The 241,089-nt window shown below is 38.2% G+C and overlaps 11 protein-coding genes across 23 annotated transcripts; 6 read left to right on the top strand and 5 right to left on the bottom strand.

Annotated features, from left to right (window-relative positions):
• Positions 1-685: 685 nt before the first annotated feature.
• On the bottom strand, positions 686-4,042 carry LOC127636011 (calcium release-activated calcium channel protein 1). The gene is made up of 2 exons (XM_052116362.1): positions 3,802-4,042; positions 686-1,261 (listed from the first exon to the last, which is right to left on the bottom strand). The coding sequence occupies exons 1-2, from the start codon at positions 3,913-3,915 to the stop codon at positions 713-715; spliced, it is 663 nt and encodes a 220-aa protein (XP_051972322.1). The 5' UTR covers positions 3,916-4,042; the 3' UTR covers positions 686-712.
• Positions 4,043-6,402: 2,360 nt separating this feature from the next.
• Positions 6,403-35,667, top strand: LOC127635697 (lysine-specific demethylase 2B). Of its 3 annotated transcripts, none has more exons than XM_052115910.1 (21): positions 6,403-6,570; positions 7,093-7,237; positions 7,784-7,862; positions 7,965-8,011; positions 9,073-9,251; positions 9,869-9,975; positions 15,098-15,191; positions 17,024-17,177; positions 17,776-17,891; positions 19,299-19,425; positions 20,704-21,071; positions 23,045-23,131; positions 30,774-31,025; positions 31,118-31,261; positions 31,437-31,524; positions 31,680-32,011; positions 32,102-32,934; positions 33,616-33,779; positions 33,891-34,052; positions 34,197-34,415; positions 34,634-35,667. In XM_052115910.1, the coding sequence occupies exons 1-21, from the start codon at positions 6,538-6,540 to the stop codon at positions 34,813-34,815; spliced, it is 3,912 nt and encodes a 1,303-aa protein (XP_051971870.1). In that variant the 5' UTR covers positions 6,403-6,537; the 3' UTR covers positions 34,816-35,667. The 3 variants fall into 3 exon arrangements, with proteins under 3 accessions (XP_051971870.1, XP_051971871.1, XP_051971872.1); XM_052115911.1 differs by having other exon boundaries at positions 31,437-31,523; positions 31,688-32,011; positions 34,634-35,666; XM_052115912.1 differs by lacking the exons at positions 6,403-6,570; positions 7,093-7,237; positions 7,784-7,862; ... (1 more) ...; positions 9,073-9,251; positions 9,869-9,975 and adding an exon at positions 13,060-13,091 and having other exon boundaries at positions 34,634-35,663.
• Positions 35,668-36,161: 494 nt separating this feature from the next.
• On the bottom strand, positions 36,162-60,050 carry rnf34b (ring finger protein 34b). 4 transcript variants are annotated; one of them, XM_052115914.1, is made up of 8 exons: positions 59,927-60,050; positions 50,940-51,164; positions 49,046-49,480; positions 45,011-45,073; positions 44,557-44,761; positions 44,017-44,043; positions 41,123-41,164; positions 36,162-38,589 (listed from the first exon to the last, which is right to left on the bottom strand). In XM_052115914.1, exons 1-8 carry the CDS (start codon positions 59,930-59,932, stop codon positions 38,399-38,401), a joined length of 1,194 nt encoding a protein of 397 aa, XP_051971874.1. In that variant the 5' UTR covers positions 59,933-60,050; the 3' UTR covers positions 36,162-38,398. The 4 variants fall into 4 exon arrangements, with proteins under 4 accessions (XP_051971874.1, XP_051971876.1, XP_051971877.1 ...); XM_052115915.1 differs by having other exon boundaries at positions 36,164-38,589; positions 44,557-44,758; XM_052115916.1 differs by lacking the exon at positions 41,123-41,164.
• A 7,358-nt stretch (positions 60,051-67,408) lies between these two features.
• lrrc75bb (leucine rich repeat containing 75Bb) lies at positions 67,409-100,373 on the bottom strand. The gene is made up of 4 exons (XM_052116553.1): positions 99,855-100,373; positions 93,863-93,991; positions 88,186-88,298; positions 67,409-69,019 (listed from the first exon to the last, which is right to left on the bottom strand). Exons 1-4 carry the CDS (start codon positions 100,152-100,154, stop codon positions 68,431-68,433), a joined length of 1,131 nt encoding a protein of 376 aa, XP_051972513.1. The 5' UTR covers positions 100,155-100,373; the 3' UTR covers positions 67,409-68,430.
• LOC127636140 (uncharacterized) lies at positions 82,355-84,664 on the bottom strand. The gene is made up of 3 exons (XM_052116555.1): positions 83,886-84,664; positions 83,471-83,734; positions 82,355-83,314 (listed from the first exon to the last, which is right to left on the bottom strand). Exons 1-3 carry the CDS (start codon positions 84,152-84,154, stop codon positions 83,047-83,049), a joined length of 801 nt encoding a protein of 266 aa, XP_051972515.1. The 5' UTR covers positions 84,155-84,664; the 3' UTR covers positions 82,355-83,046.
• Positions 100,374-102,711: 2,338 nt separating the features above from the next.
• On the top strand, positions 102,712-125,746 carry ggt1b (gamma-glutamyltransferase 1b). Of its 2 annotated transcripts, none has more exons than XM_052115905.1 (13): positions 102,712-102,863; positions 105,324-105,519; positions 106,021-106,151; positions 108,175-108,264; positions 108,957-109,149; positions 109,594-109,754; positions 110,145-110,294; positions 112,985-113,121; positions 115,305-115,492; positions 116,334-116,461; positions 116,853-116,965; positions 117,066-117,179; positions 117,851-125,746. In XM_052115905.1, exons 2-13 carry the CDS (start codon positions 105,347-105,349, stop codon positions 117,995-117,997), a joined length of 1,725 nt encoding a protein of 574 aa, XP_051971865.1. In that variant the 5' UTR covers positions 102,712-102,863; positions 105,324-105,346; the 3' UTR covers positions 117,998-125,746. The 2 variants fall into 2 exon arrangements, with proteins under 2 accessions (XP_051971865.1, XP_051971863.1); XM_052115903.1 differs by having other exon boundaries at positions 102,716-102,863; positions 105,343-105,519.
• Positions 125,747-125,890: 144 nt separating this feature from the next.
• On the bottom strand, positions 125,891-141,071 carry ggt5b (gamma-glutamyltransferase 5b). Its single transcript, XM_052115906.1, has 12 exons — positions 140,897-141,071; positions 137,099-137,226; positions 136,332-136,427; positions 134,341-134,536; positions 132,316-132,476; positions 132,054-132,200; positions 131,805-131,935; positions 131,229-131,410; positions 129,573-129,664; positions 129,372-129,484; positions 129,087-129,197; positions 125,891-128,048 (listed from the first exon to the last, which is right to left on the bottom strand). The coding sequence occupies exons 1-12, from the start codon at positions 141,055-141,057 to the stop codon at positions 127,902-127,904; spliced, it is 1,665 nt and encodes a 554-aa protein (XP_051971866.1). The 5' UTR covers positions 141,058-141,071; the 3' UTR covers positions 125,891-127,901.
• Positions 141,072-160,364: 19,293 nt separating this feature from the next.
• cabp1b (calcium binding protein 1b) lies at positions 160,365-188,919 on the top strand. Of its 5 annotated transcripts, XM_052116329.1 has the most exons (9): positions 174,108-174,427; positions 178,873-178,878; positions 179,461-179,619; positions 180,928-180,958; positions 182,113-182,256; positions 182,771-182,880; positions 183,123-183,197; positions 183,282-183,354; positions 187,988-188,919. In XM_052116329.1, exons 1-9 carry the CDS (start codon positions 174,281-174,283, stop codon positions 188,011-188,013), a joined length of 771 nt encoding a protein of 256 aa, XP_051972289.1. In that variant the 5' UTR covers positions 174,108-174,280; the 3' UTR covers positions 188,014-188,919. The 5 variants fall into 5 exon arrangements, with proteins under 5 accessions (XP_051972284.1, XP_051972289.1, XP_051972286.1 ...); XM_052116326.1 differs by lacking the exon at positions 178,873-178,878 and having other exon boundaries at positions 179,461-179,623; XM_052116324.1 differs by lacking the exons at positions 174,108-174,427; positions 178,873-178,878; positions 179,461-179,619 and adding an exon at positions 160,365-160,955.
• A 2,109-nt stretch (positions 188,920-191,028) lies between these two features.
• Positions 191,029-199,337, top strand: LOC127635951 (glycerol-3-phosphate acyltransferase 4-like). The gene is made up of 13 exons (XM_052116260.1): positions 191,029-191,142; positions 191,772-191,944; positions 194,307-194,376; positions 194,471-194,753; positions 195,566-195,640; positions 195,936-196,025; positions 196,150-196,243; positions 196,330-196,445; positions 196,581-196,636; positions 196,727-196,812; positions 196,919-197,047; positions 198,152-198,231; positions 198,446-199,337. Exons 2-13 carry the CDS (start codon positions 191,777-191,779, stop codon positions 198,552-198,554), a joined length of 1,356 nt encoding a protein of 451 aa, XP_051972220.1. The 5' UTR covers positions 191,029-191,142; positions 191,772-191,776; the 3' UTR covers positions 198,555-199,337.
• A 10,027-nt stretch (positions 199,338-209,364) lies between these two features.
• LOC127636200 (rab11 family-interacting protein 1-like) lies at positions 209,365-227,236 on the top strand. The gene is made up of 5 exons (XM_052116624.1): positions 209,365-209,851; positions 219,053-219,480; positions 219,819-220,611; positions 225,772-225,883; positions 226,167-227,236. The coding sequence occupies exons 1-5, from the start codon at positions 209,502-209,504 to the stop codon at positions 226,371-226,373; spliced, it is 1,890 nt and encodes a 629-aa protein (XP_051972584.1). The 5' UTR covers positions 209,365-209,501; the 3' UTR covers positions 226,374-227,236.
• Positions 227,237-228,630: 1,394 nt separating this feature from the next.
• brf2 (BRF2 RNA polymerase III transcription initiation factor subunit) lies at positions 228,631-235,029 on the top strand. Of its 3 annotated transcripts, none has more exons than XM_052116402.1 (6): positions 228,631-228,772; positions 229,071-229,229; positions 229,320-229,379; positions 230,575-230,896; positions 231,113-231,290; positions 233,512-235,029. In XM_052116402.1, the coding sequence occupies exons 2-6, from the start codon at positions 229,082-229,084 to the stop codon at positions 234,151-234,153; spliced, it is 1,350 nt and encodes a 449-aa protein (XP_051972362.1). In that variant the 5' UTR covers positions 228,631-228,772; positions 229,071-229,081; the 3' UTR covers positions 234,154-235,029. The 3 variants fall into 3 exon arrangements, with proteins under 3 accessions (XP_051972362.1, XP_051972364.1, XP_051972363.1); XM_052116404.1 differs by lacking the exon at positions 228,631-228,772 and adding an exon at positions 229,922-229,986 and having other exon boundaries at positions 229,087-229,229; XM_052116403.1 differs by lacking the exon at positions 228,631-228,772 and adding an exon at positions 229,895-229,986 and having other exon boundaries at positions 229,087-229,229.
• Positions 235,030-241,089: the final 6,060 nt, after the last annotated feature.

The following is a 241,089-nucleotide window of genomic DNA, read 5'->3' as shown; positions in this document are numbered from 1 at the left end:
ACATAACATTTTGTTTGCTGCATAATCACTTCTGCCAAGTACTTGTATCCATATCTCAAAATAACAAGAGGTCCCTTTATTAGGAAATTGTTTCAAGCACTACCAAAAAAGGTGAGACAAACATGTTGATCTCAAAATAAAGTGCCTTCATTTCTGTTGAGATGTGCTCATTCAGGTGGCATTCATTAAGAAATCATGCAGCACTAATAAGATCAAGTGTTTGGGTTTGATTTTGCTGTACAAAAACAAAGCCCTGATATAAAGAGTCAACAAACAAAAATGATTTGGTCAAGTGGACATACAAATGTCCCGTGTAGTTTTACAAAATTACATTTTTAAATACATTCTCTGACAGTGTTGAAAATATTACCAGTTTTCTTGTAAGATCTTTTGTGCGCAAATATATTTAAGAATGTAGCTTGCCTTGTATGAAAATGAAATGCTAATAAGTAACAAAATTGGCACAGTGGCCATACTGAAATAACTATTCAAATATGACAACAAAATATGTATAAAACATGCAGTGCATGCTTTCCTGGTCGAACCTGTTATCAGATAAAATTCTCTTAAAACTACAAATTTTGAACAATTTTATGTCAACATGCAACAAATAGATCAATACTTACTGTGGTTTAAAAAACAAAAAACACATGACAAACTTACATAAACTATATATACTCTTTAACAATTGCACTTTCACAGATTTAAAAAGTTAAGGATAAAGGGAACTGGGAGATTGTAATTTGGACACTTCACCTCTATGGTCCAGTTCATTTTGTAAGTCTTCCAACTCTTCTAACTCTTGAAACTGTCTGTCAGTTTTATGGCTGACCAGTGAGCGATAGAAATGCACAGCGAAGACGATAAAAACCAAGCTGAAAGGCACCATGATGGATGTTGATGTGATAGCAGCAGCCACCCCAGCAGAGATAGTACCATTTTTCTGGTCTTTAGGCTTAATGGGTAAAAATTTGACCCAGCAAAGCAAGACCACCTCGGCAAGGAAAAGAAGCGTTCCAATGACAGTAGAAAAGGCCCAGGCAAGCTCGATGTGGCGATGCATTTTCTCATGAGGGGACTCCTTCACCGAATTGAGGTTGTGCACATTGCTAACTGCTTCAATGTTTGGCAGGATGCAGGTGCTCACCATGAGGGCGAAAAGGTGGACGGCCACCAAGATTGTAGTGCAAGCGCTGAAAGCGATAAGTAGTCCTGGTGGATAGTTGTGGTTGGTATCCAATTGTACTTCCACCATAGCCACCTGTTGAACGAAAAGAAGCAAAGAAAAAAACAGACCGTATGTAGACTTGTGAACTACATGTAGTGACAATTATGATAAACCGAATACATTTTTTTGATACTTTTAACATACAATTACAAGGACACTCACCCTAGAACAGAGGTAATCACAATAGTGATTGTTCATGGATCACCCTTTGCAAGGTTTGAACCTACAACCTTTAGGTTACCAACCCAGAACTGACACATGCGCGATACAACCCGAGCTTTTCGTGTGAATATGCAAACACCCATGCATCAAGCGCAAGAACGCTTCAACGTGCTTCTCAAAGGAACATGCATAGGAGAGCTGGGCAGAAGTAAAAACGTTTGGTTAACATGGACTTCATTTTTGCTTTGTTTCTCACCATCATATCGCTTCAGATTACATGAGTTAAACCACTCGAGTTGTATGCATTATTTTTATGCTACCTTTATGGATTTTTTGGATCTAGAAAAATTAGGACCCCACCGACTTACACTCCATTGACATAACAGCTGAGATATTCTGCAAAATATCTTCGTTCCGCAGAAAGTCATACGAGTTTGGGATGGCAGAAGGGTGAGTACATTTTTGGGTGAAGAATCCATTTAAAGCCCCAGCACACTCACATCGAAGTGCTTTGTCGTTCTTCGCTCAGAGCAAAAAAGAAGTTTGAAACAGCTGAGCAACGATATACTGTTTGCGAACATTCAGACACCCTCTACACTGATGTGAGTACATTTAAAAATGAGGTGTTCAAGACTAAATGTAAAACATCAACTAATACGACATTAAAATGTGTCATCAATGACTTCATGCCTCATGTTATGAGTAGAATTCGCACAAGACCAGTCAGTAAAGAAGCTGTATTAACAACTCAATAATTATTTCAAGTTATATACTGTATATGCAGTAGATGTGTCATTTGTAATGTTTACCTTGTGTGCAAACACGCTATACACGGCCATAATATCCACTGATTTACACTGTTAATGTAATTTACGATGACACCGATACTACTGCAAATACGGGTGTATGAAAGAATGTTAATGGGTAGAATACACAAAAGAATGATGGTAGGCATATTTTAATTTGTACAGATGTGTGAATGGCCTGTGAGTTTGCACCAGTTTCCTAATAACTCTGCAAGACGGTGTGTTCATGTTGACTGATCTAAACTGACTAGATGAGGATTAGCTTTCGTCCTCAAAGTAGGTGGAGCTCTAGGTCACACATACCTATGATAGTAAGAAGGTGTTTAGCAGCCAGTAAGAAGTTTTCCTTTTAGTTTGCCCTAGAAAGTGGTTGGAAGCCTCCAAAATGAATGCAAAACCACCATTGTTTTGGCCAGATTTGGATGTAAATGACGTTGGAGGTGTGCAGGGGCCTTTAATCTGCTAGTACAACTCCTCCACATCTAAACCTACAACATAGGCAACAAAGAGCTGAAACTAAACTTGTTAGTTGAGATTTTCTCATCAAGGTTCAACTTTTCCAGGCTTACCTGGCTGGCCGGGTCTAAGGTGAGGGGGTGGCTAGAGGGGGCATTGCCCCACTAGATTTCCTTGTGCCCCACCAGAAACAGCTGACATCCCCCTCCTGGTCCGATAAAGAGTCAACCACTTGCCCATCCTAAAGAGCAAAATGTCCCCCAAAGATCGCATCTTAGTATCGTTGTTCCTTACCTGTATGATTACCTGATAAGTACTTTTCAGAAATCATTTTATTGACATTGCAGGGCGGATTTCTGTTTTTATTGTCAAGTACAAATCATTTGAATTAATAAACTTAAACAATGATGCTTATTAGTGTATAGATGTCTCCAAAAAGACCCTCAATAGGCAAACTGGTGTTAGATGGCAGCTCGAGAGCAAGTTTAGTTAACAGAATTAAAAAGAAAAAAAGAGAGCAATATCTAGCCGATTAAATATTTTAGGGTAAATCTTGCAACATTTGTTCACTATACAAACTTCCATTAATTTAAGGTATTACTTATTTCCATGACTTTTCCACAGACCTCACAATTTTAAAAATCATTGGTATTTCCAGGATATCCATGACTGTGGTAACCCTGCCACATAAACTGTTGAATCTGGGTTTGAATGCACATGCATGGCAGAGCACGTATCTGAGAATTTAACTTGTACGATGATTTCCGGTCTTGTGCTTCTCTCGTGATGCTCACTTGAGGAGTCTTAAAAACATTAACTGCAGTAACTGCAGCCACTCATTCATATACTTGCAGGCGAGCATTAGCACAAGTTAAACAACTGTGGCTGTCAGTTTGTGATGGTCCAGAAGCCATGCTATTTTAAGTCATTTGAAGACTTTTCAGATCAAACCGCGATGCCAAGCTAAAATATTTCGTTAATTTGACCAAACTTCAAATTGGCGCATGCATGCGCGCACACAGCTTGCACGCGCGCGCTTTCTCTTTAATAATAACTAAGTGTTTAAACAACCAATGTGCGGTGTTGCAGGTATTTGCATGAACAAAAACACGACATCACAACATCAACATGTCATAAACAGCACCTCACCATTGCGAAGCCCGATAAAAGAGCCGATGTGCGACTGGAGGCTTTGAGTTTGGCTCTACTCAAATACAGCTTTCTCCAGGACAGCGCCTGCAACGAATGCTCGCTTCGACTCATGATTACCCGAGGACAGGTTAGGAGAACCTCTCTGATAGATCCTGGATACACGAATTCATGAGATCCAGCTGAACTGAAGCATGGCTTTAGTTTAATGGTGAATCCCCGTCGCACGAAACAGACACTTGGCTTGTCCAAGTGAAACTGGACGCATCATGCCTGCATTACCCACAAGTCTCAGCGAGAACACTTCTCCCCGCCATAATGTTCAATTAAAATTCACTATGCATATGAAACTAAATGTGAAAAGAATTTCTCTCACTGGCATCTGAATGTATTATTCTTAATTTAGCAGAGTGAATGTCAAATAATTAGGAAATTTGTCAAGGGAAATTGTTTGGTAAATAGGTAATTGTACAAAACTGGTGCCATCTGTGTCCATCAAATACACTGAAAAAAGGGAAAGCAGCTCTATCGGGAAACACGTAACTGGTACACTTAAAATCAACTTAATACATTTATTTTTGAGATGAGAACATAATTATATTGCATTAAGTCCAAGTGAAATTCAACACAGTCGTCAAAATGTGATATGATCACATTGCTATGAAACATTCAAATAGATTCAAACTTCTACCTGATGGTATTAACTCAACTTGAGTTTTTACTGCTCGCTCAATTAACTGAATTATATTGAGCTAATGCCCCCTGGAGTCGCGAGTTCAAATCTAGGGCATGCTGAGTGACTCCAGCCAACAGCTCCCCTAAGCTACCAAATTGGCCCGGTTGCTAGGGAAGGCAGAGTCACATGGGGTAACCTCCTTGTGGTCGCTGTAATGTGTGATTCTTGCTCTTGGTGGAGTGTGTGATGAGTTCTGCATGGATGCCGCAGCGAATAGCGTGAAGCCTCCACACGCGCTACGTCTCTGTCGTAATGTGCTCAACAAGCCACATGATAAGATGCGCGCGATTTGACGACAGGGGTGGACTGGGAAGAGACATTGGCCCGGTATTTTAAAGAACAACTGGGCAAAAAAATCATATCGCTGCCCTCTTCGGCATTAATTTAGGTTTTTGTAACAAACACATTAGCAAAAACCCAGAAACATTATGTTGACCTTCAGAACGCTGACACTGACAGCATCTTTGCTTGGGAGTGGAAACAGGTGATTGCACACACTCTGTCTTTCTCTCTCTCTCTCTCTCTCTCTTACACACACACACACACACACACACACACACACACACCCATCCTTGTTTATCCAATAACTTGTTAGAAACAGCACAAGCCATGATACTATTTCTGAAGTGAACTTTTTGAATTACTAATGAAGGCTTGGACACATCATTTGTTGAACCAGCAATGGCAGATTCTGATCCGTTGCGCAAGAAAGTAGTTCCATGCACAAATGCATTTTTATGAATGTACTCGTTTTTTCAATTTTTTAAAAAATGTACTTGTTCATTGAACTGTTGTATATAAGCAATATCACACTCGGAATCGTGCTATATGGCCCTACATCAGCACTGCTGTGATTAACTACGGCAGAATCACAGCAGTGCTGATGTAGGGCCATATCGCACTCTGGCTCGTGTGATATTACTTAAATATATATAGTTTATCGTTAGTTAATGCTACCATATGCATAAACTTGTAATACAACCTTAATAATACAGTGTATACAGTTTCCCCCCTTTTACTTTCATCATGAGAATGTCTTTTGTTTCCATATACACATTTTTATAAAAACAACACACACTGTGTGTGTGTGTGTGTGTGTGTTTTCTTTTTCTATTTTTGGTTTAAATAATGTATAATAATGTATAAAAGACTTGAAATTGTGTTCCTTGGTCAACCCTGTGACCATAAATTTTTTTGTGCATTTTTATAGTAATGAACGATTCCATTAATAAAAAAAAATACATTGTCAGTATGACATCATCCTTTGAAGAAGTGAACTCTTTAAAGTTAAAGTCTCCAAAGTTGGATCAATTTATCTTATGTTTTGTTTTGTTTCTCAGTAGGCATTTTAAAATTTCAACACTGTTATCATGATTTTGTTTAGTAAACAATTCAAAATTAAAAAAGTGTAAATCTGATTTTAATTTATGTATACCAAAAATCTACATAAAAACCGCCTATGTGAAAGTCAAGACACCTGTTTCAAAGATTGACCTGGACAATTCTGGTTTTAAATTAAGTCTATCAGTGGTGCTTATGCTTTGCATGTATATGGATTGCAAACGTAAGCAAAAGTTTAGTAATTGTTGCAACAGACTATTTTCATTCTCGATAGAACGCATATGCATGTGCACGAGACAGCAGCTGCAGCGCGTGCGTGCAGGACAGCGCGTGCCACACCGAAGAAACAAACAGGAATTATGACGCCTTTCAAAAATGATTTATGTCCTCCAAACTACGATTTCAAAAAGAACAATGAATCTGAACCCTGACATTTACTTCGAAAAAATTCTGGATAATGTTTTGACCCCTAATAAACACGGTTCTCGTGACGTCCCTGCAATGTTTTGATTCTGTTGACCGTGACGTCACGTTGCACTACACAAAAATGGTTCCTACTTTAGTTTTCTATACAAGCAATCAAAGTGTGCACAACTTTTAGCGTTAAAAATGCTCCAGATAAATCGCTGAGGGAATAAAACCGGACGAAAGGCTCGGACATGGAGGCGTGTGCGGAATCCGGACGCAAACTGGTGTGTAGTTTAACCTGTCCTCGCGAAGGCTCGTTTTAAATCGGGACTTTGAGTCTCAGATCAATCTGTATTGTGTTGAGTGGCCTGAACCGGATCGCTGCGGGGCTTGTGCATATCATTGCAATACGAGATACTAGAAACAACATACGCTGCATTAAAAGGTTAAATGCAATAGCGCTTGTATCGATAAACAGGAAAAGACGCATGTTTCATATTAAAAACGAGCAAGATGCTCCACATACAGGCGCGCGCTACATGGTAGCCGTGCGAAACGGGACACATTGTTGCCCCATCACCCCTATTTTAATATGCATTGTGAAGTTTAACTCCGTGCACACTGATTTGACATATATTAATTATATAATAGCTGTAAGATGGTGGGAGTTTAAGGCCTACTGTTATTATGCAAGGAATGATTAATAATGTAACGTTTGTTCAAATTATATAATATCACAGCCAAGCTTTGGCTATGCGACAGAATATCTTCATTATATCTATAAATGTTTATTTCCCCGCGTGCAGCGCTCTATCTGCAGAAGGATGTACGATGAGAACGAGGATTTGTCAGATGTTGAGGAAATAACAAACATCAGGGGCTTCAGCGTAGAAGACAAACTTGAGAGTCATTTATACAACAGTGAACTTGTGCAGCATATGGAGGGAAAAGGTATGTTTCTTTTCTTCGACAAAGCTGTATATTATATATTACTGCATATTGTATTTTAATAGATGTTAAATACTACATTAATACATATTATGTAATACTTATTGCATAATAAATAATATTTGTGATTTTAAAAATAATAATGTTTTAATCTTTATTACTGTTTTGTGCATTAACCCCCTCCATTAACCCCCCTTTTCTGTTGAATTGGTGTTCTTTTAGTTGATATTTGTGATATTTTTATGTTTTTGTCTGTACTGTGTTAGCACCTACACCAAGAGAAATTCCTTTTGTAGTTTTACTTGCCAAATTAAGGATCTACTTCTATTCAAAGTCAAGCTATCTAACCTAAAAAGGTTAAAGGGATCACAAATGGCATCTTTCTTAAATGCATGTTTAGAAAATAAAATCCTTGTTTTTATTTTATTGTATTTTTTTGGACATGATACTATAGTTACCATGAACCATGGAAGAACCACAGTATTCATTGAAGTACTTTGGAATTCCATGTATATACAATTTACAACAATTCCTTTTATCGCCTCTTAGATTTTACCTATGAATATGTTCAAAGAGAAGCACTCCGAACCCCTCTTATATTTAAGGCCAAAGATGGACTAGGAATTAGGTAAGAACAAATACAATTTGTATAACTACAGTTTCATTTCATAGTCTTTAAATTGTGTTTATATTTTAAATAATTCTATTCTTTGTTTAATCGAACATACAGAATGCCAGATCCAGAATTTACTGTAAGTGAAATCAAGGGATTGGTTGGTAAGTGCCTTACATTGTACTTTTGGTGCCATCTGTGTTTGTCATTTTTTGACTTGTTTACATGCATCTGAATATGCAGCTGTGGTTGGGGCAATTAATGAAGACTTATTTTCCAAACGTTTTGTTAACATTTTATGCTTTGGTAATCTTTAGTTGTCATTCCTATTGACTGGGACTTGCTATATTGTGCTTTATATGTTTTATACTGCCAAAATCCCAATAAGAGCAAGTGGATTGCATGAACAGGACATCGTTTTGCTCCTGTATCATAAAAGTAAACACGTGCTATAGGCCCTATGTCTCATCTAGCTGCATAGCTTTGCATGCTGGCATTGTGAAGACGTTCAGTGGAGTAGGGTGCATCAGTTTATCTGGAGCTTAGCTAGGTTAATATATGTGAGCTTGATAAATATGATGTTTTTTCAGTGCATCGTATTTTACATTATTATGGTTTAGTAATTACATATGCTCTCCAGCTTCATATGTATACAAAGATATTTTATTTATGACATGAGAGTTAATTTATATAATTTGTAATTATCAGTGTATTAAGAGTAATTACTGTTAAGTAACATCATGAACATCAAAGAACCATATAGCCGACTCAAGAACTATACAGCAGTACAGTTCTACACACACATATGGTTCTTTGCTAAATCTAAGTTGCTTTTAAGAGTATATTTTTTCATACATGTCATATACATATGTTTTCATATTAATAATAAATAATCGGCATGGTTTAATTGAGGAACTGATCTAAGTAGCTGTAACTCTTAACAGCAATGCCAAATCAGAAAATGAAGAACTACTGCATTTTCCAAACAGTCCCCTTGTGAATCTTAATCTGTTACGACCTCTGGTGGTACTGCTTTGCAACTACAACTAAAAGTAGGCTATGCTATGCTATGCGTGTCTGCATAACAAGAAAAGCCCTGGTTAAAGTTTTCTATTCATGCAAATCAGGAATTCAGGTTTATCATTCTCTTACCAGAATATTAAATCTCACATTAACACAAAATCATTTCCCCCCATTAATAACATGTTTCTGTATGAACATTCAGGCAGTAGGCGGGCCGTTGACGTGATGGATGTTTGCACACAGAAAGGTTCAGAGATGAGCATGGCTCAATTCGTCCGCTACTACGAGACGCCCGAGGAGGAACGTGACAAGCTGTTCAATGTCATCAGCTTGGAGTTCAGTCACACCAAACTGGAGAACTTGATCAAAAGACCCACTGTGGTAAAACACCAGATTTTCTTGTTGATAATGAAACATGCATAAAGTCCGCTTTAAACATGTTACATGATACAAAATTGCATGTTCATGGTAACTGCCATTTTTCATGGAAATGTTATATTCAAAATAGTATTTAAGTGTAACAGTAGCCAGCTGGTATGTGATAGTTGTGCCGTGTGTAAACCTCAATCTCCTGGCCTTAAGAGATGCACTAGTGACCGACGCGAGAGCCAGGGCTTTTATAGCCTCCTTGCTAGCGTCTTTGACTCCCATGCCGATGATCGGCGGTTCGAATCCCACTCAGGATGGGTCGATTAGGACTTGTAAAACTGGTGCCGCCCGTGACCCGGATGGGAGTAAGGTTTAGGGGGTGGGTGTAACTGTAGACTGCTGGTACATGATAGCTGTGCAGTGTGTAAAACTCACTCTCTTGGCCTTAAGAGACGCACTAGCCACAGAAACTAGGGCCATGGGTTTTATAACCTCCATGCTAGCATGTCCGCCTCCTGCCGGGAATCAGCGGTTCGAATCTGGCTCGGGGCGTGTGGAGTAGGATCAGTGACACAAGTCAGTACTTATCAATTTAATGAGTTTTGGCCATTTGTGATCAATGTTTGCAGGTGGATCTGGTGGACTGGGTGGACAATATGTGGCCATGTCATCTTAAACATAAGCAGACTGAAGCCACAAACGTCATGTCTGAGATGAAGTATCCCAAAGTTCAGAGGTAATATTTTGTGTCTATTCAAGAAATATATTTTTAGGTTAAAGCTACCATAATTTTTGTCCCTACTACCTGACAGATTTTACTGAAATGGTTGTCCTGGGAAATTGCTCTTAGGGTCTTTAAACTGCAAACAAGAATCAGTCCATGGCCTGTGCATGTTAGCTTGTCTGATAACTAGGAGGCGGCTCTTTTCCAATGGCGGAACTTTGAGTTTATAGTGTTCGGAAAATCAGTGTGGAAACAATCACTATTTTTGCAATTTTGTTTGGTGCCATTAGCTGTGCAGAAATCACTTCATAGATGAATTACATCCCAAATAGCACACATACATCTACGAGATTTTAGATCTTTTCATCTGGGAAGCATTACAGTCTAATTAAAGTAATGTACTGGGTTCAATACAAGTTAAGCTGTATCGACAGCATTTGCGGCATAATGTCGATTACCACAAAAATACTTTTTGACTTGTCCCTCCTTTTCTAAAAAAAAAAAAGCAAAAATCTGGTTGTCAGGGAGACACTTACAATGGAAGTTAATGGGGGCCAATTTTAGAACATTAAAATACTCACTCTTCAAAAGTATAGCCACAAGACATAAAGGATATGCATGTAATCATGATTTTATTGTGATAAAATTGCTTACTAACCTTTTTTGTGTTAAGTTACAGCCAATTATACAACTTCGTTGCATAACGTTGTAATGTCAACAAACCCTAAAACCCAAAAATTTATGTAAAAATTTGTATTTAAAGAACTTTACAGCTCAAATAATGCATGAGTTTTAACAGAAGAATTAATGTAAGTGCTTTTATAAAATGATAAGTTTCATATTTCTGCCTTTAAACCCTCCAAATATTGACCCCATTCACTTCCAACACACAAAAACACACACACACACACACACACACACACACACACACACACACACACACACACACATATACCACATCACACACAAAACTCTGAACCTTCAACCAGAATTGCTGGATCTCAGTACATCACCAAAAAACATGGGCCATGTCTCCATCCTCTGATTGCCCGATGGCATTGCCAGCATGTGGGTGTGTCTTAAAAACCAAAGCCTATACAATCTAGAGGTGGTCCAATAAAATCTTTGTAAAATCTTGACTTGCATAAGGCGTGCCCTTGCATCTCTAGATGCAGACTTGAATTTTTTTTTAATCCTAACCCACACTCCCTCCAATACAAAGTTTAAATCTTTCTCCCGTAATCTCTTGATAGAAGTTAAAGCTCCATCCCTCAGACTCTGAATAATAAATAATAAGGAAGGAGCAGTTCAGTTCTTTGGGCAGTAAAACGAATGTTCAGTAAGCTGGCCTATTCGGCCGATGCATGAGTACAACTAAAGACCCAAACACTCTGTGTCCTGCAAGAGATATTCCACGAAACAAACTCAAGGCAACAGGAGGCATAAGCACCAAAAACGTGCAAATTTATCCACAATCTGTCCCAAAGAAATTATATTACACAAAACAAACTCCAGCCACTTGGCGGAACCACCACAAAAAGAGATGAAAAAAAGGCCTCCAGCTTCCTCGGACAGTCAAGTGAATTTTTAATGAATCAGGCCCACTAAACAGCAACATGAAAGTCACTAAATGGCTCACTCACTCCAATGTTTTTATGAAGGACATTGCTTTCTGTGGGCATGTAAATTCTCTACGTCCATCCTCAGTATCTATTCTCAATTTAGCCAGAAAAATTTGTGCATAAGGGACCTTCCATTGATGTAAGAGTTTCTTGCATTCCTTGAATCAATCACGTTTCTCTCTTGTTGAATTCGCAAAGTCTGGGAACAAGAAAATGCTGTGGTTCTTCCAAGAAAGCGTTCCTTTACTCCTCGCCTCTTGTAACACAAGATCTTTATCGGATTAGCTCCTGAAATTTGGACAGAATTGATCTGGGCCTGTCTCCCTCAGCGGATCTACTTGCCGGAACCCTGTGAGCTCGCTCGTTTTCCAGCTTATGGCCCGTTATGTCGAGCAGACTCGAGAAGAGCTCGTCAAGGAATTTTACCATATCTCGGCCTTCCTCGTGCTCAGCAATTCCAACAATGTGGACGTTGTTTCGTCAATTTCCCAAATGCATTGCAAATCCACTTTTGGTTGCTATTGGGTTAGATGCTAATTCCCTCTCCGATGACTCCAGATAATCTATCCGTTTCTCGATGTCCCCGATTCTTGTAACCAACTCAGTGAATTTTGACTCCATGGCCGTCAACATTATGCCACAAATGCTGTCGATTGAGCTTAACTTAACTTAACTAAGTAAGTTGAACCTGGAACATTCCTTTAAAATTTGCATGCAAAACATCTGAAAAATATAAGATTTGCAAACATTCTAGTCATATGTAAATGTCTCAAAGACATCTGCTTGAGTGTCTTATTGATATTTGAGAGGAAACGTCTTAGAGACGTATTGCAGAGCAGCAATTAAAATAAAAAATACGTCCTCCAGATGTAAACACATTAATTAGACGTCTCGGTGATGTACGTGTGCTATCAGGGATGTTTGATATTTTACAACTAGAAGATTTTCTTCTCGCTTTTCTTATCAGAAACAGTTTTACATAGCTCTCTGTTGACACCTAAAGTCGACCTGTTTGAGTAAACTGTTCTCTGACATCCTGTAGTACTCAAAGACTAGCTGTGTTCATTTCCCAGAGTCCCTTGCTTCGCTCCTCAGCGCATGCTGCGCATTTCTTTCGCCTGCAGCTGGCTGTGACTCCAGCAGGTTGCTAGGCAGCAGACTTCTAATGCGGAAAGGGGGCAGATCTTCATGAGCTGCTGCAGTATTCCAATGAATCTCCTTGAGCCAATCAGAGTATTGAATAGTAGCATTTCCTACACTGTAAAGCTCTCTCCCTGTCTCTCTCTCTCTCTCTCTCTCTCTCTCTCTCTCTCTCTTTCTGTCTGTATCTCACTTTCTCTCTATCTCTCCCCTTTGACTCACTCCTCCCCTCTCTCTGTATTCATGGAGCTCTTTATAAAGGAAGAATTCAGAGCTAAAAGTCACTGCAGTTCTTTTTATTTGGGTAACTTGGGCAGATATCAGAGCCAGGGTGAAGTGGCTCAAATGGGGATAAAATTATGTCGGGTATGTCTATTTTATTAATTTTTTTTACACAGAAGACTATGTGTAGATGGGTGTTATTTTTTAGGGCTTCCTTAAGGATTTTGTAAAAGCTCTGTACAGTTTGATGAACTCTTTGCTAGTTTACTTTGTGGTCATTCTACATGAAAGCGTTTGCTGACGTGGACCGGTGGAATAAATGTTTGTTATGGTCTTCCACAGCGCTTGTTTTCCATAATTTGTGATGGGTTTGAAGTAAGAATGTAAGGCTCAGCATGTTTGTGAATATCAAGGTTACAGTTTTGTTTTGGCTGCTTTGGTGTGTCATTCGCCTCACTGATTACTGTGTGGGACGGGTGACATGGGATGCAGCAGTGTGCGTTTCAAATGGGTCCCTTACACGTGAGCTATATCAAGCACTTGTTTTGAGAGACCTGTGTTTGTAGAAAGTGGACTGATTGAACAATTTCTAAAATATAAATTCAAGTTTATGGCATTATGTTATTAAATTATAGCTCTAATACAGAAATATTTGTGCAAACAACAATGCTATTCTGCAAGATATGAAAGATAGATACAGTCATTTGAAAAACAATGAATTAAGGGTCAAAATGAGATATTGGGACAATGCATTTGATGAGTTATCTCCATTAAGATGCGTATATTTGTACGTTTAATTTAATTTGTTTTGCATAGTGTAATTTCTATATTAATAATGTAATTTAAAACAAACAAACATACAATTAATCTTATTTTAATTTTATAAAATTTTTCATATTAATATTTGTATATGAATCTCTATTATGACAATAAAAGTATTTGCCTGATGACCTCTGCAAAGATCTGACTTCTGTACATCCAATAATAAGGGGAAGACCACATTATTAGTGCCTCTGTGATGGCACTGCTGTATGAAGCTATTGCTTATTTATTCATAACCTTTCATCTTATAGCTCCAATTATAGGATGTTTCTGCTGTGGTTTCAGGTTACAACATATTAAACTCCTGTTGCCATACATTCGATGTGCCTTATTCATAAAACACAAACTTAACGAATTTCATTCCTAAATCCATTCCTAAATTTAAATGCGAGATTTGTTTTTTTACGAACAATCTAGATTATGGTTGAACTGTTTGACTTATTTTAATTTTAGAAAACATCTGGATCCAAAGTTAGCTCATTGTGTTTGTGTGCTGATGCTCTAGAATATGATGTCATCTTCAGTGACATCTATTTACCATACTTTGAATGTCAACTTCATGATCTGATGTATACATAGTGATGCCACATGCAAAAAGTGTCTGGTAATAATTAAACTGTCACTCACTTGTCCACCCACAAGAGAACGTTTTGAAATCCATAATTTGGTCTGACTCTTAATTTAGAAGTGTCGTTTCTCAGGCTCTCAACCATCTGGGTTCATAATTAATCATTTTTAGTTAATTCCCCAAAAGAAGGATGCCCCGTGGTGAGCGATGTCTTTTGCTCATTACAGCAAACTGATTCCTTCACTTTCATAGTCTTGCAGCTCAGTGGGGCAGATTTTTAACCAGACACAGAGACTGTTTGGGGTTTGATTAATTTCTCTCCTTCCTAAATGCTGCAGATGACAAATGCATAAGCCACAAATAGCTTCCATCCCCGTCCTGGTGCTGAGACGGCTTTATCTGAAACAAACCCATGTCCCTGACTTGCACTCTGTATGTTCTGTCCACAGAAGAGAAGTTAGACTTGATTTATCACTGAAAATATTACCAAAACATTTTCATAATTTTTTTTTTTTTTAAGTGAAGTGATAATGTTTTGCTGTGCATCAATAAAACTGTTGATTTATAAGGGGAAATTCCACTGTTGGTGGCTTTGAAGGAATTATGAATTTTCAGGGAGTAGAACAACACATTACAAAAACTGTGTTATGGATTTATAATTTTTTCTGTATTTATGCAGATGTTGAGAATCACCCTTGTACTTTCCCTGTCTCTCTCTCTCTCTCTCTCTCTCTCTCTCTCTCTCTCTCTCTCTCTGAAGATACTGTCTGATGAGTGTAAAAGGCTGTTTCACTGACTTCCACATCGACTTTGGTGGCACATCAGTATGGTATCATGTCTTCAAAGGAAGGAAGGCAAGTATGCAAACCTTTGCAATATGTACAAACCCCAAATTGTAAGTATTAACCTTTAGTGTGTACGTAACTCCTCCTGAACATGACAAATTATGATTGAGACATTAAATCATGCGGCTTGTTGAGGAGTGGTGTGCTTTTATTTTTCTAAGCAATCAGACTTTCACCTTGCGGGCGATAAAGCGCGTGAAAAAAATATCCCATAATACCACATTGACAGATGGACCTGGGACATATCTTGTGATCCACCAAATCAGGTTTTTCAATGGCTGATACCAATGCCAATATCTAGAGAGCAAGGTGGCCAATATAAGGACAATTATACAATCTACTGATTGCATATGAGACATATACAGAATTGCTGAAATTAATAGTTGATAACAGAACATCTAGAGGCTACAGGCTGTCTGCAGATTTTAAATGTACACAGAGTGAATCCAAAAGTTTTGTTAATTGGCCAAACAGGGAGGTTATTATCCGATTATTTCAAAATGGCCAAATATCGGCCAATTCGTTAATTGGCCTGGCCAATGTATCTGGCTTTAATTAATATCTAGAGACTGTGGTTGTGGTTGTTGCCAGTGAGCAACCTCTTAGCAACCACCCAGAGCACCCTAGCAACTAGGCTAGCAATGCCCTGGCAACCACCACAACCCCCAAGATTTGTGGTGGCAGCTTTTATACGGGCAAGCAAAACTCACATTTTCTTCAGAAAAACCAAAACTCTCCCTTACTGAACACCCAAGAGTTTGTCTGAATGAAAAAGAATTGCATTTATTTTCTGTTATTACTAATGTTTGCAAGCTGACGGTGAGTTTGAAGAGTGCAGAGTGCTGCAGGATTGTCTTTGCTTGTGGTCTGTGAAGATCAGGTATCCAGAGGCCCTGTAAATGAATCTCATCCCTGTTTGCATTGTTGCATCGCACCTGGGGCTGCACTGTCAGCACAAATGCTCCTTGTGCAGATGTGTGAGTTTGTGCGTGTTTGCTGGAGGGTATCAAATAATATCCGCACTAAAAGGTCAAGTCAGAGCGCTGGTTTGTGCAAGAATCACAAGGATGACACGTGCATTACTAAAGGAATTTCAAGGAACCTGGATTCTAGTTTATCCCTGTTATATAAGCCTTTTGATTTCACCAGTAAAAGAAACCAACAAGGGTCTCGGCTTGTAATAACCGTTTTTTAGGCTTGCACGTTTAAGAGAGAATTGCCAGCATAACAATTAGAGTGTAGATTGGAATTAAAAAATAAATAAGAATTTCAGAATTCCTTAGTATTTGGTGAAAGCATGCATTCGAGCTGGCGTGGACTCACATGGAATGTGATAAACTATGTTATCCAGCATGATTTGAGAATGTTCCATAGAGTATCTTGCGTGCTTTAATGAAAGCAACAAAATCTGACCTTTTTGTGCAAAGGAGTTATCATGGTCATTGTCACAAATGTGCTTGTATTTGATTAGGGACCTGGAAATAGTGCATACTATTTAAAGGTTTTCTTCATATTACGTAAAAACTTTTTAAGTTTACATTTTTTTATTTATTTCCAGGTTTTAATTCAAATAAGAAAATGGCAGATTTTCAATGTGGTTTCAGACTTTCGGACCCTGCCGTATGGCTGGAGTCTGAACGCACATGAACAAAAGACCTTGGCATTGCAGCTCTGTGCTCTACTGTTTGAGCTACAGGAACACTTTAAGAGAGAGAGGAAGGGATAAATAAATTACAATGAATGGATTAATGCTGACAAGAGCATATGAATGATTAATTTTAAAGAAGAAAAATCATATCCTGATTTAGAATCACACCTGCATTCCTATCTTTCTTACTCAGGTTTTCTGGCTGATTCCACCGAGCCCACACAATCTGTCTCTGTATGAGGACTGGGTGCTGTCAGGTAAACAGAGTGATTTCTTCCTGGGTGATCGTGCAGATGGATGCCAGAGAGTAGAGCTGAAACAGGGTTACACGTTCTTCATCCCTTCAGGTGAGGCACTGAGCCTATGCATGTTAACTCAGCATTTAAGGGAGTGTTGTGCATATGTCACGATTTTCATATTATTATAGTCTAATTTTAACCTTTCTTCTTGCATGTTAATTATCAGATTCAACAACCTAGTTTTTCCAAACTATGAGATAAGGAGTTTTAATGTTTTCTGTACTTAATTCATTGTTATGTTGATTTGAGTTGCATTTGTTGTGGGTTAGCTCTGAGAAAGGAGCTTCAAAGACACATTGAGGAAGTACAGTTTTCAGACCTGTGTTCAACTCTTCCTTCTCAGAATGTGTTTTTTTGCTAAATTTAAATAGAGTAGTACTAGAGAAAAAAACAGCTTTATTCTACATATGGTGCTGAGCGCAGATTCATGATGGCCGCCATGTTAAGATCGTATGACCAGCCAAATATTACTCGCTTCATCTCAATAATCCCCTGTAATTGGATATTTGAATCATGGCTTACTGTGAATAGGACATTTCTACAAAGACATCGGTTACTAAGAACTTTCGCACTTGCATGATGCTGCTGACAGTGCAACAAAAATATTATATAATTCAGATTTTTGCCATCTAATGCGTGTTTGCAGGCTGGATCCATGCCGTCTACACTCCAGAGGACACCTTGGTGTTTGGCGGGAATATTCTGCACAGTTTTAACATTCCCATGCAGCTGACTGTCTATGAGATTGAGAACAGGACAAAGGTAAAGCGTTTATTAAATAAATAAATACATATATAGATAATATATAGATTGGTTCTTGATTTGTCAGCTGAGATGAAGTGTCGAATGATTTGTGTCAGGTGGAAGTCAATTCTGAACATGATCTTTTGAAAGTTATTTTGATTCATTAGCATATCAGAAATGTCATCTGTTTTGAGACTGGTGGTTTAATATATTCCAAGATGAAAGAATAATTTATCAGGATTTTTAAGACTTAATCATCATTCAAAGAAGAGGTTGATGCATAAATAAAATATATTCCCCACAACGACACCAAAACCTCACTAAAACACTTCTGTAACTGCTGATCTCCTGGGATTTTCACACACGACAGTCTCTAGGATTTACTCTGAATGGTGCCAAAAACAAAAAACAACAAGTGAGTGGCAGCTCTGTGGACAGAAATGCCTTGTTGATGAGAGAGGTCAACAGAGAATGGCCAGAATGGTTCGAACTGACAGCGTCTACAGTAACTCAGATAACCACTCTATACAATTGGGTTGAGAAGTATATCATCTCAGAATGCTATTTCGAGATGCGGGTTGACGCTGTTTTGGCAGCACAAGGGGGACTTATACAATATTAGGCAGGGGGTTTTAATGTTGTGGCTGATCGGTGTATAGACATTTATGCCATTCGTAGGTTGATTACCCATAAAAAGTGTAAACTCTGTGGCGTTATGGCACTATCAAAAGAGTTGTTTTGAGAATCCTGACCAGCCCGACATAGCAAAATTGGCTAAACCAATGGTGTGAGTTTGGAGATGTACAACCTGTTTATCTGACCAATAGAAGACGGGGGGAGTGTTCAGGAAACATGTTTAAAAATGATGCTAGTGGTGCAGAAATAACACATTTCACCTTTAAATTTAAGAGGACTGGAAACAAGAAAAACTCTCCACAAAAATCCCTCGCCTCTGATTGACTTGTTTACTGACGGGAAAAGGCAATTTTAGGGACAACAGTCAACACATACTGTGACATTTCAAAGTGACAAACCAGTAACAGTCTTTCTCACCCTAAGGTAGCAGACTGCTGAGATTCTTTGAGTTGTTCTGCCAGGCTATTTTTATATTTGCTAGACAGAGCAGGCAGAGAAGAAGACAGATCATGGCATTGGCTGTGTTGTTCTGGGGGTGCATTATTGCAGTGCTCTATATTTAGCCCTGGCTGAAGGAGGCACGAGGGAATGAGAGCACGAGCACTCCATAACTCTGAGAATGTGAGTTTCTTCCCTGGAGAGGAACCAGAATGGAAAGATATGAGCATGAGAAGCATCTTAGTTATGTTGTTGTTTCCTCATACATGAGAGCTCTGTTTTGGTGAAGTTAATAGGATATATTGGTTTCATGTGCGTTCTCAATAACATTACATTCTAAATCCATTTCAGGTTCTCTCCAAATTCCGCTACCCTTTCTTCTATGAGATGTGCTGGTATGTGCTGGAGAGGTACGTGACCTGCTTGACCAGACGTTCGCACCTCAGCCTGCAGTTCTGCCGGGAGTCTGTTCACACTGGTGAGTTGGCGAAAAGCTGGGTTTTACAAGTGTCTTAACCAGATGCAGCATGATAAAGCTTCAAGCGGTAATTCCTAAAGGGTTTCACACTAACAGTGCCATTCAGTGTATGGCAATGGCGATTTGTGGCGACATGAGGGACTGTTGCTGATGCAACTAAGAGCAGAGTCAAGATTATGCAAATGTACGGTGATGCAAAGTGATTTACTAAGGTTTATTTAATTTGAACTTTTTTTATATGTTGGTCCAACTTCATTTATTTTATAATTAAATACGGTCTGATTGTTTGGGATTTTGTCATGTCACATATAGTATTTTCATTTTCAGTGTGGATCAAAAAATTACTTGTTACTGGAAACGCCCTGTTTAGAACACAGTGTAACATGTAGAAACCAATCCATAAATGCTTATTGGATAGAGTCTACAAGAACTGATTCTAAACACACCACTCTTTGAGCACGAATGAGAAGTAAGCTAATCTTCTAAGTGTGCCTTTTTATGCATTTTCAATCTCAGAGAGTGCATGCAAGTACAGTATGTTTCCACGTTTCACTCATGCCAACATTATATTATGGCCCATTCCCAAATGCCGCCCTAAGCCTTTATGGTCCTTGTCCAAGTCTACACTTTATATAGTATTTTGTTGACGTAATGCCACATAGACTGTCGATTAGTAGTCCCATTGGTACCATGCATCATTGCAGGCTCTGTAAACGTGTGCTTTGAGGATGCATATAGTCAACAAAGTGGGCTCTTGTGAATACCACTCTTAAAGCTAAAATGACAATTGGGATGCTTTTAGGGGCTTCCTCATGACTTACGTCAGCATTACAGTATACATTGAGCTCTTCTTTTGTGAAGTGTCTGCTTCAGCGTTACCGCCGGCATTGTACTTCCATCAAGCGTTGTAACTCGCCACTCAAAGTTTAAACAAAGCTTCAGCAAATGGTTACCAGACAATTGAGATTACATCATTACATTGGCAATGTCAGCACCAAAATCAAAACAAAGCTTTCTTTGCAGTGCTTTTTATGTTAAGATCTAAGCATTGCTTGAAGCTGGTAGTGAGTGGTGCATTTATGCCTGACTCGAGTCATGTGGATGGACAAGTACTCATCAAATGTGCCTTTTAGGACAGTGCCTCTGATGATTCCTTGACAAATATCTTAAAAGAACAGATAAAGGACTTGCTCTTGGCTTCTTTTGGTCTTTATGGTGTATTTCTGTTCACTGTAAAGATTTGCCATGTATGTATTTGTGTTTTCTTATCCTTATTAGCTGAACCCAAGTTCATAACTGAGAGTTCTGTCCCTGAGCCCCGGCTGGACATGGAGGAGGACTCATGTGAGTCTCGGTTAGAGAGGACAGAGGCGACGACCCAGCCCTCCTCAAATGTCCCACCTAATCAGGCCCTCAAGCCCCAGGCCAATGATTCTGAAGACAGCTTAAAGTCCCTCCCTTCTGAGTGTCCCAAGACTCCATCTGGCATACCTGGGATGGAGCACTCCGGAAAATGGACCCACTTGACAGAGTTCGAGCTGAGTGGACTTAAGGCCCTGGTAGAGAAGCTGGAGTCCTTGCCAGAGACGAAGAGATGTGTTCCAGAGGGCATCGATGACCCACAAGCCTTGCTAAATGACATGAAGGTCTTTAAATATTTTCTACTTGTCTCTCTTTCTTGCTTAGTGCCCTGAATACGTATATTTATTGCTGCCTCCAGAGGCCTTACTGCCATAAACTGCTTCACTAAGAATGCGCTTTTTCATCAGTGGGCCAAACGGTTGCCGTTGCTGAACAAACCATTCTGCACAAATTTGGTTGCAGTTTCTTTTTCTATTGTGGTGCTGTAAAAACGGGATTGAAATGGACTAACTAAGCAAGTGACCAATCTTTAGTTGGCACCTTGCTAAAGCCGTTCCACTAGCACAGATCTCTGTCATGAGTAAGGTAAGCTAACAGTTCTGAGAAATCCAGGAACGGTTTTTAATCGTACCGTACCATACCGTGCTCAAGTGGAAGTGCTACTGGAGTCATTAACTGTGCTCAAAATCATTTGGCCCAATGGTGAGGGAGCATTTTAACATGTGTTAAGTGGCAGAGCCTAGTGTTGAAAGACCTAGGCATGTAACTGTAAGGGTGTGGAGTCAAACCCCATAAGGTGCAATCCATGATCAATCACTATTTTGTGCCATCAAGCGAGATACTTAATCCCAGTTTGCTTGATGAGGATTGTCCCTATGACTTAAGAAAACACAATTCGATATGTACATCATGCATGATTGTATACTATCAGTACTATCAGTGCCTATAGACAATTTCAAGACGCTTTAAGGAAGTGACGTCTTTTTGTTCCTTGAACTTTTTCTGCTAGTTGTCGAACTCAGACTGCATTCAAAGTATGATAAATCACCCTCTGAAGGGCATTTTGAAGGCAGAATAATTATGATAGGCATGCTGTAAGATCGCATCAAAAATAATTTCCAATAAAAATGACTTAAAAATGGAGTTCCAAATGTCCCTTATTAATGAGCCCCATACCTTTTAGCCTTTCAAATCTCTCACAGTGGATGGTGAAGTCTTCGAAGGGAACAGGGCATAGGGATGATCACTTCGAAATGGAAGATGCCCTCATTCAAAACAACAGCTGGAGGCACTTAAATCATAGTGACTTTAACACGATTATCATTACTAATGTTAACACGATTGTCATGAAATGTCATTATTAAAATGTGGACCATGTTGTTTAGTGGCTGGATTCTCCCTGAATGCCTTGAACTAATGGAAATTAAAGTGTTTAGATCCCTGAAAAAGCAATAACAAATGAAGCAAGAACTGCTTCAGTGAAGTGAGATGGCTGCATACATGCAGTATTTAAAACTATAGCACACATCTTTATCTCTGGTAGGTGAATAACATTTATACCATCTACTGTAAGTTTGAGAGGTAGAGCTCTAAAAGTGACTAGATCACTCCCATTATAATGAATGAAGCTGCGCAAGTTATTTACTTTAGCATTTAGTCATTTAGCCGACACTTTTATCCTAAACAACTTACAAATTAAGAACACAAAAATAAATCCTTACTTTGTCTGCAGACAGCTTCATTGAACGGCTTCATTGATTATAATAGGAACTAATATTCCGATCTCTCCGCTGAGGAAATAATTGTGAGCATCTAAACTATGATACCATTTCTCAGTATCAACAACACGTCTGGATAAGTCTCTTCAGGTAAATGTTTGACGTTATTTGAGGAAAATATGTTAAATCAGAGCCTTATATAAAAGGATTGGTTAATGATATAGAAAGTGCTTCAGGAATAGTTGCATTGTCTTATTACTTTGTTGTTGTTTACATCACTGAAATGGTCTATACCAAGTTCAAATATTTTAGCATGTAAAACAGGAATTTAAAACAAAACATTGCATCCCTTCGAACTTCTTTATATCAAGTCGAAAATATTCTACAATCTGTTTTTATTTGAGACTGTCAATTTTTATAGTGATTCAGACACCAAACTTTTTCTATTCTTTTCTATTCTATTGTTCTACTCCTCTCAGTGGTCTAAAGTGGTCTGATTGGTCACATTTCATTCTTCTGTCTGCTTTGTTTTTGAACAGGTTGTCTTGAAAGAACATTCAGATGACAATCCCAAATTGGCCATCACCGGTTCACCTATTGTATGCTGGCCAAAGAAGACAGGCAAGGTAAGTGCCTTGTTTCATATGCAAAAACAATTAGAAACATGAGTAAGTGGTGGATTTAGATTCCTTAAACTACTTATTTCTTTGGTCATTAATATGATGTGCGTATTGCACACTTGCTTGCTAAATTGACTTGAGTTGTAATGTTAAATGTTACATGTCTCCCCAATTTGGAATGCCCAATTCCCACTACTTATTAGGTCTCCGTGGTGGCACGGTTAATCACCTCAATTCTGGTGGTGGAGGACAACTCTCAAGTCCTTGTTTTTTGTATCTCTCTGTGCATGACATGGTTGAGACTCACAGCAAGTGGAGACTCGTGCTACTCTCCGCAAACCATGCACAACTTACCATGTGCCTCTTTGAGAGCAAGAACTAATATATATATAGTATTATTGTAGAATTGGGGTTTTGATGTTGTATTACTAAAATATTGAGTTATGTATTTATCTGTAGATTCTGTGGAAATATAATGTAATTTTAGAAGAGAGAAGGTGTGTTCAGCAGCTAAACTTTGCATTGAATGATGAATCATCTTTATGACACATACAAGTGCTGTCACTCCCTGAAAATTACACCTGACCAATCACACACAGAGCTGCACTTATGGACTTGTTTTTGTTTATTTCCTCATTGACTGTGACACCCACGATTGAATGTTGTCTTATTTACACCCCCAACTTCACTATCCTAAAACTGTCTGCACTATTAAAAGTCCAGCTGCTAAATTTTTCCCCTCATTGTTTATGCCTTTTGTGATTGCATACCATCTGTCCTTATACTGCCCCAACTGGCCTATCTTCCTTATCCCATGACCCTGTTTGAACATGCAGCACTTCTATTGTACATGCTTTCACCTCATTGGTGGCCTCCAAGCTGTCTAGATGCATATTAATGAGCCTGCTCTGCATGCTCTAGAGCCATTGGCTCTACTGCTCCTCACTGCTCCCCCTTGTTGGAACTCCTCCTGTTGCATATTCATGAGCTTGTCTTGCTCTAGCTAGTTTATGTGCTCAGATGGCTGAGAAAAAGAAAGGAGGGCTGTGTTGCCTCACAGCCAGTAGCAAGCTGGAGCTGCAGCCATGTCAGTTAACGCAGCGATGAGCACACACTAAGAGCCATGACCATGTCGCTGACTGCTGACGAGGAGGATTATGAGAACTCGGAGCCTGAGCAGGTTAGCTACGCTGAACAGGACTGACCTGGTTACGGTCTGGGCAAGGGAGTTATAATGAACATGCTGTGTGACTGTGCTAGACATAAGGAGATGAGAGGTGACAACCTCATGTAAGAGGCAGCATGCTCATGTACTAGGGTGTGTGTTTGTGTATTTGCATGCATAACTGGTGTGATAAGGAGGACATCTGGGCTGTCAGAAATGTCTTTGGTCAATGGCTGATAACTAAAATGACTTTTCAATCCAGTTTTGACTTGACAGACTGGTTTTCATTTGGTTCACCTTGACATCTGTTCATCAGATTGGATTGAAGTTTCTTGTTTCTCTTTTGGGTTAGACAAGATTTGACATATGTTTTGCTTTTTCCCATTGAACTTGTCATGAATCTCAGCAGGCTTTTGAAACCTATCCTGAAAAAGCACAATGTGATGATGTTGTGTTGTTAGGCAATTTCATAAGTTTCATCTACAGATGAAACTGAAATCTGTGACGCTTCACACTATGTTCCAAGCTTGTTTATTCTTGGAAGTTGTGATATTACTGTGATGTACAGCTACAGATGCTTTCTATCACAAGCTGTTTTTAGTAAGTGTATTTAGGAGGCGTATTGCAGTGTTGCAAAGGCGTGTGAGATCTTTGAATACTTTGCATTTATCTATTTGCATGGCTGCCCACGTGAGACTCTCCCATTGCCTTTTGTGTTTGGATGATTCTTTGAATCTTTTCCAGTGAATCATTTTGTAACATTCTTCTATTCAAAACGGACAGATGAACTTCGCCCAAATGCCGATGGCACTAAAGAAAGAATGCAGCTGCTACCTCTTTATCATCAGGTCATCATTCCACATCTGCTAAATAGCTCACCAAAAATGGACAATTCTGTCATCATTTACTCACCTTTATGTTCCAAACCCTTCTTCTTTGGAGCAAAAAATCATGTATTCATGTGTTATCATGTAGCTTCAGAAGACCACACACACGTTGTATGGATAACTTTTATGGTGCTATTCTGTCATTTTGGAGCTTGACAGCTCCAGTGCACATTCACTTTAATTATATGTAAAAGGGTGGCCAGGATATTCTTCAGAAATTCACCTTTTGTGTTCCACGGATGAAAGTCATACTGGATTTGACAGAATTTTTTAGTGAACTATTCCTTGGATTGAATTAAATGGATCTCACTGTATTTAGCAAAATGTAAACTCTCTACATTTACTAAATTACATACTATTTACTCCCATGATCTCATTTACTGATCCAAAGATTAGTGTAGATCATTGTATTGTTTGACTTCCTCAATTTCCAGGATATTTTTTAACTATTCTGGCCACAGCCCAACCAGGGCCTCTTTGAGCCGGTCCTACGAGATGAGCACACGGGGGAGGGGCGGGACAAAGAGCCAATGTGAATAAAAACAGCTCAGACATGTTCCTTTTGTTAACATATTTTGTTCTGGAACTGCAATTGTAAAGCATCAAAATGTAGGTATATCCTGATCCTGGATCAGATTTAACTTTTAAGCAGGTCTGATATCAGCACACCTTGTCTTTGATGTGTGTTGACCCCTAAAAATTTCAACTGTATAAAGCCTCCATCAACCCTCCTCTCTTTTGAATTACTCTATTCGTGAATGTTACTGGATTACTTACTTGTGTTTTATGCTGTTTAATACATATGACCGATATTTCAGCCAAGGTGATAAATTGGCCAACATAATGCAATTTCATTAGATTATCGCCTCCACTGATAACAGTGCAGATTTAACAGACGTTAACAAAAGTGGTGGTTCTAAAATCTTATCTTCAGCATTGTTAAAAGTTAATAATCATTTTCTGCCTTTATTACATTTTGAGTAAGTCTGTGTTAAATGTCATATTTGCCAACATTGTCTGTGGTTCAAAATACCTTATAATATACCTGACTTCCTCGAGGTCATAGTAGTGATCAAGCAGGATTGTGATTTGTGACAGTTAATATAGTTGTTTGGTCACATCTGTTTAGGATTGGCCCTGCAACCTTGTGTTTTTTTTTTTGTTTGTTTGTGTTGTGATATACTTTGATCCAGTGAAAAGGGTTTATTTTGCTGATATCTGCCTTATCCAGTTTTGTGAGTTTAGTGTTAAGTATCAAGTTCATCGTCACACCCAGTGGTGGACAGTAACGAAGTAAATGTAATTCGTTACTGTACTTAAGAAGCTTTTTTGTGTATCTGTACTTTACTGAAGTATTTAAATTTGGGGAGACTTTTACTTTAACTCCACTACATTTCAAAGTCAAATATCTTACTTTTTACTCTACTACATTTTCAAAATCAGTCGTTCCTTTTTATTTATGAGTGGATAAAAACGTAACTGGTCAAACGAGCCACCAATCACAGTACAGCGCACGCTTTGATTTGAACTTGCCTTGGCGGCATCAACTAAGCGCGAACCAGGTGCGTTTCCCAAAAGCATCTTTAGCCAACTATGGTCGCAAGTTCCGTCGTTATCATCATAGTTCAACGAGTCGGTGTTTCCCGAAACCATCGTTCCAACGAACATTCGCAAACAGCATCGCAGAGTTGTGTGGTTGAAACGACAGCTCTCGATCTGTGGTTAGAAGCAGAGTTTCTTGATATTATAACATGTGGGCTTAATAAATTATTATCTTGAGCCAAATAAGCAAGATGACATTCAGTACAATCAGTATCTTTTATTTAGAAGACATACAAATGTCCTTTATGTCTTTTAGTTTGTCAATAGATTTAAAGCACCGTTTTTGAAGAGTGCGCATGTGTGAACGTGCTCTAGTGCGTAAGAACGAGCCTATGATTGAATCTGGAAATAAAGCAAATAACTGAGAAAAATATGAGAGAGTCCTCAGATGACATGTCCGTAATTTATAGCAAAACATCTAGCATTAATTCGATTGCAAACAGATTCATTAAAAGTAGTTTTTACTCCACCACATGTGTGACATCATTAACCAACGTGGTTGAACAACCAATTTGCGACAATACGGTTTCGGGAAACAGTCGTGACTAGCAAGTTGTTTTCTTCAACAGTGCATCGTACTACGGTAGTGGAGCAGCAAGTTACATCGTTGTACGGGAAACGCACCCCAGAGCCGTTAAATATGAGAGTTGCGAACATAGACGGTTGCGACAGTGATCTCGCCGCCGCGCGGTCACGTGATTCGTGTAGCTCTCAATAGTTCCAAACAAATTGCGTTGTTAAGCGGGGCAGAGAGCAGAAGCTATTATTTCAGCAATTATCTGTAAATATTGACGCATAATGTACATTGCTTATTATGTTGACACTAAAATGACTTGCATATAATAGCATTTTTTTTCTGGGGAGTAGCAGAAACATGCATTAATACGTTTTTGTGTTTAATTTTGGAGGGAAATTGGCTGCTCCCATAACATAGAACATATATATATGTGTGTGTGTGTGTGTGTGTGTGTGTGTGTGTGTATATATATATATATATATATATATATATATATATATATATATATATATATATATATATATATATATATAATGGCGTTGTGCAGGTTTATGTGAATGTATCATAACATTAGGGTGTTAATAATTATGACCATAGACACTCGAGAAAAATATATACAGTAAATACTGTAAATGTATTATACCTTATGGGAACAGTCCCTTCCCTCCAAAATTAAACACATAAAAATTTATTAAATTCATATATATATATATATATATATATATATATATATATATATATATATATATACATCTGACTAATTAATGTCATTTTTTTAATAGATTGGTGTGCCAAGAGTGACATTAGTCTTCATGTAGACTGAGTTAAGCAAGAGTCTTGTGACAAATTATAATAGGACATTATGGCCATAAAAAATCATAGTACTTGGATACTTAAGTACTTTTGAAGGCAAATACTTTTGTACTTTTACTCAAGTGAATGTTTAAAGGCAGCACTTCTACTTTTACTTGAGTAATATTTTACCTTGAGTATCTTTACTTTAACTCAAGTACATGGTATGTGTACTCCGTCCACCACTGGTCACACCCAACCAATGATATTACAAGTTGCCATTACTCCATAACTGGTAGCTGAGTTGGTATTTATGCTGTTATGTTTCTGAAGCACGCAACAAATTCTTAATGAAAAAGATAAACATCATCTGATGTAATGATGGTGAAATGATTTGTAGTGCTAAATAGTGTATTTTTAAGTCACACACAGACAGACAGACACACACACACACACACACACACACACCTATACCAGACAGCAAACATCAAAATCCATGCCAGTTTATGACTGCCCTCAATATCTACCGTAATCCTGTCTGTTGCCAGTGGATATTTAATTTCTTAAATCTGCTGCAGTTTTTATAATGTGGTGGATGCAGCCTCTAACTTCTTGTCAGCAAACTGCTCTAATGATAGAAAGCAAATGTGTTTACCTTATTAATATATCATAGCATATGTCCTCTCTCAATTGCTGTAATTAGTGGATGCTGTTGATCTTGGCTTAGAATGTTCTCATCATTTTCGTAGTTTCATAACGAAAAGCCAAATATATCATCACTTTGATCGGGTTGTATTTCAACAATGAAATCAATCATGTGACAGTTGTACTGGAAACTGCTGATGAGCCTCCTTTTTTGGCTGAAAAATTGCATTACATAATATAATATTAATAAAACATTATATTTTAAGAACACATTTCCACACACTCAGACAATTTTATGTATTTCATTACCATTCGCCTTGCCTACATATACACTTTTCTCAACTCTAGCTTTATTGAGCAAAGTTTGAATTTGTTGAGGCCTGGAATCTGGGTTCTTCTGGGTGATGGTCCTGAGGAACACTCGTTGAAAAAATATGAAATGTCAGGCTTGTTTTTAACCTTGGTCAAAGTAGCCAGTTTGAGACTTCCCTCTGCATTACTGATACGCAAATGTAGGATATTTCCATGAAATCAGCAAAAGATATTAGGTTTGGCCTTGAATGCTACATTTGGTTTCTCCCGCTACAGCCACATAACTGTCTCACACTCCTGACTCAGCTGACCACATGTTTGAGTTCACGCTTCTGTTTTCATAAAAATTCAGTTTCATATCGTATAACGTCTGAGATGTTGTGAAATAGCAGTTTCTCCTTTCCTTCATGTGTTGATAATTTCTACAAAAACTCAATGTTTTGATCCTCTTGACTAAAGCATTGCTCCAAATAGCATTTCAAACATGCCTGAGAAAAATCAATTCTACTACAAGCATCACTTCCAAAGCTCCATGCAAACAGGACTTTTGACTCCATCTGAACAGCTAATCTCAACTCTCGGGGGCTGAGAAATCCACTTAGGCTGTTTAAAAGAAACATACCTATTGAGGAGGTCAGGTTTCACTTTCCCCTTCTGGCTAATGGGATTGTTAATGTTTTTTCTCCATTACTGGAGGTTCATAAGGAGGGCGGAGGCCAGATCCATTCCCATCAATCATATTGAGTCCCACAGTGCCCCATGCAGGGTTGGAAAGCCGTGTTGTAGCCACTGGGATGCTATCAAAATCATCAGCCTTATGCTTAATATGGACATGGCAACCCAAGGGATGTGGAATATTACAATTTGAAGTGCCATTCCCCTTGACTATTGAGAGTGTAAGAGTTTGTGTGAGTGTGTGTATTGAGCTTACCCATGATTTATAATCTTGGCCTGATGACGAAGAATAACAAATAGGGAAACAAAGGCTCTGTCAAAAGTGAAACAGCCAATAACTGACAGTGCTTCACATCACAATCTAATGTCAAACACACAAACGCTTACACTCATTCTGACATCTGCTATTTCTTCCATTCCTGTTCTATTACGCAACACAACTAAGTGACATTTTTTTCTTTCCGCATTTCTAAGGAAACACATTTATCACAATTGCTGTTAGGAATAATATACATAGGCTTGTTTAATGCATGTTCCTGCATCTGTATCCTGACTTATTGTTCTTTAATTTACGGAAAGTGAATAGCAGCAGGGAATGTATCCCATCTATACTCAACTGACATTGTAGGCAGATTTGATCAGTTTTTAACAGACTAGAAAAAAAAGTTTTTCTCATGACTGGTGCTGGTTTTCTATTATTTTTTGTCTTTAAAGTGCCTCAGGGGCATATAAACAATTTGCATTAGTGCGTGTTCAATTCAAACTGAACCATATGAACCCTGAGAGACGCCTGACCTACTGTAGTGAGAGTTGATCGTTTTGGGAAGAATTTATTATATTTTTATCTTTGTCTGTGTTTATTTTGGAATAATGACCAGCTGACTTGAATTTTCCTTTACATAAACACTTTTGTTTACTTCTGTTTGGTAATTTGTAAAGCCTCTGTCTAATTGTATTATGTTTAAAAATTTTCTCATGACACTTTTATAAATAACAACAATAAAAAGGCCTACGAGCTGTTGACTAACGACACTCTTGTTTACTGTGTGTCAGCCACGGCCGATTAATCGGCCAAAACCCAAGATGGGCTCTTCTCCATCTGCCGGTGCAGGCCAGACAGCGGGAGGTGTGAAGCTCTCCTCCAGTCGTGGTTCATCTAGTGCCCGGCGCAGACGGACGCGCTGCAGGAAGTGCGAGGCATGTACACGCAAAGAGTGCGGGGAGTGCCACTTCTGCAAGGACATGAAGAAGTTTGGAGGACCAGGCCGCATGAAGCAGTCCTGTATCATGAGACAGTGTATAGCGGTCAGTCTGCGTGCTCAGCTTCAGATGTGCCCCTTGATCTGCTGAACTCCATGTTTGGATGTCCTCATCGCTGCTCTTTGTGTGTTTTACAGCCTGTTCTACCTCACACTGCTGTGTGTCTGGTCTGTGGAGAGGCTGGTAAAGAAGACACGGCAGAGAACGACGAGGACAAGTTCAACGTGATGCTCATGGAGTGCTCTGTCTGCAACGAGATTGTCCATCCAGCCTGCCTGAAGGTCAGCTTCTCTGCTGTGCTTTCAATAAATGGAAACCTTGATACACTGTATAAGCCATATCATTACAGCATCTACATTTTCACATATATTAGATCAAAAAATATTTTTCTACATAACCCTTTTATCATTTTAGTTGTACAATGTTGTCTTTCTCCTGTTCTGTTCTCTTGCTCAGGAGAAGGATGCTGGTGGTGTTGTGAATGACGAGTTGCCAAATTGCTGGGAGTGTCCAAAATGCAATCATGCTGGAAAGACAGGGAAAGTAAGCATCATTGTCTTACCTAACCACAAACTAATAAAACAAAGGCTTTGTAATTTTGTGACATGTAAATGATGAAGACAATTGTAACTTTTAAAAGATAACTGTTGCCTTCGGTGTTGGGTATAAAGTTGTCTTGTTTTGTTTTCCATCTTTTGGCCACAAAGCAAAAAAGAGGCCCAGGGTTTAAGTACGCATCCAATCTCCCAGGCTCTCTGCTCAAAGAGCAGCGATTCAACCGGGATGTAAAAGAGGAGCCAGACTCAAACATGTCTACCGAGTCCAACACCTCTACTGTGTCACCTGTCACAAAGAAGAAGACTGAACAAGAGGATAATCCTACCTGTAAATTACAGGACGCGTTAAAGAAACGCTCCCCAGGTGTCACTCCGGAAAGTCTACTGAAGCCCAAATTCGAGGACAACCCACTCCGCAAGAAGAGGAAACTCTTTGACAAGGACTCAGACTCTGATTCCAATATCAGGAAAAAGGTAGCAAGGCAATGCATAAGTAAAAGCAATTCAAAGTAAAATAATGTTTTTTTGCAAATCGTGTATTTTGACCCACTTTTAAATCCACAGAGGAAGAGCTCAAAGCCTGATGATCTGGTAACCTCTAAGGTCCTGCGACAGATCAAGACAGAAAGAGAAGATGCTGAGGAGTATGATGAGGATAACAGACAAGAACTGGAGAGGAGACCCTTCAGTTTCATGCCCTCAGAGGAGGAGGATGGAGATGATGAAAGGGAGGAGGAAGATGAGGAGACAACAAAGGAAAAGAGTAGCAGAGAGAAGAATGGGAAACTTACACCCAGCCATTTGCACAGGACCTCAGCTGTACGGGAGAGTGACAAATCACAGGGCAGTTCTCCACTGGCAGGACCCAGCAGTGACTCGGGTGGTGATGCACAGGTGAAGAGCCAACGAAAACCTAGACGTAAACCTCGTCTGCCTAACAAAGAACTGAGCAAAGAATTGAGTAAACAGCTCAACCAGGAGATCCAGAAGACAGAGGATCGATTGGCACATCAGAATGGCCGAACGGTGAAGATTGAAGCTGGTAGTGATGAAGAGGAGAGAAAACCACTGAATAATGGCAGTAGCCATCTGAGAGACTGGCTGGGGCCTAAGCGGGAACTAAACGGATCCCTGCAAGAGCAGTCCCCAGTGAACTGGATCAGGACCCCACCCGCACCTGTCATCCGGCCAACACCATGTCGCTCTCCACCGAAATGTGTTCAGATGGAGCGCCATGTTATTCGCCCCCCTCCGATCAGCCCACCGCCTGATCGCCTGCCCCTGGATGACGGGAATAACCACATAATACAGAGAGAGGTGTGGATGGCAGTGTTCAGCTATCTCACGCACCAAGACCTGTGTGTCTGCATGCGGGTCTGCAAGACCTGGAACAGATGGTAAGTTTTACGTCAATTATGAAAAAAAGCATTATCGTGTTTTTACTCTCTACTACCACAAATCTTTAGAGGTCTACTCTTCCCCACAAAACCCAATGAGTATAAATTGATCTGCATCTGGTTGCTCCCATAAAGTGTTTTTATTGGTCTGATGTTGGTCCTATCTTTCTTCAAAGTCTTGAGGAATGTACTCCATGACCACGTTTACACCTGGTATTAAGGCGTCTTGGGTGATCCGATCACATGTGGTCAAGTGAGACACATCGCTGTTTATACCTGGTCACTGAAATGCGTCTACTGTGACTACTTGTAATCAGATTTGGAGGGGAGGGACTCTGTTTCATGATGACATACATCAATCACTATGTCAGGGTGTTACTGCAAGACATTGCATGTCTTTGTCATCTCTTTAATTACAAGTTGGACAATGGGAATTTTATGAAAGTTCCAACTTCTCCCACTTGACCTTTTTCAATGTCTGTAGCTAAAATGTCAGTAACCACAACATACCTACCTGTAACTCTTTTCCTGGCCAATGAAAACTAATTTCAGTTTGAATAATGACTTAAGCACAAGTAGCTCAGATGTTTGATAGAGGATTTGGTCCTCCTATTAAGACCATGTCGTGCCAAACTCGTTATAGTGCTCAGTAAGTTTCATTCTGTTGTCTTCCTCCCTCAGGTGTTGTGATAAAAGACTGTGGGCCAAGATTGATCTAAACCGCTGCAAGTCCATCACTCCTCTCATGCTGAGCGGCATTATCCGCAGACAGCCAGTCTCTCTGGACCTGAGCTGGACCAACATCTCCAAGAAGCAGCTAAGCTGGCTAATCAACAGATTACCTGGTACATGCACTGTTTTACAGACAGAGTTCAACCTCTTTAATGTCAGAAACTTAAGGGACACCTTGTCTCCTCTATTGTGTTTAAAGTGTTTTGTGTTGGTTTTCCCACCAGGTCTAAGGGTTCTGTTGCTGGCAGAGTGCTCGTGGGCAGCTGTATCAGCTTTATGCACATCCAGCTGTCCTTTGCTACGGACTCTAGATGTCCAGTGGGTAGAGGGACTGAAGGACAACCAGATAAAAGACTTACTGTCCCCCCCGACAGACAACAGGCCAGGTATTAAAAAAATATTTTAACTCCTGTGTGAGTGCAATTGGATTTAGTTCTTATTATGGCACTTCATAGCGCCCCATGAGTAGGCAGCAAGTAGTGCTGTAACATGTGCTAATTGGTGTCTTTATGTCTCCCCATGTCTCTCAGGACAGTTGGACAGTAGGAGTAAACTAAGGAACGTGGATGACCTCTGTCTAGCTGGTCTGGACATCACAGACACGTCCCTAAAGCTGATAATTAAACACATGCCCTTACTGTCCCGATTGGACCTTAGTTACTGTAACCACATCAATGACCAGAGTGTCAACATCCTCACGGCAGCTGGCACCACGACCAGAGATTCTCTCACACACATCAATCTGTCAGGTATGCAAGAAAATACTAACACACGGACAGCTTAGTGGGCTGAAAAACACCCATACACTATGGATTATCATATTCTTATACCAGTGTATTTACATGGTACCATATTACCTTAGTAATTGTAAGGTCTGGCAATAGCTAAAGTCAAGTAAAATTAGAAGTACAATTGATTTAGAATGATTAATATTATGGGCTTTAAATCCCTTTTACTTTTCCTCCAGTTTGTAACAGAGTTACAGACCTGTCGCTGACCTACTTTAAGCGCTGCGGAAACATTTGTCACATCGACCTGCGATACTGCAATCAGGTGACCAAAGAGGGATGTGAACGGTTCATTGCAGAAATGTCTGTCAGTGTGCAGTTTGGACTGATCGAGGAAAAACTACTGAGCAAACTGAGCTAGTCAACAAAGACACTGACAATAACTTGACCGAAAACCCAGGGAACAAACCATTTCGCCCTCCATTTTCTACACCCTTCTTCAACACAGGATGTGTGAAGGCTAACACACTCGACAGAAAACCAGCAAGTGAAAAATGACTAATTGCTAAAAAACTCTCCAAACCTGAATCCACCGACACCTGAGCTGACAGATAAAGAAATGTATTAATTTCTGGTGGCCAGTTGAGCCTTTCACTTTTTTTTTTATTTGTTAATGTTGTGCTGCTACAGCAAACATGACATTTTTACGTTTACAAGGCACAGCTAGAGGAGCTTTCCGTCATTATAGTGACATTGAAAGGCTGTTTACTCGTAACATTTTGCATAATTTTTTATACATATAAAAAAAATTAAGTGTCACATAGTGCAGTGTTGCAGTGACGAAACTGACTGTTATATTCTTTCTCGGAAAAGAAAATTCAAGATGCATGTGCTTTTTTTGTTACCATGCAAATGTTAAGCGTCATGCAGTATTCATTTTTGTATCAGAAGGGATTTCACACTTTATGTGCAGTATTAATGCACTCATATAGATTTTATTGACAGTATTCAGTCAGTACAAAGTCTTTTTTTTCTACACTGTAGGAAGTAAAGCAGATTCCTATCTATACTAGTTGGTAACTGTGCAGATGTTTTTGTAATGTTAATTTAAGATGTGATGTCCTCTAAGTTTAAAGTAAGATGTCCTACAGGTACATTATCTTTTCCACATGACTATATAACTTACCTTGGCTTCTTTAATGTGTATATATATGGGAAAACGTATTTGCACTGTTTGACCTTAAATACAGCTATTTTTTCCAGTAGTGATTATTTGCATCTTAGAATCATTCATGACTGTGTGGAACATATTAACTGTTAAATCCACGATGTGGGGAGTGATTTTGCGCAAAAAAAAACAACAAAACTGCATATATATATAGCCAGTAGATACATTTCGAAAAACATAATGTAATTAAGACATAAGATACAGAAATTAAGATTATGGGTTACAGAAGTCCAGAAAATATTTTCCAGTTTACATATTTTCCCGCTCATTTCTCTCTCTCGTGGCGAGTCAACTGAGTGCTAAATATGGGCCACGTTATTTCATACTCACCGTCGGTTTTCCACAATAATCAGGAACCTTATACTGGTATTACTTTATTAATAAGTCGGCATTTTTAAACGAATTCATAACCATTTTGACTAGCTTATTCAATTTCTCTGAGTGCGCTCTAGTTATCAGACACTAGAGGGCGCAGATCAGCATTTTATAACTTGCCCCACAGGAAATACAGTCGTAGGCCTACTTAAATGAGAAAAATCTTTATTTTGTTAGTTCAAGGTACCATATATATATTTTTCAATTTAATAAATAATTTTTGAATTACCAAAATAAAAAGTGCAACATTCCAAACTACAAAGACCAGACCCAAAACTTCTTAAAGCGCTCACTTAATTTTGAGGGTGTAATCTTTTCCATTGTATACTCAGCTAGAGTAGTTGCCTACTACCAAGTGACATCTTTTAAAGATAGCAGCATTAGAAACATACACATATGCACAGTGTCAGTGTTGGGTAGACAGTGGTGGAAATGTTTTAACACCAGAAAAAAAAAGGGAAAAAAAAGTTTGAAAAATACAAGCTATCAATTCTCCTGTAGTATTTTCTTTTTGGGTGGTGTAAAAGATGACCTACTAAATAAATGCTGTTGACATTCTAGGGAAAACTGAAACGAAGAGGATGGGGGAAAAAAAAAGAAAAGGACTGAGTATAAATATATGCATATACTTGAGGTACATCTTGTTTTTACATTTTTATAAAATGATGCAATTAATAGGTTAAATTTTCCATTATATTTGTTTGTCTAGGCAATACCACAGACTTTCTAACTTATATTTGACTACATAATTCACCGAAAAACAAAGGGCATCTAGAGGAATTGTATGACAATTTCCTCTCATTAACTTACCATTATCTATAAGACTTCAATATTCACAAAAGAGGGGAAAGAAACAAACAGTGGATTCAACCAAAGTAGAATCTGCAATTTTTGTGCAAACCCAGTAGAGAACTGTGATACATAAATGCACGTAGCACCGCTGGTGGAAATCTTTGAAATGTACACAGGTTTGTGTGGCCACAAAACACACCAAAAAAATGGACTTCCGAGTCATTGTATTGCTTGAGATGAAGAACAACAAAGCAGATTTGTCTCTTCGACCAACAGAGAAATTGATTTTTTTTTTTAATCAAAACCTATCATGGCATGAGGCCAATTTAAGGTGCACCAAGTTATTTTTTCCACTTCAAAAAGTTTTACACCTAAATATGTATAAAAAGATGCACAATCACAAAAAATACTTGGTGCAACTTTAAATATTATGTTCACATGGCACAATGGAGGCAGATTAACCACACATTTATTGTCTTACAGGTACTGCAAAATTGGATGAAGCTAAAAAGTAATTGAGGTTCCAGTGATAAGCTACATAATGGCAGATGCTGGATTCCAGTGACTCTTTGAAAATATGAAATGTATTTTCTTTCAACTAGCAGTCACTGTTGCTGTAGATAACTCCACTGCTCGCTGGTCATTTGATCCTGTGTTACGGATACTAAATTGTGGCATGTGGCAGTAGCAGATTCAGTACATGGGAAATAAAGGTTTTAATAATAGCACATAAAAACAATCCAGAAGCCATTCTGCACATTTCTACTTTGGCACCTACATTCTCCCTTCACTGTCGCTATGACAACATGCATCTTAATGGCAATCGGTTTCTCTACACGCACATGTAAAGAACTCTAATATTGCACATACAATAAAACATTTCAGAATGTTTACAATAATGTAAACCATTTAAACTTAATATACTTTTTTCCTCTAAAGTCCATCTTCCCTAGTTTACTAACCACAGATTTGATTCAAACACAAGTACAGTGTCAATGAATCACCAAATAAAACAGCCAGCAGGAAATGCTTGCACTCGAAAGTGTGTGCGCAGTACCACTTCCCTTACTTTAAAGGGACAGTTCACCCGACAATGAAAATTCTGTCATAATTTACTCACTTTAATGTTGGTTTCAACCAAATCAGCCAATTCATTTAAAAGACCTGCCTCAAAAGAATGATTCGTTCATGAATCGCTACTTCCATCATGAATGTGCCAAGGACATCTAGGGTGGACGTGAATATTTTAAGTGAATAATGAAATCTTTTGGCATGTTCTTCACACAAAGCTATTGTTTGACTTCAGAAGTCAAGGAATTTAGTACCCAAGTCATATTGACCACTTTTATGATACATTTCTCTGCATTTTGCAAGTTTGAACTCTACAATTCCCTTTCATTATAACTGCATGGAAAAAAACGACTCATACATTCTTCAAAAGAAAGTTACATGGGTTAGAAATGACATGAGGGTGTGTAAATAATAAAATAATTTATATTTTTGGTGAACTATCCCTTTAATTCAGCGTGAAACTAAAGGTAGTGACTTGATCCATGGCCCCATACTGCTTAGTCCAGTAGTGTTTTGATTTTCCAGTAGTGGCCCAGTGTTAAGATTTGAAGACGTGCACTGCCCGCACCACATACTGCCTGCAGATGGGGCACTCGTTCATTCTCTTGCCACACTTGGTGCAGGTGACCATGTGACCACACTCAAGCAGAACACAGTCTATAACAGCATCCATGCAGATGCGACACAGGTTCTCATCAACGCCGCCCAGCTGAGCCACTTGCATGCCATCTGCAAGACAAGACAGAAATCTCTTGTATGGCTTCACAATCACACTTTACTGCACTGCTTTACATATTTGCACACTGCCATTTGCACAGCTTACTGTACCTTAGACAGACAGACAGATAGACAGACAGATTTCTCTTATGTGTTTTAAGTTGTTTTTTTTTCTTGGGAAAGAGTTTTGTACATGACAGCATAAATAATAACTATATTAATTTTAAGCAAAATGTAATGATGTCATTATTTACTCACACTTCCTTAGAAGATTTTCTGTGAATATACATATATATATATATATAAAGTACATTTGATCAGCTCCATCACATGACTTCAAAATACTTTTTTGAAGTCATGTGATGAAGTCTGCCAAATGCATAAATGTAAATGTAAAATACTTAATTATTGCTACCTTATTTAAATGTGTTTTTTAAAGATTTTAATTTTATTTTTTATTTGCCTCATTTTATTACATTATTTAAGATGATTATTCATTATTCTGATGAATTCATATTGATCTTGACTTCAATAATGACTTTTATTTTGGCACCTGTGCAAATAAAATTCCCCATTGGATAAATCATTTTGAATTTTTATGGTATTTTTGGTCCTTTTTGGAGCTTCAAAGCAGTGGCCACAATGAAAATTGAAAATAAAAAATAAAGTTCTACGTTCCACAGACAGAAATAACAGAATAAAGGTTTGGAACAAAATGAAGATGAGTAAATAAATGTTGTGAACTTTTCCTTTAACATATTGGACCCAATTTTAAGAGCACTAGCTCTTTGCACTCATGACAATTTTAAGTCAGTGGGCATGGCCATGAAGTTTTGGTATTTTTGTGCAAACATGCACCAAGTCTAAACGCAAGTGGGTTTGGCGAAATTGTGTGCGCTATGTGCTAATGGGCTGGATCAAGTACAATTTCATTCTGAGGTTCTTCTCCGGTTATTGCAGTACCAGCGTCCTAATATGTAGTCCATTCCCTGAAGCACTAGCAATATAAACAAAGATGGCACAATCATAAGTTGGTAGTGTAAATGGACAGCATGCAATTAATTTGAATAATATAAATATGGGCACGCTCCTTTTATATGCTTAGAAAATGCGATTCTTGTCAGTATGCTCCATTAAATTATAGGGAATGTAAGTATTATGAATAATTTTCATCTACTGACACACAAATCATAGCTAGTATTAATAGTGATTGAATCGTCATGCACCTCACTTCTACCGGTCGTTTTTGAACAATTAAATGTATTTATTGAAACACGAAAAAATTCAACCAAAAATATTTCTACATTTAAATGACACTTTAAACGAAAATAAAATATATACTAAACAACGAAATGGTCAAAAAAAGAAAAGAAAGAATGAATCTTTTACATTTTATCCTCTCCAAATTCTTTCACCGGCACCTTTTGCAGTGACATAAATACAGTTGGAAAAATACCAACACAAACTAGATCATAAATATAACTGTAAATATAAACATAATAATAAAAATAAACCATGACCTATAGATAGTTTAATACAAATCTCATACATTTTTGTTTCATAAGACGGATACAACTCTGATCACCAGGGACCTAATTTGATGTTCCACATTGTTTCCAGAGTTTGGACATTAACTTTATTACTACCTGCTGGTGGAATCTCCAAACTGCAAATACAGGAACTGAGATTAGACTTTGTGCTGAAAACAGATATGCTTTCAAAATGTCTTGGCGCAATGACCTATTTCTCAGGAAAATAGCAAATTGCGCTTTACACCATTTACAATACACCCATAGATTGCATGCATACGCCCAAAGACAGCACAAACACTCCCAACCATGTCTACTTGTGCTTTGCACTGGCACAAATATTGCACTTAGAATTAGTGCACTTATAAAACGTATAGAAACGGTTGTTGCACGTAGCGCTGCACCTTGTGCACTCACGGAAATAGAGTCCCTAGTTTTTTTTAATTATATTATGTCGTTCTGGCCAGTCAACGTTAGTGTTCAAACCCTTCAATAAAACATTTCTTATAATGAAAGCATATTTCATATTGCTTTCAACTGTATTGTACTCCAGACTAATAAGCCAGTATTTGCTTATGCCTGTCTTCATTATCTCTGTTAAGTGCTGTAAAAACAAAATCATGAATAGTGCACAACCTCAAAGCCTGCTAAACCACAAAGATATCTGGTCTGTCTCCAAAAAGCCACTTAAAATATTGTGCCAGAAATTGGGCAGCAATAATTTTGGGACCTTAATATCAGCTTGGGCTCTTGTCCAAGTGTTAATCATTAAATTAAATGATGATGGCAAGGTGCAATTACAGTAATGTGACAAGCTATAAGAGACAGACAGATCACATTAGGAGCATTAATGACATATTATCAGACACAAATTTGATCATGCACGTGAGAGCCACATATCAAACTTCAGCCACTGCCAACATGCATTGGGATGCAATCACTTTTCACCCACATTCATGATAATGGAATGATTTCAAATGATGTTGGGGCAGCATTACACAAAGACTTAATCTTACCTTCAGTACCTCCATTGCATATAGGTGGAGGGTAAACTATAACTTTGACAAACACAGTAATGGCAGGGTTAGCATTTTTAGCATAAGCTAGCATTTTCCAAATTTCACAAGGTTAACACTTTATCCTGAGTTAGAAATGAATCCTGGGTAGTCAGGTTTCAAGATTTTACACTTTATATTTGTAAACCCTAGTTTGATTTTCTTATTTGCATATTTATGAGGTAAATAACATTGAGTTGACAAGTAGAGCACACAACGAACACCCAACTTGGTGTTTTAATAACTGCTTGTTCATCTGTGGAAATGTCTCCACATAAATCAATTGATTAAATGATTCATCATTCCAGTTAATGCATCAGCCATAACTGTTTGACATTTTAACTGTTTCCCTCAGACACTGAAACTAAAAAAAGTTTTGTACCCTTCAAGTGGAACCAGAAATATCATAATTACGAGTTCTGAGCACATGAATGACCCAGCAAAGTCAAATTTACGAGTGGAAAAGTCGTAATTCTAGATGATACCCGAGTTTCCAAGTTGGGACATTGGAAGGGGCGTGTCTACATGAAGATCATGGAAACCAATGATTTTGCAAAATTATTTTAACTTCTGTACTTTATTTAAAAAATATGAATTTATTTTAAACCAATCAGCTACAACATTAAAACCACCTGCCTAATACTGTGTAGATCCCCCCCGTGCCACCAAAACAGTGGCAACCCACATCTCACAATAGCATTCGAAGATGATATTCTTCTCACTACAATTGTACAGAGTGGTTATCTGAGTTACTGTAGACACTGTCAGTATGAACTTGTGATGGGCATTCCAGCTCAGCTCACCAAAAAGAGCCGGCTCTTTTGGCTCCCAAACAGCTCTTTAAAAAACATGTTTTGTATTTTTGCAAGTCAAACAGTTTGCGATAGTTTGACTATGATTGGTGTTAAAACAATTCTAATTAAATTATTAGGTTGTGCTTAGAACCGGCTTTATATGAGATTTTGTTTTGGCAAATTCTACACTGTGCTCTAACATTGTCTACATTATTAAAATGCATCAAAATGCTACTGTGCTTCCGACTCATTTTCCACTTTTGTTTTCACAGCTGTTCTTACTCTCTTTTCTCGGCTGCTACTTTTTTTTTTAAGCAAAAAACAAAATTATTACAAAAAAATGACATTCAAATTACAATCAACTTAATTTTAACATGGGCTGACACACAAAAAGAAGAATAATATAAGGAGACATTAAAAAAATAATAAAAAAAAATAATTACAACCTCATGTAAAGAAGTCACAAGGTTACTTCTTTACATAAGAAGTACCCTTGTACTCTAGGAGGGCTCTGCCCTCCCTCACACATCTTTGGTCCATTGGTTGACACCACGTGTCTGATTGACAGGAACAACAGGTGAAGCTGTTAGTCTGAGCAGACAGAATGTGTGTGTGCTTGAGCATTTAGGCCTATATTATTTTATTTATTTTTCGTTCTTTGAATTAGTTAAATCTATTCAATTAAATCTTTTGATTATTCATATCTTAATTTTTTTAATATTTATTTTTAAATAGATTCGGCTAATCTGAAATGCGAGCCGGCTCGTTTGCGAATGACCCATCACTAGTATGAACCACTCTGTCCATTCTCTGTTGACCCCTCTCATCAACCATGCATTTCCATCTGCAGAACTGCCCTCACTGGATGTTTTTTTTGTGTGGCACCATTCTGAGTAAATTCTAGAGACTGTTGTGTATGAAAATCTCAGAAGATCAACCGTTACAGAAATACCCAAACCAGCCAACAACAGACAACAACAATCATCCATGCGGTTATCTAATCAGCCAATCGTGTGGCAGCAGTGCAGTGCATAAAATCATGCAGATAGAGATCAGGAACTTCAGTTAATGTTCACATCAACCATCAGAATTGGGAAAAATGTGATCTCAATGATTTGGAGCGTGGCATGATTGCTGGTGCCAGATGGGCTGGTTTGAGTATTTCTGTAACTGCTGATCTTCTGAGATTTTCATACACAACAGTCTCTAGAATTTACTCAGAATGGTGCCACAAACAAAAAACATCCAGTGAGTGGCATTTCTGTGGACAGAATTTATTGAAGAGAGAGGTCACAGAGAATTGCCAGAATGGGTCAAACGGACAAAGTCACCACAATTGTGCTGAGAAGAATATTATCTCAGAATGCTATTCTAAGATGCGGGTTGGCGCTGTTTTGGCAGCCCAAGTGGGACCTACACAATATTAGGCAGGTGGTTTAAATGTTGTGGCTGATTGGTGTATATGACAGTCAATTAATTCAGTTAGTTTTAGGCAAAATAATTAATAATTTGTTAGATACCATGCCTTAGTAAATCATATATGTTGTCTTTAAGTATTGTAGGTGTATTCACTTTTTAGTTGTTTATTCACTGGTACAACAGAAAAAGAGCCTTTGGCATTGTTCATTGTGCATTTGTTTATGTTTGGCTTCTTCTGTATTTTGTTTCCCACTTGAATGCCAAATCAACTTGGAGGTACGATCTTCCCAGGTTCACCTGAAGGCAGCATTTCTGTGACTGTACAAATCTCATGAATATTTAACGAGGCAAGCATTGTTTGGTTTGAGATGGGTTGTCTGTTGCTTAACAACTGTAAAACCCTAAAATCACATGGTGGCATTGTTTTTAAAATAACAAGTGTGAAACGTTGTTTAACCCAAGGTTAAAATTGGCCTTAGCCCAGAGTTAAAAAACATGAATCCAGGGTTAAATGTTGCTTGCAAAGCCTATTATTTATCTACATGTTTATACATTTATCAGACTACATACTAAAGTACCAAATTAATTTGGTGTTAACATAAAAGTACATGTACAGTATATGTAACATATGTATTCTCTTACCTGCAGATATGTTGCTAACATTGTCCACTGCAAAGAAAGAAAAGAAAAAACAATTTTAAGGAGACCATGAGGCTTTTTTGAAAATCATATATGCCACAGTTGAATTTGTACTGATCCTTGACTGATTCAGTTTCACGTTTTAAATATATATATATATATTTTTTTTTTTTAAAGTCTTTCAGGAAAGGCTCTGTCTCTTTTCTGGAATTGAAAAATGTGAAAAAATGGGCCCATTCTTTCTCATCATCCACCGCTTTCATTATACGACGGTCAGCTGTGCTATTTCCAGCTTTAACAAATACAAAAGTTGACCTCTCATTATTTTGCCAATTATATATCTAAAATGTCTGTTGAAGTACCCATGAACATTTTATGTGCAATTCTATCGATTTTGTAAGTAGAGCCATTACTATTTTCTTATGCAACCCATATTGGTTCATCTTACATTAACTACTGTTTAGTTATGATTAACACTTCATTGACTGATTGTATCATGAAGAAAGCAATACAAAATTATAACAATATGTTTCATGTTCTTACTGGATCTTCTGTTGTGTTCGTTCTCTCTGTAAAGTCGATGGACACGCTCCACCAACTCCCATTTCTCACAGCAACCTGAATAGTTGACAAAGTTTCGTGCAAGGATCTCTTTCAGCTGCCGTACAGTCAGACTCTCAATGTCTTCTTCGTGAGACAGGTCTGAGAGGGAGGCGCGCGCCCGTCTCTGCGATGCCGGGCTCGCCTGCTTAGGGTAAAACACATGGGGTTATAGCATTCAACTGCAGTCAACAATCCTACAACAACACAAACATAATATAACTCCAGAAGATATTTCTTAGCATTGAATTATAAATGTTAATGGATGCTCAGAGAGAATCTGAGTGTTTCAAAGTAACCCAATCATCTTCACAGGCAGTAGTATAATAACATAACAAATGTTGATTTGTTGTCATGCTGTTGCAGGGAAAGAATACACAAAGACAGTTTCTCTCACCTCCAGTATCTCCTCATGAGGCTCCAGGTTGAGGAGAGAAACTGATGCAGCATCTCCATGGTCCTAATGATAAAACACAAAGGACGTATTTTAAGTCTAAAAAACCTGTTATATCTGACCACTCAGCTACTTATCAGTAATTAAGGGTCACAATAAGTTTAAATAACAAAAAAAAAACATGTTCTATGAGTGAACTAAGATATTTGTCACATATTTTAATGAAAGGAATCCCAGGCTCAGGCTTTGTACACACAAATAATTTTTTTTCAATCATTTGTTTGAAAATGTATTCATTTAGCTACTTTACACCTCTCTACCACACTAGAATGGTGTTTTCTCCACCAAAAAACAAAGTTCTATGATTCCAGATTGAGTAAAAAATGGCCTGCACTACCGTTTCCTTAGGAAAAAAAATTATATTAGGAAAACTATTGAGTTTTCAAATGACAATCAATGTTTTTAATTGACAGCATTTGTAGAATAATTTTGATTTCCGAAGAAAATTATTTTCACTTGTCCCTCGTTTATTAAACAAAAAATAGAGCAAAAACTGTAGTAACAGTAAGGCATTTACAATCAAAGTGAATGGTGCCAGTCCATTAATGTTAAAATTCATACTGTTTCAAAAGTATAGCCACAAGACGTAAATAAATATTATACATGTTAACATGATTTTAGTGTGAAAATCGTTTACAGGGTTTACCTGTGTTTAGTCATGTCAACGAAGTTGTAACATTTGATTTCCCAAAAATCTTCCCTATTCCCGAGTTCTACGTGCTCGGACCTGAGAGAATACGGGACAAAACCGACTCAACCCTGAGATTGTAGAATCTCGTAAAGGTATTGGGTGTTGCCCAGTCCACCACTTTTCAGATGTCTGCTAGGGAGGTGCCGTTGGCCAGTGCCCATGAGGATGCCACACTTCTCGTCGAGTGTGCTTGAACCCACAAAGGGGTGGGCATGGCCTGGGTCTGATAGGCCAAAGCAATGGCATTGACGACCCAGTGGGCTAGCCACTGTTTGGAGACAGCATTCCCTAGGAATGGAATGAACGTCTGAAACCAAACATACTACTGTACTGTATGGCTCTACAAACAAAGAACAGACAGCTCCTGATATGTACATGATGGCATTTTGTTTTCGTCTTGTAGAGAATACTTTATTTGATGTTGTTTTCTTGGTTTAGACACTGCTCGCAGTTTGGGAGAGGTGAAAGGTGCAGTTCTGTATTTGGAAAGGCACTAATGTCTCCCTGCAACAATGTCTTGTATGTGCATTGCATGTTTTTGCAACCGTATACATAAAACTGTATTTAAACACTCTCTTAAGCATTTGAAAAAGGCGCACACATAACATCTATGTGTGTGTAAACGGGTAAAGGTACAGATAACATCTCTGAGTGTGAAGACACATAATCTCACTTAGTGTCATCTGATTAAGATAAACACTTGTGATTTCAACTGTATGTGCCTTTGTAATTCCAGGACAATGGGCAAAAGGTGCCACTGTACATATTGTTATATTCCACATTGCTAGTCTACAAATGATTCTAAGCCAAACCCGTTTGTAAATTCTTGGTGGCAATTGTCCTTTTTCCTCTCTTTAAATGTTACAGTTGTAGCCAGCACTCTACATAGACTCGGAAGAATACAATCACACATGTGTGATCACAATGACATCTTGTTAAGCATTTTAAATATTTAAGCTGTCAGAGCACAGTTACCATTTTCATAAAAAAAAGCTGTTTTATAACATTGTTTAAGCAAAGTTATGAAAGACCAACAGGTGTTATTAAATGTAATGGGGTGGCTGTGGCTCAGTTGGTAGAGCGGGTTGGCTGCCAATCACAGGGTTGGCGGTTCGATTCCCGGCCCACATGACTCCACATGCCGAAGTGTCCTTGGGCAAGACACTGAACCCCAAGTTGCTCCCAATGGCAGGCTAGTGCCTTGCATGGCAGCTCTGCCGCTATTGGTGTATGAGTGTGTGTGTGTGTGAATGGGTGACTGGGACACAGTGTAAAGCGCTTTGGTAACCTCTAAGGTTAAAAAAAGTGCTATACAAGTGCAGACCATTTACCATATATAACAGGTGTTACAGCGAAGCATGAGTCAGACCTAAGTTTATCATTTGTAGGCATATATCTTAAAGAGCTTTTTTAGCATTTTAATTAAGTTGAATTATTTAAATATTTCTTATTGTAAATTCATTTTAAGTCAACTTGAGGCCCCCTTGGAAGTATGCTGCGGCCCCCTAATGTGTGTCCCCGGTTGAGAACCACTGGGCTAAAGTACCAAATTGATTTGATGTTACCACACTAAATCATGTTAACATGTAATCAACATTTTGCCACAAATGCTGTCGATTGAGCTTAACTTGAATTGAGCCTGAAATATTCCTTTATCCAAAACTAATCTGATCCACTTTAAATCTATTACTGTTTATAATAGCTTTTATTGATTAGAAATGCTTTCTTTAAATATATCAAACCAACAAAATTTTGTTGGAAATACAGAAGCCATTCTCTCATTCTCTTCCTCTTTTGGCTAATGGCGTTCATCCTGTCTGCTGTCTGGCTGAGGAATTGACTGTGTTTATGAGGAAGCTCAGCACATGGACTGAACTCTCACACAAGACAACATACAGAACAGACGTCGCACAGCTTTGCTGGCTGGTTGCGCATTAATAATGAATGGGCCAGCCTGCCTACCCAGGCTCTATTGAGTCACACTGGACCATCACAATCTCTCCTTAAACACACACAGACGTTTACATAGAGTACATACCATAGACAATTTTTTTTATTAAGCTAAATATAACAATACTCACCCTAACACTTTTCCTAAAAGAAAACTTTTAGTATATTAAAAAACAATGTTTGCTTTATTTAGAAATGAATTTCCCAACTGAGGATGTCCCAATAAATGTGTCCCTATATGCCTAGTCATTTGCCACGTGTAGCTGATTGCGACTCTACTCTCCTGTCGCGCTGGAAGGAATTATGAGAAGATCTGTTCCAACCTTATGTAATGTGCTCAGCATGTCAAATCTGAAAAAAGGCAAAGCTTAAAAGTCACTACTAGCCTCGTGGGATACAGCTGTTTCAAGAACCCACGTGGTCACATCAAAGCACGTCAGAGCTGAATGTTCAGAAACTAAGGGCTGTAAGCAGCTTAAAGACCACATGAAATGACTTGACGTTTTCCTTTCCTGTGAGATAATTCATAAATGTCCAGTAGGTCTGCAACTAACGATTATTTTTATAATCGACTAATCTAACGATTATTAGAGTGATTATTCGACTATTCGGCCGATTATTGCAACAATTAATTGTCAAAATGTTTTTGTCGATAATGTCGACTAATCGTTTCAGCCCAATGTCCAGATAATAATTTAAGAACAAAAATTGATTATTTGAATCAAAATAGAGCTGCACCATGGGTTCCCTAAAGTATTTCTAACAGGTTTTTACAAGAGTGATTTTTGATGAGTAAAATAAGGTCAAACGTTAACATTAAAGTGACTTCCCATTTTGTTCTAAAACATTACACACATACAGTCATATATTAAATGTGAATTTTGAAACGATACATTATGTGCTTTAAAAATGAAAATAGCTAGAATGTTGCTAAATAAGGACAACAACTGTTGTCCACGTAACATCATACATCATTTGTCAAGTTTTAAATAATTTGGCATGATTGACCAATTACATGCAAATTAATAAACAAAAATGTTGTTGTTGAAAATCTTTTCAAGTAATGTTTACCACAGAGACAATTGTATAGACATTATTACACTGCTCACTGGTATATTTGATTTGATCTAAGCTGTACAGCTGGAGCTGACTGCCCCCTATTACCACATCAAGGTGGTACATTAAGCTTGCATTTCTCTGATGGTTTCGAAATTTACATACATTTTTTAACACATTATTTTTCATATAATTAATCACACTAAATGAACACGTTAAATTGACAGCCCTACTACAAACTGAACAAATTGATCAGAATCAAAGAATTCCCATCGCCTCACCTGACTGGTTGTCCCTGAGCTATCACTGCGACTGAGAGCTTCTCCCTGAGAGGCGGTTGCGGATAGTGCCGACTGCTGTGATGCAGAGCGCGTGGCAGAGGCAGGCAGAGTGGAAAGAGAGCACGGGAGTGACGGCATTCTGTCTGTATCCCCTTCCACCTCCTCTTCCTCCTCCTCACCATGTTCTCCGATCTCCAACTCGGCACCCAGATGGCAGAGCACGAGGTCCACCAGGTCCTCTTTCTCTCTGCAGGTGTCCGTGTTGATGTTTCGCAGCGTGAGGTACTGCCGCAGGTCTTTAACGCGGAGTCGCATTAAGCGTGGCCGCTGGAAGGCCGTGCCCCACAGCAGGTGGCAGGTGGCACAGCGGCGCAGGTTCTCCTGCAGCACAGAGCACAGAGAGCAGAAGCTCTTCTTACAGTCCGAACAAATGTGCTGCCAGGGAGAAGAGAATAAAAAGCATTAGAGAGAAAGGGGTTCGCAATTTCAACAATACAATGGATAAACAACAGTGTTACTGTTAAAATTCCTTGAATGCAAACATACAGTAATGTGCAAAAGTCTAAGGCACATTAGATGTTTCACAAAAACATATGTCTTAAGATGGTTGTTTTATGTCTTCTGCTTTATTATGTCAGTAGGAAATAATTTTTCCTTTATGTGCTTAAAGGAAAAGTCCTTTTTTCCTATAAATTCTCCTCCCTGCCCAGTAGGGCGATATGCATGAAGAATGTGAATCAGCATAAACAAAAGAAGACGAACTCTTAAGAGAGGGGAGGGCTGTTTTTAAAGTGGAGATTTATAGTAAAAATTGACTTATTGATCTGTTTCTCACCCTCACCTATCATATCCCTTCTGAACACATGGATTTAACCAGTGGAGTCGTATGGATTACTTTTATGCTGCCTTTACATGCTTTCTGAGCTTCAAAGTTTTGGACCCTGTTGACTTGCATTGTAAGGGCCAACAGAGCTGAAATTAGTGTTCTGCTGAAGAAAGAAAGTCTTACACATCTGGGATGGCATGAAGGTGAGTACATGAAGACCGATTTTCGTTTTTGGTTGAACTATTCCTTTAATGGGTTGGTGGGTGAAAATCAATTTACAATGTGCACTGATAATTTCCTTTAGCAGTAAATGGTCAACTTCATAAAATGAGTGATTTAATTATGTCATGGTTTAGTTTTTTGATTGACACTGAAGGAAAACTGACAAATGTTGCCATCTCTAAACTGTCTGCAATCAGTGCTGCATGCTGCAACTTATCTTGACTGAGGAGGGTTTTAGCTTTCAAACTCTGTGAAAAGCATTTCTGTCTCTGTTGGCTGGCTCAGTGATTGTTATCAAATGTCACCATGTTCAATCAATCCAGTCCAATTGGAGTTTATGCCAGCTCTATCCATCATGACTATGCATACGTGTGCTGGTGCAGACAGATGTGAATGTGCTGATAGAATATCACAACACTGATGATATCTCGAGAAGTAAACACTTCATACCAGACTAGCAAGATGAAGAGCAGCACACATTCATCATAACCCTGTGGGGAAGGGGGAGCTTAGCCCAGCCTAAGGCTGATAGCTGATAGCCTGGCGCGGACTGGCCATTGCGAAACGGGAGCTGGATAGGCCGCGATAAGCTGAAATGGTATGGCCGGTTTCTATGTAAAATCTCAGGCCGATTTCTCTTCCTAGTCCACCCCTGCTGACAGCTGATCTTCCAAGCTGGTTAGAATGGTCTGTTTTGATGATTTTACAGGGATTGTGAGCACTTGTCAGCATGTCAGTCCACCCGTGTGACCCACCTTAAGTTGTTTTGATAATAAAAGTTGTCTTATATCCTGAAAAACCTTTGATTCATGCCAAATCGTATCTCATAAACCACTTTTGCCCTACCTTTCGTCGGAACACGGAGAAGGCCAGTCCGCAGGCTTTGCACACCAGGCCTGTGGTTCCTGATGTGGTGCTGCTGGGGGGGTAGGTGGAATATCCAGCACTGGGGGCGAAGCGGAATGGCCCGGCTCCAGCTCCGAAGCCCGGCTGCTGTGTACGGACCGTACCTGAGCCCATCACCTCGTTCAGAAGCCCGCAACATGACGCCCACATGGAGGAGGCCCCCGCCTGGAGAAGAAATATCAGATATAAAGGATGTTATGACAAATCAACTGCACAAGTATTGAAACACATATTATTTAAGGATATGCACGACTAATCCTGTACTTGTTCTACGTCAGCTACTCGAGTATTAAAAACACTACTCAAATATCCCAAATTAATTTTCCTTTCTGCATTTGCATGCCATGAGCAACGCTGAAGTTCCCTCTAAAACTCTCACCAAATCTTGCAGTTACAATTGAATCCACTGTGGATGTGTGTCATAGGGGTTTTGGATGAGAGTAGATGATATGATGGCGTCTGTGCTTTTGAAAGCAAAGTGTGGCAATCCTTGATATATTTTGACAAACAAAGAATAATTTTTCAGCTCTGTAGGTTCATAAAATGCAAGTGAATGTTGATCAGAACTTTGTAGCTCCAAAAATCACATAAGGATATGCAAAAGTAATCCATATGTCTCCAGTGTTTGAATCCATATTGAAGTCCTTTATGACAAGAGAGTAAATGATAAGAGAATTAACGTTTTTGGGTGAACTATCCCTTTAATTTATGAGTAGTTGAGTACTTGTTTTTTGTGGGTTAGAATACTCGACTACCCACTCGATGCCCATCCCTAATAGAAAATGGGTATCTAAAATTCCAAACAGCTTTTCCAAACAACTTCTGCCCCTTCTGTCACCATTGTTTGCCAAAACCGTAACACAGCCACAGTGTTAACACTTCATGGACGTCAACTACAAGTCAAATTGCTAACACATTGAACTGGGATAGGTGCAAGAATGAAAGTTTTGTTTCAAGCATACAAACATTTTCCAAATCCTGCAATGGTGATTTCCACCCTGTGTTTTCAAAGACACCTGCACAGAGCAAACCCAAGTTATTTTGTTTTCTCCACTAACATTATATTTTAAATACAAACACATCATGGCTAAAAAGGTACTTTGTCCCAAATCTGCAGTTTATTGTCCCCACAGAGGGCAGATCTGTCTGCATGTCACAAATTAAATCATACACATATGCTTTACTGAGCTTCACATTATGTTACTCACTACCTGCTTTTTGGCATAATAACAGGAAAACAACCAACTCCAATCAACTTCAATATTCTTAAAGGTGAAGAGTGTGATATTTTTTCTATGTTAGAATACTTTATAGTATTCCAGCTTACTATGACACTGTAGAATTCCACTGTTAAGCACGTTTTTTTAAAGAGGAGGATGATATAAAGCATGATGATGGCTTCAGCAGAGGTATATCCAATCAGTTAACAACCACATGATCATGGTAGGTCTGACTTTAAAGGTTTAACCTTTTTTTAATTTTTTTTTATTACATTTAGTTAAAAATAAGTGGCATTTTTATTTCTCGATCTGGACTGTTGGGCTCTTCAAGTAAACTAGTGATATTTGATTTTTCTCTCCCTGAGAAGTGTAAACATGCGGTTCTGCTCTGTGGTGTTCTCAAAAGTGTTTTATTTTTTAAGGCCACGTCCACACGAAAAAGCATATTTTTCCTTATGCTTTGGCCTTCCGTCCACACTGAGGCGGCATTTTTGTTAGCAAAAATGTTCTTCCAAGACAATAAATTTGAAAAAGCTGTCTTCACATTATAGTCTGGACTAGGAAAACTGATATATCTGAAAATGATGACGTATTTGTTGTTGACGCAGTATTGTGATCCAACCAAAACGATCAAGATGATGGCCCGTGTTATAGATGCCAGCACTGTTGTGCCTGATATTCACTTTGATAGCATTGTTAAAGATAAATGTTACTTTGTGTAACATGCACTTTGCATTCCTACAAAGGTGACGGGAAGTTTACTCAGAAATACTTCACAATAGTCTATATTGTTGAACCATTGTGGTTTGAATGGTGGTGTGACATATTTATGGTTTCGGAAAACAGTTGTGACTAGCCAGGGCTGTGTTTCCCAAAAGTATTGCAAGCTTAAGTTGACCGTAGAGACCATAGGCACCAATAGTTTCTACAATCTACTTAGGCTTACGATGCTTTTGGGAAACGCAGCCCAGTTCATGTCTCCAACAATGCATCGTCCTATGGTGGTTAAGCAGCAGTGAGTTATGTCTTTGTATGGGAAATCCACCCCCTTACACAGCAAAATTGGCTAAACCAATGGTGTAAGTTTGGGACAGGACTGTCTTTCTATCCAACCAATGGCAGACTAGAATAATGTTCGGGAAATCTGTTTGAAAAAAGATGCTATTTTGGCAACTCCATTCGGACGCACTACAGGCACACAATTTAGAAAGGTATAGACTTTACTTTTAAATTAGGTATGTGATCTACTGCAATAAATTGCAATTCAATTTTTGCCGTTCTTAAGTGAATCCTCAAGAGCACATGGAATATGATACATTGTAAATGGCTGTTAGGATAATAAGACCATGCAAGACAAGTTCTGACTAATTCTAGTGTGCGTTTGGAATGTTAAAATGGTCTCAGGAAAGTGGGAAGTCATGTTTGTGAGAGCTAAACAGCCGAGATTAATGTATGTCTCTCAGGTTTCAGCTAAATGGATGTACAAACTAAACAGTGCTTCCATAATAATCATAAAATCTAGAGGGAGAAACAGAGAGCATGAGAGAGAGAGAGAGAGAGAGAGAGAGAGAGAGAGAGAGAGAGAGAGAGAGAGAGAGAGAGTAGATAGTACTATGAGTACTGTTGCTCTTAAAATGTCTAATGTACTGGGGCTTCTACAAGCTTTCTTTTACTTAACAAGTACATTTAGAAGATGTTGGATAAGACATTAAGCTTTCACTCTACCGGATGTGTCATAACACCACCAACACAGGGCTTTCTTATTCATAATCGTAGGTTCGGAGGTCAACGTTATTGTTTCTTTGTCTTCTCTAAATATATTAATCAATAAACCCCCATAGATGCAAATGCACACAAACATCACATTATTGACCCTATAAATATGGCAGCTGTCCAGTAGCTTTCATCACAGGCTGTGACCCACCATGGCATTCTATCTCGTCTTAGAATACTGCATGAAGAGTTGGGGGGTGGGGAGGGGATGCATCCTCTATTTAAGTGCTGGAAAATCAATGGGCTAATATGAACATGTATGCTTCTTATGATGCAGAATGGATGTGGAGACGCAGACAGAGAGAGATAAGGAGAAAGATTGACTTGCATAATGGGGCTGTGTTGACTGATGTATCGATAGTTTAAGCTGAGTGGTTGAGATCTGTTGTTGTCCTTACGCTCGGCACAGAGCAGGTTAAGCCAGATCGAGTACTTGGTTCACCCTGTGGCTCTGCTCTGTTTAAGCACTTACATAATGCGGCACTGCTATTTGTGGCCCTTTGGTGTATCAAATCATAACACTAGAGAATGGCAAAAACATCTGCATACAATTAGATATTAGTGACTCTTATCTTATGTTCTACAAGAGAGCACTAAATTAGTCCTGCATATGCATATATATATATATATATATATAAAAAAAATTTCATACTGTGTATGATAAATAATTTAAATACCTATAAAGTATGTCTAGATATATTTCAATTTCTTTTGTTTTTTCTAAGTTTTAGGGTTATGTAATTTTAATCAAACTAAATGTATTATCTAAAATGAATTCTAGATCACTAATCAAATGTAAACAAATTTGTGACATTAACCATGTTAAAATGGAATATTCCAGGTTTAATTCAATCGACAGCATTTGTGGCTTAATACTGATTACCACAAATACACATTGTTTCAAAAGTATAGCCATAAACATTATATGTGTTAACATGATTTTTTTGTGGAATAAAATAGTGATTTAACAGCATTACAGCGTTTACTGGCAATATGCTGTCATGACAACTGGATATAACTTTACACAGATAAGTTAGTAGGCGATTTAATCACACTAAAGTCATGTTAACAAAACATGTAATGTTTTTGTCTTGTGGTTATATACATTTGAAACAGTATATTTTTTTCAACATTTAGGGACATGCCCCATTCACTTCCTCTGTAGCCACAATTTTTGCAGTTTTTTAAATAAACAAGGAACAAAGTCAAATTTTTTTTTTGGTAATCAACATTATGCCACAAAAGCAGTCGATTGAGTTCAATAAATAAGTTAGGCCTATTATCATATAACATAGTATATATATATATATATATATATATATATATATATATATATATATTTTTTTTTAATTCCATAAACTGGGACAGTATCTTTATTGTGTATTTATGTAAGCCATTTCAAATTCTCAACCCATTACACTGAAGTTTGTGTTGGCTGGTCATTTCTGCGTTTATCAGATTATAAAATAATGTTGGCTGTTCATGAGAAACCCTGGGTTGAAGTGATGCCCTTCTGGCAGTACACAGAATATCTGAACAGTATGGCAGATATCGTGAGTGCCGTGTTGCGTAACATAAGGTCGAGTGTGAAATTGCTGCTCGTGCTTCAGTATGGCAGAGAGCCGGCGCTACAGCTTCCCCCTGTCACTTCAATTAGCACCCCGCGAGCTGAGTGAGGAGGACACAGCCATCACAGACTCATGCAGAGCACGACAGATAGACTGAATTTACTCAGTCATCATTTGTATAATTTACAAATAACGATAACTCTTTGAATGAAGTCTGTATATATAGTACATTATGAAGCTAATCTACAGTAGAGCGTAACAGTGTCCGCCCACTTTATCAACAGTCTTGGTTTGCAAAGTGTTTTCCCCATACATTTCTCCTTAGGGATTTCATAACCAAACCAACCAACTCCGAGGTGATCACAACATTAAAAACTTTGATTTGATGCAAAAAAAGTATGTGAAAATCTGACAAAAAGACAAACGTACAAGACTTGTTAAACTCTCAGGCTGCTCATGAAAGACCTTAATTGCACAAGACCAGACATCCTTACCCTTACCCTTAACAATACCTAACCCTAACCGACAGTCTTTTAAAATGCCAATTTGTTTTGTGTGACAATGTATAAAATGCACAGTTGTTGTAGCGCCTCTAGTGTTAATTTCACCAAGAAACTGCAGCAAAACCTAGAAAGCGACACGTAAAAGTCAGTTTGCAAAAATGTATAAAGACTATTATTCATTCAATGAGACCAGGTTGTTCGTTAGGGTATGAACTACTATCCCATGAAGCATTAAAATTAAAAATACATTTTTACAAATCTTTTCGTCGTTTGAGGGTGTAAGGAGACCGATTGCAGCATTCGCAGTGCATCATCACGGGAGTGGGCGGTCGCTGCACAGCTCTTTTGCCGCACTTTTTAGGCCATGATTCTCTGATTGGTGGATCTTTTCCTGCTGGATCCGTGGTAGAGTAATTTTTCCACAAGGACATAAAAAGCAACAAAACTTCACATTTCAAAATCATAGCCTCACCTCCATATTCTTGTGTTTATATCGCATGTGTATATGTGTGTGTGTACATCTCCACTAGCTTGTTAAACTACAGCTGTTCCAGCATTGGTGCTGGTAGTTTCTGACAGGTTGACAGACTGCAGTGATGGAGTCTCTTGCTTTTAGAGGTCTGATGATCCTAATGAGGTTCCTAATGATGACCTATTCCTTCACGTAGACCGAGAGACAGTAGTGAGGCTGAAAGATCTGTGTCCGTCAAGGTAAACAGAGCAATACAGTTCCCCTCAGTCACAATTTGATGCATGGGGACTCTTTTTAAAAGCAGTGCGGTAAATGCTTATTTTGAATTGATAAGCTCGCTGTACACCAGAGAGATCTGAAAGATGACCGTGCGCATGCCGAGATCAACTTAATTCAGACAAATGTGTCTGAAAAGGGCTCACAGCATAACTAATGCAGAGTCTTATAACTGCATTAAGTGATGTGAATCAGATAACTTTATAATGTATGCTCCATTTGAGCTTATCAGAAACAATGACTCTGCACCTTTAATTTGCATTGTAAGAAACTCTCTGTAAAAGCACCACTGTGTAAAGAAATCAACCCCACTGACAGACATACATGACTTGTAATGACTTCGCTGACAAATGAGCCTTCACATGAAAGTACAACTAATTACACAAGCTGATATGTAATTATAATACATATCAGTAATATAATTGTAGAAATGTATGACTTTCTTTCTTCTGTGGACCACATAAGGAGATACGGTATTATGCAAAGTGTTAGCCTCAGTTAGCTTTGACTTTCATTGCATTAAATGCACCGTACAATAAATGTGAATGATAAATGTGGCTAACAACTGTCCCTTTAAAATTATTCAGACAAAAAGATGGATTATTTCATCCATCCATCCATCCATCGTCAACCGCTTATCCTGTGTACAGGGTCGCGGGGGGCTGGAGCCTATCCCAGCTAACATTGGGCGAAAGGCGGGGGACACCCTGGACAGGTCGCCAGTCCATCGCAGATGGATTATTTCATTAAATGTAAATTTAATGAATCGTAGTTATCAGCATTTGTTATTTGGAGACAGCCCTCTTATTACAGAATGACTGGCATTACCAATAATTACCTTCTTGGGAGATATGCCACTCCGTTTCCACTTTTTAATATTAAACATATCAGCAAATCTCAAACTTTTCAGACTTCAGAGGACTTGTGTTTCTCTTGTCTTTGCCAACCAATGTGTCTCCTGAAACAAAGGATGTTAATGAACATGATTGACTATTTGTTGTTAATTATTTGATCAATTAAGCTTATAGATCGTTGATTAATCAATTTCATCTTAATTGCGTTCAGTAATCTTGCCATTTTTTGAGTTTCAAGCTGTTCACCACTTACAGTTTATTAAGAGATATTGTTAATGATTAATCGATTCTCATTTATTAACTTAAACGATTAACGATTAAAAAAATTCTTAAAATCTGCAACCCTACTAGAAACATATAGGAGTCCAGATTAAAATTGCTTTAGAAAACTTTAGTGTGGACCAGATAATGTAGGACTTGGGTCACTCTATAAACGAGAAATTAATGAAACGATAATTATCGGGCGTGATCTGAGAATTCTGAGTTGTAAATTACTCAAAAAATACTTAATAAAATAAAAATAAGCACACTAATTGATGTCCAACATATTAAAATTACACTGACTTATAATTTCACAACAAACAAATGTCAATACACCCATCATACTTCTAATGCACTCATGCCCCTGCTTGCTACTATATTATCTGATTTAAAACAGCTTAATTTCCAAAAACCAATGTCAAAAGAGGAGTTCTCCTGGGTGTCCTCCCCTATAAAAGCTTTCTTTAAGAAGATAGTTTCATCCTTTTCCCTCCCAGGGAGTAATTGGTCTATTCAAAGTGTCACTACAACATCATTACATTAACCACAGGGAGATACAAAGCCAAACAGAGCAGTGCTCTTATGAATCAGAGGAATTATTCATAAACCTGATTTAACAGACATGCAGTTAACCCTCTAATTATACCCACTCACGTAGACCCTCACATCTGTTCCCTCAAGAAAAGAGGTCAATACTTTAACAACTACATTCATTGCATGCAAAGGAGTGTGTATTAGAAAAATGGAGATATTCTGCGTGCAAGAATTCATCTCTGCTAGACCTAAATATCAAATATGATTATTTCTCCCCATCATTAAGACTTGAGACATTCATACTTCTCCAGTACTGCAAGTAAATCACATTTTGATGTCTGCAAATGTCCCCTTTAACCCCTAATTTAGGTGTAGGGAAACATTTATCCATTTAAATCCCACCACTGCTACTTCCACAATCATAAGCATTAGAACAAACTTTGTCATCATCACCATATTCACCCCTCACATCATAATCCACCATTCTGACATCATAAAGCTTCATCAATCAATTGTAAAGTTTTTAGAGAAGGGAAATCACTTCCATTCATCCCTGATAACTGTCTGAGTTCATTTTCATCACATCATTGTGACATTTCAGTGGGGGATCATTTATTCCCCTGACTCTCTGAGTTTCTTTTCCATTAATATCAGCCTAGAAAATCCTCATAATCACAATCATTATATCACCATCTCCGGAATCCTTGCGTCTGACCTCACTGTGTCCACTTCTCACGTCATTGTCCACTATTCAGACGTCATAATCACTACGGCCATATTTCAACTGTGACCTTTTATTTGGGGTAAGCTCTTCATGCCCACCATGACTGTTTAAGCTGCCTTGCCATTCATATCAGCCTTGCCAAGCATTGCAATCATAACCATTATTATTTCCATCACTATTCTGACGTCATAATCACTACGGCCATAATTATATTGTAACGCTTTAGTGAAGGAAATCACTTCTGTCCCTCATGACAGTCTGAGCTGCTTGTCCATTCATATCAGCTCAACCAATGACTGCTGCCAGACTATCCTCCAATCTTATTAGAGAAGAGCTGCGATAAACTGGGTTATGATGATCACAGCTTGCTTGTACACTCTGTTCCAAATGTCCATTATCATTTATTATTAACTATATATACACAGTATATATAAATAATTATATAGCTATTATATAATTACATAACTGTCACCCAAGCGTAAACACTCTTAAAAGCAAGACCAATGTTGAAGAAAACACAACCATAATCTTTTTGCAGACATCATACGACGAATCCAAACACAACTGATGCAACTCTTAAGAAACGTGATCGTTGACACATCGAATACGACATATGAATGAATTATTTAGACTGTTTCCAAGGAGATGCCAAATTACAAAGTTAAAATGCAACAGAAACGCGCCACCGGCTATCGCAAATCGAGAGAAAATCGCTTGCGATATTTCCCTAATTTTACCGTACCTTCATTGCAACTCCCGTCCGTGAAAATTGTCGGATAATTCTAAAATGATGCTCATTGCAAGGACGCTCGGGAACACTCCATGACGTCTTCTCTTTCTATCATCCCTGTGAATTTGTAGAAAAGAGCATAACGTAATGGACAAGCACAGATCCGCCAATCCTAAAATAGCAAAAGGCGCTGTTATGTATAGCAGCCAATCAGCGTCGCTCTACTCGACGAGAGGGCGTGTTTTACTGGCACGCATGTGTGCATCACTTTGATGCATGCAGCGTCTGGATGCTGTTTGCTTGGTCAACAGTCCACATGTCATTGATTCTGGAAAGTGTCGGATTGTGTTTAAGTGATTATTTGATTATGAATTGCAGAATGAATATTCCAACTGATTTTATATACTTACTTTTTTCTTAATTGCTTAGGCCAGTAAAGCTTTCCCTTTATTAAATATTTTAGCATTGCAAGACATGGCACTTCAAAAAAATTCATACCAATAATGTATTTAAAATTGTATATTTGTCATAGTTAACTTTTCTTTAATCTATGATTCTCAGTGGTGTAAATTTTACAAAGGGGGTATGAACAGCATTACTAAGTACTAGATTAGAATAAAATGAGAAACCTCTCCATCTATTGGCCAAATAAAGGAACTGCAACAAATCCAGACGCGCCTGCTAAACTGGTGGAATTTCTTATTTAGTGATTCATGCTATTAGTCTATTATTGATTTAAAGTGTCTGAATGTACCATAAAATGTTTCGAGAGATGCAATAATAAATTCGAAAGCACTTTTAAACACATATCTCCTGAATATGTGTAGCATTAGTCATTTATTTAAAAAAATATTTTTATTTTTTGTGCTGGAAGGACAAAAGGTTGCTTAAAATAACAGCATGTTCATTCTAAACTATAAATTAATTTAACAGATTGTACATGCACTGGGCGGGAAGGAGTCTGTTTACATGTGAGCAAGTGTGATCTGATATGCAAATTATAATGAAGAGAGATAATTGCATGTCAGGTCACGCTTGCTCACATGTAAACAGACCCCTTCCTGCCCAGTGCATGTACAATGAACATGCTGTTATTTTAACCATGTATATATATATATATATATATATATATATATATATATATATATATATATATATATATATATATATATATATATATATATAAATGACTATGCGTGAATGCTACACATATTCAGGAGATATGTGTTTAAAAGTGCTTTAAAATGTATTAATGCATCTCTCGAAACAATTTATTGTACATTCAGACACTTAAAATCAATAATAGACTAATATGAATCTCGCAGGCTAAATAAGAAATTCCACCAGTTTAGCTTGCGCATCTGGATTTGTTACATTTCCTCTATTTGGCCAATAGATGGAGAGGTTGCTCATTTTATTCTAATCTAAAAACAATGACAAGTTATATCATAACCCAGTTTATCGCAGCTCTTCTCTAATAAGATTGGAGGATAGTCTGGCAGCAGTCATTGGTTGAGCTGATATGAATGGACAAGCAGCTCAGACTGTCATGAGTGACAGAAGTGATTTCCTTCACTAAAGCGTTACAATATAATTATGGCCGTAGTGATTATGACGTCAGAATAGTGATGGAAATAATAATGGTTATGATTGCAATGCTTGGCAAGGCTGATATGAATGGCAAGGCAGCTTAAACAGTCATGGTGGGCATGAAGAGCTTACCCCAAATAAAAGGTCACAGTTGAAATATGGCCGTAGTGATTATGACGTGAGGAGTGGACACAGTGACGTCAGATGCCATAGCAGTGGGTTATGTCAAGGATTCCTGGAGATGGTGATATAATGATTGTGATTATGAGGATTTTCTAGGCTGATATTAATGGAAAAGTAACTCAGAGGGTCAGGGGAATAAATAGTCAGTATATTAAAATCTTGTGGATGCGAGATATGTCCCAAAGCCAGATACATGAAATATCTAATAAAAAAACTTTCGTGATCTGCAATTGAGTGTGCTCTAATTGCAATTTTCCACTGCACGTTATGGTTCGACTCACCTCAACTCTACTTGCTTCACTTTTCTGAGCTTGCATTTCCACTGCAGTTTAGTGCCACCTCAACGTGGGTGGGATTATAGGCTGATTGTCATAGTTGCGCTACCTCTACTGTTGTGACATCATCTTAAACACAACACAAAGTGACCAAAACAATAACACAACCGCTAGCTGTTAGCTACTAGCTCATAGTGCTGCATAAAACAGTTGTTGCATGGTGATTTTATACAAGTGTACCAGTTAAATTGGCCTGGTTGTTTTAGAAGCAAGTTTCCAGTAGCTGGTCAACTAAATAAAGTGAAGCTTTCAAGCAGAGTATAGAGTTAATGTAACAAAATGTACCATCCTCCATCGTGGATCAACACCAGTCCAGGGCACTCTCCCTCCCATTGCTCGCCGGTTTAGATCGCGTCCATTTGGTCGAACCACTTCCACTTTTCCTTGATGGTTCTGTAGTCACTTTTAAGTTTTTATTACTTTTCCCTACACTGTTGGTAGGTCCGATGGTAGCCGTGTGGCCAACAGCTGATACACTTCCCAAGAGACTTTATCATTTCGCTCATCGCTAATGAGTGTACCGTCTGCACCTCGTTTATTGACCACGGCATGGTTTTGCGCACAGCCATTTCTTTTTTCACAATTTGAAAGTCGCGTGAACAAATGATACTGTTACTAACTTTAAAACTAGCGGGTTGATGTCACGTGTCAGAAATCCAGTGACGCTGACCAATCAGTGATCTGCGGGATTTTGACGTCACATTTAGTATCGGCTCGGTTGGAACCTCGACCGAGGTGGTACTAAAAAAAAGTATCAGGTACCAGGTACTATCCACAGTGGAACCCCCCAAAATGTGAGTAGAGTCGTGTTGTACCGTGCAGTGGAAAAGTCCCATAAGGTTCATTTGAGGGTGCTTAACACCCTCAAGCACCCCCGTAGAACCGGGACATGGAGTAAAACCAAGTGAGAGTGGAATATATTTATTCTTGGTTTTATTTGTAAAATGCTGAAGTCCCTCACACCTCTATGTGAATGTTACTATGGCAGTAATCATTTATCAGTGTCATAAAGCCTGTTTTATTCAGTGGTGTGCTGAATGGGGTGCCAAACATTGACAAGACCCACATCATGACCCATGAGTATGTAAACAGGTTGATAATGTTCTGAGAATAAAACAAGCAAACGGGTCCACTTTGCGGCCAACATTAAAATAAGCTTTTAGAATCTCTTTCCCGAATATTTTATTTTACTTTTAAACCAGACTCCTGATATAGAGTGTTAAATTGTATACTAAATTACCATTGAATTGAAGAATGGTAAAATAATCAATTAATAATTTTATTTAGCCTTTATTCAGTTTTACTAACAGTTTTACTATAGGTAGATAGTATAGTGGAGTGGTGGTGGTGTAGTGGGCTAAAGCACATAACTGGTAATCAGAAGGTTGCTGGTTTGATCCCCATGGCCACCACCATTGTGTCATTGAGCAAGGCACTTAACTCAAGGTTGCTCTGGGGGGATTGTCCCTGTAATAAGCACACTGTAAGTCCCTTTGGATAAAAGCATCTGCCAAATGCATAAATGTAAATGTATAGCAGCAAAATTTCAAGCAATTGCAGAATGGTCCCATCAGAATACACTTCAGAAAATTGTGCATCATTCATTGAGTGCATGTCTGGGATTAAAAGATAAAACTATACAGAATTTTGTATCTTCTCTGTTCCATGTTCTAATTAACATCTATATGGTCACAGTCCCAAAATAATTGCACACCCTTGCTCAATGGAATATGTAAGACTAATACTGTAAATTGGCATGCAGATTTTCTTAAATACCAATACACAAAAATCCTTGCATTTTGTGTATGCACAAAATGCTGCATCAAAACGTATAAATGTGTATGATTTTGCAAATCAGCTTTTGTGACAATTAATAATTGTTTTTTAAATTATGATACATCTCCAATTTATACAGAGCACCCCCACTATTTTCAGAAGTACCCTCAGTGATTTTGTTCTGAAACTGGGCCTGAAGAGAGAGGAGAGATAAGATGTAACTCAAAACATAGATACACGCAAATGTTAATTTGACCACATGAAGGATCATATTACAATCATGATTGTATCTAATACAAAAGTAAGAAACCAGAACATCTCTCTGCCATAATAAATCAAGAAGTGTCCTTGCCAAAAGTAAACAAACCTGAGAAACCAGTGGGAGAGCTTATGAAATCTGATGCCATCTGAAGATTTATGACACAAATTCCTAACAGTTCATCGTGTTCTACAAGAGAAGAAGATAAACTGAGCTTTGAAGCAAACTAGGAGAGAACAAATGGAAGCTAATTAAAAAAATATATATGACGGGGAAACACTTTATGTCAATCCAAAAGACATATCTTTTATCCTATTTCATGACTGATATTTCTGAATGATATTCATGTTCTAAGCTTTAAGATAAGATTGCAAATAAGATATATTCTTATCAAAAGCTCCGAATAACTCTAGATGTTATAAAAAGTTAAATGCTTTCTATGTGATGATGTTCAAGGAATTGCATGTTAGAGTAATGCAAACTGTTGTCCACTTGGGGGCGACCTTGTCCATAAAACGTGCGTCTTCAGCAGCCAGTCCAGTTTACTTTTCACAATGGACCAGTAAATATTTAAACTCTTCCCCAGGCTCTCTCTCCACAATGACATTTTTTTTTAGCCAGAGAGAGAAAGATAATCGATAATTATTTTTTTCACAGCGCAACTAGTCCCACCTCTGCAGCCTCTCTGAGATTCCCTTTGGTCAATGGATGCCTACGCCAGAGTGCGTTGCAACAAAAGTTGACATGTTTTCAACTTTTGGTCGCATAACAGGGCTTCACTATTGGAAAACCTTGTTTGTACTTTTGACACACCATCCCCTTTGAAATCAATGCATTTGCAGCGTTCTCTGATGCAGTGTTAACTCTAGTGTGTAGAAGCCCTAATACTCCAGTGGCTTATTTACATGGGGGCCCTGGTCCCTCAGACCCCCCATGGAACCGCCCCTGCTCAAGATTACGGATGCTTTAAATATGTAAATTCATACTCAAAGAACAGATCAAGGGCTTTTGATAGTCTGCATTGAGTTTTAAGCTTTACCAGACAGGGGAATACAGAGGAAGTAGGATAAGATCATTTTGCTTAACGATTGTAATTCAGTTGAGATTCCCATAAATAGTACAGAAATCTAGTATGTTTCCATAGTCTGTGTTAATTGAGGCCATTTCATCCTAACCCACCACCGTCTGCTTATGTTGCACTCAGTCCATCCCTTACAAAACAATCTAAACTAGCAGCAAACTCATTCTTATCACATGCAAAAGAGCTTTTGAATTGCCGCTAATGTTTGCCAGAACTTTGTAGGTCTTCACCGGTAGTGGTGAACCTCCGGCAAACCTTTGGCAACAATGAACAATTTGCTGCAAGTTTGCCACAAAGCTCATTTGCATGTGAAAATCATCAGTGGTGAATTTGCGGCAAGTTTGAGGCAAATTTGCCATAATCTCTCGATTTGCATAAGGGAAGTTGTCAGTGTCTAAACATTGCATTGTTGGATGTTTGGAAATCACATCAGTAGTGATAATTGTCCATGAATCTCAGATGACAAAAACAAACAGATGATTACATGAAGTTACCGGAAATGCTACTGCAAAATGCATTCTGGTCTTCCAGGAACAGACTGGTATGCGCAAGTTACATGTGGAAATTCCCTAGTGTTGTTTTAAGTTACTTGGCTTGTTGTTATTAAGCCCCTAAAAGTTCTACTTTCTCACTGACAGTCTCTCAGCAAGTGCAGAAAATGTTAGCAATGACCCCAGAGACAGGCCTGACCATCTATCTGTCTTGTATAATACCTTATCAGAGTGTTGTAACTGAGTTCATGGAGACAAGACAAACAGCAAACACATGGAACAAATCACACTCAGCACACGCGTTAATTCATGCCTTCAAATCCTCCCTCACACACTGTTTACAGAGGATGATAAGCCTTTTAAGACAAAAGGGTTTAAACTGCTGTTTCCTGACACTGTTTGCAGGGTCGGGGAGTTGTACTAATCAGAGAGGTCTTTGACTTTTCGACCATCGAAGCGATCCAATCTCGCCTCAGAATGGCTGTATTTTTAAAGAACGCCAGATGGCGCTGCACAATTATGGTACTACTACATGATTTCCTAAATGTAAAGCTTTATATGATGGTTCATGAGCATTTTTTAATCAACAATATCTAAGGTTACCAATTATATAAATGTATAAGGGAAAGTGTATATTTTAAGTCCTGAAACTGGTATATATATATATATATATATAATTATAAAAACATTTTTTTTTATGTAAAGTTTAGGTGCTCTCTTATGATGTTCCTTTTTGAAAAACAGATATGTGTGTTACATACAGTATCATATTGTTCTATTGTTCTGGTATACAATTAAAGGTGCTACTGTATATCAATAAAACCAACAATTCTACAGCAATGTACGAAGGAGAAATTACAGAGTCTATTTTTATTTTAAGGGGGTAAAAAAGGATAATGAGAATGCTACATTAGTAAATTGGAGCTCCTTATATGGCGCAGGCTGCCAGTGAAAGCTGCCAGCTGTTGAAATGACTTATAGAGTCTCATTAAGAAAGTGCTGTCTGCTAACACAGAGCACTGTTCTCATTAAGAATACAGAGACACTGAAAAACACTGAGTATTGATTGCACCAGGATGAGAAATGAAGAAGGAAAGAAAACCTATTCAAACTGAACCTTCAATTATGTGAAGAACATCCCCAGTATAACGTACAGAACATATTTTAAAAGTAAAACACTCAGTAACAAAAAGTACATTGGTAAAACCATGTTTTTTTTTATATATATTTACCATGATAATATGATGGTATTTTTTAATTTCCTTTGAGTAGCATGAAAATACAATAGTGTGAGAATATGGTAATAATTCAGTAAAAGTCAAAGTACCATGGAATTCCCATCATTGTGCCATGGCACCGCCACAGTACCCTTTTGTAAGGACTCCCACAACCAATTCATCATGTTTGAAAGTTCAATTTACATAGCCAGTATTTCTGTGCTGTGCATTAGATTAATTAAATCAAAATTTGCTGACTCATGTAATTATCTACTGTACATGAATTCTCTGTGCCATGGAAAAAAACGTATAACACGATAAAAACAGGAGGGATTTTGTTCCTGTTCACCGTATACTTGCATGTTCAGCTAATACAATGGTAATTATAGTCAGTCATAGCCTTTATCTTTACAGTAAAATCTCCTCAGTTTAGTCTGTTTTAATATAATAAGCAGTTTAATCCAAATATCAAGAATACACAGCCAACCACACACATCTTTATAGTCATTTCCATTAACTCACAAATACTATGACACTGGGTCTTTTTACAAACGGAGTTTATTTCACATAGCAATTATAAAACTGTTAAAAAGATAACGAAGATACAGATGCTCAAAGCCATTAGTCACACCTTTTATGACATTTATAATAAAAGTGATGACTACATATATGTACTACAATGAAAACTCTGATGTTGAATTCATAAACAGACCATGAAGGGTCAAAGACTAGAGATGACCAGCCAACAGAGAAAGCCTACCATGTAAAGTGCAAATCAGACATGCGTCTGTAAAGGAAACATCGTAGGGTACCACCTGTGGAGCAAATGTCATCAAAAACAAAACACAAAACAACCTTAAAAGGTTACTGTAGGACAGTCATGCATTCGCACAAACAGCAACAAGAACTAATAAATTAATAGCTTAACTCTGTTACATCAAACGCTTTTTAAAAATACAAAATATTGACATGAATCAACATATTTTTATCAAATAAATTTGACTCTCTAACTGACCGTACAAACATGGTTCTTGTGCTGAACAATAGTAAATAGTTCCAGGTGTTTAGAATTAAGAGTATCACCTCTCATTGCAAACTGGATGAGATTCAAAATAAATATAATCATGTTGGTTTTGTGGCATAGGAGTTTTTGACTATGTGTCTGGTCCTCTCTAATGAGCTCTGACCCCACCCCACACACAGTATGTATCTCTTGTAGCCTGTAGGCACTCCAGTAGCTCTTTCATATTTGGGTGAAGTAAACTTTTAATGTTGGAGGCAAACAAAGGATTGACCGTTGCTGCTAAAAACAAAGAAAGTCATGTAGACTGTGTGTTTGGGTGACTAGGTCTGACCAGAAAAGCTTCAGTCTCCTTTCAAAGTGTATAACATTTCCTGACCTTCTACCCTCTCTAACGTTCCATTCTGTTCTTCTAATATCCCACCTACATCCTTACATGGCCATTTTGCCTCACGTCACTTCCAGTAGCCCAGTTAGGGTTTGTGGTGAATGGGGCACTTCATGCATTGAAAATTTTTATACACTGGAACTTGACTCATAGTATAAGAGGAGCAAGAGGACCATCACCTCTCACATAAATGAAGTGTAATGTTACTTCTTTTCTCTTCTATGTTCCAGGGCTCCAGCACCAGATGATCATCCAGATCATCATCCCTATGCTCCTCTTCTTCCTCCTCCTCAAATACACTGATTTCTTCAGCAGATGTCTCTAGGCAGTAGCTGCTGCCCTGGCCTTCATTGTATTCATAGATGGTGGGCAAGCTGCTTCTCATTCCAAAGCGTCTGCGAAGGGCAACCAGCAATGGCTGGGGAACTGTGAAGATGTCCATATTATTGCCCAGGTCCACCCAAGCTAAATTAGGAAACTTCTTGGGGTCCTTAACCACCTCTATTAGGTCTTTAAGGATGGCTACAGTCAGTCGGTTTCCATTGATGGCAAGTGTGGCGAGTTTGGGTAGCACTCCTAAGAATGGTAAAAGAAGCCGTAAGCTCTCATCCTTGAGTTCTGTAAAGCTAATGTCTACTGCTGTCACATATGAACCGTTGTTTTGAAAGTAGTATGCCACACGATGCAAGTCACGTCCAGAGAGGGGAATACCAGACAAATCCACGATACCATTAGCTAATTTCCTTTTCAGCGTAGTTTTAAGACTGTGAAAGAAAGAAAATAAACACCATTAGAATTGAACATTACAAGTTTATATTATTATGATATCTCATACCCACTACTTTGATTCTTTACAATAAATGCCCTGTAAAATCTTGGGGAGACACCATCGAAAACAGGTTCTGCCTGCCACAAGGGGGGCTTATGTACGATTCCTGGCCAATGTAATAGTGATTTGAGGGCTACACTTTCAAGCTTTCTGAGGACAGACATCTGAACTTGTGGGAACACAACGGCAAAAAATTACCTTATGAGCATTGTTGGATCAGTAGTGCCATGTGGGATGCCTAGGTTCGATTCCCTGCCAATGTAACAATGCCTTTTAAGGCCAATACTTTCAGGCTTTCTGAGGATATGCATGCAAAATTGTGGGAACACAACAGCACAAAATGAGCCTCACAAGCAATGGAGGTTCAGGGGTAGAATTCTTGCATGCAACACGCAAGGCCCGATCTCTCCTGATTTCTGGCCAATGCAACTGTTACTTGTAAGGACAATACTCAAGTGTCCTAATATGTCAAAAAGGAGTCCTTACAAGCATTGGTGGTTCAGTGGAAGAATTCTTGACTGCCACCCACGGGTGCCAGGTTTGATTCCTGGTTAGATTCACAGTGACTTTTGAGGGAAATAGTTTTCGCCCGACAACACAGGGATCTGTGGACAACACACTTTTGTGTTCTCTGTAGTGCTGTAAGTGGAGTAATTAATTTTTATCATTGCACCTTGGGGACGGTTCAATGTAGTAACAGTACTTTAAGTCACTTTGGGAAAAATAGCCTCATCTACATGAGCAATTGACAAACCTACAAAGTTTCAGCTCTCATTAAAGTACATGAAATATGTGACAGTATGTTATGGTTGATTCAAGCATACCAGTGCCTCAAACATCAGCCATCAATCTCAAATGCTTGTGTCTTAAACATACAGAGTTTGCTGTCTCCGATAAGGAGCAGAAAGAGACAGCCTATTTAAATCTAATCCTGCCAAGTATCTTAGTGTGATGGCCAATGCTGTTTACGATGTACAGAGACTGTGGCACGAGGCCAAAAGCACAGCGCCTGTGTCTTTTCCTCTGTCACTGTGCATTACCCATCAGCACTTCCTCCGCATATCCATATATGCAAAGCAGGATGCAATAAAACAGGCCACTCAGTTAAAAGCTTATTTCAAAGCTTAGAGTCATGCATGAGGATGTTGGTTTTGGATTAGGCACTCTCTTTAGAAGGAAAGGAAATAGGGAAAATGTAAATATGGATGTATGGATGTATGGATGGATGGATGAATAGGGTTCAATGAGTCATTGTTCTTGCCCGAAGCAGTCACGTTGACAAGAAAGTCAGGGCTGTCAGAAGAAATGAGTGCACACACCAAAAACTAAACTCCAGTAACACAGGCTGACGGCGATGTTTACATTTGTGCATAACCGTTTTCTCTGAGGTTGTGCTAAGTCCCCCCTATCCTTCTTTATATACGAAGGAGTGGAGGGCAAAGTGGCCAGGCCCAATGTTATTGCTCTGAGGTTGCTCTTTCAGAGCTCAGGAGACTTACACTGCCATTCAAAAGTTTGGGGCATTTACTCATTCTTTATTATTATATTTAAGGATAATAGTAAAGTCCTAAAACTATGGAAGAATAGAAATGGAACTATAGGAATTGTGTTGTTTCTAAACAAATCCAAAATAACTAAAAATAACTAAAAACGTCATGGTTACTGTTGTAACCTCCGTTTCCTGATGGAGGAAATGAGACGTTGTGTCGAATGTAGTGTCACAAGGGGTCTTTCTTGAGAGCCTTGTGTACCTCTGAACTTGAGAAAAGGCCAATGAGAAATTGGCAGACAGAATTTGCATGTTCCGCCCCCGGAAATACGGGTATAAAGGGAAGCGGGCGTGCATCTGTCAGTCAGGTTTTTGCACTGAGGTGCCGAGAATATGGTACGGCCATTTACATTGGTAGGTCTATTGTCATGGCAAGGGGGACACAACGTCTCGTTCCCTCCATCAGGGAATGGAGGTTACAACAGTAACCATGACGTTACCCTTCTGTCACTCACTCGACTTTGTGTCGAATGTATTGACACAAGGGGTCCCATTTAAAAGCGCAATGCACATAGCTGGGGCTATCTTAATGCTATGAAACACATCGGAGAAGGCGATCTTTCCCAATCCTATTCTTTCAGGGTGAAAAGACCCTGCGGAGACCACATCCTGCCCAGGCTAGTGGGAGGTGAAATGTGGCCAATACACCACATGGGTTGTCAAGCCACACGTGGTGTCAAGCCACATGTGGTAGTGGCATGGTGGTAGGTCCTACCTGATGAGGGAGGAGCTCTACAAACACAGCGACCGTGGGCAGAGGGACTGCCCAAAGGAGACGTGGGTCTGCCGACAGGGGGACCGTACCGTGGAAAGTACATCACAGGGAGTTGCCTAAAGAGGGAATTAGGCCTGTGGAGCCCTACCCAAGTACAGAGCACTTGCGGCTTGTAGTGGGTCTGGTTGCAAATTCCTCTGCTGAATTCGCAGTCCAGAAGGCTAGGGAGAAAGAACATCCAGGAAGCCAATTTGCAAACAAGCGCCACTTTAGGGTGTAAAGTTGCCTGGTAGAGGGAGCTCTGGCTTGGTTGATCATGTCTACAACTGCAGGTGGTAGGTCACTCAGATCTTCCACGTCCCATCCAGAGGCCACACATGGAGGTTCCAGAGTTCTGGGCGAGGATGCCAGAGGGTGCCCCGTCCCAGGAAAAGAAGGTCCTTCCTCAGGGGAATTTGCTAGGGAGGTGCTGTCGCGAGGAGCATGACATCCTTGAACCAAGTCTGAGTGGGCAGCGCCGCAGAATGATGTGAGAGATAGCCTCCGTCTGCCTTTTTACCACTGAAATCTGCTGGGCAAAGTCATCGACGTGAGGCCAAGTTGGGAGACAGGGGCGTTGAGAAAGCAGTCCTTGTCAACATTGCACATGTCAACAATGTTCAGCCAAAGGTGGCATTCCTCCCAAGGCTATCGAACTGATTCTCAAAATCAAGTATAATTCAGCTTGCCTTCCATATTTATGCTCTCTCACAACATTCTAATATCTTTTCTTACAGCCAGTTCTCAAACCGATCATTTACATTACATTGGAAATATTCTGTATACATGGTTAATAATAAAGGCTCTAATGCAAGAAAAATGGTTCCTTGGCCACTAACTGTGCATTATATTAGAGAGCTGACAACTGAACGGCAATGCAGTTCCCTCCTTTAATCACCAGGCACCACCCCACCCCTTTGCAGTGAGGAAAGTCCATCTGCTTCTCCTCTGCTTGGCATGACAGTATTACATTCAGAGGGGCTTTTGCTGTGACTGCAGGATTTGGACTTCCTACGCTGTGTGCTCTATTGTTCTGAGTTTGGGCTCGTCTGATTGGATTAAGGGCTTTTCTACAGGGGCTGCCTGGCACACTGCTTGCACTTTTCTGCGTGGGAGCAGAGGTCCAGCTACACAAAACGCATGGATCAGCCCTTTTCAAAAACACACTGGCTGGGTGTTGATGTCAGAGTCATGAGCAGGGGTGCAGTCAGCTCCCAGAGTTGGTGGGGTACAGGTGGAATGGATGGGGGGGCAGTCCAGAATTGTTTGCCCATCTGCAAGGTAATTTGGCAGCACTAGTCATGCTAGGGGTGTCTTGTTTAGACAGTGTCCTTTGTCTCAGCAACACTGTTAATCGCACAACTGTATAGAAAGCACACCTGAGGTGAATTAGGTTCAAAATGCCAGTGTCTCAAATCTCTTTTGTTTATTTTATTTTAGCATCTATTTTAGTCACACTACATCTGTACTGATGGTTTGCAATGACAGCTGGGTAAATTTCCCCCTCCACTTTTACATTTACATTTATGCATTTGGCAGATGCTTTTATCCAAAGTGACTTACAGTGCACTTATTACAGGGACAATTCCCCCAGAGCAACCTGGAGTTAAGTGCCTTGTTCAAGGACACAATGGTGGTGGTTGTGGGGATCGAACCAACAACCTTCTGATTAACAGTTGTGTGCATTAGCCCACTACGCCACAACCCCTATGACGTTTGGAGTGCCCTTCCAACTGAACATATACGCTCCCTTCAGATTGAAATCTCACTAAAGATGGCTGAATACCATGCAAAGATGGCTGAATACCATGCAAAGTCCACTATCAGTCAACAGGAATGCACCTCGTGGTGCATCAACAAATTGAGGGTCAAATATAAGGTCAGCAGACAAAGTCAAATAATGCATTGATTAAATCAGGTGTTGAATCCTCTAGAATCCATGGAGGAGCTGAATGGCCTGCTTAATGAGAGTTTTACAGGGTTTAATTACATTGTGCATCCACACTGCCCTTTGGGATATTGACATGTTTTTACCAAGAGCTAACATGACCTATCAAATGCAACAGCAATAAGAGCTAAAGACTATGACGAAACGCACAAAAACAAACACAAATCACATTTATGCCATGTCTCCATTATCGCTAAAATCATGTGGTTCTAAAGATCTCCATATTGCCTTCTATGTTGTAAGATGGGTTGACTAAGCAAACCTGAGCTTTATGTGTTGTTTCAGTTATACTTGTGTTTAGCTAACACTGACTGGAGGCTCTTCCTCGTTCTTCCCTTGCCGACTTAAAGGTGAAATCCATTCAAAAACCTGTCATCGCAAGTCCGGGTGACTTCACACCACCACCATGACTCTCAAAATAACATTGCAAAAACTCTCTTCAAACGATTTCTCTACCAAGCCCTGACAAAATGGCAGAATTGAAGGCCCATTTGCATTAACATAGCCCCCATACGGACACTCTGACATATGCTCTATAATACATTATATTGTTAAGACTTAATTTGTTCTATATATATATCTACAAGCCTCTGGCGAATTGAAAGAAATCAGTCATATTTTTTATTTCTCTCTTCTCTTCAGGCTCTAACTTTCCCCTGGAATAAATTAGTTTTTTGGATGCTGGTCTCACAATCAGGTGTCTTAACTAGCTTAACCAACAAGACTTCCTATTTCAACTAGCTTCCCCAGAGAGAGCTGGTTGACATTCGTCCCCCAACACCAAACCAGCACTTACCAGTATAAACCAGTCTGGAAATTCATGCTGATCTCAGTTGTACATTTTTTGTGAATTATTCCATAATTTTTTTTGGCAATTCTCAATCAATTCAAGCTGGCATTAAAACCTTTGGTTGAGCATGTTCAGTAACACAACCAAAAGTGATTTGTAAATTATATTCACACTGCTATATTTAAAACACTACAACTACACATTCTATGTTTTACCTTGTGAATTTCATTGTTTTTTTTAATGTACAGTAATTTCAAATCAGATGATTGCAACACACTCCAAAACATTTGGGACAGTCGGTTGTTTACCACTGTGAAACACCATTTCTTCTAATAACACTTATTAAGCATTTAGGCACTGAATACACAAGTTTGTTAAGTTTAAAAAGTGGAATTCTACTCCATTCATCCATTATGCAGGTCTTCAGCTCCAAAAAAAAGTTGAGACAGGGGCATTTTAAGACTTATAACAATTTGATGAGTTAAAAGCTATCATGTAAGATACCTGTCATAAGGGGCAAAATGGCACTTGCCATAAACATCCCCCACTGTCCTCAATCTCTCAATCATCCCACCTCCCCTTGCTCCCCCTTGACAAGTCTAACTTTTATTAGTGCTCTCTGTGTGTGGCACCATGAGTTGATGCCATCCTGCTTTTATTAGTCATCAGAAGGCCACAGTGGGCTTAGGGGTGATACTGAGCATCAGACCGTTCTGGTGCCAGTTATTGGGGCTGTTAATCCTACTAACACAAAAACACTATCACATGCAATCAAATATAAGGTCGCTCTACAATAGGAATATCGGTGCCTCAATAAGGTTCTGCCAACATATATGTGGAACTGTGCTAGCGGAAATTATGTTACAGTTCCATACATGACTCGTGGCCAAAGTGTTAGGAATGTTGCACAGGTCCAGGGTACTCTGCTACAATTTACAAGATTAAACCAATTAATTTCGACCATTGGTTCCACAAGTCTACACTCACAATCAATGTTCAGACAGGAATGTTCACCTGATGCCTGTACATGCTTGAAACTGTTATCACGCAAATCTCACAAAACCTGTCAAGAATGAATATATATATATATATATTTAGATTTGGGCTGTGAATAGATACAAATTTAAATAAACTTTCTTTTATGACATGGCAATTAATCAAATCGCAATTAAAAGCATATATCAATATTTGCTGAGCAAGCCCCTCAAATAAAAATAATTTACCATATAACGATCAAATAATTATAAATGTCTATATTTTAAACATTATAAATAATATATATTTTTAATTATTTAATTAAAATGCATTATATAATTGTGGGAGACGAGAAAAGCATTGATAACAAACAAAGTGCAACTATTTAGCAACTAAATTTGTCAATCTGTGTGAGATAGTTTTATTTTAAGGGCTTTTCTAAGGATGCGTCAATGTACACATGCGTCAGTCGGACAATTTTAAAGCGCTTTGGTTCATCGCATCATAAACACAGCATTTTTATGACGTTGTGCAAATTAAAGAGTTAGAAACGTAGAAAAACACTTGAGACACCTGCATTAGAAATTGCACTCTGTCCTGCTTTGTTTGAATGCAAGAACTCATCCGTCCTCATCTTGTGCTGTCGCTAGTGTCAAGCAAGCCTAAGTGTGGTTTGTTCTTTGTACAGCTGAGCATTGCCTAAACAGCTGGAGTTTCGCTAACTGCCCCCTGCTGAAAACAGGTGCTACTTCAAGCTTAAATTTGCTTAGATGGAAGGAATATTCCATATTATGCTCCGGAGAAATTATAATTGCATTAATTTGTTGAATTAACGTGTTAAATTGACAGTCCTTACTTAAATATAAGTTATATTTTGCTTAAAGAAAAATAAGCCTATTTCTAAGAAATGTTTTGCATTGTGAAATTATTTTCATTACAATTGAATTATTTTAATGAAAATAAATAAATAAAATGAATAAATAAGTATATATTTTTATTACAAATTACATTGTAAAGTATTTATATATCACTGTAGTATTTATGCTAATTTAAATAAAAGTCATTTTAACTATAGTACAATAATTTGTACTATAATTCTATAAAAATTACTGTATTACAGTTATTTGTGAGAATAAAGGAAATGTTTTTGGATAAATTTGCTTAATTGTCCTGCAAATAATGTCAGAATGGTAAAAAGTTACAATTTTACAATAAGGTAGTATTTGTTAAAATTAATAAAGGTAATACGATAGGTATCATGAAAAAACAATGAACAATATTTTACAGCATTTATTATTCTTGGTTAATGTTCATTTATAAAGATAATTGTTCAGTGTTTGCTCATGTTAGCTCATAATGTATTAACTAATGTTGAAATTTACAACTTTTTTAAATAAACCCCCCCCAAAACAACCATATAACTATTAGTATATGTTGACATAACATTAACCAAGATTAATAAGTGTAAAAGCACTGTTCGTTGTTAGTTCTACTGAAGTAGATCACTAATGTTTATGACAGTTAAAAAAAAACTTTTTGTAAAGTGTTACCTAAAAATCTTAATGGTCGTAAAAACATTTGTGTAATGTGACCTGTACATGGTTTCGTGAGATTTACCCTGTCACGCACAAACCCACCATTCCAGTATAATAAATTACTTCACAGGAAAATGGAAATGACTCATAGACACAAGCAAGTCATTCCAGATTACAGGATTAAAGACATAAAAAGCTATAGATAGTTTTAATACATTCATTAGAAAACTTAAACTAGGTTTATGTAACATGTCAGATAAATCATCAATATGATTGCTCCTAGAGCTCCAAGAATTTTCAAGCATCATCTTGTGTTGCAGTCAAAAGATAATGGCTCTAACATCATTTTGATGAAAGATTTATCCAATCATATGTAGAGAAACCCTGCAAAACCAGCAATTTGAATCAGGTTATATATACAACATGACCTTCCCCATTTTTAAAGCACAAAAGTAGCATTACATTTGCAGTCATTGAAAGAGCTCCCATTTGATAAGAGCCTGTGGCAGGGCAAGAGTAATGGTAGCAATAATTCTAATAATGATAATAACACATGATGTGTGTGATGGCGTGGTTCTCCTAGAGCGACTGATGAGGAGTGCCATGCAACACTTCAAAAAATTCACTTCAAAGCATTTTGGTGTAGTCTATTTCATAGAAACCCTGTTCGCCACTAATGCTACATGCTTGCTGCTTGTACACATTTGTTAGCATGAGTCTAATGTCTGTACCTCCTTCCTTCCTGCTCGTATAAAGCTCCGTCATATGACTTTTTTCCCCCATGGAACACAATAGGAGATATTTTGAGGATTAGAGTGGTTCAAATCTCAAACAAAAGATGCTTGACAAGCTCAGCCATGTTGAAATTAGTCTTTGGTTTCCCCGTTGTTTACAGCTAGCTATATCAGCTAGCCACATCAGCTAGCCACATCTTCTGTACAAGGAGTTCCGTGTGCGAGTTCATCAGGTGATTAATCACAGCAAAGATGCCCGCTCAACCTTGTCAAAACGTTTGCAAAATCCCGTATCTAATTGGATTAAGTCGAGCGCTGAGGTGTGAGTGAAACTTATGTTTCATGCATCATCTTTGAAACAGTTTACACCATAACCAGGGCAAAGGGAAAGTATAAGCACGTATCAGGAAAGATAACTTAATGGTAGTTACTTCAATGAAAGCAGGCTGAACTCAAAGAGTGGTGCTCTGATTTGGAAAAAGAGGAGATATGAGTCAGACTTGCTGATGACCTTTGTACCCTCGGCCCTCTAAGGCAGCCCAGACACATGATAGGTAGGTCAAACACATTTAAACACATCAATCAAGGAGGGTCAGGATGCAGAAAAGAGATACACATATAAAAATCTGACCAAAATAGATAAAATAGCAAACACGAGAGAGACAAGCTGAGGTGTTTGAGTCTAAAGCCAACAATAAATTCAACTTTATCCTGTTTGCGTTACATAATACATATTCCTGGTTTAATCAGTTAAATTATTAAACCCAATCAATCAATCATAGATTAATTATAAACATCCCTAATTTCTGTACCATCCTTACACAAAGAATTGTTGAAAACTCACATCACATTCTGGAAATTCTGTTTCATGTTGACTATAAAATAGTTGCTGGTGTAGTTAAAGGAATAGTTCACCCAAAAATTTAACTTCTGTCATTATTTACTCACCCTAATGTTGCTCCAAACGCAAATTAAGTAATTAAGGAATATATGGAATACAAATTTGTGTCAGGAAAGTAAGTCATATGGGCTTATAGCAACATGAGGGTGAGCAAATATTGACAGAATTTTCAGTTTTGTGTGAACTATCCCTTTAATGAAGTCCACAGAAACATATGGATGTTGACACAAGAAGGGATGTGGGATGTGGAACAGATCGAATGCAGTCAATCTGCTCAGCTGCAGCACGTCATCGTCAAATATGGGCTAGAAATGCAACCCACTCTCAGACAGACACGTGCGTGCGTATGCCCGTGAGCATCGCGGGCAACTGTTCGCCAGCAATGGGCACATGCACCACATAAGCTGAAACCCAAGCCGCCCGCGTGTTCAGCTCAATCTGTCATGTAAATCATGAGCCAAAACCCTCCATGCCATTTTTTCTTTTTTTTATGACGTGTCTGTTTTAATCATGTATTGTAGATTCATCTGTACTTGGCGTGTTTGTTTTGTTTTAATGTATTGTATAGTCATCTGTACATCACTTCGGTCAGCTCTGCTGTGTTTGAGTGTGCTTTAGAAATTAATTTTACTTGTATGTCAACAACCCTCTTTTATAGGCCACTGCAACCATCCCCAGGTCCTCATTTGGGTCACTATTTCAATTGAGGGAATACATCACCCCAAGATGAAAATTCTGACATAATTACTCACCCTCATGTTGATTCAAACCTCTATGAATTTCTTACTTCTGTAGAACACAAAATGAGATTTGTTGGCAGAATGCATTTGCTTTCATTACATCTTTTTTTCCAAACAATGGAAGTGAATGGTGACTGAGACTAACATTCTGTCTAACAGTGTCAACATTCTTCTTGAATGTGGAAAAAAGGTGACCAGCACAGTCTTAAAATGTAAAAAAAAAAATAAATAAATAAAAAAATAAATAAATATATATATATATATATTGTGTTTCACGTAAGAATGTAAGTCATACAAATTTGGAACAACATAAAGGTGAGTAAATCATAACATCATTTTCATTTTTGGGTGAACTATTAAGGCAACAAGTTACGATGTTGTATGGCACCAGAAGTAAACTCTTAACACACAAGGCTTTTGAGCATGCAAATATTTCGGACAACAAACCAAGATATCATGTAACACAGGAGGCTTTTGGTGTAAGTAAATTATACACCGCAAATAACAAATAATGTTAAAATACAGTAAATTGTCTTCTCACTTTCGGCAAGGAACATAAATTGTGGCTTTAAATGAAGTATTACACATATTAAGCAAAGTGGTCTGTTCACCTCTCATTTGCTTTTAGGGCATTATTTTTTAGGTTTAGGTTCAAGTTTTCGGTTAGGGAGGTACGCTTTACTCATTAAAACTCATCTAACACTCACCTTTAGAATCTTGTCAATGTGACAACTTTTCACTTGCTTTTGGTGCCCCCTGCTGGACATTTAATTTGGAAACTGCAGCAAAACATGTAATAAAGCACGCAATTTTGTTGAAAAAATGTTGCCATGGTAACTTAATTTTCATGAGACCAGGCAGAATAGCTGCACAAATATCTAAAGACAGTATAAATATTACGGCAATATCTCAACCAGTTGACACATTTCCACTGTCATAACGCCCAGTCCTTTGCAGTGAATTCCTTCACAACCTGCCCTTCTCTCTCGGCCTTCGCTCACCAAGGCTAGAATTGGTCACATATCTTTACCCCAGCAGCAGGCAGCCAATACGCTCCACAAAGTGCTTAACAAAACGAAAAGGATGTTAGCTGACAAATATTCACTCCTTGCTTCTATTAGTGTGCCCACAAACGCTCCCGCAAAAACTTTGCATCAACACAGCGCAAGCGAACCCCAAGCAGAGACGAGACCTCGACAGGAAAGATATAATTACACGGAGAGTTGATGCAATCTCATATTTACCCCTGCTGACTACTTTATTAAACAGATTCATAGTTTGATTGTGTTACACAGGCAGTTATGGCTGTAAGGCAAACAGCTGCCTCGCAGAAATACAGCTGTTGATAAAATAGCACCTTTTTTGGTGTTCTAACTTTTTTTGTGAGGGGCTTTTCCAAGAGTAATCATTAATATGTGGCCAATTAGCCAAGAAATGAGAACAGATTTTCTGTTCTCTTAGTGGTCTAAGCACATAACTGGTAAACTGTTAATCAGAAGGACACTGGTTCGAACCCCACAGCCACCACCATTGTGTCCTTGAGCAAGGCACTTAACTCCAGGTTGCTCCAGGGGGATTGTCCCTGTAAGAAGTGCTCTGTAAGTCACTTTTGGATAAGCGTCTGCCAAATGCATAAATGTTAAACGCATGCAAGACAAATGTTGCAATGCTTTATGTACAAACAACAGAACTCAGTTCTGAATTTTAATTAAAACAAAAATGTTCTGACAAAAATATGAGTGGTGCCTGCCTGTGCAAAATCGCTGCCATGATGATTGGGTTTTGTGTGTGGTTGCTAGGGTGTGTTCTGGATGTTACTTACTGGACAAGTCAAAAGAGCCCATCTTCAAGTATCTATGATATTTAGATTCTTGTTTCAATCCCTAGACCTAATGCTTAAAACCTCCTTTACGCAAATATGTATACACAGATGTGAGGCCTTCACCAAGGCATTGTCAATGCACGATTCCATTCCGTCTCCCACACAGTTGTGTGCGCACAGCTTTGAAAGTATACCTCACGCGGATGAGCGCAAATGGATGTGTTCGACACATGCTCGGTACAATTGCTTTGTTATACACTACCAGACATTAAAGGGAAGCACCGAGTCTTATCAATGGTGGTGACAGTCAAGTGACCCCAAACATTTGAACTGCAGTGTACGTGTGAGGTTTTCCTCTTTTAAAGGAATGGTTCACCCAAAAATGAACATTATGTCATCAATTACTCATATAATTCAAAATGTAAAAAAAAAAACCCTGGTTAAACAGGGGGAAAAAAGCATTATATGACTTTTGAACAATAAAATTATTAAATAATTTTCATATTTGGGTGAATGATTCCTTTAATAAAGCAATGAGTATTAGGGTGGCCAGCTTGTTGATAATAATCTCCTGTAGCTACTCTTTTTCATTCCACACTGATGTAAGTCATTTAAAGAGACATCAGACACAATTAATTGGCAGACACTGAGTGTACATGTGTGGCTTTCACTAAAGACTGAATTTCCTTTAATTCTGGCTCTAGTGGTACAGATGTTCAGATATCTGTGCTGGCAATGCGGTTTCTCTTGCTTTCTAGCTCTCTCACTCTCTCTCTCTCTCTCTCTCTCTCTCTAGTGCTCTTTGTCTTTTGTGCTTTCCCCACCAGCCACCCAGCCTCTGTAAAGCAAAACCTCTCTTTTCTGGGTGAGGTGCGAGCAGAAAAAATGTGCTTTAAAGGACCAGGAAAGAGAGAAGAAACATATTTAACAGCTAACAGCATTACCAACCAGGGACTAGAAAACAAACTACATTTTGGCAGAACGTAATCAAAACGGTAACAGTGATTTTCAAACAGTGATTTGTTATGTTGTTAAAACTTTATTTTTAACTGCTGGGAACCGGTTATAACCACTTCAGTTTCGTTTTTTCTTATGAAACCAAAGGGTTTCTCACAGTAAATTGTTCTTTAACTAAAACATTTCATGTTGCCAGGAAAAAAAAAAAAAAACATTTGCTTTGATCCTGAAACTGCTGCATTACACATTTCTTTGCTTAACTGCCCTTTGTGGATGTTGCATTCTGTGAATGAAGGCTTTTTTTTTTATCAATTAATGTATGTATAATTACTACATGTACAGTACATGGATAGTTAATCCAGATACAAGGAAAACATTAGAGGTAAAAATATATTTCTCAGACTTGTTTCCAAGTCTTCACTGAATTATTGTTAGATATGATGCAATAAAACAGATTTGATGCTGCCGGGTATTGGCTGAGAAGCAGATCTGTACTTAAAATAGAATTTATTATAATTACCTGTATGGTACATGGTGCTCAGAGAAGGAACTAAATTCAGGGAGGCAGAATAGGGCTTTTATTAAATAAACACCAAATAAAGTGCAAACTACAAATCAAAACTCATGAAAACTGAAACTACACAGACCGAAACTGGAAACAGGGAACAGACCAGAACACGCTAACAGAGCTGCAACACAAAACAATCCAAAGAAAGAACAAAGGAGAGAATATATAGGAGTTTGTAATTGGAGTTGGGTGGAGAAACAATCAGTCTTCCTGACAACAGAGCTGAAGTTCTTATGGCACCTGCAAGACACAAGAGGGATAGAGAGAGGGAAACACAGACACAAACACACGACAAGACAGACAGGAGGGCCTGTCCAGCCCAGACTGTGACAGCCCCCCACCCCCCTCATGGCATCCAAACTGGCCAGGACAGGATGGAACGACAAAGGGCGGGAGGGTGGGGACACTAGGAAGGTGGCCAGGGCACCAGGGCAGACTGGGCCGCAGGACAGAGGATGAGGTCAGACATGGCCACAGGACTGGGGTCAGACTGGGTGGCTACTGCAGGCGAAGGGTTAAGCTGGGCAGTGGCCGCTGGCAAAGGATCAGCCTGACAGAGGACAGCTGCTGGACAGGGGTCAGACTGGACGTGGGAGTCCACTGGGCAGGGGTCAGACTGGACGTGGGCAGCTGCTGGGCACTGAATAGATGGAGCAACAGATTGGTGTCTGGTGTCTGACAGGTGCTGGTCACTGGGCTGAGCAACATTCTGGTGGCTGGTGTGATGGGTGCTGGCTACTGGGCTGAGCAACAGACATTTGGCTGGTGTCTGATGGGTGCTGGCTACTGGTTGAACAACAGACATTTGGCTGGTGTCTGATGGTAGCTGGTGTCTGACAGATGCTGGCCACTGGACTGAGTAAAAGGCTGTTTGCTGGACTGCATAACAGACTGGTAGCTGGTGTCTGATGGGTGTTGGCCACTGGACTGAGCAAAGGGCAGGGACTGGGGAATGGCCTCCATGGCCGGGAGCGCTGGCGGCGACTGGGGAACGGCCTCCGTGGCCGGGAGCGCTGGCGGCAACTGGGGAACGGCCTCCGTGGCCGGGAGCGCTGGCGGCGACTGGGGAACGGCCTCCGTGGCCGGGAGCGCTGGCGGCGACTGGGGAACGGCCTCCGTGGCCGGGAGCGCTGGCGGCGACTGGGGAACGGCCTCCGTGGCCGGGAGCGCTGGCGGCAACTGGCCGCCTCCAGGGAGCGCTGGCAGCAACTGGAGATCTTCCTCTGTGGCCGGGAGTGCTGGCAGCGACTGTGTAATTGTCTCCGTGGCTGGGAGCGCTGGCAGCGACTGGGGAATGGCCTCCGTGGATGGGAGCGCTGGCAGCGACTGGGGAACGGCCTCCGTGGATGGGAGCGCTGGCAGCGACTGGGGAACGGCCTCCGTGTATGGGAGCGCTGGCAGCGACTGGGGAACGGCCTCCGTGGATGGGAGCGCTGGCAGACTGGGAACGGCCTCCGTGGACGGAGCGCTGGCAGCGACTGGGAACGGCCTCCGTGGACGGGAGCGCTGGCAGCGACTGGGGAACGGCCTCCGTGGACGGGAGCGCTGGCAGCGACTGGGGAACGGCCTCCGTGGACGGGAGCGCTGGCAGCGACTGGGGAACGGCCTCCGTGGACAGGAGCACTGGCAGCGACTGGGGAACGGCTTCTGGGGACGCCGGCAATGACTGGAGAATGGCCTCAGTGGCTGTGAGTGTTGGCAGCGACTGGAGTGTAGGGTTCTGTCAGTCGGCAGTGGCCTCCTCTGCCACCTGGTGGTCAGGATTAAGCTCAATAAGGGGGGCTGCAGCTGAACCATTCTTCCTTGTCCTCTGCTTCGGAGTCACTGGAGATCTGGAAGTTTGACTGGATGGGGGTGGAATGGTCACTATTGGGAGGCTTCCCATTGTCAGGCATGATCCAATTAACCCTATGTGACAGGTAAACTGAAGCCAAAAGTTTGGAATAATATACAGATTTTACTGTTTTGGAAGGAAATTGGTACTTTAATTCACCAAAGTGACATTCAACTGATCACAAAATATAGTCAGGACATTACTGATGTATAAAACAGCACAATCACTATTTGAAAAAAGTCAATTTTGATCAAATCAAGACGGGCCCCATATCCAGCAGCCATCACTCCAGCATCTTATCCTTGAGTAATCATGCTAAATTAGAACTAGAAAATCACATTGTCTTTATGTTTGTTTTTGAGTTGCCACAATATGCTATAAATCTTAAGGTTTTTGGATATTTCAAGCATTTTATAGCCTTCATTTCTTGAAACAATGATTGATTGACGAGTTTCTAGAGAAAGCCATTTATTTTTCGCCATTTTTGACCTAATATTGACCTTAAGACATGCTTAAGGTCAATATTAGGTCAAAAATGGCAAAAAATAAATAGCTTACTCTAGAAACTCGTCAATCAATCATTGTTTCAAAGAAAAAGTACAACTGGCTCTAACAAGGACAGAAATAGATGTTGAAGGCCCAGATGTACAACTAAACAAGAGGATGAGTACATCAGAGTCTCCAGTTTGAGAAATAGATGCTTCACATGTCCTCCGCTGACAGCTTCACTGAATTCTACCCAATCAACACCAGTTTCATGTACAACAGTAAAGAGAAGACTCGGGGGTGCAGGACTTATGGGAAGAATGGCAAAGAAAAAGCCACTTTTGAAACAGAACAACTAAAAGAAAAGGTTAGAGTGGGCAAAGAAACACAGACATTGGACAACATAATTGGAAAAGAGTGTTATGTATCTTAACCCCATTGAGCATTTGTGGGATCAGTTAGACTGTAAGGTGCGTGAGAAGTGCCCGACATGACAGCCACACCTATGGCAAGTGCTGCAGGAAACGTAGGGTGAAATGTCACCTGAGTATCTGGACAAACTGACAGCTAGAATGCCATGGATCTGCAAAGTTGTCATTGCTGCACATGGAGGATTTTTTTATGAGAAATCTTTGAAGCAGTTTAAGATTTTAAAATACAAAATACAAATCAAAACTCTCACAAGGGAGAGAAATAAACAACCAAAATCAAAACAGAAAATAGACAGACCGAAACAGGAAACAGACCAGAACACGCTAACAAAGTAGCAACACAGCAAAATAATCCAACAAAAACAGAATAACAAAAGGAGAGAATATGTAAGAGCTGGTAATTGGAGGCAGGTGCCGCTGGTGACGAGATGGGTGGAGAAAAAAATCAGTCGTCCTGGCAACAGAACAGACGTTCTCCACATGGCACCTGCAAAACACAAGAGGGAGAGAGAGGGAAACACAGACACAAACACCAACACAAGACAGACAGGAGGGACTGCCCAGCCCAGACTGTGACACTGCTTATTTTGGTGAGGCAAGTGGCTTATTTTGAGCTTGTTTCTCCAGACCAGGTCGTTTGTTTCTATTGTGAGATCTGGCAACACTGCAACTGGTATTTCACCCACACATTAGCACAGAGACTGTCATTTTAAAAAGAAAGTTATTAACCGTTCTTTTATTTTTTTCTAACCGGTTACCAGTTGGGAAGGAGCTCTGCAGTTCTCAAACGGAACAAAACAAAAATACAGTTTTTGCATAGAACGAACCGAAAAGAAAACAATGTTTTTTTCCTCTTCACACAAATCACAAATAAAACGACAGATTATCAGTTCATAAACACTTACTTTTCGCCCTGTTCCTCAAACAATGTGATCTAAACACTTTTGCTATAATGCATGACTTGTAAGTTGATACATTTTAACATTTGCATTACATAACCCACTACATTTACAAGCGTGTTTGGGCACGTTCAATTTAAAAAGCGGAAAAGCATTTCACTTGACGATGCATAGGGCCATGGTACGAGTCCAACAGAGTACTGTACATGACATAAAGGTCCATAGAAGCACCACAAAATGAAATGGTTGCTTCAGCAATGGCGTTTTACATTTGCTTTTTATTACATGATTGGTTCGGTTTAGGCGTAAGGTTTAGGGTTAGGTTGATTTACAACTCTATAAAGCATTAACCAAAGAGTAAGCAGCCATGCAATGTAATTTTGCAAAAATGGTGACATAGTCACAGTCGAATTTCCATGAGATCAGTTTTCTCCTTATGTACCCTTTCAATATAACAACAAATGAGCTGACAACAGCTTTGTACCAAAATCTAGTGAGATTCCTCACTGCATACTGACTACATAGGCAGCTGTCTTGTAAGACAGCATCCATCATAAAACCTCATAAGTGACTGAGTTGGGATGTCCCTCATAGGCAGCAACTTCTGAGTGTCACACAAATTGTGCTCTAGCTAGGAGACTCAACTCACAACTGTTTTCAATGATGTTTGATGTTAGCATGTTGCTAAGCTAACAACACGATACATAGTGCACACAAATATGGGGTAAAATCATGATAGAATGAATTCGAAGTATATTTCCAGAATAAAGGACTTTCCTTCTGCCTCTTGCATGCATTTTTTAACTGAGCTGTCTAACGTTAGGAACAGCCTTCGAGTCAGTAGCACACCAATGATGCCTTAATATGAATCTGCCTCCACTCACAGCTCACTAGGTTTTGTAACCGAGTAAATATCTTTACACTTTAATAGACCATTCTCACAGGCATCTTGCTCTATTAAAGTGCTCAATCTCCCCAATATCACCTCTGAGGTTGACAACTAAAATTTCGACAGATTAGGCTTTCATGACAGAGATTGAAAGAGCAGAGGTGCACAAATTACGTGAATGTTGGCAATGAGGACTTGTTATTGTTCGGGCTTGTTTAGAGATACATTTGAGATAAACTATGGAGCAGAGGAACTAATTTGCAGCTGTTGAAATCTCTCACACAGGGTTAATGGCTTAGGGATGGGGAGAGAACATGGATATCATTAAAAAGCTTTCCCCTTTCGTAATGATCCTCTCACCATACCTGCCATGCACCCAGAGGAAAAGACATTCCTTGTCTTATGAATTCTGTTTGGTACCAGTGAAATCATGATATCTGAAAGAGGAATTCATCAAAGAGAAACATTCATCAAGTTTTACCTGTCCGGATTTGACAAAGGGACTATATCTATAAGCAACATTGGCAATTATGGGAAATAAGACCAGGAGTAGCAATAAGATGCTGGAGTATCTTCTATCCTTTTTCAGAGAAATGACAGGAGCCTCTAGGGTAGGATCTTTTACTAGGAAGTGTCACTCAGTACATTTACATGCACTTTAAAAGTTCAATTTCAATAGGACTAAAATAACAATTTGTACTGATAGTCTGTTGCGATCATAACTCAGCTTCATTCAGCATGTATACAAATCAGTCTGTTGCACAATTGGCCTATGCATTGTTCACATGATCCGAAAGAGAGAGGTGATGCGCAATGTGAATTTAATCTGACATATTTGACGTCCTTCCTTCAAATATTTGCATTTCCGCATGGTTTTCACAATGTATGCTTGGACAGACTTACTGCTGTAGCTTGATTATACTGTAACTTTGCACATATGCCATTGGTCAGCCAATATAAAGATAGTCCTGCCCCAAACTCATGCCATAGGTTGAGCCATTGTGTCAGGCTGGTACAGATCCATGCTTTGAAAGCACCACAAATTCACAGTGTTTACACTTTTCTGGGTGACGGCCACTGGCCACTATACTGTACTCTATATGCTTTTTTGTATAAGCAAGTGAATATTCTGCAAAATATCACCTTTTGTGTACCATAGGTAAAAGAAAGTCATACAGGTTTGGAATGACATGAGGGTGACTAAAGCTCAGAGCTCTGATATCAGTTGTTGTCAACACCGTGGATGAGTGTCGTAATAAGGGACAGATGGACAGACGCAAGACTCTTACCAGGCTTGGGACTTCCTCCTGGGCACATTCTGTCTGCTCCACTTGGAGTGAGGGGTCAGGTGATAGATCAGCTGCCTGCAGATCTTCTCAGAGGACTTGAGAGCATCAGACTCCTGCAAAGCCAGCATGAGGATAAGAGGCTATTTGAATTGAATGGTTACTTCGAGAGACAGGTGGCCCAATAAAGCTCTGATCAGAGGGCTTATGGTCACTCACAGGGAAACCCAATGGAACTTGGATGTTTACCAAGACTATTGCTATAAAAAGAGTTCAATAATAAAGGGTAAAACATTGTTAGAGTTTGAGAGTTGTGTTTTCAATAAGCAATGAGCCACAAGAGCCTGTGTTACAGTGATTTTACTGTTTTAGGGGTGTTGTTAGGCTTGACACAATATGAAGTGCCTAAAACCAGCTTAAATAAATAAATAATTTTCCTTAATTTCTTTTCCCCAAAATGTCAAATGTACTTTACTTTCATTTACTTTAATTTCATTTCAAGGTACAATGTGACCAGGCCATGTTTTTGTAAGAGTACACTATAATAAATTAACCCAAATGTAGGTGATATTTATATGCTGTTTATATATGTATACACTTGTATATATTGGCTAATTTACAATGTCTTTGAAAGAGTCTCATCCAATCAGATTTCAGACCCAGAACCATCTGTTATAATTACACAACAACATTTTACAGAACTTACATATGTGTTTGTATAGCAGTAATGGCACTCTACAGTATACTCCAAAGCTCAGTGTCATGTATATCAAATTTCATTACAATAAAAAGCAGCCATGAGTGCTTTACAGAGCAGCACTCTTACTTAACGTGTATCTATCCTGAAAAGATGAGAGTTATTTCAAATGGTCTTAGTTCAATACAAATTGCCTTTTAACTACTGGGTTAGAGGTTGGTTCTACAATGCCTCCATCTATTTCTGCATCAAAACAGGCTTTGGCTGGACTCTCCCTCTTTAAACGGATTGGCTGGAGCAGAGCTGAGTAAATCTAATCAGCGGCACAACAACAACTAGACCAAAACAGCAATGCACAAAGAGTGTTTAAAGGAAAATTCTGCAATCATTAATTCCCCCTCATGTTGTTTTCAACTGGTATGACCTTTTCTCTTCTGTGTAAAAAAACGAGAACATTTGAACAATTGTTATGAAGATTTTCATTAAACAACGACTTCAATTGTGGTCTGTACTTCACATAAAGCTGTTAATGGCTACAAAAGTCAGTCTATTGCACTATTTGTGGTCATATAGGCTACTTTTATGAGACTTTTAATGTGCTTTTACATCCTTTCTGAAATTAGAAATCCTTAGTCCCCATGCATTGTAAATGATATTGGTTTGGAACGACATTAGAGTAAATATGAACAGATTTTTCATCTTTTTAAGGAACTAATAGTGTGTGTAGGTAATCTTAGCTGGCTCACAGTCTCTCTACTGAAATCACAGGAAGTAAACATTGTTATGTAACCCGTTTACTTGAAAATGTTGCTCGGTAGCATCCTGATGACTATTAGGACAAAACGAATACATTTGTTTTATCTGCCGTATATTAACTCACCCACTGGGAGCAGTAAGTGATTATTGGACTACGGTTATTGAACTCTAATAAAGACGCCGTCCAGTCAATGGCGTACGCTCCAGAGGGAGTTTTATTGTCGAAAGCATTTACCTTAATGTTCAGCTTCTGATTGAAAGTAAAGACATCAGCAACAGTTCAATACACAACTGCAACAATTTAATAAAAAATGTAAATGGCGAGACAAATAAATCAAAGGGGAAACAAAATCTATTCACTACTAACAAAAAAAAGCTCATTAAAATGCCTTTCCATATTTCCAATGATTCCCATCACAAATAACTGCTTCGATTGAGAAACTCCCTTCCGTTGACTCTTGGAACGCCAACCTTCATTATATGACAGCATATTGGGACTGACACTGCGTATGTACCATAACGAAGTCAATCAAACAGTAAAAGCTTGAGTCAGTGTCAGAAATGAAAGTTAACCATAAATAAACACAGCAGGTGTTGTCCATTTATGTCATATTTCAATTGAATCCATATGAACAATTCCAGCAGTTTATTATAAAACAAATAAGTGCACCACTAGAATCCATTTTAAGTAACTGGTCAGTCACTTTGTTACATGATACAACTCTACCATCATATAAGGTATTTTTTCTCACTTTCTGTGGCATTTTTGCCCCAAACAAATTTTTTCATTTAAGTTTATTTCTTTAAAGAGCATAGTGGCTTTTCTGGGTTCCAAATGGGTGGGGGTTATTCTAGCTGGATGTTTCTGGCAAGGGAGGAAAGAACCAGGGACCTTTAGGGAAAACGAGAGCCCTCTTTAAATCTTGCCTGACTGAGCCCCCTCATTCTTGTCCTCTGGGTTTAGACGCTTAACTCCTCAAGGCTTCTGCTATTGAAAAGGAGGCTAACCAGCATTCTAAGAGCCATATGCAAAGAACTTGACTTAGAACAAGTGAAAATTGCACCACAGCATATTTATCTTCCACTGTGGCACGACCGCAGGAGCGTTACATCAGCAGCGTGGGAGACCTGGGCTCGGATCCCCTGTTGAAACCAGGAAGTAATCACGCTCACATAATCATTGACGAACGTGATTCGGATGTTGCATTTTTCCCTATAACGTTACATTTTTATTACACTAATGTTTTTGTTTGTGTGTAAGTTTTGGGTTGGGGGAGTGGGGGGTTGGGTACAGTTTAAAAATATGCATTCCTGGGGGCCTGGGTAGCTCTGTGAGTAAAGATGCTGACTACCACACCTGGAGTCACGAGTTCGAATCCAGGGCGTGCTGAGTGATGCCAGGTCTCCTAAGCAACCAAATTGACCCGGTTGCTAGGGAGGGTAGAGTCACATGGGGTAACCTCCTCGTGGTCACTATAATGTGGTTCGCTCTCGTGGGGCATGTGGTGAGTTGTGCGTGGATGCTGCGGAGAATGGCGTGAAACCTCCACATACACTATGTCTCCACGGTCACGCGCTCAACAAGCCACGTGATAAGATGTGCGGATTGACGGTCTCAGACATGGAGGCAACTGAGATTTGTCCTCTGCCACCCGGATTGAGGTGAATCACTATGCCACCACGAGGACTTAGAGCATATTGTGAATTGGGCATTCAAAATTGGGGAGAAAAAGGGGATAGAAACCTCTGATGTTGCCTTTATTGATTTATTTCAAAAGGTGATCAGTATCTGATCATTCAGCCTGTGCAACAGTGTGTGATGAAACAATGGCAAAATGCAATAAACTGTGAAATTACTGTATATTTGCTACTAACCAATGCGTTTATGAAAATTAAGAATAATGATAGTAAAATTGTGATGTATATTGCCAGCCTCAAAGCAACATAATGTGGTAAATTTGTATCGCTAAAAAAGCTGGAGGTGGCGTATGCCGGAAGAGGTCCACTTTCAAGGTGGATAATGGCGTCGCACTACTCACGCTGAAAAATAAGGTGGATACACCTAACAACACTTACCGCTTTGGCCACTGGGGGCAGTGGTTAAAATTTCAGTGAGCATAGAGCGATTTTAACTAAAGAAAATTCAACCTACTATTCCTGATTTCACTGTGAGATCAGTCTGCCACAGATTCAGGTTTCTGAAGATTTCAAGCATGTTTTCTTAATCAGGGCATATGGAAATGATTCTTAAAAAGTACATTCTACCTTAAAGGGATAGTTCAATCAAAATATATATATTTTTTATTTTGTTTGTGGCTCAAAAACAAATTTCATGTTGGTTCCATGTTTCATGCTGGTTCCAAAGCTGTATCACTTTTTACTTTCCGTGGAATGCAAAAGAGATTGTTAGGACAGAATTTCCTAATGTGACAGCCTCAAGGTGCGTTCAAACCAGAGGCGTCGAGAGCGTCAAATCGACCAGATGTCAATAATTTTCTATGGCAGCCAGCGTCTCTTGGCGGCGAGAAGCGGCGCAGTGTGGGCGTCAGAAGCAAGTTCAAGTGTGGGCAACATTATGATAATGAGCTTTGACGCAGTTCAGCGGCAACCTATCAGAGTATAGAAGTGTTCCGCTCTAGCGAAATCTAGAGTAGGCTATACTTTGGTTCCCACCAAACATTAGTTCCGAAGACAAAATGGAGGAGAAACTGATAATTGCCGTGCGGATTTTCCCGTAATATATGATCTGTCCCTGTTTGCTTACAGGGATATAAATAAATAAAAATAATAAAACGATGCGTGGACAAAGGTGTCTGAAATTGTTGGTGTGCCAGGTAACTTGATGAAGTGGGTATTATGGTTTACATAATATTATATAATAATATATTAAAAGATTTCATGAGGATATACGCTACTTGTGATATGTCGGCAAAAAGATACCGGTCGACATGTCTGGATGTTTTGCCCTTTAAATAAAGTTCACAAAACCAAGCATTCTGAACGAACGTTGCCGCCTATTTCAACTACATCAGAGCATCCACGAATCTTCGATAGCATTGTTGGCATGGCAGCCAGAGTGAATTTTGACTCTCTCGCCGCCTCTGGTCTGGACACACAATCAGTCACCAATTACTTCCATGGCATCTTTTTTTCCATTAATTTGGCCAAAAATCTCCTTTTGTGTTTCACGTAAGAAAGCAAGTCATTCAGGTTTGGAACGACATGAGGGTTAGAACATTACAAGAAAATTTCGATTTTTGGGTGAATTATCCTTTTAAATGTGTAAGAAATCTAAGTGGTGATTAAACAGCTTTAGAAATGGTTATGTTTCTGCCTTATGTTTGGGCAAGACATATCCAAATAGATATCATGTGTGAATGTGTACTTCCTATAATATACTGTGGAATTTATAATAATTTTCATTTCATTATGATATCATAATTTTCCTTTACATAATTCTTTCTAAAAAAAGTTAGATATGATACATACAGGCATGTAATTATCTTTTAAAAAGTTTCAGTCTAAAACGGCACACTTTTTTAGTATGAAACCTACAGAAAAGAGATATAACACAGAACATATGTGGGCCATTCAACAAAATGGGTGCCGTTTGACATTTAACTGATTGACAAGCTGTTCTGCTGGATACTTGTTTACATAAAAATGTATCCAATGTTCAAATTGTGATTCAAAAAATTCTCAGACGAAAAGGACAAACTTGGCCCCTTAAAGTGTTTCTATTATTAGAAAGTTCTCTTCTTTGGCCTTTCTGTCCAATTAAGTCCAAACAGAACAGTGGAATTTCAACATGGAATGAAAACATCAATGATGGCTCTCTTGAGCAAAATAAAGGTCAATGCCATGCCATCTTTCTGTACTTCTCATGCTTTGCAAAATAATTTAGGACAAGGCTGAAGAGCGAGTGCTCGAACTCCAGTCCCGGCCGTGGAATGACAGCTGCCCGTGGTCTTAGAGAGGCAGTGGGGCTGTAGAATCATCCACCAAGCCTCTTACCACCAGCTAAAAATAAACGCTCTACATATCTGGAGACTTGGTAATGAGCATGTGTACAGGTTTTGGCCTATGATTTCACTGGGATCCAGAGTTAATGTTGACAGCTGTGGGCTGATACCAAATCAAACTCTTGAGTTTGACACCCTGAACCTTCAACCACCCATATAGGTTTGTGTTTACAATCATCTTTGCTTATTAGTGGTGGTGTCTTACCCGCTTTGGGCACTGCATGTCTCGAGCCAAATTGAGCAGAAGCTCGTGGGAGATTGGATCCACTAGGTTGAGGAAGGCAGCATTCTTGTAGAGAATGTCATTAAGAGATGTGCCCTCAAGACCCAAGTCCTGTTGAGAAAGAAACAGAGGGATTGTTAAAGGGGTAGTTCACCAAAACATGTATTTACTCAGCCTGTTGTTCCAAACCTGTCATGACTTCTCAAAAAACAATTGTTCTTTAAAGAACATCATAGGTGCAAAATGACAAAACAAAAACAACATAAAAGTATTATAACAGAGGTCCATATGTCTTATGTTCTATATTCTATGTCTTCTGAAGACTTTCGACAACTTCTCGCAGATGTCAATAGTTTCAGTGAATAACGACTTCAATTTCGGTCGGTTTCTCACACAAAGTTGTCATATGGCTTAAGAAGACTTGGAATATAGTACACAAGTCATCCGAACCACTTTTATGAACCTTTTATGGAATTTTATTGTCATTTTGGACCTTGAAAGAACCAGTCTTCATTCACTTTCTTTGTATGGAAAAGATCTGCCAGGATATTGTTAAAAAAAAAGAAAGTAATATAGATTTTGAATGGCATGAGGGTGAGAAGTAAATTGGATACAGAATTTTTATTTGTGCATGAACTATTTCATTAAGCATGTAGGATTACAAATTCAAGTAGAGCCTTTAAAGGTCACAGATAAACCTTGATATTCAACAACTTAATCCTTTTATCCTAAAACTCTGAACTCCATTTGCGGGATTACTCTATGGTAGCCCTGAATTTGACATAAATCCGTAGAGACAAAGTAATCTTTCCATCATGTTTACTTCTTGTGCTTCAGAAAAAATTTCAATTCTAATGAGCAGCCGAGCGGTTTATACAATCTATTGCTGGACTAGAGTTGCTAACCTTTAAGTCCAGCTTCTTTACGCAAGGCAGAGAAAGTATGAGCAGACACAATGACAGCTTATTAGCCGGGCTTATTGGAGAGAGCTAAAGTGTTTTCCTCCACAGACCAGCCAAGGCAAGCAAGTTTGATACAACTATCAGGGGGGGACAACGTTTCTTGTATAATCTACTGGCTAGCACAATATGTCGTGACTAAGCGAATGTACGGAGGAGAATGGGGAGAGAGAAACACATTTAATGTCTTGGGGCAAATGTCACTGCAAATGTGAGGAACATATTGCCCTAACATATAATGTATATATATCTGTGCTGCACAAAACACAAAACCTGAGTGACTCATTTGAATTCAACACGTAATATGGAATATCAAACATCTCAATTGGCTTGGAGTTGTTAATGAAATGCTTGAATTCAAAAATTTTGCTTCTTTGAAAACTGAAACAAGCTTTTACATATGTAAAATGTCATGTTATAAAAATCGAAATGTTTGCATGAAATGATTGTACAACTTATTTTGTACACAGTAGTTTCTGCCCTATTTTGTTATCCTATTAGATAGATTTTTAATTAAATTAATATTCTGGGTTCAATACAAGTTAAGATCAGCGGGAAGCATTTGTAGAATAATGTTGATTACCACAAAAATGTATTTTGATTTGTTCCTCCTTTTCTTTAAAATAATTTCAAGCTACAGGCATTTACAATGGAAGTCAATGGGGTCAATAGATCCAAAATTCATGGAGATCCAGTCTGTGATGCGACCTTGTGAAAGGGTTCAATCCCGGACGAACCCCCATTTGTCACAGCTGGGTTTTAAGCCACGAAAATAAGAGAGACTACACATTGGTTGACTGCTCAAAAGTATCATTTCTTAAAAAGAAAACAAATTACATAAAATTGAATTTTCATTCAAGAGAACGTTAACCAAAACAACACAGCTCTGAATTGGGGAGAGAAGCCTTGAAGACTGGGAAAAAGTTGGTTTAAAAACCCTCAGCACAGACGATTCTTGTCAGAACTATTGAGCAGTGCTCATCAACTCGGTCACTACCTATCTGCAAAACAAAACAACTAAAACCAACAAAACAAAAGTACAATCCAAAGAGGTGATTGTAACAGTACTCTGACAACCATATTTAACACTTATAACTCCCATATATGGTATGTAAACATATTACAGATATATAGGGCCTAATTATATTGTTTATGAATAGATTGTAATTGTATAATCAACCCAATTGATTGGGTTGGATAAGAGCATTTTAAACACGGGGAAAGAAACCCTGACAAGGCAACAAAAACAGTTTCCACCTCTCTGTGAGTCAGTCCACAGAAATTGGTGCAGAAACTGGCAGGAAGATGAGAGTTGTGCTGATTCCAGGGAAGTGGAAACCTCCCTTCAGTGTTTCCCATCCCTTTGGGTTTTAGGCTGATATATTGCACAATATTTTGCTCAGGGATTCCCTGACATCTGGCAACTCCTCCAGGCTCTCCGTTTGCAGTCTAAAACTCGTCAAACTCTAGATGATAAGGCAAAGTGGAGTCACATTTGGGATTATAAAGATAAAACTGCTATCAGCAAAACAAAATTATAAGATCACTGTTATTATATAACCATTTTTTGCTTAAAAAAGAACACAGTTTTCCAATGGAGTAAGAAAAATAATTAAGCTTAAAGATATATTCTTTGAAAACAGTTGTCTTAAAATAATCTAATTACCTTACATTTTCCTTTTCATGTAAATTTAGCTTGTTTTTGCATATATTTAGATTTTGTTACTGGAAAACAAGACAAAAATACTGATTAGGAAATGACTTTTTGCAGTGTTAAATCTCTGTAGCATTGAAATCCTCTATGCTCAGTGGAACATCTAAGCGGAGTTGTTTGCTGTATTTGCTCAATGAGAGTCAAATGGCTAAAAATTAATTGCACTCATTAGTTCACAGGAGTCTACAGCACAGATAAGCCATTATGTTTTGTTCTGTCTTTCTCCCCTCTCTCTATCTCTCGCTCTCTCTCTCTCTCTGGGGCAAAAGAAGGCATCCTGCACCATCATTTTGACACCCAGTTGATTAACATTCAATCCATTTCACCCTGAACAGAAAAGCTGCTTTGCAATTCACAGAAATTCATTGCGTTCTGCAACCTGTTGCCTTATAAGGAGAGATTTGCTTGTTGTGGCCCTTCTCTTCTGCAGCAGGGTGTTAAGAGCTTCCAGGGCCGGAGTGGTTGAGATGGCTCCATATTTGGAAATATTCTCGAGTGGCTGGGCATCCATTTGATAAAGTGCCATATCCAGACAGAGACGACTCAGAATGACGACTGAAAATACACTAAATCGTGACTGTATTTGAACGTTAAGCAAGTAAATTTTTTTAATACAACTATTTCTGAAAATTCAATAGAGTACTATGTCTCCATATTATTTCTATAAAAGTAGATATTTAGTGGTGTTTGCTAAGGCAATAAGGTTTGCAATTGTTATTGCTCAGAGTAGACTTGGATATTTGACCAAATCCTTTATTCTACTTATCAAGCTTTGATGTGTAAGTCATCCAGTGGACATAAATGGCATCTCAAATCATGTGACTTGTTGAAGAGAGGTATGCTATTAATTTTCACAGCAATTGTAATAATTCTCTGGTGGACAACGAAACAGGTAAAAAAAAAAAACACCATAGACTTACACTGAATGAGGGTCCCAAGCTCATCAAGGGACCATAAAGACCCTTTTAAAGGAATATTCCAGGTTCAATACAAGTTAAAATCAATCGACAGCATTTGTGTCATAATGTTGATTACCACAAAAAAGTATTTTGACTCGTCCCTCCTTTTCTTTAAGAAAAAATAAATCTATTACATTAAGGCAGTTACAATGGAAGTGAATGGGGTCTTTATTTTTATTTTATTGTTACATAAAAAAGGCAAAAATCTTTTTTTATGTAATTAACAGTTGTCAGTTGTCTGATCTCCCATTCCATTGTTTCATATAGATGCCCAGGATTTCTATTGAAGCTTCTCTCTCTCATCCAGATTTCCTAGATGTAGAATGAGCTAGAAAACATCATGTTATAATAATAAAAAATAAATAAATATCTTATTCTCAGCATATTTTTTCCCTCTGTCCTTGCTGAAACACACACACACACACACACACACACACGTTGTGTTTCCATGTTTTATGGGGACTTTCCATAGACATAATGGTTTCTATCCCCTAACCCTACCCCTAAACCTAAACCTCAGAGAAAACTTTCTGAATTTTTACATTTTCAAAAAACATAATTTAGTATGATTTATAAGCTGCTTTCCTCATGGGGACCGACAAAATGTCCCCACAAGGTCAAAAATGTCGGGTTTTACTATCCTTATGTGGTCCCCACAAAGTGATACACGCTCACACACACACACACACACACACACACACACACACACACACACACACACACACACACACACAAACACACACAAACACACACACAAACCCCCCATCTTAAACCAGCCCCAAATGGTTTGCTGGTCTTGGTTTATTTAGGCTGATCAATTGGTCTCCCAGCCTGCCCAAGCTGGTCTAGTTGATCTAGCAGATTGGCCAGCAACCTCAAAGGTGCCCAACCCCTCTAAAACCAGCAAACAGACCAGAAAACTAGCTTAAGTTGGTTTGAACTTTTGTTTTGTTACCCAGCTATAAGGTAGAATTTGCAGCACAGTGAAGGACAAATGAGGGTAACTGATGGACCCTCTTCGTCGAGTTACTTAACTTGAGATATTCTTGTAATTTGAGAAAATAAACAGAACTCAATGGTATTATCATAAACACTTCAGGCTTGAACTACGATGCTCCTGTTAGCATAAGCTAGATCAAGTCCGGTGAACAATCATTAACTGCAATATCTGAGCTTACACCTTCAGACATCAGAGTTCATTGCAGTTCTTATCAGCTAACTCATCCATCATGAGAATATAAACCATGAACAAGACACTACACATTCCAAGTTATACAAGAACACATACAGTATCATGCTGTTTACAATGGGTAATACTGTATACTGTAGCTATTAACATTAATTAATCTGTGACATTCTGGGCATCAAACATTTTAAAAATGTAATCCTATATAAGATTTTTGCAGGACTGTTTTCCTTAAAATGTTTGAACCATTTTTTCTCATGCATTCTGGAAATCTCTAGATTTTTGAGTCCATCTTATTTGACATTTACATTAAAAGCAAATCAGAATTGGGGCCATTCATGAACCACTTCTGTACACCAAAATTTAGTGGGACCACAATGCTTATGGGTCTTTTTAAAAGTCTGAGACAATATCTGTCAGATCCACTGTACCGTGCAAAACCAGTGCTGGACTACAAAGTTCCTAATGAGTTCATTTCTCCATCATGATCATACATACTAATCCAAAGTGATGTGTAGATAATGCAACATTTGAAAACATAAGACATATGACAATTTGACAACATATAATTTAATTAATTTAACACAGTGGAAAAAACTGTACTGCTAAAAAAATCATAGCTTTATGGAGTTTAATGTTTTACTGTAAGTATCAACTTTGTGTCTGATGTTTCGAGAAATAAAGAAATAACAAAAGAAACAAATGAGACAATTACTGACATGCAGTAAAGGTAAAGACAAAATATAAAACAAATGTGGATAGCATAGATCAGATTAATTGATTGAAATCTTTGACTTTTGATCATAGACTTTAAATCTGAACACAGTTTGTGATTAGATCTCTCTATAGAGAGGTCACATGTGAGATTACTTGGGTCTTATTCTCAGGAGTCAGATCTGACAGGCAGGAGACTTGAAAGTATCTATTTGCACTTATTTCAATCTGACTGCTTTCTAGGAGAAACAATTCAGATACTAGTAAAGATGCATCTATTATCACATGTGATTTTTCTGTCTTTTATGGAAATAGGTCTTATATATTTGCTGGAACAACTTGTAGCCAAGAGTTCAGAAATTATTATGAATCTATGAAAATGTAAGAACTAAGTAGCATAATAATTACATAATCTGGCATCATTATACTTCTGATGTTGTACCTTTCTAAGCAGTTTTAACACGTCGATGGCTTGTTCCATCCTCTGTTCCTTTAGCAGGGTTTGAATCTCCCGAACCCAAGCCACTCTCCGGACATATGGGCATGGACTGGATTTGCGCAACATCCCGGGCAGCTTGTCCGATTTGAGCATCAGAGAACTGAACAGAAACTCTCCTCTTCTTCCTCTTCTCCCACTCCTCTCCGCCGCATCCCCGGAGCTCTCGTGATGGTGGCGTCCTCTTCTCCGAAAGAAAGTCGCTTGGCTGTCCAAACTACTCTGCCTGGTCAACTTGGATCCCATGTCTCAACTTTTCTATTTCTATCTCAATATCAAGCTTAACAATGGAGCACTATTTCATAAAGCATGAGTAAAGTGCAGCTCATCAACGCGATTGTTTACAAATTGCATGACCATAATTGCGCCTCATCGTGTTTAGCAACTTCAATTTCCTATATAGTTCCCCTTTAATATGCAGCGCGAGAAATAAATAAATGTCACTTTCTCAGTGTTTCTCTGAATCCTGCAAGCTTCGCTGTATGTTTGTGTTCTTCCAGGCTTCCCCGAATACCACGCCCACAATTTACCCTCAGTCCAATTAGAGCGCCCGATTCCAACATGTGTTTAATAACACAGAATCCTCGCAGCTCCGCCCACTTTTAACAGCTCAGCGTTTATGATGGGAAACACGCTGATGTTCTTTCAGCATCCCCGTGAATTGCACCGTGTTTAAAATACAATAATAACCCCAGGTTTAAAAGTGAACAGAACAATTTCATATAAGCTTATATTTTTTTTAATTAATATGCTAATTTTAGTCTGGTTCCTTACAAAAGTACTGTGTCAGTTGTGATTGTATTTAATGCTAAGATCATAATAAAAAATACTGCACACCAAAGTTCCTTTTGGTACTTTTTGTTAGTGGCAAACTGGGCATGCAAATCTTACAGTATAAATGAGATTGTGTTCATATCATTGTGTTAATTTGAAATGAAATATAAGGAATACAGACATATTCTAATTTATAAGAGTTGTAGATTAAAAAAGGTAATAATCTTTATTCACTTACAAAAAGTGGTCCTACTACTGACATGGAACAATGGTAAAATGTATTTATTTATTTATTTATTTTCCATGTATGGATAATAGTACGGAGCCCCATAGACAACAGGGCGGGATTTTTTTTTGTGCCCTCACAATAAGTTTTACATTCCCTTTCAACAAGTTTTGCTTGCCTTTGCAATAAGATTTGCGTGACATCGCAATCAAATTTCCCCTGGAATAAGTTTTGCGTACCCTCGCAATAAGATTTACGTTCCTCTACGATAGGTTTCACTTGCCCTCACAAAAGATTTTGACAACCGTGGAATGATTTTTGCCTGTCCTCGCAGTTTCCTTGAAATATGTTTTGCGTTCCCTCGCAATAAGTTTGAAGTCCTTGAAATATGTTTTGCGTTCCCGTGCAATAAGTTTTACGTTTACATGAAATATGTTTTGCTTTCCTTTGAAATATGTTTTGCGTTCCTGCGCAATAAGTTTTAAGTCCTTGAAATATGTTTTGCGTTCCAGCGCAATAAGTTTTACGTTTCCTTGAAATATGTTTTGCGTTCCCGCACAATACATTTTAAGTCCTTGAAATATGTTTTGCGTTCCCGCGCAATATTTTTTACGTTTCCTTGAAATATGTTTTGCGTTCCAGCGCAATAAGTTTTACGTTTCCTTGAAATATGTTTTGCGTTCCCGTGCAATAAGTTTTACGTTTCCATGAAATATGTTTTGCGTTCCTTCGAAATATGTTTTGTGTTCCTGTGCAATAAGTTTTACGTTTCCTTGAAATATGTTTTGTGTTCCTGTGCAATAAGTTTTACGTTTCCTTGAAATATGTTTTAAGTTCCCTCGCAATAAATTTTAAGTTTCCTTGAAATATGTTTTGCGTTCCCTCGCAATAAGTTTTGCGTGTCTTCGCAATTCGTTTTGCGATCAATTTATCATAAAGTTACTACCATATTTTAACTATGATGTTCATAGTGAAACCATAATAATAATACAGGAAAACAAAAACAATGATAATAAAAATCATAATTTTGTGGTTTTGATGGTACGCTCAAGATTCTCTCATTGACCGTCAGGCGGGAGCTTACGCCAAAGAAATGTAGTATCATTCTCTGTTATTTATCAATTGTAATACATTTATTTTTATATAGTTCTTTTACCTAGTCTTTCTGGTAGAAAAAAATCCTGCCCTCTCCTCTATGGGAATCCGATTTACAGTATCCTTTGAAGTACCATGGAGTACCAAAATGACCTGTATGTACTGTAAAAGTACCAGTTTTTTTGGTAAGGTTTGCCTATGCAGATAATGAAACAATTATTTCACCCATAACCCCCTTCTCCAAACATTGCAGTGCTGTACAACAGTACATTATTAATTATAGTGATAACACATTAGCATGGAACAGCAGAGGTGATCGTGGTCACCAAGCAATCACAGACCTCAGTTCACCCAGCCATTCTTTGGCACACATACTCATTAGCTATTCATTGCTAGAGTTGTGTTTGCAATTATGCACTGAAGAGTTAGGCCAGCCAAAATGAAGTTAAATATAAAATGTTTTTTTATGTCTACATTATGCAGAACATTATGTGTCCAAACTTCCTATGGTTAATCTTTCACTGTGACTAAGCAAATGTAACAGCTTACATCATGAACAGTGGTTTGAGGTACTTAGTCTTATTTATTTATTTTTTGTCAAATTTTAGACCATTTAAAATGACTGTCATTGTGGCACTAACGTATCATTCCCATCACCTCAACCTGTGATCCTTACACCAATGCCAATAAAACAATTATGGAGATTTCACGAGGTGATTTGTCGACTGTGGTTAAAGTTTCATTGTCTTGCTAGTTAGACATTGAAAGCCAAAAGATCACAGCATTGGTACAGTCAGACAGGACTGCAGAATGAGGCTGATTCCATAGAAGACTCTACAAGAGGCCTGTAGAGTATACAGGTGGGTACAACTCTATTATACTTAAATACTTCAATGCATTTTGAACTCATCAGTCTTGAAATTAACTGAATCATCAACAGGACTTCATACAACAGACCTCAAAAGTAATTGGACACTTTTGGTCACAGATGTCTAAATATCAAGCCAAGTGTCATCTGCAAACAACGGATGTTAATTAAAAATATCTTGGCCATTTTTCCGTTACTTTTAACTAACAGGTGTAAAGGTGATTTTTAGTGGATGTATGAAATCAGTTCCCCTCAAGTTAACACAAATTTCAGCAGAGAAACAACAGGTGAGGTTCATCACATAAATTATAGACAAAGTTTGATAAACAGAAAGTGGCCAAATCATTTTTGTCTTCATTTTGAACCATATGTATTTGTATTATAATTTAGTGAAAGGTTTTGCTTGAAAATTAGCTTGTGCAGTATTTCTATAAATTCCATTAGGTTTGATATTTTGCCATGTAACACAAATACATTGGTGCATTTGTCCAAATACTTTAGGTAGCCACTGTATATTTGAACTGCTACAAAGGAAATATAAAAACAGAATTGTGTATGAGACATACAGTATTTTCAGCATGTACTGTATTTTGTTTGTTTTTAGTGTCTTTTATGTTGGAACACACACTGAACTCTTAGAATGGGAATTTTTGCTCCTTTGTTGAGATTTATAGGAGGAAATAACACAATCTCTCTCCTTCTCGGTGTGTGAGAAAATTTGACTCTCTCGTGTGATGGATTTAGTTTTGTTGGCTGCAGGTACAGCAGCTTCTCAGAGATGTGCTGCAATTGGTTCCCACACACAACACAGTCTGACAGGATTTAATGTGGACAGTAGCATGGCTTTGAAACTATGGAAAGGCGCTTTTTCTGAGGAGGATTTCACAACATGCAAGCTTTTTATTCAAAGTTCTCAAATGATAAATGCAGACGTCTTGCTGCCTTTGAAATAAAGCTACATTAAGCAACATAAAATGACTAAGAAAGAGTCAAGATCCATTTTTATGACATTTATAATACTATACAATATGCTTTTTGTGCTTAAATAAGACCAAATTAGGGGTTGATTTACATGGAAACAGGCTAGCAAGAAGCAAGCGTAGGATCACCATTAATAATTTAGGAAGCATTAATTCGGACTTTTTTTGTAGAATCAGAGTCGATGGAGAATCTTGATTAGCCACAATCTTCCTCGGAGAAATAATAACCAAACAACAGAGCCCAATTTCATTACACGCTTTTTGAACGCATAATCATTGCAAATGTGCACTGACATTGTATTTAGTAAGAAAGCAGAAAATGGTGTAATATTATTCAATATGCTCCTTAGTCATCAGCAGTTGGATGTACTTCCTTTTTAACATCCTTATATGCAGTAGGTTCCAAAATGTTACAGAAATACTTACGCCAGCCCATATGGCACCAACAATCATCCATGCAATTATCTAATGTGCCAACCGTATATAAAATCATGCAGATATGGGTCAGATGTTCACATCAACCATCAGAATGGGGAAAAAATGTGACCTTTGCATGATTGTTGGTGCCAGATGGGCTGATTTGAGTACTTCTGTAAGTACTGATCTCCTGGGATTTTCACGAACAACTCTAGAATTTACTCTGTCTGTGGATGGAAATGCCTTGTTGATGAGAGAGGTCAACAGAGAATAGCCAGACTGATTCGAACTGACAAAGTCTATGGTAACTCAGATAACTGCTCTGTACAATTGTGGAGAGAAGAATTGCGGGTTGGTGCTGTTTTGGCAGTACGAGAGGGACCTACACAATATTAGGCAGGTGGTTTTAATGTTGTGGCTGAGCTGTCCATTATGTACATTTTCATAGTTAAAAGTCAACTATTATTTTGGAAACTATTAATAAACATTTCTTATTCATTAATACATCATAACATATTTGTTAAAAAAACAAAAAACTAAAAGCTTTCAGTCTACTTTAAGGATTAGATTTTGAATTTTAATTATTCTCAGTGAGGTTTTAGACTTCTGGACCATTCTGTATAATTTCGACATTGTACTATATGAATTAAGATGTGTTACATAATGGTGAGAGGTGAAAGGGCACTTTTTTCGGCCTGAATAACACACAACATAACATACTATATACAATACAATGATTGATTGTAAAGCATTCGCATAGAGTTAATGTGGCCAGATTGTGGTTATGTGTTCTGAGACATTGAGAATGGACACATTATATCTTATCTCTGTCACATACAATCTGTTCTTAAGTGCAAATTGTCCAAGTTCTGTTTTCTACTAAGCAAAAATATAATCTGTTCAAATTCCCTTACACATTACATTCAGTTTTACTTAATGATAAAAGTCAAAAAATAGTGTTAGATTCATTGAGGACTGCACACCTTTAAATGCAGATAAGCTAATTAAAACATAAAACAAAGGCCATCCATATATCAGACAAGTGAGGATTGTAGATGTTTGATGTTGTTGCAGGAAAATGGTGCAGAAGTCTACAGTGGTGGGTCTACTCTTACTAGTGCTGGCTGCAGTCGGCACGTTTGTGGCCGTTTTCTTTGGGGTGCGGGGCAAGACAACCACTTCCGAACCCAAGCCTGGCTATTTTAAGGCAGCGGTGGCTGCGGACGCTGGGCCATGCTCAGAAATTGGAAGGTTTGAGCTCAGTTATCTTCAGTGCAAGTTTTCTGTACATTGTGCTATCCCTGAACTGTTGTTTCATTGTGGTTCATTATGTAACCAAAGTCTGAGAAACATTCAATTCAAATTATTGAATTCACTTCACATATACAAATTCACATGAAATATTTAGAATAACCCGCTGAGACCTTCAAAGGGCCATGTGAGGGTACACAGGGAATTTAGTTTTTGTCAGATATCCTAAAATGTGCTTCATGTGGTGATTTAAATTTTTTAAATGACCAAATCAATGTGATTTGATTCACTACATTTGGTTACCAATCTATGCACCTGTTAGTAACAGGTGTAGCTAAAATAGTCAAACCTGTTAATTTGAAGGGGGGTCCACATACATTCTGGCCATTTAGCCATGCTCCTTAACATGACATATTCAAACTTTTATTTTGGTGCATTCTGATATTTAAAATGATTCAACTCAAGGTTGCATGCCAAATGCCCTCTCTGTATGCCCTCCAGGGACATTCTTAAGAGAGGTGGTTCCGCTGTAGATTCTGCCATCGCTGGTCTGCTGTGCGTGGGTTTAATGAACGCCCACAGCATGGGCATTGGAGGAGGGCTGTTCTTCACTATATACGATGCCAAAACAGGTATCAGCTGATCATGAAATTTCTTATTCAATGTGGTGTCCATAAACACCAAGCTGTAGTGTCTGTATGTGAATGAAGAGTTGATTTATGCTATGCATGTAGTATATGGTAAATTCCATTTGAAAGTGAGGAGAATCTAGCATGAGAGCAGGCAACAAACTCTCATGAAGAGTTGGCTAAATGGTGGCTAAACTGTATGTAATCATACGAATTGGGTTGTACGAATTTGTATGACTTTTACGCCAACCAATCAGGTGACTCTCCCTAGTCTCTTTCTAAAATACGACAATAAATTTCTTCCGTTATACACAACATACTGTACCCTTAATGCTTACGGACTCTATGGTAAGGTTTAGAAATGGGGTTTGGATTAGGGCATAAAATTAATAAGCATGCCCATGTAACTTAGCCAGCTGGTATGTGCTGTGCAGTTTGTCTAAACCTCACTCCCCTGGCCTCAAGAGGCGCACTAACGTACTAACGTGACTGACGCGAGAGGCTGTAGCCTTCAGCCTCTTCGTTAGGGCGCCCGCCTCTCGTGCCGAATCTCACTCGAAGTGGGCTGAACAAGACCAGTTACATACACAACCAAGGATTTGCTTGTCTACAATTCGTACAAATTCAAACAAACAAACAAACAAGTACGAATTTGTACAACTTTTCAAGAGATCAGGTTGGAGCACATCGTGCCAATAAATACTCAACACAGCTAGTCCTAAATCATCCATATATCATGTCAATATATTTTTGTGTGGTGTTTGTTTTTGATGTGAGTTGGCTGGTCATCATTAGTTTTTTGGTTTGACAACCCTGATTCCATACGGCAGAAAAAAGTCAACTGACTTATCTTTGAACGTTGAATGTTTGGTTTATAAGTGTGTATTAGTTTTTAAGATTTTAAGCTGCGGCAGTTCGGAACATACAACCAAATTTTCTTTCAAGGCAAGTCAGTTCACTTGGTGGCTATCTTGGGAACGCACCTTTTCTAAGGATACAAGCGGCATAAAAGAATAGCTTCTGCTTAAATGGGGAAAGACTGAAATCTCCAGTGGGTTGGTCAAGATTACTATCAAGAAATATATTTTAAATGAGCAGTAAAATCTGACAACAATGTTTTTTTTTTTTTAATTGTGCATCTTAAGCTCATTTCACCATAAAAAACACTATTTTTTCTGGCTGGTCCAGCTAAAGTGCATGTGCGTTCTCGAGTTAACTGTTCAATAACTGGCAATCTCAGTCTCTAAAAGTGGACTGTCTCTTTTTCCTGTTAGGCAGGACTTACCGTCATATTGGATGTTCCAATTTCTCCCATTTATTTTAATACATGTTGCTCCGTTTTAGGCTAAATAGTCTCTGATACAACACTCTGAACGTTGTTCGTCATTTGGCCTTTCAAAAACTCTAGAGGCGCCGCAAAATTGCTACAAACTTGTCGCATATTCCCCACTCATCAGCAAACTCTTCATTGTTGCCAATGATTTGCGGCAAGTTCACTACTGAACTGAAGAGCTGCAAACTTTGTGCAATGTATAGCAAGCTCATTTGCATATGCCAATGATGAGTGGCGAATCTGCAGAAATATATGCAGCAAGTTTGTGGCAGGTTTGCCAGAACTCTAGAGTTTTGTAAGGGTTAGCATGAAACATGCAAATCGTTTAAAAGTTTAATAATTTAACAAAACATTCTCATTTACATCCACTGTTTCGTTGCGATCGACTCAGTGTTTTTCAACCAATGAATCATTCAATCAATGATTCAGTGACGCTCATTGGAGATAACACACACTTGTTGTCACCTATTGACAAAGCTGTAAAGCTGTAAACTACACCTTGAAAACAGAAGTATGCTAGCAATGCTAATGGTACAGGTTTGATTTCATGGTAATGGATGATTTTATGATACATAGTTCAATACTATGGAATCAAACCTAAATATAAATATTAGATATAAATATATAACTGTAAATATACTGTATAATTACACATATAGTATATATTGTCTACATCTTGTTTATTTTTTGCAGGAAAAGTCGAAACCATTGATGCACGTGAGACGGCCCCGGCAAATGCAACCAGAGACATGTTTGGAAATAGTACAGACCTTTCTCAGAAAGGTATCCATTAACTACATTACATAAACTGAGGAAATAATTGGTGAAACAGGATTTACACAATGAGTGGCCTTGTGATCTGGTACCAAGGAGATAAGCATCAAAAACTATAAACAAAATCTCAACAATCAATAACTCACAGCTGAACAGGCTTCATATATAAATCTTTTTGAGGAAAGCTATAAAACTGCATCTTGGCTGAGTTAGCGCACGGATGTCCCAACAACAAAGTGCATTGGGTGCCAACACAGATCTTGTACAATTAATTAATTGGCAGACACAGTATATTTCATAGAAGCATTGTGGGAAATCCCTTTTCACTACATTCAGCGACTCCCCAAAGGAAACATTTATAGCTCAAAAGTTGCTCTTTCATAGCTCAGGAGATTTAATTCCATTATTAGTTATGTTTAATTGAAGTATCAACTTTGTCTCAGATTCTCTCTTACAATTCTTTAGGACACATCTCCATCTCTATAAAAATATCTCCAATGTTGAGATCTCAATTGTTATTTTCTTTACTGTGGGTCTCAAAATGCCACATGCTTGCATTTTTGTTGTATGGCATTGCAACTTTTTCATTACTTGCAGTTTATCTTATCTTTCAAAGAAGTGTGGTCCTGTCTCAAATCTGTTGGTGGTCTGAGATACTAACAGGCCTTTTGGGGACATGTGTGTAAAAAAATCATCCACAGGTGGTTTGGCCATTGCAGTTCCTGGGGAAATACGGGGGTATGAGATGGCCTATAATCGTCATGGCAAGCTCCCTTGGAAAGAGCTGTTTTTACCAAGTATAAAACTGGCCCGGAATGGCTTTCCTGTGGGCAGCGCTTTAGCCAGTGCCATTCGATCAAGCAGAAGAACCATTACCAATGACAAGATATTATGGTAGGATTAAATTGACATTTTCCACCACTTATGTTTTCTCTTTTTTTAACAATTAAAGCTGAAGTGTGTTATTTATTTATTTTTAAAGGTTAAACAATATAATTCTGTGATTTTTTTCAAAACATTGCTCTGTTTGTTTGAGTATACCAACCAGTCCGACACAGCAACATTGGCTCAACCAATGGCACAAGTTTGGGGCGGGACTAACTGTTTATGTGACCAATGGCAAAGAGGGGGAGTGTTCAGGGAACATGTCTGAAAACTCATTTTTGCAATAGCTTTTAATGACGTTAGTGGTGCTAAAATTAGACACATAAGCTTTCAATATTGCAATATAAGACTTTCTTGTAGTGTTTTATATGCAATACATTAGATCCACTTTTATTAACTATTTTAATGAACAAACAACAAAACACAATTTCTCATAGTTATTTGGTTTCTCAGCTCTGTGTTCTGCGATTCCACTGGCAACATCCTGCAAGAAAACGACACCATCACTTTTACAAAACTGGCCGACACTTACGAATTCATTGCAGAGAATGGGCCTAATGCGTTCTACAGTGGACCGCTTGCTGAGAACCTCGTAAAGGACATCAGAGCTGCAGGTTCTTTATTGTGCTATTTTATTATTAAAATCTGATTATAGAAATAGGTATTAATAGTATAAGTTTATCCACTACCAATAATATTTGTTACTTAGCTACTATGGCCATGTTTTACAAGTTAGATCCACTTGACTGCACATTTTAGTGTTTTGAAAGGTGCTACGTTGTGCAGTTGTGATGCCTCTGTTGTGACACAGGTGATGTGGTTCATTGATTTCCAAATATCACACAAATTCCTGCAGTGCTGCCAATAGTCCCCTATGCACAGAGGTGTTGGAGGATGACACACAATTGCTTATTAATTACTTAATCTATAACTCAGTAGGTTTGATCTTATTAAGTTGCTTAGCATCGTGCGTCACCCAAGCGTCTGTGTTGCGTGTGTTGCAGATGGGATTATAACTCTGGAGGATCTGAGAGATTACGAGCCAGTGCTGGATGAAACCCCCCCAACCTCTACTGTGGGTGAATTTACAATGGTGGCTCCCAACGCACCTGCCAGTGGCCCGGTCCTCACGTTAATACTAAACATCCTGAGCGGTAAGAACAGGGTAGAGACACTAGCTGAGCTCATCCTGTACACAAAATGATCTTGTGATTACTTGGTGACTATCACATAACAAGAACATACTCCCTCTAATTCTCATTACTATAATGCAAAAAAATCTAACTTATTATTTTTATTGTAAAAAAAAAACAAACAAAAAACACTTTGAAAAAAGTATATTATTTAAATGAATAGAAATAAATAATATGAAACATAAATAAGAAATATTGGCACACAGAGCGGCATGGCATCTGTTGCAGGGCTTCCTGTTCTTCTTTTCTAATCTTTTCTATTTGCAAAAGTAATGTTTGGGTGTCTAACATTTATATTTCTACTGGCACACTAAAGCTGAAGATATAAATAACCATCTTAAGACAAAAGCTTTTTTGAAACATCTTATGTACCTAAGACTTTTGCACAATACTATACATAATTTCTATGTCTATAAAAATTATGATATTTTAATGGTAGCATTTGCTGTACTGCCTTTAGGCAGATTTAATTAAAAACATAACAATACATTACTTAAAAGATACTGTGTTTAATTCATGAGAATCTCATTAGAAATTTGTTTACAGAATTTTTATTAGTATAATAATAATAATGATATGTTCATGGTAGCATTATTGTACTTTCTTTGTTTATGCTGATTTAATTAAAAACATAACTAAATATTACTAAAAATAACTCTTATCACAGTAATAAGAATCAAATTAGAAATGTATACATAATTTTATGGGTATAAAAAAGTTGATTATATCATGGTAGCATTTATTATAATGTCTTTATTAAAAAAATAAAAAAAAACTTTGCTACAATTATTGTATTCCAGTAATGAGAATTTAGCGTAATTCGAATTCTTTACATAATTTTTATGTTTCTAAAAAAAGACTATATTATCATGGTAGCATTTGTTGTACTGCCTTTACTTGTGCTGATTAATTAAAAAAAATACTAAACATCACTAAAAATACCACATTACAGTAATGAGAATCTAATGAACAATAATCATTGAAAATAATTGGAATTGCAAACTAAATAAAACATAAAATCTCAAATAAAAAATACATATACTATATACTTATTTATTTTGGGTGAAATTGGACCTGGATGTGTTTTTGTGGTTTTCAAACTGTGCACTGTTATAGATTTAGCCTTTACCATGTACATTTGATAGGAGTACAGAAACATCTATTTGATACTGATCACACAGCATGACCATTAGTAAATAGTTTCCTCTTGTGGAACGGTCAGAGGAGGAAGTAACTTCCAAACCTCCCAACTTTTCTTTGCTGTGAGCTATTATAATCCCTCCACCCTTTAAACTGCTGTGCCTGTCCTCCTGTCTCCCGCACCAACACTAACGTGGGCTGTTTGCCACTAATTGGACACAAACCAAGCATGGAAAAATCCATGCCGGCAACGTACTCCGACCCTTTCCTTGGGGTTCCACCAGCAGGGGATTCTCTGAAGTAGCCTGTCATCTGAGATTCATCAGCTTTGTTTTCTTTACACTGTGCTGGACGCTCTCTGTGTCTCGGTCCGTTCAGACACCCACTCTGTGGCTGTACTGATGAGATACTTAGTCATTAAGTTGGAGTCTGACAGGCCACGGCTGTCGATAATTACTGTTAGCACTTGTTTGTCACAATATTGCTTTTTTATTCACTCGTTATGAGACATGCTCCATGCAGAATCGCTGATAATTGTTCAATTATTTTTTATAGACGTGTCTTGAATCAGTAGCCAAGACAACTTGAGAGAAGTTTTCAATAAGACACTAAAATAGTGTCATAATTCACTCATCCTCATGTTGTTCTAAAAACGTATGAATTTCTTTCTTCTGTTGAAAGCAAAAGGAGAAGTTTAGCATAATGTCCAAACTGCTATTTTCTGTACAGTGAAAGCATACCGTGACCACGGGCTCAAGATTTAAAAAAGGTGAAAATAAAGGACCATAAATGTAAATATGACCTGTGTGCTATATTCCATGTTTTCTGTAACCATATGATATGTTTATGTGAGGAACAGACCAAAATGTAAGTTGTTTTTCCCACTGAAAATATTCCCCTCCGCCGTAGTCATCAAATCTCATTCACGCTTCAGCATGTTCTTGTATAAATAATACCAAATGCATTGGATCTCACATGTCTCATGCACTAGACAAATACGATATGCAAGAAGTTGCAGAAGTGTGAATGAGATTTGAGAGCATGGTTTCATAAAAATATCAAACAAATTGTACCGATTACTTTATTGGTACTTTTATAGTGCTTTTTTGTCCTTTTTGGAGCTAGACAGCCTCTGATCACAGTATACTGTCATTTGGCAGTTTTCCACTGTACGTTACGGTTCGACTCGCCTCAACTCTACTCGCTTTACTTTTCTGAGCTTGCATTTCCACTGCAGTTTAGTGCCCCTCAAAAAGTGACATCACTGAAACAGGTCAATATGGGAAAATCCAGTGTGAACACTATTTAAAACAAAATGCATACATTGGAATGAGTTTTCATTTTAAGAATGAACTATTTATTTAAAGTAATTTCTAAGTGGATGATATTGTCATCTAGATGAGCAGGTTTACAGTAGGTTTTTTCTGTTGTACTGTATATATGACAGCTAGTATGGATGATGAATAATAAAATGCAGTGAATCTACCAAACTCACACTCCCTTTGACGTAGGTTTCAACTTCAGTCCTGACAGTGTCTCCACCACCGAAAAGAAAATCCTAACCTATCATCGCATAGTAGAGGCATTCCGATTTGCGTACGCCAAGAGGTCTGTTTTGGGGGATCCAAGATTTGTCAGCATCTCCGATGTAAGTTGTGCCCATTTAAAAGGTTTGTTCACCCAAATGAAAATTCTGTCATCATTTACTCAAAAACATATCATCCAAAATGACAAAAAAGCACCATAAAAAGTACTTTTAAAGTAGAACATATGATTTATATGCTACACTGCATATGGCTTTTAAAGCCATACAATTGCTTTGTGTGACAATTGCTTCTTTTTCAACTATTAAGGAATCATTATTTGGAAATAAGTGATGGAATCTTATTCCTGTTGCCAAATGATGAGGCCATTTCAGATTTCAACAGAGCAGATAAAATAAATTAGAGAAGCATTTCATACAATTCTTGTATTAAAGTTGTTTTACAAACTGAAAGAGTTTTCACAGGCTTTTTAGAGGCATACATGAAATCCAATAATTTATCCTAATTTATTAAATAAAACGCATTTAAAATGTATTAACATATTCATTTATATATTATTTTATAAAATACTAGATTAGTAAGATTACAGTAAGAATAATTTAGTAACACACTAATGTATAAATGTTTTTGATTGACTAAGAAGAGCCAGCTCAAGAGCCATTTGTTCGGGAATCAGACTACACTGGGTGCACTGTATGTTAAGCCCTGTAGATTCAAAATAACCAGCTCATTAGAGTCATTTGTTCGGGAGTCGTGCTACTGGTGGCACTGTGTGTTTTGAGCTGTAGATTCAAAAGAGCCATTTCAGAAGAGTAATTTGTTTTTCAGGAGTCAGACTACACTTTTCGCTCTGCGTGTTTAATGTTGTTGATTGAAAAGAACTAGCTCATTAGAGTAATTTCTGTAGGAATAGGACTACACTGTTCACGCTGTGTGTTTAAGGGAATAATTCACACAAAAAATTATATTCTCATTTACTCACCATCATGCCATCCCAGATGTGTATGACTTTCTTTCTTCTGCAAAACACAAATTAAGATTTTAAGAAGAATATTTCAGCTCTGCAGGTTCTCAAAATGCAAGTGAATGGTGACCAGAAAGGATATAAAGGTAGCATAAAAAGTAATCCATAAAACTCCAGTGGTTAAATTCATGTCTTCAGAAGTGATGTGATTGGTCAAGGTGAGAATCAAATAAATATCTAAGTCCTTTTTTTAGAATAAACTTACACCTTTGTCCAACGCAAACCAGTAGGTGGCTTAAATATTGATTTGTTTCTCAACCACACCTATCATAAACCTTCAGAAGACATGGATTTAACCATTTGATTTTTATGGATCACTTTTATGTGCCTTTATGTGCTTATAGGACCTTCTGAGTCACTGACGTGCACAGAATGGGGGCTACAGGGGCGCAAATTGTTCACAAATCACAAATATAAAGGTGCCCTTATAAGCGGAGGTGCCTTTAAGAGCATGGAGATTCAAGCAGAGGTATCTTTACTACAGCACAGTGTTCCGTCCACATCTGCGATAAATTGCATGTTCAAGATAATACGACTCAGCATGAAAGTCATATAAATCATATAGTTTGGAAAATCATTTTAATAATTTCATAATTCATCACATCCTTTTATATGTAGAGACAACTGTAAGTAATCTATTTGTAGGTTAATTTTCTCGAAAGTGTAAACACTGAGTCTCTTTGGAGCAATGAAAATTCCTCTGATTGTTTTGAGCAACCCGTCTATCCCTACACAACAACATTGACTCAACCAATAGCTTGAGTTGGGGGCAGTACTATCTGTTTGTTTGATCAACCTCAGTCGTGGGGCATGTTCAGAAAGCTGTATGAAAACAACATATATATTTTTTTATACTAACTAAAACAACTGTCATGAACTGTTTTACTCTCTGGATAATGTTAAAGCTTGTTGCTACAAAATGTTCATGGATGTTGTTATCAGTAGAACTGAATGCCTGATTTGAATGTAAAAACACATGTATTTGTATTTTTACATTTATATTCAGTTGCTGTTCTGCTTGACACCAATTACTTCTTGGTCAAGGCTGCTGCAGATATCAATGATGATCAAAGCCTTTATTGAAACCGACATACTACATCTCACACTAATCACAGAGCATAAAAATTGTGTGCTATTGAACAGCTCATTGTACTGTCACCCTTTTGATCAGCTGTGCTTTCAAGCTGTAGATTAATGTGCCATCTTAGCAGGGCTGCAATAATTACGTATCTGCTCGCCTCCTCCTCCTCTTTCCTCTGTCAGTTCATCCAGAACATCACCTCAAAGGACTACGCTGACATGATCCGCCACAAGATCACAGATAATACGACTCAGCAAGAGAGCTACTATGAACCTGAGTTCTTCATCCCGGAAAATCATGGCACATCACATCTATCAGTGGTGGCAGAGGATGGTAGCGCTGTAGCCGCCACCAGCACCATTAACCTATAGTGAGCATTTGCCTTCTCAGACCTTGAAAATGGTGCAACAGATGTTCTCCAATTGTATTCTTCAGTATATTCATCTGCTATTAATTGCAAAGCGAGTTGATTAAGTCATGACTTTACATTTAAATGAATAGTTCACTCAAAAATGAAAATCGGAGATGTTTATGCTTTTCTTTCTTCTGCAAAACAAAAAAACTAGATTTTTAGAAGAATTTCTCAGCTCAGTTGGTCCATAATATGCAAGTGAATGGTGACAAACTTTGAAGCTCCAAAAAGCACATAAAGGCAGCAACAAAAGTAATCCACACGACTCCAGTGGTTTAATCCATGTCTTTTGAAGCGATCTAATAACTTCTGAAGGAAAACAGACCAAAATATAACTACTTTTTCACTATAAATCTTGACATTGCGGTCCCAAGACAAGATCGTGATTTCAAGCTCGATTACACTTCCTGGCACCATCTAGAACTCTGTGCACGCGGCAAGCACTAGAAAGTGTAATCGAGCTTGAAATCTCGATCGTGCCTAGAGACTGCACTGGCAAGATGCGCAGTGCAAAAGGAAATATATTTTGGTCTTTTCTCACCCAAAACTGATTGGATCATTTCAGAAGAAATGGATTTAACCACTGGAGTCTTATGGATTACTTTTATGCAGCCTTTGTGTGCTTTATTGAGTTCTAAGTTTTGGTCACCATTCACTTGAATTGTATGGACCAACAGAGCTGAGATATTCTTCTAAAAATCTTAATTTGTGTATTTCTGCGGAAGAAAGGAAGAGTATACGATGAGAAATTTTTCATTTTTGGGTGAATTCCTTTAAAATGTTCTTTTCATTCTTGCAGCTTTGGCTCCAAGTTCATGTCGAATTCGACAGGAATTCTACTCAACAATGAGATGGATGACTTCAGTTCGCCTTTGATCACAAACAACTTCGGAGTTCCACCTTCTCCAAACAACTTCATTGTTCCACGTGAGAAAACACACTCACATCTAGGCGGTAGTGGCCCCTACAAGTATTTGGACACTTCAGCGACACTTAAAATGCATGAAATTCATTGCATCAGAAAACAAATGATCAAACTAAATGGCTTCTGCAAACAAATTATGTTATACCATTTCATTTTCAGTGAATGTGTCCAAATGCTGTTTGGGGCCACTGATGAGATAATAACTTAATGGCATTCACTTAACTGTACATGCAACACAATGAAGTCATGTGATGTATAACACTGCTTGAGACATTTCCTTGCATAATGTGTGCTGCAGTAAGTTAGTATTCCAAACATGAACTTCATTGTATATTTGAAGATTTTGTTTAATTCAGTTGTTTGGTTATTTTGTTTTTTCATTTGTTTGCTCAGATAAAAGACCCATTTCTTCTATGTGTCCCGCCATCCTGCTGGACAAAAACAAAAAAGTTAAAATGGTGGTCGGAGCGTCTGGCGGAACAAAGATCACCACAGCAGTCGCACAGGTGCTAAAGATCCCCTTTTTTCATTTATTTAGTTCAGAGAGTTAAGATGGACCTAGTTCCACCTTTCTCACCCCATGGATAACAGACGTCCTCTGTGCAGGTCATTTTGAACGCACTGTTCTTCGAATACGACCTGAAGAAGGCTGTAGTGGATCCAAGAATTCACAATCAGCTCAGTCCAAACACAACACAGGGAGAGCCTGACTTTGACAAGGTGGGTTGAGCAATGTATAGGACTATAAGGGTCATTTTTAACAATATGCAAAGATAAAATAAAATATGACTAAGATCAGATGTACAATATATATACATCTTATCTGTGCTGTTGGGGAGTGTTGGTGTAAGCATTTTTGAAAGGCTGTATTGCATGAAAACATGTCCAGGTGACATTTCACACAAAAATATAATTTTATATACTTTAATATACTGTATTACAAAAATATATATTTTTGGGGTTTGGGTATCTTTCCCTGTAATAAAGTAAAAATTACTGTAATGCAAATGAGCATAAATTAAAGGCTATTTTACAAATACTACCATTGTGTTAATACACTTTATTTTTTATATTTTGACTGTATGTTTTATTATTTATAATTACAAATATTTTTACTATATTTTATGTTTATATTTGGTCAAATATTTATTTTTAAATGTATTTTTTTTAATTATATCTTTTTTTGCTTCACATTAATAAGAATTAGGTGTGGAACTATGCTTAATTGTCACTTTTTGAGGTGAAATATGATCCCAGTATAGTTTTTTGTACTATTCACCTTAATAGTTTTTTTTGTATTTTTTTATTTGTCATAAACATCTTTATCTCCATGTTCTTTGTTTGTTCTGAATAACCAGTGGTTATTAAACCCACATAATATGAACCCACAGGCCGTTTTGGAGGGTCTTGCACTGAAGAACCATGTTACAGAGGTGTCAACGTCCACCGGGTCTGTGGTTCAGGCCGTGGTGCGGTACAGTGCTGGCCTCAGCGCTGAGTCAGACCCTCGTAAGGGAGGCTACGCAGCTGGCTACTGATGGCCGACTCAGCAATCCAAGTTATCATCCCAGCTGCAGGCAGTGTAGATGTGACATTGAGGCAACTTAGGCAGGGTATCTGCAGGTTTGAAGGAATAAACTTTAAGGCTTTTTAAGGCCTTAAAGAAAAATGTAAGATCACTTTCACAATAAAAAAACCCACATTAAATAATTAATTAGCAGGTAAATGCAAAACCACTTAGGCTACTTGGATGTCTCTGGAGATTTTTTTTATATTTGATTGTGCATTTATGTAAAGTATGTAGCCTATATTCTGACTCTTCTCATTAGTAATTTGTTTTCCAGTAAGACGTGACGCAATAGACCTTATTCACAGTTGCGCCATGTTTGATTTTGAATGGGAATGGAAATGAGGCTGTGAGGGATAATACCATCTCTTCAATGGTAGTTCATTGACGAGACTGTACATCTATATTCCTCACAGCCTCGTTGTCATAAAAATCAAATATGGCGCTGCTGTGAACAAGGCCCAGCATGTGCTGAATAATATTTATATATATTTTCTTGGCAGATACCTTTAACAAATACTTTAACAGGTAGATAAAGGGTAGTTACTTTAAAAATGAAACTTCTGTCATCACTGCTCACCCTTGAGTCAGCCATCGAACAAAAATGGAGATGTGTAGCAAAACGTTTAGTCTCAGTCACCATTCACTGTCACTGCATCTATTTTTCATTCAATGGAAGTGAATAGTGACTAATGGTTATTTTTGTGTGAAATATCTCAAGTATAAGTCAAAACTCGTCAGTTACCTTAAAATGACAGTTTAACCCTTGTTGTGTCAATTTAAAAAAGTTACTCAGAGGTCCTTAGAGAACCAACATTTTTTTTAACCAATATCTGTCCTGATCATTACCAAATATTCATACATTTTCAGGATTTTAACTCTTTAAATGCCAGTTTGTTTACATAATATCACTGTTGTTGTTTTTTACACACACACAAATTTCTCAATACACACATACAAAAAACAAAAACACATCAATTTCAACACATTCACACAATTTTAGCTGCATCATGTATTAAATTGGCCTGAAGTGCTCTATAATACAGCAAACAAAAAATAGGAAAAAAGCATGTAATTGCTCCATAGGTTACATGAGATAAATGGCTCCATCTGGTGGAAAATATTAAAAATTTACATTTTGAAGCCTTTAACGACCAAGTACCTCTGTCAGAGATAAGACAGGTGAATCGGACCTGGCCAATCAAAATATAAATTTATGATTTCTCATTGTTCATCAGAGGTAATAATGTACACACCCTGCATTTAATGAATAAGGAATAAAACACTTTCAAACACTGGATGATAAATATGCGCAGAGAGAAAGCATAAATGACCTTATTTCATTCTTAAAAGTGAAGTGTGTCTTTTTTATGTTGATAACTTTCTCCTATCCTATCACAGCTAAATAAGTTTAGTAAGCCATCCTTAGGTGTATCCACAGTGACACAGTAACACTAACTCAACCAATTGCGTATTGGGGCGGGACGATCTGTTTGTACGCCCAATTCCGTTTGGTGCTGCCAATGGTGCAGAAATTAGACACTTCACCTTTAATCTTTTAGTGCCTTTGTCTTGTTTCCTAGTAAAACAAATATCTAGACACTTTTCAAACAAGATAATACACCTGATGAGCAAAACTACATGTATTAGAATGTATCTTGTATTTTGTTACCAGATGTATTCTTTGAAAACAATCTTTAAAATGATTGTTCACCCAAAAATGAAAATTCTCTCATCATTTACTCACACCTCATGCCATCCCAGATGTGGATGACTTTCTTTCTTCTGCAGAACACAAACAAAGATTTCTAGAAGAATATCTCAGCTCTGTAGGTCCAAACAATTCTAGTGAATGGTGACCAGAACTTAGAATCTCCAAAAAGCACATAAAGGCAGCATAAAAGTAATCCATATAACTCCAGTGGTTAAATCCATGTATTCTGAAGCTAAATAATAGGTGTGGGTGAGATAAAGATCAATATTGAAGTCCATTTTTACTATACTCCACTTTAACTTTTAATATCCTTTGCAAATTAACCCCCCCCCTCAAGAAGAAATTCTTCTTGCATATCACCACCTACTGGTCAGAGCTAGTCAAAGGTGGAGATTTATCATATAAAAGGACTTAAATATGTTACTGTGTAATTGCATTTGTTTGATAGTTTGGGGAAGGAATAAAGGCGGTATACTAAGGAGGTTCCGAATTATCCATTCGCCTCCTGGCGTGTCGGTCAGAACACAGGATAGGATCCAAACAGCCAGGTTCCATTCAAAAGGGGTTTATTTACATTGAAGTAGCCACAAGTCACAGGCACATGACAGGTTGCATATTCAGGTAGTCAGGTTGATATGAGGATATAGGAGAGGATTTGAACAGGTTTATACTTGTGTGTACGTGTATATGTGTGTGTGTGGTTAGTCAGTCATGGATGCACACTTTACACAACAAGTTATTTTAGCACATATCACGGGCATGTATTTCGTCTTGGCTTGCTCCGCTGTATAATGCTGTTGATTGACAGGTGCTCTAAGCTCCGCCTTTCCAACAGTATTTATTGCCCAAAAATAAATCTGTTTGGAATTTTACGAGTGATTATGAACTTTAAAGCTGGTCTTTTGTCTGAACTGAGAGTTACATGCAGGCAAGTAACATTGTTGCAAGTCTAAACAGGGATGTCTCAGGGGAAGAAGTTTTAATCAAGCTTCTAATAAGAGCTGAAGTGTGAATAAGAGTTGAAGTACTCGTTGTAATGTCCCATGAGTATGTGGCCCTACCCAGAGGCACCTCAACCGAACATCAAGCAGCATCATTTATGTGGGGAACAGATTTGGGGGGCAATTTTATGATGTGATAGTATTGGTTCGTTCAAGTCGTCCTGAAAAATCGTGGTTGGAGATCGTTAATATGATGTGATGTGCATTCAAGTGATATTAGTCACTTGAATGCACATATAACTCTCTTTTTCAGTGCAACACCAAACATTAGGTTTTTTTATGCTTTATCTATTTTATCTTTCTTATGCAGTCACATATAATGATTTCTGAACCCCTTTACTTCATAAATCAGCTATATGAGTCTTATTCTCTGGCATGCTTTCTTGTTTTTCTTCATTAACAGTACAAGAAAATAAATAAATGCATACAAACCAAACTGCACAGTTAAACTCTATAAGTTAAACTGAATTATTACCATTGCTTCCACCATGATTCAACACACAACTCAAAGAAAATCCCAAGTTTCCCACTGGTAATCACGACATCTGTGTTCATCTCGGAAATACAATCATTTCATCATGCATCCTACAGTATATCCAAATACTGGGTATTTAGTATACTTTCACATCAGCAGTGAAGTAAATACTTTTAGTGCATAATATAAGTTTGCGAACTGGGATGCAGCCCAGTATGTAACGACTCATATTAAAGGTCACTGTGTGAAGTCTATTTAGATCATGCTTTCATAGAGCAAGTTGTACAGCCATGGTTTGAGCACAGTCCTGCCTCTTCTTTTTACCAATATTGTTGCATTGTCTTTTGCTTTTCGGGGGCGTTTGTTTCCGTCTGGGTTTTTTAGAGCTGTTAGGTTCGTGCTGGTAGGAAAAGGTCAGGCTCTTTCACTGTTCCCGGCTCTAACAGAGGGGCTGACAATAAAACCCTGTCACATGGCTCCTGTCGCTAGAACAGCACCACCATGGACTATCCAGACTTTAGTCTGATTTGTATGGTGGAACACAGTTTGAGACTACACTTCTAGAATGTCAGTTTATGATTTTGATTGCTTATGATTTGACAGTTAGACACCTGGTCTCTCTAATCACTTTCAGTCTACAAACTAATGAGTAGAGGCAGATGATATTGAGTTTAAAAACCTTGCTATATGCAAAAAGTTTTGAATGTAAGCTGAATGTTAATTTTGGAATGGCATAATTCTATATCACTCTTACTATTTACTGTATACATTACACATGCATAAATGAGTTAGAGCTATTTGGAATTGGATACTACCATACACTGCTAACAGTATATACCAGTGGCATAGCCAAGTGTGGGCTGGGGGTCTGGACCCACCCAAATGAGGCCCAGGCCCACCCAGAATATTATGGCAATTTTCCACTGCACATTACGGTTTGAATCGACTCTACTCGCTTCACTTTTCTGAGTTTGCTTTTCCACTGCAGTTTAGTGCCGCCTCAACATGGGTGGGACTATAGGCAGATCGTCATAGTTGAACCGCCTCTACTGCCGTGACATCATCTTAAACGCGACACAAAAATGACTGACCATAAAAAATAACACGACCACTAGCTGTTAGCTACTAGCTCATTGTGCTGCATAAAGCAGTTGTTGCATGGTGATTTTACACAAGTTACATTGGCCTAGTTGTTTTAGAAGTTTTCCACTAGCTGGTCAACTAAATAAAGTGAAGCTTTCAAGCAGAGTATAGAGTTAATGAAACAAAATGTACCATCCTCCATTGTGGCTGAGTCCAGGGCACTCTCCCTCCCCTGCTCGTCAGTCTAGATAGAGACGATTTGGTCGAACCGCTTCCACTTTTCCTTGATGGTTCTGTAGTCACTTTAAAAAAGTTTTTTTACTTTTCCCTACACTATTGGTGGGTCCGGTGGTAGCGGTGTGCGGCTAACAGCTGAAACACTTCCTAAAATACTTTTTCGTTTTGTTTGTCGCTAACGAGAGGACAGTCTGCATCTCGTTTATTGACCACAGCATGGTTTGACGCCCAGCCATTTCTTTTTAGAATTCGAAAGTCACCTGAACAAATGATACTGCTATAGGTGCTGCTAATGTCCCGTTCTAGATTCACTCTGACCAATCAGTGATCTGCAGGTTTTTAATGTCACATTTAATATCGGATCGGCTTGCTTGGAACCTCGACCGAGGTGGTACTAAAAAAAGTACCAGGTACTATACGCAATGGAAAACCCACAAAAAGCGAGCAGAGTCAAGTCGAGTTGTACCATGCAGTGGAAAAGCCCCATTAGAGATTATTCTTTGACTTCAAAAATATATTCATAAAATAGTATAAAAAAATGCTTAAATTCACATTTCTGAACTGTTTAAATGTGCTGTTTCTCTGTTGTTAAGGAAAAAACTATTGGGGCAAAACTTGGCCCATTCATTTTTATTGAGGCCCACCCAAAAGTAATTTCCTCAAAAGTAATTTTTTAAATGGTACTACATTGTTGTCTCCAGTGTTGGATAATAACTAACTAGAAATAGCAATGTATAACTTAACTACATTTTTATAATTTGTTTTAGCAGCAAGACATGAGCATTGCTCTATTTTTATAATCATGCAGCTTTTCCATTAATAAGCTACATTTTACGACCAGTAATGGTTTAGCATCACAAAATGCTGCATTTGTCACATGGGAGAGACAGTAATCAGACGTGCTCAGCTGAACTCTCATTTGTAGCACTGGGAAATCCAAATCATCTAAGTGAAGGGGTTCTTTCGGATAGTTACTTAATCCCATAAATGATTCGCTAATTCGCTTGAGTGAAGTGAAATATTTAGTTAATTGGTGCTGTTTATTACATTATACTTTGATTTGGTTGTATAAAATATGGTGTTCTCTAGATTTATTTGTTTATAATTAATATACATTTATTTGTTCAATTAAATGTGGTCACCCTAATTAATTATTAGGTCATAAGTAGATATTATTTAATTCTGCAACAAGAAAAAAAAAGATTGACAAAAACAGGGCAAAAACAGCCTGTTGAATTCTAAGGAACAGAGAGAGGAAGGCAAATGGTTATGAAAAACTAAATGACTTGACTGCTGTCACAAGTGGGCCTCTGGGAAAAAAATAACTACAAAAGAGTAGAATATGGCCCTTTTAAGTGTTTTGAAAACAAGTAATACAGAGTCTTATTTAAGCTGAGCATGAAGCAAAACATGAGCAACACAAGAGGAACTGATTCATTAATTCATGGTGGGAGGTGAGTGAACAAGCAGCATTTGCATGTTTTAATAATGCATATTCTGTCCCTTCAAGGAAAGCCCTTTGCATTCATATCACTGTGAACACACATAAAACTGAATTTAATCACATTACGCTTTTCAGACTATTTTTCAGTCTTCATGATTTATGCATGGTCTTATTTAAGCGTGCGCCTGTTAGACATAAAGGGCTAATACTGACAATTCTTTGAGAATGATCTGTCATCTGAAATCGTTTTAACAGGGTCAATTAAAAGATCAACACTGAGTGCTTAAAGGCATTAGAAAATATTTATTATGATGTGTCATACAAAAAATAAATGCACTTAAATGACATTTAGTGGGGATTCTATGATGTCATACAGTCTGCTGTCGCATCCTGGGAAATTAGTGGAGCTTTTTATTATGCATCCATCAACTTTATTACAACTATCTCTGATTAGTGCCAAAAACATATGAGTATGATATTTTAAAACAGTGGTATTAAGATCAGTTATAATTACAGTAGAATTTCATCATTGAAGGAAAACTAACACACAGTAGTGGCTGAAAATATTGGTGCCCTTGTTAAATATGAGTGAAGATGGCTGTGAAAAATAAACTGCATTGTATATCCTTTTGATCTTTCATTCAAATATTGCAGAAAATCAAACCTTTAATTGAAGTGAATAAATTGAAAGAGGGGAATTATCTCATTATTAATTCAATATTTTCCTCCAAAACACATTGGCCACAATTACTGGTACCCCTAGAAATTCTTGAGTAAAATATGTCTGAAGTGTATTCACATTTATATTTGACATTTTTTAGTGCACCTGGGTTACTAGGAACATACACATTTTCAGCTATGACTTCCTGTTTCAGAGGGGCATAAATATGAGTTAACACAAAGGCCAAATTCCCTTCATCATCAATCACAGTAGGTTAGACTAAAGAATATAGTTCTGATGTGCAGCAAAACGTTGTTGAGCTTCACAAAATGGGAAGTGGCTAAAAGAAAATAGCTAAAACATTTAAAATGCCAGTTTCCACCATCAGAGCAATAATTAAAAATTGGAGATGTTATGAATCGACCTGGAAGAGGACGTGTGTCTATATTGTCTCCACACACACTGGTTAGAATGGCCAGAAATTCACCAAGGATCACAGCTGGAGAATTGCAGAAATTAGTTGAATCTTGGGGTCAGAAAGTCTCCAAAACTACAATTAGACATCACCTACATCACCAAAAGTTGTTTGGAAGGGTTTCAAGAATAAGCCTCTGCTCTCATCCAACAACAAAGTCAAGGATCTTCAGTTTGCCAGACACTACTGGAACTTCAATTGTGGCCGGGTTCTATGGTCAGATAAAAAATTGCTTTTTGGCAGCAAACAGCAGAGATGGCTTTGGCATACACAGAGATGGAATACCACCCAATGCCCACAGTTAAATGTGGTGCTAGATCTTTAATGTTGTGGGGCTGTTTTTCTGCCAGAGGTCCTGGACATCTTGTTCGGATACATGGCATCACAGACTCTATCATATACCAATAGATAAAAAATCTAAACCTGGGTCCTTACAATGTGCCCTGGTTGAATCTTCCAGCAGGACAATGATCCAAAACAAACATCAAAATCAACACAAAAATGGTTCACTGACCACAAAATCAAGATTCTGCTATGGCCATCCCAGTCCCCTGACCTGAACCCCATAGAAAACCTGTGTGGTGATCTGAATAGGAGAGTCCCCCAACATGTACCTCTGAATTTGAAGGATCTGTAGAGATTCTGTATGGAGGAATGGTCTCAGATCACTTGCCAGGTGTTCTCCAACATCATTATGCATTATAAGGGAAGACTCAGAGCTTGTATAGGGTGGTTGTAAAAATGATGGCGACAATAATTATGGTCAATGCATTTGGAGAAAAATATTTATTTAAAAATGAGATATTTCACCTATTACAATTGTTGTACTTCAATTAAAGGTTGTATTTTTGTGATTTTTTTATTTATTTTTTTTTTTTTAAGGATAAATAATGCAGATTTTTTTTTCACAGCATTCTTTGCAAATATTTACCAAGGGTGCCAATATTTTTGGCCACTACTGTACAGCCTATTGAAAAGCTTTATAAAAATAAAACATAGATAGAATCATTATGAAAAATATAAAAAGTTGCATATAAAACTAGAGCACATGTACTGTACATAGGAAATACAATTGTAATGCCACGCTGTATAACTGTAGTGTCACATTCAGGATTGTAACATTCACATTTTGACCTTAAAACGGTCTCTCCCTACAACATTAACAGTAACAGCAGAAACAGAACTGTTATATTCAGCAATTTATTTTTTTAAGGGAGATATTTGTCCTTAGTTAATTCAAGTTCATTTGTACTAGCTGTCACAGGAAACAGTGTTGCGTGATTACATACTGGCCTTAACATACTTTGTACAAAACCTGAAAACGATGTAGGGGCTAGTTGTCACACTTTCTACTCCAGTGAATATTTCTCAGGGTAGGATTATTTGTGATAGTCCATTTCTACATAGGTGTATATCTTAAAGTTTTGTCTACAAAAAGCTATTGAACTTTTCCACTGTAATCTCCCTGGAAAAACGATACAGTCCATATCGTTTGACAAGTTTGACTTTTTGTGACAATATGCCCCACCACTATATTGTGGGCTTTTCAACAAAGTTTAAACAGAAAAACTGTTATGTAAAAAAATATAAACAATGTTATTGTTTTATAATATGAAGCAAACAATGAATGAAACAGCAGCAAAATATTATAGTTAGCATACAAAAATATTGGTAACACTAATACAGTAAGGTTTTATTTGTCAACATTAGCTTTGCAGCATTAAATTAATCTTGGTTAATGTTAATTTCAACTTTTTAATGTTAATAACATTATGCTAATACATTGTTAAAATAAAAATAATATATTAACATTAGTTAATACTCAATGAACTTGAATTAACAATTAACAACTGTATTTTTTATTAACCCTTATTAACAATTATTTATACACGCAGTAAGAAATATATTGTTCATTGTTAGTTCACAATATCTAATGCATTAACTAATGTTAACGAACGGAACCTTTTGTAAAGAGTTACCAAAATATCAAATTACTGTTTTAGCCGGAGCTCACTGACTATAACCCCTGGAGTCACGAGTTTGAATCCAGGGCGTACTGAGTGACTCCAACCAGGTCTCCTAAGCAACCAAATAGGCCCGGTTGCTAGGGAGGGCAGAGTCACATGGGGTAACTTCCTCGTGGTCACAATTAGGGGTTCTCACTTTCAATGGGCGTGTGTTAAATTGTGCCACCGAGAGGACCTACAATGTAGTGGGAATTGGGCATTCCAAATTGGGAGCATTCCAACATTTTTTGCCAACATTTCCAAATGTTACAACTTGCCCCAAACGGATATTTATGATTTAAAAAATAAAAATCATTGTCATTAGAACACAGTTCAAACTTTTTGTTTAAATCTACCTTCATTATATGGTTGAGCCTTACCGGAATGTATAACATTGATTTACTGATGTTTAATGTTCACAAAAATATGATATTGGAGTTTGGAGGACAGAATCCACAAAACAAAAACTAGCCCTGGTCTCTCCTAGACACAAAATAAAAATATGTATTAAAAAACATCCTCATTTCACTCTCAGATCTTACACCTGTAATCCTAAAAGGTAATTAAAAAGTGGACATGGACGGATTTAATTTCACATCACTATGCACAATCACCCCATGTTTGAATTTATGTGTCTGTAGTTGTTGCTGAAAGGGATAGCTGACCCTTTACGTTCACCCTCACTTCCTCCCGGACCCAATGAATCACCACCGTATTCACGAACAGCTGACACCAGATCAGGAGCTGATGGGCAGAAACAGGGGTAGCTGAAGGGTGGGTCAGTATCCCGCTGACCTGCCATTCTTCCGGGCGTCAGATACGGCACTGAGGCAGTGTCCTTCTTTCGAGACGGCGTTGACCACATTGAAAAAGAATGGATAGCCCTTCACATTGTGTCCTAATCCTTTCATTGCCTCTATAGCAGTCTGAAAAGTGCAAAAGAACGATATGTTTCCACTTAAAACCCGCTTCTGATTAACTGTTACAGAATGATGATTATAATCAGTGATCGGGGGCATTTTAAGAGGAGATAAGAGGTAGGAATGAGCCATTACAATCAGTATAACCACAATTAAAACATGGAATTATTGGACTGCCATTAAATTTAACATTAACATTTATACATCACAAAAGCATACTATTTGTTTTTCTTAACATTTATTCCAATGAAACTCTGTCCGAATGTGTAACTTTAATTATATATTGTCACATGTACAAAGGGTGAAATCAGATTTGTGAATAGTTGGACCGTTTTATTGGAAAACAACAGACTCAAGAGTCATTTAAATTCGAATCAGACTTCACTTGTTGCACTCTCAATTAAAAAGATCTCAAAAGAACAACTTGTTCACAAATCGGATATAGGAAACACAGTCAGAGTGTTTGAAGCACAGTGTTCTGTTCACATTAGCTGAAGACTGCAGATGTTCAAAAACTGTTAACAGAACCGTACTTCTCAAAAAATGAAACCAGTTCTGATTCTGAATAAGAACCGGTTCTTGGGTGACCTGGGTAGCTCAGCGATTAAAGTGGGTTGAATCCAGTGCGTGCTGAGTGACTCCAGCAAGGTCTCCTATGCTACCAAATTGGCCCGGGGAGGGTAGAGTCACATGGGGTAACCTCCTCGTGATCACTATAATGTGTTTCTCACTCTCGGGGTGTGTGTGGTGAATTGTGCATGGACGCCGTGGAGAATAGCATGAAGCCTCCACATGCGCTACGTCTCCGCGGTAACACGCTCAACAAGCCACGTGATAAGATGCGTGGATTGACGGTCTCTGACTCGTCCTCCACCACCCTGATTGAGGCGAGTCACCACGCCACCACGAGGACCTAGAGCGCATTGGGAATTGGGCATACCAAATTGGGGAGAAAGGGGGAGGAAAAATAACTAATAAAAAATTTAAAATAAGAACCGGTTCTCAATTGTCAGAGAGGTCTAAATTCCAAAGGAGTTACTGTACCTTGTGGTATCCATGCTCAAAATTGACAGTGTTCTTGGAATCCACAAATACTATTTTAGCAGCGATAGATTCGTTGAGACTCATCCCAAACCACAGGTGGTTCATAATGGACTGAAAGAAGAAGATCCAATATCAATGGAAACATGTTTACAGTCATCAAAAGGACAATTGACAACTTTACAGCTTAAGTGACAAACATTTTGGTTCTGAAGAACTCATGTAAGTGCTTTAACAAAAACACAAGCTTCATATTTCTGCTTAAAATTCAACTTGACTCCAGCTCACCAGGGCCATGGCTGTGGTGATCATGCTTCCTCCAGATCCACCAATCACCAGTGTCTTCTGTTGTGAGGAAGACTGCAGGATGGCAGGAGCCATGGAGGAAGGAGGCTGCTCGCCTGTAGATAAATACATCAGACAATAGGGTGACAAGAATGTTCAAGAAGTGTGAAAAGTAAGAGGATATTTTTGGTGACAGATCTTAACCTGGTGTGACAGAATCTGCTCGGCCACAGAAGTCAGCTAGCTCATTGTTGAGGATAATACCCGTCTTGGGAGAGTAAATAGATGACCCAAACCTGCAGATAGACAATGATAAAATATATCAGAGTATACTCATAATCTATTAATGTCCAATAAATAAACGTGAAAACAATTTAATAAGCTCAAACCATGAAATATGATACTATGCTGCAGTGTCACAACAACTCACTCTGAAAGGAGCTTTACATTTGTCAAACATTTTCAAGTGGTGTATCACGTTCCAATTTTGTCCTCATGGGGACTCTGTAGGCTTGCAGTCAAGGTTGCGGGGTTTCGCTCTATTACCAGAGAATTTCTAGACAGAATGGTTCTGCTGTTACAACTATTACCACTATTCAGCTTGAATGAATGACTCTTTCGAGCCGGTTTAATGAATCAACAACCAGAGTTGGGGGACTCGAGTTACATGACTTCACTCGAGTCTGACGTGTTAGATCAATGTGAAAATCATACTGCATTTTTACACAGCAGTCACAACCATCAAGTCTCTGCTCTTGAGACTTGATGGTTAAGACTTGAGACTTGTACATGTGTGACTTGCTCCCACCTCTGTGAACAGTATACAGCACATCCAGTGTTCTCCGAATCTTGAACAAATTAATCTTATGAGTGGGTTTAGTGAATCAACAACATACAATGCAACCAGTGTAGTCGTATTCCCGAATAAATGACTCTTTTGAGCCGGTTTAGTGAATCAACAACATACAGTATGTCTAGTGTAGTCTGATTCCTGAATGAATGTCTCTTTTGAGCCGGTTTAGTGAATCAACAACATACAGCACGACCAGTGTAGTCCGATTCCTGAATGCATGTCTCTTTTGAGCCGGTTTAGTGAATCAACAACATACAGCACGACTAGTGTAGTCCGATTCCTGAATGCATGTCTCTTTTGAGCTGGTTTAGTGAATCAACAACATACAGCACGACTAGTGTAGTCCGATTCCTGAATGAATGTCTCTTTTGAGCCGGTTTAGTGAATCAACAACATACAGCACGACCAGTGTAGTCCGATTCCTGAATGAATGTCTCTTTTGAGCCGGTTTAGTGAATCAACAACATACAGCACGACCAGTGTAGTCCGATTCCTGAATGAATGTCTCTTTTGAGCCGGTTTAGTGAATCAACAACATACAGCACAACCAGTGTAGTCCGATTCCTGAATGCATGTCTCTTTTGAGCTGGTTTAGTGAATCAACAACATACAGCACAACAAGTTTTGACCGAATCCAGAACAAACAACTCTTTTGAGCAGGTTTTGTGAATCAACAACAACAGCCTAACCAGTGTTGTCCAATTCCAGAAGCATTGCCTCTTATGAGCCGGCTCTTTAAGTGAGTCAAATAAAGACTTTTGAATCAGTTGGTGCGATGACTGAATTGATTCACTCGAAATAAACCAATAACTCTGTGTTCTTAAGGCTTGTGAGATGTAAAATAGTGACTGACAACTTTTTCAAATCACAACATGTATTCATGATACATTATACGTTTTGTTGTAAGTAAATGCTGATGCTTAGAAAAATACAATTTAAAATGTTCGAAGTAGACATGTTCTCCAGAACAGGATCTCTGCTGAGCATATGTTGTAAATGATTCTCACATGTGGTTGATGGTGCTGGTTACTGACACAGCAGTGCCATCTTCTGCCATCACTGAAACATGTGTGGTGCCAAAGCGATCAGCTGATGGGGTGATGTTGTAGTAAGAGGCATCATGAGTGGAGCCATCACTGATCAAAGCCCTGATACTCTCGATGAACTTCTCATCTGTTATGTATGTCATCTGTGTTCACAGGACACATAGACAAAAAATATTTCCAGTTCAGCCTTATATCTGGGTCCCCCCCTTTCATTTCTTTTCTTTTGTTAAATTGTTTATATTGTTGCTAAATCAAATCAAATCTCATTAAGACTTCGATCTCATTTTAAACTTTAATTGCAAGCATTTGTTTGGCCATCAGAAGAAATAACATCCGGCCCTTCACTGTATTTAATCAATCTTACATGGACACACAGTTTTATTGCTGAATCAAGCCAAAAAGAGCAAAAACGACAGCTACAAATAGAGGAAACATGATAAATAATGGAAAGAAAGAAAGAAAGATTTGATTTTGGTCTGAATAGAAAGCTTGACTCAGACAACAGCACCATAGCAAGTAATGCTGTAGGTGCCTTACATCTCTGGGGTTGAAGATGGGGTCTCTGAGGTTGTGCTTCTGTCCGGTCGCAAACTTTGCTGCCTCTAGGTACCGATGCAAAGTCAAGTTATTTTGGTCTCCTTGGACTGAGGCTGGAGAGAGTTTGAACCCTAAGGAAAACAAATGGATACTTAATATTTATAGATAACCGCTTTTTCAGTAGTCTGTGATCTGCAAAAAAGCCAAGGTCAATTTGTTTTATTTTTTTGTCTACTCAAACAGACCCACCATGCATTAGTTGGAGGATTAAGTTGAGTATTGCTCCCCCTGCTGGTGGAGGAGGAAAATGCATCTTATATTCCCCGAGTTGCACTGACCATGCGTCACTGACTCTGACCTGGAAAGCTTTTAGATCTTCTAATGATATCACTCCACCTGGAAAACCAAACTAAACTGTGTAATCACGCCTGACTTGCAAAGGTGAGTGGATTCGGAAGCACTAAATCTGTTGTAATTAGACTTATGCAGTTTGTATACAAAGATTAAGTACCTGCATCTTGTACATCCTGTATCAAGTCCTTGGCAATTTTTCCAGTGTAGAAGGCATCGGCTCCTTCTTTGGCAATAGTTTCCATAGTTTCTGCAAGCTTAGGGAACTTCAGGATGTCCCCGGGGCCGAAAACTGTCTTGTTCTTGTGGCAGAACAATTCACTAGAGAACATATACAAAGAAATGAGCTTATAAACCCACAGAAAAATCACTTCAGGTTTAAAATACACTGACATGCTCTAATGTTTTCTTTCAGTAACATAAGCTACCCAGGTGAATTTCACAAAACCTATGACATGTCCATGTCATATTTGTACACTAAATTCAAAATGTTTACATTTTCCTTAAAGTTAAAGAATTCCCCTTTTAGGGTTATGATGATTTTTTTCCACTGTGACATTATTTTCATAATTATTAAGCACAGGCCTCTATCCTCATAACCGTAATGCAAAAAAAAAAAAAAAAAGAAATAATATTGTAACACAGTTAAATATGGGCAAGGAGGAGGCGAGAACCGGCTTGTCAACATAAATCATAATTTTAATGAAAACATAAACCAAAAGCGCGCGCGACACACACACACACACACACACACACACACACACACACACACACACACACACACACACACGTCTATATATGTGACGGAAATGCCGTAATTCTCTCTCTCGAACCATCGTCACCGGCCGCCTTTATCCCTCGCGCGCCTCATCAGGCCGATTGGGGACCGGGCGCGCGATATTCCGACCCGGCCCCGTCCCCCTCCGCTCCACAAATATATATATATATATAATATATATATATATATATATATATATATATATTTATGTATACATCATGGCCATGTATTTCATTTATGGTGATTTAAATAAAATAAAAAATAATTTGCTGTAATAAAGTTTTTTTTTTTTTAATCTAAAGAATAACCATTGATAATAATGGGAATTACACACAAACTAATGCAAAATATGTCATTCTTTTTACTGCAATTAAAAAAATTATATCTATTTATTTTATTCTAAAAAATATATGCTGAAGTATTTTTACACAGTACGTTGTAGTGCCTTTCATTTATGGTGATTTAAAAAAAATTGTATTACAATAATTTTCTGCTGCAACACAGGGAAAATTACTCAATTTCAGTAATAAGATCTGAGAATTGTAACTGAAATAATAGAAATTATAAACCAACAAAAAAATAAAATGTATTACTATATTGAGAATTTAGGGTGGAACATGCACAAATGAAAAATGATAATAAATTCATAAAAATATTGTGACAAAATAATGTCACTATATTGTGTGTGTATATAATTTATGCATTTGGCAGACGCTTTTATCTAAAGCGACTTACAGTGCACTTATTACAGGGACAATCCCCCCGGAGCAACCTGGAGTTAAGTGCCTTGCTCAAGGACACAATGGTGGTGGCTGTGGGGGATCGAACCAGAGACCTTCTGATTACCAGATTACCAGTTATGTGCTTTAGACCACTATACACACACACACACACACACTCTCGCTCTCTGTCTCTCTCTAAATATATATAGGGCCGTTAATCGTTTAGAAATTGTAAATGAATGAAATCAAATTTAATAAAATGTTGTATAAACTATTTTATGTATATAATTCTTTCTTTTATTAATGTTTTAATTTATTTGTATGTGTCCAGGATATGGTTACATGATAAACAGAAAAAATCACTTAAGTATACTGACAAATTCAGCAAATGACACTCTACAACAGACAACACAAAATGTATTAAAAGAAAAACTGATGATTAGACTCAAAGCTTCCCTTAATTCATGAAGAAGAGAAATTATCTCTTTTAACTACTATGGCAGAGCTCTCATATTCTCTGCGGTTTGCCTAAAGCCAAATCTTAACCTACTTCTTTGACATTGATCACTAGGAATGCTCTACATGATTCATCTTACTTGTGCCTTTATGTAAACTAAAATGAGATGTCAATCATAACAAGCATGATCGTGTGTATGCATAAGTTTGTTTGGTGAAGGTATATTACCAGAGCTGAGAGTTTTGAATAAGCATTTTAATCATATCAAACTGCAGGAATCGGCTGAGGAAGACTGGAATGGGGAAGCCCTCTCTTGCCAGTTTGATGGTGGGCTCGAACAGTTTGGCCCAGGGAAGCTTTCCATACAACTGGTGAGCTCGTTCATATCCACGGAGTTCTCCTGGTACACCAATCCACTGACTTCCTGTGAGACAAACAGATATGGCTTTCTTTCTTCCGTGGAACACAAAAGGAGATGTTAGGTAGAATGTTAGGGAGTGAGAGGCTCAGTCATTATTCAATTTCAATGCATCTTTTTTTTCCCATACAGTACAATGAAAGTGAATGGTGAATATTCTGCATAACATTTCCTTTTGTGTTCCACAGAAGAAAGTAATATGGGTTTGGGACATCAAATAATGTCAGAATTTGTATCTCTGGGTAAACAAACTCTTTACGTATAAAACTGGTTAAAAAAACAAAAGGGGGCAAATGTGTTTGCTCATGTCCATGTATTTAAGCCCTCATGTTTGCCATGGTCAAGTATTGTTGGTGTAACGTCATGTCATTGCCAAGTCAAGTCATTAATGTTTTGGATTCATGTTTTTGTAAGTCATTTATTTTAGTTTGGTTTTGGATTTCATGTGGTAAAAAAAACTGCACTTGAGTTCTCACATCATCATCTTCATCATTGCTAAGCAAACGTTACAGAATACTTGACCCCAATATTAACCCAGCATTTCAACTTCTTCGTTTACACCATGGGAATTTTCCCCTGGAGGACTATTGCGAGGAGTTTTGTGGACTTTGCTGCCAGGTGGATTTTAATGAGATCGCCCTCAAGGACTTTTTTCGTGCAGGCTTGAATGTTCCTGTTTATTCAATGATGGCTGGAAGTCGGATAACTTTCAATCTGGCTCAATACATGGATTTTGCCCTGCAACTGAGTGGTTAATCTTTCACTGTAGGAGTGGCTGATGAGGAACTATGCACACCTACAGTGACTGTCATGTCAGATCCGTCCACTGTCATGGCCGCCGAGCTTGCGCCACCTTCTGCCCTGGATCCTTAGTCTGCTCCATACCCCGTCACAGCCACGCCTCAGTCTGCTCCATGCCATGTCACAGGCTCGCCTCTAGTCCAGGAGCCATGTCATTATTCTGTCAAGTCTAGTCAAGTCGTTTATGTTTTGGATTCACGTTTTTGGAAGTCATTTATGTTTATTTGGTTTTGGATTTCAAGTGGTAAATAAACTGCACTTGGGTTCTCACATCATCATCTGCATCTGCCTGTCATTGTTAAGTGAATTTTACAGCCTCTTTACCCCTTGCTGGTGCTTTTAGGAAAGAAATTAATCTCTTCTTTTTGTGCAGAGTATTGAGAACATTTTAGGGGAATACAAAATATTACGGGAAGAGAGCATCATATTAGAGTTGCAATTATATACATGAACAGTGTGTGAACATTTAACTAACTGCACAATGAGGTACAGTACACAGCATTAGTGTCTACCTATTAAGTCTGTAATTCTGTGTAAACATGTTTTGCAATAGTCATTATAAGGTGCAGACAGTTAAACATCTTATCTGGCCCAGAAAGTACACTCACGAATATTAAACACACAAAACAAGTACATTCCCCCAGTAGAATTTCCTTCTTGCACAATGTGCTATTGTACGGTTTATGTCCTCAAACAGCCTATATGCAATTCCATGGAAGATATTAGAGAAATAACCTAAATGTTATGTTGTAGAATCCAAAATATCAATAAACTGATTTTTGCATTTTGTAAAGAAATTGTGAGTGGCACTTTCCTGTGCCAAAGTAGACACCAGAATGATTCTGTTTTATGGGTAGTTGCAAGACCGTTTCTAGGGTGTTCCGGGTGGTTGCTAGGTGGTACAAGTAAAAAAAAAAAAAAAGCCCGCTCCCAAGTCTCTTTAATATTCTGATCTAAATAAATGTATGCTTTTCCCTTATTCCACATTGTAGAGCTTTACCTGTTGTGAGTTTCAAAGTCTTTGGACAGTCTTTCAGCAAATCCGCTCGGACACTTTTTGGGACCGTCTCTCTTGAGCTGATGATTTTCACTTTGCCTTCAAAAGACAGCAGACTCATTTACAAGGGTTATACCCTTTAACTCAAACTATCTAATGTATTTTTATTATGACTTTCTCTGTGTTTCCTTGAAGGATATTGAAAAAATAGAACGGAGCAAGTCAAACTAGCTTTTCATGGAACTTCCAGAGAAACAAAACCAATCATAGTGTAGAAAACTGAAGTAAATCTGGTAGAATTAAAACATTACTCATAGGCAGGATAAACAAACTGAATGACATATAATTTTTTTTTCTTCTTGTAATGTAGCTGGAAATGTTTCAACCATCGCTTTACATTAGCTATTTTAACCGCATGGTCAAAACCAGGTCAAAAAGCTAACTAACAATAAACATTACGGTTTTGATAGCGTTTTTCACAATACATATAGTTTTAAAGCAATTTCACAAAGCAACGATTGCAAGGAAAAAGAGAGTAAACACTGTGTTTCTGTGGTGCTAACATAACTTTACTTGGACTGTTTGAGCATCCCAATAAGCCCAACCAAGCGACATTACCTAAAATTCAGTTTAAATTCAAATTACACACTTCACCTTTAATATTACAAATTGCATAACTAAATTAATAAATATTAATGTGATTACTTGATATCTTTAGTTGCTGTTGAAACCTTTACTGAAACTTCCAAAAACACAGTGAAACCACATACCTATTTTGTCCATAATGGTAAAGATGGCCCCCCCACCCAGGCCCATGCTTTGTGGGTTGACCAGTCCAGTGCAGAGCAGAGCTGCGATGGCCCCATCCACCGCTGAGCCCCCCTGACGCAGAATATCTCTGTGAACACAAAACATGTTTAATTGCTTTTATCAACCGATGTCGATGATAGGCTGATATATCGATGCATCTCTAAATTAAACTAAGAAATAGTACCCTTAATATTTAACTAGTATTTAAATATTAAACGGGGCACCTCATGAGTGCTGCCATGTAAGCATCACATGACCAGCTGACTACTACTTGCTTAATCTCACTTACTGCCCTGTTATTGCACACTTTAATTAATTTATTAAATTAATCCTGGCTTACTGTGCATAGTGAATTGCTACAATAGAATTGGAAACTGAAAACTACTGTGTTTCAATGATGCATCATACAGGCCACTAGGTGTCAGTGTAAGCCACACTATGAAACCTTTAATGGTTAAAAAATAGACACCTATATCTTCTAGATATCTTCTTTTTTGATTTTGGAGAGCAATATGACCCAGACATGTTTTGTGCGATTCACCCAAATATCAGTGTATATATGAGATTCACAATCATTGTGACAAAACACTGCTAATGCTATTAATGGAAAGTTTGTAATACAATGTAAGCATCCATTTTGGTCTGTAGAGTTTAGCATATATCATGATAAATGTTATGTTTGTCAGTCTTAAAATGATCTATGCATTCAAAAGTTTGAAAAACCCCACACGTATACACAAAAAGACACTTGGGAGGTATGTAACACAACACCAACACATTTCCTGCCAATATATCACGTGTTTGTGTCAGTATGAACAATGAGACCCTAGAGGCAAATCTGAGTCAGAGAAGCAGTGATAGCCAAGAGCCCAGTGAACCTTAAAGATAGTTCACCCCAAAGTGAAAATTCGGTCACCTATTTTTCTTCCTTGATGTTGGGCCAGACCAGTAGGCCTATGCATTGCTCAGTGTCTCTGCTGGCAGCGGTTGGAGAGATTACTATGGAAAATGGGGGGCAATGTTCCACTCAAAAGATGAGGTCAAAGGCCTCAAAATTGAGCTTTCTCAATGCAAGTGATTGAAGAAAACACATAGGGAACATTAAACTTTAAAGGAGTGCCACAGTCTAGATATGACTGTAACATGATACAATGCTGAAAGTTAATCACATAATGATGTAGCACCCTAATCAGTGTTAACAAATAGCCTTTAAAAGAATTTTGACTTTAAAGGTGCAGTGTGTAACAATTTTCATGTAATATTTGCCTTTTTTGCCAATGTGTGAACGGCTTGTAACGCAATTAGAAAAATGTGCCCTTCCCTGACTTCCAATCCATGCAGTGAGCCATGTCAAACTCATTTAGCAAAATTTAGGTATAGTACCATGATTCTATGAGACAAGTTTAGATGTAACTCCTACATTTGCAATCCAATCAATTCCCGATGAGTCTAATCAAGTCCCAGCAAAAAAAAAATTCCACTGAAATACTGCACATTCCGGAAGTAAAAAGGGTTTGTGAATGCGGTTTCATGCTTACTGTGCTGAAAACAGAAAGCTTGCCAGTTTGAACACTTGAAAGGGCAACACTATCACACTTGTATCCTTGAGCAATGTTTTTAACCCTAAATCTCTTTGTACCAAAGATGGCACCATTTGTTATGCTTGTGTAGCTATGTACCGTAAGTTGTGGAAACAAACCCGATCTCATGAAAATTCGTACATAATTTATGAGTTGGCTATTTCGTATAGTCTCGCACAATTTTGTTAGCATAAACTCGTACGACTTCATCACGTGCAAATTCACAGATGTCTAATGCGGAAGCGCGAGTTCCACGTACGAGGCGTTAAGGACATACTTATTAATATTATGCCATAACTCAAACTCCTCATCTAAACTTAACCAATTAGTAGAGTGTGTAAACATGATAGGAAGCTGTTGTGTGACAGAAGCAAGTAATTGTGGCGTATTAGATGGAAACGATGTCCAGCGACATCATTGGCTGTAGTGAAAGTCGTAGGAATTCAAACGAGTGCAGTCGCCTGATATCATACGAATTAGCCAAATTTAGAAAAGTCGTACGAATCCTGATGATTTCGCAGTGAGAGTGTGTTGAGTACAACCAACGACAAATTACAACTCCATTCTCTTCTCCGTTGGACACAAAAGAAACCACTCTAGCATTCTCTAAGAATAGACGACAGCGATTGTCTCAATTACAAGGCTTTTTTCTAGTTTCCTTTTGTAACCATCATTAAATCATGCCGGACACAAAAACAGAACATTACAGTGTTATACGATGCATGGAGGCAAGAAACAACACCTATGTTTCTGTTCATTCCTTCTTTCAAATTCAAATGCAGATTTTTTTTTCATTAAATGTGGGAGTTCGAGTTCCAAATGTCACTTAAAATTCATTCAAAGGAGGACAAATGCCTCCTCTATACAAGATATGGCCAGCAACTGTAACCAACTCCTTTCTGTATCCTTTTTAGAGTGGGATAAAGCATGACCTTAGACTTAACACCAAAGCCAAGTTCTTTGAAATACAGGCATTAAGGACTTCACACAATAGAACAAGGAAACAGTATGTGAGTTTGGCACAAATAGTTGAACAAGCACGAATAGGAATACAAATTCTAAGATCTAAAAATTCTAAAAATCTAAGAGCATGACTTCTGTCTGGGGGCATTTTGGAGCTGGTTGATCCTGTTTTGATTGTCATTGACTAGATTGGTACTTTAGGTATGGTAAGACTCAGATGGCAATGCTATGGTTTTTATTGGGCTGTTTGGTGATTTTAAGAACTAAAGATCTCGGCCACAGTGTTTACTATCATCACTAGGAGAATTTTAGTGGTTGTGACAGAAAAGTGTGATCAAATCAAAACGAAACAATTTTCTCTTCCTCATGGAATGCAAAAACATCACATGTACAATAATGTATAAGGATAATCAGGGCTAGTTGCCACTTTTTAAGCCAGTGAATATTTCTCAGGGTTTACTTTTGGAAGCTGATTTATGTAGAAACTTCCTTGAAACACCGGGAGATAGATACCATTCATTTAACAAACATAGAACTTTTGGGACAACATTCACCCAGCCAAACCTGCCATTAAATTACATAATATAGGCTTTTAATCCAAATTTGTGAACACCTGATATTAATGAAAAATGAACTAGTCCTGAGAACACAGTTCAACCTTTCAGTTCAAATCTACTTTCATTATATGCCTTGATGTATTCCAGTGTGGTTTTATTCAATTCACTTGTTTACACGTAGAGCACACATTTTTGGTGATATTGGAATTTTAGTTTGGAGCATAGAATTAACGAAACACATTCAAATTTTAAAAAAGACGTGAACAAGTGTGTTGAAACCAACATACAAAACCACTGCTGAGAAAACAAGCATTTGTGCATTTGGACAAAATCCTAATGAGATAAAGCCCATTGTGTGACAACTTACCCTGGTCTCTATTATTTGTCTGCTGTATCCTCAACTGAACTCTTATTAAGTCTAACTTGTCAATAATTAACTCATTTTCGTTCAGACTCAAAATTAGCATGTGCAGGACTTGGGCAAGGCAGCTCTGCTATCTATATCTTAAACTGATTATCTATACAGTACATTATATTTATCTGCAGCTCATTGTCGGAAATACGTATTGCACCTTTTTAATGATGCTTTAAAATAATATAATCAATATATTACACATCAGAAACTTTCAGATCATGATTCTATAATAACTCGTCTTACCTGCCAATGTCGGAGCACATCTCCGAATCCGCAGATATTGCAGCGTGCGTGAACACGCATGTGTTTTTGTTGGCTAAAAAGACGCATAGGCAAATAATGGCAGCAGAGATCACTAAAGCAAGTATGCACAGGCAGCAACGTCTCGACTGAGATTTGGCCATGCTTAGAGCAGCGCGCGTGCAGCAGGTAGAATGGAAACGCACGCGCTCCTGAGTGACTTTTAATAAGGGGGCGGAGAGGAGTTTCGCGGCAGAGTAAAACTATTTCAAAACTTTCAGAAGTGAAAGCAAACCCAAAATTTCTACACAACTTTCACTGTCTTTATAGAGAAACTTTGAGAGAACAAAACGGTTGAGGGAAATTCACTAAATAAAAAGACACGAGAGTTTGTACGTTACGGGGATTGTTTACAAATCAACAACAAAAAGAATATAATAAAATAATCAATCTTCAAAAAAACTTGCATATACTACTGTTATAACTGTTATAATATTATTAATATCAGTCCAACCGTCCCACACACAATATTTGATCATACTGGATATAGTGTTATTATTATTGAATTGACAATACAATTATCATTATTAATAGGCTATTGAATAATCAGATTGGGAGACAGGTGTAAATTTACTGAAATTAACAAGTAAGTCTATGACAGGACTTCTTAACTGATATTTCTCTTTCATTGGAATCTTAATTATTGAATGAACTTTAGCTATCCCATTAAAATTCATTAGAACTGAACATATTTTACAGAGGAAAAACTCTGTAATTTATCCCTTGTACTTGCCCTTATGATCAGAGGTGTAGTGGTAAAAAAAGAGGTGGGTAAACTATAAATTGGTGGACCACGACGTGGTCACCCGGTAAGGTGGGCCACTGCCTACCGGTGTATGTGTATCCTGATGACATCGCTATAGGCTATCATTTGATGGTACCAAGGGTATCACTGGTTGTTCCCTCATCACACAATCACTATTCAATTCATACATTAATCTAAGTTCTTGTTAAAGAGACCCAAGAAGGAATAATATGGTTGAAATCTATAAAGTTTACAAAATGACAAAACAGAGAGAACAAAAATATTTAAGAGAGATAGAGAGGGAGGCTTATATCCAGGGCTTCCAATGCAATGCACTTGTACATAATGATTAGGGATTTGGGATTATTTTCATAGTCGATTAATCTGTTGAATATTTTCTCGATTAATCAATTAGTTGTTTGGTCTATAATATGTCAGAACAATGTGGATCAGTGTTTCCCAAAAGCCCAGGAGGATGACGTCCTCAAATGTCTCGTTTTGTCCACAACTCAAAGATATTCAGTTTACTGTCACAGAGGAGAGAAGACACTAGAACATATTCACATTTAACAAGCTGGAATCAAAGAATTTTGCCCGCCACAATATCAACGCTGACCGCCACACATTGATTTTCGATTTATTTTTTATTTTTTACTAAGCCTATTTAAAATCGTATTTGATTGCAGAGAGCCGTAGCGCATTCGCGCAGCTCTAGGCTACCCCTCGCTCGTCCCTCTCTCTCTCTCTCTCTCTCTCTCTCTCTCACGTACCTCTCGCGCTCTCTCTCCGTCATGGAACACCGCTGCATAAATCTGTCCAACACAGCACTGTCAGTTATTACTTATTAGCCAGGCAGCAGCGCATTATGAAAGACTTCGTTTTAGGTTTAACAACCTATGAAACTAATAAGGAAACAATATGAAACTAAAACGACATAAGCTTAATTTAAAATGGCTTAGGAACTATCTATTTAGAGGTGGATAAACGCAATTTAGAGGTGGATAAACCCACTTTGGAGGTGGGTAAACGCTATTTCCGAATTTTGGGAGGTGCGTAAACGGCGTTTACGTGCGTTTAGCCTCCATCCCTGCTTATGATAATTTACCACAGTTCTTGGATAGTATCCAGTTTAACTGTGGTATTAGTAAGAACATGGTCACAGGTAAAAACATGGTAAAAACAACTTATTACCAACTATGGAATTTAAAATGATGAAAACAATGTCCAAGTAGACAATAATAAATGTAATTAAAATGACATATTCCTCTAATGTACAATATTTTTTTTCTTCATTAACAATTGTATTGATTCACATATATGTATCTCATAAAACAAAACATACAAAGAATCAAACTTAACCCCAACTGTTAACCCTCCCCCTCCCAATCCCACCCTAACCCCAACAACATAACAATGGTCCCAAATGACATAGAAATAAACAAATAAAAAGCACAACAACAATATTCACACATCTACAAATGTCAAATACACACCCCATCGTTAATAAGAGCACTTTATACCTCCCCGTTCCTCTGAATACAACCTCCTCAAAGGCCGTAACTCTTCCCATCTCCGAGCACCACTCCTGAAAAGAGGGTGCTCCAGCCAACCTCCAGCTACTCAGTCACCATCAGCAGATTTCACTGAAGGAATGGTATAAAAAGACTCTCTCTGCTTTATTGGAGACCGTGATCTGAGACCAAAATGTTTCCAATTGAGCAATCGACAACAGATAAAATGAGGGACTTAGATATAAAAAAGAGATATTTTCTAAAAATAAATCTTATGGACTGATGAAAAGAATGTTTAGTCTCTACCAGATGGGTTCAAAAGTCACCAAATATCTGCAAGACCAAGATTTTTACACATCCTGTGAAGTGTCAGTGTTGCTCTAGTGGGCTTACACACTTTTGCTTCACTATGATCAAGGATTGAGTCCATCAATAGTTTAAAGGCTCCTCACAAAATTATACCATGAGGGGTGCCAGCAGCTTATAACATCCCTTAAAGATCAATAAAAAACCCTGATCATCAACATTAGGTGTATAAATATTGGCCAAAACCAACCTTTGCCCCTGAAATTCTGCTAAAACAATAATGACTCTCCCTAATTTATCTTTAATCTGTTTGAGAAATTTGAATATGTTTATTTATCAATATATTGACTCCCCTACTCTTACTTGAGCCAGCACTAAAGAAAACATGTCCACCTCATATCTTCCCAAATTGTTCAGCTTCCTGTAAGGAAAGAAGCATTTGTTATATTACTTATGTTTAAGAAAAGTAATAACCTTCCTTAATTTTATGGGGTGCCCCAACCCATTCACAATCCCATTCATTAACATTTTGACATTTGATTTAATAGAAAAAAGAAATTGTGCATCAAAAACAAGATGAACACATTTCAACATTAGTGCAACAATCAAACCCCGAACTCCAAAATGCTAGAGCACGTAAGTGTCTTTTAATGTCTCCAGAGTCTGAGGATTTTGACTTCTTTGCCATGATTAACTCGCAGAGCAAATATGTAATTGGATGTATCAAATCTCCCCGGATTATAACATGAAAATAATTAAAAACTAGCAAAGTGCACAGAGCTCGTATCTCATGCGTCTGCTTCTCGCATGGTATCAAGTGACCCCTGTAATGTACAATATTTATTATAATTATAATTAAATTGGCATACACTGGCGGTCAAAAGTTCGGAATAATGTATAGATTTTTAATTCACCAAAGTGGCATTCAACTGATCACAAAGTACAGTGAGGACATTATTGATGTAAAAAACAGCACTATCACTATTTGAAAAAAGTCATTTTTGATCAGATCTAGACAGACCGCATTTCCAGAATCTCTCCAACATCTTATACTCAAGTAATCATGCTAGATTGCTAATTTAGTACTAGAAAATCACTTGACATTATATCAAACACAGTTGAAAGCTATTTGATTCGTTAAATGAAGCTTAACTTTGTCTTTGTGGTGTTTTTGAGGTCAATATTAGGACAAAAATGGCAAAAAAAAGAAACAGCTTTCTCTAGAAACTCATCAGTCAATCATTGTTTTGAGGAATGAAGGCTATACAATATTGAAATTGCCAAAAAGCTGAAGATTTCATACAAAGGTGTACACTACAGTCTTCAAAGACAAAGGACAACTGGCTCTAACAAGGACAGAAAGAGATGTGGAAGGTCAGATGTACAACTAAACAAGAGTATAAGTACATCAGAGTCACTAGTTTGAGAAATAGACGCCTCACATGTCCTCAGCTGACAGCTTCATTGAATTCTACCCGCACAACACCAGTTTCATGTACAACAGTAAAGAGAAGACTCAGGGGTGCAGGACTTATGGGAAGAATGGCAAAGAAAAAGCCACTTTTGAAACAGAAAAACAAAAAGAAAAGGTTTGAGTGGTCAAAGAAACACAGACATTGGACAACAGATAATTGGAAAAGAGTGTTATGGATCTTAAACCCATTGAGCTTTTGTGGGATCAGTTAGACTGTAAGGTGCGTGAGAAGTGCCCGACAAGACATCCACATCTATGGCAAGTGCTACAAGAAGTGTGGGGTGAAATGTCACCTAAATATTTGGAGGAAAAGACAGCTAGAATGCCAAGGATCTGCAAAGCGGTCATTGCTGCACGTGGAGGATTTTTTTGATGGTAACTCTTTGAAGTAGTTTAAGGAGTTCTGAATTTTTTTTTTCAAATTGTAATAGTAATTTTTCACGTTATTAATGTCCTGACTATACATTGTGATCAGTTCCATAAGAACAGTAACACTAACTGCAATGCACCAGTGATGTGTGGATTGAAAAGTATGTAATTACCATTGTGAATGACACAATGTTTACCTCACCACTGTTTAGAATGTCAGTGTTGTTTAATCTGGTTTCGAAGAGCTTTGCAAAGGCCTTTAAGGTTTTCATATCTCGTGCTGTGTTTACCACAGGACTGCGAGGTGCTAGCACAGAGCAGTTTTGTCAGTGCTACACGGGAGGGCCGGTCCTGCTTGGCTCTCATGGTGCGGCAAGTGGAATAGTTGTGCTGGAGGGCCGGTCTCGCTCTGATCTCGCACTGCACGGTTTAATAGGTTTAATTTAATAATTTGGATATTACATCTCCCACTTGCAACAAGACGGGGCAGGTGAGGCAATGAGGCAGGTGCCCAGTGCCTCAAAGCACCTTAACTTGACCTCGTCTGTCTAGGGTGTTTATGGAGCTGGTTATTCCTGTTTGGATTACCATTTCCTTGTCATTGCAGATTGGCGGTTTGCTGTCTTGGCAGTCAAGTGATGCTCTGGTTCATGTTGGTGAAGATGGATGACTGTTAGAGGGGGTTTAATCACATGAGAAGAAAGTCTGTCACATCCCTCACATATTTGAGAGCCCTTAATGTTTTTCTACTTTAACTTGGGATTACAAAATTGTAGAAACTAAGAGAGCACACTGAATCTAATAAACTTTGAGGGACTGAAAGTGACTTGTTTTCTTATATGAGGCACATTTTTCCCTCAGTTGACCATTACAAAGAGTGAAAACCTGTTTTGTTTTATTTTCAACATGTTTTTTGTGTCAAGGTTTTTAGACATGTAGACATGTGATTCAAATGTTGAGTTCAAACACATGCAACCTTGACGCTTCTTCCACTCTACTGGTAATTTCTTTCATTCATTTTAAACTGCAATCCCATCACTTTCTTGGAAACCTACATTGAAGAAGGAAAGAATTAAGAAATTATCTCAGTCTATACTTTCATTTCTCAAGAAAATATACTTATATTAGCTTTTTTTAAGCTTTCATCTAATAGAGAGACAAGGTGAAATATTCCAAAGGATTCCTCATCCTTGTTTACATGAAGGAACTGATAAGGCTGAGAATTCTTTGTACTCAGTCTCACTCTCAGCTTATATTAAAACATCATTTTTGTTTGATGTTGCTGCTTTTTTGCACCGAATGCCCCCTTGGGGTACAACACAATGTATTTAATAAATAAAATATGTCATGAATAAAATATTAAATGTTTATGATTTATTGATGTATTATAATTAATTTATAGTTAATAAGAAAAGAAGATCTGATTCATGTCTGACTCAATTTACTGTGGTAGCAACTGAAACTTTAATAGCAGCACATAAAGGTTCAGCAAAGAATCCAGTAGTTGCAAAAAGGAAAAGTTTTCATTGTAGTTAAAGGGTTCTTGTGTTGGCTATATGACTATATGGTATACCCTTGGTTTAACTAGAATCACATTTAACCTTGGAACCATGGTTTAATTATAGTTATATTGTAATAACCATGACTGTACTAACCATGGTTTTATGACAGAAATTATGATTTTACTAAAGTAATATAAATATTAATAATAATAATGACAGTAACATCTATGACTGTAAAATGTTTTTATTTTATTAAAAACATTTATTTTATTTATTTTACAATTTTATTTATTTACTTAATTATTTAATTTTAATTGGTGGAAACCACGGTTTTACTACAGTATAGTGTTATTGTTGTAACCAGGACTGTGGTAATCATATATATATATATATATATATATATATATATATATATATATATATATATATATATATATATATATATATATGTATGTATGGCCTAAACATGTTTTTTAAACAATTAACATTGGTTTTACTACAGCAATACTCTAGTTTCCATGTAGTTACTATAGTAATATTTTAGTAACCATGGCTTACAATTTTGAGGTTACTATGGTTTTCAACAAATACCATGGCTACTGTCACTGTTCTATAAAATAGGTACGGTATATGAAGATCAGAGGTTACTGTAATAAAACCATGGTTAATGTTTGTGAGGTTAAACAAAACAGAAGTCTTATGATTTTCCATTTAGACCTATAAATGTAAAAAAACAAACAAAAAATTTATTTTAAAAATAATTTTTAAAATGGCTAATTTTATCCCAATTTGCAAAAAAAAAAAAAAAATTAAAAATATATATATTTTTTTTAAAAACTGTTTAATAGAGGTAACGGTATTTGTACCAGCGATATTGACTTTGGTATTACTTAGTATTGGATCGAAGTGAAAATATGTGGTATCACCTATCCCTACTCTACTCTCCTAAGTATATCACCACCTACTGGGCAGGGAGGAGAATTTATAGTAAAAAGAACTGTTTCTCAGCCACACCTATCATATCACTTCAGAAGACATGGATTAATGGATTTTATGCTGCCTTTATGTGCTTTTTGAACTTGAAAGTTTTGTAGTCTGTTGACTTGCATGGAATGGACCAACAAAGATGAGATATACTTCTAAAAATCTTCATTTGTGTTCCACATAAGAGAGACCGCGAGTAAATGATGAGAGAAATTTCATTTTGGGGGAACCATCCCTTTAATATAGTTTGGGCCTTATTTTATTTTTAGAAGTGACAGATGAATTTGTGCCGTAATGCTGTAGCTTGATTTTTATGAAGTTGATGAGTTTGCTATCCTAACTATGCATGATTATATGATTACTTGCATTTACCAATGTTTTTCTTGGCTGTCCGTGACCTTATCAGAACAGACCTGTGACCCATTATTGGGCTGCGAACGGCCAGTTGAGATCCACGAATTTAGGGGCTTCACTGCCCCATTATTTTTCACACGTGTACTCTGAAGAAATTATTCAATAGAATTGGAATCAGAATTTGCCTGTTGGATACATTTCCCCTAGCAATGACTCATCATGAGTGTTCTTGAAGCACGTTGTTATAAAAATACAAAAAAGTTGGTATTTGTTGTGTGCTTGAATGGATGAGATGGCTATTCTTTTGATAAAGACCACTCCACCTTATGTTTCTCATGAAAAGTCACAGGCATCTAAACAGCTAGATGTGAGCAGTGGAAAAATCACTTTTTCTCTAGTGATCCAGAGTCAGACTGGGAAAAAATGGCATTCTTTGGTGCTCAAGATTCTCATTAAGGAGAGAAGTGTTTGTTGTTGCAGGGAGGTTGTATCTACAGTACACAGAAGTTTGAGGAAACATTTCTTATCTTAGGACAAGGATTCTTGGAATTCAACAGGTGAAATCAATCAGTGTGCCAAAGGTAACTAGTAAAGCTACAAGAGCTCAGTGCTGAAGGACAGGCAGTTTTATAGTTTTTCCTACTTTACACAATGTAACTGCCAATCTTATCAACAATCTTCTATTACAGCAAGTGGAAACCCCCCCAAAGAGTGTTTTGTAAATATCAGCAAAGATAACAGAGATTATCAGAAAGTTAAGCATAGAGGATGACTGTCTGGTTGAGAGCGATTTCTGTTTGAGGCTGTTTTGAGATGAACGTTATCAGAGAAATCTTGATAGTTACAATTCAAGGTGACAACAACGAACAGATACATGTAAAACTGAAAACGTTTGTAAAATGAAACTAGCATCTGCTACCAAATCGAAAAAATGTCTTGGCTTGTTTTTATGATTGTAGCTAGTATGCTGAAAGCAATATTCTGGGTTCAATACAAGCTAAGCTCAATCGACACTGTTCGTGGCATAATGGTGATTACCACAAAAACGCTCCTCCTTTTCTTTAAAAAAATAAATACAATTTAAAACTTGATTCCAGTGAGGCACTTACAATGGAAGCGAATGGGGCCAATTTTTTAACATTAAAATACTCACTGTTTCAAAAGCATAGTCACAAGTCACAAAGGATATGCGTGTAAACATGATTTTATTGAGATCAAATCACATACTGACCACTTCTGTGTAAAGTTATCAACTAAGTAATCTTCATTACCATGATGATGTAATGCCAACAAACCCTAAACTCTAAAATGACTGTAAAAATGACAATTGAACTACTTTAACAACTTTACAGCTCAACATGTTTTAACAGAAGATTTAATTTCTGCTTTTATAAAATTATAAGCTTCACATTCCTGTGTTTAAACCCTCCAAAAATTTCCACAATCACTAGCATTGTCCCCAATCACTTCCATTGTATGTGTCTCACTGTAACCTCGATTGGAAGAGGATGGAAGAGATGAAATACATTTTTGTGAAAATCAATTTTTTGCCACAAATACTGTCGATTGAGCTTGTATTGAACCCGGAACATTACTTTAAAGGGTTGAATTTCCATTTTAAGTTCTGTCATAATTTACTTACCTTTCTGTTGTTCAAAACCAATATTGCTTTTACGGGACACAAATATGTTTTGGATGAACGTTAGGCTCAGTCACCATTCACTTTCATTGTATGGAAAAAATGATGCATTGTAAACATAGCCACAACTGCATCAAACGCTTTAACAATTGTTCTAATGGGGAAAGACATATGATGCATAGCCTAAATAATGGTGCTCCAAACTGTTTTCTGTTCATTTTAGCCCTTCAATATCCTATTACTCAAAAACAATCAAATCCCTTTGTGAGTTCTATTTTATCAAGTGTTAGAGCAGAGCTTACGTCAATCAGAGTGTGAAAAGCTTTGCACTTGGTTTTCACAGGAAAGATCAACTGACAAAGCAGGTGCATGAAATCAGCATTCTACTCCTGATCTACTCATTCAGTCACACCTCAAAGTCAAGCTGATCATGGAACAGTCATTTTGAGCTGTCAGCAAACAACCTATGTTTTTCCATACTCAAGTCCAGGAAGCTTCTCACACATGAACTCTTTGGAACAGTTACTCTCATGGACAGCAGATGGAGGTAGTGGGCTATATGGTTGGCAGGTTAGCCAATTTGTTTGCCTTGCTTAATTTGCATTATAAGAAACTAACTAAACATTTAACTTAATGAGAGATAGGTATAGATAAATTAGAAATTTGTACTGAAGATGCATTAAAGCCCTATTTACTTTTACCTTATTTAATATGTTCCTGGTCTTATTATGAAAGATTCATTAGTGATAGTTATTTCTAGGCGAAAAAAGAAAGAAAGAAAGTTTGTCTTCGTAATATTTCATCAAAATATAATAACTAGCCCCTGAAACAACTTTCAATATTGGCTGTTGGCTAACATCACCAAGCTCTCTAAATTTGAATTCCCTCCTCTCCAACCACATCACTCAGAGAACACTTTTCATGATCTAATTATAGTCATAAATCTCTAATGATTTAGCATGTTAATGTGGTTTTGACATGTTGATAGGATATTGGTCTTGTATCTGCTTTGCTGTGCTGCTGCAGAGCAAGTGGTAAGACTTGCTTCTGCCAGAAAATATATAGACATGTTGACTTAAGCATGTGGACATACTACTGCTGCACTATTAGACAAAATGCAAAACATGCTGCATCAAGCATGTATGACATGCTGCTGCACAAGCAGACATTAAGAACAATCCTCATGTAGCAGATCTAGACCTGTGGAGCTGGGGTGGAGGGTTCCAGAGAAAACTCTCACAGTGCTACAGTGAAACCAGTGTATCCGCATAACTAAGCAATTTAAATATTAGAGAAAGAGAGAGATGCAAGTTGATTGGTCATCTGATTACAAATCAAAGCCATACACCATGCGAGCCAATTGGCTTTATATGCCACATGTGAGTGAGCCAATTGGCTAACAGATAACAAGTTCAAAGAACCTCAGCTTGTGCCACATAGATTTACTTTGGTCATTTACTTCAGATGGATAAAATCAATTCATCTAATATCCTGTTTCACTCAGAAATCACACTATGGAATTAAAATGGGTTGCATATGCCATTTTGTGTTACCATATTATAAAACATCAAATACGAAGCCTTTTTATTTTTGTAAAAGTGAATTCATATGTCTAAAAATAAGAAACTGATCTTGGTAGCTTTTAAAATGGTCTTAGCACAACATAGTGAGATAAACAAGCTGGTTAAGTCATATGGGTCATGCTCATTTTACTAGTACATAACCTCTAGCTCTTAAGTTATGTAGGTCCCAATCCATGATGTATTGGTAGATTTTAAAAATCAAGGTTTCAATTAGAACCAAAATGGCTTTTACAGGCCATGTCCACATAATCCATTTTAGTTTCAAAACTCAAACGTCATTATTTTCTAAAGTATGTGGTTATGGCATTTCGAAAGTCCCCATTTTCATCGTTGAGTGTGATGAGAGGATTAAACTAAGCGAAATCAATGCCTTTTCAAATGATAAGGCATTGAACTAACTGACTGAGTTCTGCACTCTTGCCACTCTGATTACGTCAGAGGTGTAATCAAGACCAGACCCTCCAAGACACAGACCAAGACCAGACTCTACAAGACCCACACCCAGAACAAGACCAGATCCTCCAAGACCTACACCCAGAACATAACCATACCCCCCAAGACCCAGAGCAAGACCAGACCCTCCAAGACCCAGACCCAGACCAAGACCAGACCCTCCAAGATCCAGACCCAGACCAAGACCAGACCCATCAAGACCCAGATCCAGACCAAGACCTATCCCCAAGACCCAGAACAATTGTTGATCCAAGAACCAGGCAGAACATTTTAAAGAACCAAGATGCTGAATTTATTGCAGCAATCATTTATAATATTCAACAGTTTATTTGACTTTATTGAACAATGAAAAAGTAAACAAACATGCTCAAGTGCATGCTCACTGACTGAGTTCTGCTTCTGCACTCTCACGAATAATCTCATTACAAACAACAAGGTGTAGAAATTATGTAATTAAGAAATGCATTGTGCAGTGTAGACATCTTTGTTGATGCAAACGGGAGTTTTGGCAAGAGTGCAGAACTCAGTCAGTGAGATCACGCTAAACAGGAACACAGTTCTTAGCTTGTTGGGATGTGTAGCTAGATACATGAATAAAACGGCATGCAATAAATTTATATATATGTTGTTTTTTAAGGTATGCAGTTATGGAGAGCATTTTCTGAAAGTCTCTGTTTTTGGTGCCATTTTAGTGTGGATGAGTGTATTCAGTAAAAAATGGTTATTGACAAGAACTTTGATGAACCGAAGAACCACTAAGGAATTATTATTTTTAAGAGTTAACCTGATGTCTGATGAACAGAGGGTGCACAAGCAGTTCAGCGGTGTTGGGTATCAAGTTCATATAATTTGCTCTAATGGTTAAACCATGAGGGGATTTGCTCTACAATTGTTTCAGTGCAAACTGATGCCTCCACAACACACTGATATGGGCCGAATTTCTCCATCCCTTGTTTCTCTTGTTCTCCTTGAGGCTATCACACAAGACACAAATGAAGGTCAAACAGGTCAAACCCTATGTACTGCATGTGCTCTTAAAAAAGCAATATGGCCTAGTTCATTCTCGCTGTAAATAAACTGACCTCACCTTCAGCGCAGCATTTGCCTCAGGTAAAGCATTTCACATGAGAATGAGTCCATCTGCTCTAAACTCACAGCCATTCATGATATATTTTATCCATTGAGTTTTTTTTTTATTCGCTATTGGATGCTTTTCTGAATCACTAAGCTTTAAAAGAGTATATTACAAAACAAGGGTACAAAATGAACACTCATCAAGAACCAAATACGAGTAAAAAATGCAAGAAAAAAACTTTTTTTTTTGCAAAATACATTTTAATGGCCAGTTAATTTTCTCTATAACTGCCATTGGCTGGTGTGGGGGAAAAATATGATCCTGGACCTTGTGTGTGCATAGTTAAGAATTTTTTCTTTTAATTGCAGAGAGGTACCAATTTTTGAGGCCAAATAACAAATCGTTGGTTAACAGCCGTGACGCTGTCAGATGAGCTGATAGCTCATAGGATCCTCTGCCTATTACAGTTATCACATTAAACCCAAATGGATTAATTGAATGCGAGAACCCACAGGGATGTTTTAGAAGAGGAATGTGACTGGCAGAAAGACAAAAGTCTTTGTGCTTCCATAAATAGACTTAATCATTATTCTGTCTCCTTTGCGTCACACAAAACCCCCAGCTCGCTTTTCCAGAAACAATCCTTCTAAAACCGTTATGCATTTCTGAATTCGCATTAGTTATGCAGTATTCATTACCTCTAAAAGGATGTACATTACCGGATTTGTTTGGGCTATTGCATTCGTTTGTGTCCTCTTAAATCAAGGCATTCTCATAAGGGGACACATGCATCTGATGCTCTTGCATTTTAACTTTTCGGCTTTGCTTTGTTTTTCTGGAGGGTACTGCATAGAGACACAATGTTTAAATGCACTGGGGGGCAGATAGTACATTTTTTTTATAAATAAATAAACATATAAGCCAAGTGCACATCTCTCCTCTACTCAAGCATGAATGGTTTCCAAAAGGATTTTCATTCCACTGAGTCAGCCCAGGATGGTGCATACACAGGGGTTGGCTAAAAAACAAGGGGAAACAAAGTGTTATAAAATTAGTCTAAAGGCATGCAATGCTACAAACAGAAGTCGAAAGAAAATGTAAGAAAAACTCACTAGCAAAGCATGTGACCCAACATATTCCCAAATATTTTTAAAAAGTTGAAAATTAATTGCAATGGAATTTCAAATTATGGAATAATAATTTGAAATAATTTACAACTAGATCAAACAAAATAATCTTAAAATCAAATAATCTCCTATACTGAAGAGGGCTGCAAAACCACTCCGCAATATGCAGAAAAGGACAGCTGATTTCTCTTTGCTGTCCACCTCTAGTGTACAGCATTCAGATCATCAAAACCTCATGGGTCTCAAGCTGCTGACTGTTAAATTATTAACCCATCTAATGAATGTTTTATAGTCAGGAAGCAGTGCCAATAGACAGGGGTTAATTGAAAGGGTGAGTTGTGGCCGGATAGTGGGCCAACAACACCATTCCTAAAAAGAAAACACAAATACAACATTCAGCTTGGTGGTTTGGGTGTATGGGGAGCCCATGTCTTAGTTGAACTCTCTGGAGCGAATTGTTTTTTGAGAATTTTTTAACGGTTGGTGAAGTTGACACCCACATAGCAGTTCAAACTGGAAAATCTGATAAATGATCTGAGCAGAGGGAACTGAACCATCACATACTGAAAGATGAGCAGGGAAGCGGTGGCTTGAAATATTAGACTAAATGTTAACAAGTGTAATACCAAATGCTTTTTCTCTAAAGGTATTTTGACACCATGCTCATTTACTGGGGAAAAGCAAGGCTTAGAATTATATAAAACCACTTGTGGGATGTATACACTTACCCTAGAAAACATCAAATTTATTTCTGGTGTGAAATGAAACATGGATGAATGTATTATTGTTCTAAATTGACTAATGATGACTAAGAGCAAAATCACTGCATATTCTCAGGATTTAGCTGTACCAAAAAACTTGATTTTTACATCTTCGGAAGATAAAAGAATGGCACTTGCCTATGCAAAACTCGCCACCATGATGTAAGGGTTTTGCAGGTGGATTCCACAGTGTTTTTATATGGTTGCCAGGTGGTCATTTACTGGCCCAAGCATTTTTTCATAATATTCTGGTCTCTAGATATGGTTCTGATACCTAATTCAATGTAAGTCAAACAAATTTTAACACCTGTTTTATTGTCTGTCAGGAACCGGTCTCACAATTCATATTAATAGTATGAGATGTTGAAATTGCACAAACTTGTATGACTTGTAGTCCCATGGTGAAAAATAAACAAACCAATGAATTATGCCTTTACAATTTTTCTTTAGTTTAACCCCAACCCAAACCTAAATTTTAACCATAAAGTCTAACTCCTTCCCTAAACCTAACCATGGTTTTAATAAGAAAATCAATGTTTTGTACCGCAGAAGGAGAATTATCAAGGTGTTGAACAAGCATTCCTTTGATTAGTAAGAACTACTAATCATAGTTTAATTCCTAACCCCAATCTGAAACCTAAACCTAACCATAAAACATAACACCTTACCAAAACCCTAACACGAGACAAGGGAAGCGTATAGCAGATTACTGGCATACATCTGTTACAGTCTGACAGTGACTGTGCCTCCTCACTCTGTTAGATTCCCTGTTTATATCTCATTCCTCTCGTAATAATAATAATAATAATAATAATAATACATTTTATTTGTAATGCACTTTACACATGAAGGAACATATCTCAAAGTGCTACAGGTGCACAGGTAAAAAACAAACAATAAAAATAGATTAAAACGCTTAATAACAAAATTAAGAACAATTGGTGACAACAAAACAGGATATGTTTTAAGAAAAAGCATTTAAAATTTAAGTGGGTCTTTAATCTATTTTTAAAAACCTCTATAGACTGTGGCGCCCTCAGGTGATTAGGGAGAGCATTCCACATACGAGGCGCAGCTACCTGGAAGGCCCTATCTCCCATAGTACGGAGTTTGGACTTAGGAACCTGGAGTTTGTGGCTGTCAGAAGAGCGGAGATGTCGTACCTGCAGTTGCCATGTGCTGTATGCTAGCCCCGTTGCCATGATATTGCCAATTACTCCTATCAGTTCATCAGCCGTGTCACCTGTCTCTCATTGCCTCTCCCTATATTAGCTTCCCTCATGTTTAGTCTTGTGCTCAATTGTTTTGTGTGTTTAGTCGGTCTAGTCAGTCAATACTATCTACCAGTCTTTGGTCAGTTTATGTTTACCTGTGTCCTAGTTATGTTCTAGTCCTTTTCTAGTTTGCTTTTTTCCTCCACTGTCAGAGGTGTATGTTGTATTTACATTGCCTCCTGAGTTTGGGTCCTCCATCTCAGCCATCTTGTGATATAGCAATCGAGCCAGTCATGACCCAACAGGAGCAATTTTTCCCCCTGTTCTTCTGCACATCGCAGAGCAGCACGTGTTATGAAACTCTTTGAACTGCGGCAGGAGGACAAGCCCATGTGGGGATATGCCTTGGAGTTTCTGGCAGCATCCTTGGGTCTGGAGTACAACCAGATCTGCCTGATCGGCCTATTCAGGTCATGTATTCCGAAGTGGGGTGAAGGGGGGAATCCTTTTTGATACATTAGGCTGGCTATGAACTTGGGCGAATTCGCCACAGCCTGTGCCTCGGAGGATTCCCTGTTTCTGCCCCAGCCTGAGAACAACTTCACTCCCCACACGGAAGCAAACGTCTTGGCCACTTCTTCTAAGACTTGGAAGAGGAGGAGGAGGAGGAAACCCAGTCCATCGGCAGAGCCCACTGCGGACCACAGGTCGATCCCAGTCACGGAGGCCGCTCCCATGCTGATGCCAGCATCCTCGGCCACGGAGGCATTCCCCTGCTGCTACCTGTATTCTCGGCCATGAAGGCTGTTCCCTAGCTGCTGCCAATGCCCATGGCCACAGATGCCGATGGCTGGGGGAGGGGACGTCATAAGCGGTGTGCGAAGAAGCGGAAGTGCGGCAAGAGGGCGGGGGTCCATGCTAGGATAAAAATAAACCCTAGCCGGCCGGCTGTCCCATCTTTCCTGCTCTCAAATGTTTGCTCATTTTGCTGTGTACTGTACTAACTGTATGTGGTTGAAAGACAATAAAAAACACTTTACTTGACTTGACTGTCACTGCCAATGTCCTCAGCCACGAAGCCCATTTCCCTGTTGCTGCCAGCGTCCCTGGACACGGAGGCCATTTCCCAGTCGCTCCCAGTGCTCATGGCCACAGAGGCTGTTCCCCAGTTGCTGCCAGCACCTTTGACCATGAAGGCCGTTCCCCAGTTGCTGCCAGCACTTATGGCCACGGAGGTTGTTCCCCTGCTGTTGCCAGCATCCTCAGCCATGGAGGCCCTGCCGCTGCCCGCGTCCTCGGTAACAAAGGCTGTTCCACAGTCGCTGCCAGTGCTCCTGGCCATGGAGGCCGTTCCCCAGTCACTACTAGCACTCCCAGACAGAGGACGTTCCCTTGTCACTGACAGTGTCCTGGGCCACGGAGGCCGTTCCCCTGTCGCTGTCAGTGTTCAATGGCCATGGAAGCCGTTCCCCAGTTACTGTCAGCATCTATGGCCAAAGAGGCCATTCCCCAGTGGCTCCCAGCGCTTATGGCTACAGAGGCCGTTCCCCTGCCGCTGTTAGCATCCACGGCCACAGAGGCCATTACCCAGTTGCTGCCAGCGCCCTCAGCTCTCCAGTGTGTCTAGCCCTCATCTTGTGACAACATCAGTTATTTGTACTGCATAAATCACTATGGGATAAGTAACCAAATTTTATGTATGTATTGTATCGATATAAAATTCTGTGTTTTGACTGGTTAGTCTCTATGGGAATAAAAGCCGTACCTTTTCGTATGAGCCAAATTGAAGGATATCTTACAATTGCACCATCTCGTCTCGAGTTGTCATGAGACTATGTTACCAAATCCTTAACCCAAATATGAGCAATAATTGTGGTTATGAATAGTAATATTAACCACTAAGTATCAGGAAAAAGCGAGAAGTACCAGATAACACATGTAATAGTTAAAAAAGTGTGATTATGTAGTTTATGAAACTTAGTCTGTTTTTCTGTTTATTGGAGTGTGAAATTTGAACACATCTTGTTTTTTTCACTTTTGCTCCCTTGAATGCAAATGTGCCATATTAAACCCTGGGGCTTTAGTGTCCCCTGCTGCAGAAAGACAGAGGTGGGAGGAGGGCATCTCTTTTTATCTCTTTTTTATTTTTATTTCACTATTTCTGCCCAATAAAAGTTGAGAGCCAAGCAAAAATACCTCGAAAGAAAGAAAGAATACAAAAGGCTTTTGTATAGTATGAAACAACCAGTATTAAAGTTGTTAAATGTGCAAATAGGAATTAGATGAGACCAGGGGAGGCACGTCGATCAAAAAGGAAGGAAGAAGTGATGTGGGGTTGGAGATAGTGAGATGAAGCGAAAGATTCCCTCTTTCCCTGAAGCAAGTGAGATAGAGACACAGATGTCAGTGAGCACAAACTCCCAGGATACTGTGAGGTGCAGAAGCTGCTCTTTTTGACATCTAACATACACTCCAGAAATTGAGTTTGTGCTTCTTTAATTGGGTCCATATTGTGACATTATACACATAAGTGCTTTCACTTTGCCTGAATTCCCTATGCAGCTGCAACCAGATGGGATTTCTGTATGGTCCTGATTGGACACAAAACATCTTGTCTGCTTTTAGCCAGTTCGTCCATTATAACGCAGTGTATGCATGCTTCAGTCCTGTCTTACATCAGTGCTAAAAGAGGTCATTAAAAGTGTATTATAAGAAGTCTGTGGTCTTACATAATGGCACAGTATGCAATGTCCATGAAAACTCACCCCATTTGACTGTGCTGTCCTTCAAAAATGAGCATGGTAAGCAGTTCTGTACATGGTTCAGCACATCAGTTATAAAGATTTCTAGACTGGCATGTTTTGCCTGGTGAATTGCTCAAATTCATTATTCAAAAGTGTGAATTAATACCCACCACACATTAAAGGAAATGTTGCAGGTTGTAGATTTAGTCTTGGCTAAATCTCTTGATATGAATAGTCACAATAAAATTTAAAGAGTGAACAGAACTAAATTTATTAGGTAAGACTATTAGGTAAGACATTGTGATATAATAAAGGAAACACTGCATGTAAATGGATTAATGTTTAAAGGAACAGTTTACCCATAAAATGCAAAATCTCTCATCATTTACACACATTCAGGTCATCCCAGATATGTGACGATCTTCTGCTGGACACAAATGAGGATTTTTAGAAGAATTTCTTAGCTCTGTTGGTCCATACAATTAAAGTGAATGGTAGCCAAAACTCTGAAGCTCCAAAAGCACATAAAGGCAGCATAAATGTAACCCATAAGACTCCACTGGTTAAATCCATGTCTTCTGAAGAAATATGATGGTGTGGGTGAGAAAAAAAAACAATATTCAAGAGATTTTTTTTTTTCTATAAATGACCACTTTCATTTCCAAATTCTTCTTTCTTTTTTTTTCATTGTTCATGTATGATCGGGGCTGTTCAAATGTGGAGATTTATAGTATAAAAAGGACTTATTAATCTGTTTCTCTCCCCCACATATCATATCACTTCTGAAGACATGGATTTTACCACTGGAGTTGTGTGGATTACATTTATGATGGATTTGTATGCTTTTTGGAGCTTCAAAGTTTTGGCAGCATACACTATGGACCTATAGATCTGAGATGTTGTCCTAAAAATCTTAATTTGTGTTCTGCAGAATTAAGAAAGTCATACATATCTGCGATGAAGGTGAATAAATAATGATGAGAGAAATGTTTGAGTGAACTGTCCCTTTAAATAAAGATAATGGAAATAATCGTCATTTGTTATCAATGTTAGATTTTTCCCGCCTCTGGATAACACTCATGTTATGTTCGGTCTCTGAGACTCCATACATATAGTTCAGTCAGTCTCATCAAAAATAAGGGTTAAAAGAAATACAACTGTATTCAATTCGACTGAATAGAAGTATCTGTCCCACTATCATAAATTATTTTTGACGTCCTTTACATATTCTTTAATGTTTTGGAAGGCTGTTTGACGTAACGTTTGGTCCTGGGAGAGAAAGAGATCGAGCGTGCGACACAGACAGAGACAGAGAGAGAGAGAGAGAGAGAGAGAGAGAGAGAGAGAGAGAGAGAGAGCATCACTGACGAATGCTGAATTATGGTAGCGCGCGCTCAATGGGGCCATTGATAACAAGCAGCTTCAACCTGTGCGATGCTCTCGCGCTCTATAATGAAGCACAAGCTTTTACCAGTGTGATTCCCGCCTGCTCACGAACGCGTTTAAAAGACACTTTTTTTACCGCGCCAACTGTAAAACTTTACGAGTTTGCTGATTTCGAGGGGTCAAAATGAGCTCTTCGCTTCCGAAAAGCGAATCCACCACATCCCTCATCAAATCCAATACAGTGCCGATGAACCGGAAATCCGGAAAACGCGCCGAACCCACAAGCCACCGCAACGGTCACCGGCACGCGGGAGGTGGCAACGAGGATTCCTGCTGGAGCGAAGAGTGCGATGCCACCGCCCGGAGACCCCTGTGCCAGCCCAAACACGCCAGAAACGGAGGAGGTGGTGGTGGAAGAAGACCGGAAAAGTTTCAATGTCAAGACGGATATTATCAGGAGGATGGACCCGACCGGCACTCCAAAGAACAACGCAAACCATCTCAGAACCGTCACACAATTGACCCTCCTGTGCAACACCACAGGAGTTCCCGCACCAGCGGGACGCCTTCGCCGACAACATCCCTCTCCAAGGGCTCGGACGAAGCTGCGTTGTTCTTTGAAACGAAGGACAAGCATCGGATCGGCTCGAATCAGAGCCTCACTTCCAGTTCACCTCCAGCATCAGCACCACTCCAGCCCGGCAGCATGCGCGTCCCCGGGAGAGCTGCCCTTGATGCAGACCTTCATCCGATAGTTAAATCAGTCTTCGGACAGGTAAATCATCAACTCTCTATCTGTACAACTAACTATACTATCTAGTCTTTTAGCTGATTATGCTTTTATCTACATATAATTACAGGGAATGTGTTTTGCAGAGCGACATAAACTGTTGTGTTCATGAATCAAACCCTCTGGGGTTTGAACCTACAACCTTTGTATTTATGTATTTATAAGCCACTTTTTCATTAGCACTACAAAATGTGCTGTAAATAGCAGGGTGCATCTGCTTTTCAAAATGAGTGGAAAAACTCAACAGGTGGTTGATGGAGTGTTACAATGTAAATGGCCACTCTCCTTCATTTTTAGAATTTGGATTTAGCTCAGACGTTTGGGACTTTCCTAAATCTAAAAGGTGCCATAGATGTTGGTGTAGCCCAATGGCTTAAGATCTGGGTTGGTAACTAAATTGTTGCATGTTCAAACCCTGCCAGATGTAATTCATGAACCGTGTCCTTGAGCGAGGCGATGATCCGAGAGGTACTTTTGGATTAGGGACGGTCACTGCAATAAATCTACTTTACTTGCTATAACATTTTATCTAAATGACTAATGTTGTCTCTTATTTATTTAACAAAATAGCATAGCACTGGTCAACTGCATCATGATTTAGGCTGTAGCACCAAAACTTTTTTATGCATCACAGTACCTCATAGTAGACGTTTTGAATAATGTGTAACTGGATAGCATTTGGAACGTCCTGTATTTGGGTATTTGATCTCTCTATAATCATATTGTGATGATACAACTGAATTATGCATAAAGGTTTAATGATGAAAGTGAAACTGAGAAGTCTCTACGAGAAGTGTCAGGTTTGGTTCAGAGTTTAGAGACAAAAAAATGTGGACAAGTCAAATTGTGGTAGGTTTGACCAAATATTGTCAAATCTAAAACCACAGAAATGTTACAATAAAGTATGAATAACTGATATGCATATTGCAGTAATATAAGAGGAGCTGTTGTGGTAATATTTGGAGCGACTAAGGTGTTGCGCTTTCAGTGTTAGTGAAAAAAATATATTTTGTGATGTAGTAAGTTTAGCAGAAAAGATGAAATACTTTCTACACTGTTAATATGTGAACTTAATAATATTAAGTAAATTACACTTTTTTTAATTCAAACATGTAAAAATGTATGCTGTAGCTTATAAGTAAATAATAGTTATTATTGTTAGACAGTTATTTTTCAATGCATCATCATGGAACATTCCTGAAGTAGAAAATCTTGTCATATTTATTCACTAATTTGATTAAATTTAGCATTAACGATTAAGTACTTTCTACATTGAAAAATTTAAAGATTCAACTTAAAAATATTAAGTAAACTCTGCATTTGTTTTTAATTAAAACTTGTAAAAAAAATAATGCTCAAGCTTAAAAGTAAATATTATTTATGATTATTTTCACAATGCGTCATCATCACATATTAACCCTAAAGTAGAAAACCTCATCAGATGTAATTGCTAATTTGAGCAAATTTCAGTGGTAAACAAAATAAGTACATTTTACTTAACTTTTTAAAGCTGTTTTTCCCAGTATGCACCAGGCTCGAATATTTAATGAGCTTGCATGTTTTTACAGTTTGCAAGTTTATTTACACAATTTCTATTGTTGAATATACTGTTACGTTTGGTAACTACTTGTTTTGTTAAGTCTGAAGTGCATTTTCTACAAATCAAATTTTTGTTTTGTACAGCAAGTGTTGAGGTCTGCATGTGCAGCTCCATATTTTGATCCCACTGCCAATAATGCAAGGTGATGGTGTATAATAACCTACATAGCATGCATGCAGCTTTCTTGAGGAAAGCTTCCATTTGTCATGTGATACGTTATTTAATGTATTTATAACAAAAGTTCAAAATGTGTAATGTTCTAGTAAAATGATAATTGCTTATTTGAATGCCATGTACATCAGATTTGTAAGTAAAAGTGACTGAAATGTTTAAATTAAATTTACTCCCTTCATTCATTTTGTCATAAAACGATATAGATTTAGAGCATTAAAATTTAATTAGAAAAACTTTTAAGTAAAACTCTTTCATCATTTTGCAGTGTACCTTTTGATATGATATTTTGATATTCTATTGATGTAAATGTACAGTATGTGGTTCTTTATTCTTCCCCATAGAAACTTTTTCTATGAAAACGGTTTAATGTTACTTAATAAATTAAAGCGTCAACCTTGGAACACATGCTTTCCTTCAAACCTTAATACACTGCAAAAGAAAAAGGATTTTCTCATAATCAAAACACTTAATTGACCTTAAGTCTTTTTCTTTTATTCTATCCCATTATAAAAAGATGTACTGCAACAGTGGCCTTAATAGATCAAAGTTTATTTGTACCTTCTTGATTATGAATACTGCTGACATTCTGTATAAAGCGGTGAGCATAGAATCTAAACGTAAAGTGCAAAGTTGTGCATTAAGCCACTTTAGACTATTTATTTTTCTTCTAATGGACTTCTCTATAGGGAAGAAAATGCTTAACATGAAATGTTATGATTATGATATTATTGAGGTTTTTTTTTAAGCCGTAGAAGACATGTAAAACTTATTTCACATTGAGCATTTTAGAATGGGACTTATTACAACATGTTCATGATTCATAACTCTAATTTAATAACAAAGTGGTTTCCGTCAGCTTCTTCTGTTGTTGTCTATCGCAGAGGGACAATAAGCAACTATTCTGTCAAGTTAAACTACTCTGCTTCTCGCTTCATCAACTTGAAATGTGAGACATAATTTGTCTGGAAAGAGCATTTTTAAAAGGTGTGAGGGAACTCACAATTGTAGTATATGTTTGATTCACATTGAATGTTTTCAAAACCTATTTTGCAGGAAGTAATACAAATTTTGAACACGAACACCACTTTGGTCAGTTATTATAACTGAAATGCAGACACAACAGCGGTAGAGTAGAGTAGAGAATAGGCACAATCACACTATTACCAAGAAGCCACTTCAGGGGTTTCGGTTTTCATTTACGTATTTTGGCAGGGGCTACACACTATAACTATTTTCAGAATCACACCTCAAAAAGCCAATTCTGTCGCCAAACTCACTCACAGTCTTTTCTTACATTCAGAAACCCATGATTCTGTATTTTCAGGAAGCTACTTGGGTGTGTCTTAGTTTTGACACTTTTCCTTGGTACTACACGCCTCCCAGGCATCATTAGTATTTGGCTTGTAAATGTCACGAATACGTTTTTAAACGAATCCTCATTATAGACCTACACTAAAGTTGAAAAGCAGAACGTTTCTTTTGGGCATATTCAGCCAGGACTGACGTGAAACATGATTATGATGGCAAGCATTGCGTTTATGCGTGTATATAAGCTCCAATCGCCCAAAAAAACTCCATCTTAATGTGAACAGAAATGCTGCTTTATTTAAAGTGCCGACATGTCTATTTTTTCCCTTGTAGTGGATTGATATTCCTCAAATGATGTGTTTTATATTTTCTTATGTAACATCAAGGCTGCTTACAATCCCTACAGGAATCATTCTCCGCCAGCAGCTGCTAAATATAGCAGCTCAAGACCTGATTAGAGAGACGAGGGGAAAGATGTCTTTTGTGCTGGAGTGAAAATATTCAAATCCATTATAGCTACCTGACATGTGGGGTTTGAAACCTTGAAACTAAAGAGAGGATTTGATCATAGCACATTAACATGATAAGGCAACTGTAATGTATATTTCAGGATATATTACACTATTTCTGTTAAAGGGGTTCCCTATTAGTGTTAAAATGATCATCAGCATTTATAACACTTATGTATTTTAATTTTCAATTTATAATCAACCAGTATTTTAAATATACATGCGTGTTATAGATATACACACTCAAAGTAATAAAAGGGTTCCTTAAAGTTACTTTAATGATATTAACTGTTCAATCTAGAATCATTTTTTATGCTGAAGTGCTTCTTTGTTTTGGGGTTTAAGGTTCTTGCGCACTCTTAAGAAAAATAGTTCTAAATAGCAAACGATTTGTGTTCTTTGGGTTGTAACAAGGATATAGAACCCATTTTATTTATAGATTCTATAAAGAACAGGAGCCTAGTGCAGGTGTAGAGAAGCTTAAAGGCCAAAACAAAGAATAATCTGAGCATAAATAATGCTCTAAAAGGAATATTTTGGGTTAGGTACAAGTTGAGCTCAACTGACAGCATTTGTGGCACAATATTTATTACCACTAAAAAACAAATGTTTGCCAACCGTTATTTTAAAAACTCAAAAATCGTGGTTACAGTGAGGCTCTTACTACATTTTCGTGCACACTTACTACAATATTGTGCCACAAATGCTGTTGTTTGAGCTTGACTTGTATTGGACCTGAAATATTCCCATTAGGTAGACATGGTTCTAAATGTAAATATTAGTGTCATTATAGGACCTTAAATGATCCCTAATTATTTAGATTGTACATTCTTTATGCTCTCTAAAAAGGGTTTCATTTAGCAGAAATAAGACTCTGCTATGGTTAGCCAATGCAACCTAATCTGATGGTATTTCTTACAACTATATTTTCCAAGTGTTCAATAAAAATTGATTTAAAGTATTTTAAATACTGTATATAAGAACTAGTGCAACTGTTGTTGATCGAAATTTGGAAAACAGGTTTATTGCTGTCAAACGATATGGCAGTGTTTTCGATAGGAAATGTGTGTAAAAACTTTGATATTACTTCGTCAAAACTTTATACTTTAATACTGGCACCACTTATGTTCAATTTGTAGACAGATTGCATATTTATTTATTAATGGACAACAAATATGCACTCCAAACACTTACTGATTTCTTTTATGTAATTTAATAAATTGGAATATAATAGGCGGTATTATAGGATTTTCTTGCCCAGTATCTTCTTTGGTTTTCTTGACAGGATCCTTTCAGCCACTGTGTGTCGCAGAAGTCTTCTCTTTTCCTCTGCTCACAATCTTCCTCTAACGCTTTCTCGAGGCAAAAGAGATTAATATCCATACGCTGGCATCACTTGACCTGATTTAACGCTCACAAACAATGTGTTATGCCACTATCATGGTTTTAAAAATGTGTTACCATTGATGCATCACTGTTTTCACTGTGAGCCAATAGAAGAAGACAGGGGTATTTCAGATCGATGCCCTTCCTCTGCCAGCAGGGGCTGCCCGTCTCAGGGGAAAGTGAGCTTTGGCAGAGCTGGAGCTGAGATAACTGGTGGTTAGTGGTGTAGACACACAGCTACTTCCTAATAACTAAATGCACTGGAATAGCATTTTTAATGTTTTTTTTTGTGTTGTTTTCCAGTGCAGTTACAGTTGCAGTCTTTTTCTCATGTGTCTGTTTTTCATGTATCTTTTCTCCATAGAAGGAAAGTGAATAGTGACTGAGACTAACATGCTGGCCAACATCTCATACAGGTTTTGAACGACATGAGAGTTAGTAAATGATGACAGAATTTCCAGAATTTTGGCTGAAATATTATTTTAATTAAACAAATCTTGCTGTAAAGATTTTAAATTGCAAAATGACATTTGTTAGTTGCTTGTCAACTTGCCTGACCCTGTTGAATGGAGGGATGCAGGAAATGAGGATATGAAGAAAGATAGAATGGACAAAGTGATAGACCTTGATGTCTTATGTAAGAAAGACTCACTGTTTGAAAAAGGCAGAAGATGCAGTACCACTTAGCTCTGCCTCTCACTCGTTTGTCTCCATTTTTGTTCATTTTTTTGGCTTTTTCAGAAGCATTCTATCACTCCCATCCTCCCTCTCTAGCCCACTTGTGTCAGACCGACCTTGTGTGTGTGTGTGTGTGGGGGGGGGGGGGGTAAATTGAAAGATTTGGGCTTAGAGAGGCAAGCGAAAAGAGGATGGGTGAATACGCGATACTAGCTATGCCGTAAATTCTACGTCATTTTGTGTTTTCAATACAATCTCCATGTCCTGCGCTATTTATAGAAGCCAAAGTGGGTCTTTTTCACCCATGGATTGCAGGGGTGGAGATGTTGAATTTCTAAGCCTTTTTCAGTCTGCGTAATCGAGAGAGAGACAGAAAAAGAGAACAGACCATGAAATTTCTTCCTCGGCACATCCCAGAAGACATTTTTTATTGCTTGGAGAGTGATCTTTCATAGCACAGGAGACTTAATTGAGTTCTCAGTTACGCTTCATTCCTTCCGAGAAATAAAAATAGCAACAAAATTTGACAAATGTTGACATGAGAACAGAGCTTTTAAATGAATGTGGACAGCATAGTTCAGAGACAATTTGATGAGAACTGTGATCATTTGGTCACTTTCAAATCATTCCAAGCTTTATGAATTTATTTGTATGTGGAACAGATAAGAGATGTTTAGCAGAATGTCCTGCTGCTCTTTTCCATACAATAAAAGTGAATGGGAATGGATGCTGTCAGGCTCCAAAAATGACAGCTGATGTAGTTGGGTGATCTGTTCTTTTGGTTTAATTATGCTAAGCTCAAGGCTGGACTGGGAAGAGAAATCGGCCCGGGATTTTACATGTCGCTGTCCTTTTCTGCAAATCGCAGCAGTGTTTTGTGGTCTGTTCTGCATAACGCGGCAGCTAATTTTCGCTTATCGTGGCCCATTCTGTACGTTTTGCAGACGCACCGCTCGGTTCTCGCGCTGGCCAGTCCGCCCATGATCGGCCCCACGGGGAAAATGCCCGGTATGCCAGATTGCCAGTCCAACCCTAGCTAAGCTCAATCAACAGCATAATGTTTTCCTGATGTTCCCATAATTGTCCCTTTCTTCATAATGGCCATAATGGCTTCTTTTCTTTAAAAAAGGCAAATATCAATGTTACAGTGAGGCACTTACAATGGAGGGAAATGGGGCCAATGTTTGAAGGCTTTAAATGTAGAAATGTTAAAACTATTATTTTCTTAAAGCATTTACATTAATCTTCTGTTAAAACTTGAGTATTATTTGTGCTGTAAGGTTGTTTTAAGCAATTTTATCACAATAAAATCATGTTACCTTGCATGTTATTTCAGTCTTGTGGCCATACCTTAACATTTACGGATTGGCCCCATTCACTTCCATTGTAAGTGGTAATCAACATTACCGCACAAACGCTGTCGATTGAGCTTAACATGTTTTTAACCCTGAATATTCCTTCAAGCAAAAGTCTGTTTGCTCTAAATTTACAAGATGATCACACAGGATTTCTAAATGCTGCTTCTGAATGTTGAAAATTGACCCCATACTGCCAAATTACTACCGAATTAAGTGTCATTCCCATCAGACATTTCAAAAGCGTTCACCTTTCCCTGTGGTACTAATATTCCTTTATAAACTGAGATGTAATCTTGTTCATCAATAATGGTGAGAGTGATGTTCAAGTTGCATTTTTGTTCTAAAATGAAATAATTCTCCACTGACAGTTACAGTGGGTAAAGGATTGGGGTTTGGGTTAGGGGGTAGAGTTAATTCATTATGCATTCTTGTTGACTATATGACATCCTTTACAACTAAATATATAAAACTTGCTTTTGGCTCCACCCTGTGAACATTTTACTTCAACAACACTTCCAGCTTTGGCCACTGGTGGCAGCGGTTTGAATTTCGTTAAGCACAGACCGATTACAGCAGCAAAACATTTGACTTCCTAACGCTGTCTGCCATTTAATCTCAATGCTGTTTGGTAATGATACAACATTTGTCTGTGTGTTTAGCACAAGTCATAGCAACAAAATGCATCACTACCTGGGACTTTTCGCACAACCTAATGTGAGAAATTGACACTGAGGGACGGCAGGTGAGTGTGAATGATTGAGTTGAGGTAAAGACAAAATCAGAGATGAAATGAAACCAGATATAAATGAAGAGTTGAGATGAGGAAAGGAACAAAACTTCTGAAGAGCTGCTACATTTTTGATGCTCTTAGAAGAACGTGAATGAATATTTTAAGATGTTTAATTCTGTGAATAAATCCTTTGAGAAATCGACATGAAATGTGTATTAAAGTGTATAACCTGTTCAATATTTCAAATCAGATTAAGATTTAAAATTATTTTTGTTCCCCTTTGTTTTGGTAGAAACCCCAAAGAATTCTGACTTATTAGTAAAAGGGTGCCCATTAGATGATGTCTGTTTATCACTCAAATGAAACCTAATCAGTATTACTATTGCTCACACTTTGTGTTAGGGATTAGAACAAACCTCAATCCTAAATATTAGATTTTGGCACGTAATTTGTCACACACAATTTGTGCTACAGACAAGATGAAGCTTGTAGAGGACAGAAGTGCTATTTCTTTTCTAATTATTCAGACTGAGTTTTTGCATAGTGTACAAAAAATAGGCGGGGAAACACTTGTATTGAAGGAAGGACCTGAGCCATACTTGAAATAGGGAATAGATAGACTCATAGAGACATTCAGTCTTTCTTGCATTCAGGTAAGTAGTCTCAAGGTCAGAGACATTTATTATTATTATTATTATTATTATTATTGTAGGACAGCTACTATGGAACAATGTATGTACTGTTCTGTATGTATGTGTGTATGCATTACTCAAATGAAGTCCGTGCAGCACAGACAAATGTGAATCTATCTGCTCACATCTAACTGACTGCCTGTCGCGGTTTCCAATGGGATTATCCCTGACCTCACATCGATAAGACGAAGTACTTATTAACATTACTGTCAGAATTATCCATTTTGTTTGTGGCTCATATATGGCCTGTGTATGCGCGTGTCATGCTTCCGGTGTCGTACCTGTTTGTTCTCGATTTTATGTTAATTTCCATGAGATAAATGGCCCTCGTTTGCTTTATGTGTTATACAGCACTGTTTAAATAAAAGTTTTTTATCTCTCATCATGTTCTAACTGTCATGTTGTTCCAAACTTGTTTGTCTTTCTTTCTTCTGTGGAACACAAAAGGAAATGTTTTGAAGAATGATCACACTACTGTTCTCTATACAATGAACTGCCAAGCTCCTAAATCAAAAAAGCACCATCAAAGTAGTCCATAGGCATCATGCTCAATTTTGGAGCTAAAAACTGCAACAACAAAAAAAAAAAGCCTTTGAATTTACATGATTTAATCATGTACATCGGTTCCACATGAATCAGTTAAGTTACATCAACATATTTTTCCTCTTTGTTTCGCTCATTAATTCATTGTCAGAAAAAATTATTTGTTCATGTGATTTTAACATAATGGAATAAAGAGGCTACTTAAAGTGATAGTTCACCCAAAGATGAAAATCCTGTCATCATTTACTCACCCTCATGGCATCCCAGATGTGGATGACTTCCTTCCTTCTGCTCAACACAAATAAAGATTTTTAAATGACTATTTCAGCTCTGTAGGTCCAAAAAATGCAAGTGAATGGTGACCTGAACTTTGAATTGCCAAACATTACATAAAGTCAACATCAAAGTAAACCATAAGATTCCAGTGTTTAAATCCATGTCTTCTGAAACAATATGATAGGTGTGGGTGAGAAACAGGCCAGTATTTAAGTTCTATTTTACCATAAATCTCCACCTTTGACTAGCCCCTACCAGTAGGTGGTGATATGCACAAAGAATATGAGAGTGTGGAAGTGAAGATTTATAGTAAAAAGGACTTAAATATTGATCTGGTACTCACCCATATCTCTTTTGAAGATATGGATTTAATCACTGCAGACGTATGGATTACGTTTATGCTGACGTGATTTTTGGAGATTCAACGTTCTGGCCATCATTCACTTGCATTGTATGGATCAACAGAGCTGAAATATCCTTCTAAAAGTCTTCATTTGTGTTCTGCAGAAGAAAGAAATTCACACATCTGTACTGGCACTTTGGACTGCATTAATCGAAAGCAAAGAAAACAAGTTTAAAAGAGAAACAACTTTGTTGTGTAGATCACAAAAAATATGATTTAGTTAATCGTACAACCTTCGTTTTACCGTTCTTAATTTTCAGTGTGTAAACATTCTGTCTAATGATATGAGGGTGAATAACAATGACACAATTTGAATTTTGGGGTGAAATTTGTCTGGTGGCTATACGTTTTCTAAATGGCTAAGAGATGGTACTATCAGTCAGGACACACACAGTGGCTTTGCATCATGCATGTTTAATGAATGCAAAGCAGTTCTGCAAAATGAACAATACTGTGTGTGAATGTCTGAAACAGACGATGTTAATTAAATAACATAGACACACTGATACTTTAATACTGACAAAACAGGTTCCAACTTGGAGCACCAAACCATAACTTTTTATTTAACCTGGTGCACTACTGTAAGCATTACAGCAGTGGAAAAATGACTTAAATCACCACGGGTGATTTGTACTTCCATGCGCACACAGTTAAAGTTGTGTGATTACAGCACACGGTTGTGACAGAGCCAGTTTGAGCATGTATGGAAATGCGCGTTCATGTGTTCGAGAGTGTTTCTGGCTGCTGGCGCGTGCTCTCGTGCTGACTTGACGTTATGCATGCTGACGGCGCCTGGCTCTGATTTCTGATGTGTTCTGAAGTTCACAATGAGCCTCCGGTGAAGAGACCGCCTTAATCTAGATGAATCATCCACGGCGACAGAGAGAGAGAGAGAGACAGAGAGACAGAGAGAGAGTGAGGTAGAGGCAAACATGAGTTAGCCAGATACTTCAACTGAGAATAAGGCAGGAAGGTTAAATTTAGAGATGACCGATATTCTTATTTATTTATTTGTTTGTATCCTCGATATAGATTATTTTTGTGCCCACTCTTTTTTCCATAAAGTCCTTCATAAATGAGTTCTAAGCCATGATCCAAACAAACCTGCTCCGAAGTGAATCACAGCATTACAAACTTTGATTTGAAGCAAAAAAGTATTTGAAAAGTGGACAAAGACAAAGGTGCAAGACTGTGTACTTGAATCCCATTAGGCATTGTAAATTAATTAAACTAAATTTAAAACAGTGTAAAAATATAAAATTGTTGACTTATAGTTGTTTAAAGGGATTAGAAGTATAGAAACTATGTTTAAATTTTATTGCTACAAATATATTTAAACAATATCACACGAGCAAGAGTGCTATATGGGCCTACATCAGCACTGCTGTGATTTGGCTGCAGGACGAGTGCCGCAGTTAATCACAACAGTGCTGATTTAGGGCCATATAGCAAGATTGCAAGTGTGATATTGCTTTCAACAGTTCAATGAACAAGTACATTTAAAAACATTTGGAAAAACTGAGTACTGTCATAAAAACGCACTTGGGCATGGAGAGAGAGAGAGAGAGAGAGAGAGAGAGAGAGACGGAGTGTGTGAGATCAACTGTTGCCACACCCAAGCAGAGATGCTGTCAGCTTTCTGAAGGTCATCTTTATCAGTGGTAAAATAGCCGTCCAATTGGAGGTAGTCCTCTCTATTTTGCGTTAGCAAAAGTCATTCCCTATAGAAACTGCAATGTCTTCTGCCATTTTAAACAGTATGTATCCAATGTGGAAATTCTGATAAGAGGTAAGCCCCTTGAGTTCTGTAATCAAACAGTCTGTTGTGTCTCTCAGCTGTGATGAGCCAGGGATCATGGAGCGCTGTTCTATGTAAACAATGACTAACGGATTCACTTCACGTCACCAACTGGCTCATATTACACACAAAAATGTTCTTTTGCCACCACCTGCTGACTAACATATGCAAACAAAAAAAACAAAAAATTATGCAAACAGATCAAAATGTAAGTCCTTTTTTACTCTAAATCTTTTTTAATAACTCCAAAGATCTGAACATCACATGTGGTGCCTGTTTAGTTTCACTTTAACATCTGAAAGTGAATGTGAACGTGGAGATATAGAGTTAAAAAGGACTTAAATATTGATCTGTTTCTCACTCACATCTATTATATCGCTTCTGAAGACATGGATTTAACCACTGGAGTCATATGGATTAATTTTATGTTTTCTTTATGTGAGCTACAAATGTCTGATCACCAATGGACCTACAGAGCAGAGATATTCTTATAAAAGATAATCGTTTGTGCTCTGCAGAACAGAGAAAATCAAACACATTTAATGTGGATGTAGCTGTGGTAATTTGGTGTTGGAGAAATTTGTTGAGAAATGTTTGAGCTCATAACCCATAATTTCATGGAAATGTTTCTAGTCAATGTCTTGCTATGCTCAGCTCCTAATATTTCATTAGCTAGAAATTGCTCTTTGTGAGTGCACAAAGTAAATGTATTGGTCAAAATGAGTGAGAACCCTATCTCTGCTGAAACTCTACAGGAGACACGTGATATTACGGAGGTCTTTTTTCTCAGGAGAAATATCTGAGAGGCAGGAGACTTCAAAAGTGAAGTGTGTGATTTCTGCACCAGTAGTGGCACTGAACAAAACTGCAAAAATAATTACTGTTTTCAAACACTTAAACACTCCCCCATCAGCCATTGGTTGCAAAATCTCAATTTTCTTTTAAATTAATGTCACTGCTGGAATATCAAAGAGAGCTCACTTGTGATTTTTATTTCTTATGAGGAAGAAAGGAGAGAGGTATAAAACATCAAGACATCAACAGAGCCCCAAACAGGAAATGATAAGTCTTGGTGGTCGAGTGCCATCCCAGCAGGTGAATTCTGGGAATGGCTTCCCATCCCCCCTTAATAACCTGCTGTGCCCTTTCGGACAATGCACTGTGATTTGGCAGCCCTAAGTGTATCCGTTCCTGGTGCGGCACCACCTCACCTTCCCTCATGTGGCTTTTGTGTTTTTACTGCCCGGTCTTTGATCTCAACTTTGGCTCTCGTAGCTGGGCGGCACGACTCAGCGCCGTGCAAGTGATATTTATAGCTCCATAGCCCCGCATCCATATGTGTGTAATCGACTGTGTTCATACACACTCTTGTGTATGTGCGCACGTGTGTGTATGTGTGTGTGTGTTTGGATTAGTGTCTTCAGCATCTTGCTCCGGGGAAAGTGATATGCTCGTCCGTGCGAGTCTCTTTGTCTCTTTTGCCTTGTTTGGATGGATGGTTTAAAACGGAGCAGCTGAGAGTGAGAAATAGGGAGGGATGAGTGAAAGAGCAAGTGAACCGGGAGGGAAGAGGGGGGAAATGAAGGGAGGGTGATGGAGAGAGAGAGAGAGAGAGAGAGAGAGAGTGTGTGTAAGCAAGTGAAGAAGCAATCTTGGCTTTTCTCTTCTAGCAGTACTTCACACTGAGACACATGTCTTCTCTTCCTGATCCCTCTATCCTCTTTTCCATTCCATTTCCTCCCTTCCTGTCACCTTGACGTCTAGCTTCACCACCCCTGGATCATCTACGTCCTCCCCAAAATCCATCTTTCTTAGAAGATAAGCTTGCAGACCTCATCTCATTCGTAATCCATGCATGGAGATATGTGGATACACTCACACGCATGCAACCGTACACACATGTGCATACAGCCACTTTGACTCTTGCACACACGAAATTAGCACAAGGGACTTTACTATGGGTAACTGTGTTAAGTCGCCGCTCAAGAATATTTCCAAGAAGGTAAGATGCTCTTTGTAAATGCACCCTTTATGTGCCCCTTGTGAATGTATGCGTGAAAGTGTGTGTGTGTGTGCACACTACGGACCGGACCCAGACCTGGACTGTGTTGCTTGGACTGTCAGTGATGAGTGTAATAGTTGTGCTCTGTATTCCATAGGAACAGTGCTACTGTATACAGTATCATCATGGTAATTCACAACATGGAAAATGTAGATTGAATGATCCAACACAATTGTTGAATTTGTTGAGTTTTTGTTAAAGTTGGTTCTGGTAATTGATCTGCATGTCATTGGAGAGGAAAAGCCATTGTATTTGTTAGAAACTAAGAATTGAACCTGTAGTAGTGATGTCAGCTGATATATTACTGTTTTGAAATTGATTAACATATTAACAGAATTGATCATTTTACCCTGTCTCAGATCTAAAACCTTCCAAAAGCTTTGTCAATGTATTTTGCACAATTTCAAGATTTTAATATTTTAAAATAAAAGATTAAATGTTTTTATTAAATTATTTAAAATAAAGATTGATTTTATTTTTGAGTTAATGTGTAAAATAAATAGTCTTTTTAATTCAACAATTTACTGTACTTGTCATATATCCTGTTAGATTAGAGTAAAAGACTGGCAGCTGTGGTTGCAAGAAATTCACCATAAAAACAGTGATTACATTTCAGGCATTTTGGTGCCTGTATATTTCACAGTTCATTACCCATATCATGAAATTAGATAACGTCAAGATACCAACAGACTGGAACTACAAAAATCTGCTTTGCAGTTTTTATAAATGTGGGCTACTGTTAACCACAGGTTGTGACATAAGTGATAAAACAAAAGGACACATGATGACAAGAGTGGCCCTTTAAGGAGCAATGGCCTAAACATCTGTATACATACGCAGTGTCACTCACTCAAACAAACAACAACATCGGGTAGGGTAGCACACATGACATAAAAATAATGGAATAAACGTTAACAAAATAACACAACAAGTAACACAAACACTCTCATGTGCATAACCGATGTCAAAAATATGAAGCAACATAAATATTTCTGTAAAATATAATCAAATGGGATGAATCCCACAGGGACTTCTATGAGTGCAAAATTATTGTTTTTCACTGTAATTTTAACAATAATATATATATATATATATTAAATGTTCAGAATTTGTATGGTTTTATTCATCTATTAATAATCCAATATTTCTGTGTTAGCCAGTAAAAAAACCCATATTGATTGACCATGAAGTACCAAAAACATTATTCCGTGGAACATCTGATATCCCCTAATATGGCTTGACCTGTATCAGGGTGTATTTGACCTGGGAAGACTTGCTAGAAGACTGGCTAGACCGGTTTCTGAATTAATTTAACGTTTAATGATACGCTGCATTAGTATACAAGCATTTAAATGAGATTACACAGCAAAAAAGTTTTTAAAGGAATATTCCGGGTTCAATACAAGTTAAGCTCAATCCACAGCATCTGTGGCATAATATTGATTATCACAAACATTTATTTAGACTCTGTGGCAGGGCGGAGGGCGGGGCTGGGTGGTGATTCTACACACCAGGCCCCACCTTCCGCCCTGCCACAGACTCGTCCCTCTTTTTTTTTTTTTTAAACAAAAATCGAGGTCACAGTGAGGCACTTACAAACAGGGGCGGAGCCACTCAAAGCCACACCTCTCCTGTGCATCCTCCTTAGCAGGTCACTGTCTTTATCTTCAACATATTGTAGGCTTTTCAAAGCTCATAAAAGTTCTTTGCAAGTTCCTCCCAGGCATCTCTATGTAACGTGGGATGTATTTCATATTTGTGTGCTCAAAGATTAGTCTGATAATTGTGTGATATCATGCACCAAGCACCTGCTCCTCTCCTAGTGTGCCTAATTGCACAGGTTTGTAAGAACGCAAGAGCTTACACCACTGCAGCCTTAGCCACAGCATGAAGGTCATGTGCAAACAGAGGGCAGTTGTAGTGCATGTTTGCATGCACACACACGCACACGCACACACACACACACACACACACACACGTACATATTTGTGCAGCTATCCTTATAAAGACTCTCCATAGACATAATGATTTTTATACTCTACAAACTTTAGATTCTATCCCCTAACCCTCACAAAACACTTTCTGCATTTTTACATTTTCAAAAAAAACATTGTTTAGTATATTATTTTAAGTGATTTGAATTATGGGGACACTAGAAATTTCCCCATAAACCACATTTATAGCATAATACCCTTGTAATTACCAATTTGTAACCTAATAAATTGTCCTGGTAAACCACCCAAACCTGCCCAAACACACACCCATACATGCACCATGCGGCCACATTTGAGTGATGATGTCAAAAAGCTTGACCATTGGTAACATGGTAAAAGGCTTTGCTTTGCATGGAAAGATTTTCAGTATATATGGCTAAGTTACACTGCTACAGAGTTTTTGGGCAGTGTGTGTCTGTGCCCTCAATCTTCGTACCAGTCGGATACAGATTAATTTGGCTGCAGGTGGTAAAACAAGATAGCTGGAAGGTAAGAGAAGGGAAACAGAGGAGATAAAAAAAGAAGAAGACATAATACTCAAGGCATTACAACTTTAAGTCAATAAAATCTTTTACTTTTAAAGTCAACTTGAAACGGCTTTTCTAACTCTAACCAAAGCTACAGTATTTTACTATTCAAACCATTTTTATTATATTACACTCTGGAAGACGGTGATGTGGAAGACAAAAAGGGCTTGACGTGGCCTAAGAGAGAATTGTGATGTCAGCGGAAAAATAAAGTCTTTTCAGAGGCGGAGCTTGTCATTACATTGTGATACATCATAATTTTTATTTTTATTTATTTATTTTATTTTTTATTTGAAATTTCATGCACCAATGAATCTTGCACAATCATACCAAGAACATGCATTAAAAAAGTAGGCTTAATAGTTTTTATTGCATCATGAATCCCAATAACAACTAGCATATCACTGGCATAATAACAAGTCTTTTTTTCTTTTAACTTTTTTTTTGATTGTTTAAACAATTTGAATTTCAAAGTCATTAGAAATAAATACAAACATTTATGTTTGGATTTTAGTTTGATATATTTCAGATGCTGTTTTCAGTTATGTGTTTGAGGGAGTTTAGCTTTATCTTTTATTTCCACAGTTGTTAGATGACGTCAGTCTTCTCTTTAATTAACCCATGGCTCTGTCTTTAATTGGGGAGATGCTCTTTTGTGTGAGTGATATTTTGCATGCTCTTCACCTCCTCGGTCTAATAATTGGTCATTATAATGTTCTGGCTGACTGCTTTCATTCTCGCCCTGATGAACCCTCTCTGAGATCCACCCCTGATATAGATGAGCAGTCGAGTTTTACCCCTTCATCACATTCACAAACCTTCACTGACTGTATGAAATCTAAATTGGACTTTTGCGGTTTTAGTCCATGTCTACTGTGAAACCATATACAGAACCATATACAGTATTTGCTAATGTACTTCCAACTGACAAAATTAACAAAAAACTAATTCAAAATGAATCATTAGTGTAACCGGTCCTGCTCAACACAGGATTCGAACCAGTGTCTCCAGCATGGGAGGCGGTCATGCTAACGAGGAGGCTAAAGGCTTCAGCCTCTATCAGTCACTAGTGCGCCTCTTAATGCCAGTGGAGTAAGGTTTACACACCTCACAGCTATCATGTACCAGCTGGCTCCCATTACACTTACCCTCCTAAACCTCATTCCCATCAGGGTCACGGCACCACTGTAACTTGTCCTGCTTGACCCTCTATGAGCGGGATTCGAACCGGTGTCAGCCGGCATGGGAGGTGGGTGCTGTAACGGGGAGGCTAAAGACTACAGCCTCTTGTATCAGTCGCTAGTGCACCTCTTGAGGCCAGGGGACTGAGGTTTACACATACCGCACAGATATCACGCACCAGCTGGCACCCGTTACATTAGCAGATATGCACACAGTTCATTTACAGTCTTTCTCTTACAGGAAAATGGACCAAAAATATTTATGACATGTCTTGCACTACACAGATGTTTGTACAATCAGAAGCTCTCTAGAATTAGAATGACCCTTCCCTCAATACCACATCTCAACGATTAGCAAATAACAAATCATGGTTCATGGCCGTGATGTAACAAAATCCTAGTAGCTATATAAAGAAAAGATCCTTTCAATATGTCCTTCCCAAACTTCCTCTTTCAATAAGAAAATCAAGCAATTTCATAGAGTCTTTTAGGTTATTTGAGGATTTGCTCTTGTATTATATCATCGAGTAGGTTTTCATATCCTCTCTTAGTGCCGTCATCCCCTCATTTTCAAACTTTGATCCTCAAAACACTTGTGATATATTGGTTTCATTTTAAAAACATGACAAAGATGAAGCGAGAGACGGTGAACCAGTTGGATTAGCTTTTTTAAACGTTTTAAGCTCCGTGTGATTTATTTATTTTTGGCAGCAATCAAATGCGATGGTATTGCAGGGTACGCCATGAGTACGAAAGTGGATGAATTGTTCAGTTTGAATGATATCTGATCTTAAAGGTTCTGTCAGTTGCTCAGAGGGGAGAGAGAATAGAGGGCAGAGCCAGGCATGATGTGATTTTCTGAAGTTGGACATACTCCTGCATTTACAAGCTATGTTGTTCTTGGAATACACTTCCTATCAAGTTAATATAGTTCTAATGATGCATTACATTCGGACTTGGGATATTTATATTATTACCTTCAGACCTTATATGACAGACTTGGAAGAACAAAGCCATATTCTTCTCATTGACTTATTTTGCACCGTATAATAAAAGGCTTTCAGTGAGTTTTAAACATACTGTTGGAGCTGACTGTGGACTGTACAGTGAATTGACTGACTGGTCAAATGCCCCTTGATACATAACCAATTCCTATCCATTGTATCTCCACCAATGTGTCCATCCTTTAAGCCCATCAGGCATCCATGTGTTTTCTAATTGTGTCTTTACCCCACGTTTCCTCTTCATTTGGCCGGGGTGGCTATGCTCAGGACTGCAAACGCAGCTACAAAGCAGTGCAGTCATGTGATGAAGGGGTGACATCTGGAGAGGCCCTGGCGGCCTCGGCTCAAAACTCAACATATATGCACAATGTGCTCGGACCTGCATGCATCTTCCTGCGCAAGGGCTTCGCTGAGAGCCGGAAGGCTGTACGTAAGTCTGGACATGCACATCAACACACATGCAAAAATCGCCTGCAAGTTCTTTATTTATAAGTGGAAATTTAAGAATTAAGAGAGAAAAAACAACATACACTGCAAGTAGTGTCAGATTAATTCAGGTTCCATGAAATTCAGTCTGGGTAGGTGACAACAAAGTCAACCTGGTTTCATAGAATCACATTACTGTAACTATATTAAGTACATTTTGATGTGGCTCATTGTACATCTCACGGCAGTTTCTTGGTAACATAAGCACTTACCATTTACCCTGTTCCTCCCACAATGCAACCATATGACATCAAAACACTTTTATCATACTGCATGACTTGTATGGTGATACATTTTGACGTTTTGCATTATACAGTAACCAACTCCACTTACAAGCTTGTTCGGATATAGTCAAATCACGTAGTAGCTCACCTGATAGAGCAAGCAAGCCTCACGTGAGCCAAAAGTGTCATAGAAGTGCCACAAAATGACATGGTTGCTTCAGCAATTGCATTTTTCATCTAACCTGTGACTGAGACACTATCTGTTAGGTTGTTAATTTAAAACTCGATAGAGCATTAACCTTAAAAACCTCATCTGTTTTGGAGAACATTTAACTTTTTCACTTTACACACACACACACACACACACACACACACACACACACACAGTTCATGTTCCCTAATGCATTAGCTAATGTTAACGTATATAATCTTATTGTAAAGTGTAACCAAACAGTCAAACAGTCAAACAATGGATGTGCATCAACATACTAAAATTCTGTTGAGCAACAAGACTGTTCTGCTCAAATGCAGACGTTTTGTCGTTGGTTGTAAAGAACACAGCGCTACATGATTTGGGTTGATGTAGGAACCACAGGGATCTGCCTTTATTAGCCTCTTCAGGGGGCTCGGGTCGGAGTCATGTCATTTAGTTCTTCAGCAAGAGCTCAGAGATTGCTCGAGGTGAGCCCTGCAAGCAGATGTGTTCAAGGAGATGTAAAGAAAAAACTGATTATAAGAGATCAATCCTGAGTTTGTATTTGCTGTTCCAAATGACTTAATCCAAATGGGAAAATTGTATTTCATTTTTTTTTTTTTTATCTTTTGTTAATGCTGTAATGATTTGCTTTTTCTCTCAAGCAGAAACTGGTGCATTGAATTAAATGACTGCATTCTTCCAAACAGGAGGATGACAACACTTTGCTTGTATCATTTGTAGTGACTTAATTGAAATGAAATAGGCTAGTGCAACACATGCCACCATTTGTGTGGATCATTATTGATTGTTCTGTTTCTTTAATTGCAGAACAGGGAGTTGAGACCAGAGGAAATGGATGGTAAGTTCTATTCATTGTTGGTTAAAGATGGAAAAAAAAAAATATGTCATTAGTTACCCTCTTGTTCCAAAATTGATGTTAAGCCTGGTGCAAATCTTCTTGATATATATATGAATATATGTGAGGGCAAATTAGATTTGAGAGCTATGTTATGTTTGAACACTTGATTCATTTGGAAGTTTAATCTAGTCAAAATCAGTGCTTGAATTGAGGGGGACTGGGGGTCCGGGAACCCCCATAAAAACATATTAAATAGTCTGGGGGTGGTTTCCCCAAATATTTTTATTTTAGTATAGATAATAATGACATATCTCACTCTTATATAAAATAGCACTATAAAATATATATTTTACAGATTAATCCACTACCCCCTCCCCCCATCGCCCCACAAACCCTCAAGGGGTAGGTACCCCCCATAAGACTGGAATCAATTGGAGCACTGGTCAAAATAAACACTGTCAATCGATTTAATTTTTTAATCAAATTAATTATAGTATATGATGATTTTTTTTTATCTAATTAACAGCATACATCATTATTTGCTGCAAATGGCCCTCATAAATAAAATCTATGTATAATAATAAATTATTAATTAATTATATATGTAATATATACAATACATATAATAATTCTGATAATTACATTACATTATTGTGGCAGACGAGTAAATTATTGATTAGGCAATACAAAAAGTGTCTTTAGAAGGCAATATATTGTTCTATTTCCATATCATTGAACATAAGCCACCCATTTTCCATTTGCGTTTACGTACACATGCATCAGACGGATGCTTTTGGAGCATCTCACTTTGGTTGCATCGCATTTTAGGAAACTGTACGAATAAAAATCAATTTTGAAACTTCGAAAAACCAGCACGAGAGCCATGCATTTGGAGTTGCGCTCCGTCCAGCTGTGTTTGAACACAAGTACGCGTCCTCATCTTGTACGTCTGCTGTTACTAAATGTAAGTGTGGTTCATTGCCTGTACAGCTGCAGTTGCGCTTACTGCCCCTTCCTGATTGAGACTCGTAAAAATGGAGGTGGTACAGTACTTCAAGCTTGAATTGCTCCGGTGGTAGGAAAATTCCTTATTACAATGCTTATTACATGAATCTGATTTGAATTGATTTCTGTCTTGCTTTCTGTCTTCACAGAGCTACGAGAAGCTTTCAAAGAGTTTGATAAAGATAAAGACGGTTTCATTGGCTGTAAAGACCTTGGGAACTGCATGAGAACTATGGGATACATGCCTACAGAAATGGAGCTCATTGAACTGAGTCAACAGATTAACATGAACTGTAAGCAACAGCAATGCTTATAGAACTATTTTCAAACTTCATTCGATTGCTTGGTCTGAACCCCGAGAAGTTACTTTTACACCAACCAAACCGATTTCTGATCTTGGACCCACTTTATATTAAGTGGCCTTAACTACGATGTACTTATCCATATGATACAATGTACTTATTATGTACATACATGTTGTGGCATTGTAATTACATATAAAGTACCTGCATTACCTTACATTTGTAGTTACACTGTTACTCCAAGTTCTAACTCTAACCCCTTATCCTAACACTAACACTACCCTTACTCCTAAACCTACCACTACCCTTACTCCTAAACCTACTGGTACCTCAACCTCACTAGTAGCAAATGTGGATATTAGTCTTGTATGAATTTAATGTTAATACATAATAGTTAAGGCCACCTAATATAAAGTGTGACCCTGATGTTAAACCGACCTCGGTTCACACCAACAAAGCATTGTATGTCTAAATTCATATCACATTTGTGTTCTCTGTATTATAGTGGGTGGACATGTGGACTTTGAGGACTTTGTGGAGTTGATGGGCCCTAAACTTCTGGCTGAAACTGCAGATATGATTGGAGTAAAAGAGCTAAGAGACGCCTTCAAAGAGGTGAGGAGTGCCAGGTGACGCCACCTAGCAGAAGTAAAACACACAAATACAATCAAAGAAGTGCAAATAATGAGAAATACTGTAGTAATCGTGGATGAAGACATAACATTAGCTACATACCGTAGTTAGGCTGACTGACTGATTCAGGACATAAAGACCATGGTAATTTGGATCCAAACTGCAGATATGCTCGAGAACATTTTAATCTCCTATTAACACAATTCTTTTTTCTCCTCTCTCAGTTTGACACCAATGGAGATGGTCAGATCAGTACAGCAGAACTAAGAGAAGCCATGAAGAAGCTGCTCGGACAGCAGGTGACAGTACTGTTCTCATCTGAAAGCTTTGTCGATCTCAACCATTTCTCCTTTCATTCTTATATAGAATTTTCTCTCCATCAGGTGGGTCACAGAGATCTGGAGGACATTCTGCGGGACATTGATTTAAATGGAGACGGACATGTTGACTTTGAAGGTGAGCCACCTCATGTGTTGATTTGGTGCTGCTATTTAGTAACGCTAATTTCACTGCAGCAGTGCCTGCCATTACATGCCTAGTGTAGTTCCCCAGTATAATTTCAGATTGTGTAACAGATCATTATTTGTTGTTTAGGTGGAAAAGCCAAAATGATCCAAAAACAAATTAGATTCATATTCACACTTCTGTCCATTTTTTGGATAGGGATCAATCTCAAAAACTCTTTTTTACTCAATTATCAAATAGTTATCAATGTTTTGAAGAATATTTAAAAGGGGTATACCTTTAAAAAGAATCCTTGGTCCTGTGCACGATATAAAGACATTCTCTAATGCTCTTAAGACGTACTTCCACCAAGACCATTAATTTGCAAAAATGTGTCATTCAGAAATCCTCATGGTTATGATGTTGCATTACATATCAATGCCTATTCGGTATTCAGCACTGGCGTTCTTGCAGTGAAGAACGCCAGTGTAAGCTATACCAGTACATGGAGGTTAGCAATCATAACAAGTAATTTACAGATCAATGACGTGACAGTAATGTTTTTGTTGTTCAAAAATACGAAAAAAGAAATAATATTAAATTCACATAAAATAATTACTTTATACACCTCTTCTATGATGAACATGTTTTAAATGTCATGAGATTTTTTTCTTGGGCTTAAAGTAATAAATAAAATTCTCTTGGTGTAACTGTCTGAAAAAAAAAACCTCCAGTCTCATTAAAATATAAAAGCTAATATTCTTGAAAAAGGTTTGCAATAGAAGTGCAAAATAATCAATTATTAATTAGCCAATTAATAATCAATTAGCTTTTAATAACAAGCAGTGAAACAGAAGCAGTTTTGTTTTAAAACGTAATATTTGAAAAACTTTTGTCCACCAAATCAAAGTCAGGTTGTGTAACCAACATGTAGGTTGCCAGGTTGCCATTTTGTTGGTTGTGTCATGTGATACAAAAAAAAAAAAAAAAAAGTAAAAAAAACAGAGAGGACCCCTTTAGAACCTCATGACAGTTTTAAAACAGTATACTGTAAGTTATACTGACAATATTATTTAAATAGACATTTACCGGTAGTTCAGGTCATGTGGTGTAAACCTGAGAAAAGTTTGACTAAAAAAAAATTGGTGATATTTGTAAACAATATTTTTTATCTTGAGAAATATGTTAGAAAACATTTTTGAAATCTTTGATTAAGTTGTGTACACAAGTCTTTGTACACAAATATTTTTTTTTTGAAACTGCTACAAATGTTTTTTCCAAACATAAAAGACACAAAGATTACACTTCTAGAAATTCAACAATTGTGTTTGAATTATTTTTTTTTATATTTACCATTTTTATCACCTCGGACAACCTTATTTGTCAATGACCGTTATTGGGCGTTCACACTGGTTTTGAGCACGCACATTTTTCTCGGACAACGCAATGAACCAGGATATGATGTCACGCTTCTGGTTTCAGTAAATAACACTCACAGCAAAAAATTCGATTATTTTTTAAATGTTAATATATTCTGTCTACTCACTTTCTAACAACAATAAAAACACATCTTTGAAATATGTCTTTTGAATTGAGCCAAGAGGCCAATGTGTGACGTTTCAATCTTCTATTGCTCACACATCCTCTCATTAAGTAGATGAGTCTCAGTCTCCAGCATTTGGATGTGTTTGAATAGGAGTGAATGGAGCACAAAGTGTAGTGTGACTGCCTCTTTACATTGAGACAAATCAGTACAGAGATACAGTAGCAAAATCAACCTGTTTAAAATTAACATGAAATGGCAGATTATCTCTTAACCATGGGATTATTTCACCTCTCAGATTAACCACGCACACAAAAGAGCAGAAAAACATGAAGGACAAAAATAGCCACCGCTGTAATTCTTGTTGAACATTGTGATGGCTGGAGGTGTGACAGTCGAAGGTCCTCTTGTTGTATTTCGAGCTCAAGCTTACTTTGACTCATCTGAGGTCAATAGGATTTTTTTTCCCAGCCCATTTTACTTCCGTAATGTGAAGCAATATATTCAATGAGAAACACTGTAGGGTGGGACAGGATTTTATCCATTGGGAATTGATTGGATCATTATAAATTGTTGCCGTGATAGGTGGTTGGAGGGGAGGGGTTAAAATTAAGAGGGCTTGGTGACATCAGCCAAAAAGGAAATTTGTTTCAGTGACGAAGAAAGTAATTACATTTTATTGAAAGGTTACAAAGACAGGATAAAACGATGAAATAACACACATTAAGACCAGGAATGTGTGTTATGGTGATTTCATGATGACTTTAATCCAGAAAGAGGGTGGAAAATGGCCATGTAAAAATAAATTACGATTGTTTTGGTGTAAGAAACCTTGACAAACAAAAACAAAAGAAGAAGGGAAAAAAAAAAGATCTTTAACCAAAAAGGATTGAAACAAATGCTTATTTACAATCTATTTATAGCTATTTTGGTCCCTGTATGTTCAGTACGAGAGCTTCGTGCCACTGTCTGCTGCTTTGTCACACAGTTTAGCTGTTATTGAAACTCACCTCCATGCATGAAGGCGATAAAATGACAGTGACCAAGCTGTCAATCAGATTATCTCTTAACCATGGGATTATTTCACCTCTCAGATTAACCACACACAAAAGAGCAGAAAAACATCAAGGACAAAAAATAGCCACCGTAATTCTTGTTGAACATTGTGATGGCTGGAGGTGTGACAGTCGAAGGTCCTCTTGTTGTATTTCGAGCTCAGGCTTACTTTGACTCCGAGGTCAATAGAATTTAATTTTTTCCCAACGTACATTTATAAAGCATGAATTGACAGGCCTGTTCTGAAAATTACAGGGAAAAACAATACTAAATGGAAATAATAAAATGCAATTTACTATATAATCGTGCATAACAAATATAGCAAACTTATATTTTAAAAGAACAAAACGCTTTCCATATCTTTTATTTTTGATGTCAAAGGGCTTGATATTCCCTAACTTTCGAAAACCATGAACCTATTTAAAGCAAAGTAAAATAAAATATGACCCAGACTACAGGGCTGGACTGGAAATCTGGCATACTGGGCATTTTTCCGGCCGATCAGGAGTGGACTGGCCATCGGTAGAACCGAGAGGGCTAGTGGGTCGGCTGCGAAACGGGCCGCGATAACCTAAATTAATTCACTGTAATATGCAGAATCCCCCCCGCTCAACTCTTGGGCCAGTTGCTATGTAAAATCCCGGGCCGATTTCTCTTCCCAGTCCAGCCCTGCCAGACTACCATAAACACAGTTTGAAACTATGATGAGCATGGTTTGTACCGACAACAGTGTGTTTTGTCCCGTGAATTATTGACATCAAGAGACAACGAGAAACGTCTCGGTTACATGCGTAGAATCGTTTCCTTGTCCCCTCGGACTTTACATATGACGCATATTTGCGTTTCGCCGGCCATTTGTGGGCCATTGCATCCGCTCCCAGCGGTGCTTGGGACTTCGAGTACTAGAGGGTACAGTGGCCATTCTTCACAGAGGCAAATAGATCAATTTCTGCTTTGCCGAATATTTCCCAAATCCTCAGGACTGTTGTCCTGGGTGAATTCTCCATTCGCCCAGTATCACCCCTTGGCGTGACAATAGCTCCACACCATAATTCAGACGGCCTGGGACATATGCTGCTCTCAGGGAAAGGAGATGATGCTTACTCCACAGGAGGATGTGACGTGTCAGTCTCAACAGTGGCGGTGAATGAATTCCACATTGGCGGTTTATATTTGCCATCACTGTAATGTGTCTGAGCAAATCAGGACATGACAGTTTGCCATTTCTGTCTGAAAAGCCTTCAAGGCTAGGAATACAGCCGATAGTTTGACATATGTATTCGCCGATATATATATATATATATATATATATATATATATATATATATATATATACACACAATATACAACATACATTTGCTTTATAAGGATACACAACACCTGTCAAAGCGTTCGCTAGCATAGAGCGGCGAGGTGGAGTAATGTTCGCCGGAGCACTGCAGGGGAGCGGAGATTTTTCTAGTTGTCGTGAAGATTTCACCCGCTGACTCATGTAGTCGACGGCGAAGCAGTTGAGGGCTTCTAGATGAGAGATGAATCGCTGTCTTAAAGGAAGAACATTTGGAGGAATTGTGTTTGTGCACCTGCTTTTACAGTTTACAGCTTCGTGCCTAAAAAGGCAGAGCTCAAACACCATAGCCAATATTAGAATATTGCCGTTATTGTAGAGATGTTTCAACTAGGTCGTGTTGAAGGACAACTCCCTATACGCCTTAGGACGCTATGTCAAGTGTACAGAGTCGTAAGGAAACCAAACAAACTATGAAAACAAGCGGTTTCATTTTTCAAAAGTTCTTCATAGTAATATGAATAAATTACCATTAATAGATATATTAATGCATTTCCATATTCAATTTTAAGGACATTTTGTGTACTTGGGTATGATAAAAAGTTACTTGGTGTTTTAGTGTTGGGTTGTCCTGAAGCAAAACCAAAGTTGTGTGTTGAGTATTTTAGAGCTAAACTATATTTGAAAAATATATCAAATATATAATAATAATAATAATAATAATAAAATATAAAAACATTTGCTCTTTCTTTTTTCAGAATTTGTACGAATGATGTCTCGCTAGAGGAAAGGTGGACAGACCACATTAAAAACTGAATCTCCTGTGCTCCAAAAAAGATGAGGATGGAGGAGATGAAGAGGTGAAGAAAGATAAGGATGAAACGGAAGCAGCCTCATGAGAGGAACTTCTGAAACATGACCTCTGACCTCAAGGCACAATTGAAAGGAAACTGCACTATAACCCTTCATAACAGCTTTTATGATCCCAACAATGGGAAATGTGAGGAAAACACACTGATACTGTGATCTCTGACATCTCGGTGCAACAGAATTTGCATCCCACAGGAAACCTGTGAGGGGTCTGGTGCACAAAATGACCTAAGATAATGCTTAAAGAGCAACATTTGGCTTCAAAATTGTGACTAATCAAACTATTCAGTCCAGAAATGTCCAAATATCCTGTAGCCTACTTACATTTCTGCGCTGGCATCTCCTTATCACATCTATTTTGTGAAAGTAGGGTGCCACAGACCAATTGCAATAACACTGCTCTTTCCTGTTTTAAGCTATTTATTCATATTTGTAAAGTACAAAGAGATGAGTGTGAGAGTATAGTTTTCCTTTAAGAGACTGACTGTTTTACAGTAGCCTTTGAAATATTAGATTATTACTCACAAAGATTTTATTTTATATATCAGTGCACTGGAAAATGCTGGAAAACCTTTGCTATTGATAATTTGTTCTTTATTGTACAATACATTGGACCTATGCACTACTGTATGTTTGGGCATCATTTTGAAACTTTTGCCATGAAGATGAAGAACATTAAATTGCCCTTGTTTGCACACTGTCATGCATGAATGCTAGTGCAGACACAGCAATGATTCAAAAGTTGACTGGCTTACTGTTGTAAACATACTTTGTGAAGTTTTGTCATGTATTTAAAATGCTGTGAGTTCATTTAAGTCAAATAAGCATCTTTATACATTATTATATACACTTATTTAAGTGTGTGTGTTTGTGGGTGGGAATGGGAATTGGGTTTCAGGATTTATTGTAACTTATTTATGCGATTTCAAGTTTGTCTTACATGAGTTAATCTATGCATGCCAAAACAACAACTTTTTTAGAGTGTAGATTTTATTAAATAGTTGTGTTGTCAAACTGCATCCTTGTTCTTATCTCATATTCTTCAAAAACTAAGACTTAAAGATCATAAAGAAGTTGTATGTTGGCCAACAAAGAATGCCACAAACAGACACATTTTCCAGCATCTGGTCAGGGCTTGTTTTGCAGTATGCCAGACAGGGGTGTTAACATTTTGAATGATATAATCCCGTCCTACAGAAATAGTCCTTCCATTGGAAATTGGAGAAAATGTACTTACAAAAACAATGAATTCCCACAAAACTATGGTTAGCATGGAGGATTGTTCGTTGCAGTTTTTAATTAAACGTTTTATTTTGCGTCAATATAATTCCCATCCAATAAAAATAATGATAATACTTCAGACAATTGGAGAAAATATACTTACCAAAAAATAAATATATAAAACACTCATTTGCAGAATAAAAGTGTGTGGTAGTAGGAATAGGTTGATTGGTCATTGCGTCTTTTTTAATCAGCAACATTATTTTGTAAGAGCATTATCAAAAGACATTTATAAATGTAGACATTTCAAACCACCTTGCTTAATTTTGTTGCATAATTTCATCATAAATTATTGCTAGCAGATATTTTGACAAACTTCTATGTAATAACGATTCTTTTCAAGGCATATTCTGGGTTTAAGATAAGATTTAGGTTAAACTCAAAAAACAGTATTTGTATTGATATTGATTACCACAAAACAACAACAACAACAAAATAAAATTGTGCCTGATTTTCTTAAAACAAAAAAGGGGCAATTTTTGGAGGGTTCAAAATGTATTTAATAAAAGCCCTTACATTAATTGTTCTGTTTAAACTTGTGTATTATTTTTAGGTGCAAATTTGTTTAAATCAAGTCAAGTCATTTTTATTTGTATAGCGCTTTGCACAACACACATCGTGGAAAAAAAAGTGAAACTGTAATATCTATAAGTGTCTCACAGTGATCATTGTGTAGTATGATTAAATATTAATTGTATTTATCTTTTTATCAATAATTATATTTTGTATAAACCATTGTTTTTACTGTCTTTTTAGGGTTAATGCTACATCGTCATAGCAACAAGGTTGTAAAATTAGACATAACTTTTCACAGAAAAGACAATTATGCCACAAATACGGTCCATTGAGTATCTTACACAGAACACGAAATATTCATTTAAAATTAGTATTTTTATTATTATTATTTATTATCATGCATTTGAAGTTAAATCTCTTTCTTGCGTTTGTATTGCCCCTTCAGTCATAGTTAAGCTGTTACAGTTCTTTATCGTTGATACCATGTTTAAAATTTAGTATTACAAATTCTTCAAATCAATATTGAAGCATATGCCCAAAATTTTTGTTTCATTGATAACGAACGCCAACCTTTACTGAGCTGATCTAGAATCAGTTTTCTCCGTTAACATTATTCTTGAAACACGGCAGAACACCGAGAAGCTGCTCTGAGATCAGCAGCGAGAGGGGAAAACATAGATTATTTTATTTACTTAATTTCAATCTCCGCGGCTCTATCATAAAATACAGCGTAACGGTCAAATAGCTTGTTACGACAGTAAGCAACCTTTGCAGATACCGTACAAACGAAAGAGGAAAGCCGAAAAATGACACATACCTGTCGCAAAATTGTCAGCGTTTTCTATAAAACAGCAATTTCATCATAATAAACTCCTCACATGGTTCATTCAAAAATATTTTTTTGTTTAAATGTATGTTGATGATTAGCGGCACGTGGTCAATTCATTAAGTGATGAGCTGTTTACTCACAAAACAGTTTATTCAGCACACTGAAGCATCAACTCCATAGACATCCATTCAAAAAGACAGGTGTCGCTTGTCTCCTACCACCGCATTATCCTATTTTATGCCAAGCTTTTAGAAGAGCTCTGAACAAAGCAGCCGAGGCCACCGGAAACGGAAGTAGTGGCAGCCGCGCTGATACCGTTAAACTAGATTCATACCCATAGCAGCCGCTCACGATGCTTAAATATCAAATCTGTAATTAGTCAAAAAGAAAAAGAATCACGTTGTTTTCGGGCAAAAGGTGAGTATAAGACGCAGGTTTCATACACCTAAAGCTGTTTGCTGGTTTAATAATATAGTTAAATAAGAAGCTGTTATTTATCGTATTAGCCTATATTCATTTACATCTGAATAGCCAGTGACATTTCCTAACACCTAATTTATTCAATTTGTGACTTATGCATACTTATTACTAGCTCAGAAAAAAAAATCCGTGTAATATGTTAATATCTGGGATAACGTCATAATCTAAAATTTTAGCTGTTGATAATAATGTTCACTCACGGTTGATGAACTCTTTATTCCACATATCTTTGTCTATGTGTCTCTCTCTTTCTAGATATACCAGAGCCCTTGACGCAAATATATTATTTCATTATTGGACATCAATACACATGTTTATGCTCTATATTTCTAGCTCTCAAGACTGATACAGAGAGTTTCTAAACCCTGACAAGTCTTGTTGGCATGTCTATACCACTATTGTTGTAGATATTTTTCCATTGTTCCAAGCATAAATGTTTATCTTTCATGACGTGCCTATGACAAGGCCTTGTTTCAGTCTAGGCTTCAGAAATTGAGGCACTATAGAGGACTCCTGTCTTTATTTAGGGAATCACTTTGAATTGTTACTTCCATGTAACATTGCAGTCAAGATGGAGTCCTACCTCTTCCAGTTCGATAGCCTGATCTGTATGCTCTTGGGCATCTCCTTCACTGTGTGGTTCACTCTTCTGCTGGTCTTCATCATCGTACCTGCAATCCTGGGTGTGTCGTTTGGGATCCGCAGGCTATACATGAAATCGCTGATCAAGCTTTTTGAGGTGAGATTGTTCATTAATTGTATGTATGCCTCTTTTTCCACTGATCAAGAGTCTTCTCATGAGCTCATCATGTCATGGTACAAAGAACTTCACTAGAATTTGAAGGAACCTTTGGGAGATTAAAGCTGAGCTGTAGCTCTTGAATATATGTGAAAATGAAAATCTTAACTTGAAAAATCTGGTTCAATGATGCATTCTCGGGTAATTCTGAATCGATGTACAAAAATGCCAAATGATTGGTAAGCATCACTATTACTTATTGCATCATCAGGTTTATTGTGTTTTTTTTGCAAAAGATTTTCACCCCTATGCAGTTTTTGAAAAGTTTAGATGCATCGATTCAAGAATCATTTTATCACTTCGGAAGTGATAGAGCACCCCAAAAATTTAAATGCTCCCATCATTCTCACTCTCATGCCATCCTTGATGTATATTACTTTTTTTCTTCTGCAGAACACAAAAGAAGATTTTTATAATACTTCAGCTTTTTTGGTCCTCACAATGTAAGTGAATAGTGGCCAGAACTTTGAATCTCTAAAAAGCACATAAAGGCAGCATACAAGTAATTCATATAACTAAGTTGTTAAAACTCTGTCCTTCAAAAGTGGTATGATAGGTGTGGGTGAAAAACAGATCAGATTTGTTTTACTTATAAATCTCTACTTTCACTTTCACATTGTTCTTATTTTGTTTTCAAATCGCCACCTACCTGGCACCAATCTGTTTCTCACCCACACTTATAATGATATCGCTTTTGAAGACGGATTAAACCACTGGAGAAAAATGGATTACTTTTACACTGCCTTCATGCTTTTTGGTGCTTCAAAATTCTGGCCACCATTCGCTTGCCTACAGGCCAACAGAGCTGAAATGTTCTAAAAATATTTTCTTTGTGTTCAGCAGAAGAAATAAGTCATACACATCTGGGATGGCATATGGGTGAGTAAATAATGAGATCCTTTTTAATTTTGGGTAAACAGGCCCTTTAAAAAAATATCACATCTTCTAGTGCTTCTTCGTAACTGCAACAGCTCAGTAGCATATGCGCTTACTGCTTGTTCAGAGGACACACGGTTAGAAAAATCGGGCCACACATGTTCAGTGCTTGAGCTGTCTGCTGATGATGAAGACTCGTTTGTGTCTCACCTAAGTACACTTTGGGCTTAATGGTTCCAAATTGTCACAATTATTTATTTGCTTACTACACATCAATATTTCTTTGAAAATAGATTTTTTTAAGTCTCACACCTCACTTTGCTACTTTCATTTAATGTAAATGTGTCATGAAACCATCAGAACTTGTTCCAAATGGTTACACTCTTCTCTCATCCATCTGGACTGATTGAGTCACCCCCTGTCCGACCCTCTCTGGACTCTCTGAGAAACTCCAGATGGCTATTTTTAGTAACTAACCTCCCCAGACTCTGAACAGGGGATGAGATTTAGTCTGACAAGCAGCTTGACTGTTCACTTTTTCTCCATGAGTCAGAGCATCATCAGTTCCCAAGAGAGTCTGTGTTTGCTTTCACACAGTGGATTGTCATCTTTCCACACTCTGTGCTCAGCTGCTATCCTTGGTTGGACAGCAGTTTTGATGATCCTTGATGGGAAATTCACAGGCAACTGCAGCAACGTAGCATGTTTAATGCACAAATACACAGATGAACATACATAATGTGCAGGTAGTCAGCGCAAAATATTGAATCCATTTACTGTAATGGGCTCCCATAGGCAGGTTAAAGCTCATTTCCCTTTAAACTGTCAGTGTTTGCTCTGTGTGTGTGATCATAGATGAGGTTTTCAGGGAGCTTTGGCTAAGCTCCAGGATCAACCAATGTTCTCTCCTCCCTTGTGTTTTCTTTGTGGATTTGGCTCCCCAAAGGCGGTTTACCGCTTGAACGATGTTACTCTGTCCTCATGACAGATGCGCGAGTTTAGCCTGTACCAGAGGGAACATGTCTGAGACCCCAAGAGGCCTCCGACCAGCCTGCCACTGAGGAGGAGATACAAATTCGATTTAACAAAGTGTAACAAAAAGAAGCTTAAAGGGATATTTCACCCAAAAATGAGAAATCTGTCATCATTTACTCACCCTAATGTTATTCCAAACCCGTATGACTTCCTTCCGTGAAACACAAAAGATGTTAGGCAGAATGTTAGACTTGGTAACCATACAATGAAAGTGAAAGTTGTCTGAGGCTACCAGCCCCTAAATTCTGCCTAACATCTCCTTTTGTGTTCAACAGAAGAAAGAAATCCATACACATAATGTGGTAGTTTTTGTTATGCAACACAAATATAGTGTGGACTTTACATCTTTTGATGCCTGATTACATTTCCTGATTACTTGCTCTGTTTTTAGTGGGCGACATTAAGAATGGAGAGGGGAGCCAAGGAGAAGAATCAGTATCTCTACAAACCCTACAGCAATGGTGAACCATTAAATGGATCATCCACATGAGTTACCACTAACATCATTTCTCCAACATCAAAGAAACTGAGTTCCTCTCTTTCTGTCTTTTCCAGGGATCATTGCTAAAGAGCTAGTGTCACTTGAACAGGAGATCCAGGAAATTAGGCGTGGCGGCACAGAGCCTGAGTTTGACATGTCCGACATCTTCTATTTCTCCCGGCGAGGTGTGGAGAGCATTGTGGACGATGAGGTGACCAAACGATTCACAGCAGAGGAGCTGGAGTCTTGGAACCTGCTGACCCGCAGCAATTACAACTTTCACCACATCAGCACCAGACTCACTGCACTGTGGGGGGTGGGAGTACTCATCCGCTACGGGTTCCTGCTGCCACTCAGGTGAGAGGAGGAGAAATGGATTGAGAATGGGTTCTTAATAAGTACCGGTTGCATTTTAAAAATATGCAGGGACCAAAATAATTTTCAAGACGTTCGGTTCCATTAACGGTTCTTGAAGGCCTGCTTCTTTTTGCCAATGTGGATGAAACACATTGTACTAAAACACTCTTTAATTCAGCATTTTATGTTCAGGCAGGGCTGAGCCACTAATAAATCAACACTGCCATGGCAAAGAAAATTAACAAACAGCGAGACCAGTGTATTTTTTTTTTTTTTTTTTCTCCCCAATTTGGACTGCCCAATTCCCAATGCACTCCAAGCACTCGTGGTGGCGTAGTGACTCTCCTCAATCCGGGTGGCAGAGGACGAATCTCAGTTGCCTCCGTGTCTGAGACAGTCAATCTGCGCATCTTGTTTAGCGCATTGCTATGGAGAATAGCGTGAATCCTTGTGATTAGATGCGCGGATTGACGGTCTCTGATTCGGAAACAACTGAGATTCCTCCTCCGCCACCCGGATTGAGGCGAGTCACAGCGCCACCACAAGGACTTAGAGTGCATCCACGCACCCCACACGCCCCACCGAGAGCGAGAACCACACATTATAGCGACCACGAGGTGGTTACCCCATGTGTTTCTACCCTCCCTAGCAACCGGGCCAATTTGGTTGCTTAGGATACCTGGCTGTAGTCACTCAGCACACCCTGGATTTGAACACTCAACTCCAGGGGTGGTAGTCAGCGTCAATACTCGCTGAGCTACCCAGGTCCCTTGTGCAGTATGCTTTTAACTCTTGGCTTGTGCTCTTGACAGGGTCACGCTTGCTTTTACCGGTGTCTGTCTTCTTGTTGTTTTGACATCAATCGTTGGCCTGTTTCCAAATGGAAGGTATGTTTCTGTGCACTTCTAAAGTTATTGGCAAGACGAAGCACATTTTCTGAATCTTAATATTTTTAAATTAATTTAGAAAGCATGTGTCCCCAGTGTACTCTTATAAGTTGGCAAAATTAACATTTATCAGATTAGCACATTAAAATGTCAGTCTTTTTCAGGAAAACAGGGTTTTTAAATGTATAGTAATGTTTTTGCTCTTGATCCACTGATTCTACCAAAAGACACCTGATGTTCCCTGTAGCAAATGTAAATGTGCTAATGATCAGGGTATTTGTGTTTATATCTGCAGGATAAAGAATTATCTGAGTGATAAGGTTCATCTGATGTGTTACCGCATCTGCGTGCGAGCCCTCACTGCCATAATCACCTACCATGACAGGTATGCACACATAAACACAATATTATATTTCAACATTTGGGGACAACAGTTGTACACTGATGTTGCCATGCCCCAGCTGAAGCCGGTATGCATACTGCATTGTTTTTTTTACATGTCCTTCCAGTGAGAATAAACCGAAAAATGGAGGAATCTGTGTGGCCAATCATACCTCTCCCATTGATGTCATCATTCTGGCCAGTGACGGATGCTACGCTATGGTAGGGTGATGTGTTGATGGTTTGTCAGATGTTTGTTGATTTTTAACGCTGGATGTGCATTAACCGTTCCTGTCTGCATGGATCAGGTGGGTCAGGTCCATGGTGGTCTAATGGGGGTCATTCAGAGGGCGATGGTCAAAGCCTGTCCGCACATTTGGTTTGATAGATCTGAAGTCAAGGACAGACACCTAGTGGCTAAACGGTAACATTGCAATTGATGGTTCTTTTAACTTAAGACCTCTAAACTTCGGACCAGTCACTACTTTTTCATCAGCTGCCTTTTAAACTGAAAGTTTAACCTTAAATATCTTCTTTATATATATGTAAATATACATAGATTAAGTGACCATGTTGCAGATGAAAGCAAACTGCCCATCCTCATATTCCCAGAAGGTAAGTGCCAAAACCCAGAAAGGATACAAATGCTTGTTTATCACACTGCAACATATGTGTGGATGAAATAATGACATGTCTCCTAATAAGGAACCTGTATTAACAACACTTCAGTCATGATGTTCAAGAAGGGAAGCTTTGAGATCGGCTGTACGGTTTACCCTGTTGCCATAAAGGTAAGAACTTTTTTTTTTTTTCTTCTCTTCATTCTCACTTTTCCACAATTGTTAACAGTTTCAGATGTTTGAAAATCCCACTGACTTATTTATAATTTTTTGGCAGTATGACCCCCGTTTCGGTGATGCATTCTGGAACAGCAGCAAGTTTGGGATGGTGAACTATCTGCTACATATGATGAGCAGTTGGGCCATCGTCTGCAGCGTCTGGTATCTTCCTCCAATGAGCAGAATGGTGAGACAATGCAGATACATTGATTTAGCATCTGAAAGAAACCTTTTCATTGAACTGTACTGTTCCTTTATCAAGCTAAAGCTAATTATGATTATTACAGACGAACCCTATCCCCAAAATACATTTGCTAACTTCTACGGGACATTTTTTCAGAAGTTTTGTCTCCAAAAGTATAGCCAGATTAGAGGCCCCATTTACACCTGGCATTAACTAGCGTTTTCAGTGAGCTGATTGCTATCGGATTCCACTTGACCACATTAAGTGACAGGGTTAAATGCACCCAAGACGCATTGGGACCACTGAAACCACATTCGGAGGTGGTCAGGAAGGTGTTTTGACCACATTCAAGGATGGTGTAAATGCGAATGGGTTTTCGCTATCCGGATACAACTACCTAAGTAGTTAATTATGTTTTGAGGTAACTCTACAGTCATCCTTTGTAAAAGCGCTGAGTTGCGGGTTCTTGCCTTTTTCTGTTAATTCAGCAATGTGAAGATCAAATCGGACTCTACTGCCTTGCAATCTTGTCGCCTGAACAAAGAACTGTATTGCATGTATTTTTCCATTGGATTTCACTTGGAATATCTTGACTGTCTCTCTCATGAAATCCCCATTTTCTCACGTTTCCAGTTTTCAAATCACCCGCGACACTCGCGTGAAACCAGTCTTCACTCGCTCATTTCAGATGAGAATCATATACAAAGCTCAGAGCGTGAGATGAATATAATTACATTTGCTTCAGCAATCTGAAATGTAGTTTTGGTAGCTGTCAAAAAATATGAAAAGATCTGTTAAATGTCTGTTAATTTGATGGAAAGCATTTGAGTTATCCATCAGTATTTTTAAAGTTCACTTAAAGATGGAGAATTTTCAGTTACCACCACCTCTGATGTAATATGCAAGTAGTGATTTCCATTTTGCGCAGGTAATTGTGATCAGATCACTGTGGAGATGCATTTAACTCCAAGGTGTAAATGCAATCTAGCTAAAGAATATGCAGATACTATCTGGATATGAAATGCATGTTGATGCATGGTGTAAACGGGGCCAGAATCTCACATATTTTCAAGTGTTTTGTTAACTTCTTTTTCCTGAAACATGCAGGAAGGGGAGGACGCTGTGCAGTTTGCCAACAGGGTCAAGGCAGCCATTGCTAGAAAGGGAGGCCTGGCAGACTTGTTGTGGTGAGTTCTAGTCCAAGTCTTTTATTTCTTACATATACTTAATGCGTAGGCAGTCAAATGTTTTTCTACAGGTAACCTCCTGCCTAAACTCTCCAATAACATTTTTTTACTAACAAGATAATGACAAAATAAGTATAAGAATTAGTAAGGAGATGACATAAAGAAGACTATGTATTTTTTCATTTTTAATCTTTTTTGTTTTCAATGTTCTCAGGGACGGCGGTCTGAAACGTGGGAAAGTTAAAGAAGTATTCAGAGAGGAGCAGCAGAAGCTTTACAGCAAAGTTTTAGTGGGCAGCGTTGAAGACCACAGTCGCTCCTGAAGGGACCCAGCTGTCTTGCTTGACATGAAACATGCTGCGCAGCGCTCGCGGCGAGAGCCTGGACCCTCCGCAGAATGCAGTGCGGCCCAAGACTGGCCCCCTTCTGAACCTGCTCACACAGAACTGTAGAACTGGACTGAAGAAATCAGTAAAGAGTCAGTGGGAGAGAATGTTGTTGCCAGATCCTCTTCCCACTGCTGCGCCTCAGGAGCTTTTTGCATTATTGCACGATTGTCTTAGTGGCATTACATTTCTGGACTGATTTCAATTTGGAGTGAGAGTTACATGTGACATATTTGATTTTTACTTCCTTCAGTCTGTTAACGTTTTGTATATTTGTGCTCGGTTACTGTATTGCACAATGTCCCAGGAGAAGAGTGATAGTGCTTGAAGTGATTTATTTAATCTTGTAAAATAAAAAACAGAGGATGGTGTGTGTGTGTAGAGCTTTAGTGTTGCAAGAACCATGTCCATTAATTGTTTAGATGCTCAGTGTTCATCTCCTCATGGCAGCCTATTTAGTGTGCTGTGTTTTATTTATTTATTTTATAAAATAATTCTTTTTAAACAGGTCATGTTACTTTCTCATCAGTTGGGGGTCTGAATAATGTGTGAAATTTTTTAACCTTCAGAAAAGACTGCTTATACTGTTTATTCACAGAATACATTATTATTATTTTTTTTTAGTAGTGGTTGCTTAAGGCTAGGGTAAACTTAGTTTTTCTGTGTGCCGTAACATGTCTGTTATTATTTTTACTCATGCTTAAGAGTTTAAGGTTTTAAAAAAATACTCAAACGGGTCATTCTCAAAGAAATTAGACTTTCCATCGAACAAAATATATCAAAATTAATGCAGTTCAGTTTTTGCCAATAAAAGATGTAAACATTTTTTAACATCCCAACATTATTTTAGTTATAAAGGAACACTTGACTGTTATTCTTTATTTTTTTATTATTTAATTTTGTTTCACAAATGAAGCAAGGGTTGGAACACCAGTGCAAATTCTATTAAAAAGTGAATTTCAGGGGGCATGGGTTAGCTCAGCAAGTAAAGACTCTGACCAACACACCTGGAGTCTCAAGTTGGAATCTTGCCTGCTACTGAGTAACTCCAGTCAGGCTTCCCAAGCAACCAATTGGCTTGGTCGCTAGGGTGGGTAGAGTCATGTTGGGTTAACCTCCTTGTGGTCGCTTATGTGGTTCTGGCTATCGGTAGGGCGCTTGGTGATTTGTGCCTGGATGCCGCAGAGAATATCTTGAGCCTCCACACGCACTATGTCTCCGTGCCCGCGGTAATGTGCTCAACAAGCCACATAATAAAATGCGCGGATTGACGGTCTCAGACACGGAGGTAACTGAGATTCATCCTCCTCCACCCAGATTGAGGCGAGTCATTACACCACCACGAGAACCTAGAGTGCATTGGGAATTGGGCAAACCAAAAAGTTTTGAGCATTAAAGGGAGTTCACCCAAAAGTTGTATTTCTCTCATAATTTACTCACCTTCATGCCATCCCATATGTGTATGACTTTTTCTTTGCAGAACACAAAAGTTCCAATAAGCACATAGAGGCAGTAAAGTAATCCATAAGACTCCATTGGATACATCTATATCTTCAAAAGCAACATGACAGGTGTGGGTGGGAAACAGATGAATATTTAAGCATTTTTTGTTTTAATTTTGCATGCACAAAGAATGTGGAAGTGAAAGTGGAGATTTATAGTAAAAAAAAAAAAAAATACTTAAATATTGATCTTTTTCTCACCCACACATATCATAATGATTCAGAAAACATGGATTAAACCACTGGTGTTGTATGGATTTATTTTATGTTGACTTTATGTGCTTTTTAGAGCTTCAAAGATTTGATCACTAATTACTTGCATTGAATGGATCTACAGAGCTGAGATATTCTTCTAAATATCTTTATTTGTGTTCTACAGAAGAAAGTAATGACACATTTACATGACCTGGACATGTTTTCATGATATTCACAACAAAACGGTATAATGTGGCAGTCATGAGACACGTTCACAACTTCATCTTAAAAACGCCTATAATAGCATGGCATCTTGTTATCTTACTAACCCAAAAACAAAAGTCATGAGTGCTGTGGAGTCAGTCATCCTGATCAGAAATTTAATGTAGATTCAGTGAGTCACACAGTTAACTGACTAGCTGTTTTGTGCAGATAAAGTTAATGTAAAATGCTGTTACAATGAAGGCCCAGCAAGCTTTTTGAATAACAAATAGGAGTGTGAGAACAATTCTGTTTCTGAGATGTTCTTAAAGAGAATAATGTTATTCCACCCAGGAGCTGTCAGTCAGGCCAAAGCAAACCCATCAGTCAGGCCAAAGCAAACCCATCAGTCAGGGCTGGGCCAGTCCACGAGGTGAGTTGACCAGATGCCTTCAAATAACATCACATAAATTTCTCATGGTTTATGTGTGTGTTCAACGTTTGCCAATGCTTTAGAGCCCCATTGGAGAAAAACTACAGTCCAAAACACTCAGCATGCTCGTATGGGGAGAACTTTATTGACCTTCAGATTAAGATAAACAGAATTCACACGCTTCAGTCCAGATTTTTATGAGTAGGCTAGCTACACTGCATTTGTGCAATATTAAGACGACAATTTTATGTTTAGCATGAATTCGCGGTTGTACGTTTAGTTACCATGTACCTTAAAATGGGAATGACCAAATGTTAAGACACACAAATAATACAAAATACCGCCAAGAGGATATTTCTGGTGCGTTTGCTAGTGGAATAAATTATAATAACAATGTCTGTTTGAAGGAATTTGTCCTTTAGGACACAGAAGTGTTGGAATAAATGTGGGAAGAATGAGTATATCCCCACGCTGAATAAAACATTAAGATCCTCTGTAGTTCAATGAAAAGCACACTGTCCTGCGAGCAAACAAGATAATACACTGATTTTAAACACCATAATTAAATAATGATCTGAAAGCGTATTTGCTGCCATCTTGTGGTCTAATAGAACATTTAAGTTTTAAAGGAATATTTCAACCAAATATGGAACATTCTGTAATCATTTACTCACCCTCATGTTGTTCCAAACCTGTATGACTGTCTCTCTGCTACAGGATGGACTATAACGTGACAGCACATGTGAGACTCTCACAATTTCTCTGTTATGCAATATATTCGCTGTAACATTAGGCTAAATTTAAATTTACATTTACATTTACATTTACATTTACATTTATTCATTTGGCAGACGCTTTTATCCAAAGCGACTTACAAAAGAGGAAGAACATCAGCGAATCATCTTAGGGAGACAGTGGTACAAAAAGTGCCATATTACAAAGTTTTACTATCATCATAATAGTATACAAAACAGATTTAAGTGCAACAAGAAATGTAAATATATATTTTTTTTTTTTTTTTTTTTTTTTTTTATTATTATTGACCGGTTAAGTGCTTTTGGAAAAGATGTGTTTTTAGCCGCTTTTTGAAGATAGAGAGTGAGTTAGCTTCCGGATTGAGTTGGAAAGGTCATTCCACCACCGTGGTATGATGAAACTGAAAGTCCGGGAAAGTGTTTTAGTGCCTCTTTGTTTTGGTACGACAAGGCGACGTTCCTTAGCCGACCGCAGGCTTCTGGTGGGAACGTAGCTCTGCATAAATGTTTTTAGGTATGCTGGAGCAGACCCAGTGACTGTTTTATATGCCAGCATCAGGGCCTTGAATTTAATACGTGCATGAACCGGCAGCCAGTGGAGAGAGACAAAGAGTGGTGTAACATGTGCTCTCTTAGGTTCATTAAAGACCAGACGTGCTGCTGCATTCTGGATCATTTGGAGAGGTCTAATAGCACATGCAGGAAGGCCTGCAATGAGAGCATTACAGTAGTCCAGTCTAGTTATGACAAGGGACTGAACGAGCAGTTGTGTGGCATGTACAGAGAGGAAGGGTCTTATCTTCCTGATATTGTAGAGTGTAAATCTACAAGATCTTGCAGTTTTTGAAATGTGGTCTGTGAAATTTAGCTCATCATCAATGGTTACCCCTAGATTTCTGACCGCTTTGGAAGGCGAAACTGTAGTTGGACCCAGCTGCACGGTGATGTTGTGTTCAACAGCAGGGTTGGCTGGAAAGACAAGGAGTTCTGTCTTGGCAGGGTTGAGTTGAAGGTGGTGTTCCTTCATCCAGGCCGAGATGTCTGCCAGACAGGCAGCGATTCGAACGGTCACTGTGGTGTCGTTGGGCTGGAAAGACAAGTAGAGTTGCGTGTCATCAGCGTAGCAGTGGTAAGAGAAACCATGTGACTGGATGATGGGTCCCAGTGATGTTGTGTATATGGAGAAGAGAAGTGGCCCAAGCACTGATCCCTGAGGTACCCCAGTAAGTAACTGGTGTGGCTTGGATACTTCCCTCTCCATGCTACCTCAAAGGACCTTTCTGAGAGATAAGAGTTGAACCAGTCAAGCACAGTTCCAGTGATACCCAGTTTAGAGAGGGTGGAGAGTAGGATCTGATGGTTGACTGTGTCAAAGGCAGCAGAAAGGTCCAGCAAAATCAGAACGGATGATCTCGATTCAGCTCTCGCCAGTCTCAGCGACTCGATGACAGACAGCAGGGCAGTCTCAGTGGAGTGTCCACTTTTGAAGCCCGACTGATTGTCATCCAGCAGCTTGTTCTGTGAGAGATAGGCGGAGATCTGATTGAAAACTGCCCTTTCAAGTGTTTTTGCCATGAATGGGATGAGAGAGACTGGTCTGTAGTGTTCTATCTGTGTGGGGTTAAGTGCAGGTTTTTTCAGCAGTGGGGTTACTCGAGCCTGCTTAAATGTAGTGGGAAAAGTGCCTGCAAGAAGAGATGTGTTAATTATGTGTGTAAGTGCCGGTAGGATGGACGGAGAGATGGCCTGGAGAAGGTGTGATGGAATGGGGTCAAGGGAACAGGTTGTGGGGTGGTTGGAGAGGAGGAGTTTAGAGACCTCAGTGTCAGTTAAAGGAGAGAACATAGTGAAAGAAGGGTTGCATACAGGAGCCAGGTGTTTGACAGGGTGTGGTGCTGTGAATGTATTGCTGATGGCTGTAACCTTATCAGTAAAAAATGTGGCGAATATATCTGCTGTCAGTGATGTGTCAGGTGGTGGAGGGGAGGGCAGAGAAGTGTGTTAAATGTTCTAAACAAGCTACGAGTGTCTGTGGTGCTGTTGATTTTGGTCTGGTAATATGAAGTTTTTGCAGTTTTAACGTTATTTGAAAAAGTTACGAGCAGAAGCTGATATTTACCTAGATCAGCTGGATCTTTAGATTTCCGCCATCTCCTCTCAGCTGCCCTGAGAACAGTCCGATGTTCACGAAGGATGTCAGACAGCCAGGGGCTGGGTGGTGTAGTCCGTGCTGGTCTAGAGGAGAGAGGACAGATGTTGTCTAGACAGGTTGTTAAAGTAGAGCTAAGTGTGTCTGTGGCAGTGTTCACATCAAGCATGGAAAATACATTTATTGTGGGAAGAGAGGCAGAGACATCAGTGGAAAGGCGAGAGGGTGAGAGGGAACGGAGGTTACGGCGAAAGGAAACCAAAGGTGGGGTCGGTTTTACAATGGATGGGAGAATCATGTTGAATTGAACAAAGTAGTGATCAGAAACATGTAAAGGTGTAACAAGAATATTAGAGGTGGTACAGTTACGTGTAAAAATGAGGTCCAGCTGGTTGCCCGACCTGTGAGTTGCTGTGGTGTGTAGGCAGTGTTTTAGGCAAATTTAGTGTAGGCAAATTTAGGCAGTGTTGGGGAGTAATGGATACATGTATCAGGAATGCGTATTTAAAATACAAAATATAAGCAACTGTATTCCACTACAGTTACAATTTAAATCATTGGTAATTAGAATACAGTTACATTCAAAAAGTATTTTGATTACTGAAGAGATTACTTTGCATTTTATTGTCATTTGTTTCATTTAATATTTAGATTTTAATATGTTGTTCAGATGGAAAACATTTATAAATATATATGATGCAATCCAAAGTGCATTTGAACAGTGGTGAAACACTTTCTTATGATGTGTTACATTCATACGAGCAGACAGAGAATTAAGTTTGGAGCAGAAGAAATATAAATAAACCTTGTGTAAATTGTCAGCTTTACGCTAAGCTAAAATGCTATTTCTAGCCATTTTACATGCACATGTTACCCGACACGATCATATTTATTTATCAAGAAAATTCACATTGGATCATAATTTCTTCTTTACTAGAAAGACCTCTGATATCAGGGCAAAAATTGTATTCTTGATAATAATTTTTGTATTTTTTTCCTGTAAAAAACCTAAAAATCCTTAAAACAAAATCAATTTGATTTTAGGTTTTTCAGAGAATGTATTTTTAACATGTGTGTTTTGTCTTACTGTACTGGGAGAGTTTTTATAGTCAAAACAAGTGAAAAAATCCACCAGTGCTGAAGAATTAATTCAAAAGTATTTAGAATACGTTACTGACCTTGAGTAATCCAACGGAATACGTTACAGATTACATTTTACAGCATGTATTCTGTAATCTGTAGTGGAATACATTTCAAAAGTAACCCTCCCAACCCAGAATGTAGGTGCATTTAAAACCTGATGAATAAAACATAAAGAGCCCCTCTAGAGTAATGAAAATGCCATTTACTCTTCACATGTAAATTGGCTTGTGCAGGGAGATCATTTGCATCTGGAATGATCCAGCACAATCTCGCACAATTAGTCAATATTTAATTTTCTCAAGAAAGTAGTGACATAGTGGCAGCCTAAAGTACAGAAGGTGATTTTAAGGTGATTCTGCCAGGACACACAAGCTCACACAGGTGTCCTGGCAGAGACAACAGGGCTTTAGAATAATAATAACTTAACACATTTAGAATAATTTAGTGAAATGCTTTGAGTTATGGTTCCATTCAAATAAAACGTTTAAACTTTTAAAATGGTTTTGGATTAATATTTTAATTAATATAATAGGGTTAGGGCGATATGCATGATGATTGTGAATCAGCAAAAACAAAAAAGAACTCTCAGGAGAGAAATCATATTGCTTCTGAAGACTTGGATTTAACCACTGGAGACGTATGGTTCACTGTTGTCTTTTGTTTTTGTGCTTTTATGTTGAAGTTTAGTTTAGTTCCTGTTTCCTGTTTGGTTTTTGTAGTCCTTTGTAGTTTCATTTTATGATTGGTTTTTCCCCTGATTATTTCTCATTCCCTGATTGTTTCCCCAGGTGTTCCTCATTCCCTTGTTTGTTCCTTTTTGTATTTAAGCCCTTAGTTTTCTTGTTTGCTTTGTTGGTTCTTGCATATGTTGTTATGTTCTGTGCTAGGTCGCTGTTGCTTTTCTAAGAATAAAAGCTGCATATAGATCCACATTCTCTGTCTACCTTCGTCACACTGCCTATATATGTTTTTTTGTTTTTTAATAAATCTTCTAAAATCGTGTGTGTGTGTGTGTGTGTGTGTGTGTGTGTGTGTGTGTGTGTGTGTGTGTGTGTGTGCGTGCGTGCGTGCGTGCGTGTGTGCGCGCGTGTGTGCGCGCGTTCTGCACAAGAAAGAAAGTCGTGAGTAAATTCTAAGAGCATTTTTAATTTTGGGTGACCCATTCCTTCAGCACATGTTTATTAAGTGCTCTCAAGGGGGCAGTGTTTATCCATATTTTACCGATGCATTACAATGTAACTAAGCTATTGTTAAATTACTATATTTAACTTTCAGTGTCTGGCATCATGCATTTTGTTATCATATTTTCTTAAGCAATCCACCATCAATGGATTCATTCTGGCTATGTCACTGTTATATTTTAATGTTAAAAAAAAATGGCCGTAACATACACAAAAGAGAGTGACTTTGCATGGACGTTTAACATTGTTCACTTGTATTCTGTTGCTCCTTTTCTCAGTTTTGGTTGCATAGCAATCAACTTAAGTAGCCTAATATATTATATAAAGGTATACAATGAGCATAGTTGTAGATTTAGGTAGTAATGATAGGGACATGTCCCTACCAACTTAATTAAAATCTGAAATTTTACCACGCAGAAAATAATTTAACTTTGTACTGTTTTTATTTTCATTTTAACATCTACTAAAAGTCCTTAGTATAATTATTAATGTGTAAATGATTGTCCTACCTCTTCTGAAACAGCTCATAAATGGTGTTGTCATGTGGCACCTGTAACTTTACTCAGCGCTGTGCAGGATGCACCAATCACAGTCATTTGTCAGATTAAAGAAATGAAAATAATTTTTTGTAGATTACAGGTGTTGATTTCCATTGGTATCCTGCATCCAATTCTTGAAATTAATTGATTTTTCATACATTTATACCAAAATTCTGAATATCATCCTTGCAATATGTCCCTACCACCATTCAAACCAAACCTACACCCTTGACATTGAGATTGAGAGTTTATAAAGAGACGACCATTGTTAACTTTCACTCCCATGCCGAACTCTGAAGGCCCAGAATAATGGGTTTCAGGAACAATACAAGCATGCATCATCCTCACAAAGCATGGAGGAACATGGCTATTCTTTCAGCTTTTATCATGCAGTTTCAATTATTACAAAGCTAAATGAAGATTATGGTTTAATAATAATAATAATTTGTTTGTGTCTTTGCTGTTTTGGGTACATAGTTTATAAATAAATCCCAGACTTGCCATTTGGTCACTCCACATACCAATCTTTGTTTAGGAATATAAGCATGTGAAGCAATGGTTTGATTCTTTCCTAGAGTAGACCTACTTGAATTTACGCTCTTTGACAAATCCTCTTGTTACTTTCATTATTCTAATCACTATTAATCTCTCCATTTCAGGACATTATCAGTGAATAATCTCTGTGGGTGAAACTTTAGCTTGCATGCCTTTTTTGTAGTTGGTTTGTTCTAAATTCTACATTGCATAATGTGTTCTTTACTGAAATGCTAGTATGGTCCTTATTTTTTGTTTTAAATATGTTTTTGTGTATATATATATATATATATATATATATATATATATATATATATATATATTTTATGTCAAACAGCTAGATAGTTTATTGATTCTGCTTATGTGTTCCCCTTTTTGAGAACAATGACTGCAGGGAAGACAATTCAGTATAATTGTTACTTTGTGCAACAGAACTGTACAGTTCATAAATGCCTTATCTGTGGTATTCATTTTAATGACACCTTTCTAAAAAATTCTCGTAAGTGAAAGGAACATCAAATAATTATTATGAGCTGTTTTGGACATTGTGTACAAATGCAAAAGTCACTGTGTAGTCTGTACTCTTGTGTATTTTCATAATACAAAAGTGGACCATATAAAAACGAAAACGTATGTTACTATGTGTTACACCAACTTTTCTCACCTCTTGTGAAATGAAATAAAAATATTAAACAAACAATAAAAAGATCTAAACACCAGACAAACCCTAATGTCTTATCTATCTATGAAGTTAGATCTGTTCTCACTCTTTTTTTTATGTATTTCTTTATTTAGTTTTTATTTATAGTAAGCTCAGAACAAGATGTCACAAACAAAATAAAGTCAACATGGGGTTGAATACTGAATGGCCCTTTGATTTTATATTTTGATTTTATAAAATCAATTATTTTGATTTTTTAGCTGTGTGTAAATTTACAGTTTTAATAGCTTTTCTGTTTGTACATATCGAATACTGATAGTAGGTCTATCTCTAAAGTTTCCAAGTTTTTTGGAAAACTACAAAAAAGAGAATTCTTGGTAAATTTACAGCTATGAATGTGAAATTTCACTAATATACTGAGATAATTAATGATATATGTCTTATTGCAATTTTTTAATAGCTGTAACACATTTCTGTGTTTATTAAGGATTCTGTGACATTTTATTTTTGAGATTGATTGTCTGCAAACTCTAAAGGAAAAATCTGGATCTTTGGGATAAAGTATGGGAATGTTTGCTTATTAATGTAAAACCTACCCACAAAATACAATACGCTAACAAAATTATATGAATTCAATGTAATAATGTATTTAAAGAATAATCCTGGTTTAGTTTAAGATCAATTGACAGCATTTGTGGCATTTTGTTGATTACCACAAAAATATATTTTGACATCGCCACCCTTTTCTCAAAAATCTGGGTTACAGTAAGGCACATACAATGGAAGGGAATGGGGCCAATCCGTAAACATGAAAATACTCATTGTTCCAAAAGTATAGCCACGAGACGTAAACATTAAGGGTGTTAACATGATTTTAATTGGATAAAATCCCTTACCAACCTTTTCTGTGCATTATACCCAATTTTACCACTTTGTTGCCATGACATCATAATGCTGTAAATACTAAAACCTTAAAATGACTGTAAAAACGGTGATTACAATTGTTTTTGAGCTCAAATAATAAATGCAATAATTCAAATGATTTAAAGTGCTATTATAAAATTATAAACTTCACTTTTCTGCTTTTAAACCCTCCAAACATTGGCCCCGTTCACATCCATTGTATGTGCCCCACTGTAAACTCGATTTTTACTATTTTTAAATAAAAGGAGTTGCGTGTCAAAATTATTATTTGTGATAATCAAAATTATGACATAAATGCTTGAGCGTGACTTTGTATTGAACCGGAATATATCTTTAAGTTCTCCACAATAAATATTTAACAATATTACAGCCAAAACAGAAATGAGTCATTTCTTTATTATTATTAGTCAATCACCACCTCTGTCCACGCCCAATGTAACAATTTATCGGTACGTCACCCAGTAGGCCACGCCCACACGCCTGTTGCCCCACCGGTGAACAGAAGTATAGGCGTGGTTTCAGATAGTTGCTTCACAAGACGAGGTGAAACTTTTCCAGCGAAGCAGTAACGGACCGTTGACACTTCGTAACTTCTCATTAGTTTAGGACGTCTCGCGCGTCCTATTGAGTTTGAATCCCATCTGAAACTCGTTGGGTTTGTACCGAAATGTCTTTGGCAGAGCAAAGTCTGCAGTGGTACCCAACCAGCGTGCAGGTAACGGTGCTCCAGGCGAGGGGGTTGCGGATCAAGGGGAAAAATGGCACCAACGATGCGTACGCCATCATGATGGTGGCCAAGGACAAGTTCTCCACGTCGGTGGCGGAGAAGTGCATCGCTCCGGTGTGGAAAGAGGAGGCCACATTCAACCTGCCTCTCTTTCACACCAGTAACGTGGAGCGTTGTACCTTACAGGTGTGCGTGATGCACCGGGCTCTGATGGGACCCGACAAAACGCTCGGGCAAGCGACTATAAACCTCCTGGACCTCCACGACAATAAATCCCGTAATAAAACAGAGTGAGTTTATAACTTTAATAATAAATTAATTTAACTCTCTCTCTCTCTCTCTCTATATATATACATACATACATACATACATGTGTATATATACACACTCTCACACACACACACTCTGTGCTTGTATATATTTACCTCACATTTTAGAACAATAGTAAAGTCATCAAATCTATGGAATAATACAGTCTAAACAAAATCAAAATAAATCAAAACTGTGTTATATATAAGCATCTTCAAAACTTTTTTTTATATATATAACATTTTAGTTTTATAATGAAATAAATTAATATGGTGGCACAATTATATTTTTGTTCACATTTCAGTCAAGTGTTTCGAAACTTTTGACCGGTAGTGTGTGTGTGTGTGTGTGTGTGTGTGTGTGTGTGTGTGTGTGTGTGTGTGTGTGTGTGTGTGTGTGTGTGTGTGTACGCACACACAAAGTTTACATACACTTAAGCCAAATACCTTTAATCTCAGTTTTTCACAATTCCTGACATTTCATTGTAGACAATATTCCCTGTCTTAGGTCAGTTAGGATCACTACTTTATTTTAAGAATATGAAATGTCAGAATAATAGTAGATAATTATTTCTTTCAGCTTTTATTTCTTTCATCACATTCCCAGTGGGTCAGAAGTTTACATACACTTTGTTTTTATTTGGTAGCATTGCCTTTACATTGTTTAACTTGAGGCAAACATTTTAGGTAGCCTTCCACAAGCTTCTCACAATAAGTTGCTGAAATTTTGGCCCATTCCTCCAGACAGAACTGGTGTAACTGAGTCAGGTTTGTAGGCCTCCTTGCTGGCACTCTTTTTTTCAGTTCTGCCCACAAATTTTATTTCTGATTGAGGTCAGGGCTTTTTGATGGCCACTCCAATACCTTGACTTTGTGGTCCTTTAAGTCATTTTGCCACAACTTTGGAGGAATGCTTGTGGTCATTTTCCATTTGTAAGACCCATTTGCAACAGAGCTTTAACTTCCTGGCTGATGTCTTGAGATGTTGCTTCAATATATCCACATATTGTTCCTTCATGATGATGCCATCTAAGTGCACCAGTCCCTCCTTCAGCAAAGCACCCCCACAACTTGATGCTGCCACCCCCATGCTTCACAGTTGGGATGGTGTTCTTTGGCTTGCAAGCCTCACCCTTTTTCCTCCAAACATAATGATGGTCATTATGGCCAAACAATTACATTTTTGTTTAATCAGACCAGAGGACATTTCTCCAAAAATAAAAATCTTTGTCCCCATGTGCACTTGCAAACTGTAGTCTGGCTTTTTTATGGTGGTTTTGGAACATTGGCTTCTTTCTTGCTGAGCAGCCTTTCAGGTTATGTCGATATAGGACTCGTTTTACTGTGGATATAGATACTTGTCTACCTGCTTCCTCCAGCATCTTCACAAGGTCCTTTGCTGTTGTTCTGGGATTGATTTGCTCTTTTTGCTCCAAACTACATTTATCTCTCATCACAGAATGCATCTCCTTCCTGAGCGGTATGATGGCTGCGTGGTCCCATGGTGTTTATTCTTGCGTACTATTGTTTGTACAGATGAACGTGGTACATTCAGGTGTTTGGAAATTGCTCCCAAGTATGAATCAGACTTGTGGATTTTTTTCTGAGGTCTTGGCTGATTTCTTTTGATTTTCCCAGATGGCAAGCAAAGAGGCACTGAGTTTGAAGGTAGGCCTTAAAATACATCCACCGGTACACCTCCAATTGACTCCAATTAGCCTATCAGAAGCTAATTGCCTAAACCAATTGCTAATTGTTTCTGTGGGTCCATAAAAAAGTAGTAAATACCTTAAATTACAAGAAGTCTTAAAATTAGCTAGCTGAGGTCTTTAATTTTGGGGCGTGAATAGAAGAGACGCTTAAAACAACATCTCTCTCTCTCTCTCTCTCTCTCTCTCTCTCTCTCTCTCTCTCTCTCTCTCTCTCTCTCGTGCATCCGTCATTTAGCAGCTGACGCTTGAGTTTAGTGTGAGCGCGCAGCAGGGAAGCGTATTTTTACTGATCTTACGATGTTATGCATATATAAACCTTCATAAACCCGTTAATCAGAATGGAGTTATTGTGCATTTTTAATGCAAAAGCATTTTATTTATCTCTTCTGCTTATAATCGACAAAGCTGTCAACGTTACAATTTGCAAGTGGGCGAGGTTGGAGTGGTCTTATTTTAAGGTCTATAGACCAATCTTCTTGTTTACAAAAATGTCATTGCATGTGCAGTAAGTGGTGGCAGAAAGCCCACTGACTGTTGTGTTAGATTTGACAGATTAGATGATTAAACAAAAGTATGACACAAAACCATCATAAATACAAACATTCTTAGCGATACAATTACTTTAATAAAATGAGTTAATAACAAACATGTAATCATGTTCGCTATAAATGTTTGCTGCAAAGTTGTGAGTTGAAATGATCTCTGTCCAGTCAGCTCTGTTCATGGCTTAAAGCCACAGCAGTCAATTAGAGCCCTCTGAATCCTTTTTCCTTTTTAACTTTTTACACATGGTTTTTGCCACCACTTCTGTGTTTGACATAAACGGTGGCATTGGTCTATTGCGTCACGTCTTGCTGGAAAGCAAGTGACTAAAGAGAAGGGTCACAATATAGGCTACGTACTTTAGGCTACATGCAACTTAATGATTTCATTTAGAGTTTTAATGTTGTATTATATTAGTATTTATTATTATTATTATTATTATTATTATTATTATTATTATTATTGCAAAAGTGGCCTTAAATATTTCTTTTATTTGGCCTTAAAAAGTCTTAAATGTCATTCCTTCGATCCTGCTGGAATTGTGATCTAGACAGTTAAAAGTGAAACAATCTGTCTGTAAAAAAACGAACTGCTAACAGCTTACAGACGGTAGGCAATAAAGGTTAAAGTTATAAATACTTAGGACACTAAAGAGACCTTTCTACTGACTCCAAACACCAAAAGGGTCCCTGCTCATCTGTGTGAACATGCCTTAGGCTTGCTGCATGGAGGCATGAGGACTGCAGATGTGACCAGGGCAATAAATTGCAATGTCCATACTGTGAGACGCCTAAGACAGCGAGACAGGAATGACAGCTGAACCACGTGTAACAACACCTGCACAGGAAGGGTACATCCAAATATCACACCTGTGGGACAGGTACATGATGGAAACAACAACTGCCCGAGTTACACGAGGAATGCACAATTCTTCCATCAGTGATCAGACTGTTCAGAGAATAGGCTGAGAGATGCTGGACTGAGGGCATGTAGGCCTGTTGTAAGGCAGGTGCATACCAGACATTACCGGCAACAACGTCGCCTATGGGCACAAACCCACCTTCGCTGGACCAGGCAGGACTGGCAAAAAGTGCTTTTCACTGACGGGTCTCGGTTTTTAGTCACATGTCTGTGAAACTTGTCCATAGGAAAACTGGCTCAGAACAGTGAAGTTGGTTTTGATAGTTTTTTACAGATGCCACTTGGTTTAATATTTGGGGGCCACTGTATGGTTGGAAAATGACCGGTATGCCAGAATACCAGTCCAGTCCTGGTCACGATTCACTTACATTGTTTGTTTGGAAAATGATGCAATAACAGACTTAGTCACCATTCACTTTTTAAGTCCCAAATATTTTGTTTAACATCTCCTTTTGTGTTCTATGTCACACAGGTTTGAAACAACATGAGGGTGAGTAAATGATTACCGAATTTTCCTTTTGGGGTGAACTATCCTTTTAAGTAACTGACTCTCACATGAAAGTGGAACTTGAAGTTCCTTGTAAGCAGATCTATTCTCTCGATTATCTGAAGTTTGATCTATCGGGTGTGTGTATGAAAATGCCTGTCCTGTGGTTGGTGCCAAGCGGGTATTCTTGATAGAAGGTCACCTTTAGTTGCTATTTTCCCCCCCTAGAAACCATATTGTCACTGACCTTAAAGGGATAGTTCACCCAAAAATGAAAAGTTTCTCATAATTTACTCACCCTCATGTCATCCATGATGTTTGTAACTATATATTTCTTCTGTAGAACATAAACGCAGATTTTTTGAAGAATATCTCAGCTCTGTAGGTCCATACAATGCAAGTGAATGGTGACCCAAACTTTGAAGCTCAAAAAAGCACAAAGGCAGCCTAGAATTAATTTAGGTTAAAGGTGGGCACTTTAAACTTTGACCTTTTAGGCCAGCGAATAAGCACTTGCAACCACCCAGAACACCCTAACAACTACATGGCAATGTGCTAAAAACACCTTAGGAACTACATAGAACGCACTGGTAACCACCAACATACTCTAGAATCCTGGTGGCGACTTTTGCATGTGCAAACATAACATTTTCTTTAGCAAACATAAAATGTTACAAGAATGTGTTTACACTTGATTTTACTCATACTCTATTTGTGCTTTGTTTACAGACTATTTTGAGAAGTAACGAGATCCAACATCTGTATTTTATGATTGTTCTGTTTGTGCCTAGTTCTCTCTCAGGCCTTTACATACGTCACAGGTGGAGTTTGGTGTCTCAGTGTTTCTGTTAGTGTGGCATAACTTAGTCAAGGCTTGTCAGCTGATTTTGACTTCCAAGTTCATGCTTTCCCTCTCACAGCCCCTCTGGTGATGTCTTTGTTCAAATTATGTGCCTAAACAATGCTAAATGCCTCATGCTAATTCTGAATCTTTTTCTGTAAACTTGTGCGTTGACACTTTGACACAGACTCTGTCTTGGTTTAAGGCGGAGTGGGTGTACTTCTGCTTTGTCTGCCAACTACCAAAGTTCTCTCGGTTTATTACAGTCTTTTGTTCCCCATTCTTAACCATTCTTGTGTTCTTGCTTAGCTTGTGATAAGTATTTTCTGGGCACCATGTGACTGGTATTAGGGATGAACCAATGTAGAAATTTTGTCTAATGTTAGCTAATGATTATTTTTAGCTTATTACAGAAGATAATCAATATGGTGGCTGCCTGGCCAATGTATTAAGTCTATTCTGTTTTTAAAAACAATGAGAGTGTGCATGTAAACCATCTTAGATTAATTATGCTTAATAAGCCAGCAAAGCATGCGTACATGGAAATGCTTTAAACAGCTTTTCTTTGTCCGGTTAAGATCATACACCGTTGATGTATAAACCGATCAATACGGGTAGATTTGTGCAAATTTTTCTGATTTCGCTCTGCATGTAAACACCGTCACTGGCATTCTTACAACTTATTCAATGCATGGAAGTGTTGCACACATGCCTGTTTACATTTTGCCGTGAAAAGAAGGGAATAATTGGATGATTTGAAATGCCATGTAAACACTGTTTTCTTGCATTGTCTGATTTTTTAATTATTTTTTTTATTTGTTTTTTATCATGCTGATTTTCTGGTAAACAGTGAGCATGTTTACATGCATGTTCTTACACCAATCATACTTGATAAGCCTAAAATGTGTGGACATTTAAATGCCTTTCTTTTATCAGTGTAAGGCCACAAAAGGCTTAAAAATAAACAGATTGACATGGGTCAATTTTGCCCATTACCCTGATTTGCGTTGCATGTACACACCTTTACCGGCGTTCTTACTGGCTTATCCAATATATGCAAGTGTTGTGCCTCTTCATGGTTTGACATCAAAAGCACAGAATAACTCGATTATTTCATATCTCATGTGAATGCGTTTTCTTGCTTTGTCAGATTTTTTAAATAAGCAGAATTTTGGGGATTATCGACATATAAATGAACAAATATGATCCATTTTGTATAGTTTAAAATTTCAACGGTGCCTTTTCCTTCAGCAATCATGTAAACACTTAAGGAAATAATTATGCTGAATCTGGTATGTTATCAAAACAAATTTTCTGCTCGTGGGAAGTAGGCCATCAGCTAAATACTAAGCTAGATTAAGCTCCAGAGGGCCAAATTAAAAGTTTTTTAGGTCACCTCTAGAAAATGTGTCCAATTCGCTTCGGATTAGACAGGATTTGTTGAATATCTAACAGCAAACTGAAAAGTGTAATGAAACTTCACAAACTCACAGTTGAGCGGGTGAGTGTGACTCCTGCACTGCTGCACATGATAAGGGACTCCAGTCACACAACGCCCTTATCGGCGCACTGGCACATGCGCACGCTGACAATGAGAGATCCAGTGCTGATTCATCTTCCTGTCATGGCATTAGCTGTTATGGAGGAATCTTCTTAGGCCTGAATGGGCACTCTTTAAGAGCTTTAGCGGACTTGCTGCTAGTCAATTCATAAATGGATGGTGTTTAGTGTGTGAAGAAACAGTACCTCCTGGATACTGGTTTCAGAATGTCTTCCAAGCACCATAATGTTATGTCTAATGATCTAAAACAAATTCGGTGAGCTTTAGAGTTAATCAAGCAAATATTTTCTGACTGCATTGTAAGGTACGAGAGGCCAAATTGATGACTCTTTTTTTGTTTTTGGATGAACTATCCCTTTAAAGCAGGCAACGCCCTGTGGAGATGTTGTAACTTCACCTCAGTTAATGAGAACTGTCATGCAACTTCTCTGAACTTGCTCTTTTTGTAGCTGTAACTCACAGCTTTCTGAATGACATCATGTCAAGAGCTGATTGCGTTTAGTACAACATGTTTCAACGGGTGTGTTGAGGTGTTGTTAGAACAACTGCAACACATTGACCTTTTAACAATGTTAAAATTTGTCAAATGTGCACCTCCCTGGCTGTACAATACCATTTTAATTGTCTGTTTGTAATTGGCGCAAGGAAATGTGGTTTAGCAGCTTTTACCATTTACTGGCACAAAATTGATAGCAATAAGAGTGTAGTTTGCTGAGGCCACTTTAACACATTTTACAGTATTTAAAGCCATTCTAAAGAACTGCAGATTTCCCCACAAAATCATTGGTGAAAATGCAAAAAAACAAAGTCTGCTGTTTTACATCCTGTTTAAAATTATATAAAAATAAATCCCTCAAATATGATGTTATGTGTTATGTTCTGTTATGTTATTAAAGAAACAAAATGAAAATTAATTGGTCAAACTTTTGTGAGAAGTGAACCCTGGTTTAGTTTTAAGGAATATTCCGGGCTCAATACAAGTTCAGCTTAATCAACTGTATTTGTGGTATTTTATCTCACTAAAATCATGTTAACTTACAAATTGTTTACATCTTTTGGCTTTACGTTTGAAACACATTAATGGTAATGGATTGGCCCCATTGACTTCCATGGGAAGTGCCTCACTGTAACCAAAATATTTCTTTTTTAAATAAAAGAGGGACAAGTCAACATTATTTTTTGTGGTTATTAATATTATGCCACAAATGCTGTCGATTGAGCTGATCACGGAATATTCCATTTAATGTCTAGTACATGCAGTCAAATCCCAAGTCTGCTTGTATCCATCAATTCAAAACAGATCCATCGTATGATTCATAACTCCTGTCAAGTGACATTTTCAAGGCTGTCCTGTATGTTTTCCTCTGACGTCGATGTACAGTGGCTGGATATTGGTGCTAAAGAACAGGGTAGGACTTAATGTTACTGTCTTTGAGACGTAGGTGGATGGCAGGGATCATACAGCCCCACGGCAAAAGAATGCATATTTTCCCAAATTGTAAATGCATTTGCCGTCTGAATTTAAAGTTAGTGAGATTAAAAGACCATATACCCCAAAATAATGGTAAGGAAACGTGTCTTTATATTGAGATTGTCCTCACGGGTGGAACACAACACAGCGTGTGTATTCGGATTCACAAACAAATTACTTTTATGAACCGGTTCTTTTTAGTGAATCAAAACAGACAGTGCAGTGTAGAAAAAAAATACTCTTATGAACCGGTTCTTTTAGGGTGTGTTCACACTTGTAGTTTGGTTCTCTTGGTTCTCCTGGACTTTTCAGGTGGTGTCAGTCTGCTTGTTTCGGGTGACAGCATTTGCACTTGTTCAAATGAACCATACTAACAGAGCAATCACACCAGAGTTCATTTTAATCTAACAAACCTGCCAAGTGTGAACACACCCTTAATCAGTCATTCAAACAGATTCACAAACTGACTGACTGATTATTTTTTTTTTATGCCAAGCTGCAGCTTAAGATACAGAATAATAAATATTACATCATAAAAAACATTAAAACATCACATTTTTCACGGAATAATCAGAGTAATTGAAAGTAGCATGTAAATGGGATTGAAGAGGATTGCCATGTCAGAATTTGTTGTTGGCTTGCCAGCTCCCAGTCATTCATTTTCTAATAAAATCCCTTTTTTCCCCAAGGGAAAAACAAGCCGATGCTTCTCTATTTGTTGGATAAACACATCTGAGTCCATAAGACTCAGTGATCATTAGTTTATCTCCATCTCTTTTTTTTTTTTGTTTTACAGATATGTAGCAGACAGACCTATTTAATTCAGCCCAAGGAAAAGCAGTTTTATTTGATTTTATTTAGTTCAAAAAGATGTGTTCAGTCATTATAGAAGCACTTGTCATTCTAGATGATAATCAATAACAGAATGGTTATTTTAGAGGAATAAATTGTTGTCCTCTGTCCAGGACTAGGTCATTAAACCATAATGTGCTGTTTTGGGTTGTAGCTGCTGAGGAATTTCAACAGTCATGTGAATCTATTGACATGGACTTTGGGATTCGTTCATTGGATCTCCTAGTTTCAAGTGCAATTAGCAAATACAACTCACTCTGTTTTATGTAAGAGTAGTGATCCAATGAAATTGAAGTAGTCATGTCTTGTAACAGAGAAAATATTTTTATATCAACCCAACCCAGAAAAACAATAAAGCAGCATTACTGTAGTATTTTTATTTTGTCATTCTCACTTTGTCAATTATCACGTGTATATTGAATATCGTAAAATGTCGTTAGGGTACATACAACTACAGGTACATACAGTTCACATACATGTTCTGTACATGCTTAATTGTCATGGAAATAATATCACAATGAAAAAATCTTAATGTCCTAAAATTTAGCAAAATACAATTTCTTCCTGCTTTTAAATTTTTCGGTGAAATATCACGAAAATAGTGGATTTTGAATTTACAGTGAAAATCAGACTAGAAATAGTTGTTTACAAAGTCTAACTAAATGAGACAGCGTGGTCCCATTCCATGGAATCTCATATCTTTATCTGAACCTCCAGCTGTCTTTTCTCTGATGAGAGAGGTGCTCCAGGAAATTAAATATGCTTGAAACTGAACGTGCTGTTTGTGTGCAACAGATGGTTCAAGCTGGTCGGCAAGTCAGGAAAGGCAGATAAAGACAGAGGTGAGGTGTTCCTGGACATTCAGTTCAAGAAGAACAACATGACGGCGAGTATGTTCGACCTCTCTGCGCAGGACAAGTCACGGTCAAAATTTGGGAAGATCAAGGACAAGCTGAAAGGGAAAAAGAAAGATGGTATGTCGGATTCTGCATCTGCTATAGTGCCGTCTTTCAGCCATATACTGACCGACAGTGAGGGAGAAGAGGAAACGAATGCCACATCTGGAGCCAAAAAGAAAAATAAACTGAAGTCCCTCTTCGCACCCAAGTCGGGTTTGCACCGTAACATGTCTCAGTCCATGTCCACACTCACCACACTGCCTGAAAAAGACTCGGCCATCAGTTTGAGCAGGTCATCTGGCCTGAATATAGATTCTCCTGAAGGTATTGTTACATAATGCATAGCCATAATGTTTTAAATGTTAGGGATGCACTGGATATATCAGTGACCATATCTGTAGATTTAGTTAGAATCACACTGTAAAATCCTCAAAACTATTTAATGTGATGTTAATTTTCAGTATGAAAAGTGAAAATGAGACCAGAAATATATATTTAGGAGATGGCTGATTATGTTGGTGACCATATTTTTTATTGTTTTCATGATTGAAAGCAGATAATATCAGGCCCTTTCCAATATCTTTTGAAAGGTTTAATAATATGTATTACAGCAAGTATGCATGCATGTAATAGTAATATGTTGATTTTCTTTGTTTTCAAAGTCAAGAAGAAATTCAAATTTCTGAAACCTAAGCACACTGGAAGCTCTGACAGCAAGGTGTCCCAAAGTGCCAGCTCTCTTGGACAGGGCATTGTGCAGCCCAACTTGTGCATTAACGGTAGTCACGTCTACACTGAGGAGCCGGAGACCAGAGACTCCAGGGCCAGTTCCACCTTCAGTCTGAACAGCTCAGGCCACGAATCCATGGATGACCTACACAGAGGTCATAGCAGAAAAACCTCCAACACCTCAGTGGACTCTCTTAACACCTCAGAACGGCAAACTCAAGAAAATGCAGCAGAAGAGATGCACGAAAAACAAGAGGAAAGCCACAGGAAGGAAAAGAAGGAAGCAGAGGAAATGCGAACAAGGGAAGAGGAAATAGAGAGAAGAAAGACTGAGGAGAAAGAAAGGCTTTCTCTGAAAGAAAGGCTGGAAATAGAGAGGTTAGAGCTTGAGAAGAAGAAAATGGAAGAAAGGATGCAAGGGAGAAAGATGGCAGAGGAGGAAGTGAAGAGGAAGTTGAAAGAAGAACATCAAGAGAAAGAAGAAAAAGAGAAGCAAAGGAAGGTGAAAGAACAGCCCCACACCATTGAGAAGCGGCCAGAGGTGAAGCCCAGGAGTGCTAGATTGAATACGGTGAAGAAAGCAGAGAAACCTGAGGTGAATAGCTCAGAATATGTCCCCTCTGCCAATCCCTACTCATTCGATTCGACCAATACTTTTGAGCAGCACACCATTCCTCAACCTGAAGCTCACAGTCGCTCAGCCAAAGTATCTGCAGTAAAGCCAAGGTCAGTACCCTAAATGAAAACACCGCAACGTAAGTTTTCAAAAATGTGCTCATTGAGCCTCATTTGTGAAACACAATCAGAATGAATTTCTGTGTAAATCGTTCATAAAACTCTTCTTTCATAATTGTCTCTTTTATTCAATTGCAACAATTTACGAATGTTTTGAAAAAAATCGTTCTGTTTGTGTTTCATGAATGACGCCCAATGACATCTCCTACAAAGACTAAAGTTCGAAACATACTCTACACAAGTACGCGATCACAGACGCTTATAGCTACACAAGCTCAATTTTGTGCGTAGTTGCTTTCTAAAATGTATCAGACCGCAATTTGTAACACACCGCTAGTACATGTTGCATTCTCAACGGTGCCAGAAGGGGTGCTATAGCGGACGACAGTTTGAACTGTCCGCTTCTGTGCCGAGTTTCCTTTTTCAAGCCAACTACTGTCATGGCCAAGCAACCGTTTAAAGAGAATATTGCTGAGCAATTAAAGTCAATATATTCATAGCAACTTGCCTGAATCCTTACACATCCAGGCACAGACTTGTGAAGGTAACTCTATCACCCCCTACCCCTTTGGCCAAGCGTTTGCTTCTGTGTATGCTTACTTCCATAGAGTATGTTTCTGGCCTGACAATGAAGCATTGTGTATTACATGAAACATAAAATATGTGCATTTTGATATTCTTTGGGTTACCTGACAGCAATATGACCAAATACTTTAAAAGCACTCTGCTTATCAGATCAGAACCTAAAGGAAACGACTATTTCATAACGATTGTGGCTTGAGAGAGACATCTGGCTAACACTAACAAGTCCTTCATCCGTCATAACTCAAATGTCTTTGCTTTTATAATTTTTCATAGTAGTTTCAAATCATTCTAAAAAAAAAAATGTCCTTGTTAACAATTCTGCTGGAAGGCAAACTCAGGACCTTTGATCACAGCTTGAATATTAAAGGCATTGAAATGTCTGTCGATTTTTCTGAAATATGCATTTCATCGTCTGAGCTCGTTCTAACTAGATATCAGTGTCACATGGTTTGTAACACCACGCTGCTGTGATCATCTCGTTATGCTGTCGCAAAAGAGAAGTCGGCACCGTCATGAAATATGCAGTGTTCTCTGTGTCACTGTGTATTCATGTGCAAGTACAAGCTCATGTCTGTACATGTCAAAGAAAATATTTGGAATGAGAAGCAGCGCTTTCGAAACTGGTTGAAGGACTCCAAGTAAGGATGAATCACAGTAATGTTAGCTAAAGTGCTGGTTTTAATAAGCATGTGAATACAAACTGTTGCATATGTAGCACACTTGCTTACATTTACAACTTTACTCTTGTGTTCCTCTTTCTCTGTTACATTTTCAGAAGATGGTAATCAAACCTGCTAAATGTGATACCTTTAACTGAATTAAATACCTAGATCTGAATAAACAGTCTTTACTACCATGGACTTATCTGTTTATTTCTGCTGAAATGTAGTAACGTTTACTATTATTTATATGCATTATAACCGTCAATGTGTTAACTTCAGTGTGGTTTATGACTGAGGTCTGCCCAGGGGAAGCTGCCGGAATCTGTTTTCCTATGAAAAAGCTTTTCACCAGTTCTGTTTGTCTGACTAATCCATTACAACTTCAGGACTTCATGAAATATGTTCTGGAATGTGGAGGAGATGTGGGGGAGGGAGACAGGGAAGTAGACAGCCTATTTCGTGGATAGCTTTAAACCTATTATTATCTCTTCAGGACAATTTAATGTTTTTAAGTGCTCAAAGATTTTAGAGGTGAAGTGTGTAATTTCTCTGATGTAAAAATACTTTCTCCCATACAAATTTAAAGTGTTAACGCTCAGTAGGGCTGCACCTATACAATCACACCTGTGTCATATTGTGATCCGATTGCTGTTACCCAGCCCTAACACTCAGTGTGTTTATTCCACTTTAAAATTTTGATTTCAGTTTGACTAAATCAAGTTGTCTCTAATGTAAATTATTATAATTCTTTTAATCATACAGTCTGATTTTTGCAAATTCGGACTAACAAACCTATATAATGTAATTCTAGCTTGGCTTCATCTAGCTAGCATGTATTCACATTATTAGGACCTCTAGCCTTTGAGTTCTGAAATGCAGGGTTAAATTGGGATTTGTGAGGCTGTGGAACCCTATGAGCGGGTGCGGGGTTGGAGCATTTCTTCCCATTGGTGGAACTGCTTGAAGCGGGCAGTGGAGCAGAGTGTGCGCTTTTTGAAATCACCGGTGATGGAACGCTGTCCTGGTCCGTTCTGCCCCAATTTAATCCCTGTTGATGTACAATATTTATTTAATCTGTCTTGTTTGACGTCCATCATTCAAATATTCAGTTATGCATATTTTCATGTATAGTTAGACGGATGAGGACTAGCCCGACAACACAAAAACCCACTGTAGCTCCATTTTATAATTGTGCATTTAAACAAACTGACCGTGGGTCTGTTGTGCTTTTTAAATTTAATAGCTCAGCCATTAGTTTGTGGCAGGACAACCTGTTCGTCAATTGTTTTTGCGATTTTCTGTTTGGTGCAGAAATTGTGCCCTTTAATTCATTCTGATTTAGAAGGGGTACAAAGCAAAATGACTCCCAATTTGCTTACCAACATGTTTAGATATTTGTCCCATGTTTGTTCAAACTTAATCTTATCTCTCATTACACTGCTCCTTCAGTTCTACTGTTTCTGGATGCTTCTTTTCCTGAGAATCGGTGCCAAACACCAACCCGTTTTTAGATGTCTCTGATGCCATTAGTGGCAACACGGAGAACATTGTCAGTCTTTGAGATGGTACAGAAAAGTCAGAGAAGAAACAACATGCCTTTTCAGAACAAGACTTGGCTGGAAAAACCAGATGTTTATTCAAGAGACCTTACAAATGTATCAATTACTGGAGCCACACAAATTTTTCCATCTACACCATCTGAGGACAGTGGAGGCTCTGATGTCTACTGTTTACGACGAGAAAAATGCCCTCTGCATTCAGCACGAGATGTCTCAAAGAACAGGCAAGAAGTATGGTACACAGAAAATGTAGACCAATCTACCACTTCATTGCATTCTGAGAATTGGAGAACTTGTTTTCCAGGAGAAAGGACAGATGAGCAAAGATGAGCCAAAAAGCTCCATGATTGATTACCATATCTTACGTATAGTCCAATCAGTATAGAAGCAGAAGCCAACCTTTTATTATCTGTTGGGTTAAAAACCACTAAACACAACAAGGGGCCAGCAACAGCAAACCCCTTAGCAAAATTTTGCATCTGAACCTGAACTCAACAACCAAGCAATTGATCATGTAAATTTTACTGAAAATACCAACGTGGTTAGTTTGCAAGCTTGATGACCTTCCTGTAGCTAAAGAGCCTTCCACCAATCATGATCCTGTGCATTTGGATTTTACCAACAGTCTTTCCTCGAGAGAAATTGGACAAGAATAAATACCAGCAAAGTATAAACCAGACTTTCACAGAGATGTTAATTCAAGCTTGGATTCAGTCCCGAATGTAGAAAATGTTCAGCTTCAGAGTGGTGCAATGACAGGAGTCTCCAAAAAGAGTCGGGCCCAATTGTCTCTTCCGAAATCGGCAACAATTGGCGACCAGAACTCAACAAGCCAGCAGATGTACTAGTTGGTCAGCCCAAAAGGCAAGCTCAATACTGGCACTTTCCACTGCACGTTATGGTTTGACTCGCCTCAACTCTACGCTTTACTTTTCTGAGCTTGCATTTCCACTGCAGTTTAGTGCCTCAGCATGGGTGGGATTATAGGCTGATCTTCATAGTTTCGCTGCCTCTACTGCTGTGATATTATCTTGAACATGACACAAACTTTTTCGTACACTGTTGGTAGAGTCCGGTGGTAGTTGTGTGCAGCCAACAGCTGAGACAATTCCTCAGAGAGCTTTTTCGGTTCGCTCCTAGCTAATGAGTGTAGCGTCTGCACCTCGTTTATTGACCACGGCGTGGTTTTGTGCACTGCCATTGTTTTTTTCACAATTCAAAAATCGTGTGGACAAATGATACTGTTATTGCTGTTACTAACTTTAAAACTAGCGGGTTTATGTCGTGTGTCAGAAATCCAGTGACGCTGGTAGTGACTATTCTCCCTGACCAATCAGTGATCTGCTGGATTTTGACATCACATTTAGTATCGGCTCGGCTCGCTTGGAACCTCGACCGAGGTGGTACTAAAAAGTATCAGGTACCAGGTACTATCCACAGTGGAAAACCCCAAAAAAGCGAGTCGAGTTGTACTGTGCAGTGGAAAAGCCCCATACAAGTTTTTAACTATTAATAGTGCAGTTTCAACCTTATGTTTCCCACATCCCTTGCAAACTCAAACTCAACCCCTAGCCAAACTCTTGGGACAATGCATGTGAAAAATTAGAATGCTCCAGTGAAATGGGAAACGGGTCACAGGGCAGAGAACAAGTCTCTTTCGCAGGCCAGAGTGTCACATATTGGTGTTCAGCCGGTTGCTGGGCAAAATAATGGAAGTGAAAGAGAAAGAACAGATGGTCCTGCCTTAAAATCCTGCAGGTGAGCCCCATACAGGAAAACTACTATAGAAACCCTGTGGTGGAAGATAGTGAAGGTAGGTACCCATTAGCTGCCCATAGTTAAAATGTGGAGTTCTTGAGATTTCTAAAGGTTTCAAGGTTTTGTTATAGGAAATCTTTTTGGTTTTTCCCCACTGAAGTACATAGGATCTGTAATTGTATCCATAGAACTAGAATTCTGCAGGCGGCCCTGAGGCATTGAGAACATGGATGCTGAGTGATCGGACTTCCCTAAAAGGGACAAACACTTTAACTAATGTAGCATTCATTTACTTCCTTCTATTGAAAAATACTGTAAATGTGGTATTAGATAATACACAGATAGATACAAAAATTAACACTGATGTGAAAACTCAATATAAATGCACTGCAAAGACTTTATTCCAATGTTCTCTAAAGCCAAAAGATTCAAGGCAGGGAGTATTCATCACCATTTCTTTTTACAATGGGTTTCCCAAAACAATGCAAAAATGTCTTCTGGCAGGGTCCTTCGATTGACTGCTTTGTATTCCAACCCTGCAGTCTTGAAACTGTCTTTAAGACTTACAGCTTTTGTTTCCTTTTCAGGTCCCATGCAGTGAAACCCCTGAGCTCCACTGAGAGTCCACCAAACCTCAGAGAGACGCAAGACAATTCCAGATCCACTATAAGTATTAATGGCATGCAAGACAAGATGAAGGTAACGTGATCTGTATTCCTCTTGTTTCTTCCACTACTATTGTACTCCTACACAAACATCAGACCTTTTTCATGCTTTGAATAGAAATATGACTTTTTTTAAGATGTCATGGTGTGTGCATAGTGTGCATTGGTATGTGATTTTTGTGTTCCTAAGACCTCAATGTAAAATGTAGATAATATCTAAACAAGAGATTTGCAAAATGTGGTTTATGTAGACTAAGTACTGGCAATAGCAACCTTTAAGCATGTCAGCTTTACGAATCATGTGTTATTTCCTGCAGGCCATAGAGGCTAAAGGCACGGATCCCTACTCGCAGCTGACCCATGAAGAGCTTGTCAACTGGTTCGAAAAGCAAAAGGAGCAGCTTTCTCAGAAGGACTCTAAGATTGCGGAACTGGAGCAATATATAGACAACCTTCTGGTCCGTGTCATTGAGGAGAAACCCAGCATCTTAATGTCCTTGAGCTCCTTGAAGAAGTCAGTTTGAGGGACTCCAACTTGGGCAGAGGGTTTTGCAAGAGGGTTTCGTATTATACTGTGTGCACTGTTATCACAAATGTGGGATGAAAAGCAATATAAAGGTCGTGGTGAAATCATAAAGTGGCTAATACTACAAGCACACTACTGAGCTGAAGATCATTTTGGTGTATACTTGATTTATGAAGCCTTAAAGTACATTTTGACAACTATAATGTTAAACACATTTGGCTTGCCTCAGATTCACCTAACCATGTGACTGTTTCATTAACTTTTCTACATGTTGAGCTAAATTATATATATATACTGAATGCTACGTATATTCCCTAAAGTTCTTTAGTACTGTCCACTTTTTTTTTATTTAAAAAACAAATTCAAGCAAAAGACTTTAAACAATTTAGCACTTTCAACATTGTAAAGTAATATAATATTATGACAGACCATTGTTGATACTTATGTACTAACTGTTAATTTGCTTTTCAGATAAAGTACTTTAAATGAATATGTTTGTATGTAAATATTGAATACTTGATCATTTGTATGCTATGCCTTTTTACATATAACCTGACAGCTTTGTTATTCTGAGGCTTTGAAATAAAAAATGTCACAGGTGTGGCCTTGCAAGGAGCAGCACGTTATTGTTCCTTTGTCATGTCAGAAACAAGTTTTCCATATAATGATTTTTGTAAGAAGTACTTGGTGGATGTAAGATACTAGAATAATGGCCATTTATGGTGATATTGGTGGCTAATATGAAGATTTAGGTCCATTTTAGCCTGATAACAGAAGTGTATAATATACATATGATAAATTACAGTGTGAGAGGTTTATTTGAACTCATATCATTCTGTCATCAGTTTACTCAATACCCTATTGTACCCTATAGTTCCTGTGTTCAAATGTGAAAAAACTCAATATCCGAACAAACTAGTTCTCTTAATCTGACTTTCTTATGATTCATATGAGAATATGTTTATGATTCTTCTCTTTGCATAGTTTGCTTATAAACAAGGGTTCATACTTGTTAAAATCTTGAAATTCTTTGACATTTTCTGTCTTGCAATGGAATTAATTTTTTTCAGTATAGACATCCAAAAACCAGGGTGACCCTGGAAAATCCTGGACTGGTGGCAATGCAACCCTGTTTTAGGAACCCACTGTATTTAATATTAAGGTTGTTTCCATGAATAAAAATAGTACAGACTTATTTTACTTAAGTTCTAACATTAAGCCAGGCCAATAATCACAATCATTACATTTATAAAAGAATGTGCTTTTTATTTACTGTTTCTTGTTATTTAAATAGTTCACCCTCATGCCATCCCAGCATCATAATGGTAATTCATAACTCTAGTTGTTTAATCCAGGTCTTCTGAAGCTATCCAATCAGTTTTGGGTGAGAACAGACCAAAATATAACTAATTTTCCCCAATACTTCTTCACTGCTGGGAAATCCATCTTAAGATAGTTGCTGTGTTTTGGAACATATTTTCATTATAAACCGTGACATCAGCAGTCTTCTTGGCGATCATGATTTCAAGCTTGATTACACTTCCTAGCACCATCTAGTGCTCTGGGCATGGTCAAGCAGTAGGAAATATAATCAAACTTGAAATTATGATCGTGCCTAGAAACCCCTTGTCAAAAAATCCTATTGGAATTTCAGTTTATCCTGTAGTATCTTATTGGATTCTTCTAGGATCTTATTGGATTCTTATAATCCTATTGGACATTCTAATTAATTTTTTATAGAATTTCACTTTGTCCTGTAGTATCTTATTGGACTCTTATAGGAATGGTTCCAAAATATGATAGAAATTCTAATTAGAATCCTGTACAATTTTCTTATTGGAATCCTTTAGAATTTTTTGACAAGGACCACAACAAGATGTTCAATAATAATATTTTTTTATATATATATTTTGGTCTGTTCTCATCCAGCACCAATTATTGCTTCAGAAGACATTGATTAAACGATTGGAGTCATGTGGATTAACTTTATGATGCCTTTTGGCTTTTAAATGTTTTGGTCACCATTAACTTGCATTGTTTGGTATAGGAAAATAAATCTTTGTTTGTGTTCTGCAGAAGAAAGGAAGTAATTTGATCTGGGATAGCATAAGGGTGAGTAAATTATGAGATCATATTTTTTATTTATTTTTTATTTTTTTTGGGTTTAACTATTCCTTCACCCAAACGGTTTTATTTTATTTTAACGTAGGACCTTCTACCCACTGCTTTGTATCCACACGGACTAATTACGTCATCAGAAAGCGCGTTCGGCTTATAAACAAACGTACACATCTCGCAGCCTTCTGCTATTTGTGCAATCTAAATATAACGCATTTTAATTTCGACAACTTTCATTATTTTTCGACGACCACTTAAGAGCAGCCGCCGCCACCACCAGTAAGCCTGCAAAATCAGCTAATTTTTATTATTTTAAAATCTTTGTTTGTATCTATAGGCTACCTGTATTTGATCGCTGTTCTATTTATAACATTTTGATCGTTGAGAGTCTTTAATTCATAAACGAAATCTTTGGATAAGAGTCTCTATTGAATGCTTTAAACGTAAAGGTTTTGTGTCCTATGTCTAATTTTGATCCGTTTTGTTATACAGTTCTTATTATACATTGCCTTAGTATTCACCAGATTCATAAGATTTTGAGTTGTAAGGGTCTGATGATCGACTATTGTCTGAAAAGGGTTTATAGGCATGCCAAGTAATTGTCCGGAGTGTGGCTCTTCCAATGTCGTGGAGGATGATCTGTACTCTGAGAGGCAGTTGGTGTGTGAAGACTGTGGGTCTGTGGTCTCAGAGGGACATCTGACCACCACATTGAGCGATGAGACCCAGAGCAGAGGTGACCCAACACTGGACATTTCACTTTGAACTGCTCCTTTTGCACTCTGTTTGGAAACTGTTTGTTTGACATGTTTCTTTCTCTGTTCAGCTGTGCCCTATCATGCCTCCACAGAGGCGATCAAGAAACCATGCAGGAATCTAATCGCAGGTAAGGCCAAAAACTCGAGATCTAACGCAACCTGCTCAACACTTCTTAAAGGAATGTTTTGGGTTCAAAACAACCTGAGGTCTATTGCATATGGTTGACTCCATCAACCATATGGTCAATTACCACATTATAATGGCATTTACACTTATGAACTTTAAGGGGCGAAGCACTCCGTAGGATTTAACCATTTTTTTATGGACAAAAATCTGTTATTTAAACTTTAAAGTTGTCTAAATCATGAGCAGGCTATTTTTCTATGCGGATAAACTTCAGATTATACATAACGAATGTAATTTTTGTGCACAAATATTGCTCTAGTCTTTTTCTGGTATCCATATGCAGATCATGTGAAAGTTAGGATTACATGCTTTACATAGTCATGACAATTAATTAATTTGAAATGAACTGGTTTTAGCATGCTAGTCTTATGTTAAAGGCATAGTTCACCTAAACATAATAATTCCAATTTACTCACCCATATGTCGTCTCAAACTTGTATGACCTTTCTTCCACAGAATAAAAACAAAGTTATTTTACTACAGATATGATGTCTGCTTCATGCAAGTGAATGGGGACCAAATTTTCAAGCTCCAAAAAGCACATGAAGGTAACATAAACGTAATGTATGTGACTCCAGTGGTTTAATCTATGTCTTCAGGAGCGATCCAATCCAATTTGGGTGAGAACAGACCACAATTTTTCACTTTCCCAGACACAATCATGATTTCAAGCCTGATTTCTCTTCCTAGTGCTTGAGGCATGTGCAGAGTGCTAGGAAGTGTAATCAAGCTTGATATCATGATCGCCAAGGTGACTGCGTATGTTAAGATTTATAGTGAAAAAAAAGTTACATTTTGGTCAGTTCTCATCCAAAAGTAAATGAATTGCTTCAGAAGACATAGATGAAACCACTGGAGTCATAAAGATAATTTTTGTACTGCCTTTATTTCCTTTTTTCTGAGTTTGAAATGTGGTCACCATTCACTTGCATTGTATGGACAAACAGACATCATATCTCCAGTAAAATAGCTCAGTTTGAATGTATTTTTGTTTATCCCAGTGCACTGCCTTCTCCCATAAACTTCCATTGTACATGCATTACTTTAAACAGAATTTTGTTAAACACCAAACGCTCCTTTATTGGTTGTCCTTAGATTTAACAGCAGTTTGCTTGTTCTCCTTTTGCTCTTTCTAGGCTTCTCTCGAGTGCGTGCTCTCTGCCGTATTCTCAGATTAACCAGTGATATGGAATCGGAGGCAGTGAGTCTCTTTGAGCGGGCTTACAACCACCCAAACTTCCTCCATGTGACCTTAACCAAAAAGGAGGTCTTGGGAGGTTGTTGCATACTGTCCGTCTGTAGGCAGAGCAACTGTCCTGTTTCTATGGGAACCATTGGATACCTGCTAGGGGCAGACACTCCTTTAATGGGCGCAGTCTATCAAGAACTTACAAAGAGTCTGAATATTGAGAATACAACCAAAGTCATCACAGACTTGCTGGAAAGCTTCTGCTATGAGTATGTATGACCATAATCACAATTTACAAGATATCTTGGGCTTTTCTATGACTGTACACAAATCCAATTTTTGAAAATGTGTTTATTTGGATGTACAATTATTAAGACTCCTAAGAAACAAGACTGAGTCAGATATGCCAAAAAATCTTTGTATTTCCTACCTGTCTGAACAAAGCTTTAGTTTGATTTTAAACTTGACTTGCTTGGATTTTGTAGGTTCAAGCTGCGTCCTGAACAGGTGGATGAGGTTTTGTCTGAAACCCCACAGCGGCTAGTGGACCGAACATCTGCTCTGATTGAACTAGCTGCAGATGCCTGGATAGTGACGGGCCGCCAGCCTATGCCCCTATTCATGGCATCAATCTATGTGGCCTGGCAGTCTCTAAACCCTTCTGTAAGTGACATGACCACTGCTGACATAATTTTCGGTTAAATTGAGAATGTGTCAGTCAATGGTTGACACTGAAGCTGAGACATTTGTGGTTGAAGAACATGTAATTTATGCACTGGACCATGAAATGTGCAAAGTGTGCAAGCTTTAAAGTGTAGCTTTTATGTTTACATTAGTATAAAGTTAATAAAGTATGATTTTGTTTTAGTAGTGTTGGAATATTCGCCATCCAAAATCTAATACTGCCGAGTTACGCAATCCACCAAGTTTCCAACTTGTTAAAGCCATTCACGCCTCACCATTCTCTTATATTGTGACGTCATGTATATACAACCAAAATTGCAGCAGCTTGAACAGTTATGTAAGGAATAATATACAGTCAGCCGGTTGTTATCACTAAACCACTAGAGTGGTGGTGGCGTAGTGGGCTAAAGCACTAAACTGTTAATCAGAAGGTCGCTGGTTCGATCCCCACAGCCACCACCATTGTGTCCTTGAGTAAGGCACTTCACTCCAGGTTGCTCCGGGGGAATTGTCCCTGTAAATAAGTGCACTGTAAGTCACTTTGGATAAAAGCGTCTGCCAAATGCATAAATGTAAATGTCAATAAACCCAGACAGGGTGATCAGGACCCCAACGCGAAACAGAGGGGTCTTGTGTCACCCTGGAGGGGTTTATTTAGCAATAACCGGCTTGCTGGACATTATCCCACTTAATACATTGCTACTAATAAAATAAATGAAAAATAGACATTAAATAGTGAATTGCATTAAAATTATGTGAGAAGTAATTAATAGCTAAACAGCTGAAATCCACCTCCAGAGTTCTGTCAATGTTGATTTCATAAATAATGACCATGTGACCCTTCATTATGCATTATATTTCTAGACTACTTGCCAAATAAATGGACATGAAGCATTGATTTAAGTTGAAGTTATTTTATAAGCTTAGTTGTAGTGATCGCACAGTGATCCGAGAAGCAGGAAAGACGACTCCCAATACCCGGATGTGCGGTTATTACTCAGAGATATCAGGCCGCTAAATGGCGCCTTTGACCAATCAGAATCGAGTATTCCAGAGTGCCGTGTAATAAAGCTAGTTATTTGGCTACCTCTACATCTCATTGATATATACATTTATTGTAGCCAAAGTTTGGTGGAGCGCATTTATTTGGAGGTCGAATGGATTTTGCCAATACCGATAACTAAGCTGGTTGAAAATGGCGATCGTTTTTAAAATCGATTTATTGATTGTTAAAAATAAATCTTAGTCTACCCTTACAGTGACAGTCCAAAATGAGTAAAATCCCAGATTCGTGTTCATTATGCAACTAAAATCACACTCATAATCAGGAAAATGAAGATTTGGTGCATTACGTGGGACTTTTAGTTATAAACATGCCAGAAATACACTGGGGACTCTTATTTTGAATTATCTACAATGTATCACAATAAAATCACTGTAAAGTGAATATTGTCTTATGGGCTAAAAAATACTGTATAAGCAGTAATTCATCAATTGTAGATCAGGAGCGATGGGCTGTCAAATGTCTTTATAACTTTTCGTATTAATAATTAATTGGTCCAGCAGTAATTGTGACTGTCTTGGCACGGATACTATGCTCTATATTTAAATATTTACCAAATAAAGCCTTTTGGAGCCTATATTTTCACCAAATTGTAATTTTATTGCAGATAACAGATTAATATACATATCGGTCAACCTCTAATTTCTTGTTCTTTGAAGTAAATGGAGGTGAATTAATGTAGTAATAATGTATCTCACTGCCATCAACAACAAAGCCACATATGGAACCATTTGCCATCATAAATGTTGCCATAGAAGCATCACATTTAATAATGTGAAGCACTCTTAGTAGAATCTGCTAGGTATGTCATAATTACGATTTAACCAACACAACATGAACGCAGCATAACCAGCTGTGATGTTCATATAATATTTGCATACTGAATTGTGATTGGTCTTTTTTCCTTGCATCTATTTAACGTGCTATAGCCACATTTATGCTTCAAATTACGTGTTAATGCTCATGCCTATCCACAGAAAAGGACACTTGCTGAGTGTTCTGACAAATGCAAATTAGCTCTGATACAGCATATAATTTATGCAGAGCTGAAGCCTCAAATATAATCTTACCTAAAATTGTAACGCATATCTTTTGCTGCTTTACAGAAAATGCAAATATTGTGTCTTCTTTTTTTAGGCCCGCATGAAATACACTTTCAGTGCATTCTGCCAGATTGGAAAAGCACCTGAACAGTCATGGCGTAAAAGCAGAGAGACTATCCTGAAACGGATAAATGAGCTAAAGGGGGTGTTGTGCAAACTGGGTCAGGAGCTGCCATGGCTAAGAGGGCGAAAAGTGGAGCCCAGCATGGTTGCCACGCTTGTGGATGACATCCTAAAGAACCGCAGGGCATTGCTCATGAGAGCCGTTCGAAACTATGAAGAGCAATTGAAAAGTGAACTATCAGAAACACAAACAGGAGACCAGGAGAATGACCTATCAGGAAACAACCCAACCAATTCAAATCATCCTGATTCACCTTCCTCAAAGGCTCCTGAATCAGAAGTTTCATATCTCAAGCAGGTGAGCTCTGATGATTGTGAGTCTGTCGCTGATAAAGAGACCTCCGATTGTGAACTACCACCAACCCATTGGGGTAAAAGGCACTTGTTTTTACCTCCCTGCGTGAAGAGTCGCAAAAGGCAGCGAGTGGACACTCCTCAGTTGGAAGTGACTGGAGATGAGGAAATATCGGACAGTGAAATTGAATCATATATTCGATCTCAGGATGAGATCAAAATGTATTTATCAGCTCAGAAAGAGCTGGAGGAGGCGTAATGGGTTCTCACTGTGAACAAAAGTCATATTGTTTTCATTAGGATAGTTCATTCCTGGTTTAACATTAAGCTGAACTTAATGATGTGGTAGAGGAATAGTTCACACAAAAATGGAAATTGCTCTCAAGTTGTTCAAAAACCCATATAACTTTCTTTAGTGAAACACAAAAGCTAAAAAAAAAACTATAGTATCCTAGCCACTCCATATTTCCATATAACACAAGTAAATGGGAACTGGAGCTGTCAAACCAAGATGACAAATGTGTGCCATAACAGGGTTATTAATGTGGTCCACATGGAACATGAGCTAGAAGTCTTCTGAAGCCATATGATAGCTGTGCCATTGGTCCATTTGTCACACAAAGCTTTAGAATGGGCCACTTTTAGGGTACTTTTTTGAAAAATACACTTGTTTCCATCTTAATTGGTGCTTTTTACTTTTTTACTTTTTTTTTTTTTTTTTTTTTTGCAATGCCACTTTATTGTGAATTATAGGTCTTAATATAAGCGCCTTTTTGTCAGGAAGTCATTTATTTCCTCGCTGAAGCAAGTTTCAGATGATTTGTTAAGTGTTTTGTACTTTTCACTTAAATAACTTGTATTTCATTTGACTCAACTGCAGCCACTGAATTCCCCTCAGATGCAAAACACATTTATTTTCTCTTGCAGATTGTCCGTTTCAGTGTGTCATTACACGAGTGTTCATTTCAGGAAGACATTTATTTTTATAATGCTGAGTCACAGCTGTTCCTGCTGACATTGTGTTTGTGATGGCATCATTCGTATGCACTGCTTTCATTCTTTTGTTTGCTTGAGGCTGTAAAAACTGTCAAATCAAAATTGTTCCTCGGGTATCTATGACCCTGAAAATGCAAAATAAAGGCAATTGTGATAATTAAAAGACCTCGATGAGCATTTATATTAAGTTTCCTATATTTTTGTTCCTTTATCAGATATGTTGGTTATATTAGAGGTGTGTGATGAGGCAATTATTTAAGTGAATGATCACTGGTGCAAAACTGACTAAGGGAAACTGTGCAGTCCTGATATCAAATGTCAATTTCTCTTCTACCTTTTTATTTGCCTCGGGAGTTTTTTTAAAAAAAGGTTTATTACGGTTGTCTATATTCACCCAAAGGCTAATTTGAACAATGCATCAAACATTTTATGCAGACCAGTCCACCTCCTGCAGAGTATTTCACCCGTTACAGCTAATTTTGTGATTATTATTTTATTTTATTTTTTTTAATCATCGCCGGTGCCAGTTGTTGGCACTGGGTTGTACGGCTGCACAATGAATCGTATTTTAATCGTGATCACGATTTCTGGCGATCACGGTTAATTCAGCATAATGGTCAACGATATTAGTGAGCTAGCAAACAGCGAATTATCATATATGATAGTTATCAGCCAGCTAAAGTTGCAAACATTTTTTAATAGGCTGCGTCTAAAGAGGAGGGGTCAAATCACAAGTGCTTTTGAGTCTATTTTCACCCCATTTGACCAATCGAGTTCTCTTCAGAAGTTCGACAATGACTAATCACTTTTCAGGTTCCACACACTGACATACCGAGCCGCAGATATGAGTACATATGGCTCGCATCAGAAAGCTGGAACATGCTGGCTTCGGAGACTTTGTGGAGGTAGAGCGGTTGTGCTCAATTGACATGAATTCCATCTAGTGCTCTCATACACCGTCCGCCGGCATCTGTACTCGGTTCGGTTAGTGCGCGTCGTTGACGTGAGTTAAACGCGCCAAAATCACTCCAGATGTATTTACCTCATCGCACGTTTGCGTAATTTCAGGCATGTATTGCCATTAAAAGTGTCTAAAAATATAAAGTAAACCCATGGCACCAGGGTTTTGTTGGTCGAGGAGGAGATAAGAGCATTTCACCATGTTTGGATGGAGAGGCCAGAGCCAGTCAAATCTGTTGTCTGTCAACAGAAACGACACATACACAAACTTCCTTGAGTTTTTGTTTAGTTTTTTTTAAACATCAAAATAAAGGCTTGAGACCGTTTAACATTGCTGCCTGCTAAAATATTACAAACATGTATTACTATTATTGCAATAATAATAAAAGTAAATGTTTTAAAGATAACTTAAGTGTGAAAACCCTTAAATTGGAATTAAAGTATGAGGAAAAACACGATTTAATTTTGGTAAAAAAGAATCATTTACTTGTTTGTAGTTTTAACACCTTGTTCAACATGAGATCTGCTATGTCATTTTATTTTTTATTTAACAAAACCATATCAAAGCTGTGGCAACAGTATTTTTTTTTTTTTTTTCAAATTGTTTTCATTTAAATCATGCATACCGTGGAAGAGTCTGGCTTGTAAGTGCAATACTGCATCGGCCGTCTCCGCCGGACGATCGGCTGTAAATCGCGGAATTTTCTGATCCACCTGCCTCTTCTTCTAACTACCATTGGCCTGCCATGGAAGAGTTGCATAGACTCAAGCTCTGTGCTCGGACGGTCTTGCTGTGGATTGGATGCCTTTTGGCTGGAGGATCGGATAGCTGCGGGTATCGCCCAAACTTCTCGCCGGCCATCTATTACAACAGCGGCTTCACAGACGTGTGGTAGGACACTGCAGGTGATGGTGGCGCCACAGAGGATGCTGTTCGTCCTGCTCACTGTTTTGGCTTGTCATAGCTGTTTTAATACACTTTGTTACGCTGTTGTTTCAAATCTTGGTTACCATATCTGTACAAGAATGGCAATCTTTTACTCATCCCTGGATTTGCATAAACTGAACTCAACATATCGTCTTTCTGGGGTCATATATAATTACTGTGAGCACTCGAAAATCGCGCGCCGTCCTAGATATGTCCACCGAGGATCCCGGCGCAGCTTCTATAAAGATGCACATTTCACTTCTCTGCTCAATGACGTCATTCCAGTAATTTCATCTCGTCGGTCATTCTCCAAGTCCGCTGCAGAGTTACGGTCAGTAAACCCGCTAAATCTCTGTTCTATCAATATTACATCTTCAAATGATGAAAAAACTGAGTCTCAGACACTGAGGATGGCCTTATTAAACGCAAGGTCATTAGCCAATAAATCGTTCATTTTAAATGACTTTTTCACTACAAACTCACTGGACTTCCTATTTGTGACTGAAACCTGGTTGAAACAGGGTGATCTCTCATCTCTTGGTGAACTCTCTCCCCCGGATTGCGCCTTCTTTACCACTCCAAGACTTTCTGGTCAGGGTGGGGGTGTCATTTAAAATCATTTAAAAAATAATCAACTGCAAACGGATGTGTATTCAAGCTTTGAAGTACAGTTAATGAGAATTAACTTAGGGAGTCCTGTATTATGTGCATTGATTTACAGGCCTCCGAAGTTTAACAAAGATTTCATCCAACAATTCTCTGAGTTTCTCTCTAATATTGTATCCCGATGTGATAGGCTGCTGATTTTAGGAGATTTTAACATTCATATCTGCTGTCCATCCAAACCTTTGGTGAAAGAGTTTTCTTGTCTTATTGAATCCTTCAACCTGTCACAATCGGTTTGTAGTCCTACTCATAATCGGGGGCACATTTTAGACCTGGTGCTATCACATGGTTTTTCCGTAACAAATCTGAGAGTAGTTGATGCTGCTATTTCAGACCATCTGCCAATTGTGTTTGATTCTGTCTGTGATTCTCCCACCTTGTCTCACTCTAAGTTGTTGAATTACTCTCGTTTTATCCAGCCTTCTACGGCCAGCTTATTTTCTGAGCACTATCAGGCCAACTTTGCAGATTTTATCCCATGCAACAAATTAAACACTGAAGAGATGGTGGAGGTTTTTACTAAAGCCTGCTCCATTTCTTTAGACGCTGTTGCTCCCCTTAAGCCCAGGAAAGCTAAGGGAAAGTGCCCCACACAGCCTTGGTTAAATGACTCTACTCGCTCTCTTAGACAAGATTGTCGTAAGGCTGAGCTGAAAGTGGAAAAGAGATAAACTTCAAATTTCTTATGAATGTTTAACTGCATGTTTAATCAATTACCAAAAATCAGTAAAAGAGGCAAAGTTCAAATTCCTCTCTAAAATCATCTCAGAAAATGCAAATCGGCCGAGAATGCTGTTTAAGACAATTGATTCTGTGCTAAAACCTTTATCAGCCCCTACTCTAATTCCTTCTCGAGAAACATGCGAGAATTTTGCACAGTCTTTTCATGAAAAAGTCTTGACGATCAAGGGTTCAATAAAGCCAGCAATATATAATCCACTTTTGACCTGCTCACCGATGAATTCTTTAACTTGTTTTCATCCTATCTCCTCTTCTCAGCTGGCTGATATTGTTTCTAAGGCAAAATGTTCCAGTTGTGAGTCTGATATCGTCCCTACTCGTCTCTTTAAGGAAGCTTTTGAAACCTTGAGTCCAACTGTAACAGATATCATTAACAGTTCTCTAGCGACTGGAATTGTTCCCGCTAGTTTTAAACATGATGTAGTTCACCCGCTTCTTAAGAAACCTCATTTAGATCCATCTCTCCTCAATAATTTTAGACCTATATCAAAGTTGCCTTTTATTTCTAAACTTCTAGAGAGAGTCGTGCATGACCAGTTGAATATTTATCTCGGCACATCTAACATTTCAGATACTTTTCAGTCTGGTTTTAGATCTATGCACAGTACAGAAACTGCCTTGTTGAAGGTCAATAATGACCTTTTGCAAATCCTTGACACCGGATCGCATGCAGTGCTTGTCCTACTAGATTTAAGCGCCGCTTTTGATACTATCGACCATAGTATCCTGTTGCATCGGTTGGAAAAAGTGGTGGGGATTCAGGGTGCGGCCTTACAGTGGTTGACCTCGTATCTCAAAGACAGAACCTTCACAGTAAATATGGGTAAATTTACTTCTGCATCTGTTCCCCTAGTCTGTGGTGTGCCCCAAGGGTCCATTTTAAGCCCGCTTCTCTTCTCACTATATATGCTGCCACTGGGGGCCATATTTGAGAAACATAGAATATCCTACCACTGTTACGCTGACGATACACAGTTTTATCTACCGGCAAAAAACGATATGTCTTATCCCCTGGAAGCCCTGTGTGACTGTTTTGATGAGATCAAATGCTGGATGGCAAACAATTTCTTACAATTAAACGAAAGTAAGAGCGAAATATTGATTTTAGGCCCACCTAGCTCCTCAGCTACTTTTAATTTCGGTTCCTTCCCTGTCAGTGTTCGACCTCATGTAAGGAATCTTGGATTTACATTAGATTCGGTACTTAACTTTGAAAAACAAGTCAGCTCAGTGGTAAAAGGCAGTTTCTTTCAATTGAGATCTATTGCAAAAGTAAAACAGTTCTTGTCCCCAAAAGATTTAGAGACTGTAATCCATGCCTTCATTACATCACGACTGGACTACTGTAATTCCATGTACTGTGGTCTGCCTCAATCTACAATCACTCGTCTGCAAGTTGTTCAAAATGCTGCAGCGAGACTTCTGACTGGTACAAAAAAGAGAGATCACATCTCTCCTGTCTTAGAAATTTTACACTGGCTCCCAGTTAAGTTCAGAATTGATTTTAAAATTGCAGTTTTGGTGTACAAAGCTCTGTTGTTTTTAAATGTGCTATAGAAATAAAATTTGACTTGACTTGACTTGAGAAAAGCTTGCCTTTGACTGCATGCTTGTCACAGCTCATTATTATTATCACAACTGCCGAGGTGGCAGCGGTCTGTCTGTTTTGGGCAACGCAAATCCTCACAACAGCATGTATTTCCTCGCAAGAAATGGACGAGCACTGGACGGGCACTGTGACAGCATGTGCATCTAAAAGATACAGACATGGCAGCTGCTCATTGCTCACTAAAGCAGGGGTGCCTCTCTACGACGGAGTCTATTAATAGATTTGAGAACAGGAAGTTGTTTGTTGCTTACTAATGGCCTCAGTCATGGTGACTGAAGTACTTACAGAGGATGAAGAGCTTTCTTCTACATTAGAAAATATGGTGGTCCTCATATGGTTAAAATTGATGCACCCCAGCCTGCCCAAGCTTGTTAAGGAAATGTATTGATCAGAGCTGCCATCTCGCACCTTAGCCTCCATCAAACCTGAAAAATCGCAAGCCCTGAGCTCCCACTTAGCTGAGATTCGTTCATCTGACGATGCAAAAATCCTACACATGGCTATTAGCGCTGAGCCTCGTCGCCACCCTCTGGGTATTAAAAGCCGTTTCAATGCCGCTCATGGAAGACCTTGTGGCATCAGAGTCTGTCTCTTGAACAAGCAGGCTGGACGCTCCGACATGAGGCACTTTTTAAGTGAATGTGTCTGTCTTCCAGATAGGGATCGGCGCTGCATTGTCAAGGCAAGGCAATTTGGATGTGCTCAAAAGTGAGTCTGAAATAGATGATGATGAGCAAGATGTCAACCCCTTTTTGACAAGTCCAGTGACGTAGTTCTCCATTGTGCCATAGCCTACATGGTTCATACAAATCAGTCCTCATACTTCAATGTTTTCTATTGTCACCATGTTCAACATATCACTGTCGACACTGGAGCAATGGTTAATGTGCTCCGTCACTACATTGTGAAGCATCTGGGATCCAAGATCTTGTCTAATGCTCAGTTTGTTCACCAAGCCGATGGCTCTTCTCCGCTACAGGTGATAGTTGAATCTCAGATCTCCTTCACACATGACTATAAGGGATTCAGCTTTGAGGCATCATCGTAGCGAACCTTGATGTCAACATACTTTCTGGCACCCCTTTACGGAAACGAATGATGTTGCCATTCGCCAAGCGTGAAGTGATCCTCTGGGATGGCATAATATACAGGGATTGTGCCCCAGCAACACCAAGTGCAGCTGCATGACGTGCTTGTGTCCTTTGTGCACTGACTCCCTCTAAAACGATATGGCCTGGAGAGTTTTTTGAAGTGCTGCTCCCTGATAACATGCTGTTTGATGCCGATTATGCCAT

The sequence above is a fragment of the Xyrauchen texanus genome, chromosome 43 (genome assembly GCF_025860055.1).
Source record: "Xyrauchen texanus isolate HMW12.3.18 chromosome 43, RBS_HiC_50CHRs, whole genome shotgun sequence".
Classification (NCBI taxonomy): domain Eukaryota; kingdom Metazoa; phylum Chordata; class Actinopteri; order Cypriniformes; family Catostomidae; genus Xyrauchen; species Xyrauchen texanus.
This window is presented reverse-complemented; position numbering and strand designations above follow the sequence as displayed.

Bases quoted from the DNA above. Each gene is read 5' to 3' on its own strand.
- ggt5b (XM_052115906.1), bottom strand. From the start codon at position 141,057: ATGGCCAAATCTCAGTCGAGACGTTGCTGCCTGTGCATACTTGCTTTA. The intron at 132,477-134,340 runs GTAATATACCTT...TATGTTCTCTAG, and splicing joins ATTCAAAACTCTCAGCTCTG to TGAATTGTTCTGCCACAAGA. The intron at 129,198-129,371 runs GTGAGCTGGAGT...TTCTTCTTTCAG, and splicing joins TCACCACAGCCATGGCCCTG to TCCATTATGAACCACCTGTG.
- LOC127635697 (XM_052115910.1), top strand. From the start codon at position 6,538: ATGGAGGCGTGTGCGGAATCCGGACGCAAACTG. The intron at 15,192-17,023 runs GCAAGTATGCAA...TTTCTTACTCAG, and splicing joins ATGTCTTCAAAGGAAGGAAG to GTTTTCTGGCTGATTCCACC. The intron at 17,892-19,298 runs GTAAAGCGTTTA...AATCCATTTCAG, and splicing joins AGATTGAGAACAGGACAAAG to GTTCTCTCCAAATTCCGCTA.
- LOC127635951 (XM_052116260.1), top strand. From the start codon at position 191,777: ATGGAGTCCTACCTCTTCCAGTTCGATAGCCTGATCTGTATGCTCTTG. The intron at 191,945-194,306 runs GTGAGATTGTTC...CTCTGTTTTTAG, and splicing joins CGCTGATCAAGCTTTTTGAG to TGGGCGACATTAAGAATGGA. The intron at 196,637-196,726 runs GTAAGTGCCAAA...TCTCCTAATAAG, and splicing joins CATCCTCATATTCCCAGAAG to GAACCTGTATTAACAACACT.
- LOC127636200 (XM_052116624.1), top strand. From the start codon at position 209,502: ATGTCTTTGGCAGAGCAAAGTCTGCAGTGGTACCCAACCAGCGTGCAG. The intron at 209,852-219,052 runs GTGAGTTTATAA...TGTGTGCAACAG, and splicing joins AAATCCCGTAATAAAACAGA to ATGGTTCAAGCTGGTCGGCA. The intron at 225,884-226,166 runs GTAACGTGATCT...TATTTCCTGCAG, and splicing joins GCATGCAAGACAAGATGAAG to GCCATAGAGGCTAAAGGCAC.
- lrrc75bb (XM_052116553.1), bottom strand. From the start codon at position 100,154: ATGGGATCCAAGTTGACCAGGCAGAGTAGTTTGGACAGCCAAGCGACT. The intron at 93,992-99,854 runs GTACAACATCAG...CTTTCTCAACAG, and splicing joins TGTTAAAACTGCTTAGAAAG to GACTTGGGTCTTGAGGGCAC. The intron at 88,299-93,862 runs GTAAGACACCAC...CTGGCTTTGCAG, and splicing joins ACATGCAGTGCCCAAAGCGG to GAGTCTGATGCTCTCAAGTC.
- ggt1b (XM_052115905.1), top strand. From the start codon at position 105,347: ATGGTGCAGAAGTCTACAGTGGTGGGTCTACTCTTACTAGTGCTGGCT. The intron at 105,520-106,020 runs GTTTGAGCTCAG...TATGCCCTCCAG, and splicing joins CCATGCTCAGAAATTGGAAG to GGACATTCTTAAGAGAGGTG. The intron at 116,966-117,065 runs GTGCTAAAGATC...TCCTCTGTGCAG, and splicing joins TCACCACAGCAGTCGCACAG to GTCATTTTGAACGCACTGTT.
- rnf34b (XM_052115914.1), bottom strand. The intron at 49,481-50,939 runs GTAGGGCAAAAG...TCTCCCTGGCAG, and splicing joins TCTCCGTGTTCCGACGAAAG to CACATTTGTTCGGACTGTAA. The intron at 45,074-49,045 runs GTGAGGCGATGG...TTTTATCATTAG, and splicing joins GCTCAGGGACAACCAGTCAG to GACCATGGAGATGCTGCATC.
- LOC127636011 (XM_052116362.1), bottom strand. From the start codon at position 3,915: ATGAGTCGAAGCGAGCATTCGTTGCAGGCGCTGTCCTGGAGAAAGCTG. The intron at 1,262-3,801 runs GTGAGGTGCTGT...TTCGTTCAACAG, and splicing joins TTTTATCGGGCTTCGCAATG to GTGGCTATGGTGGAAGTACA.
- cabp1b (XM_052116324.1), top strand. From the start codon at position 160,365: ATGAGCTCTTCGCTTCCGAAAAGCGAATCCACCACATCCCTCATCAAA. The intron at 182,257-182,770 runs GTAAGCAACAGC...TCTGTATTATAG, and splicing joins TCAACAGATTAACATGAACT to TGGGTGGACATGTGGACTTT. The intron at 183,355-187,987 runs GTGAGCCACCTC...TTCTTTTTTCAG, and splicing joins CGGACATGTTGACTTTGAAG to AATTTGTACGAATGATGTCT.
- LOC127636140 (XM_052116555.1), bottom strand. From the start codon at position 84,154: ATGGTTCAGCTGCAGCCCCCCTTATTGAGCTTAATCCTGACCACCAGG. The intron at 83,735-83,885 runs GCCGTTCCCCAG...CCATACACGGAG, and splicing joins CAGCGCTCCCGTCCACGGAG to GCCGTTCCCCAGTCGCTGCC. The intron at 83,315-83,470 runs GCCGTTCCCCAG...CCGGCCATGGAG, and splicing joins CAGCGCTCCCGGCCACGGAG to GCCATTCCCCAGTCCCTGCC.
- brf2 (XM_052116402.1), top strand. From the start codon at position 229,082: ATGCCAAGTAATTGTCCGGAGTGTGGCTCTTCCAATGTCGTGGAGGAT. The intron at 229,380-230,574 runs GTAAGGCCAAAA...TGCTCTTTCTAG, and splicing joins ATGCAGGAATCTAATCGCAG to GCTTCTCTCGAGTGCGTGCT. The intron at 230,897-231,112 runs GTATGTATGACC...TGGATTTTGTAG, and splicing joins CTGGAAAGCTTCTGCTATGA to GTTCAAGCTGCGTCCTGAAC.